Source organism: Tursiops truncatus, chromosome 2 (genome assembly GCF_011762595.2).
Source record: "Tursiops truncatus isolate mTurTru1 chromosome 2, mTurTru1.mat.Y, whole genome shotgun sequence".
In the NCBI taxonomy this organism is placed as follows: domain Eukaryota; kingdom Metazoa; phylum Chordata; class Mammalia; order Artiodactyla; family Delphinidae; genus Tursiops; species Tursiops truncatus.
Genome location: NC_047035.1, coordinates 31,195,040 through 31,446,857, shown reverse-complemented (window position 1 = coordinate 31,446,857; position 251,818 = coordinate 31,195,040). Strand labels below are relative to the sequence as shown.

The 251,818-nt window shown below is 38.9% G+C and overlaps 1 protein-coding gene across 12 annotated transcripts; it reads left to right on the top strand.

Moving 5' to 3' along the window:
- Positions 1-65,402: 65,402 nt before the first annotated feature.
- PCNX1 (pecanex 1) lies at positions 65,403-245,027 on the top strand. Of its 12 annotated transcripts, none has more exons than XR_012329918.1 (38): positions 65,406-65,963; positions 96,561-96,769; positions 110,882-110,987; positions 115,086-115,131; positions 116,287-116,376; positions 122,928-124,631; positions 134,208-134,340; positions 140,290-140,474; positions 152,932-153,022; positions 154,529-154,586; positions 156,386-156,603; positions 162,239-162,392; positions 170,231-170,263; positions 171,816-171,987; positions 172,512-172,622; positions 174,698-174,789; positions 181,280-181,389; positions 181,801-181,906; positions 183,650-183,742; positions 186,477-186,627; positions 188,512-188,653; positions 189,328-189,505; positions 192,056-192,164; positions 193,003-193,132; positions 196,105-196,163; positions 197,925-198,140; positions 203,525-203,778; positions 206,016-206,246; positions 212,323-212,423; positions 213,193-213,343; positions 225,193-225,423; positions 226,280-226,554; positions 228,093-228,298; positions 230,255-230,697; positions 231,131-231,271; positions 231,459-231,495; positions 232,996-233,099; positions 237,559-237,775. XR_012329918.1 is itself a non-coding variant. In XM_073800299.1 (37 exons), exons 1-37 carry the CDS (start codon positions 65,811-65,813, stop codon positions 245,010-245,012), a joined length of 6,951 nt encoding a protein of 2,316 aa, XP_073656400.1. In that variant the 5' UTR covers positions 65,406-65,810; the 3' UTR covers positions 245,013-245,027. The 12 variants fall into 12 exon arrangements, 9 of the variants coding, with proteins under 9 accessions (XP_033706871.1, XP_073656401.1, XP_073656400.1 ...); XR_004525034.2 differs by lacking the exon at positions 232,996-233,099 and adding an exon at positions 236,353-236,413 and having other exon boundaries at positions 65,408-65,963; positions 231,459-231,683; XM_073800299.1 differs by lacking the exons at positions 232,996-233,099; positions 237,559-237,775 and adding an exon at positions 244,981-245,027.
- The last annotated feature ends 6,791 nt before the right edge of the window (positions 245,028-251,818 follow it).

Genomic DNA, 251,818 nt, shown 5'->3' with positions numbered 1-251,818 from the left:
TATAGAGGTTTGTAGGATTAAATGAGACAAGTCCTACAAGAGCTCTTAGCATGCTGCCTAGCACCCACTAGATATTAAACGTATTTATTTTCTTCTTTCTTCCACCCATCACACTCAGGAGCACTTAAGGGAAGTAATTAGTTAATTGCACCCTAGGAAACTGCAGAGGCTTCTTTTTTCTTTTTTCTTTTTTTTTTGCGGTACGCGGGCCTCTCCCGTTGCGGAGCACAGGCTCCAGACGCGCAGGCTCAGCGGCCATGGCTCACGGGCCCAGCCACTCTGCGGCATGTGGAATCTTCCGGGACCGGGGCACGAACCTGTGTCCCCTGCATCGGCAGGCGGACTCTCAACCACTGCGCCACCAGGGAAGCCCTGCAGAGGCTTCTTGACTGAGAGTTAAACCAGGATTTTTCCCTTAAAAAAAAAAAAAAAAGAAAGAAAGAAAAGGGAGAAAGAAGGAGGGAGAGGGAGGGAGAAAAAAACCAACAGGCATCATAGACTGATGATTAAAGTTTGGGGCCTTGGCTTTTAACTGAATCGGAATCCATACTCACTGTTTGCAATTACGCAAGTTAATCCCCTGGTCCCCCTAGCTCCCTCATCTGGAAATTGGGGATAATAACTATCTCACTGGGCTCCTAGAATGATTAAATGACAGGATGTATATTATGTGCTTAGCACAGAGTCTGTCAAGTAGTAGTAGTTATTGTTATTATTTGAGCCTAAAGCATGATTTGGTAAATGAATATCACTCTCTCCTCAGGTCTTCTGGGAAGTATTTTAAATAAGTACTTTGGTGCTAAAATCCCTCAGGCAGATGTTCAGCTTTTCCAAGAGTCAGCCCACCCCTCTCACCTCTCACAGTACACCATTTCAGGAGAGGAGCCCTAGTTCCTGATTCATAAACCCCATTTGCAGTAATATGACATTCAGTAAATGTTTGGGGACAATGTGTGGTAGGGCTGATAGGACAGAAGTTGGAGCCAAACATTCGGGACCAAATCATTGTCAATGTCACTGTCATTGTCACTGTGGACAAGGCACTTCATTCCTCTGAGTCTCCATTTCATTTGTTATAGAATGAGGCTGTTTGGTTTGGTTTTTTTTGTTGTTTTTTGGGGGGGGGTTTTGCGGTACGCGAGCCTCTCACTGTTGTGGCCTCTCCCGTTGCGGAGCACAGGCTCCGAACGCGCAGGCTCAGCAGCCATGGCTCACAGGCCTAGCCGCTCCGCAGCATGTGGGATCTTCCCGCACCGGGGCACGAACCCGTGTGCCCTGCATCGGCAGGCGGACTCTCAACCACTGCGCCACCCGGGAAGCCCTAGAATGAGACTGTTTTGAGGATTAGATGAAGTCAGGAGGACTCCCTGCAGTACCTAATACATAATAGGTGCTCAATAAATTGTAAATGTTCTTATCACAATCGATAGTATTTTAATTCCTGTCTTCTGAGAGTTAATGGGGCTTGAAACAACAAAATGGTAAGAAATCTTCCCTCCTTTCTTCTCCCTTGCATCTCCTACAAAAACCTCAGTTCAGAAAACAACTGTACCATGGCAGCTCTTTGTTTATTTCTCTTTTTAAGATTTTTTTTTGATATGGACCATTTTTAAAGTCTTTATTGAATTTGTTACAATATTGCTTCAGTTTTGTGTTTTGGTTTTTTGGTCACGAGGCATGTGGGATCTTAGCTCCCCAACCAGGCCTCGAACCCACACCCCCTGCATTGGAAGGCGAAGTCTTAACCACCAGACCGCCAGGAAAGTCCCATGGCAACTGTTTAGAATGTCTCGTCTCTGGAGACCCAGTTGCATTTTAACAATGATCAGAGTCTTTTAATCAAGGAATAAAGATCAAATGTAATTTCTGCTTCTTTCAGCCTGGTTGCAGAGCTAGCCCCGTGGGACGGCTCTCTATGAAATTACACCTCTTACGACCATGCTGGGTCTGCAAGAATTTCATTTAAGCCTTTTAATCAGGGACCCCAAATAGGTCCAATCAAAAGAGAATTAAAGGGAAGATTATCTGTACAATTGGGGTTTTTGAAGAACATGAAATGACTGGGAAAATGATCACATAAAGTGGAAAGGAAAAAAAGATAGAAAACTATCTGTTGTAATCTTAAAAAAAATTTAAAGTAAATTGGATAAATCAAGAAAAAACTGTATATGTAATATATTTCTTATTTTATGGAATGTATATTTACATTAATATTATTGAAAGAAATATATCAAAATGTAAACTGGGCTTCCCTGGTGGTGCAGTGGTTAAGAATACACCTGCCAATGCAGGGGACACGGGTTCAAGCCCTGGTCCAGGAAGATCCCACATGCCACGGAGCAACTAAGCCCATGCACCACAACTACCGAGCCTGCGCTCTAGAGCCCGTGAGCCACAACTACTGAAGCCCGCATGCCTAGAACCCGTGCTCCACAAGAGAAGATCCCCACATACCGCATAGCCACTAAGCCTGTGCTCCACAACTACTGAGCCTGTGCTCTAGAGCCCGTGAGCCACAGCTGCTGAGCCCACACGCCACAACTACTAAACCTCACGCACCTAGAGCCCGTGCTCCACAACAAGAGAAGCCACAGCAATGAGAAGCCCGTGCACTGCAAAGAAGAGTAGCCCCCGCTTGCCGCAACTAGACAAAACCTGCGCGCAGCAACAAAGACCCAACTCAGCCAAAAATAAATAAATTAATAAATAAATTTATTTTTTTTAACAATGTGAATAATTATCTCCAGTCTAGATGATTATCTCCAGTCTAGGAGTGATATTTTTTCTTTGTCCTGTACTATTCAGTATTTTCTACCATTAAAATGTACAGATTTTCTAATCAGAAAAGTATGTTATTATTAATGATCATTATGAAAAATTTTAAGGATGTGGAAATGTGCATAGTATAACAAATGAAAAAGTAGTGAAAAAATCCTTCATACAATACGATTACAAATGTGTGTGGGTGCATGCGTGCGTCTGTGTGCATCAAGTGTAGTACCCAAAATCTCATTATTAGTTATTTCTGAGCTGAGTGGTGGAGTATGGGTAATTTGCATTGCCTTCGTTTTACTTTTATTTTCCATATAGCTAAAATAACCATGCAATACTATTAGAATAAAGAACCACAAAATCTTTTTTTTTTTTTTTTTGGTAATAATGAAATAGATTTCAAGCTGAAAGCATTATTGCGAGTTAGAGAGATGGTAGAGGAGGTAAAAAAGATAGACCCCGAGGATTACAATAATAATAATATTAATAACAATATTGATAATGACTCCTATGAATTGAGGGCACACTGCGAATGCCATCACTGTTTACAATCATTTTTATTTTTCAGAGTCTTTAATGACTCTTCCAAGCAAACAAAAATTCCTGGAATATAAACAGTCCATTGCTTGCCTATCTTTTCCACCTCCTGGAGGGAACATTCTTAGTTATATGCAGACAGACATGTGGCTAGGTACTTTTAGAACTATTCAGTAATTTAGTTTAGCTGTGGTCTTACTCACCTAACACAGGCATAGACTTCTTTTATTCTTCAGCTTTTCAAATCTCCGTCTTTAAATCATGTTGGTGACCAAGACTTAACTGAAACTTCAGCTCACTGTCTCGCTTTTGAGATTAATGCCTCCTTATCAGAAAAAATAAATCAATTTAAAGATTTTTGTTATTTCTTATTTAAATAAACCAGTAAGATCTGATGAATGAGCAACTCTCACAGTTGTTCGTGAAAAATAGATTTTATGAGAGCAGGAGTTGTGTAGTTACAGATGTGGCACAGCAATGCCCTCTTAGAGACCATGGTGGACAACCTCGCCACCGTGTGGTATTGAGGAGTATGGCGGCCATATTTCTCTCTTTTTTAATGACATTTTTTTCTAGTTTTACACTTCTTTTTTAAGTAACTTTATTTATTTTTAATTTTTGGCTGCGTTGCGTCTTTGTTGCTGCGCATGGGCTTTCTCTAGTTGCAGCGAGCGGGGGCTACTCTTCGCTGCGGTGCACAGGCTTCTCATTGTGGTGGCTTCTCTTGTTGCAGAGCATGGGCTCCAGGCACACGGGCTTCAGTAGTTGTGGCACGCGGGCTCAGTAGTTGTGGCACGCGGGCTCAGTAGTTGTGGCTTGCGGGCTCTAGAGCGCAGGCTCAGTAGTTGTGGCGCTCGGGCTTAGTTGCTCCATGGTATGTGGGATCTTCCCAGACCAGGGCTTGAACCTGTGTCTCCTGCATTGGCAGGCGGATTCTTAACCACTGTGCCACCAGGGAAGTCCCTAGTTTTACACTTTAAGTGCTGAAAGTAACCTTCGTGATCACTGGGTGGAGCCTCTTCAATTGTTGTGGAAACCAAAACCTAGACCATGGATATCACTGGGGCTTGAACCCAAATCTTCAGACCCTCTTCTGGCCCTTTCTTGCCACACAATTACTTCTAGTTCTTCGAGTTCGCTCAGAGACTAGCTGCATGTCATTTGCGGAGAAACTTAGCACCATCTAATGCAATAACTCAATTTTACATCCAAGGAAGCCCAAGTCTAGAGAGGACAAATTACTTGCTAAAGGGTCCACAGCTAATTCTGTGTCCCTTGTTTTTTATTCCATTCATTCATTTACTCACCAAACATTTACGCATGTGTCTACTATGTGACAGGCACTATTCAAGGCACTAGAGATACAATAGTGAACAAAAATAGACAAAAGGCCCTTCATAAATCACATCTTCTAATAGGAGAGACAGACAAATAGAATAAGCAAGTAAAATACACAATATAATATTACAGAGGGATCAGTGTTAAGAAGGGAAAAAAGGCAGTGGAGGGAGAGAGTGGAAGATGAAATGTTAGAAGAGGTTATATTTCAGAGTGGCCAGAGAAGTCCTTAGCAACGTGACTTTTGAAATAAAGATCTGAAGAAATTGAGGAAGCCAACCATACAGATATGGGGGAAGAGCATTTAGGCAGAGGAAACAACAGTGCAAAGGCCCTGAGGCAGGATCGTACCTGTGTATTGAAGAAAAGAGCAAGGAGACCAACTTAATGGGTATGAGAGTTCCAGGGTAGCAAGAAGTAGGAGAGGTAACGGGGTGCCAGATCATGGGGTACTTTCCAGTCAAAGGAGGACTTTGGCTTTTACTTTTGTGAACAAAGAAGAACAAAAAGCATTACTCATCACCCAGTTCTACCAGGGTGAAGTCGCAACCCACTGGGGTCTCCCACTCACAGTGTGCCCTGAGAGGAATTCAGAAGGCGAAACAAGATGAGGCACTCTGTGCTCAGGATAAATGGGCCGCTAGATAGTAGACACATGTCTCAGGAAGAATTTCAATGACCCCAGATTCTTGCATCTTCCATACATAGAAAAGCACTAAAGTCATTAACTTGAGATGTCTGTTCTTTGTGACCAGTAACACTCTTCTACCAATATGCATGCTTGACTGCATGTGTTCCCTAGCCCCCAAAATTTGTATGTAAACTGACTCCCTAATTTGGAGCAGTTCCTCAGAGCTCAGTGGCTGTCTCCTGGGCTACAGTCCTTAGTAAGTCCCTGAATAAAACTGAAACTCAACAACTCTTATGTTGTGTGTTTTTAAGTTGACACTTTGAATGAGATGGGAGTCATTGAAGAGTGTTCAGCAGGGGAGTTGCGTGGTCCAACTTTAACAGGAACACTCAGGCCACTAGGTTCACAATAGGCTGCAGAAACAAGGGCAGGGGCATGAGATGGGGAGGCTCTTCAATAATCCTGGCAACAGATAACAGCAGGTTAGGCGACGGGGGTGACCGGGAGTGTGGTGAAGGGTGGTCAGAATTGTAAACTATATTTTGAGGGTAGAGCAGCTAGCTTTGCTGGTGGATTGGAAGAGGTGGGAAAGAAAGAGGGGTCAAGGATGACACCAAGGTTTATGGCCTGAGCAACTGAAAGCGTAGCCTTGCCATTAATGGAAAACAGAGAGCATCTCAGCAGCTCACTGCTAGGCATGCTCAGTGTGAGATCACCGCCCCACCCCCAAGTGGAGACGTCGGGTGGGCAGCTGATTATGTAGGTCTGGAGTTCAGCCAAGAGCTGTTAAGTAGTAAGAGTCCAGTCCAGAAAGCATGAACTCCATAAAGTGACTAAGGGCACCATAGAAAACATTCAAGCCCAAATGGTAAAATACTTCCTATTTTAGCATGGAGCTTTCCAGATTTCTACCCCCCAAAATTTGTTTTTCATTTTCACTGAATGAATGGTTCTTTAAATTCTATAGTGCTTTACACTTTTCAAAAGTTTCACGCACATGATTTCATATAATCTCATAATAACCCCTTTTTCCCCCACCCCTAGATTCCCCCTCCTACCGCCACTGGTAACCACTAGTTTGTTCTCTATATCTGTGAGTCTGCTTCTTTTTTTGTTTTATTCACTAGTTTGTTGTATTTTTTATTTACTCTTTATTTTTATTTTTGTGGGGGCTGCGTTGGGTCTTCGTTGCTGCGTGAGGGCTTTCTCTGGTTGCGGCGAGTGGGGGCTACTCTTCGTTGCGGTGCACAGGCTTCTTATTGCGGTGGCTTCTCTTGCTGTGGAGCACGGGCTCTAGGCGCCCGGGCTTCAGTAGTTGCAGCACACAGTCTCATTAGCTGCGGTGAGCACGGGCTCTAGAGCGCAGGCTCAGTAGTGTGGCGCATGGGTTTAGTTGCTCCGCGGCATGTGGGATCTTCCCGGACCAGGGCTCGAACCCATGCCCCCTGCACTGGCAGGCGGATTCTTAACCACTGCACCACCAGGAAAGTCCCATTTGTTGTATTTTTTAGATTACACATATAAGTGATATCATACAGTATGTGTCTTTCTATGTCTGACTTATCCAAAGAAACTTTTTAAACGGCTCTGCCTTGCAGAGTTGAAGGCTGTTCACCTTTTGCTCACAGATGTGACATGAGTCTCGCGACACTGGTCAGGTCTGTGGGATGACGTTTGCATGTTTTCTGGGTTACAGAATGGAGCCCCGCGTGGGCCAGTGGGAGCCCCAGAGGGCGGCCTGTCAGGCCAGTGGAACGTCAGGGAAATGATCTTGTGCTTCCTGTTGAACTAAAGGTGGCTCGATCCCGATTGGAAGACTTCCCTTCTTTGTTTCTTTGGATTGTGTTGATGCCCAGGTAAGGTGCCATTGCTTGCAGCAGTGTGATCTGTCTCTTTATTATTTTATTACTTGCCCTTAACCCACCCCCTACTCCACCCTCCCATAGCTTTATACGCGATGGAATTGACATTCTTTCTTTTGCGTCTTGTCGTCTCTTGGGGACAACAGCAAGGGATGGGAGAGTGACTGAGAGCTTATTGAGTACCAGGCAATAGGTTAGGAGTCGATTCACATGCCCTCATTTGGCGTCCAAGGACAATGCCGCTGACCTACCAACGAGGCCACCACTTGTAACAACAACCAACATGGAAACAGCATTTTCAGTTCCCAAAACACTTTTACATATAGGTGCACTGACTAGGAGTATAGCTTCTAGAACCAGACTGTCTGTGTTTGAATCCCAGTTCTGTTATGACTGGCTGTGCGTTCTAGGACAATTTACTTAACGTGTCTGTTAAACCTCAGTTTCTTCATCTGCACAATGGGGATTTTAAAAATCGTACCTACCGCCTAAAGTGCTTTTCTATAGCTTTACTGCAGTATAATTGATATACAAAGAACTGCACATACTTAATGTTTTAAATTTGATAAGTTTGGATGTATGTAAACGCCCACAATCTGAAGTGGTTTTAAGGATTGAGGTAATGCATGGGCAGCTCTAAGAACTGTGCCTGCAGTCTAGTGAGCCCTCGATAAAGGCAGATGGGATTATATTACCTCTTTGGGCCCCCCCAAAAAAATTCCTATAAAGCAGGTTTCTTTTTAACCAACTTTGCTAATAAGGAAACTGAGGCTCAGGGAAGCTCTTTAATGTGATAACTCAGTAATAAGTAGCAGAAGCCCTAGACCCAGTCACGGGTAACAGCCTTCGATCCCCAAACTTTTCCTAGTTGGAATCCATTTCCTCCAGAGGGTTGGTTTTTGTGTTAACTTTCTCACCAAGTCTTCTGGTGTCCGCTGGCTTTGTGAAAGAACACACTGAGATTGGAGGAGAGTAACAGCAAAAATAACCTTTCTCGGACACCTCAGTGTGTCAGGCTGGTGTCCAGCACTTCTCATGCCTTTCACATTTCATCTTCACCAAAAAACTATGCGCTGGGTACTTTTAATAACCCCTTTGTATATAAACTGGGGCCCAGAGCCATTAAGTTACAGGAGTGGTGTGAGTTGGGGCAGAATCCAAGATCCACCCGTTTATGCACAGGAAGACTTTCAGGTTCCGATACGGGAAGGCTTTTAGATCCGGACTGGGGGAGGCAGATTGACTCCCGCCCCCTTATGCTAACCGGTCCCCAGGACAAGCTGTGACAGCCAAGCAGTGACACCTGGGGCAGCCCCACCCACACTTCAAGCTCAGAGGCTATGCAGGCTCTCAGCCCTCCCAGCCCAGGGCCAGGCCGAACCCCTCCACTTGAGACGCAGTGAGTGTAGCCTCCAGTTCAGAGAATCCCTGGTCCAGAGGGTGTCTCCAGGCATGGAGGATGGACTGAAGATGTCTGTTTGGGGCCAAGGAGAGCGCAGAGGAAGTCTGAGATTTGGGCTCCATCCCACGCCCTGTCACCATCCCCATCGCAGGCCTCACCCACCCTCCCGGGTCAGGGCTGGCAGTCTGCGCTTATTCCTTGCCTCTTGGCATTTAGATTCCCTTGCTCCTCTTCTGGGCCTCCAGCACGTCATAAGTAGAATTTCTCATGGGTAAATGGGACAATTTCCCCACGCAGACGTGAGGCTAGGTGTGGGAGAATAGAAACCTATGGGGGCTTGGCCTGAGCTTAGGTTTTAATCTGAGCAACCTGGTGTTTCTCTCTCTCGATCCTTCCTTCCCCTCCCTCCCTCCCTTCCTTCCTTCCTTTCTTCTTCCCCCCACTCTTTCCTTCTTTCCATCCTTCCTTCTTTTTACAGAGAGAGGCAGAACCACAACATACAGCTTGAGCAAGCTCCAATCTCCCTACTCCCACCAGAGGCAGCCTGCTTCCTATCCTGGGCGAGCTGGTTCAGAACAGGCACTTTGCACACTTCAGGTGTCTTTGGTGCGGGGCGCGGATGTGGCCGGGTGTGACTGTTCTCCCCCTAAGTAAAGCCACTGATCGTAGCTATATGTCCGAGTGCCTATTAATAACCGCAGGCAGCCCACTTGTCCCCTGTCACTCCAGCTGCTCCAACAGTGACCCACTCTCTGCCCTGCCCTCCTCCCTCGTGAGCTACAGCTGGGTCTACAGATGCCATCTGCTCCACATTCCCCTCTCTCACGTGCCTCATCCTCCATCCCTGTGTTGCTCTCTTCTGGGGCTGTGACACCAGGTCACTAATACGGGAAGTGAGAAGGAAAGGAAAGAAGGAAATAAAATAATAACTGATTTTGATAAACCCTCCAACCCTTAACATTCTACACCCGGGTTCCTTCCACTCATTGACGATGAAAATAGCGCTCCTGGGTCTCAGAGTTCCCAAGGCCTGTGGTTTGGATAAGGAGCCTTTCCACTGGGTAGGCTTGCTACAGATGCTGAACCCACTAACAGCCGAGGACATTTATCTTCTTGTTGGTGAAGCCTTCAGCCCTCCCATTCTGTTTGTTTCTTCCCTGACTCAGCTTCTCTCCTTTTTTATAAACTGCTACCAAGGAAGGACTTGAAATTTGAAGTATAAATAAATAATACCTCAACTATTACCTGAAATGAACATTTGAAACTTAAAAGGGACCCAAGAAGAGAAGCATCTCAATAGAGAACAAAAGCTCTAGGAGAGTCGGCTCTGGGTTCTACATCCCCAGTTACTGACTGGAGCATCTCTCATGCACATTCGCATCGTCAATAACACCAACCCATTCCTACCTTGGAGCAGAGGATGGCACCAGATCGCCCTCAAGATCTCTCCTAGCTCTGAAGAAACGGAGATGAACAGAGGAACGGACGCCACCAGCAAGCTGGGGAAAAGGAATCTTAAGAGCCTGTGATTTCAAAGAGCCTTCTGGTTGGGACCCCTGAAATCAGATGGCCAAGTGTGGCCTATACAGCATAAATACTATGACTCTGACAGTAGTGATATCAGCCTCAGGCCCTTTTGTAATTCCATCTCTTCAAAATCATCCTTCACTACTTCCTGCAAACATAACTTCCTCTGCCTAGTGGACTCCTACCTACCCTTGAAGACCTAGCTCCAAAGCTCCACACTCTGGGAACACTTTCCTGACCATCCTGAAGACACACAGGAGGTTTCCTCTCTGGGTCACACAGGACTGACCCGCACTCAGAGCCCTCGCCACTTTGCACTGCCGTCTCCTCCCCTCCCATGACCATCAGATCTTTGAGGAAAGAGACTTGGCCTTCATCTTTGCCTGGCACATTCCTGGTTGTCCTACTTTGAATGGAGAGAGGTAAGAGTGGTTATATAATGATCTACCGTCATGAAGACTTTCCCTACATTTTCTCATTTAACCTTCACACAGCCCTGGTGACATGACTTGCCCAGGTCATTTGGTAAATAGTAGAACTGGAAGATCTCACCCAGTTTGGGGACCATCAACCCCAGCTTGTAGGTGTCCCTGAAAGCCTCCTGTCATGTAGGAGAAAACTTCCCCAAAAGTCAGTATTCCCCTCACCTTCCTTCTCCTCTCTCTCCCATCAAGTTCAAATGTCAGACGGCTCAGATAGCCGAAAGGGTTTTTTTTTTTTTGGCCGGGCTGAGTGGCATGCGGGATCTTAATTCCCGGACCAGGGACCGAACCCATACCCCCTGCAGTGGAAGCACAGAGTCTTAACCACTGGACCCCCAGGGAATTCCCTAGCTGAAAGTTTTGATAACCTGCCTCCTTTCCCTGCTTGTCTACCTCCTCTGGCAAAGACCCCACCTGAAGAGCAGAAACTGTTCTCCCGGAGGCCACCAGACTTCAGGCCTCTAACGTCAGAGCCCGGGCCCTCTGCCTTAAAGCATGATCTTTCTGAGTTGTTGCAGACCCCGTCTCTAAGGTGGCAACCTAGCGTAAGCCACGATATAATTGGGGGCTCTTGAGGGCTCCTCTGTAATTGCTAAGAATCATCCACTGGATAGAGAGGAATGATATATATTCTATATTCATCATCACAATTCATCAGGTTCTCTTCCTTCTAGCTGTGTGTCCTATAGCAAGCTATTCAGTACTCTGGACCTCAGTCTTGACATCTGTGAAAATAGGAATTTAACTTAATCAATATGAATTAGACACCACCGCCTACAGAGCCCAGGCTGGGTAGTAGGGCTATAGACCAACAGAATATGGTCTCTGCCCTCAATAAATTAAAGTCAAATGGGAGAGTCAGGAATTAAAAAGCAGGACCCACAGCAAAGTGAGATAAAGTAGATATGGAAGAAAGGTTATTAATACCTGATTTGCCAACCTGATTTGGCAGTTGGGCCAAGAATCAAATGAGGTCATGAATATCAAGTATCTTTTTTTTTTTTTTTGCGGTACGCGTGCCTCTCACTGTTGTGGCCTCTCCCGTTGCAGAGCACAGGCTCCGGACGCGCAGGCTCAGTGGTCACGGCTCATGGTCCCAGCCGCTCCGCGGCATGTGGGATCCTCCCGGACCGGGTCACGAACCCGTATCCCCTGCGTCGGCAGGCGGACTCTCAACCACTGCGCCACCAGGGAAGCCCTCAAGTATTCTTAAAGCACTGCGAATGTAAGCAAATATGTTATTTGTCTTCTGTAGGAGACACCAGATGCGTTGTGTGCTCAGATGTCTCCTTTTCTGAGAACTGCTCCTATACCCAAATCCACATCATAATGGTGACGCCCCCCCCTCCAAGCGCCACTTTGGCCATTTTGGTTGATTGAGCCAGACGCAGACCCCTGGCCCAAGCTGGGCCACATAGCCTCCCTGCTCTAGGTTTGGAGTGGGAATGAAGGTAACTCAGATTCAGTCACCCTGGCCTCTTGATTAGAGCAGATACAAATCCTGGAGGCACAGACAGCTATTTTCTGACAAGGTGGACTGAAAAATTAAAGAATGCCAAACTGCCACATCTGAATGGAAGAGTGAAGCAGATTTAGAGAGGAGACAAGACAAGGGGAAGAGTCTACCTGGCATTCAGACCTTAGTTCAGGTCTGTCCCTGGCTGCCAGAAATGGCATCCCAGTAAGGACCATCTTTTGCTAAACAGCTCTGATGGCCTTCAATCCCTTGCGACTAAAAGATGTGTCATTAAGCAGTTTCTAAACAAATTCAATTCAGGCTAATGTAGGACAGAAGTCCCTCCCTAGCCCATGTAAGAGCTGTGCCATTCATTCATTCAGTCAGTCAATTAGTCAATGAATATTATTGAATGCCAGCTATTTACAAGATTCATAAGAAGTAGAAGAGAAGTTGGCTGTATCTTCTATGATATAAACCAGGCACTGGGTGTCAGCCTTCAGGCCAGCCAGCTCTCAGAGCTCCTGAAATTCCCCAGTTGTGCCCTGGGAGCCCTTTGGTGGCACCTGATGGTGCCGTCACTTGCAGTTATTCCTGAGAGGCTCTGGAGCCTTGGACACCATGACATTTGTCTGCGCATCACCCCTCCCCTTCTGGTAGCAGCCACTAGACCCTACTCTTACCCCCCCCACACACAACATACACACATACTTTTGGGGAGCTGCCCTACCCCATTCCATGGTCTTTTGGTGAAGCTGTTCATCACAGGACTCCTCCCCTGATCACGGTGTGGACACAGGACCTAAGTGGGCGATCAGAATCTCTTCCTGGGGAATCTGGATTTTGAGTTGAGACAAATACAGAGAGTCATCTCATAGCAGCACCCCATAAAACAGATTCCCCTGGTGCCCTGCTGAGAGCAGGGCAGCCCACTCCCTGGACTCAGTTGTTCCTTTAAAGCTGTAGCCACTCCAGCATCCGTCACTCAAAAAATAAATACCTTCTGAACTAAATCGGCCAATCAGTTACTTGTAATCTAAGAGTCCTGAACTGTCTCCTTTTCAGATCAGTGCTCATGGATGAATGAAGAAAAGAGAAGGAAAGTAGAAGAAAGAGGAAAGTTGCTTCAGGTTCCCTACCCAAGCCTACAGCCCAAGCCTCAATCCTATTTTTAAGACCCTTTACTGAGCCTATATTTATCACGAGGTTTTTTTTTATTATTGATGGAAATCTACACAAGTAATTTGGCTGAAGGCCGAAGCTTATTTCAGGAAAGCAAGTCTTTCATTTCTCCAAAGCCCCTGTTAGCTCCTCCCGCACCTGTTCTCTCTTCTGTCAAGCCACCTATCGCTAATTTCCAGAGCAAAAAGAACCAGGATCCAGATTCCAAAGCAGGATGTAAGTGATGCTTAGAGAAACAGGTGTGTGATTTTTGTCATAAATTGTCTTAATATAATCTTTCCAGTCAACACATATGCCTCATGAAAATGCATTTCTTATCTCACAAAGGTTGCCTCCCAAAGTAAGACTCATAGAATCCCCCCAAATAAACCACAAATCCAAGCCCCTCATTTTACAAATGAGGAAACTAAGGTGCAGAGCAGGTAGCTTGCACACTCGATAACATGGAGCTAACCAACAGCAGATCCAGGACCAGAATTCATGTCCTTTCGCCACTAGGTCGGAGTTTTTCCACTATTTCATGCCTCCTCTCACACTACAACTCACTTTCTTTAAATATAAGAATTTCCTTAATCTGTATATATATAAATATTCTATTGGGCGATAAATACCTGACAGAGGATCTGTATACAAAACCCTGAAGTATGTGCCTCCACTAGTGTCCAAGGTCCACACTTTATGCAAGTTGTCAGTACGGATATAGAATTCAATTGCACAATTTAATGTACACTCAACTCTTAACTAAATACAATGTAAACAAAGTTACCTGGTACTCAGTTATTATTTTTTTTCACTCCCCAAAGTGAATGGTAGAATTAGAACCAATGAAAGAAAAATGACAAGGAATTTGATTTGGGCAGGACGTGTTTAAGGGGATCCTCAGAGGTGGTGAGTTCTCCATCACAAGAGGTCAAGCAGAGGTCAGACAAACAATCATTTTTCAGGGATGTTAGAGAGCGCTGGTTCTCCAACTCTTTCATAAGCACCAGAATCATCCCAAGAGCTTGTTAAACGAGATTGCTGGGACCTACCCCCTGAGTTTCTGACTCAGGGAGTCTGGGATGGGGCTTGAAGCTGTGCATTTCTAACCAGTGCCCAGGTCATGTGATGCTGTTGGCCCAGGACCACACTTTAAGAACCACTGCGGTGGTTAGGATGGGACATTTCACTCCAGCTAAGGTATACAAAGCTAGGTCACATTTCTATTCAATGTCTTATCAGACAGCTTGGATTCAGTGTTGCCACATGAAACTGGGCTTCTTTCTTGCCTGGGGCTACCTTTGGTGATAGTCGAAATCCTGCACATACCTCTGTGCTCACCTTGAAGCTGGGACAAAGAGAGCCTCCTTGAGGCTGACAGACACCTAAAGTTGCTCGTAGTGTAGGATAGGCGGCCAGAGACACAGTGTCATAGCTCGCACCTGGACGTGACAATCCTCTGAAATCAGTACCATGGGCACTGGAACACACTGTTGATGGTCATGACGAAGCACCAGTCCTTACTTGTTCCGAGTGCCTCTCAGAGGGAGAGCCAGAGAATCTGCCATTGCTGCCCATGGGACCACAGTTGAAAAAAAGGACATTTTGCTCAGCCCTGTGATCCTTGCCTACACCTGTGAAAGGACACAGCCAACATTTACTGATCTTTCACTTCATATGAAGTATTGCTATAAGCAAGTAACACGTAGCTCTTATTTAATCCTTTTAACAACACTGTAAGGTAGTAATTGGTAGAATTGAGGTTTGCACCCAGGTACTTCAGTTCTACACACCACACTCTTTTTTTTCATTGAAGTATAGTTGATTATAATGTTGTGCTAATTTCTGCTATACAGCAAAGTGATTCAGTTATACATATACATACATTCTTTTTTATATTCTTTTCCAGTATGGTTTATCACAAGATATTGAATATAGTTCCCCGTGCTATACAGTAGGACTTTGTTGTTTATCCATTCTATTTATACTAGTTTGCATCTGCTAATCCCAAACTCCCACTCCATCCTCCTCCAACCCCTGAAACCACAAGTCTGTTCTCTATGTCCACAAGTCTGTTTCTGTTTCATAGATAAGTTCATTTGTGTCATATTTTAGATTCCACATATAAGTGATATCATATGGTATTTGCCTTTCTCTTTCTGACTTACTTCACTTAGTATGATAATTTCTAGCTCCATCCATGTTGCTGCAAAGGGCATTATTTCATTCTTTTTTTATGACTGAGTAATATATCTATATCTAGTTATAGATAGATAGATAGTTACCACATCTTCTTTATCCACTCACCTGTTGATGGCCATTTAGGTTGCTTTCATGTCTTGGCTATTGTGAATAGTGCTGCTATGAACATAAGGGTGCATGTATCTTTTGCCACACTGTTTTCCATAGTGGCTATACCAATGTACATTCCCATCAACAGTATAAGAGGATTCCCTTTTCTCCACACCCTCTCCAGCATTTGTTATTTGTAGACTTGTTAATGATGACAGGTGTGATGTGGTATCTCTGTAGTTTTGATTTGCATTTCTCTAGTAATTAGCAATGTTGAGCATCTTTTCATGTGCCTGTTGGCTGTCTGTATGTCTTCTTTGGAGAAATGTCTATTTAGTTCTTCTGCCTATTTTTCTATTGGGTTGTTTGGTTTTTTGTTGTTGAGTTGTATGAGCTGTTTGTATATTTAGGAATTTAAGCCCTTGTTGGTCTCATTGTTTGCAAATATTTTCTCCCTTTCCATAGGTTGTCTTTTCATTTTGTTTATGGTTTGCTGTGCAAAAGCTTGCAAATTTGATTAGGTCCCATTTGTTTATTTTTGCTTTTATTTCTATTGCCTTGGGAGACTGACCTGAGAAAACGTTGATATGATTCATGTCAGAGAATTTTTTGCCTATGTTCTCTTCTAGGAGTTTTAAGTACACCCCACACTCTTTTTTTTTTTTTGTGGTACACGGGCCTCTCACTGTTGTGGCCTCTCCCGTTGTGGAGCACAGGTGCTGGACGCGCAGGCTCAGCGGCCATGGCTCACGGGCCCGGCCGCTCTGCGGCATGTGGGATCTTCCCGGACCGGGGCACGAACCCGCGTCCCCTGCATCGGCAGGCAGACTCTCAACCTCTGCGCCACCAGGGAAGCCCACACCCCACACTCTTAATCAGAGATAAAATTGTTGTCAGTGTAAGGAATAGAGAAAGAGCTTGTCCTTCCTCACACTGTTACACTAGGCCAGAGTTTTAGCCCCTGGTTGTTATAACGATCTTTCCTCACCTCTAAAGACCTGGGCTCCTGAAGTTTCATCTGTGTGTTTCACACATGCACACAGTTATTGATTCCAAAGCTCACTCAAAGTACTAGGTGACCAGGTCAGGAAGGGTTTCCAGCCTTAGACACATTCTGCCCACAACAGCCTTTCTAATCTGATAATCTCAGTACTAGTGTTGAGCCCAAATGGCCATTCTAGGCTCACCCTTGCCATTGATTTAATTTACCCTTTGGGAAGCCTTGGTGTCACTTCCTGCCTGCTGACCTTAGCTGGGACCATCTCAGGCATCGGAAGTGTTGAATAATATTAAACTGTAAAGAGATGTAGTCTGAGTATTAAATCCCTTTCATTCAGGTAGACTCCTTGGCCCCTGATGCATATTTCTCCAACCTCTTCCCAACAGTCAACCACACACAAGGCATCAGACCAAACCCTAGCCACAAAGCTTGCCATATTTGCTTCCTTCCTCCAGGACAATGGGCCACCACTGGCTCTATCTTTGCATAATTAAAGGGACAACTCAGACAATTCTTGCAAAATAGGATTTGCCCCAAGGTCCTTTGTAGTACCCATCCTAGACTTTAGCAGGTGCCTCTTTGAATAGGCAGCTTCTCTGTCTAATGAAATAACTAAACTTTTACCTTCCTTAGGCCCTTCTATCCAAGCATTGGCAGTTTAATAGTGTCATCGTTCAACATATATTGAGCACCTATTATATGTAGGGCACAGTGCTAGGAGCAAAAGATAGAAATAAGATAAAAAGCTTTCCTAAAGGTAAAGGATAAAAGCTGTACAAGGCTGCAACATCCCCAGGTCTCCTGCCCCAAAGGTGACAGGAAGGGCGTGGGGAGGGGAGCAGTGCTAAACGAGAGGGAAGAGACAGTAATCAGTAGCCTGAAGACTGTCTGCTAGTAAAACCAGAACAGGCTGACATTAAGTCTATTTAAGAACAGCCTCAACAAAGAAAACTTATTAGCCAACACTATCAAAATAGACCCACTTTCTAAATATGTAGCTAAACTTCTCACTCTCCCACAACTGCATATAGAAACATCTCACAAGAATAACTTTTTACAACACACCCTCTGCAATACACGCCGCTGTTCCCATCTGAATAGCAAAATAATTGAGGTGCAGATGGTAAGTGACTTGCCTGCTATTGTGAGGCAAGGCAGTGAAAACCCTAGAAACTGGTTCTAAGGAGCTTCTTGGGAGCTGCCTTAGATTTCACAAAGGGTCCTTAGATAAGCATTGCAGTTACCTGTGACTGCACAACAAATAACCTATCACCCCCAAACTGAGCCACTTACAGCAATAACCATCTTTTGCTCATGATTCTGCATTGGGACTGGGCTTACGAGGGCAGTTCTCCCAGTCGTGCCTGGGGTCTCTCATGAGTTTGCAGTCATCTGGTGGGTTGACTAAAGCAGGATGATCTCAGATGACCTCACTTACAGGACCAGGGTCTTGATGGTAGCTGCTCCTCTCCAGTTGATGTCATTCAATTGTCTACTGCAGGCTACATGGCTGCAGAAGCATGCCAAGAGGGCTAAGGTGGAACTGTAAGAGCCCTTAGGCCTAGGTTCTTGAACTTGTACAGTGTCACCTTTCCAACATCTCATTGGTCAAGAAGCAAGTCACAAGACCAGTCCAAATTCAAGAAGTGGGGAAATAGACTCCACCTTCTGATGGCAGGAGCTGCAAAGTATTATGGCCATGCTTTTCACAATGAGAGATAGCTAGGCCTCATTTTTACCAGGCTACACACATTGACTGTTATTGTCACAGCTGGGACCCAACCAGCATCCACAAGCCCCTGCTACCTATGGGGATGGTTGCAAGAAACATCTTCTACGTTGGAGCTTGAGAACTTGGGGACTTAGCTTTAGCCCCTGGATGATGCCTGAACTCCTGGGATATCATCACATATATATGCTGAAACTATAAATGAAGTTGCAGACCAGCAATCATTGAGTAGACACGTTAGTGGTTATTGCTGCCATCAACACCCAGGTACACAGAGCAGACATCATACATTCATAATCACGTCATCACATGATTTCTCAGGTGATAGCCTCGCATCCCCAGACATGGCCCATCACTTCTTCAAAGACAAGTTAATACAGAGCAAACTAATTGTCTTCAGATTTCACAATATGTTTTAGAAGAAAATACTTTGCTAGATCTGATTATTGTTTTTCTTCATAGGCAGGCCTCTCAATATTTGGCAGAACACAAGAAATTCCTGGCTCAGGCAAGGAGATGAAGGAGTGAGGAAGGAGCCAGAAACGGCTCTGTACAAGATACCTAAGAGAGGCCAACCTTGCTACAAATGGATTAAACTTGTCCAAGTGAGGGCTAATGAAATCTAAAAGTTTTACAGCCTTCATTGAGATATAATTGATACAGTAAACTGCATATATTTAAAGTAGACGATATGGTAATGAAACCATTACCTAGGAAACCATGGACACAATCAAGATAATGAACATACTCACCAAGCCCATAAATTTTCTCATGCCGCTTTATCATCCCTTCCTCCTGTCCCTCTCCGCTTTACCCATCCCCAGGCCATCAGTAATCCGCTTTCTGTTGCTAATGATGACTTTGCATTTCTAAATGCAAATAGGAAGACCTAGTATACATTCTTTTTTTGCCTGGCTTCTTTCACTCTGCATGATTATTTTAAGTTTTATCCACAGTATTGAGTAAAGCAATAGTTTATTTCTTTTCATTGATGGGTAGTATACCATTATATGGCTACACCATAATTATTTGTTTATTCCCCTGTTGATGGACATTTGGGCTGTGCTGTGTACTGAAGTATGTCCCGCCAAAATTGAAGCACTAACCTCCAATGTTACTGTATTTGGAAATAGGGTCTTGAAGAGGTAATTAAGGTAAACTAAGTCATAAGGGTGGGGCTCTGATGGGATTCAATTAGTGTTCTTAGAAGAAGAAACACCAGAAAGCTCTCTCTCTCTCTCCAAGCATAATCAGAGGAAAGGACAAAGCAGCCATCTGCAAACAGGGAAGAGAGCCCTCAACAGAACCGGAACCCTGCTGGAATCTTGACTGTGGACTTTCTGGCCTCCAGAATTGTGAGAAAATGAACTTCTGTTGTTTAAGTCATGCAGTCTGTGGCATTTTGATACAGCAGCCTGAGTAGACCAATACAGATCATTTACAATTTGAGGCAATTCCAAATTAAGCTGCTATGAACACTTGTGTCCAAGTGCTTGTGTGGACACATGCTTTTGTTTCTCTTGGGTAACTAAATAGAAGTGAAATGGCTGGGTCATATAGTCCGTGTATATTGACCTTTTTAAAAAACTGTCCACACTATTTTCCAAACTGGCTGTACCATTTTGCATCCCACCAGCAGTGTATGGAATTACCAGCTGCTTTACATTCTTACCAATACTTAGTATGATCAGTCACTTTAATTAAAAAATTTTTAATTTTAAAACAATTTAATTTTGGATAGCAATTTATTATTCACCATCCTAGTGAATATATGGTGGTATCTCATTGTGGGTTTAATTTGCATCTCCCTAATGGCTAATGATGTTTATCATCTTTCCATGTACTTGTCGTTCCTGTATCTTCCTTTTTTTTTTTTTTTTTTTTTTTTGCGGTACGCGGGCCTCTCACTGTTGTGGCCTCTCCTGTTGCGGAGCACAGGCTCCAGATGCGCAGGCTCAGCGGCCATGGCTCACGGGCCCAGCCGCTCCACGGCATGTGGGATCTTCCTGGACCGGGGAACGAACCCGTGTCCCCTGCATCGGCAGGCGGACTCTCAACCACTGTGCCACCAGGGAAGCCCTCCTATATCTTCTTTAGTGAAGTATCTGTTCCAATATTTTTGCTCTTTTATTATTGATTGAGAGCTAATTAAATGTAAATTTGAATAAGCATAGGCATAGAAAATTAGACCCAGAATCTTACTGGCTGTCCAGTTTGGGCAAGCCTGGGAATGGGGACCAGAACATGCAGGAAGAGTGTGTGGGCTTTGAAAACTTGGAGGAGGGTGGTCAGGGCTGAACGGAGAGTGGGCGGTAGGTCTGAAGATAAGTTCTGCCAGCTTCACAATTTTGTCTAAGTTTGGTCTTGAGCCCTGCCTAACAGTTTTCTCACCATTGACACTTAATTCCAGCCCCCGGATGCTTTGAGAGCCCCAATTTCATGACACTTTCTGTAGGAATTTATTTTAGGAATGCACCATATGTCACTCCTGCCTGAAGAAGCTTGCCAAGTTTGTAGGCAAAGACAGAGACACCCACAAGAAGTATCTAGATAAGATTTGGCCCAGAGTCCTGTCTGGAAGTAGAGTTGAGAACAAAGTAGTATCTAAAACACATCCACTAAAGCGAAGACCTAGGAGAGGAGGAATGAAAAGAAAGGACCGAGGGATGATAGGAGTGAGAAAGTATCCTACACTTGGTGCTGTGATCAAGGACACTGTGCTCACCATGGATAACTCCTTGCCAGAAAGAGACAAGTGGGAGAGAACCCAGGAGAGAGCAGAATAAATGATGAAGGATCGGAGAAGCTGATTTATGAAGCCAACTTAATAGAGCTCACTGAAGCTAGTTCATGTGACAGAATGCAACTGAAGCTGATTTTCCATCAGAGTCTGAAAGAAAATGGAAATGCTCTTTAAAAAGATTAGGAAAATAGCAAATGTAAGAGTCAGCTTGTCTAGCAAGCCCATTAAGTAAAGTGAAAATAACTTTTGCATTAATCAGACCAATTCTTTTTTTTTTAACATCTCTATTGGAGTACAATTGCTTTACAATGTTGTGTTAGCTTCTGCTATATAACAAAGTGAATCAGCTATGTGTATACATATACCCCCATATCCCCTCCCTCTTGCGCCTCCCTCCCACCCTCCCTATCCCACCCCTCTAGTTGGTCACAAAGCACCGAGCTGATCTCCCTGTGCTATGTGGCTGCTTCTCACTAGCTATCTATTTTACATTTGGTAGTGTATATATGTCCATGCCACTCTCTCACTTCGTCCCAGCTTACCCTTCCCCCTCCCCATATCCTCAAATCCATTCTCTACATCTGCGTCTTTATTGTCCTAAGCAGACCAATTCTTGATCTGAACATGTCCTCTCCATGTTCTGATGAGCCGCTCATTGGCATTCTCTTATTATCTTCAATCTTTCTCCTCATTCTGTCCTTCTTTATTTTTGTCTGGTGAATGTCATAATTATACAAAAATCTTCACTCTGGGAGTCCTTATTTCTTCACCTTTTAGAGGAATCTTCCTTCTTGGCCCCCATCCATAGGTCTGCCCATCCGTGGCCATATCTGTATTCCTTTGGCTCCATGTAGTTGGCACAGGCTGAGGTTTACCCCACCCCTTCCCTTATAGACCAACTCCTCTTGAATTAGGACTTTCTTCAAGCCAGGAGCTCAGGAAAAGATAATAAATGATCCTTAATTCCACCATCCTAACTAATACAATCACTCACAGCATTTTGGAACACTTCCTTCTAATTATTTTTATCCTGTATTGGAATAACTCTGGTAAAATTACATCATCTCAGATTGGAACCAAGATGGCAAAGTAGGACATGCTCTCACTCGCTTTTGCGAGAGCACCAGGATCACAACTAGCTGCTGGACAATCATTGACAAGAGGACACTGGAACTCACAAGAAAGGATACCCCACGTCCAAGGACAAAGGAGAAGCCACAGTGAGATGGTAGGAGGGGCACAATCACAGTAAAATCAGGTCCCATAACTGCTGGGTGGGTGACTCACAGACTGGAGAACACTTATGCCACAGAAGTTCACCCACGGGAGTGAAGGTTCTGAGCCCCACGTCAGGCTTCTCAACCTAGGGGACCGGCAATGGGAGGAGGAATTCCTAGAGAATTAGACTTTGAAGCCTACTGGGATTTGATTGCAAGACTTTGACAGAACTGGGGGAAACAGAGACTCCACTTTTGGAGGGCACACACAAAGTAGAGTGTGCATCGGGACCCAGGGGAAGGAACAGTGACCCCAGGAAAGACTGAACCAGACCTACCTGGTAGTGTTGGAGGGTCTCCTGCAGAGGTGGGTGGTGGCTGTGGCTCACCTTGGGGACAAGGACACTGGCAGCAGAAGTTGTGAGAAGTACTCCTTGGCATGAGCCCTCCCAGAGTCCGCCATTAGCCCCACCAAAGAGCCCAGGTAGGCCCCAGTGTTGGATTGCCTCACGCCAAACAACCAAGAGGAAGGGAACCCAGCCCCACCCATCAGCAGTCAAGCAGATGAAAGTTTTACTGAGATCTGCCCACCAGAGCAACAGTCAGCTCTACCCACCACCAGTCCCTCCCATCAGGAAACTTGCACAAGCCTCTTAGATAGCCTCATCCACCAGAGGGCAGACAGCAGAAGCAAGAAGAGCTACAATCCTGCAGCCTGTGGAACAAAAACCACATTCACAGAGAGAGAGACAAGATGAAAAGGCAGAGGGTTATGTACCAGATGAAGGAACAAGAAAAACCCCCAGAAAAACAATTAAATGAAGTGGAGATAGGCAACCTTCCAGAAAAAGAATTCAGAATAAGGATAGTGAAGATGATCCAGGACCTCAGAAAAAGAATGGAGGCAAAGACCAAGAAGATGTAAGAAATGTTTAACAAAGACCTAGAAGAATTAAAGAACAAACAAACAGAGATGAACAATAAAATAACTGAAATGAAAACTACACTAGAATGAATCAATAGCAGAATAACTGAGGCAGAAGAACGGATAAGTGACCTGGAAGACAGAATGGTGGAATTCACTGCTGCAGAACAGAATAAAGAAAAAAGGATGAAAAAAAATGAAGACAGCCTAATAGACCTCTGGGACAACATTAAATACAACAACATTTGCATTATAGAGGTCCCAGAAGGAGGAGAGAGAGAAAGGACCAGAGAAAATACTTGAAGAGATTATAGTCAAAAACTTCCCTAACATGGGAAAGGAAATAGCCACCCAAGTCCAGGAAGTGTAGCGAGTCCCATACAGGATAAACCAAAGGAGAAACACGCCGAGACACATAGTAATCAAATTGGCAAAAATTAAAGACAAAGAAAAATTATTAAAAGCAGCAAGGGAAAAACAACAAATAACGTACAAGGGAACTCCCATAAGGTTAACAGCTGATTTCTCAGCAGAAACTCTACAAGCCTGAAGGGAGTGGCATGATATACTTAAAGAGTTGAAAGGGAAGAACCTACAACCAAGATTACTCTACCCAGCAAGGATCTCATCCAGATTCAATGGAGAAATCAAAAGCTTTACACACAAACAAAAGCTAAGAGAATTCAGCACCACCAAACCAGCTCTACAACAAATGCTAAAGGAACTTTTCTAAGTGGGAAACACAAGAGAAGAAAAGGACCTACAAAAGCAAACCCAAAACAATTAACAAAATGGTCATAGGAACACACACATCGATAATTACCCTAAACGTGAATGGATTAAATGTCCCATCCAAAAGACACAGGCTTGCTGAATGGATACAAAAATAAGACCCATATATATGCTGTCTACAAGAGACCCACTTCAGTCTTAGGGACACATTCAGACTGAAAGCGAGGAGATGGAAAAAGATATTCCATGCAACTGGAAATCAAAAGAAAGCTGGAGTAGCAATAGTCATATCAGATAAAATAGACTTTAAAATAAAGAATGTTACAAGAGACAAGGAAGGACACTACATAATGATCAGGTGATCAATCCATGAAGAAGATATAACAATTATAAATATATATGCACCCAACATAGGAGCACCTCAATACATAAGGCAAGTGCTAACAGCTATAAAAGAGGAAATAGACAGAAAAACAATAATAGTGGAGGATTTTAACACCTCACTTACACCAATGGACAGATCATCCAAAATGAAAATAAATAAGGAAACAGAAGCTTTAAATGACATAATAGACCAGATAGATTTAATTGATATTTATAGGACATTCCATCCATAAACAGCAGATTACACTGTCTTCTCAAGTGTGCACAGAACTTTCTCCAGGATAGATCACATCTTGGGTCACAAATCAAGCCTCAGTAAATTGAAGAAAATTGAAAGCATATCAAGCATCTTTTCTGACCACAATGCTGTGAGATTAGACATGAATGCAGGGAAAAAAACGTAAAAAACACAAACAGATGGAAGCTAAACAATACGGTACTAAATAAACAAGACATCACTGAAGAAATCAAAGAGGAAATCAAAAAATACCTAGAGACAAATGACAATGAAAACACAATGATCCAAAACCTATGGGATGCAGCAAAAGCAGTTCTATGAGGGAAGTTTATAGCTATACAAGCCTATCTCAAGAAACAAGAAAAATCTCAAATAAACAACCTAACCTTGCACCTAAAGGAACTAGAGAAAGAAGGACAAACCAAACCCAAAGTTAGCAGAAGGAAAGAAATCATAAAGATCAGAGCAGAAATAAATGAAATAGAAACAAAGAAAACAATAGCAAAGATCAATAAAACTAAAAGCTGATTCTTTGAGAAGATAAACAAAATTGATAAGCCATTAGCCAGACTCATCAAGAAAAAGAGGGAGAGGACTCAAATCAATAATATTAGAAATGAAAAAGGAGAGGTTACAACAGACATTGCAGAAATACAAAGCATCCTAAGAGATTACTACAAGCAACTGTATGCCAATAAAAATGGATAACCTGGAAGAAATGGACAAATTCTTAGAAAGGTATAACCTCCCAAGACTGAACCAGGAAGAAACAGATAATATGAACAGACCCATCACAAGTAATGAAATTGATACTGTGATTAAAAATCTTCCAACAAACAGAAGTCCAGGACCAGATGGCTTCACAGGTGAATTCTATGAAACGTTTAGAGAAGAGCTAACACCCATCCTTCTCAAACTATTCCAAAAAATTGCGGCAGAAGGAACACTCCCAAACTCATTCTATGAGGTCACCATAACCCTGATACCAAAACCAGACAAAGATACTACAAAAGAAGAAAATTACAGACCAATATCACTGATGAATATAGATGCAAAAATCCTCAACAAAATACTAGCAAGCAGAATCAAACAACACATTAAAAGGATCATACACCATGATCAAGTGGGATTTATCCCAGGGATGCAAGGATTCTTCAGTATATGCAAATTAATCAATATGATACACCATATTAACAAATTGAAGAATAAAAACTATATGATCATCTCAATAGACACAGAAAAAGCTTTTGACAAAATTCAACACCCATTTATGATAAAAACTCTCCAGAATGTGGGCACAGAGGTAACCTACCTCAACATAATAAAGGCCGTATATGACAAACCCACAGCAAACATCATTCTCAATGGTGAAAAACTGAGAGCATTTCCTCTAAGATCAGGAAAAAGACAAGGATGTCCACTCTCGCCACTATTATTCAACATAGTTTTGGAAGTCCTAGCCACAGCAATCAGAGAAGAAAAAGAAATAAAAGGAATACAAATTGGAAAAGAAGAAGTAAAACTGTTACTGTTTGCAGATGACATGATACTATACATAGAGAATCCTAAAGAAGCCACCAGAAAACTACCAGAGCTAATCAATGAATTTGGTAAAGTTGCAGGGTGCAAAATTAATGCACAGAAATCTCTTCCATTCCTATACACTAATGAAGAAAAATCTGAAAGAGAAATTAAGGGAACACTCCCATTTACCATTGCAACAAAAAGAATAAAATACCTAGGAATAAACATACCTAGGGAGACAAAAGACCTGTATGGAGAAAAGTATAAGACACTGATGAAAGAAATTAAAGATGATACAAACCGATGCTGAGATATACCTACCATGTTCTTGGATTGGAGGAATCAATATTGTGAAAATGACTATACTACCCAAAGCAATCTATAGATTCAATGCAATCCCTGTCAAATTACCAATGGTAGCTTTTACAGAACTAGAACAAAAAATCTTAAAATTTGTATGGAGACACAAAAGACCCCGAATAGCCAAAGCAGTCTTGAGGGAAAAACCAGAGTTGGAGGAATCAGACTCCCTGACTTCAGACTATACTACAATAATTGAGACAATATGGTACTGTCACAAAAACAGAAACATAGATCAATGGAACAAGATAGAAAGCCCAGAGATAAACCCATGCACCTATGGTCAACTAATTTATGACAAAGAAGGCAAGGATATACAATGGAGAAAAAACAGTCTCTTCAATAAGTGGTCCTGGGAAAATTGGACTGCTACACGTAAAAGAATGAAATTGAAACACTCCCTAACACCATACACAAAAATAAAGTCAAAATGGATTAGAGAACTAAATGTAAAAGACCGGACACTATAAAACTCTTAGAGGAAGACATAGGAAGAACACTCTTTGACATAAATCACAGCAAGATCTTTTTTGATCCACCTCCTAGAGTAATGGAAATAAAAACAAAAATAAACAAATGGGACCTAATGAAACGTCAAAGCTTTTGCACAGCAAAGGAAACCATAAACAGGACGAAAAGACAACCCTCAGAATGGAAGAAAATATTTGCAAACGAATCAATGGACAAAGGATTAATCTCCAAAATATATAAACAGCTCATGCAGCTCAATATTAAAAAAACAAACAACCCAATCCAAAAATGAGCAGAAGACCTAAATAGACATTTCTCCAAAGAAGACATACAGATGGCCATGAAGCACATGAAAAGCTGCTCAACATCACTAATTATTAGAGGAATGCAAATCAAAACTACAATGAGGTATCACCTCACACCAGTCAGAATGGGCATCATCAGAAAATCTACAAACAAATTCTGGAGAGGATGTGGAGAAAAGGGAACCCTCTTGCACTGTTGTTGGGAATGTAAATTGGTACAGCCACTATGGAGAACAGTATGGAGGTTCCTTAAAAAACTAAAAATAGAATTACCATATGACCCAGCAATCCCACTACTGTGCATATACCCAGAGAAAACCATAATTCAAAAAGACACATGCACCCCAATGTTCATTGCAGCACTATTTACAATAGCCAGGTCATGGAAGCAACCTAAATGCCCGTTGACAGACGAATGGATAAAGAAGATGTGGTACATATATACAATGGAATATTACTCAGCCATAAAAAGGGACAAAACTGGGTCATTTGTAGAGATGTGGATGGATCTAGAGACTGTCATACAGAGTGAAGTAAGTCAGAAAGAGAAAAACAAATATCGTATGTTAATGCATATATGTGGAACCTAGAAAAAATGGTACAGATGAACCAGTTTGCAGAACAGAAATTGAGACAGAGATGTAGAGAACAAATGTATGGACACCAAGCTGGGAAAGCGGCAGGGTGGTGGGGGTGGTGGTGTGATGAATTCGGCGATTGGGATTGACATGTATATAGTGATGTGTATAAAATTGATGACTAATAAGAACCTGCTGTATAAAATAAATAAATAAATGAATAAATATATATATATATATATATATATATAAAATTCAAGTCATCCAAAAAGAAAAATTACATCATCTAGGTGTGTAGTACTATATTAGAGATAATAGTTCCCACATCATTAAATATCGCTAGTGATGTAGCTAACATTAAAAATTCTAACAATGTGATCATAGGCTTCCTCAATGAAGAATCCAGCCTGGGATATAAATTCACTGAAACTATGATATGCTCGGGTAGGAGATTTTGCAAGCTAATGAGGCAACAGCTTTTGGAGACATCTTCAAAAGATAGTACAAAAGGCCACTGGTGAGAAAGAACACTTATATTTCAACCCTCTTTGAATCCTGTGTATTAAAATTTTTAAATTAAAATGTATCTTAATGTCACCATAATCAACAATAAAATTGTCTTCTTTCCATTTAATCACCTCTCCCTCACAACTAAAAGATTTGCTAGCAGGTCTTTATTTTGCAGATAGAACCTGTTACCAATTCCGAAGGGACCTAACAACTTTAGTAGTAAAAAGGGAGTAATCCCATCATCATCAAGATGCTTTGTCAGGTGTCCTGTTACATGCGGTACTCTACAGGAATTATACAAAGACATTTTCTTAATAGTTTATAATATAAGCTATAACAAAATAACAACTAGTAATTACTACTTATCAAGTGCCTATTATATACCACATGGTTTTAAATGCATTAGTCTCACAACACATCTGTTAAGTAGTGGTGTATGATGTAGAATTTGACCGGTCTTGGTCCCTGATTCCTAGAAGGAAGACTCTAAATCCTCTGAATTTCCTGAGTGATAGGAGTGTCCTTGTTATTCATAACGGGCCTTTGGAGCACACCTGAGTTTATGCTAATCAAGTGACTCAGGAAGGGGACTGTTCACAAGAGAAAGACCAACCAAGTGATGAAAGGGTTGGGGCTTTGAGCCGTGTGATATCAGCCTGACCTACTGGGAAAGGGTGGGAGGGGTCTGGAGACTGAGCTCAATCGTGTGGCCAATAATTCCATCAATTGTGCCTATGTAATCAACTTCAATAAAAAACTCTGAAGCTCAGTGAGCTTCCTGGTTGGTGATACACACCAGTGTGCCGAGAGGGTGATGCACCCTGAGGATATAGAAGCTTTTCCTTTGGGACTCTCGCAGATCCACTCTACGTGTTTCTTCACTTGGCTAATCCTGACTTTTATGCTCTATGACAAGATTGTATTCATAAGTATTGTGCTTTCCTGAGTTCTGTGAGTTGTTCTAGTGAATTATCAAATCTGAGGGAGGTAGTGGGATATCCCAAATTTGTAGCTAGTTGGTGAGAACAGCAGGTATCCTGGGATCCCCAGAGTTTGTGACTGATAACTGAAGTGGGAGGAGTTTTATGGAGGACTGTGACTTCAACCTGTGAAATTTATCCTAATTCCAGGTAGTCAGTGTCAGAATTACACTGCAGGTACAGATCTTTCCACCATTCTAGGGTGGCATGGGATCTCTGGGTTTGTCTGATAGATTTGCTATCAGATTCTCTGTCACTTGGAATAAAAAATATTTATTTTATCTACAATAATTTGCCTATGAATATTTGCTTGGTCATTTGAGGAGTAGTGGTAAAAAGTAGTGCTGACTCTGGCTGAAGAAGAATTCCTCTCCAATCGCTGTCAAAGTGTTGTGCTGGAATGGGACTCAGGCTTTTGATGCTCAAAAGCCCAGACTCTTGAGAATAAAATGTAGCAGCTTACCAAATTAAAAAATAGAGCAAGAGATCTGAGCAGAAACTTCACCAAAGAAGGTATGTTGAGCACATAGTAAGGTGCTCAACATGATTAGTCATTGGGGAAATGCAAACTAAAACTGTAATATACACACTAGAGTGGCTTAATAATAAGTACTCAGAACTAGGAGAGAATCAAGTGTTAACAAGCATGTGGAGCAGCTAGAACTCCCATATTTTGCTGGTGGGAATGCAAATTAATACCGTCACTTCGGAAAACAGTTTTATCAGTTTCCTATAAAGTTGAACGTATATTTACCACATGACCCAGCAATTCTACTCCTAAGTATTTACCCTGTGGAATAAGAATCTACATTCACACACACAAAGCTGTACACAAATATTTACAGTGGCTTTATTCATGTTCACCAAATACTGAAAAAATCCAAAATGTCCCTCAACAGGTAAATGGTGCTAACCTAAAACAATAAAACAGCCAGTTATTTTACTAGCAAAACACTTTTATTTGGGAATAGCAAAGAATTGCAATTCGGGACATGCAACTATGGTGAACGAAATGCAAGCCCAGAAACACAAAAGAGAGGAAACTCTTTTATAGAGGAGAAGGGGAAGTTGGGAGGAGCTGTTTTAAACAAAAAGTTCATTGGAGGAAACTGGGAGGTTGAAATATAGTGACTTTTCATTGGTTGAGTTGTGACAGGCTCTCATTGGCTGAGCTGTTTCCAGGCGAGGAGGAAATCTTTCTTCTTCCTGCTGGCAGCAGTAAAGCAGTGTCACTTCCTGCTGGAGATGTAAAGTACATCTCTTACTTTTGGGATGTGCACCAACCTCAAATGGTAAGTACATGAGCACTTCCCTTTCTGGCCTCCTGACAACATTTTTGTGAGGTTTTCCTTTATTAATTTTCACAATAGATAAATAAACTGGTACATCTATACAGCGCAATACTCCTCAGGAATAAAAAGAGGAACGGTGATATTGTGATTTGCAATAAGAAGTATGTATTAGGCCTTGTCCAGTTGCTGACACAGAGCTCCTAAAACCCTTGGAATTTCCAATAATGAGAGTGATAAAGTTATCTTCTGTTATGTTAATGAGGTGACTTTTGGACTCACCAAAGGTTGGGAGCTGGTTACCAGTGGAGTCAACCATGTGATTAGACAGTTGGAACTTTCAGACCTCCCCAGCCCACCCTCTCCTCCAGGGAGGAGAGAAGGGCTAGAGATTGAATTCTATCACCAATGGCCAAAAATTTAATCAATCAAGGGACTTCCTTGGTGGTCTAGTGGTTAAGAATCTGCCTTCCAATGCAGGGGACGCAGGTTTGAGGGACAACTAAGCCCACACACCACAACAGAGAAGCCCACGTACCGCAGTGAAGTGAAGACCCAGTGCAGACCAAAAACAACAACAAAAAATTAATCAACCACACTTATGTAATGAAGCTTCCATAAACCCCCAAAAAAAACAGGGTGCAGAGAGCTTCTGTGTTGATGAACATGTGCAGATCGGAGGAGAGTGTCTTGCTCAGAGAGCATAGAAGCTCCTTGCCCCTTCTCACATACCTTGCTCTATGCATCTCTTCCATCTGGTTGTTCCTGAATTACACCCTTTTATAACAAACTGATAATCTAGTGAGTAAAATGTTTCCCTGAGTTCTATGAGCCACTCTTGCAAATTCATTGAACCCACAGAGGGGGGTGTGAGAACCTCTGATTTTTAGCCAGTCAGTCAGAAGCATAGGTAAAAACCTGGACTTGCAACTGGTATCTGAAGTGGGGGGCAGTCTTGTGAGACTGAGCCCTTAACCTGTGGGATCTGATCATATGCCTGGGTGGATAGTGACAGAATTGAGCTGAACTGTAGGACACCCAGCTGGTGGCGGAAAATTGCTCAGTGGTGTGTTAAAAAAATACACACATTGGAATTGGTGCCAAAATTGTAGGAACAAACTACTGATACATACAACAATGTGGGTGAAACTCAGATGCTTTATGCTAAGTGAAAGAAGAGTCAAAAGGCTACGTACAATATGATTCCATTGATATGACATTCTTGCAAAGGCAAAACTATAAGGACAGATACCCGATCAGCAGTTGCCTGGGGCTGGAGTGGAGGAAACAGCTGACTATAAAGAGATACGGAGGAATTTGGGGGGTGATGGAACTTGACTGTGGTGGTGGTTACTTACATGACTATATACTTTGGTCAAAATTCACAGAACCACACAGTATAGGATAAATTTTACTGTAAGTAAATTTTAAATCTTCTTAAATATAATGGGGGGAGGGAATTCCCTGGCAGTCCAGTGGTTAGGACTCCGAGCTTCCACTGCTGGGGGCACGGGTTTGATCCCTGATCGGGGAACTAAGATCCTGCATGCCGTGTGGTGCAGCCAAAAGATAAAAATAATAATGGGAAAGTATTGGTTTATGAAACCCTATACTATCATTTGTCCTCTTTGGCCATAAATGCTAGTTAGCATCAGGGAGGAATAAAAGGTGTAAGGACTTGCAAGACAAAAATACCCTGATTAATGTCTCAAAGTATAAAAATTGTCACCAGAGTCATCATGACTTGTCCATCCTGATTGTCCTCTCCTGCTTCAGCTCCCACTTATTCATGTACGTTGACCTCAGAACCACTTGAAGTAGCCTTGTCTATGCCACCACGCATCATGAGAAAGCCAAATCAGTGCTGTGGATGCTATCTTGGGGTCTTCCCAATGCCTCTTATTATGATGATATCAGAGTGGATGAGAATTTCATGCAGAAGCTGGAAGAAGGGCCTCCTTCCTAACTCTGTGCCACACTTTGTTCCAGGGCTCTAAAGCCTCGGCTTTATCTGTTAGGCACAACAAGCACAGTACCTAGGGCCCACAATACTTTTAGGGCCCTATGAAATAAGTTCTTTTAAAACCAGAAGAAAAAACTAAACTTTGGGGTCCAAAAAAATGTTTTAATATTTAATATTCATGTGTATATCAATACAGTTATAAAATATAATTTCTAATGTTTTTCATTGAGGAAGGGGCCCAGGAAAGCACAAGTACCTAACGGCCCTTGGAAGTGGTAATGCAGCCCTTCCTGGAGAAGATACGTGTGTTGCCAGAAGCTCACACAGTCTCTCTTAGGCAGCTGGGTCCACATTTTGCCCTTCTCCTCTTAACTGTAGGGATTCAAACTGGATCAGATAGTGATGAGACAGCTCTTTCCTTCTTTTCTGGCTCCCCCTTCACCAAAATTCCTCTCCATTTCTCAAGCTACAAAATCAAAACTTTCCTGCAGGCAAACAAATGCCAATATTCTCTAAGAAGTTGTTTTTTTCAGTTATTATGTTGTGAGTCCATGTCCTTTGGGCCCAAAGTCTTTTTTTTTTAATTTATTTATTTTTAAAATTAATTAATTTATTTATTTTTGGCTGTGTTGGGTCTTCGTTGCTGCGTGTGGGCTTTCTCTAGTTTCGGCGAGCAGGGGCTACTCTTCATTGCGGTGCACGGACTTCTCATTGCAGTGGCTTCTCCTGTTGCAGAGCACCAGCTCTAGGCACGCAGGCTTCAGTAGTTGTGGCTCATGGGCTCAGTAGTTGTGGCTCACAGGCTCTAGAGCTCAGGCTCAGTAGTTGTGGCACATGGGCTTAGTTGCTCTGCAGCACGTGGGATCTTCCCGAACCGGGGCATGAACCCGTGTCCCCTGCATCGGCAGGTGGACTCTCAACCACTGTGCCACCAGGGAAGCCCCGGCAGGTGGATTCTTAACCACTGCGCCACCAGCGAAGCCCTGGGCCCAAAGTCTTATACTTAAATTGAATATTTGAGTATGTAGGGGTTCTACACCAAATCTCTACATCTGATTCACCAAATCCAGATGATGATGGCATGAAGGGTGAGACCTTTCTCTCCCAATTCCAATCCAGTTACTAACCACCTCTCTGACGTGGAGCAGATGCTTGGGAGGAGTATGCAGAGAAGCCTAGGGAAGATGTGTGAGACGTGGGCTGTGCTAGCATCCATAGAGCAAGAAATCAAAAGTGTTGACTCCCTCCTTGTCAGATGGGATCTTGGGACTGGCTGCTGAGAGCTCTGCATAAGGACCAAAAAGGAATCAGGTGTGGAGAGATTAGTGGACCCTCCCATCCCCCACCACCCCAGAAGGGCAGCACCAGGAAGGATGTTGGGTCCTAGGAGAAGCTGAAGAGAACTGAGCCAGGAAGGCTGAGTTCCTTCCTAATTCTGTTCCTCACCATTCACAACTTTCCCTGGCTCAGGAGCTCCAGCAACTTCACCAGAACTTTAGATTCTTATAAGAGAAGACACCAGATGTAGGAGAAAGTGCCCTTGACCTTCCCAAGAGGTGCCCTAGGTAATTACCTCTTTTCATGTATAAGGTGTAATTTAGATACATAACCCACTAGCAATCTTCTTCAAGTTTCTGTAGGTTTTCAAAAGTTAAACCAGTGAGCATTAAGTGGACTTCATTGACATTGAGACAAATTCATTGACACTGACACAGAATAAGCATTCCAACTCCACATTAATAATATCAAAGTCTTGCTTCAAACTGTTAAAGTCTAGTAGCATATATATTAGAAGATGGGGACTTCCCTGGTGGCGCAGTGATTAAGAATCCGCCTGCCAATGCAGGGGACACGGGTTTGAGCCCTGGTCCAGGAAGATCCCACATGCCGTGGAGCAACTAAGCCCGTGCGCCACAACTACTGAGCCCATGCGCCACAACTACTGAAGCCCACACACCTAGAGCCCATGATCCACAACAAGAGAAGCCACCACAATAAGAAGCCTGTACACCACAACGAAGAGTAGCCCCTGCTCGCTGCAATTAGAGAAAGCCCACGTGCAGCAACGAAGACCCAACACAGCCAAAAATAAATTAAAAGAAATTAAAAGAAAAAACAGAAGATAGGGATGTCATTTCTCCATCCTCTTGAGCTAACAATAGAAGCCAGTTGCTGTGATTTATCCAAATCAGACCAGTTATATCAATGGGTAGAAGGATGATCTGGGAATTTAGAGCTCTATCCCCAACTGACTTTGTGACTGTCTAAGCCATTTTACATTTTACACTTCAGTCTTCACTGAAGAAATTGAAGGACTGAACCAGAAGATTTCATCATATGTAACTGTATTAGTTTCCTGGGGCTGCCCAAACAAAGCCACAAACTGGGTGACTTAAACAACACAGATTTATTGTCTCACGGTTTTGGAGGCCAGAAGTCTGAAATCAAGGCATTGGCAGGGTTGGGGCTGTGAGGGAGAATCTATTCCTTTCTTTGTCTTAGCTTCTTGTAGCCTCAGGCGTTCCTTGGCTTGTAGATGGCTGCCTTCTCCCTGCATCTCCACATTGTCTTCACTTTATGCAAGTCTGTCTCTGTGTCCAAATTTGTCCTTTTTCTAAGGACACAAGTCATATTACATTAGGGCCCGCCCTAATGACCTCATCTTAACTTGATTGTCTGCAATGATCCTATTTCCAAATAAGGTCAAATTCATAGGTACCTGGGGTTAGGACTTCAATATTTATTAGGGGGACACAATTCAATGCATAGCGCTAACTTTCTGAAAAAAAAAATCAATAAGGGGAAAATATGTGAGCCCAAAAGTAAATTGAAACATCTACCAAGAGAAGCTGGAATAAGAGTTGGATAGGTCTCCACAGCCCACCTAGCCTTATCTTTGCCAAACTGCAGAGTGTTTTACAGGCTCCTTCCATAAAGATTACAGGATCTATAGCAGGGATAGTACCAGGGAGGAGAACACAGAGCCTTCTTCAAATAGTACCAATAACACATATATATGAGGGCAAAGGTGAAGATGGATTTATTTGTCCTACATACCTACAGAGCCAGCAACACTCAAGCAAATAAATTTAGCCTTTCATACTTGATGAGAAGCCAAAATGAGCCTCCCACATAAATATCACTTGAAAATCTTCCCCTGGACTTGTTTCACTCATTCATTCATCAACTAGATCCACCTGCCTAAATTAACCCCATCTTTATTTTGCCTGCTGGGTGAAAATGGAGATCTCATTGACTCACCAGCCCTCCGGCTCTTAGAAATAGATGGTGGATCTTTCTTGAGCTACACATCTAAACCAGAGCCCAGAGAGTAAATGGTTTGTGCCCTGACCAAAGTTCAGTTCTTTTTTTGCATTTGCCTCCTTTTGCTCCCATCACATGTCAAGTTCCCATGCCTTTCCCCCGACACACACTCTCTGCAGAGAGAAGCAAAATCTTTGAGAGAGAAGCAAAATCTTTGTTGAGTATTAACGTCTCAAACAATGAGAAATTCCTCCCCAGATGACTCAGGACAGATTGGAGCCAAACCATTTCCTTCAGTCCCTGAGCACATTGTTTCCCTCTGGTGACTCCTGCAATCCAGAAACAGCTGCAATAAAACAACATTCTGATCTAATCTCTCAAGCCATCCTTACCCTTTTGTTTTTTTCTTTCTGGATGGAGGAAAGAGAAAAATCCTTGCAAAGCTGCCATGGTGCATTATTTCCAAGTGTCTGCCGATGAAGGCACAAACCAAGCAGCCCTTTTTACTGGAGGAAAGGAAAGAGCAAAAATGGAAGGAAGATATAAAAAATAATGGAGAAAAACTCTGAATGAGTGAAATAAAGTTATGCAGTGGACAGAGGATTGAGCAAACACATTGCTTATGCGATGCAATTGAAAGCTTAAGCTAAACTTGCTCCTCGCTTTGGGTGAACCAGGAAGGCAGTCTATTTCAGTATTTAATTTGAACTGTTCTTACTTGAAACTGTTGCTGAATTCGGGTTTGGTTGCTTGCAGCTCAAAAGCCAATAACTGAGGGGCAAGTGTCTGTAGAAAGGAAAGGTACTTGATTCAGAAAAGCTGGCAATCTGGGGAGAAGGTGGACTCTTGTCCAGAGACCAACTGGGAAGGTTCTGCTCAGCCATGACATTTTTAAAGGGAAAAAGGGGAAACAATCTCAGTTAATCATTAAGGTAGGAGGGCAGATTCTTCGTCATTTTTCCATTGTGTGCAGACCTGCTGACTTCTCCTGATCTCCTCTTGGATGCTGTCTCCTCTTGGATGCTACCTGCAATTGGATGTTCTCTTACCCACATGGTCTCCCTGCAAATTTGCTATCGGGGCATCTGGGGATAGAGAGTCAGTCATTCTTTAACTGCTTAATTCTTCATTCATACTCCTTTTAATCTGGGAAAAGAATCAACAGTTTAGGCAAGGTGTTGTGTACATTCAGTAAAGCAAAAATCAGGAGTTAGGTTAAATGTTCCTTAGTAATCTCACTTTTATGACTAAGGCTTAAGGGGAACAGAAATAGACCAACAGGAAAGGGGCAAAAGAGATGCTTACAAATCCCCATTTGTCAGACATCATTCCACTTCTATGGGTTTAGGGGTGAAGGTCCATCTTCTATAATTTCTTCATGCTGATATAGGGCTCCATATTTTCAGAGTGGAAGATGTCGACATGGGTCTGTAACATCTCTTTGCTGACAATTTTAGTTGCCTGGCTTTACGGATGGAATCAATGCTGGCCCTCTAGCTTCTGGCTGGGATTAGCTAATGGGAAGCATCACCAAAAGATTGAAGAGTAGAAAGAGTGAGGTTGAGATATTTATGACTGTTGCTCCCTCCCTCATGGGTCACCACAGCTTGGCTGCTTTTCTGTACTGAAGATCACGGCTCCTGGGGGAGGCGAGTGTCCCTTCCTCCTCACACAGCTATGCTCTGCCCCTTCCCCTTGCCCCTGCATGTGTGGGGGTGGGTAACAGAATCCCACTATTGCTGGTGCCAGTTCCCTAAACTTCACCCACACTTTATAAGTAGATTAGACCCTTAAACTCTTTTTTTATTAAAAAATTTTATTCAAGTATAGTTGATGTACAATGCTATATGTTACAGGTGTACAGTAGAGTGAGTCACTATTTTTAAAGGTTATACTCCATTTATAGTTATTGTAAAATATTGGCTATATTCCCTGTGTTACATAATATATCCTTGTAGCTTATTTTATTCATAATAGTTTTACCTCTTACTCCCCTACCCCTATATTGCCCCTCCCTCCTTCCCTCTCCCCACTGGTAACCACTAGTTTTCTCTCTATATCTGTGAGTCTGCTTCTTTTCCCTTAAACTCTTCTTAATTGTACAGTTTGAGTGTGCTCTCTGTATCCAGGAGGTACCCTGGATATTACAAGTCATAGATTTTCCCTTCAACTAGCCTGTGTCTTATAAGATGCCCTGTGTCTTCTTCAAAATATCCAGCATGGTCCCATGCACAGAGTAAACACTGGTCACCCATGCTATTGGTGATCTCAGGAAAGTCCTTCACTTAGTCTGGCCCCTCTTTCCAAGGTCACATTACCAGAACTATTAATCATGTATGATTCTGTTTGTTCATGCAAATCTTCTCATCATTGTTGCCCCAAACCTGCATTTAATGGAATTTTGCTGCTTGTGGTAAGCAGTGTGGTGTAATGGAAACTAGGGGTTTTGGAGCCTTGCTGACCTAGGTTCAACTCCCAACACTGCTACTTTCTAGGTGGGTAACATGGGAAAATCTACTTAAAGTCCCCAAGAACCACTGTCACAATCTGTAAATGTGAGATGTAGGATCACCACATCTCTGCCTCCTTCCCCAGCACCTTTCCCATCTTCACCAGTGTGGCCAAGTCGAGTTCTTTTTCCCCAGTTTGAACATAATGGCTGGTGGTAGGATGAAGCCAGGTTCCTGAAGAAAAGGGAATAGAAAAGAAAGGAAGGGAAAATGATAGAAAGTTTAGGCATATTGACAACACAGCCCATGCTTATGATCAATATTAAATATGTTTTGGGAAGATGTGGAAGAAACTGTGATGCCTAAAGGAGCTCAGGAAAAAACGTATGAGGAGATGTAAAAAATAACCAAGGTGGAATATTCCAATGCTGCTCGTCTGAAGTGATGGTGCTGTATTAGTAGTCTTTTCACTGAGAGTGGGTTGAAGCAAAGAATTTATCTAACGTAGAAAATAGGACACTAAGCAGAGAATAGGTTCAAAAGAAAAACAAAGGCAGTGAATATGATTCCTTCCACCCCTTAAATGAGTTGGTTTTTACGTAACTCATAAGTTCCTGTCAAAGTGGAATTTAAAATTTTCCAATGCTACTAATAAGTGAGCATCATAATGCAGAACTCTTGAAACAAGTCGACCGACTCTCTCTTTTTTTTTGCAGATAATACCCAGGTACATTTGTGGAGTGGGGAAGAGATTTCCAAGCAACCCTGCAAGACAGACCTGGTGTGGACGAAAAGACAACCCAAGAGAAAAGGACAGGAATGTTTATATCATGCCCTGGGCTGGGAGTGTCTCCATCACTGGCTACAGCTAAATGTGTTCTTTCAGGCAATGGGCCAAGCCTGTGTGCCTGCCTGGCTCTTGTGAAGAATCACAACAGGGTCTCAGGGCTTGTAATACCTTCTTCAAAGAGTTACTATGAGGCAGTACAATGAGACAATATACATAAAGAACCTAGTACCCAGAACATAGCAGGCACCCCACACATGCTCTGTATTATTTTTTGGTAGGGATTTAGAGCACGTATGCAATTTAGATAGAAGGCTTTTTTTTTTAATTTGGAAAATCATTATGGTTAACATTCTCCTATTGGTTATGCCAGCTATTGTGGTGCCCCCAACGGGTTATTTTCCACCTCCTTTACCCCTGTCTTCCTGATAAACAGTGAAGAGCATCTGACAACACTGAGGACCAAATAGTACAATGGAGTTACGTACACAAGTATTTAAGTTGCTTGTAGTCAGCTACACATTCAACAAAAGAAAATAATGCAGATGAATAGATACCTATATATGCAATTTCCCCCCCCAACAATATGGCCCTTCAGTTCAAGCCAACTACTTCATCTGGTGCTCAACCAAAGAAAGAGCCATGGCCATCTGTTCCAACTCTGGGGGAAAACTGGTTGTGTTGAACTTACTGTGAGATGGCACAGAATACATAAAACCAAGTAATCCGTACTACATGGGTGATTTAAGAGATTTTTAATGGTAATTTTTTATTGATATGATTTTTGCCCTATGTGTTGACTTTTAGAACCCAAACTCCAAGCTTGGTACAACACCACTGCCACACACTGTAGTGTGTCATTTCAAGTTGTCAGATGCTAAGCGTGTATGAAAAGTGACCCCCCATCCTCACAATACCCAGTATTACTCTGATGTTAATTTGGAGACTGCTTAGGCAGCCTCACAGCTGTGAAGACATCTGCATTATCATGTTCCTGCCAGTAAATTCCTTCTCTCAACACTGGCATTATTGATATTTTAAATTATTTATTTAAAAAATACTTACTGAATGTCTACTACCTGCTAGGCCCTCACTTCAGCTCTAGGAATACAGGAGTGAATAGAACAGGCTTGCTGTGGCCTTGGGGAGTTCACATTCTAGGAGGGGAACCAGATACATTGATCAAATAATCACACAAATTCATTCAGTCAGTCATGCATTCAACAAACATGAAACTGAAGGGATAGATGGTAATTCTCCAGTGGTCTCTGGGAAGAGCTGGGGCCTTGAAGGCAAAGCACACAGGGGTAATCCTTGCTGTGGGTTGTCAACTGCTGTGGAACCTATCACTCCAAACCTATTGGTCTTTTATGAAGTCTACGATGATGTCAGTCTGTGTTCTCTTCATCTACAAACATTAGGCTAACCCACCACCGTGATAGAATGTGCTCTCAATTGTAGTTGTTGTTTCCTACTAAGATGATAAATTTGCACTGCTCTCATCAGACTCCTCCAACTAATCATCTTTTGAACAATGGATGCATTTAGAGATGGCTGGCCAGGGTCAGGAGAGCAGTCTATAGCCGTAAAAGAGATAAAGCAGGGTCACCACATTCTAGAATTAGTAAAGCCCTCCTCTTGGTCTTATCAGAAAGTGCTCTCACTAACTGAATAAACTAAGCCTAGATGAAGCTGATATTGTCATCTGGGAGATTCTTACTTGAACTAGGACTTTCTCCTGTTTGCATGTATAGTACATATGTGTTCCTCTCAACTGGTTTTGTACATTTTTATCTCTGCCTTAATTATATTCACATAGCACTCTTTAAATACTCTAATTATAATAAGGAAAAGAAAAAGAAATAAGGAAAAGAGAAGGAAATAAAATGGCTCCATTCCATTCCTCACTAGAAAGTTGATTCTGTAAGTTTAATCCTGACTCTATTTCCTAACCGTCTATCACTCTGGGATTTAACAGGGACGAATAGGCACAAAATGTGACCCAATTGAAAGAGAATTAATGAAAGAGAAAATTAAAATAGTTAACCCTTATTAATCATTTTGAATGTGCCTCATCCTAGGAGGTAGGTATAATTATTAGGTATGATTTACCCACAAAAAATAGAAGATTAGAGTAATGAAATAATTGGCTAGAAAGTCACAGCTGGGCCTCAAAGCCAGCATTCCCACCCAGGAAGTCTGACTTCAGATTCCACACTCTTAATCTCAGCTATGTTGCCTTCCTGAAATGAGCAAAGAGTAAGAGAGGAGAAAAATAGTGACAAGAAAAGGGAGAGTTGAATAACAGAAGACAAGGACAGGAGGAAGGGACTCAAGTAGTTTCCACATTCTGGAAAATAATTGAGTAGAATTAATGCTGGCCTTGAAACAGAACTATTTCCCTCAACACTCATTCTATATTAAAATAAAAAAGTCACTGCCATTGTCTCCTTTTCCTTTTCTAATCTTTGCACAGAGCTTAGAATGATGCTATCTAAAAAGCATGTCAAAAGGAGAACCTGATGAGGCCTTAGAACAAAGACAAAACCAGAGACAAGATCTCAGAGATGAGAGAGTTCGTGGTATAGAAACTGCAGAAAACGGCACCAATCTCACTAGCAACTGTCTTATTTCTCTGGAGCCAGAACAGAGTGAACAGAGAGACAAATTCAGCGTATCTGACATCATCAGATTGGGCTCCGAATCACTCTCTCTCTTGCTGGAAATGTACCCTTCTAAACATACCTTCAGCTGCTCTAGAAGCTGAGCCTTCTGGAGATGGTAAATAGGAACTTAGGAGCCAGAGACATATAAGGCACCACAGAGACCTACTGACTAAGCCTGGATACAGAGTTCGGCACATCTCGAGGACAATGAAAATGAATGTATTAATATATATATTTTAAAAAGAACAAAAAGAAAATGAAAGAGCCGTAGGAAGTTAGCAGAATGTTTGAAAAAGGAGGCAATTAGCCCATAACTACTAGAAGCTTTCTAAGAACTGGGAAACTTACTTTAGGATAAAGTCAGCACTGGGGATAGGAGAGCAAAGGAATGGGAAGAGCCACCGGATCCACCAATCCTTAACCCTACCCCTACTTCTGATTTCCTATACTTGTGCCAGTAAGTTTCTTTACCATGGGAGCTAATTCGAAGTTGAGTTGGCTTTTCTGTTACTTGTAGTTTAAGTTATCCTACTGATATAGCCTGTAAACATTAAAAAAAAATGGTGACCATGCATAGTCTCATGGCCTGATTTCACTCCCAGCATGGTCCATTTGTTCAAGCTATTCTTCCTTTTCCATAATTATGAGAGCCTGCTCACCTGACAGGTGCAGCCTTTCTCTTGACAAGGAGGCCTGGCTGGAAAATTTCAGCTGGAGTCCCAGTGCCTGGAATGTCCCGCCAATCCTCCCACGCATCCATCCATCTACCATCCAGCTGATGGATCAACGATTTACTGCAAGCATTTATCAAAGCATTTTGCTAGGTATCGTTAGGCTACCAAAAGAAAAAAATCAAGTGCTCTCTGCTCTCAGAGACCTTACCGTCTGAAAGGGGCAGGAAATTATATATATAATTATCTATGGCAAAATGTATAAAACTGTGAAGTGTCACTAAAGTGCAGATAAAGTGCCACAGCCGATTAACAAAAGGAAAAGATTGTTTTCCGCTGGGGGGATTAGGGCCATTTTTGTGGAGAAGATGGATTTAAAAAATGTTTTTTAATTGAAGTATAGTTGAATTACAACATTGTGTTAATTTCTGCTGTACAGCAAAATGATTCAGTTATACATATATATTCTTTTTCATATGCTATTCCTGTATGGTTTATTACAGGATATTGAATATAGTTCCCTGTGCTATACAGGAGGACCTTGCTAAAGACGGATTTTGAGTTAGATCTTGGATGATACAGAAACAGTGCAAAGAAAAGAAGCATTCCTGGCAGAGTGGGAGCGGGAGGTAAAGGCCCAGAAGAAAATCATGGAGAGAGGATAGGGAACAGCTGGCTGAAAAATAGAGCTGGCGCTTGAAAGGGTCATTGAGGCCAAATGGTGAAGGGCTGTGACCCCAAGTCCAGGTGTTATTCCATGAGCAGGAGGGTGGAAACTGAATCAGGTATGAGCTGGGCAATAGAGTGTGGTTTGGAAAGAAAGAAATTGAGTATTCAAGAAGGGGCATAGCAGGAGCAGAGAGCAGAACCTAGGCGGAGTGGTTTCTCTGTGTAAAGGTAAACTGGAGCACATTAAAATGTTCAGAGTTTATTGGAGCATACAATGATTCGAATCAGGCAACACAAAACCAAAGGTGGTTAGGGACACTCAGCCGACAGAAGGTGGGGAGAGGTTTTTATAGAGAGGACTTGGAAGCAAAGCAAGGAGATTATTCGCTTGGCTATAGCTTAAGTAGGTACCTTCTTTGGGAAAGCCTAGGTGTCTGTGACTGTTCTTAAATTTCATTTTGCAGGATATGAGTGCATTGACTCTGGCTTAAGTTTTAGTTTTCTTGCGTGGGCTGCCAAGACACTAGAGCTGCCTCAGTCTAATGCCCTCTTTGTTTAATTACTTTAACACCGGAAACATCCAGGAAATTCTCTTCTGGAGTCATGAGCCAAGCTAGTAGATATAAGAGACCCTACTTGTGAGGTGGGGTCTAGATGGAGGGATAGTTATCCAGAGTCTAGGGGTATCACGCCAGCCCCTCATTGGTCAGGCCCAGCCAGCACACTTCGGAGCAGTGAGGTGACGAGACCCTGGATCGGAACCATGTGGACCAACAGGAAATAAGTGAGGGCTGCATGTGTCCAAGGGCCAGACAGGTGAGTATTTGAGTAGAGAAGACAAGATCCAGAAGTGGTACACACCTGGGAAGGACAGAAGAAAGGCAATTCAGAAGCGAACCGGTTGGGAGTATGAGATTAAAAAACGCACACTACCATGTATAAAATAGATAAACAACAAGGATATACTGTATAGCACAGGGAACTATAGTCAATATCTTCTAATAAACTATAATGGAAAAAAAATCGAAAAAAGAATATAGATATGTACATATATATAGGTATAACTGAATCACTTTGCTGTACAACTGAAACTAAAACAATATTGTAAATCAACTATACTTCAGCAAAAATAGGAAAAGAAGAAGAAGAAGCAGCTGACCAGGCAATAGCATCAAAGGCCCAAATACTGGGTTCGGGCAGAGGGTCAAGAGCCTAGACAAGGAATCAGGACAAGAGCTATGTTGTAGAGACAAGGTGATGAGAGCAGAGGTTTCAGAGTCGAGCAGACCCAGGTTTGAATCCAATGGCGACTATTTACCTGCTGTGTAAACTTGGGCAAGCCACTTAACCTCTCTGAGCCTCCATTTCCTTGACTAAAAAGGAACATAATAATGTCTACCTCACAGAGTTGTTATAACGAGTATAAATAATTCATGGAAAGTGCCTGGCACTTGGAGCTGTCAACAAATGAGAGCTATTATTATTATCAATATCATCCTCATTATTTATATTGAACCATAGACATTTCTTCGGCTCAGAATGAGAAGATAAAGCAAATGAGCGGCGTGTTTGCCAAGCGCAGAGAAGCCAGGAGGGGGAGCCGGGCCTCTCCGGAACTGATCACAGATGACTTCTCTGACTTAGTTATTGGCCATTTGTAATTGTCGGTGTGTTCTTGTCATTTGTTCTTATTCTCTGTGCTGCTATCACCACTGTCATCATTCCCTCCAGCAAAAATGAAAAGAACCTTTGATTTTTGTTAAAACAGCCACACGGCTTGTGCTCTGTGGCCGGCATATCTATTCATCTTTTCTGTGGGGTGAGCTGTCACTGATATCCAAGGATACCACCTGCTGGGGGGTTCTGACAACAGTCTCTATGGTTTCTGGCCAGATCTCATTAGCTAAGTGAGGTGGAGCCCCGCGAGGTTAATAGGTTAATGCTGGCAGGGGAGGTTAGAAGGAAAATGGGGACGGGAGACACAGGTGGTTACAAGAGATGATTTTCGAGATGGAAGGACATGGCTGACCCAGCCTGGTGTCAGGGGATGCTGATTGCGGTAGAAATCCAAGGTCATAACCTTTTGCAGCCTCTGAGGGGTCCGTGATGGCATATTTCATCAGAGGAGGACGTTCACTGCAGTGATCCTGCATTGTTTCCAACTAATGTGGTTTTCATCCTTTACACTGAACTCACTCAACTCTTAGTGTCCAATCCAGTAACAACCAACATTTATTATACCCTTACTGCATGCCAGACACTGGGCTAACGCATTTTACGTACTGTCGCATTTAAGCCTCATCACAGCTCTATGAAGCTGGTACTATTGTTCGCTCCATTTTATAGATTAATAGAGGCTCAGAGGGGTTAATCAACTTGTCCAAGGCCACACAGCTAGTAAAACTCTGAGCCAAGTTGGGAATTCAGGTTTTGCTGATTCTGCTTCTCCAGCTCTGAAATAGAATGCTAACCAGTGTCCCTCACACTTTAATATGCATATGAGTCACGGGGGATTTGTAAAAAATGAAGATTTTGACTCAGTAGATCTGGCTGGGGTCTGAGAGGCTGCATTTCTAACTAGCTCCCGGGCTATGTGTATGCAGTTGGTCCATGGATCGTACTTGGAGCAGCAAGGGGCTTGCCTGATAGATCTGATTCACAATGGTTGGTAGGTTTCTGTCCTGAGTTTGGATTTTGGTCTTGGATAAGAAGCTTTCAAACCATTTATGGAGTGTGTATTCATTTTTCACACTGAGTAACACGTTATCACAAATTTAGCACCTTAAACAACACCCATGTATTATCTCACCGTTTTTGTGTGTCAGGCATCTGGGAAGAGCATGACTTGGCTCAGAGTCTCACAAGGCTGAATCAAGGTGTCATCCGGGCTGTGTTCTCATCTGGGGCTCAGGTTTGTCCAAGTTCATTCTGGTGGTCACAGAATTCAGTGCCTTGAAGCTAGAGGACCGAGGTCCCTGTTCCCTGGTCGGCTGTCACCAGAGGCCCGCTCTCAGCCATCCTGGAAATGCTGTATTTCTTGTCACCTGGCTCTTCCATCTTCAAAGCCAGCAATGGAGAATCTCCTTTCTGTCAAATCTTTCCCATACTTCAAATCTCTTTGGCTTTTTCTGCCTCTGACCTCTAGTTGCAGATTTAAAGGGCCATGCAATTAGGTCAAGACCACCCAGACAATCTCCCTATCTTAATGTGAAACTGATTTGGGACCTTAATTACACCTGTAAAATTCCTGCACAGCAGCACCCAGGTTAGTGTTTGAACAACTCGGAGAAGGCTTGAGGATACCAGGGGCCAGGAATCTTGGAGGACATCTTAAGAATTCTGCCTATAACCAAAGGTTTTGGTTTTTCTGGTTGAGCTGTGTGTTGATTGAGGGATGATTTTAGAGCCGTGGAAATTGAGACTATATAAACTGCCTCATTTCCGCTTCCATTTCTTCTCATTTCTTCTCTTTACTATTAAAATTTACCAACAATGGTTTCAAAATAGAAACGGACTGTCTTGGTGGAGATTCCAGCAAATTGAGCTAAGCTCTTTTTCTTGTTTGTTGTATAAACTGAAAGTGTGAAATAGCAACTGATACACAGATCATTTGGAGTTTTTCACTGACACATAACCAATGTCCAGGAATAAGTCCCCAGACAGAGTGATATTTACCCAAAGGCAAGCAGCTTCTACTCAAAAAACCCTGAGTGCTCCGTAGATGACATGAGCTGATTAAACGTTAGTGCCTGCAGGGAGATCAGCTTGGTGCTTTGTGACCACCTAGAGGGGTGGGATAGAGGGGGTGGGAGGGAGATGCAAGAGGGAGAGCATATGGGGATATATGTATACGTACAGCTGATTCACTTTGTTATACAGCAGAAACTAACACAACAATGTAAAGCAATTATACTCCAATAAAGATGTTAAAAAAATAAAATAAACATTAGTGTCTGCATTTTAAAGAAGGAGGGTTTGCAATACCCTGACGTCAAAGATCTGACTGAAGTCCCAGGACTCAAACCCATCTTTTCTGAGTTCTATCTTGTTTTCCTCCCAATGGCACTGTCCTACAGTTACATGGCTCATAAAGTGTTAACGCAGGATTGTTTTCCTTACTTGGATCTCAAAGAAGACAAGTCAAAGTGAGAAGTGGGAAGTAAGCTGCTGGAAACCTGCAGGGGGAGGAAATTCCTAGGGGTTTTCTGTAGTCTGGAGAGTTCCCTCTCCAAGCAAAGCAGAGAGGGGAGGAACATGAACACCCTGTAGATCCTAGGTTTGGAAAGTGTAGCCAAAGACTGCCCCCGGTCAAGAGGTGGGGCTAAGCAGGACATAATCCTGGTGATGCTCTTTCCAACACAATTCTCCTTAGTACCTTCAAAGCTATAGCAAGAGCACCACGTGGGAAATACTGCAATTTTCTTAGCCCGCTCACAGCATAGAGCGCAGCGAGGGAATGGCTGCGGGAAAATCCCAGTGTCCATGGCAACCTCGGGTGAGGAGGGGAAATTGGTAGTAGTGTTTCTTCCTCCAGAGCTTGAAAGCCATGGCTGAGGTAACTGCCCTTAACTATATTTTTGCCAACACATAACAAGCTCTGCTTTGCATTTTTGGTCGCATGGCATCATTTTTGAAATACAAATCATAAAAGCAGTAAATTTCTGCTGTGCCTGCTGAGACTTGCTTTATCACTCTCTTATTTTAGCATCAAGAAAATGACGCTGTCATTCCAGCTGGGAGGTATTTTGATTGTTCCAGACAGAAAGCTGGCTGATCACATTAAGAGTGAGAGAGAGAGACAGAGGGAGAGAGAGAAAGGGAGGGAGAGAGAGGGAGTGTACTTTTACGGTGTGTATGTGTCTCCTTTCTGGGGCTGAGAAGGAAATGATCTCATCTCAGCAACGGATAAACACATTTTGATGGTAACTGATTCCCAAGTTGAGACCTTCTATGAAGTCTTCTAACACTGTGGCAGTTTGCTAACAGACAAGGAGAATTCCTCACTAAGGTTATCATTAGCAGAGTTCTCTGCCACTGGCTTCTAAATGGAGGCATAAATGTAGGCTAGCAAAATAGAGACTAGAAATAAAATAAGAGAGTTGGAATGAGTGATCTCTAAAGGCCCCTTTGATTTAAAGAAAATTCCAAGGTGGACATTGGCAGACTTAGAAATGATGATAATTGCCTGAAAAGGGAGAGTATAATTTTAGGAAGGTAACAGAAATCTTCTCGACCGATAAATGAATTTGTGTGTGTGTGTGTGTGTGTGTGTGTGTGTGTGCATGCTTGTCTCCAACTTAGAGGTGATGTTTTTTTTTTTAATTTCAGAATGATGGCTTAGTTGATGGCAGAGTGGAAAGGACACACAGGTCAGCCAGAAGCCCTGGAGCACGGCAGACATTCCCAGAAGGTCTTGGCAGAAAGAGTCAGACTGAGGAGCTGGCTGGCTGGCAGTGCCAGGAAGGGGAAGAGATGAACTATATGTGACTGGAGCATAACCCACATGGTAGAGAGGTCTGGGCAGCCTGAAGTCCAAACTAGTTGCTGCGGATAATGGGTTGCGGAACTGATTCTTGCAGAGTGTGGTTCAGAGGCAGGATTTGGGAGGACTGACAAGAACAAGAGCCCAGCACCCAATCCAGAACAAATGGGATAGAACAAGGATCCCAGAAAAGGGACCCAGATTCAGGTTGCTAGGGACCTGATCCCCAGGCATGAGACTAGGATGTGGGAAAAGGTTTGTGTAGACCCCACAGCAAGGCTGATTTGATGCTCTTCTCTAGAGAAACCAGCTTAGGTCTCCTTAAATTCTCCCAGACCGTAGAGATCTCGAGGGCCTCATCTGGACTAACTGGCAAATCACAGAATTAGGCATGCAATTTCAAGAAGTTTAAAATGTGGTTCCTGTCGTCAGGGGTTTATAATTTATTTGGGAAGAAAAGGTCAGCACACATGAAACAGAGAAAAATATGTCTGGATGTCCCTTAACTGCGTTATGTACAAGTTGCAGGTGTTACAAAAAAAGAAACAATTAGTATGTGCCAGGGAGTGACGTCAAGGAAAGTTTCATAGAATTGGTGGGCCATTGGGGATGGTTTGAAGTTTTAAGCAAAGAGGAGCAGATTCTGGGCATTGGGAGTAGGAGATGTTCACGGGGGTGGAGAGAGGAGGGTAAAAAATATCCTGAGATATCGTCCTCATCCTGTTCTTACCCAGGTAAGAATAGTTAAGACTCTTTCCTGCAAGGGCAGCCACTGGTGGAACAGCTGATGGATGAGTACTTGGAAAGCAGAAGGTAAAGAAAGGAAGTGGAGTTTGCTTGATAAGAGAGGAACATGTTGAGGATGACAGTGCAGGTAGCTCCCAGGTTCTGTAGTTGTGGCCAAGAATCTGTTTCAGTCTCTTAGCCAATCCAGCCTTGACTTGCAACAGTGCCCATCACAAGCCTGCAGGGCATTTTCCTACATGCTTCCTGCCTGGGCTCCCCAACCTTACTTATCACTCTGATTCCTGGTTCCTTTCCATTTGTTTAATGACTATGATTGAATCAAATTTTCCTGTTGATTAAAACTCTTGGGATCTTAGAGCCTGAGTCAACGTTTTCTCCCCGCTAGATGACATAATGAGACACACTGTGTTCCAAAAACTCTGGATCCCATTGCTGACAGAATAGGTCACCTGTTTAGCATGAGCGGAATGAGTCACCTGCAAGATGAAAGCTCTGTATTGAGAAGAATGAATCAACTCAGCATATTTGTCTATCTCTGTGACTTTTACTGTAAAAAAAAATGAGTTTCAAGGGCTTCCCTGGTGGTGCAGTGGTTGAGAGTCCATCTGCCGATGATGCAGGGGACAGGGGTTCGTGCCCCGGTCCGGGAGGATCCCACATGCCGCGGAGCGGCTGGGCCCGTAAGCCATGGCCGCTGAGCCTGCGCGTCCCGAGCCTGCGCTCCACAACGGGAGAGGCCACAACAGTGAGAGGCCCGCGTACCACAAAAAAAATGAGTTTCAACATATTTGTTTAGCACTGACAATTGCCTTTCCCAGTCTGCTGCTGCTTAAGAAATTCCTAGTTGTTAATGTCAGATCCCAGGACACTGACCTAGCCTATAACGCTGAGAAAGGAACTGGTGGTAGAGAATCTCAGCTCTCAGCTGCTGTTTGAATCCTCAGGAGCAATGAGAAATAGGAGCTGGGATAATTCCTTTCCATTAGCAGCTGCTTACGCAGACCTGACACTTGGGTTGGATTAGTATTTCAACTCACCCCAATGTAGCAACTTTTTCACCTTCAGAAGGTAACATATGTACCACGTCACTGAGGAGGCTTTTTCTGTGGGCTTGTGGCAGGAAAGAGCCAGGCACCCTACAGGGCTGGACTGGGCGACCTGTGCAAGGTGCCGGTGGTTCTGGGAGGTAATGACAGTGATTGACACGTGTTCAGCAATTTACAGCAGATTGTTTCAAACCTCCTTTAATCCTCTCAACAAGCCTGAGAAAAAGAGGTTCTTTTATTATGCATTCTACAGATGTGCAAAGGGACTCCCTTTCTTAAGCAAAAGTCAGTAAATTGCAATCCAGAAATGAACCCAGACTGTCTGAATCTCAATCCCACATCCTTCCCCGTGAACCAGAGGTTCTAGTCCACTGTGTGGCAATCAGCTGTGAGATGTCACACAATAATTTGTCATTAACAAGACAATTAGATTTGATGGTGATTGACTGATTGATTTAAATTGAGGTAAAATTGGTATGTGACATTATACTAGTTTCAGGTGTAATGGTGATATATTTTAGAATCATAAATCAGAGTAGGTGATGTCTCTCTCACTTTCTTGTATTCAAATGTGCTTTTGGAGCAAGGAGAATGGGTCAAATTGCAGCGCGCTCCCTGGGGAACCACACACGTCAGTTTTATCTGTGCAATAGCACTGAAGGACCATGGCTGGTAGAGACAATAATAGTTGTCATGATTATAAGTTATTGCCATGCTTCACTTCCCTGCAAAACACTGGTTTTCACCAAAGTTTGAATCCGGGTTCTCCCACAAGAGTGTGCTGCTTGTGTGAATGTCATCCATCTTGAACATCTCCAGAAGACACAGGTGGGGAATCCTTGGAGCTCATCATGCAGCCTTCCCAACAGACCTGACTCTGGCAGTACATAGTTCGGGCATTGGGAAGTAGGAGAACCGATTCCTGGGAGCTACTACTCTGTATCAATGCTGGGTACCCAGCCCAGACACATATTAAGGTAAAGGGACTTTTGCTTAGAGGGAAAACTTGTATAACCAACTCTTAATTTCTATTTGTACATAACGTTAAAACCACAGTGTTCTGTTAATGGCAATATTATCACTTTGTAATGGAGGCCATAGAAAACTGTAAATGCTATTATTACACAAATACAATATAAATATTCTTGAAGACCTGGGAACTTGCTGCAGCATCACCCTTGGCCACTCTGCAGATGTTCAGAAGCTGTACCACTTAGTGTGACTTAGTAGAAACACTCAAAATATGTTTGGGAGCCATTTTTGCACAAAATGCTGTGATTTCTGCCGCCCTCCCCCCGCCCGGAACACTTGGCAAGCCTGGAGACATTTTTTATTGTCACGACTGGAGGCTGGTTTGCTACTGCTACTGGCATCTAGAGATGCTGCTAAACATCTTATAAGACAGCCCCCTCTCAACAAAAAATTATTCATCCCCAAATATCAAGAGGGCCGAGGCTCCAACTCTGATCTACACTGACACGAAAAGGATAAACACGTTGATAAAAATTTTTATGTGATGCAGCTGAGCAAATGCAATCAGGTTCAATCATAGAAGGGGAGAAAATTTGTTATTAGAACTCAGCCATCTCTATGTCCTTCAGCTTTTGGGCGTCAGTTTTGCTCAAGCCTCCAGATTACGGGTGGAAAGTCACCCTCAGTATTTCCTGTGGGTTTCTGGGTGGCTTTGGTTTTAGCAGTGGGCTGTTGATGCTATTTGCTTTTTTTCACTGCTACTACCTGTTCCAAACTGTTGCTTTCAACTCCTGCATCTGCTGCCTGCCTCCCCAGGCCCATTCCTCTTTCTCGCTTTCTGCAAATCCTGACAAAACACCTCTTACATGTGCTTATTGTAGGTTGCAAACTATTGCTGATGGTTCAGGGTTATTTGTACATTTCTCAAGTCTTCCTCACCACATGAAATTTCCTCCCGGCCATGATCTTACATAGGGTTTCACTATCCCATCCAGATGTCACTCTCTCATGCCCCGCTCATCTCTTTCAGGTGCCATATGCTGTCTCTTGAACGGTCAGCTAAAAACTCAGATTCCTATTTCTTTAGTATACAAAGTAATTTGGCCTTCTTTGTTTCACTTGGCCTGGGTCCGGTGGAAGTGGGATCAATCAAATAAGAACATCAAAGCATTTTCCTAGACAAATAACAGCAATCATAAAAAACCCATATCCCATGGGCTGAAGGCAAAATTGTAAGTACTGTTTTTTTTATTATTTAATTAATTTAGTTATTTTAGTATTGGCTGCACTGGGTCTTTGTTGCTGCACGCGGGCTTTCTCTACTTGCGGCGAGCGGGGGCTACTCTTCGTTGCGGTGCGTGGGCTTCTCATTGAGGTGCCTTCTCTTTGTTGCGGAGCACAGGCTCTAGGTGCACGGGCTTCAGTAGTTGCGGGTCACAGGCTCTAGAGCGCAGGCTCAGTAGTTGCAGTGCAAGGGCTTAGTTGCTACGCAGCACGTGGGATCTTCCAGGACCAGGGCTCGAACCCATGTCCCCCTGCATTGGCAGGTGGATTCTTAACCACTGCACCGCCAGGGAAGTCAGTAAGTACTGTTTTACTAGAATTCTTTTTTTTCTTCGCTTTCCAACAGACTGGGGAGAAACGATGTGATGTAGCTGTTAAGAACAGTGGGCACTGGAGTTAGACCATCAAGGATTTGAATCTTGGCACTACCATTTTTTGTCTGTGTGACCTTGGGCAAGTTACTAACCAATCTGTCCCTTAGTTTCCTCGCTATTACAATGGGGAAAATAACAGTACCAACCTCATAGAGCTGTTGTGAGAATTAAAAAGTTAGTGCATGCGAAGTACTTTAGTTCAGTGACTGACACAGGGAAGCTACTCAACAAATGGTGAGGATTGAAGAGTGGGGTATATAAGCAGACTTCTCACGTAAGAGAGAAAGCGTGCAATAAGTACATTCCTATAGAGGGCTGAGTGTACTAAGCTATAGGGGTTCAAAGAAGACAAAGGGCTTCTGCCCTTAGAGAACACCCAGTTTCCTGGGAAAGATGGAGCAGTAAACAAATAACTATAACTCAATGTGACAGTGCTACAGCAGAAGTCTGTTTATACTCGTTAAAGGATTTTTACTTAGCAGTGACCGTGACACTGTTGCTGCGGATAGATGTTAGTTTCTATCTAACTGGAGAATCACAATTCATATTACATTCTCCGTGTCGTGAGAGAGAGTTAAGTAGAGTGTCCCTCTGTCAAAATCCACAGCTTAAGGAACCAAGATGTGTCTCTGTTCTGTCTTTACTTCTGGGCTCCTCTCTCCATGGGTAGCGTTGGAGGGGGCTTCAGACCCCGAGGTGTTCTGCCTCTTGATTAAGAGTCTGGGGGCTCAGCAGCATCTTAAAATGCATACAGGAGCCAGCTATCTGTCCTGATCCTCTAGGAGATTACTCATGCCGTGTCTAAAAAGAGCCTAAATTATTAGGTAGAACATTAAATGTGCCAGTCTTAAGTGACTTAAATCACTTGTCAGACTTTATTGTTTTTAATTGTTTATATTGCGAGTACATGTCCTGAGAAAGCACATTTCCAAATAGCAATGATGATGGAAATGTAACAAGCATTATTCTTCATATGATTTTAAGACCTTTTCATCCCATGATCTCCCCAACCTCCAAAATATACCATGGCCTAGGGTGAGTTACAGAAACCCTCTGGGCCATTGTTTTGCTAATTAAAGTCAATGAAACCTTAGATTTTTAAATATTTATAGAGAATATTGGGAATACCTTGAACGTCACAAAGCAAGAAGGGATATCGTTATTAAATAGCATAAAATTAAAGTCAAATGGGAAAAAAATCAAAGTTAGATTGATTTCTCACACCTGCCCAGGATAAATTCTAAGTAGATATAATATTTAAATGTCTAAAATGAAACCATCTTCTCTTTTAGAAGAAGATAAAAGAGAGTTATTCACCATAGAGTGGGGAAGGCCTTTCTCTTTATGACACTAAATCCAGAACCATAAAAGAAAAGCTTCTATAGTCAATATCATAAAATAAAAATTTTCTGCATAGAAAAACCATAATCAAATTTGAAAGACAAATGAAAAACTAGGATGGAAATATTTGCAGCTCTGTTACAGACCAAAGACTAATTTTCCTTAGCCGGTGAACTCGTACAAATCAGAAAGGAAGACCAACAGTGCAACAGGAAAATGGGCAAAGAATATGAACAGGCAGGACCTGGAAGAGAAAGCACAAATGAAAGTGATTCAGCCTCACTCACAATAGAATAAATTTTAAATTACACTGAGATATCTATTTTCAATGATCAAATTAGCGAAGACCCAAAAGCCTGATACCAATTTCTGTTGACGAGGGTGTTCTGAAACAGTCACTTTCATACCCTGCTAGTGGGAGTGTAAGCTGGTGCAACAGCTGGGTAGAGCAATTGGTATTAACTCCTCTTTTACGAGTCTATGCCTTAGATATTCCCCAAATGTGCAAAATGAAACATTGGGTTGGCCAAAAAGTTCGTTCGGGCTTTGGTATGCTGTGGAAAAAATCGAACGAACTTTTTGACCAGCCCAATATATGCAATATTAACAATTATAGCCATGTTTTAAAAACAAAACATTATTAGCTACCTAAATGCCCATCCCTAGGCATTAAATTAATTGTGGCACATTCATATAATATATAATTATATACAGTATAATACGATGCAGTGAAAAAACAATGATGAAGCTCTTTATGTGCTGATACAGTAATCTCCAATATATATTGTTAGGTGAAAAAAGCAAGGTGCAGAAGGGTGTGTACAACGTTATACTTTGTGTACAGAAAGCGAGTTTATATGACTATCTATGTATATATATTTTTTCCTTGTATATACATAAAATATCTCTGTATAGCAGTAGAAAGTATGTTTCACTGTATATCCTTTTGTTTGTTTGGTTGGTTATTTTTGGATATTCAACTATATGAAGGTATCATCTATTAAAACTTTAAAAAATGAAATAATAATAAGCCAAAACTTGTAAATAAGTCAGTTAGTTAATTAATGCATTAAATAAAATCAATTTTATTAATAAATAATTTAATGGCCAGGTTTCTAAACACACGTATGCTTGTCTGTCTGTTCAGTCTCTAAACCTCCTCTTTGATCCTTAACATAATCCAGTTTTATTTAGGCACCTGCTCCTCCAAACATACCCACTGTGTCTCAGTCCACATCTGGGACTGCCTGGTCTAAGTGTACTTCTATTCCCATGGCCAGTAATTGGTTCAGGAACCATGGCCAAAGTTAGTGTGTGGCATTGCCCTGAGAACAGGGATTGATTCAAGAATGCTAGAGGCTCCTGGGAAAGAAGTTTCCTTGGTCTTAGGACAACCTCGCCCAAGTTGATGGCATTTCTATATGAAACCAGTAACTGCTACAGCCATTTTGTGTCTGTGAAGGAAGTGGTCCAAGGTCAAAGCCAACACACAGAGGAGTCATCTCAGGATACTGCAGAAAAATAGATCCAGAGCCACTAATTAAACTCTCTGAAGACTGCCCTACCCCCTGGACTTGCAGTTCTATGAAGCAATACTTTTCCTTACTGTTTATGTGAGTTTGAATTGAATTTTCTGTTACTTGAAGCCATAGGCTAATAATACCCAGATTGCACAGAGGAATATGTTTCCAAGCATCGAAGGGAAACACATGGGTAAGTCAGAAGGAAAAAAATGCCTTCTGAATTTTCTCAGACTTAGCAAACTGCCAAGGTACATGGCATGTGTTGACATAAATCTTTCCAAATCAGGCTCTGAACTCCAATTAGAATATGGTACAGAAATAAGTTGGGGGGAAGGGGTGGAGACACTGAGCAGAAAGATACCAAACATCTACAGTGGTTATGACCCAGTGGGGGCTCACAAAGTTTTATCTCCCTTTTCTATATTTTCTCAGATTAAAAATGTGAATATATTATTTTTATGATGAAAAACTACATACCAGTCCAAAAAGCACCTTGGAAACAGAATGGTAGAGAGGCTGGGCCAAGCAAACCCCCAATAAGATAATGTCAGGTTTTCAAATACAAGCCTGAAGGCCAAAAAAGTAAATCAATAAATCTTTTAAAAAGCTCTTCATAGGGCTTCCCTGGTGGCGCAGTGGTTGAGAATCCGCCTGCCAATGCAGGGGACACGGGTTCGAGCCCTGGTCTGGAAAAATCCCACATGCCGCGGAGCAACTAAGCCTGCGCATCACAGCTACTGAGCCTGCGCGTCTGGAGCCTGTGCTCCGCAACAAGAGAAGGCCGCGACAGTGAGAGGCCCGCGCACCGTGATGAAGAGTGGCCCCCGCTCACCGCAACTAGAGAAAGCCCTCGCACAGAAACGAAGACCCAACACAGCCAAAAATAAATAAATAAATTCATTAAAAATATATACATATATCTTTTTTTAAAAAAAGGCTCTTCCTAAATTAGAAATTAGGAAGTTTAAGAATTCCTTGTAAACCTGAGGCTGTTAGGAGTGAGGGATTTAAAATAAACAAAATGGAGAAAGCAAATTTAGATTACAGCTGTACTATTTGAAGCAGAGTTCATTTTTCTCTTCTTGAGACAATGATTTTCACAAATACTTCTGAGATGTCATATTTCTGATCACCCCTCATATGGAGTTTGTTTTCATTTTCTGGTAATTGCCACAGGCTGAGGGTCATTACACAATTGAGACTGGGAGGCCTTAGCATCTTCTGGACCAGGGAGAATTCCGGAGGTAGATGATAAGAGGTTTTTTTCTGTATTAATCCACTGGCCACCTTTGAAGAGTAGAAGGAAGATGAGATCTCCATAAAGGACACTTGAGACTAGGGTGATCAGGGAGCTAAGAGGAGACCAGGAAGAGGAAGCAATGATCCAGAAGCAAAAAGATTACCTAAGATAGAGACTGAAAAGTGCCTGTTGGACTCTGCAACTAGGAAATCACTGGCAATTTGGGCAAGAGCAGTGATGAGAGTTAAGTTCGAGAAAGATGAGGAACATTGTTTCACCCTTAAGAGACTTGGCCTTGAAGGAGAGGAGAATGAGGGTGGAAGCTGGAGTAGTCAGAAGGCTTAGGGACGAGAGGACCTGCTTATAGGCTCAAGGAAAGTGCCAGTGGAAAGAGAATGCTTGCAGTGCCTAAGGGACCCAGGTTAACAGTATGGGTTAGAGAGTGCAGGAGATGGGGCGCAGAGCATGGGTGGAACCATTTCCTTACACCCAACGACACCTCTTCCACTAAGAGAAGAAAAAAAAGATGCACTCATGTGTAGATAAATTTAGAAGTAGAAGGGCAGGAAATTGAGAGATTATAGTCCTATATCCTCTGTTTTCTTTGTGCTTATGAGAATGATATAGATGTCTTGAGAATATTGGTGAGATTATTTTTAAGTCATTAAGAGGGATGCAACAGATACTGAATAAGAACCAAAGAACTGCCAGGAAGAATCCAGGTAGCAGCTGAGATTAGGACTTGGAATCTAGGGGCAGTAAAGGAAGATAGGTTCAGTGTTAGGTTTTGGTTGATGGCCAGGGTGGGAGGTAAAGGAGTGAAAAGGCACTAGCCATGGAATAATTGAATTGCAAAACCACAAGACCTAAACTAGATAAGGAAGTTAGGGGAGGAGAAGTGGTTATGGGTGTGGTGGTAGAGGGGTCATGAGAAAGAACAGAAGGAAGAAATTTTTTAAAAGGAAAGATCAGAAACAGTGGGTCTCAATACCAGTTTGCAGAAGAATAGGGAGCTTATCAAAAATGCAGATGTCTGGGCCCCATGTCAGAGATTTCAATTTAGTAAGTCTCGAGTAGAGCCTAGGTATCTGCATTATTTTTCCAAGTTATTAATTGCTTTTCAAAAATGGTTAATATGTGAATGACATAAAATTCAGAAAGTACAGAAGACATACAATGAAAAGTAAGTGTCTCACTCCTATGGTAACTTCTGCTGTCATTTTCTCAGATGTCCTATTAGGGACATTCAATACATAATCTTATTCTTTATATATATGTATATTATATATATGTACATTATATATATATAATATATATATGTATAACATATATGTGACAAACGGTAACATATTATACATGCTGTTCCACACTATTTTTTTTCCTTAAATTTATTTATTTATTTTTGGCTGTGTTGGGTCTTCGTTGCTCGCGCAGTCTTTCTTTAGCAGCGGCGAGTCTTCGTTGTGGTGCGCAGCTTATTTCAGTGGCTTCTCTTGTTGCAGAGCATGGGCTCTAGGCACGCAGGCTTCAGTAGTTGTGGCACGCGGGCTTCAGTGGTTGGGGTGCATGGGTTCTACAGCGCAGGCTCAGTAGTTGTGGCGCACGGGCTTAGTTGCTCTGCGGCATGTGAGATCTTCCCGGACCAGGGCCCGAGCCTGTGTCCCCTGCACTGGCAGACGGATTCTTAACCACTGCACCACGAGGGAAGCTCTGTTCCACACTTTTTAATTGCACTTAACTATGTATCTTAAAGATCAATCCATGTCGGTCCATTAAAAGCTATATAAATATTCTGGACTTCCCTGGTGGCGCGGTGGTTAAGAATCTGCCTGCCAATGCAGGGGACACGGGTTCGATCCCTGGTCCGGGAGGATCCCACATGCCGCGGAGCAACAAAGCCCATGTGCCGCAACTAACGAAGCCTGCTCTCTCTAGGCCCCATGCACCACAACTACTGAGCCTGAGCTCTAGAGCCCATGAGCCACAACTACTGAGCCCACGTGCCACAACTACTGAAGCACCTGCGCCTAGAGCCCATGCTCCGCAACAAAGAGAAGCCACCGCAAGGAGAAGCCCGCACACCGCAACGAAGAGTAGCCCCTGCTTACTGCAACTAGAGAAAACCCGTGCACCGCAATGAAGACCCAGTGCAGCCAAAAAAATAAATAAATAAAATTTAAAAAAAAAGCTACTTTAATATTCTATTGGCTGCTTGGAATTCTATTTTTTAATATCAAAAGATGGAAAACAATGGGTGTATATATTAATTCTCTAATTCAGGGATTCCCAACACTGGAGGAGTTTTTCAACACCCTACGTATAGATGTGCCATAACTTGGAAGTCTACGTTTTTAATAGAACATTGTGATTTAGGTGGTTCATGGACTACACATTGAAAAACACTTGTCACAGGACTTGAGAGCATAATGAGTTCAAAAGATGGAAATACTTAGAGAAAGACAGTGAGAAAACTAGAAAAACAAGGAGGTTTCACTTTGCATAGTGATCTCTACTGATCTTTTTTTGAGAGATTTTATCCCGACTATATCACTCCCCTGGGACATAGATGCAAAATATACTCTTTGTGCATAATTAGAAAAGGCTTATGTATATCAACAGTTGCTGAATCCCAGTGACGATAAGCAAAGCAAAAGCAAAAATCAAAACCAAAACCAAAACCAAACCAAAGCAAGTCAAACCACATGAACAAACAAAACTAACAAAACTAAAATACATTCCCATGTGCTGTCAAGGTTTCCATAAAGAAAGCTGTGAAGAATCTCCAAAGGAAAGATCTTTTTATTACATCATTGGGATATTCATTTTTGCCATTAGAAAAAAGCCACAGCACTCAAAACTAAATGCAATGAGTCTACAACATTGAATTCCTCAGGATTCTTGAATTCTGCTTGGATGTTTTGAGTTGGGTCTAGGACTAATTTAGGAAGTAGCAGACTCTGGACTGAAACACAAGTTTATCTGATTCCACACCTCATTATCTTTCCACTACCAAACACTACTTCCCACCAAGGCATGTTCTTGGTGCTCCCTGCCAGGGAAACCAGATATCCAGCCTCCAGAGGTGACACCTCTCTCATTTCTGCATAACTTCAGGCAGATGCTCTAGATGACACTGGTAACTACTAATCAAGTGAGCTTTTCAGGGAATCACCCAGCTTCATCAGTTGGCCAATAGGTCCTGCTGGAATTATGTTACCTTGGCTGAATCAGAATGGTAAACACGCTTCTTAATATGGTGTAGCTAAACACATCAGACATCTGACGTAGAAGAATCCTTTAATGTCAAAAGATGGGGAATAATGCATGGGTATTTTGTTTATAATTCAGGGATTCCCAGTATTGGGGGAGTTTTTATACACTTCCCCTTTCCTTTCATTGCCCTGCCCCAGAAGTGTTGTGTGTGAGTTTAAGAAAAGTGAATTGCATTTTTAAATATACATCAGAAGATACCCTTAGGATGACGCAAAACTACAGTGAGTTACTGAACTAGTTAGTGTCAATTAAAACATGTTCTAAAGTACTCATCTTATGGAATTGACATTTTTAAAAAACAACAGAGTAGATTGAGATGAGATTTCCAAGAAGGACGAGCTGCTCTTATTTTTTTTATTAAAAAATTTTTTAATACCTTACTGTTCCCTTTTTATTTTATTTATTTATTTTTGGCTGTGTTGGGTCTTCGCTGCTGTGCAAGGGCTTTCTCCAGTTGCGGCGAGCAGAGCCTACTCTTCGTTGCGGTGCGCGGGCTTCTCATTGCGGTGGCTCCTCTTGTTGTGGAGCATGGGCTCTAGGCGTGGGCTTCAGTAGTTGTAGCATGCAGGCTCAGTAGTTGTGGCTCACGGGCTTAGTTGCTCCGTGGCATGTGGGATCTTCCTAGACCAGGGCTCGAACCCGTGTCCCCTGCATTGCCAGGCGGATTCTTAACCACTGCGCCACCAGGGAAGCCTGGCTGCTCTTATTTTACTTATTGATATTTAGCTCCATATCCAGATAGTGGTATTTTACAATTGTATTATGTAAGACTTGGGAAGTTCCACACTCCTCCAACCCCCGCCCCAGCCACCCTTTGACTTTCATTTTCCTGATGTGTTATAAAGTGGTATATAGCTAACGACTAAAAAGAGAATCAGGGAAGAATTCTAGGGCACCTCCCGTCTCTTCCAAATTTCTTCACCTTTATTCCCTATTTCTTCTATGCTGGTGAAATGCTTTTGACTGTTGAAGAGTTACCAACTAAAAGCTAAAACAGATTAAAATCTTTAATTGAAAAGTCCTTGCTTTCTGTGTTGCTTTATTTATTCAACTTACATTGACTGTCAATTGATCTTAACAGCTTGCTACTGGGCATTGTGTGACAGGCTGAGAAGTGCCCTGCCCTCAAGGAATGTACAGTTTAGTTGGAGGGATATAAAGAAGTACACACTTAGGTGCCAAAAGAATGGAACATATGAGTACTCTAGGCTATTCAAACAATAGATGAATGGGTTTGAAATAGTCATAATGAATCTTAGTAGACAGATGGAGGAGTAAGGTTTTCTAGGTAAGGCACATGGCATCAGTGACAGTATAGAGGCAGAAACTGGTAAATCAATGGGCTGATAAATAAAAATAAATAAATGTGTATGCTGATATTCATGTTAAAAGGTTTTATGTTAGGAAATAATGGGAGCTAAGTTAGAGAAAACAGGGATTCAGGTTGTAGGGGACGTCGAATGCTTGGCTATCGAGTATGTCTTTAGTACTCTAGGCACCAGAAGGGAATTGAAAGCTTCTGAGAAAAGGAGGGGCACGGGCAAAGTGGATTGGGGAGATTCATTTGTTGGTGGAATGCAAAATGGTTTTGAAGAGAGATTGGAGGCAACAGGAGGCTATGTGGTCTGAGCTTATGAGAGTTTTCACCAGATTGATCGATCTGGCCGTGTAAAGGAAGGCTTGAGCCAGAGAAAGCCTAGGAAGCTAGACATGGAGGAGGGCGTATGAGGTTCTAAGCCTGAGCGAGTGGGAAAATGTTGGTTTCACCAAGAGAAATAAATAAGAAGGGCTGGTCTGGGGGGGCATGTGTGTAGAGAAAGACATGGTACCTGCTACATTTAGGTTGCCGGCAGGACATGAGGCTATGATGTCTAAGTGGATCATTGCTACCGCATAAACTGACCAGAGCTGCAGTCCGTATGCCTCTGCTCTGAGGTGGGCTTGGGTGGGGGTTACTAGAAGGTTTTGCACACTCAGCTTTGTCCCTTTCAGGCAGGAGAGAGCATCCACTGTCAGAGCCTTCTGAGTCCTCAAGGGGCCTGGTCAGGAAGTACAATTTTAATAGAATTAGCTGAAAGATGAACACATGTCAGGTGGTGGTTTGGCAGTAAGTCATTGCTGCTAACTTTGACAGCCTAAGTGTCACATTATTGATGGCTTTATGCATGGCTAAGAGGGTTAACATTCAGCAAATTAGATTCCTCAGTTTTTGTCCTGCTCTTGTATTTTATGGGTATGATAGGGTATGTTACCTTTCTGCGCCTCGGCTTCCTGTTTTTAAAATAGGAAGCTTGTTGTGGCAACATTCATAAAATTTTGAAAGCTACAGATAAAAAGCACTGCAGCATTCTCTTGCCTCCCACCCTCACCCCAAAGACTGAGTCCGTCTCTGCGAAAGGTCATCCGTTTCACTGAATTCTTTCAATGGCTAATTCCCTACGTCAGTTAATTAGCATTTTTCTAAAATGCTTTTACCAGTCCAGAGCTCAAAGATGAAGTCTATAACTGTCTTTTCTATCTCTTGGATTTGCTCATCCTACTGACCCTTTTTTACTCAGTGGCTGGTGCCATGTGACTCCCACTTCTAGGCTCTTGGATCAAACCCAGCCATACTGGAGGGGAATTAGAGTTCTATATTAATACTCTGGGACCTCAGCATGAAGTAACCATGGTCAGTGTGAAATGCAGTCTCAGTTCTAGGTATTAAGTGCCTCCTTTGTTTCTAAGTCTCCCTCTGTCTGCCAGATCTGGGCTTTGGATACTTGTCTTGTTGCCTTGAGCCCAAGTCCTTGTCCTCCATACTTGCCCAGTACCTCCTCTCAAGGACCTGAATTCTACTTGTTTTCATCAGTTCCCCAAAGGGAGAGAAATCCAGACCTGGAAGACAATACTGAGGCTGGGGCCTTGCTATAAGCAACACATTTCCTTAAAGCTTGCCATGATTTCCCAATTTCTGTCTGCTCCTGGATTTCCCAAGGCCGCGTAGCCGCTGCCCATTGGCTTACCACACTCGCATCCTCTGTGTTGAACAAGCCTATCCTGGCTGCCTTCCTGGTTGCTGCCGGTTACACACCCTCCAAATACTGTCTTCTGGCTGCACACTCGTCACAACAGATGGGTCTGCCTCCAATTCCATGGATGTATCTAGTTCTGGTCTCCACTTCTTCCAGTCTACCTCACCCCAATTACAGTTAATCCTTTTACATTAAACTACAGCAGATATTTGCTGGAGTGGAAACTGATGTGGTATTGGAATTTTATCCTTGTTTACATCTTCCTTTGTGTTGGAAAAGCTTGGGATCACTTCCAAAAGCTGCTTAGAGAGCTTTCCTGTCTTCTTCAGGAGAAACAAATGAACACTTGACAATACCTTGTGTCTGTGACAAAGGCTCAAGGCCACTCTCTTAATTGTAAAATTGCATATTTAACCTTAATTTTGCTTTTAGACATACTAATATATTTTAAAGTATATTTTAGCCAGTGTTCATTCACGTTCATTCACGTCTCTCAATTTCATGTTATTGGAACTTCATGGCTTTGTGCTTATAAGGAAACGAACAAATCAAGGCTGGGGATGGTATTCTACATTGGTAGTTTCAAATTTTAAGGTATATTAAAATCTTCCAGAGGGTTTGTTAAAATAGATAGCTAGGTTTCACACCCAGAGTTTCTCTGGATGCCTGAGAATGTGCATTTCTTTTTTTAAAATAAACTATTCTTTTAAAAAAAATATTTATTTATTTGGCTGCACTGGGACTCTTACTTGCAGTATGCAGGATCTAATTCCCTGACTAGGGATTCGAACACCTGGCTGCTTGTATTGGGATCACAGAGCCTTAACCACTGGACCACCAGGGAAATCCTAAAAATTTGTGTTTCTAACAAGTTCTCAGGCAATGTTGACACAGCTGGTCCTGGGATTACAGTTTGAGAACAACTGGCCATACGTTTAAACTGGCCACAGGTGACCAGAAGCTGAGCAGTTATTGACCAGTTCAAACTCTTATCTGAATGGATAAGGTGGAGAGTGCTGAGAAATAAACTTCCAAAGTTCAGTCCATGCAGTTAGGATGACTGGTGGTTCCAGAGGTCTTTCAACCACTTCTGAGAACTACTTGGGCAATCACTTAGTTTCTTTGTGCTTGGGTTTCCTAATTCATAAAGTAAGGCTAGCCTGTATGCTGCCCTTACAGGAGTATTGTGAAGGTCAAATGAAATGGGTGTGGAAATGTTTGAACTGTAAAGTGGTGTGACTCTGGGAGGTATTGCAATTGTTTTTCAATATTCTTCTTAAAACGTCACCACGGATTTCTTTTGGCTCTCTTGCTTTTCTCATTAATTATAGCAACTTTAATCCAGGAATAGAGAGTACATTTATTGCTATCATAAACTCAAACTTCAAACTTTTTTTAAAAAAATTTTATTCAATGAGATCAGACATGCCATATAAACATTACACAGAGCCAAGAATGATTCCCAGACTTTACAGCTATAAAAAGAAAAGTACGAGACCCTGTTGTGACTTGGGGTGGAGACGCCGTTAATCTTTCAACCCTGTTTAAATTGGCCCATTAATAAAAATGGCTACAAGTTACAGCACGTTAAAAAATAAAATCACCGTGTACAATGATCAACCTGTCCACCCCATACCTTTACACCTCTTGCAACTTCTGTTAATTTATCTGTCTTTGGAAGTAGTAAATCTGTCCAATCCTGGCCGTGGTTATTTTTCTCAGTCAAGGGCCTCCAGCTCACTTTATGGACCAACACAGTTCTTGCTCAAAGTGGGTGCGTTTGTGAGTTTTCAACCGTCATCAGCTGTACCTAATCCTTTCCGGCCTTCAAGGAGTATCTCAGATATGAGCCTCATTGTTCCTAGGCCTTTAATAAATATCGTAATTCGTCAGCCAGGATACTGACAAGGTCTCGGGGGGTGGAAGACCCGGTTTCTGGACTGGTGAAGGAACTTGCCAGCTTCGGGTACCGGGAGCGCAGTGGGGTGTACCACAGCCTCGACTCGCTATCCCCGGAACCTCAGCAGCCCCGCCCCCGGGCCCGGGCCCGGTCCAGCGTTCGCGTCCGCTCGCGCTTCCCCCGGGCGCCACCAGGAGGCGCCCGCGGCTGCGGAGGCGCTGCGCGCACCCGCGGGGAGCCGGATCAAGGGGCGGAGGGAGAGGAGAGGAGAGGAGAGGAGGAGCTGGAGGGGGCGCGGCTTGCTCCCGGTGCCTCCCGGGCGCCGGGCCTCCTTCTCCGCCAGGCTCTGGGCTGGCGGCCGGCGGGGGTCGCGGCGGTGGCAGCGGCGCTGGCGGGCCGCGGGCGGCGGGGGCCTGGCTCCAGCTCCGGGTGTTAGGAAACAAGATGGCGGCGGCGCTCCGCAGGCCGGTCCCCACCTCTTCTCCGCTCTCCTCCGCCCCGCCGCTCGCCTCCTCCTCCTCCTCGATCTCCTCCTCCTCCTGCAGCAACCCCAGCGACCGCAGAAGCGCCGGCCGGCTCTCCCGGAGCTCCGGAGGGGGATAGATTGGGCAGCTGCGGGCTCCGGCGACCAAGGCAGAGCTGGGGCCGGGGCGGGGACGGCGACGGCGGCGGCGGCGGCGGCGGCGGCGCCGGGTGGGGATGGGGTCGCAGACGCTGCAGATCCTCCGGCAGGGGGTGTGGGCCGCGCTCAGCGGGGGCTGGTACTACGACCCGCACCAGGCCACCTTCGTGAACGCGCTGCACCTCTACCTGTGGCTCTTTCTGCTCGGCCTGCCCTTCACCCTCTACATGGTGAGTGTGGGGGCGGGGAGGAGGGCGGCTCCATACCCTTCTGGCGGGCCGGGTTTCCCGAGTCCGGCGGGCGGTCGCGCCTCCCTGGCTCCGGGCTGGGGGTGCGCCCTCTTCCCCTTCCCGGTGCGCGCCCCCCACCATCCCGCGCCCCGGTCCCCTAGGGGCCCGCCGCCCCCCTCGCTCTGGTGCTCCCCTCCCCCACCCGTGCTCCCCACTGTCCTCTCCCTGGAGGGCTTCCCCTATTTCAGTGATGACAGGAGAAGCGAATCAGCAGCAGCCTCCGCCTCCCGCCCCCGGGCGCCCAGCCCGTTTTCTGGGAAGTGGTAGCTTCCTAGGCCCCTTCTTCGGGGTTCCTGATCCTGCCCTCTCCAGCCTTTCTAGCCGGGTGGGTGAAGCCCGAGTGGGGCTCCCTGCCTCCGCGTCTGGTGGTGGGCGCCGAGCGTTCTGCTCCCAAGGGCCGCCGCATCCGTCCCTGGCGCGCGTGCTTATCTGCGCTCCGTTCCTCGGGCGCCGGACACCCCTGGGGCACTCCCTGCCCCTGGGGCAGTTCTCGCTCCTCCTCTCCGGGGAGTACTCTCCCTCCACCTCGCTTCTAATCCGGGTGCGGAGCTGCAGGGAAGAATGTGTGCCGCTCGGTGCGGAATATATTTTGTGGGGAGTCCGGGCTCTTACTCGCTTAGACGTAGTGGTTGAAAATCTGACTCTCGCCCTTCCTGCCTCTCAAAATCCTGTTTTTGCTTACCAGTGGTTCTTTTCTGTTCGGCTCCGTGGCCAGTGGCTTTTATTTCCAGGCCAGCTTTGGGGGTAGGGAGCGGGGGAGATACGGGGAATCTGGCTGGCATTTCAGCAGATTTGTTTGGGTTGGTTCAAGGCCTTGTACTGACTGATAGGAAGAAAGGAAAGTACTGCCTGTTGATGAATTCAGTACGATCAGTTTCTCCGAACGATCTAGGGTTTTAAGATATATTTTCACCGAAAGTTGTGAGCGCATTTTCTTTTTTAAAACACATTGGGTTAGGGTGGGGCATTAGGGAGACTAATGTGGAAGAGAGGTGATACTTAACGCTTCAGTTAAAATTTTAAAATAACCAGAAGGGAGGAAAGATTGGTAACTGTTTATTTTAGGAGAATGCCTTTGAATGTATTTCTGCTAACGTTGTGGTTCTTCGTGGAGCTGTAGTAAGGGTGCTGGATTAGAAAATCTGGTGAGGATACCCATTTCTTTCCTAAGTGAAGCTCATTTACACCACTTGGCAGAAAAAGTGGAGGAAGATGTACTAAATTTCACATTCTCAACAACTTTTAATTTTTCATTGAAATCGTTTGGGAGGGACCTGCTGCTAGAGGTAAAAAAGCCATTTTAAAAAAAATACTGAGTAACTGATGGCTTATTTCTTTAGGGGACTTGTTCAGTCTTGTCACTTTCTGAAAATTTATCACAAAGTGTTATAATTTTCCATTAATTCTGGCCCAGGGAGTTAATTCTATTTGCACTTCTCTATCTTCCAGGAATATGACATAATTAATGAACAGGTTAATTACTTTGGGTGTAAGAATCCTCAGGCTGTCACAGAGCTCTTTATAGCAGTTTTCTTTTATATCCAAGAGAATTGTAAATTTAAAACTGAAGCTGGTTCTCAGCTAAGACTCTTGGTGTTATTAAGGCATTATTAGAGCAAATGGAAAGCACTGAGTTCACTGCTTCTTTTTGGGAGTTTATTCAGTTAAATTTAATTCACAAATAAATATTTGAATGTCTACTGTGTGCTGGGCAATTTGCTGGGTTCTGGGAAAATAAAATTGCTTCTCTGACTTTCTTGTTTATGTTAATGGCAACTCTGTTTTTCCTAAACCTTTAAAAAGCTCTCGTTGATTCTTCTCTTCCTCTCTCTTCACATCCGGTTCAGCAACAAATCTTGTGGGTTCTATCTTCGAAACCTAACTAGAATCCAGCTAATCATCATCACCACTCCTTTGGTTCAAGCCATCATTATGTTTCTCTTGAGTTGTTGCAGTGTTCTAATGAGGGTCAGTGCTTCCATTCTTTATTCTCTATTCATAAAGATGTCTGAGTGATTCCTTAAAACGTAAGTCAGATCGTGGCACTCAGCTCAGAGCCTCCCTTCCCATGTGTTTACCCCCCCCCCCCACTCCATTTGCCTTCTTACAATTTTCCCCACACAATAACTGTGTTCCTGCCTCAGGGCCTTTGCACTTGCTATTCTCCCTCTGGATGACTCCTCCCCTCCAGATATATGTGTGACTTAACATGCTGCACTTATTTCAGGTTTCAGTTATATGTGAGGCCTTCCTTGATAACCACTGTAAAATAGCAACTTCCCAGCTCCTACAATACTTCCTAGCCCTCCTACCCTCCTTTATTTAATAGCACTTGTTACAAATTGGTATATATTTATTACTTAATGTCTCTCTTATCCCATTAGAATATAAACTCTAACAGGGCAGAGACTTTTTGTTTACTGCTGTGTTGTCAAGACCTAGTTCAGTGCCAAGCACATAGTGAGAACTCAAATATGAAATGAATGATCAGAAATGAACAAAACACAGCTTTTGCCTTCAAGGAAGTTCAAGTCTAGCTTGGGGATAATGAACAATTACAAGCATTAGAATTGTTGTGAAAAGGTAAGTACAGAATGACCCTGAGCTTTTAGTCAGGGGATTGATCCTAGTCTGGGGGCAGTTAGCAAAGAAGATTGGTAAATGTTTACTTGGAAGTTATCAGCATTATAGAGGACAGTCCAAGCCACAGACTAGAATATCTGGGGAGAAAGTATAATTCATTAATAAGAAAATGGCTTGGCCAGAACTCCAAAGCCTAACAGCAGTTAAAAATCAGCAAAGGAGACAAGAAAGGTAAAAGGAAAATGAAGAGAGGAACCCATAACAGAAGCCAAGGAAAAAGTTTTTGAAAAGGAGAAAATGGTAACAAGTGCCAAATTGCCCTCCTGAGAGGCAGTACTAATTTAAATTTTCATCAACAGGATTGAGGGTACTTGACTTCCCAGCTCTTCTCAACACTTTGCAAAAAAGAGTGTCAATGGTTGTAAATTTCTTTTTCAACGGAATGTTGAATAAATGATTTCAGTAATATTCTGTTTTTGATAATAGGCAGAATTTGTCTTAAAGTACTTTTTAATCCAAACTTTTCTTAGTCCAAGCTAAGGATGTTTAACTGCACTAACATATATCACAAAACAACTTCTATTTGAGTTTTCCTATTCTCTGCACTCAGATAATTTTCACAGTTAGGTAATTGGTAAACAAGCAGAAATGTTTCTTTGAGAGAAGATTGATTGAGTCTTTCTGTTATTTTATCTGAGTTAAATCAAACGGTTTTCCTGTGTCTCTGTGCATAGCTGGGGAGGACAGAGAATTATTTTGTAGGTGGGCTAGGACATCTGGGACACCGGGGTAGTAACACTAGGATAGCATAGAGTAATGGTATGGAAAAGCACAGATTACAACAAGTATTCTGTAGATTCTACTATACTGTTGACTTCTTTAGCATTTCAGATGAATTTTACCAAACCACAGTGGAATAGTTACTGATTCTGATTCCTCTGGTTCCTCTCCGTGTCCCCTTAAAAGTTGATTAAATGCTTTCTTTGCTGGAATTGTAAAATAGTTCACACTTCCTTTCCTTCCTTTATCATGAGAACCTGAAGGGTTGCATGTTTTATAACTTGTACCGTTGGTGCTAGTCTCTGTTGCTTTGTGTTATAATAAGAAAGAAAAGAAAACCTAGGGGAAAGCAAGCCATTTCCTTTTGAGATTTTAAGGGAAAAAAAAAAAAGTCCTATTTGTAGAGCTTTGTACAAACCAAATAGAAACCTGAGTGCCAGCTGCCCTGAGAATAGGCAGGAATATTAGTCACAAATTTGAGAAACTTGAATCATGTATGTGGCTGTTTTCCTAATCCTCCTCACTCCCTGAAAGTTGTCTAGACATAAACTAAACAGATCCAAGCACCATAGTTGTCAACCTAAAAACTTTGTATTTTGAAATAATTTTAGGTTTACAAGAAAGTTACAAAAATAGTATAGAGATTCTTATATACCCTTTGCCCAGCTTCCTCTAATATTAAAATCTTACGTAACCATGGTGCATTTGTCAAAATGAAGAAATTAACATCAGTACAGTACTAGTAGAATTGTAGACATTATTTGGATTTCACCAGTTTTTCCATTAGTGTCCCTCTTCTGTTTCAGGATCCAGCCTAGGATACTATATTGCATTTAGTATCATCATCTTTAACATGGCTTGCTTGCTTTCTGTTTTCCCTTACCATGCTGGGATTCTATTCTTTAAGGAATTTTACAATTTATAACAATTAATCAAATTGTGTCTTATAAGAAAAATTAGTGAAAGGTTATATGTCTGTGATAGGTACATTTTAGATGGAGAAAAGAGGAGAGTATTCTGAATGATTTTTAAACCAAGCATTGACCGTTAACCTATGTGAGGCTGTTTTTGAATTGAGATATTTTACGTATGAAGAATTGTATGACATGAAATAATTCTAAAGAAGAAAAAGACTTTAGACCTCATTCACACAAAATGGACACCAGTGTCTTAGCTTCCTCCTATAATGCTGTTTTCCTAATTTATAAATTAGAAGCAATGAGACAAATGCACAACCATATTACAAGGTAGACTGTGACTAATCCCTTATGTGTCGTAAAGTGTTCAGGAATTGGAAGGAGGATGCAGTTATTTCCTAGAAGGCTTTATGCAGAGGATAATTCATACATTCACAACCTTGACTGTATGCTGGGCACTGTGGTAGGCCTTATGGTGGGGGACCTTTATAAGGTTTGTTATTTGTGCTGGAACATCATTTCCCATAATCATCCCACCAGGCAAGTGAATCTTTGTTCTATGGAAAAGATCATTTAGTGAAAGAATAGGTGTTCTTGGGTGTAATGGTTTGCTCTGCTATCAAGTATTTTATTGTAATATATCCAACATGTTAAAGCTTTCTTAAACCTTGTTTAATTGTTCAAAGTTATAGTTCCTAGAATTTATAAAATTTAACATGATATCTAACATGGTTAGTGTTTTGTTCCAAATTTCCCTTTCATTGTTGGCTTTGCCTTTGATTTGGTAATCTTACACAACTGCTGACAAGTGTTTATAGCATCGTTTTTGTTCACATCATTATGCAATGTCAGTGGTACTCAAACTTTCACTGTGTATCTATCTTGGCTTTCTTCCTTATTAAAGAATATCTGTAGGTAAAACACGGAAAGTCAAAGTAACTAAAATCACACAGTGCACCACATAGCTCTTCACGCTGTTCTAGGCATTGGCAGGTGGCTTTCAGCTAATTATAACTATATATTTTTGCTCACTAGTGGGGTGAGCAGAATTAGAATTCTCCATTGGATGGTTTCAAACTACCTGCCCTCCACTCCTCTGCTCATTCTGAGTAACCGCTTATCCCTTTTCCTTCTGTAGCAAGGTACACATCACAACACAGGCTGGCGTGAGGCTGATGTTGAGATAATCCTGAGTCTGCTTTTTCTTTTCTTTTAAAAGGAAGTTACTCAGCAGCTTTGGAAGATTATTAGGAATTCTTTTTATATTCCTTACTAGTGTCTCTCATGATACTTCCCTTGAGAATTGCTGGCCTGCCATATGACACAGGCTTCTACACAAGAGATAACATAGGACAGAGCTGCCATTACCTTTCTTCTTAAAAAAAAAAAAAAGCCCACCATCTAATAACTGGGAATTAGTTTGCCTGCATTCCTATTTTGCTTTACTCCAATAAATCAGTATCTGGGGGAGATTCCAGGCAAGTGTATTTTGAAAAGCCACTCCCCCTAGATGTACCAACAGAAAAAGCCTGTAGGTGATTGCTGGTGAACACCTCATGCTAACAGTCACTACCTGGGAGTTTTAGTCTATTATTTGTGACTGTCTGAAAATACCTTATTGTTTCCTGCTTAGGTTGCTGGTTTAACTCATCTCCTTTTTTTCAGCAGTGAATAAATTACTGAATAACTTTGACTCTGGCTGTAATGGGGGCTTTTATGGTACTGATAATAGTAATGCTTATATAGTGCTTTTTACCCAGTATAGTATAATTCTTGAGCATTTCACCCTCCAGTTAAAAAGCCATTGTTAGGTTTTTTATCATGAAAATATTACTAGTTGTAGAAATTGTTCCATGTGGTAATCATAATCCAAAATAAAAGTACATATAATCCAAAGTAAGGGTCCAGAATAAAAGCAAACAACGCTGTGGCAATAGTGTGGTGCACATTTGTATATCTAAGATTTTACACCTGGAAGTTCGCAGCATAAGTTTCTAGAAAAATTGCTGGGTCAAATTATGTACATTTAAAATCGAATGTCAAATTATACCTCAGAAAATGTTGTACCAGTTTTTATTCTCACTAGTGTATGAAAGGACCTGTTGCCCTTTGTTTTCACCAGCATTGGTTATTATGTCTTTTTGATGTGATAGTGTAAACTGGCATCTTGTTTTAATTTTTGTTTTTTTATTAATAGGTTCTTTGAGTATCTTTTCATAGGCTTAGTAGACATTTATATCTTTTTTCTTTTAGCTGCCTGTTGCATCCTTTATCCTTTTTTGAAAGTCATGTTCTTTCTAAGTGATTTTTGAGAGCCCCTTGAATGTTTAAAAATTAGCTCTTTGTTATGTATTAAAAATTTCCCATAATTTGTCTTTTAAGTGTATGATTGAGGTTTTTCTTTGTTGTTGTTGCGGTGCGCGGGCCTCTCACTGTTGTGGCTTCTCCCGTTGCGGAGCACAGGCTCCGGACGCGCAGGCTCAGCGGCCATGGCTCACGGGCCCAGCCGCTCCGCGGCATGTGGGATCTTCCGGGACCGGGGTACGAACCCCGTGTCCCCTGCATCGGCGGGCGGACTCTCAGCCACTGCGCCACCAGGAAAGCCCTGATTGAGTTTTTTGAGCATATAAATTTAACATTTTTAGTAGTTACATTTGCTATTTTTCTTCCTGTGGTAAAGACCTTCCCTGTTAAAAACTTGTAAAAATCATGTTTTCATCTAATAATTTTTAAATTTGGGGATAAATTTGCGTGGTTAAATAAAAAAGAAACTAAAAGGTGGTGAAATCCCTCTTTCGTATCTGCCACCATCTTCCCAGTTGCCACCTGCACTACCTCCCATAAAAAACCACTGTGGGGGCTTCCCTGGTGGCGCAGTGGTTGAGACACGGGTTCGAGCCCTGGTCTGGGAAGATCCCACATGCCGCCGAGCAACTAAGCCTGTGAGCCACAGCTACTGAGCCTGCACGTCTGGAGCCTGTGCTCCGCAACAAGAGAGGCCGCGACAGTGAGAGGCTCTCGCACCGCGATGAGGAGTGGCCCCCGCTCGCCGCGACTGGAGAAAGCCCACGCACAGAAACGAAGACCCAACACAGACAAAAATAAATAAATAGATAAATAAAATTAAAAAAAAAAAAAACCACTGTGGATAGTTGCTTGTGAATCCCACCGCAGCTTACAGGCGCAAATTCAAATGTCTGTCTCCGTCTCCCACCGCTGCATTCTTTTTTTAATAAATTTATTTATTTATTTATTTTTGTCTGCGTTGGGTCTTTGTTGCTCCGCGCGGGCTTTTATGTAGTTGCGGCGAGCGGGGACTACTCTTTGTTGCGGTGCGCGGGCTTCTCATTGCGGTGGCTTCTCTTGTTGCGGAGCACGAGCTCTAGGCGCATAGGCTTCAGTAGTTATGGCACGTGGGCTCAGTAGTTGTGGCTCGCAGGCTCTAGAGCACAGGGTCAGTAGTTGTGGCGCACGGGCTTAGTTGCTCCGTGGCATGTGGGATCTTCGCAGCCCAGAGCTCAAACCCGTGTCCCTGCATTGGCAGGCGGATTCTTAACCACTGCGCCACCAGGGAAGTCCCCCACCACTGCATTCTATGTATTGTTTTCCCTCCACTTAATACATCTTTTTTTTTTTTTTAACATCTTTACTGGAGTATAATTGCTTTACAATGGTGTGTTAGTTTCTGTTTTATAACATGGTGAATCAGCTATACATATACATATATCCCCATATCTCCTCCCTCTTGCGTCTCCCTCCCACCCTCCCTATCCCACACCTCTAGGTGGTCACAAAGAACGCAGAGCTGATCTCCCTGTGCTATGCGCCTGATTCCCACCATTTAATATATCTTAAAACACCTGTGCATCAGTACCAACTGGGCTTCCTCAGTGTTTTATTTAAATTGAGATATACTTGATATATAGCATTATATTAGTTTCAGATATACAACATAATGTTTGAATATTTGTATATGTTGTGAAATGATCACCACAATAAATCTGGTTAACATCTTTTACCATACATAGTTAGGAAGTTTTTTTCTAGTGATGAGAACGTTTAAGATTTATTCTCTTGGGAACTTTCAAATATATGATACAGTAGTATTAATTGTAATCACCTGTACATTACATCCTCATGATATATTATTTTATAACGGCAAGTTTGTACCTTTTGTCCCCATTCACCCATTTCACCCACCCCCTACCCCTAACTCTGTCAACCACCAATCTGTGCTTTATACAGTATCTATGGTCTGCGTTTTGTTTTGCTTTGTTTTTAGACCCCACATATGAGATCATACAGTATTTGTCTTTCTCTTTCTGGTTTTTTGTACTTAGCATAATGCCAGACAAGGTCTATCCATGTTGTTGCGAATGGCAAGATTTCCTTTTTTATGGCTGAGTAGTATTCTATTATATATATAATCACATTTTCTTTATCCATTCATCCATTGATGCACATTTAGTTTGCTTCCATGTCTTGGCTATTGTAAATAATGCTGCAGTGAACATGGGAATGCATATCTCTTTTTGAGTTAATATTTTCGTTTCCTTCAGATAAATATGCAGAAGTGGAATTGCTGGATCATATGGTGATTCAGTTTTTAATTTTTAATTTTATTTTTCTTCTGCAGTACGCGGGCCTCTCACTGTTGTGGCCTCTCCCGTTGCGGAGCACAGGCTCTGGACGCGCAGGCTCAGCAGCCATGGCTCACGGGCCCAGCCGCTCCGCGGCATGTGGGACCTTCCCAGACCGGGGCACGAACCCGTGTCCCCTGCATCGGCAGGTGGACCCTCAACCACTGTGCCACCAGGGAAGCCTTATTTTTAATTTTTTGAGGCACCTCTGTACTGTTTTCCATAGTGGCTGTACCAGTTTATGTTCTCATCAACAGTGCACAAGGGTTCTCTTTTCTCCACATCCTTGTTAACACTTGCTCTTTATTGTCTTTTTGATATTAGCCATTTTTACAGGTGTGAGGTGATATCTCATTGTGGTTTTGATTTGTTGAGGATTTTTGCATCTATTCATCAGTGTTATTGGCCTGTAATTTTCTTTTCTTGTGGTATCTGGTTTTGGTATCAGGGTAATGCTGGCCTCATCAAGTGAGTTTGTAAGTGTTCCTTTGTTTTTTGTTTTTGGGAAGACTTTGAGAAGGATTGGTATTAGGTTTTTAAATGTTTGGTAGAATTCACCAGTGAAGCTGTCTGGTCCTGGACTTTTGTTGGGTTTATTTTTTTTATTTTTAATAGTTCCATAGTAATGCATTGCATGGATATATTATTTATCATGTTACCTGCTGATAGATATTTAATTTGTTTACAGACTTTTGCTAACACAAACCATGCTGCAGGAAATAATCATACAGATGTCATCTCACATGGGTCTAGATATAATATTAAGATAAATTCCTAGAAATGAGATTGGTTGGTCAACAGGGTAAGTGCTTTTGTAGTTTTGAAAGAGAGTGCCAAATTGCCCTCCAGAGGGATTGTACCACTTAACTGGCATGCCTGCAGGCAGTGTATCAGAGCCTCTTAGTGCTCTTGTGTGCCACAGCCTCACATAGTTTTGCGATTTTCATAGGTAAGAAATAGTATCTTAGAGTGGTTTTAATTGGCATTTGTCCTACTTTGAGTGGGATTGAGCTGCTTTTCATAAGCTTCAGGGTCATTTTTTCCCTATTTTTCTGTAGTAGTTCATATGCTTTATCCATTTTCTACTAGGTTATATGTTAAGAATTAATTATATGTTAGTCCTCTGTAATCTAATTGCAAACATCTAATAGTTTTTATAGTTCATCCAATTTGGAATTTATTTTGCTGTAAGCAATATATGAGTGTCTAGTTAAAAAAAAATTTTTTTTTTGATAGGCAGTTGTCCCAATCAACCTAATGTATTAAACAATCCTGTCTTTTTCTCAGTGATTTAAATGCCACCTTTCTAATCTAAGTTTCCCTGGGGGTATTTGCATTTGGTTTTATCAATATGTCTTTTCTTACATGAATACCATACTTTTTTTAAAAATAAATTTATTTTCTTTTATTTATTTTTGGCTAAGTTGGGTCTTTGTTACTGTGTGCAGGCTTTCTCTAGTTGCGGTGGGGGGGGGGGGGCTACTCTTCGCTGTGATGCGCCGGCTTCTCATTGCGGTGGCTTCTCTTGTTGTAGAGCACGGGCTCTATGCGTGCGGGCTTCATTAGTTGTGGCTCACGGGCTCTAGAGCGCAGGCTCAGTAGTTGTGGTGCACGGGCTTAGCTGCTCCGTGGCATGTGGGATCGTCCCGGACCAGGGACGATCCTATGTCCCCTTGAACCCGTGTACCCTGCGTTGGCAGGTGGATTCTTAACCACTGCGCCACCAGGGAAGCCCAATACCATACTTTTTTTAGTGATCTTAGTTTTATGTATTTTTCCTTCTTAGTAATAGTCTTACCTTGTTATTTCTTCTTCTTGTTATTTCTTTGGCTATTCTTGCATGTTTATTCCTCCATTTTGTTACATTTCCCAGGGATGTTGCTGAATTTTTTACTGAAAAGTATTGAATTTTGGATTACTTTAGGGAGGGAAGTTTGATGTCTTTATAATATTGAGTGAAGGTGAACTCTTCATTTCTTTTATGTCCCTCAGTAGATTTTTTTTTAAAGAAGTTTTCTTTATGTTAACCTTGCACATTTTCCCTTAGGATTATTATTCTTACATTTTAGTTTCTAACACTACTGTAAGTGCAACCAATTCTTTCTAACTGGCTGTTGCTTATTATGTAAGAAAAATCATGATTTTTTAAAAAACCTTATTTTAGAATAGTTCTAGATGTATAGAAAAATTGTAAACATAGTTCAGAGAGATCCTATATATCCTACACCCAGTTTCTCCTGTTGTTAACATCTTAGTTTACTGTGGCACATTTGTCACAAGAAATGAACCAATATTAATACACCATTATTAACTTATAATCTGTACTTTGTACAGATTTCTTTCTTTTTTTAACTAATGTCCTTTTTTTCTGTTCCAGGATCCCATCCAAATCTATTGATTTCAATTTATTAAATTTGCAACCAGACACTGTAGAATTAGGTTATTCTTTCTAATAAGTTTTCTGTTTAAAAGGATTTTCAGATATGCAATTATATTTGTAAATAATAATTTTAACTTCTTCCCAATATTTATACTTTTTTCTCTTGTGTAATTGCTTGGTATGGTACTTTACGTATCTATTGATGTAATAAATAATGTTGAAAATATGAACAACCTTGCCTTGTACCCTTCTTTAATGGGAATTTTAGTGTTTTACCATTGAGCATACTAAGTTTTTTTTGGAATATAGATTCTTTTTTCTTTACTATGTTATGGAAGTATTTGTCCATTTTCCAGTGACTTCTGGTGGTTCACTATCAGACTAATGTTTACCTCTGTGTATCCTGAGGTCTCACAAGTCTTACCTGCGTCATCTTCTTTTTTGTAGTTAATCTTTGTTTTCTCTGAACCATTTCTACTCAGAGGTCGTTTTGTTTGCTTTTCTCAGATTTGTCACTACATTGCTCAAGCATTATTAGCAACGTCAGATAGTTCTTGTGCTGTTATATGCCCATGCACTATCTCCTTTCAAGTTGTCTCACTAAACACTCATCGTAGCCCTGTGAAATGAAGACACTGTTTTTATCCCTATTTTTCTGATGAGGAAACAGAGGCTCCTAGAAGTTAAACCACTGGTTCAGGGTTATGTAGATTGCCTCTGCCGTTTTTCCCTCTGGCCTCCGGAGGACCATCACGGTCACCCTCCACCGTGTTCCTCCACAGTCTTGCACGGTGCTTTTCTGATTAATCTGTTTCTGAAAGCCTACTTGTGATTGATTGGGATGAACTAAGTGTCCCTGGATCTTTTTCAATATGTATTCTGAATCTAGAACTCTCAGAGCTGGCCTTGAAATCACCATCTAATTATATCTTTAATCTTGGCTCCCCTTCCCAACTAGCACATTATATGAATACAGCGGAAGCCCATTATAAACCTCCCAGGGATTTAGTTACGGTTCTCACATACAGTTAAAGTGAGGTAATTTGTCTCACTCATCATTTTGGTGGGAGAGGTTAGTTAGCCTTGTTCTATAGAATGTACAGGCATACCCCGTTTTACTGTGCTTCGCTTTATTACGCTTCACAGGTACTGCATTTTTTAACATGTTGAAGGTTTGTGGCAACCCTGCATTGAGCAAGTCTTTTGGTGCCATTTTTCCAACAGCACTGTTCTCTTTGTGTCTCTGTGTCACATTTTGGTAATTCTCACAATATTTCAAAATTTTCATTATTATCAAATTTGTTATGGTGATCAGTGATCGTTGTTTACTATTGCAAGAAAATTCTGACTTGCTGAAGGCTTAGATGATGGTTAGCATTTTTTAGCAATAAAGTATTTTTACATTAAGGTAAAAATACATAAGGTAAAAAGTACAAAAAAATAAGGTAAAAAGTACATTTTTTCTAGCCATAATGCTATTGCACAGTTAATAGACTACAGTATAGTGTAAATATATATATACACACATATATATATACACATATGTTCTTGCACTGGGAAACCAGAAAATTTGTGTGACTTGCTTTACTGTGCTCTTCACTTTAGTGCAGTGGTCTGGAAGCAAACCTGCAATATCTCCAAGGTATGCCTGTATTATAAATGGATTTTACGAAAATGTAATATCCTTTTACTAGTTGGTCTTATACAGGCCTCTTTCCTTGCTGTGTTTATATAAAATACTATTTCTTCTTGCCGCTGCTACTACTATTACATGTGCTCCTTCACTCCAGCTACAGAGATGCAACATTTGCAGTCTGTTTATATCCTGTCCATTACAGTCTTTTATGAACAAAATCTGGAACTGTAGTCCTTATGAATAGGTAAATAGCAGCAAGAGAAGCAGTTGTTTCAAGGACTGGCACTTTTCGGGAAATTCTAACCTAACTTTGGCACAGCGGTGCTCTTGGTTTCTAGTGGGTAGAGGCCAGGGAAGGTGCTAAACATCCTATATTGCATAGGACAGCCCCCAGCAACATATAAGATTATCTGGCTCAAAATGTCAACAGTGCTGGGGCTGCGAAACTTTGCTCTAGAGCATTCCTTCTTAGTGGGTATGTTGTTGTCCTCAAGGGGGCAAAAATTAGTTCTTGGGTTGGGGGGTGGTTGTCAAATATTTTTGTGTACAAAGTACAGATGTGCACACAGTACATATAGATATACAGTGTTCCTGTGGTGGTAAACTTTCTTGAGGGGCAGTGTTTAGAAAACCTGCACTTCTGTGTGTTTCTCCTTTACTCTCACACTGCTATACTCACAGCACTTCTTACACCAGATGTGTGGGGTTTTCCCCCACACAAGCAATTCTCTGAGACACTGGCTGGGAGTCCTACAGTTTAATTCAACTCTGATGCTGTCCACCTGGAGACAGCGTCAAATCCCACAGGTTAAGTTCTCAGTCCCACGAGACTGCTCCTCTTTCCCACAATTAAGATGCCAGTCCAAAGTCCAGGTTGTTACTTGTGCTTCTGACTGACTGACTGTAAATCGCTGGCTCCCGTGACCCCATCCTGAGGTTTGATTGATTTCCTAGAGAGGTTTACAGAACTCAGGAAAACAGTTTACGTACTGTTTACCAGTTTATTATAAAAGGCTATGATAAAAGATACAGGTGCACCTCCAGCTGGAAGGGATGCATAGAGCAGTATATGCGGGAAAGAGCACGAAGCTTTCATGCCCTCTGTGAGTGTGCCACCCTCCAGCACCTCCTTGTGTTCACCAACCTGGAAACTCTCAGAACGTCATACTATTGGGATTTTATGGAGGTTCCATCACATAGGCATGATCAATTATTAACTCCATTTCCAGCCCCTCTCCCCTATGGAGAATGAGAGATGAGGCTGAAAATCCCAAGCTTCCAATCATGGCTTGGTCTTTCTGGTGACCAGCCCCCATCCAGGAGTCCACCCAGAGTCACCTCATTAGAACAAAAGGCATTCCCATCACCCAGGAACTTCCAAGGGATTTAGGTGACAGGAACCAGAGCCGAAGACCAAATATTAGAACAGAAGATGCTCCTGCGCTCTTATCATTTAGGAAACCGCAAGGGTTTTAGGAGCTCTGTATCAAGAACCGGGGACAGAAGCCAATCTATGTATTTTTTATTATTTCACAGGGAGTAATTAGGGAAAAAATGCCTAAAGAGACTCCTTAGGAGAGCAATAATTAAAAAAAAAAAGTTGAGAAACACTGCCTTGGGGGGAGACTGTCTAGTGTAGTGGTTAAAAACTCAGATTCTTAACCACTAGAGTCAGACTGGGTGTAAATCCTGTTTCTGCCACTTACCGGCTTCAGGCAATGACTTCATTGTCTAAGTTTTCTTATCTGTAAGATAGAAATAATAATAGCACTTTCTTCAAAGGATTGTTGTGAGGCAATCCATTTAAAGTACCCGGCACTTGGTAAAACAATAGTCATCCTCCTTAAGATGCTCAAGGAGAGTAAGGATCCTATTTATTGCGGTGTTTACAGTCCTTAGAAGAATATCTGGGGCTTAATAGGTGTTCAGTAAATATATGTTGAATGAATGAATAAAACTCTTATTTATTGATTTAAGTGTGTCAGAGTTGCCATTATGGAAACTGAGGAAATGGTGGTAGTAAGATAAGCTATGCTCTCCATTCTTTTTTTCTGGTAGGCAGCTTTCATATTTATCTCACCTAACGTCTAGTGTGTGATGCATTCCCTATTTTAGCATTTACTTTTAAAGGAAGAAGTGGATTATATAGCATGCAATACCATCATTCTGTTTCAAGCCAATTGAATGAGCTCAGGGCAAAAACGAAATATGGGTTTTGTTAGTACTCTCATGAGAGCTAGTATACTTTTTTTTTTTGTGGTATGCAGGCCTCTCACTGTTGTGGCCTCTCCCGTTGCAGAGCACAGGCTCCAGATGCGCAGGCTCAGCGGGCATGGCTCACGGGCCCAGCCGCTCCGCGGCATGTGGGATCTTCCCAGACTGGGGCACGAACCCGTGTCCCCTGCATCGGCAGGCGGACTCTCAACCACTGCGCCGCCGGGGAAGCCCGAGAGCTAGTATACTTTTAATTATAAATTTTACCGACTTACATTCTTGTGTTAGGACCTCAGCTTGCAATTTATTCCGTTCTATTTGAGTGAAACATAAAAGAATACACAAGTAATAATGTTTGATAACCTAATTTTTTGTGTATATTCATATTTTATTTAAAAATATTTATTTTTGCTTGATCCTTGTAGTTTTACTTTGGCTTAATGCTTTTGTTATTGAATTAAATTCTTTTGAGTTTTAAGCCTTAAATTTGAACTGTTGTTACTTATTTTGTGCTTGTATAGTACACTGCTTTTATAGGAGTATAGCTAACAAGTGCAAGAAGAGTCGCATTATTTTACATAGGTTTGCCTATAAAATAATCTCACGGAATATATCTTGAACTATTGTTTTGTGAGGTATAGTAAAAAGGTAACCTAGCTTCCGTTCTTTAGAATTGCAAAGTCATGTTGACAGATTTCTTATTTTCACTTACTATGAATCCTGAAAAATTGTTTCAATAGAATATATCAGAAACAAATAGAATAAAGAAATAGGTCAAAAAAAAAAAGAAATAGGTCAAGCAATTTACGTTGGACTTTATGAGATAGCTTCTGGTCTTCATATTTACCGTTTAGATGAATTGTTTTTATCAGTTCACTCAGGGATTTATTTAGACTGATTAAACGATTAAAAGAGTGATTCATACAGCAAAATGTCAAGTTACTAATTTATGGTATGAATCAAGGTAGTTCTTAGTATAGGATATCCCATTCTCTTTCCAGGATGGTTAGGTTTATTCAGAAAAACACGTAAATCAAAACATTGGTGCCTCTCCAGAAACAGACACACAGATCAATGGAACAGGATAGAGAGCCCAGAAGTAAGTCCATGCACTTATGGTCAATTAATCTACGACAAAGGGGGCAACAATATACTAGGGAGAAAAGACAGTCTCTTCCAAGTGGTGCTGGGAAAACTGGACAGCTACATGTAAAAGAATGAAATTAGAACATTCTCTAACACCATATACAAAAATAAGCTCAAAATGGATTAAAGACCTAAATGTAAGACTGGATACTATAAAACTCCTAGAGGAAAACATTGGCAGAATAGTCTTTGACATAAATCGCCGCAATATTTTTTTGGATCTGTCTCCTCAAGTAAAGGAAATAAAACCAAAAATAAACGAATGGGACCTAATTAAACGTAATAGCTTTTGCACAGCAAAGGAAACCACCAACAAAACAAAAAGACAACCTTCTGAATGGGAGAAAGTATTTGTAAATGATATGACTGGTAAGGGATTAATATCCAACATGTATAATCAGCTTATACAACTCAACGTCAAAAAAACAAACAAGCTAATTAAAAAATGGGCAGAAGAACGGAGTAGACGTTTTTCCAAAGAGGAAATGCAGTTGACCAACAGGCACATGAAAAGATGCTCAACATTGCTAATTATAGGGAAGTATATATCAAAACCACAATGAGATAGCACCTCATACCTGTCGGGATGGCTGTCATCAAAAAGAACACAAATAAAAAGTGCTGGAGACGGTGTGGAGAAAAGGGAACCCTCCTGCACTGTTGGTGGGAATGTAAATTGGTGCAACCACTGTGGAAAACAGTATTTTCCACAGTTTGAGGTTTCTCAGAAAACTAAAAATAGAACTAGTGTGTGACTAAGCAATTCCTCTCCTGGGTATATATCCGAAAAAAAACAAGAACACTAATTGGAAAAGATAGAGTCACTCCAATGTTCATAGCAGCATTATTTACAATTGCCAAGATATGGAAGCAACCTAAGTGTCCAACAGATGAATGGATAAAGCAGCCATGGTATATATATATATATAATTGAATACTACCTAGCAATGAGAAAGGATGACATTTTGCCATTTGCAGCAACATGGATGGACTTAGAGGGCATTATGCTAAGTGAAATAAGCTAGACAGAGAAAGACAAGCACTGTATGATATCACTTATATGTAGGATCTAAAAAATACAACAGACTAGTGAATATAACAAAGAAGGAGACTCACAGATGCAGTGGTTACCAGTGGGGCGGGGGGGGGGGCAATATAAGGGCAGGGGAGTGGGAGGTACAAACTCTTAGTGTAAGATAGGCTCAAGGATGTATTCTACAACATGGGGAATATAGCCAATATTTTGTAATAACTGTAAATGAAAAGTAACCTTTAAAAATTGTAAAAAAAATTTTTTAATTAAAAACAAAACATTGGTGCCTCTCAATGTTCTTATAATTTCATTTGGGGGGCTTTTTGATAAAGAACAGAATCAGTCTCTACATAATACCATCTGGATAATATTGAAAGATAAATATGTACTGGTCTCTTTATTTTAGATGCATGAATATCTCTACATTCCAGTTTTTATTTGCTGTTCTGACATATTTTAATAACCAATTATAATTTCCAGATGTATATCAGTTATTTTTTTTACGATACTTCAGGTTGGCTATTGCTTGATGGCTTGGGAATTTAATCTGATCAGAAAACCATTTCAACATAGAGGAAAGCGTGAATTTGTTTTAGAAAGGATTTTTGTGTCATTAATTCCATCTATAGATTGTTGGATATTCTATTTGAGGACCAATACCTGTTTGTTACCTTCATTTTTGAAAAATTTCTAGAATTTCAGTGTGCTATCTTTGAGAAATTGTAGACAGGAATTGTTTGAAGAATCTTTTGGAATTATGTGATGATTGTTTTTTACCCTCCTTTTGTTCTGAATAGTGATCTAAAGATGATTATGGAAACTGAGGGAAAACTCTGCTGTTAATGTACATTCCAGTTTTTTTCTTTCTCACCATCTTTTGTTTTGTAGCATTCTGTCTCTAGTCTGCCACATTACTATATATATTTTAATACAAGCAAACCTCATTTTGTTGAACTTTGCTTTATTGTGCTTCACAGATACTGTGTTTTTTTTTTTTTTTTTTACAAATTGAAGGTTTTGGCAGCTCTGTATCAAGCAGGTCTAATGGCACCATCTTTCCAACAGCATTAGCTCACTTTGTGTCTCTGTGTCCCATTTTGGTGATTCTTGCAGTATTTCAGATTTTTTCATTATTTGTTGTGATGATCAGTGATCCTCGATGTTACTGTTGTAGTTGTTTGGGGGCACCACAAACCGTGTCCACATAAGCCAGCAAACAATTGGTAAACATGTCTTCTGACTGCTTCAGCTGTTCTCCACCTCTCTCGGTTTCCTCAGGCTTCCTTATTCTCTGAGACACAACAGTATTGAAATTAGGCCAATTAATAACCCTTCAGTGGCCTTTAAGTGTTCAACTGAAACTCTCTCACTTTTAATTTCTCATTTTAAATAAAAAGCTATAATTGATTAAGCTTAGTGAGGAAGGCATGTCAAAAGCCGAGACAGGCTGAAGGCTAGGTCTCTTGCACCAAACAGCCAAGTTGTGAATGCAAAGGAAAAGTTCTTGAAGGAAATTAAAAGTGCTACTCCAGTGAACACGCGGATGACAAGAAAGTGAAATAGTCTTATCGCTGATATGGAGAAAGCTCGAGTGGCCTGATGATCAAACCACCCACAGCAGTCCCTTTAGCCAAAGCCTCATCCAGAGCAAGGTCCTGACTCTCCAATTCTGTGAAGGCTGAGAGCGGTGAGGAAGCTGCAGAAGAAAAGTTTGGAGCTGGCAGAGGTTGGTTCATGAAGCTTGATGAAAGAAGCCATCTCCGTAACGTCAGAGTGCAAGGTAAAGCAACAGGTGCTAATGTGGAAGCTGCAAGTTATCCAGAAGATCCAGCTAAGATCATTAATTAAGGTGGATACACTAAACAACAGATTTTCAGTGTAGATGAGACAGCATTCTATTCGAAGAAGATGCCTCCTAGGACTTTCATAGCTAGAGAGAAGTCAGTGCCTGCCTTCAGAGCTTCAAAGGACAGGCTGATTCTTTCATTAGGGGCTGGTGCAGCTGGTGACTTTTTTTTTTTTTTTTTTTTTTTTTTGCAGTATGCGGGCCTCTCACTGTTGTTGGCCAACAGGCACATGAAAAGATGCTCAAGGGCCTCTCCCGTTGCGGAGCACAGGCTCCGGATGCGCAGGCTCAGCGGCCATGGCTCACGGGCCCAGCCGCTCCGTGGCATGTGGGATCCTCCCGGACCAGGGCATGAACCCGTGTCCCCTGCATCGGCAGGCGGACTCTCAACCACTGCGCCACCAGGGAAGCCCCTGGTGACTTTTTAAGTTGAAGCCAATGCTCATTTACCATTCCAAAAATTCTAGGGCCCTTAAGAATTATGCTAAATCTATTCTGCCTGTGCTCTATTGGAAAAGCAAAGCCTGGGTGACAGCACATCCATTTACAACACGGTTTACTGTATATTTTATGTCTCAACAGTAGATCTCACTCTTGAGACCTACTGCTGAGAAAAGAAGACTCTTTTCAAAATATTACTGCTTATTGACAATGCACCTGGCCCCTCAAGAGCTCGGATGGAGATGTACAATGAAATTCTTTTTTTTTTTCATGTTTGCTAACACTATCCATTCTGCAGCCCATGGATCAAGAAGTAATCTTGGGCACTTCCTTGGTGACCCAGTGGCTAAGACTCCGCGCTCCCAATGCAGGGGGCCCAGGTTCAATCCCTGGTCATGGAACTGGATCCCACATGCTGCAATTAAGAGTTCACTTGTTGCAACTAAAGATCCTGCATGCTGCAACTAAAGATCCCACATGCCGCAACTAAAGATCCCCCACACTGCAGTGAAGATCCCATGTGCCCCAACTAAGACCCGGCACAGCCAAATAAATAAATAAGTAAATAAATATTTTTTTAAAAAAGGAGTAATTTCGACTTTCAAGTCTCCTTATTTAAGAAATACATTTCTTGGGCTTCCCTGGTGGCGCGGTGGTTGAGAGTCCGCCTGCCGATGCAGGGGACACGGGTTCGTGCCCCGGTCCAGGAGGATCCCACATGCCGCGGAGCTGCTGGGCCCGTGAGCCATGGCCGCTGGGCCTGCGCGTCCGGAGCCTGTGCTCTGCAACAGGAGGGGCCACAACAGTGAGAGGCCTGCGTACTGCAAAAAAAAAAAAAAGAGAAAGAAAAATACATTTCTTAAGGCCATAGTTGCCATAGATAGTGATTTCTCTGGATCTGGGCAAAGTAAATTGAAAACCTGGAAAGTATTCACCATTCTTGATGCCATTAAGAACACTTGTGATTCATGGAAGGGGGTCAAAATATTGAACATTAACAGGAATTTGGAAGAAGTTGATTCCAACCCTCATGGATGACTTTGAGGGGTTCTGGACTTCAGTGGAGGAAGTAACTGCAGTTGTTGTGGAAATACTAGAGAACTAGGATTAGAAGTAGAGCCTGAAGATGTGACTGAATTGCTGCCATCTCATGATAAGAAGAAAATTTTTTTTTTTTTGGCCACACCACGCAGCATGTGGAATCTTAGTTCCCCGACCAGGGATTGAACCCACGCCCCCTGCAGTGGAAGCATGGAGTTTTAACCACTGGACTGCCAGGGAAGTCCCTCGTGATAAAATTTTAACAGATGAGGAGTTGCTTCTTAATGGGTGAGGAAAGAAAGTGGTTTGTTGAGATGGAAACTACTCCTGGTAAAGATGCTGTGAACGTTGTTGAAATGACAAAGGATTTAGAATATTACAAAAACTTAATTGATAAAGCAGTGGTAGGGTTTGAGAGGATTGACTTTAATTTTGAAAGATGTTCGAGTGTGGGTAAAATGCTATCAAACAGTGTTGCATGCTACAGAGAAATCATTCATGAAAGGAAGATTCAGTCGATGTGGCAACCTTCATTGCTGTCTTATTTTAAGAAATGGCCACGCCCACCCCAGCCTTCAGCATCCACGACCCTGATCAGTCAGCAGCCATCAGCATGGAGGCAAAACCTCTACCAGCAAAAAGAGTATGATTCACTGAAGGCTCAGATGATGTAGCATTTTTTAGCAAAGTATCTTTTAATTAAGATATGTTCCTTTCTTTAGGCATAATGCTTGCACACTTAATAGACCACAGTATAGTGTAAATATAACTTATATGCACTTGGAAACCAAAAAATTCATGTGACTCGCTTTATTGCGGTGGTCTGGATCCACACCCACGATATCTCAGAGGTATGCCTGTGTAAGGCTAGATTCCCCGACTCCCCAACAATTATCCCTCAGCAAAGAAAGAATTACCATATTATCAGAGTCGTTACAAAGTCTTTTATATTACCTGCTGCTTGCTCAGTTACTTTTTTCACCCAGTTGCTTTTTTGTGTTTTCAACAACATGTTTTTTTTGTTAAAGTCCTAAAAAACTTAACATATCAATAGGTATAGTAACTATTACTAGGGTTATAACTTAATAATTTGCAAGTATTGAATGTCATAATAAATTATTAAAGGTAAAACAATGTTACTCAGTTATGGAGATAGGAATATGCATTTATGATGCGAATGGAAAAAGAACAGTTGTCCTAATGAAATGCAAATGGATATTTGTTATAAGCAGAATTTCCAGTAACAGCATCATGTACTTAAAAAGTCTTGGAACTTAAATGACATATACCAAAATGATGATGATGTGCTACGTAAGCCTATGTTAAATAACTCATGATGGCTTTTGTGACGAAGAAAGCTCTGTTGCTAAAGGTATATGTAAATGAATTGAACAAAATTGTTTTATGAAATAAGGTAGAAATATAGTATATCTAAATATATTTTATAGAACATTTTAACTGTAAAGACATTGACTTTCACCAAAATTTACAGGTTCAGATTGTCTAAAAGCCTTTTCTTTCCTTGTTGGGAAAATTAAAAGTATAGGAAAATTCCTGTGAAGTATAGGAGATAACTTTAGTCCATCAGTAGACATCCTTGCTTTTATTTCTTAGGACTCTTATTCCCTCCCTTATTTTTCACATTTGTGCCCTGACTTCTCATTTATGTTTTATATATGCCTATCCTGCCTATCTTTAGCGCCTAACACATATTATTGGTGATGAGTTGTATGTACTATATTACTTTGGTCTCTTTGCAGCTTGTTAATACGTATTTTTGAATGTTGCTTTCCTACAAAGAACATTCTACTGTAGATAAAAATGTAAATACAAATATATGTTTTAGAGTGACATAAATATAAAATGCAAATATAAACAGAAAAATATCTAGTATTTTTAATGATTGTATTTGTATTAAAATAGTATGTAGATAAAATTCAAACTTCCGCAGAAATATGGATAGGCTCAAGTTCCAGTAGTCACTTGTAAACCAGTGCCTTTGGGGAAAATGTATTCTGACTTTGTTCGAGGTTCTTAGCTGGCCTGCTGAAATCAGTTTGACTTCCTATGTAGTTGGAATTCTAGGAAGTTATATTTTGGGTTTTTTTTCCTGTGGGCAAGTATGCCTGAATCCTGACATTGGGAGTAGTTTCTTTTTCTTCTGCAGCCTGTCCTATGAAAGGAGGTATTTACCTGCAGTGGTTAATCGTCAACCCCCGAAGGGGGCTGTGACAAGGGCCGAATCCCTAGAGTTAGGGTTGTGACACAAGGGCTTTCCTAAGTCCTTTGGGGGCAGCCTACATACAAAAACCCTAAGGTTTAAAAACAGTCCTTTTCTTTCTGATCCAACCTCTTTCTTTACCCCTAATTAATAGTCATTGTCTACAATTTATGGGCAATATTTGGTTACTAAGACCTTCTCCCTCCCTTTTCCCCCAACATTCTCTCTGTTGGCCAGAAATGAAAGGGGATACAGATATGGAACTGAATTCTGCACTTTGCAGGAATTAGCTTATGCATTTATCTTTTTTTGTGAGTAAGCCAGAAGGGATTTTCCATCAGGATGAGGAAGTACAGGTATTTCCACAGCTTCAGGTATACCAGTAGAAAAGCTAGAACCCAGGGCCAATTGGCTATCTTGGTATAGCTTTATGAAGACTGGTTCTTAATTCTTTGCCCGGTTGGCCATTTGTGCCCAGCAGAATAGCCATAGGCCTGATGCATTTGGGGGTAGACTATGGAAGGAAGGGAGTACCCTTGTTATCGCTGTCTAGTTTTTCTTCTGAAAAAGTTTTAAGAAAAGTTAGTCCGGATATTATTGATGGATGGAATTTATAATTTAGGGCAGGATTAGTATCTGTGGTTCCTTGTCCCATCCCCAGGGCATAAGGCATACTGCTTCAAATTCTGCTAATTTTTGTTTTCATTTACCAGATTTTTTTGGCTGTAATTTTATTTTTACTTCCTTTTCTATTACATGTTGACAGAGCAGACAGGACTTTAAAGCTAAGAAAAATTTAAGTTCAGTTTTTCTGTCTAAATATCTCAGTGATTGTTTATGTTGTAGCTTGGTAAAAGCACCAGCTACCTTGGTAGTTGGCAGCGTTCAGTGATCCCAAACCACACAAGGAGAGACGCTTGGACTTAAAAGGAATAATCTGAATGAATTTAGTGTTTTGAACTTGGAAGCAAAAGTGTTACTCAGTTTTTTCTTATAGCTGGATATCGAACTATGATTTATCATAAGGCAGCAAAGAAAGGCCTCAGGGGAATGACAGTTGTATTTATTAATTACAAATTTATGGCTAAACATTTTGAGGAAAAATATCTAATTAAAGGAGATGTGTAGAAACGTGACCTTCTTGCTATCTATTTGTTTTGAAAGGCTGACCTAAATTTGTTTTTTCACTTCTACGATTCTGTTTTGTTTTTCTTTTCTTTTGGCTGTGCCACATGGCTTGTGGGATCTCAGCTCCCCAACCAGGCATGAACGCAGGCCCCCAGCAGTGAGAGCATGGAGTCCTAACCAGGGAAGTCCCTTCTACGATTCTCTTAACAGTTAATCTACTGTTTTAGAGACAGTGAGGTTCAGTCTTCAGTGTTTGCGTCGGAAGTTTTCCTTCATAGTACAGAGAGACCCTCTGCCCCTTGTCCCTAGTTAGTTTCTTTTCATGAAACTTTGTCAAATAGTTTCTGAAAGCCATTGTTTTTCTCATTTTTCCAGTGATTTCTGTGGAACCAGTGGAATTTTCCATGATAATCCCAAACCAATGCTTTCTGTGTAAATTGATAGACTTTCTCACTGAAAGAGAAGAGCAATTACTGTCCTATGTTTGCTAGCAGTTACTTTGCTTCATAGTTGGATGAAACTGGGGATGTTGGAGATTATAGATTTGTACTTGGCATATATGAGGGGGAAGTGCTTGATGATCTTTTGTTTGGTGACGATATCTTACTGGTGAGAGAAGAAAATAAACTTTGATTTAGAGCAGGTATCAATAAACTACGGCCCATGTAGTTTTTGTATGGCCCATGAGCTAAGTAAGGATGGTTTTTACAGTTTTTAGTGGTTGGAAAAAAATCAAAAGAAGAGTAATACTTTATGCTATGTAAACATTAAATGAATTTCAAATTTCAGTGTCTACAAAGTGTCCGTAGAGTTTTATTGGAAAACACCATGTTCATGTTCACGTTCATGTATGCTGCCTATAGCTGCTTTCAGACTACAACAGCAGTGTTGAGTGGTTATGACAGATCATATGACCTGCAAACTGTGAAATATTTTTTGTTTCAAACAGAAAAAGTCTGCCAACCCCTGATTTAGAGACAATTGGGTATCATGATGAAGAGCAAGGACTCTGGAGCCAAACTGCTCCTTAATGTCTCATTCTGAGACCTTGAGCAAGTTACTTACCTCTTTGTGCTTCAGTTTCTGAATTTGTAAAATGGGAAGAATGATAGTGCTGACTTCATGAGGTGATTGTGAGGGTTAAATGAGTTAATATACATAAAGCACTTAGAAACGTGCCTAGCACATGGTGTTCGCTAAGTGTTAGATGTTAGTTGATATCTAAGTATGTTAGTCGGCACTAAGTGTTGTAACATGAACTGGAAAAGATGCAGTGAAATCAGTTCCAATTGAGAACAGCTACAAATATATTAAGGAAGGATACGCATTTGTTAACAGTATGCTTCAGATCTCGACTCAGTGGTGTAGAAAATAGAGAAAATTAAGAGTCCACCACAAAGCATAGACAGTGAACATAATGTCTTTACATTGCTGCACAACGAAATGAGCATTGTGTAAAAGATAGCCTTTCTGCCATGCAGTGTGCCTGCCATAGGGGAGAATTATTCACTTGAGTTTTGAAATGAAATGTAAGATAAATTTACTTCATGGCACTGTTAATTCCGGTATGACCATTTCTGTGATTCCAAGTGGCTTTCTCAAGAGTCCTATCAGAAATATATTTGGCGTCTTGAATAGCTTGAACCTATCACTCCTGGCTGAAATAACACAACTTTTTAACGTTCAGGATAAACTGTCAGAATTTAAGAAGTGGTGTAAATGGCTCAGTCTCCTAGCTTGTTTCTCAACATTTGACTTTCCTCACCAGAGAGAAAAGAGTGAAACATTCGTCCGTCTAACTTTTTAAATTGTAGTAAAAAACACGTAACATAAAATTTACCATTTTAACACAATTTTAAGTGTTCTATTCAGTAGTGTTAAGTATATTTACATTGTTGTGGAATTCATTTCCAGGACCTTTTCATTCTGCAAAACTGAAACTCTACACCCATTAAACAACAGCTCTTCACTCTGTCTCCCACCAGCCCGTGGCAGCCATCATTCTGCTTTCTATTTCTATGAATTTGACTACTTTAGATACCTCATATAAGTGGAATCATCCAGTATTTTGCCTTTTTGTTACTGGCTTATTTCACTTAGCATACTGTTCTCAAGGTTCATCCGTGCAGCAGCATGCGACAAGAGTTCATTCCTTTAGGGCTTCCCTGGTGGCGCAGTGGTTGAGAGTCCGCCTGCCGATGCAGGGGACACGGGTTCGTGCCCTGGTCCGGGAAGATCCCACATGCCGCGAAGCGGCTGGGTCCGTGAGCCAGGCCCGCTGAGCCTGTGCTCTGCAACGGGAGAGGCCACAACAGTGAGAGGCCCGTGTACTGCAAAAAAAGAAAAAAAAAAAAGAGTTCATGCCTTTTAATGTTGAATAATGCATCATACATATAGACCACATTTTGTTTATCTGTTCGTCCATTCATAGACGCTGCTTTGCTTCCATCTCTTGGCTATTGTGCGTAATGCTGCTGTGTACATGAATGTCCAGATATCTTTTTGAGATCCTGCAGTTTATTCAAGATTCGATTTATTCTTTGGAATAAATACCCAGAAGTGGAATTGCTAGATCATATGGTAATTCTGTTTTTAATATTTTTGAGGAACCACCATACTGTTTTCATAGAGGCTGCATCATTTTACTGTCCCACCAACAGCGTACAGAGGTTCCAATTTCTCCACACCGATGCCAACACTTGTTATTTTCTGTCCTTTTTTTTTTTCTGGTTAATTGATAGTAGCCATCCTAATGGGTATGTGGTAATATTTAATTGTAGTTTTCATTTACATTTCTATTCATCCAACTTCTAAGAGGATTGATCTTATGTAAAGTATCTAACATAGTTCTTAGTAAGGAGGCTTACTACAATTTTGGGGGCTATGTTTGATCTGAATATCTAGAGCTCTCTGACAGCTGTTAACACTTCCTGCCATTCAGGGCTGTATAATTGAGAGTTAAGATTTTTTTTTAACTTCTTGCAAATAAGGTGACAAACGGCCTTGATGTGGAACTTGACCTATTGATAAGGCATCCATTAATGAGAAGAATGTAGATCATGTCTTTGTAAAAGATGAAAGCTAATATACTCTTTTCCTAATATGAAAACCTTTTTATCGCTATTAAAATTTTAGCTCTCTTTTCTAACTATAAAAGAAATACATGCTTATTACCAAAAAAATCAAGAAAATACAGTAAAACGTAAGTTTACATTTGGAATACAACACATATTGTATGTGTACAGTTAATGTTGCTGCCTGTAGCTGTAGTTTTTACTGTTACATTCCATTGGTAACTAGTCTGCCGTTTTCCATTTTCCTTTTGATTTTCAATTGAGGTTCCCCCCCCACCCCCAGTTTTTGGTAAAAGTCTTATGCTGCGAGTGTAAGAGTTTCTTTCATTTTTATGCTTATGAGAGAAATTGCTGGATCTTGGGTGATGTATCTATCAATTTGTGTTTCTACTAGCAGTTTACAAGAGGTCTGGTTGTCCATACTTAATTTTGTCTGATTTCTTAATTTTTGTTCATTAAGATGGGTGTTAATGATACATTGTTGAGGTTTTACATTGTATTTTGCTCATTACTGATGAAGTTGAACATGTTTTCATGTTGTTTTTATTGGCTATTTATATTTTTCTGTGTAAGTTCTGTCGTCCTTTATTTTCATTGGTCTGCCTCTTTGTTATTGATTTTGAAGGAATTCTTTATATTTATTCTTTATATAATATACATATTATATATATACACATACATATATAAATATATACATATTGCTATATACAGTGATACATGCTTTTAAAATAATTAATTTCATGGAAAGTCATTTTATTTTAAATACAGCAGTGTGTACATGTCAATCCCAAACTCCCAATCTATCCCTCCACCCCACTCTTCCCCCCTGGTAACCATAAATTCGTTTTCTAAGTCTGTGAGTTTGTTTCTGTTTTGTAAGTAAGTTCATTTGTATCTTTTTTTTTTAGATTCAGCATATAAGTGATATCATATGATATTTGTCTTTCTCTGTCTGACTTCACTTAGTATGATAATCTCCAGGTCCACCCATGTTGCTGCAAACGGTATTATTTCATTCTTTTAAACGGCTGAGTAATACTGTATATATGTACAATATTACTTGTATATATGTACCACATCTTTATCCATTCATCTGTCGATGGACATTTAGGTTGCTTCCATGTCTTGGCTGTTGTAAACAGTGATGCAGTGAACATTGAGGTGCATGTATTTTTCTGAACTATGGTTTTCTTCAGATATATGCTAAGGAGTGGGATTGCTGGATCATACAGTAGCTCTGTTTTTAGTCTGGAAATGAGGGTGTTGAACTAAATGATCTCCAAGAATTCCAGTTCTTAAGTGAACATATCATATGGAAATCAGCATCATGCAGAACTTCTATAAATATTCTAAGCAGTGTATGTGTTTGTATGTATTTATGTGCATGTTTACTTTGAAATTTTTGTCAATTTGTGTGTGTGTGTTTCTGTTTGGAAAAAGTTTTTCAGGGAACTGTTTTTTTTTTTGCAATGAATGTTAGATTTATTAAAGCTATAAATTAACAGAATTTTAAACTCAACTCTTTACAAATTGAACACATTTTAACAATCATTTTTAAGAGATTCAGTTTTTTCATGTAGCTTAAGATCCCTTGAATTTAAATTGCATTTATAAATTTTAAGTAAATTATGTAAATTAACAAATCTTTGGAGTACTTAACTCTTCTAAACCTGATATTTATGGATTTTGTAAGATTTTAAATACATTTTATAAGCCTAGATCTGTTATTCAATGACATTTTAAATTGAAATCACCAGTGTAATTTTTTAGATACACCAATATGAAGGGCTTCTTAATCTAAGCATTTAAAAATACCAAATAGGACTTCTCTGGTGGTGCAGTGCTTAAGCATCCGCCTGCCAATTCAGGAGGCACAGGTTCGATCCCTGGTCTGGGAAGATCCTACATGTCGCAGAGCAGCTAAGCCCGTGTGCCGCAACTACTGAGCTTGTGCTCTAGAACCCGCGAACCACAACTACTGAAGTCTGTGCGCCTAGAGCCTGTGCTCCGCAACAAGAGAAGCCACCACAGTGAGAAGCCCATGCACCGCAATGAAGAGTAGCCCCCGCTCGCCGCAACTAGAGAAAGTTGCAGCGATGAAGACCCAACGCAGCCAAAAATAAATAAAATTAAAAAATAAAAATACCAAATATTTACCTATTATGCCTGCACTCAACCCAAAAGTATTAAACTTTAGGCTTGATTTACTTTCTTTTCCCGCCTCCCAGTTCCAACCCACACAGTTTCCCTCTCTCTACCTCCCAAATAACTGTCTTATTTTTTAAACTTTTATCATATCTGTCTTTGAAACCTCCCTGGTTCATTAGAACCTTTTCAATTTCACCTTCTCAAGCGATTTGAGGATATCTTTCCAAGTAAATTTAGAGCCATGTTCTCAGATTACTGAGGTGGAACCTTATGAAAATATGTGAAATCTAGAGCTGTAAACACCTGGGATGATTTTTTTCTCATGAAAAGGGGCATAACTTGAGCCTAGTTTTATAGGCTTTGCTAACAGTGACTCTGAGTCATGCCTTCCAAGTGGGGTGTTCTCCAGCCTGCCAGCCCTGGACTCATGTCCACATCACTGAATTCTCAGGTATGATGGGTGTGCAGTCCCCATGCCCAGGATGCTTCTGACTTATTTCAATAAATCTATTTATTGCTTGATTCTATTCTGTATTCTTTTATTCGTTTTATTTGACAGGTTACAATTTTTCAGTATTTTAAGCATTTAAGTATTTTAAAATAAAACATTTGGTTTTTGAATGTCCCCCATGTCTTATCTGGTTTTATAGTCATAGTTCTAAGGTTATTATCATAAGTTTTAACTTGGGATTTTCTAGAACACAAAGTTTATATCCTAAAAAAAAGTTACAGGGAGCACATAAACAGAGATTATGTGTATTTGGAGCACAACCCTGTCTTATTCACATATTATATAATGTGATACCTTAACTCTCTACTTGTATTATAAGCTTTTTGGCATGGACTTTGTAACAGTGCTGTCCAGTGGACATATATTGTAAGCCACATATGTAATTTAAAACTTTTCTAGTAGCTACATTAAAAATAAAAGTAACAGATGAAATTAACTTTAATAATATATTTTATTTAACCCAGTATAATCTAAATATATTTCAACATGTAATCAGTATAAAAATTGAGATATTTTGCATTCTTTTTTTCATACTGAATTTTCAAAATCCAGTGTTATTTTATTCTTAGTGCACATCTCAATTCAGGCTAACCACATTTCAAGCACTCAATAGCCACACGTAGCAAGTGGCTACTGTATTGGGTGGTGCTGTCTTATACTTTTACAACTTAGTGCTAGGAACACAATTGTTGCTTTGTGTGAGAATGTGTGTGTTTATTATTTTAGTTACAGATTTCTCTCATTGAATAAAGTATAAGATATTTTAAAATTCCTATCTTTATTTTCTTTCTCTTTAAGGCCCTTCCTTCTTCCATGATTATAGTAGCAGTCTATTGTCCTGTGATAGCTGCTGTTTTCATTGTTCTGAAGATGGTCAACTATCGACTCCACAGAGCACTTGATGCTGGAGAGATTGTAGATAGGAACACAAATGATTTCACAGATCAGCGAGCCAGAGCTGAGCAAGGCAACTGTTCAACAAGGAGAAAAGACAGCAATGGCCCAAGGTAAGGAAACCCATGCCACTCAGTTTGTAACGATGTACAGTGATGCATGTGTACAATGATGTGATTATTGTGTCATGCCTGTTCTGTTTACCTGGTTTTAAGGCAGTGGTAGATCTTACCACTGTTGATACAGTGACAAGTGTGATTGTCACATTAGACCACAGCAAAGCTGACTGGCTATCTGGGGATAAATCAGTATCCTTGGCCTTGTTAATAAATAACATTTTAGAACAATAGTAGTCATAATAGTGTAATAGCTATTCATACCAAAGACCAAAACCAATGGAAAACAGGTTAAAGAAGTAATAAAACATGGCTTTATAAATCTAAACATTTATTTTTATACATATAAATAAAATGTGTATATATATCTTAAGCAAACTGTGATAATATTTTACTTGACATTTATAATCTACAGTTTTCATTTTATCCATTGTAAATTTTTTTCAATTTTATGTTCTTACCTTAGAAACTTAGCTGTTCCTTCCCTAGATCTTAGCATGACTGACTTCCTAGGTTTCAACTCTGTGTAGCTGTCACCCCTTCCTGGAGGCGTTCCTGGAGGCTGGCTCAGCTAAGATAGTCCCCTACTGCCCTCAGTCACATTCTATCCCATTACCTTGGCCTCATCCACTTTCTCTTTCTGACAGAGGGATTTATTTATCATAGACAAAAGGTTATAGGGACTTTATAGAAATAATAGGTATCCCTAATACAATTTTTAAACAGTTGCTATATGAGCACTTGACATTTTTAAGCTCATACAGTCCTCAAAAACAATTCTATGAGATGGTTGCTGTTATCATCCCTGATTTGCAGATGTGGAAAGTGAGGTGAGAAAGATCAAATAATCTAGGCTGTCAAGCTCTGGAGGCGAGACCATGCTTTTAACCACTATGCCATGTTTCCAGTCAGTATAATATGAAATATTTCAGGTTCAAGATATAAATAATATCACTAAAAGTGGGTACTCAATATCTATTAAGACAGGTAATGTTTCTGTATATTCTCCAGTGCACTGAAAACCTTCATCCTTTTTGTTACATTTTCCTCCATCCCTAACATGATTACCCTGTTTGTTCATTGAACAGATATTTTACCTTATAATAATTTTGTTAATAGCATAAATCACTATCTGAAATTATCTTCCTTAATCATTTGTTTGCATTTATAAGCTTTCTGAAGGCAGGGCCTTGTTTTTCTTACAAACTATTATATTCCCAGGTTCCAGAACAGTGTCTTGCACTGATAGGTACTCAGGAAATACTTTGAACTACTGAAAATACTATTTCTGTGATAGTATTTTTTTGTTTGTTTCTTTGTTTTTTTATACAGCAGGTTCTTATTAGTCATCAATTTTATACACATAAGTGTATACATGTCAATTCCAATGGCCCAGTTCAGCACACCACCATCCCCACCCCCCCTGTGGTTTTCCCCCCTTGGTGTCCATATGTTTGTTCTCTACAACTGTGTCTCAACTTCTGCCCTGCAAACCGGCTCATCTGTACCATTTTTATAGGTTACACATACATGCGTTAATATACAATACTTGTTTTTCTCTTTCTGACTTACTTTACTCTGTATGACAGTCTCTAGATCCATCCACGTGTCAACAGATGACTCAATTTCGTACCTTTTTATGGCTGAGTAATATTCCATTGTATATATGTACCACAACTTCTTTATCCATTCATCTGTCGATGGGCATTTAGCTTGCTTCCATGACCTGGCTATTGTAAATAGTGCTGCAATGAACATTGGGGTGCATGTGTCTTTTTGAATTATGGTTTTCTCTGGATATATGCCCAGTAGTGGGATTGCTGGATCACATGGTACTTCTATTCTTAGTTTTTTAAGGAACCTCCATACTGTTCTCCATAGTGGCTGTATCAATTTATATTCCCACCAACAGTGTAAGAGGCTTCCTTTTTCTCCACACCCTCTCCAGCATTTGTTTGTAGATTTTCTGATGATGCCCATTCTAACTGGTGTGAGGTGATACCTCATTGTAGTTTTGATTTGCATTTCTCTAATAATTAGTGATGTTGAGCAGCTTTTCATGTGCCTCTTGGCCATCTGTATGTCTTCTTTGGAGAAGTGTCTATTTAGGTCTTCTGCCCATTTTTGGATTGGGTTGTTTGTTTCTTTAATATTGAGCTGCATGAGCTGTTTATATATTTTGGAGATTAATCCGTTGTCTGTTGATTCATTTGCAAATATTTTCTCCCATTCTGAGGGTTGTCTTTTCGTCTTGTTTATGGTTTCCTTTGCTGTGCAAAAGCTTTGAAGTTTCATTAGGTCCGATTTGTTTATTTTTGTTTTTATTTCCATTACTCTAGGAGGTGGATCAAAAAAGATCTTGCTGTGATTTATGTCAAAGAGTGTTCTTCCTGTGTTTTCCTCTAAGAGTTTTATAGTGTCCGGTCTTTTACATTTAGGTCTCTAATCCATTTTGAGTTTATTTTTGTGTATGGTGTTAGGGAGTGTTCTAATTTCATTCTTTTACATGTAGCAGTCCAGTTTTCCCAGCACCACTTTTGAAGAGACTGTCTTTTCTCCATTGTATATCTTTGCCTCCTTTGTCACAGATTAGTTGACCATAGGTGTGTGGGTTTATCTCTGGGCTTTCTATCTTGTTCCATTGATCTATGTTTCTGTTTTTGTGCCAGTACCACATTGTCTCGATTACTGTATCTTTGTAATATAGTCTGAAGTCAGGGAGTCTGATTCCTCCAGCTCCGTTTTTTTCCCTCAAGACTGCTTTGGCTATTCGGGGTCTTTTGTGTCTCCATACAAATTTTAAGATGATTTGTTCTACTTCCGAAAAAAATGCCATTGGTAATTTGATAGCAATTGCATTGAATCTGTAGATTGCTTTGGGTAGTCTAGTCATTTTCACAATATTGGTTCTTCCAATCCAAAAACATGGTATATGTCTCCATCTGTTGGTATCATCTTTAATTTCTTTCATCAGTGTCTTATTGTTTTCCGCATACAGGTCTTTTGTCTCCCTAAGTAAGGAGACAAAAGACCTACCTAGAGAGACAAAAGGTAGGTAAAATACCTACAATTCCTAGCTATTTTATTATTTTTGTTGCAATGGTAAATGAGAGCGTTTCCTGAATTTCTCTTTCAGATTTTTCATCATTAGTGTATAGGAATGCAAGAGATTTCTGTGCATTAATTTTGTATCCTGCAACTTTACCAAATTCATTGATTAGCTCTAGTAGTTTTCTGGTGACCTTTTTAGAACTCTCTGTGTATAGTATCATGTCATCTGCAAGTAGTGACAGTTTTACTTCTTCTTTTCCAATTTGTATTCCTTTTATTTCTTTTTCTTCTCTGATTGCCATGACTAGGACTTCCAAAACTTTGTTGAATAATAATGGTGAGAGTGGACATCCTTGTCTTGTTCCTGATCTTAGAGGAAATGCTTTCAATTTTTCACCATTGAGAATGATGTTTGCTGTGGGTTGTTTGTATATGGCCTTTGTTATGTTGAGGTAGGTTCCCTCTGTGCCCACTTTCTGGAGAGTTTTTATCATAAATGGGTGTTGAATTTTGTCAAAAGTTTTTTCTGCATCTATTGAGATGATCATATGGTTTTTATTCTTCAATTTGTTAATATGGTGTATCACATTGATTGATTTGCGTATATTGAAGAATCCTTGCATCCCTGGGATAAATCCCACTTGATCATGGTGTATGATCCTTTAAATGTGTTGTTGGATTCCGTTTGCTAGTATTTTGTGTGGATTTTTGCATCTATGTTCATCAGTGATATTGGTCGGTAATTTTCTTTTTTTGTAGTATCTTTGTCTGGTTTTGGTATCAGGGCGATGGTGACCTCATAGAATGAGTTTGGGAGTGTTCCTTCCTCTGCAATTTTTTGAAGAGTTTGAGAAGGATGGGTGTTAGCTCTTCTCTAAATGTTTGATAGAATTCACCTGTGAAGCCATCTGGTCCTGGACTTCTGTTTGTTGGAAGATTTTTAATCACAGTTTCAATTTCATTACTTGTGATTGGTCTGTTCATATTTTCTATTTCTTCCTGGTTCCTTCTGGGAAGGTTACACCTTTCTAAGAATTTGTCCATTTCTTCCAGGTTGTCCATTTTATTGGCATAGAGTTGCTTGTAGTAGTCTCTTAGGATGCCTTGTATTTCTGTGGTGTCTGTTGTAACTTTTCCTTTTTTATTTCTAATTTTATTGATCTGAGTCCTCTCCCTCTTTTTCTTGATGACTTTGGCTAATGGTTTATCAGTTTTGTTTCTCTTCGCGAAGAACCAGCTTTTAGTTTTATTGATCTTTGCTATTGTTTTCTTTGTTTCTATTTCATTTATTTCTGCTCTGATCTTTATGATTTCTTTCCTTCTGCTAACTTTGGGTTTGGTTTGTCCTTCTTTCTCTAGTTCCTTTAGGTGTAAGGTTAGATTGTTTAGTTGAGATTTTTCTTGTTTCTTGAGGTAGGCTTGTATAGTTATAAACTTCCCTCTTAGAACTGCTTTTGCTACATCCCATAGGTTTTGGATCGTCATGTTTTCATTGTCATTTGTCTCTAGGTATTTTTTGATTTCCTCTTTGCTTTCCTCAGTGATCTCTTCGTTATTTAGTACCGTATTGTTTAGCTTCCATGTGTTTGTGTGTTTTACGTTTTTTTCCCTGTAATTCATTTCTAATCTCATAGCATTGTGGTCAGAAAAGATTCTTGATATGATTTCAATTTCCTTAAATTTACTGAGGCTTTATTTGTGACCTAAGATGTGATCTATCCTGGAGAATGTTCTGTGCACACTTGAGAAGAAAGTGTAATCTGCTGTTTTTGGATGGAATGTCCTATAAATATCAGTTAAATCTATCTGGTGTATTGTGTCATTTAAAGCTTGTATTTCCTTATGAATTTTCTGTTTGGATGATCTGTCCATTGGTGTAAGTGAGGTGTTAAAGTCCCCCACTATTATTGTGTTACTGTCGATTTCCTCTTTTAGAGCTTTTAGCAGCTGCCTTTTGTATTGAGGTGCTCCTATGTTAGGTGCAAATATATTTATAATTGTTATATCTTCTTGGATTGATCCCTTGATCATTATGTAGTGTCCTTCCTGTCTCTTGTAACATTCTCTATTTTAAAGTCTATTTTATCTCATATGAGTATAGCTACTCCAGCTTTCTTTTGATTTTCATTTGCATGGAATATCTTTTTCCATCCCCTCACTTTCAGTCTGTATGTGTCCCTAGGTCTGTAGTGGGTCTCTTGTTTACAGCATATATATGGGTTTTGTTTTTGTATCCATTCAGCAAGCCTGTGTCTTTTGGTTGGAGCATTTAATCCTTTCATGTTTAAGGTAATTATCAATATGTATGTTCCTATGACCATTTTCTTAATTGTTTTGGGTTTGTTTTTGTAGGTCTTTTTCTTCTCTTGTGTTTCCCACTTAGAGAAGTTCCTTTAACATGTGTTGTAGAGCTGGTTTGGTGGTGCTGAATTCTCTTAGCTTTTGTTTGTGTGTAAAGCTTTTGATTTCTCCATCGAATCTGAATGGGATCCTTGCCTTGTAGAGTAATATTGGTTGTAGGTTCTTCCCTTTCATCACTTTAAGTATATCATGCCCCTCCCTTCTGGCTTGTAGAGTTTCTGCTGAGAAATCAGCTGTTAACCTTACAGGAGTTCCCTTGTATGTTATTTGTCATTTTTCCCTTGCTGCTTTTAATAATTTTTCTTTGTCTTTAATTTTTGCCAATTTGATTACTATGTGTCTGGGCGTGTTTCTCCTTGGGTTTATCTTGTATGGAACTCGCTGTGCTTCCTGGACTTGGGTGGCTATTTCCTTTCCCATGTAAGGGAAGTTTTTGAGTATAATCTCTTCAAATATTTTCTCGGGTCCTTTCTCTCTCTCTTCTCCTTCTGGGCTCCCTATAATGCTAATGTTGTTGTGTTTAATGTCGTCCCAGAGGTTTCTTGGGCTGTCTTAATTTCTTTTCATGCTTTTTTCTTTATTCTGTTCCGTAGCAGTGACATCCACCATTCTGTCTTCCAGGTCACTTATCCATTCTTCTCCCTCAGTTATTCTGCTGTTGATTCCTTCTAGTGTAGTTTTCATTTCAGTTATTGTATTGTTCATCTCTGTTTGTTTGCTCTTTAATTCTTCTAGGTCTTTGTTAAACATTTCTTGCATCTTCCTGGTCTTTGCCTCCATTCTTTTTCTGAGGTCCTGGATCATCTTCACTATCATTCTGAATTCTTTTTCTGGAAGGTTGCCTATGTCCACTTCATTTTGTTGTTTTTCTGGGGTTTTATCTTGTTCCTTCATCTGGTACATAGCCCTCTGCCTTTTCATCTTGTCTATCTCTCTGTGAATGTGGTTTTTGTTCCACAGGCTGCAGGATTGTAGTTCTTGCTTCTGCTGTCTGCCCTCTGGTGGATGAGGCTATATCTAACTCTGTGATAGTATTTTTAATGACTACACTGTATTCCATTTTGTGTGTATATAGTACCTTAATTTAGCTATCTTGTTTTTAGTTATTTCAATTATTTTCTAATTTAAATTTGTGTTAGATCACTGTGATGTTCAAAGTTTAAATGACTAAATTTTTTATCATGATTTAGCAGAAGTAGAATTACCGGAAAGCTACACCCATTTTAAAGTTTCTCAATATATATTGCCAAATTCTGAAGATTTTTACCTTTTCATTACTGTGATCAGCAGTTTGAGGGCTTCTTTTTTCGTACTTTTCACTACACTATTTAGTATTTTCACAAACTGGTAAATAATTCATTGTTTACTTTTTTCAGTTTTTGGATTACTAGTGAAATGGAGCTATTTTTCTTGTGCTGTTCCATTTGTATTTGTTATTTTGTGAATTGTATATTTTTCTGTTGGTGGTTAGTTTTTTACTATTGATTTGAAGAAGATATTTATGAAGGATGTCATTTTGTGTCAAATACTTTTCCTCACTTTATGGCAGTTTATTTATATGCCACAATTAATTTTTCTGTGATGTGTTCCATTCTATGAAACTTTATTAGTTCTGTCTTTTTTTTTTTTTTTTTTTTTTTTGGTGGTACGTGGGCCTCTCACTGTTGTGACCTCTCCTGTTGCGGAGCACAGGCTCTGGATGCGCAGGCTCAGCGGCCATGGCTCACGGGCCTAGCCGCTCCGCGGCATGTGGGATCCTCCCGGGCGGGGGCACAAACCTGCGTCCCCTGCATCAGCAGGCGGACTCCCAACCACTGCGCCACCAGGGAAGCCCCACAGGGTATTTTCACGTTCAGTTTTACTAGGTAATACAAGCTGTTTGCCAAAACGATTGTACCAATTTATACTCTCACCGTTAGAATGTGAAAGTCCTTATTGTTTCATATCCTCAGTCTTTGATTTTGGTAAGTTTTAACAGTTTGCCGTTTTAACAGTTAAGTGTTAGATGTGTCTCATTTTGACTTTAGTTAACCTTTCTGATTACTAATGAGGCTGAGCATCTTATCTCACATATATAGTCCATTTAAGTTTTTTGTTCTTTCCGGTGCCCATTCGTTTCTTTTTTATTTTTCTTTGGAGTTCTCTTTTTCTTATTGATTAAGAAAAATGAGTTTAAAAAAATATGTTCATTGTACTACTCCTTATTGGTTACGTACATTACAGACATCTTTTCCCAGTTTGTAGCTTGTCACTTTGCTTTTCTTAAGGTTTCTTATGATTATTATACATTCTTAAATTTAATACACAGTTTATCAGTTTTTGGTAATTAACAATTTTGTGTTTTGTTTAAGAAATTATTCCGACACAAATATCAGAAGAATACTCTCAGAAAGATTGTCTTTTTAAAGTTTCATGTTTCTTTTGTTTTCACATTTCAGTTTTGTTGGAAATTATTATGATCTGTTGTAAGGTAGGGATTCAGGATTTGTTTTTTTTCTTTATAAATAACTGGTTTAATCAGTATTTGTTAAACAGAGTATCTTTTCCTTGGTGATTTGCAGTAGTCATTTTGTCATAAATTAAGTTTTCATACATGGTGGGTATGTTTCTGGGCTCTCTTCTGTTCTGTTGATCTAGTTTATGCCTGTGCAGTTACCACACTATCCTAAGTGCTTTATAACATGACTTTTGATACCAAGTGGGGCAAACCTTGTACCTTGTTCTTTTTCAGGAGTTAATTTGCTACTGTCAGCTCCTTGATTTTTTTTTTTTTAAAATAAATTTACTTTATTTATTTATTTTTGTCTGCTTTGGATCTTCATTGCTGTGCGCAGCCTTTCTCTAGTTGTTGCGAGCGGGGACTCCTCTTCGTTGTGATGTGCAGGCTTCTCATTGCGGTGGCTTCTCTTGTTGTGGAGCACGGGCTCTAGGCCCACGGGCTTCAGTAATTGTGGCACGTCGGCTCTAGAGCTCAGGCTCAGTTGTGGCACATGGGCTTAGTTGCTCCACGACATGTGGGATCTTCCCAGACAAGGGCTCGGACCCGTGTCCCCTGCATTGGCAGGCCAATTCTTAACCACTGTGCCACCAGGGAAGCCCCTCCTTGATCTTTGATGTAAACTTCAGAGTCTACTGGGCAAAATCTACAAGAACTTAGGGTTTTTATTGGAGTTACACTGGCTATGTAGATTCCTCTGCTGAGAATTGGTATCTTTACAATATTAAATCTCTCCATTTATTTAGTCTTCTTTAATGTCTTTCAGTAAAGATTTATCATTTCTCCATTAAACGGCTTTCATAGGGCTTCTCTGGTGGCGCAGTGGTTGAGAGTCCGCCTGCCGATGCAGGGGACGCGGGTTCCTGCCCCGGTCCGGGAAGATCCCACGTGCCGCGGAGCGGATGGGCCCATGAGCCATGGCCGCTGAGTCTGCGCGTCCGGACCCTTTGCTCCGTGACGGGAGAGGCCACAACAGTGAGAGGCCCGCGTACCGCAAAAAAAAAAAAAAAAGGCTTTCATAGCTTTTATTAAATTTGACAAATTATTTTATAGTTTTTCTGCTATTATATGATTTTTTCTATTTACCTTTTGATTTTCTCCCTTTAAATGTAGCAGTTTACTTTGTATCCAGCAACCTTATTAAACTCCCTTATTAATGGTAAAACTTTGTAGGTTATTTCTTGATTTTCTGTAAATGATGACAGTTTTATTTCTTCCTTTCTAGACCTTATGCTTCTTGTTTAAATTTTCATTGGGTATAACTTCTCACATGTGGTTAAATTGAAATAGTATTGGTGTACATCCTTGTCTTTTTAGGAGTGCTTTTAAGTTTCACCATTAAATAAGGTCTTTGTTGTAGATTTTTGCTTTCGACATCTCCTTTCCCCCACTCTCCCACTTGTAAATCTCCGTTCTGAACAAAAATGAACAGGAAAACAGATACACTTACTTCCAGAGCCTTTCACTATGCTTGGTACACTAGAGCTGTCAATTGGTTGTGTGAATGAATGAATATAGTAGGACCGACTACTTGTGCTTCTTGTTGTCATTGGCTGTGGTATAGCAGCTCAGAAATGCTTGTTCAATCTTTATCTTAGAGAAAGAGTCAAAGCCATTAATGTATGTGTTACATTTCTAACGTTTCATCAGAGGAAATTAGCACACTGAATTTTGGAATTTGAATACAATTATTTGGAGACAAACCATATTTTTTTTCCGTTTCTCATTCAGTGATGCTTACAATATTGTAAATTAAGGATCCATTTAAAATATACACAGGTGAATTTTAGGCTAAATTTTCTGAAGATTTATTCTGTTTAGGAAGTTTGCTTTTATCTATTCATAAAGGAATGTTTATGAATGTTCCTTTGAGGAACATCGTTGTGGTCTAGATTAGATTTGTAAATTTAGTACTGTGCCGGTTCTGTGAAGTTCTAATTAAAGCCTGAGCAGTTTATGATACTGATAATCAACAAATTAATTTGTGAAGTCTCCTTTATAATTCAGATCAAACCCTTTCTGCTTTTCTGCCTTTCCCTGTACCTGTTTTTATTTTTAAACAGATGAGGAAATTAAGGCATAAAGGTAGAGATTCCCTGAATTCGGTGTACTGCTTACTGCAGTAGGCCACTTTGCTTCTGTGAGAATTGTAAACTACTTACTTCCCAGGTATGTGCTGAAATTTCCATTCCTGAAAATCTGCAAGTCTTGCTAATAAAGAAAATTCTTACTCAGTCAATTTATGTTAGGACACCAACAGCTGACTAAAAGTTCTGCTCCTGAATTTGTAGAGAAGAGAAAGGTACAGTAAGTTTGCAAGAGGGTATATTTTTCTATAAAAGGAGCTGTTTGTTTTTTCCTTCATCTTTTTTTCTCCCTTAATACCTCCTTCCCACTCAATGTTGACCATTGAGCATTAGTTCTAGATTATTGTTTCTCCACTGGAGATGACCTTGCCCCCCAGGAGACATTTGGCAATATTTGGAGACATTTTTGGTTATCACAGGGAGAAATGCTACTGGCGTCTGGTGGGTAGAGGTCAGGGGTGCTGCTAACCATCCTAACAGTGCACAAGATGGTCTCCTACAGTCGAGAGTTATGTGGCCCAAAATGTCAGTAGTGCTGAGGTTAAGAAACCTTCCCTGGATAATGGTGTTTCTTTTGGTTTTGAACTGGAAAGAGAACTTTAATGCCTGCTTGTTAAAAGGCATTATTGGTGTCTTAGACTATAGCCTTTAGAGTTAGACCTGGTGTTCAAATCTTTTCTCAGTCCTTACTGGTTATGAGTACCTACATTCATGTGTGAAGGAGAAAAACCAGAAAGAGCAGATATGATAACACATTGTAGAGTGATGAGGAAGTATTATTTGTTTCCTCCCTTCCCACCTGAACTCCATATACCAATGACTTGGCTTATTTTGTTTACTCCTCTGAGACCTTAGGCAAGTTTTTACACCTTTCGGTTTTCAGTTTTTTCATCTGTAAAATGAGGATGATAGTATTTATATCATAGATTTTTAGGGGAATGTTTCATGAGAAAATGGAAATAAAGCACGCAACCCTATGACTGGAATGTATTAAGTATTTAGTAAATATTTGCTTTGTTATTAATAATAATTTTATGTTCCAATTATAATCATTTAGACTTGCTATCAGAAGTGATGTATAAAACTGGGTAAGATTGTCCATCAGCTGAAGAATGAATAAACAAAATGTGTTCTATCCATACAATGGAATATTATTTGGCCATAGAAAGGTATAAAGCACTGATACATGCTACAACATTGATGAACCTTGAAAACATTGTGCTAAGTGAAAGAAGTCAGTTACAGAAGACCACATATTATGTGATTCCATTTACATGAAAAAACAAATCCAGAATAGGCAAATTTATAGAGACAGAAAGTAGATCAGTGGTTGCTTAGGGCTGGGGGAGGAGGGGTGGGAAGGGTAACAGCTAAATGGGTTTGCTTTTGAGATGATAAAAAGGTTTAAAAATCAACTGTGGTGATGGATGCACAACTTTATGAATGTACTAAAAATCATTGAATCGCACAGTTTCAGTGCATGAATTGTAAGGTATGTGAATTACATATCACTAAAGCTGATGCGTATAAACTTTATCCTTTCTGTGACATAGAACATTTTATTCCTTGGTCTTCACCTTGGCCTCCATCTTCTGATTTCTTTACAATCTTAATTAGAGAATGCATTCCAATGGAGTTAACAGTATTGCTGGTTATTACTCATCACTAGTTCAGTGGGTGACGGCTGCCTGTATATACACACTTGAGATTTTGCCAAATAAGAAAAATATTTCTCATTCTGATCTAGATAGCCGTGTGACTTAACACCAAATGGCCAGCAAATTTGGTCATACTCCACTTTTCTCACACAGGGACATTTGTATGCGGACTTGGCCATCATGTTTGTAACTGAGTTCCATTATGTTTTATTTTTATAAACGGGTAACAAGTTAGAGAGGTAATTTCCATTAGCTAACTGTAGCCAATGGCTTAGAGTTAGAAACCCAATGAGCAAGCAGGGACACGGTAGTTATGAGACCATTAATTTAAAAAACACACTAGAATTCAAACAGCTATAGTGAGAAGTACATAAATGGAAGGTGAACTTGTAAGCAGATTGTATTTTGCCTATATCTTTTGATTGCAGCTATTGGAATCCCCACCCAAACAGGCTTAAGGTAATTTATGGCTCACATTACCGAAAAGTCTATGTTTAAGGGATGTCTTCAGATGTGGCAATGTGCAGAATTTCAAGTAGCTTCATGACTCTGGTGCCCTTTACCAGGCTATGCTTTTCTTTTAGTTGGCTTCTTAGACAGGCTCTCCCCTTATGGTTGTAAAATGGCTACGGCAGCTCCAGGACTCATCTTCTCAGCATTAAGACAAGCAGATAGAGAGAAGTTTCTTCTCTCAACAGTAGAACATTTCTGGCCTGAGTTGGGTCATGTGCTTGTTCTAGAACTACTAGTTGCTGTGACCAAGAGATTGGGATATGCTGATTGACTTTGGCCAGTAGAGCTTACCCCTAAACTTGAGAGTGGGGTCAGCATTACCCACAGCCATATGAGAGATTGGGATGAGGTGATTCACCAGAAGAATTTGGAGTTGCTTTTTTTGTTGTTGTTAACCAGGAGGTTGAATTAGATGCTAGATGGTAAGATAGCTTATGTCCACAATAATGTCGAGCATATATACTAGAGCTTTTATCCTTGATAATAATAGCTAAAAAATTTATTGACTGACTTTGTATACCAGGTAGAATGAGTAAAAATCTTTGGGCAAAAATAGGATTATGATAACTTTTAGGCCTGAATTGTTCTAAAAGTGGTGTTCTTGAGGAACTTTATTATAAAATTGTCTAGGGGACTTCCCTGGTGGTCCAGTGGTTAAGACTCCCCGCCTCCACCACAGGGGGTGCGGGTTCGATCCCTGGTCATGGAACTAAGATCCCGTATGCCGAGTGGCTCCCTCACTAAAAAGGAAATTTCTTGAACTGAATAAAAATGAAAATACAACATATCAACTTAAAAAAATTTTTTTTAATTGTCTAAGTTATTTGAAATTTGGTGTGATTTTTTTTTTTCCTTATTTTAGGATCCCGTTATCTTTAAGTTCTATATGTGGACTTCCTTAGTTCTTTGAACCTAGTACTTTTCTCTTTTGTCTTTCTAATGCCTGTTTTTACTACATAGCATCATTTCACTTTTTAAACTTGTGCCTTCTAACTCTACACATGCAAGTCTGAAATCTTAGGTTCCCAGTTCTGTGAAACAAGTTAGTATCCTAGTTAAATTCTGTTAACTTAAGAAATACAGATACAGATAGCTTGACCAGGATAATTGCTCTCATGCATGTTCGTCATTGTATCATGCAGCTCAATCAGACTGTGCTCTTGGAGAGATCGAGGAGTGTAAGATCTGATTACTTGGGACTTCCCTGGGGGTGCAGTGGCTAAGAATCCGCCTGCCATTTCAGGGGACACAGGTTCATGCCCTGGTCCAGGAAGATCCCACATGCCGTGGAGCAACTAAGCCCATGCACCACAACTACTGAGCCTGCGCTCTAGAACCCGCGAGCCACAACTACTGAGCTTACGTGCCACAACTACTGAATCCCGTGCGCCTAGAGCCCGTGCTCTGTAACAAGAGAAGCCACCGCAATGAGAAGCCTGCCTGCCACAACCAAGAGTAGCCCCTGTTCACCGCAACTAGAGAAAGCTCGTGTGCGGTGATGAAGACCCAACACAGCCAAAAATAAATAAATTTAAAAAATTAAAAATAAATAAATTGAAAAAAAAGATCTGATTACTTTCTGACCAATTTCTCTTTGCTGTTAGGAAACAAAAGGCAAATAATTTCTTTGCTAGAGTGGTTTTATGGCACATATCATAAAATATGTGCTATGTTTAGTATGGTACAATTGTAATCAAGGCCAGTTTCTAATATTGGATTGGATATAGACAGTTTGGGAGAGAGTTTTAAATGTTTCGGAGTAGTGACATGGTTATAAAATAGTTCAAATTTATCAGACTTATAAAAGAAGAATGATTTTTTTCAATTTGCTATATTAAATATCTGAACCTGTTAGTTTTACAGAAAAAAAGATAATAACTTAAAAAACAAACAAAAGGAAAACCATTGGTGTCAGAATAATGACAGTTATTCTCCTTTTCAGTGATCCTGGTGGGGGCATTGAAATGTCTGAGTTCATTCGAGAGGCCACACCCCCAGTTGGTTGCAGTTCAAGAAATTCTTATGCTGGCCTTGATCCAGGCCACCAGGTAGGAACCTGTGCTGTTGTATTTTGCTTTTTTCCCTCCTCCTGATGGTGGTCTCACGTGTTCTCTTGTCTGTAACAGTCAGTCAGTGTTTGGGTTTATCTTGCTGATTAATAATATTTTGATTGTTTACTGATTATCTTTTATTACCATTATTTTAAATAGAATTTTCACATTAATTAAGTACTTTGTTGATGAGCACATACCACATGCTAATTGCCCAGGGGCAGTTTTGATCGAGACAGTTGTGGTGAGTGCCCTTAGGAACTTTAGCTCCTAGTGTGTGCTTATTTACCTTCATGGTGTCTGTCTGTATTGGAGACATATAGGTTATCCCTTGTGCTTTTCGCAGTCTCTGTGGATAGAATGAAATGACTTAGTCCTTAAATATGGCTGCACATTTTATATTCTTAATTAAACCTGGCCTTTCTTCTTACTGACAAATATTAGCAACATCAGATTACCCTGGGGAATAAGCCTATACTTTTGCAACAAATTTTGAAGAGCCACACCTTTTTTTTTTCTTTTTCTTTTTCTGTTAGGACAGACAAAAGGACACAGCAATGGCCAGCCACCTTTGGTAACTCTACCCTTGGCATCATGTCCATTAGAACTTGCCCTACTTGTTTTAGGGAGGGTGTCCCATCTTGAATGTAATTATTGCATGTCTGCACCTAAATGCACAGCACATCTAATTGGTTTTCCTTAAACTATTAACTCTTGAATAAAGAAGGGCAGGTGTCAGAAGCTATTGTGCTACTTAGATTTTGGTGTTTTAGTTTTATACTGTTTTATACCAAAAGGAATTATTGGCATAATTATTGTTATCCTTTAGGGAAGCTGAAGTGGGGAAGTAAAGTTGGGCTTTTTGTATATCGGTAGAGATATTACCAATATAGACACACCATGTTTCTCACACATGTTTTATTATATAGGTCTTATTACACATTATCATAGTTGTATATAAATGTCTTCTGTACTAGATAGTGAACTCCTTGAACACAGTAGCTCTGTCATAGTCATTGTGATCATTCTTTCCTTTCTGCCACTGCTACCCTTCTCCTTTCCATCTTCTACTCTCCATTCCCACCCCCGCCCCGTCCCTCTCTTCCCTTTTATCACTTATCTTCCTTAAAATATTTTAGTGCCTGATGGTATTTAAGGCATTTTGTTTGTCCGGGATGTGGAGTGGGTCTTAACTCTCAAAGAGTTTGCAATTTCCTAGTAAATGTCTATAAGTAACTGAAGTTATAAATATATGTTACCAAGTAAGTGTAAGTACAAGATACAAAGTAATAGTTGCCATAGGAATGGTACAGAAAAGGGGCTATAGATTTCAGAGGAGAAAGTAATTGTTTCCAGCTAGAGAGAGGGGCAAGGCTTCATGGAGGAGGTGGCCTTGCCTGATTGCTCTTTTAGTTGGAAGTAGTTTTTCTTCTCTGACATCCATAATCCTTCCTGGACTTTCCTTTGGCACTTATCAAAGAGAAGAAACACTGGACCATCTTAGTTTGTGCAAACCTATTAAGTAAAAACTTTACCTCTAAGTGTATGAAGATATCATTTTTTTCTTAATTTTTTCCTTTTCTGAATGTGTTTATTTTTAGAAAGTTAGCAAATAACAAGAAGAAAATAAAAATCATCTGTAATGTCACAATCAAAAAAACTTTTTAAACAAAGAGGGATTTTAGTGTGCTGTTCTTTGGAACTTGATTCTCTTTACTGACTCTATCATGAATGTTAATATTATTAAGTGTTTTTCTGCAGTGACATTTTGGGGACTGTATTGCATTCTTTTATTTGTATGCACTGTGGTTTATATTTTCAATTCCTTATAGTTTCATGTGTGAACAGTCACAATTCCATTATATTTGGGGGGGGGATAAATTTTAAATAATACAGAAAAGCGTGAAGAATAAAATATAACCATCCATTGTATCTGTTAAGATTGCTTTTGTCACCAAGTAATAGAACTCAACTAATTAGGTGACTTAAAGAAATAGTTTTATGTTTGTCACCTAAGTTTGGAGCTGGTTTAATAGCATTTGTTCAGCAGCTCAATAATATTAGGGCTCTGGGTTGGAATTTCCCTAGTTCTTTTGGCTTTTCCTTAGAGTTGCAGGATGAGCACAGCAGCTTCAATTATGACCCTGTTGAAAAGTTAAGAAGCAGGTGACAGTGTGGGGCAGAGTTGTCCTTGCTCATCATCTTCTCAGACATGAAAAGGTCTTTCCTCAAAGCCCTCCAGCAGACTTTCCCATACATTCATTGAGCAGAACTAGAGCACACACCTAGGTCAGAGTCTGGGCCCTCTTCTCATAAGTCAGAAGATAACATGCCCAACATTTGAACAAAATGGGAAGCTTGTTAAGGAAAGAAAAAGAGAACACTTTGAGGTTGTGAGCAAATGACTACCGTACGCATATTCAAAAAACATTTTTTTTTAAGTTTAAATTCTTAGAAGGGTGGCATGAAATGGTGTTTTTTGTTTGCTTACTTGTTTTTAAACTTCTGTCTAGGAAGTTACATGTTTATTACTCTAGTAGATAAATAACATATGTTAGTTTTATAACTTGTTTAGCAGGTGTTATAAGAATGAAACTCTTGCAGTAAAATGCTTTTTGGCCTTTTTCTTTCTGTCTAGTTGCAGTGCCTTTTATGGCTAATTGAAAGCAGAAATTAGGAAAAATCAGGAGAATCAAACTTAATAAACAGTTCAAAAACTATTGCCAAGCTCTTTTTTTTTATTGGCTACATAAGAATTTATTAGCAGTTTTAACCTGTATGTGTATGCTTATTTTTACTTACTTTTTCACTGACATATAACTTCTATACAGCGTAATATACACTTATTAAGTGTATGGCTCAGTAGATTTTTACATATGTGTACACCCATTTAATTGCCGTCCAGACAATTAGACAATTAGGCTCTGCCGTCCAGAGCCCTAATATTATTGAGCTGCTGAACAAATGCTATTAAACCAGCTCCAAACTTAGATGACAAACATAAAACTATTTCTTTAAGTCACCTAATTAGTTGAGTTCTATTACTTGGTGACAAAAGCAATCTTAACAGATACAGTGGGTGGTTATGTTTTATTCTTATGCTTTTCTGTATTTATCTCCCCCAAATATAGACCAAGAAAGTCCCTCATGCCCCTTCAAAGTCAGTATTAACCTATATTTTGACCAGATTTCTCATTGTATACTTCAGTTGAATCAATGAAAGAAAAGATTTGGCAAAATATGAGTATTATATGAATGTTCTTGATTTTAGTGTAAGGTGTTAAATTTGCTTGCCTATTTTCTTCTTGAATCCCTTGAAAGCAGGTTATAAAAAGAGTTACTCAGACTTGTTGATTTAGTAACTGTCATGTTATATTTGGTTTCCTTAATGTGTTCATGGAATTTGTGGTGTTTCTATGATTTTTATGGTAGTATAATAATTGATGGTTATGAAATTTTAGGGACGTCTTATACCATCTTGAATATAAGCCCTAAAAGCTCCGCAGATTTTAGTGTTCTGTTTATAGAGTTTGTGCTAAAAATTCCTTTTTCTTAGATGGCTTAGTTTTTTTTTATTCTTTAAAAATATGTTATAGCAGCCTACAAAGAAGTACTTACTTTCTGTCTGAAACTCAGGAAAGAACATATTGATTTACTAACAATTTGAAAGTAAAATTTGGGTTGCTCTTTGTTAGTATGTTATGTCCTCCAAACTTTCCCTTTATATGCCCTGATAAGTCTAAATTTATTTCAGGTAGACTTAACACCTAGTTTTGCTTTTGTTTATAACTTGCACATGTCATGATGCAATATAAAAATGACAATGACCGTTTGGCACGATTGTTCGAGGTTGGAGACTCTTGCCCTGGGGGCTCCATCAGTCCTGAGTACGCAGAGGGATTCAGTGTCTCAGCAGATCTGTACTAGATGCGCAGCATGCGCCACAGCAGACAGGGAGTGCGGCTCTGATACATCATGGCCTTTTGGTGAAAGTGACTGATAACATGTTTTGATAATATAATTTCATGTGATAATCTTGCTAGTCTGTGCCGATGGCGTAGCTAGCATCTCGTTTACTTCATGTCATGTTTTCAGATTGGATCTGGTTCCTCTCGTCTTGGAACAGCAACAACTATTAAAGGTAGGTGTGATCTAACCCGAAAGTTACCTCTGACTTCCCATTTCTTTTTTTGTTTCTAGTAAAGATAACTGTATCATATATTTACGTGTAATGAAAAATCATTTTTGAAATTATTTTGTGGATAAAATTATGTATCTTTTTTTATGGTAAACTTTTAAAAACATTTATTTATTTAATGAATTTATTTTTGGCTGCATTGGCTCTTCATTGCTGTGTGTGAGCTTTCTCTAGTTGTGGCGAGTGGGGGCTACTCTGTGATGTGGTGCATGGGCTTCTCATTGCGGTGGCTTCTCTTGTTGTGGAGCACGGGCTCTAGGCGTGTGGGCTTCAGTAGTTGTGGCTCATGGTCTAGAGCGCAGGCTCAGTAGTTGTGGTGCACGGGTTTAGTTGCTCCGCGGCATGTGGGATCTTACCGGACCAGGGCTCGAACCTGTGTCCCCTGCAACGGCAAGCAGATTCTTAACCACTGCATCACCAGGGAAGCCCAAAATTATGTATCTTATATTAAAGATTAATTGATTTAAATTGTGGTCTCCTTTCATCATCCAAATTTCATAAAAGTATTTGACCATTTGCATTACATTGTATGAATTATAAATTTTGATCTTTAAGAAACTTCTTTGCCTTGAGGGAAAATATTTTCATGGGTTTTGATGAGGTTCATAGAAAACTAATTTAATGTGAAACCTTTAAATTGGGCAGGAATGAGACACTAAAAAAAAGTTTCTTTCCTGTACATCTTATATATCCCTTTTATTCAATACATCTATTTCAGATAAATTCATTGTTATTTTTGCCCTATAATTTTATAACTCTCTAATTTTCCCTGGGAGGGAATTTTATGTTGTTTCAACTTGTTATTACATGACTTGCATTTCCTTTTTAAAACTTCTTTTGAAAGAAATAGTTGTATTAGCTAATATTATGAAGCTTTCCGTATTTGGTTTGTAGCACTATGAGAATAATTATGTGAGCTGACAGTCCACGATACTTTCTGTTAGTTTAATGCATCTCCCATCATTGTAGCCCTTGATACAAAAACTGCTTTAGTTAATACATATCTACTGTACTCCCTCACGTCCTTCCTTGTTATGCCACCCTGTACGGCCTTTACTTTTCATATAATGTCTTCATGGGTCTCTCTTCACTTTGTAGGAGATACAGACACCGCTAAGACTTCTGATGATATCAGTTTAAGTCTGGGCCAGAGCTCTAGTCTTTGTAAGGAAGGAAGTGAAGAACAGGGTAAGAACATTTTACTTCATGATGCCCTTATGTATTATGGTGACCAGGGTGAGTTTGTGGAATGTGCTGCTCATATTTTGGCAGAAGTGTATAATAACTTAATATGGTATTTTTTAGAAACATTAAAATAAAATGATTTGCTAGCATAACAGTAACACAGTGTTATAAGTACTTACAGCTTTCTGGAATTCAGCTACACATGTTCTGCCAAGTAAACAGGGAAACTTTATGAGCATGTGCCCCAGAATGAATGTCAGATGGGAGATAAGAATCTGCTATTCCTTTAATTGGTCAGAGCATCTTGCTTAGCTTAGTGATAACCTAGTATGTAAAACTCTTCTCTTCCATTCAGTATGACGTCTAAATGCCAACTACTGTATATGTTGCCCAACTGCAGAAATGACAATGTGTTTTCACAGAGAAATAACTTGCTGTTGGACTTACTGAGAAACTGTCTGCTTCCAGCTTGGTGCCTTCCTGTAGCAGATTTTTAATCTTTAATAGAAATTTTGGTTTTAAGTGATTTTTTTTTCTCCTTATACAACTCCATTATAAATGAGTATTTTGGATTTTATAGAGTTCCTTTTTTTTTTTTTTTTTTTAAGAACTGCCACATTTTCAAGTTTGGTTTTTAATTTTCAGACATAAAAGGATGGATATGTCATACCCATTTCAAGTGGAGATTATCCTAGGTTATATAATCAGTGAGCCAAAATTGGATTAGAAACCTGTCTCCCTGTTTCCAGCCTGTTGTTTTTATTAGCTTATGGGTGATGTTTGGTAGGCAGGCAAGGTGATAAATTTCCTGTACTGAATTATGAAACTTATTTCTGAAGTTACAAATAGATCACTGAATTGTGACATTTTCCCATGAATTTAATGTTTTACCCAGGTTTAATTCTTGCAAGTATGTTTTGTTCCTGGTACTTAGCATTCTAGGTTTATCACTGTAGCTGCTTTTTTGGAATTACAGTACCTCGTCACTGTTTGCTTCTGTGGACCACCCCTCACAACCTACCCCTCTCCCCTTAAAAATACTTTTAAACATACTATATGGTATGGAAGCTATTTTCTTATAAAAAGGAAAGGCGAATTAATCTCTTTGAGAATTACAGTATTCCTTTCTATAATATGTAATCATTAGTGTCTCAGAAACTCGATAGTGATCTTAGAGGGGCTAGTGCCACTACCATTACGGGTCATAGGTCTCTTTATTTTCCTCTGGAAAGTACCTTGTTCAAGTACGTTGGGAGTTACAGTCCTATAAATCTACCCTGGCAGATACATATTGACATAGATAATGGTGCTTGACAGTAACTGAGTGCATACCGTTGCCCTGTGGGGGGTCAGCACACTTCCTCTGTAAAGCTTTGTTGGCCACGTGGTCTCTCCTGCAGCCACTCAGCTCTGCCATTGTAGAGTGAAAGAGGCCGTAAACAACGTATAAATGGGTGGGAATGTCTGTGTTACACTAAAACTTTACTTACAAACAGGCAGAGGGCCTCTTTGGCTCTACAGGCCTTAGTTTATCAAACCCTGGTTTAGGTCTTGTTCTAAGCACTTTATATGCATTCACTCAGTTAATCTTCACAACAAGCATTTGAAGTTAATACGGTTATTATTTTCACTTTACAGATGAGTGTATCATAGCTTAGAGCAAAGTTATAAGAAACTTGCCCAAAGTCACCCATCTGCAAAGTGGCAGTTCTGTAGTTCAAATCGAGTTCTAAATCCTAATTTTAATCACTATGCAATACTGCTTTTACATAGTTTTATAACTTGCTTTCATCATGTAACATTTTCACACGTATTTCACATTTAACAATTATTACTGAGTACTCATATGTGCCTGGTACCAGTCTAAGTACTAGAAATAATGGGTGAACAGACAAAAATTTCTACCCGTATGGCTTCCATACTACTAGTACGGAAACATACTATTATAAATCAAATATAGATGTAGTAATAGAGACAGAGGGGGCGTGCTGGGGGCCCTGGCCATCGTAAGTTTAAATAGAACGGTTGAGGGAAAAGCTGGCTAAGCACAAAGACCTGAAGGAGGTGAAGGAGCGAGCTGTCGGGGTATTTGGGAGGAAGGCGGCCTCGGTGCAGAGGTAGCAGCACAGGCAAAAGTCCTAAAGCAGGAACATGCCTGTCAGGTTTGAGAAATAGTGGGGCTGGTACAGAGTAAGTGAGGCCAAATTACAGTCTTGTAAAAGCCATTTTAAAGATTTTGCTTTTAATTTCCAGTGAGATGATGAACTGCTATCTAGGGTTTTGAGCAGAGAAGTGTCATCATCTGTGTTACATTTTAACAGTTGTTCCGGCTCCTGTGTTGAGAGTATATTAAAAGGGGCAAAGGCTGTTGCAGGGAGCTCAGTTAGCAGATTATTGCAATAATCGGGGCACAGATCAGGGTAGTGAGAAGTGGTCTGACTGTGTGTGGCAGATTTTAATGAGAGATATGTGGATGGATTTGGAAATACCGTGTGAGAGAAATAGCAGTCATAGATGACTCTAAGGTTTTGGGGTTAAATAATGGGGAGGATGGAGTCTCCATTAACTGAAAGGGGGAAGACTGAGAAGGAGCAGATTTAGGAGTGGGGAGAGCATGGTGGAGGGCAAGAGAGGGAGTTCAGTTTGGGCATATCAGGTATGAGTTGCTGTTAGACTTCTAAGCAGCAGTAATTGGTAGATAATTAGATAGGTCTGGATTTCGGGTAAGAAATCTGGGTTGAGGTTTTAAATTTAAGAGTTTTCAGTGTATAAATATTAAAAATTCAGTTATGTCAAATGTGGGGTTGGGTTAACATGAAATTCATGACCTAACAGGGAAAGCCTCTACGGTTAGCTGGCCTGGAGTTGAGGCAGCCTGGCTCCCTGAGTCAAATCCCTGTAGATCTTGGCTACGGTTAGGCACCACCTAGTGGCTGTCGTTCATTCTGGCTTAAATATCAGCGGGGGCTCTTCTGGCTCTCTGACTGGTTTGGATTTACAGGACAGTGACCTTTAGTTAGTTGTTAGTTAGCAGTTAGTTGACTAGTTGGCACTCATTTTATCAACATGATTCAGGATGATTGGGAGAAAACTGAGGTTGTGGGGATGTGTGCTCTATGTTTTCTAAGAAGGGGTTATCTACAGTTTCCCTCCCCAGCCTCACTCATGTCTTCCCTACCCAAGATCAGAACTCTAGTCCATCCCTGTATAGTACCGGGGCTGGGTAGAAGATGCAGGAACTAGTTACACGTATTTCTGAACTTCAGTTATTATGGGGCCAGAAAATTGGATGAGACCTACAAAAGAGAAAGTATAGATAGAAGAATGAAGAGTTCCAGCTGTTGAGCTCTGAGCCACTGCAGTCTAATAAATCCGGGAGACTCAATTGGAACAACTGGTGAGGTAGAGGTATGTATCCCCACATTTCAAGGAGAGTACAGTGATCACCTTTGTCAAATGTTGCTGATAGGCCAAGTTATATGAGACTGAGACTTGACCATTGGACTGAGCGTAGAGGTTGTTGGTGACCTTGATAAGCTTCTTAATGGGGTGGGACTAGAATACGTGGCAGAGGAGGTGAATTGAAAACAGTGAATATAGACTACTTTTTGGTGAATTTTTGTAAAGGAGATCAGAGATAGGAGGTGATAGCTTGCAGGGGAAGTGAGGACAAAGGAGGAGATTTGGAATTTCTAAGAATGTAAGAGAAATAACGGCTTGTTTTTTATAATTGATGGGGATGATCTAGAAGAGAAGAGGAAGATAATGATTTTTGTTTATAAAAGTAGTATGTTCTAGAAAATACAGTTAAGTATGAGGAAGAAGATAATTTACACTTCTGCCATCGAGATAACTGTTGTTAATATTTTTTCGTGTCACTTTTTTCCTTATTTTTTATTGTGATATAGTTTACATACCATACAATTCACCCTGCTAAGTATACAATTCAGTGGTTTTTAGTATATTCACAGATTTGGGTACCCATGACCACTATCCAACTCCAGAACATTTGCATCACACCCAAAAGAAACCCATAACCATTATACTCGCCATTTCCTCCTTCAACCAGCCCCTGGCAACCACTAATCTACTTTCTGTTTCTAGGCATTTGCCTATTTTGGACATTTCATATAAATGGAATTTTGTAATATGCGGCTTTTTGTGTCTGGCTTCTTTCACTTTGCATGCTATAGCACGTGTCAGGACTTTATTCCTTTTTATGGCTAAATATGGTATATTACTTTTAACATTCCTACAAACATACGTACATATACCCTTAGTATTCTCTTTAACTCTTACAGACTGGAGTCATATTTTTTATATAGTGCCATCTTTTTCACTCTGAGTATTTTCTCATATTACATAATCTTTGAAAACATTTGTAGTGCCTGCATGGTGTTATTACTAGACAATGTAATTTATTCAACCTCATTTTATTGGACATTTTTATAGTTCTGTGTTTTAAGGAGTTTCATAACAACCTGAGACGAACCACCTTTTTCTAAAACCTTATTCACATATATGATTTTTATCCTTTAGTAAAAATTTCTAGAAATAGTTAGTGATCAAAGGGTAAGTATATTTTTGAAGGCTCTTGGAAACGTCGCTAAATTGCTTTGCAGAAGGTTGGTTGCGCTAGTTTGCACCACCATGAGCAGTATGTGAGATGCTTTTCTTATCCTGAACACTACTGGTAGCTGTCACTGGAAAAAAGTTTAATTAGATGAAAAATAGTATCTCTCTGGGTTGATTTGAGGCTGTCTTTGACGGTATTGCTACCAGTAAGAAAAATGTCTAAGAAGACATGTTTACTTGGAAGTTTCCTAAAACCACCTAAAGTTCTTCCTGACAAAGTCAAACTTATTATGGTATATTTATTTAGCAACACTGAAAAGAACACATGTATTAAAGCAAGTTTGGCTGCATCTTTTAAAATGAAAAATTTAAATTTCTGCTTTATTAATGTCTTGGAAAGGAGTTGGTTTTGATCATTAGTATTTTTTAAAAAGTCTTTTGTTGTATTTTAGAATTAGTGATTTTCAACTACTTACTCAGTTAAGTTTTTGTTTTATGAAATTCATATCCTTGAAATGTGACTATTACACCATCCCATAATTGTTTATTAGGGATATAGAGAGTTTTTAGAAATAACATTATAAATTAATACTACAGAAAAGTAAATACAGTACTAATTTTTAAATTTGGGTTTTTAGAGAATATAAGAACCCAAGTACAGTGGCACAGTTTTGGACAAATGAAAAGAACATTGGTTTCACTTATCTTGAAGACTTTAAAACATAAGATAAAACCTAATATGTCATTTATAAATCACAATTTATATGGTACATTCTAGAGGGTACCTCTAAGTTTTTAATTACTTAGATCTAATCTACATTAAATTTTTTAAAGTACATAAGTATTTCTAGTAGTTCATTTTTATTTTATATTAGTCTTAAGGGAAAATGTATGCTTTTATTATTTAAGGTAACTCTACTGGGAAGAGTCTAACTTATTATAGAATCTGTTATTGTATTTTTCCTATCTAGTTATGATAAATAAGGCAATAATATTTCATTTTATTGAGCTAACAGGAGATTCAACCATCTTTATCTGTCAAAAGGTATATAGAAAATCAGCTATTGTACACTTCGGTTGTCAAGCTATATTTCAAGATAAATTGCTATGTAGGTAGGTGGGTAGATGGGTTTATTTATATTTATATCTATATTTATATATATAGTATATATGATAACTCAAGTCACTAATCACTTCCCTAAATGGAGAACTGAAGGAATAGTCTTACAGATATAGGAGGGGATATGTATTTTTTTCATGAAGCATTTTGTAATTGTTGCATCCGTGGTGAAAGATAAAATGTAGTATTTTGCCCTGTAATTATTGTTTTAATTTTTTTCGACCCCTGTGAACAGTAACATATCTTATATCATTATATCATATCTTGTCTGTGCATTGGTCAGCCTCTTGATTTTTTTGTTTGTTTCTGATTACTCTAGGTTTTTGTGGATTTGTAAAGCAATTATATTAGTTTTTTTTAAAGATTTTTAATTTTGCAAGGCAAAATAATGATAGCTACCATACATTGTGCTAAGCAACGTTATGTTATTAACTCAATATTAAGTTATTCCATGGTACTGAGATTGATATCACATTTTACAGATGAGGAAACAGAGGCTTAGAAAGGTAACCCAAGGTTACCTAGTTAGTAAGTTAGGGACAGAACTCGCACAGAAATCCAGGTTCATTTTAAGTATAATCCTTCGTTGCTTCTTATTTTATTGTTAATAATCTATAGAACTTTTTCTGAAGCCAGTTGAAGATTTGGAAATTGAGTTCATTCCGTTAGTAGAATGCTTTCTTTGTACCGCAGTGAAATAAAACCAGCCCTTTGGAATAACTGGTCAACTGTTATTCAGTAAGCTACTTGAGAAATTGTTTATACTTTTATGGTACACTGTGAATTCTTTCCATTGTTAAAGAGTAGAAAAACAGATTGTAGATTTGTGTTAACATTTCCAAATATATGTTTGAAACAGATTTGGCAACTGATCGGAAGCTCTTCCGTTTGGTCTCCAATGATTCCTTCATCTCCATTCAGCCGTCCTTATCCTCATGTGGACAGGACTTACCAAGAGACTTCAGTGACAAAGTGAGCCTGCCAAGTCACAGCCACCACCACCACATCGAGCAGTCTCTATCCAGTGCCTGTGACACAGAAGTAGCATCTCTTGTCCCTTTACATTCACACTCTTACAGGAAAGATCACCGGCCGCGAGGTGTACCACGGACTTCTAGCTCTGCTGTGGCTTTTCCAGACACTTCACTGAATGACTTCCCTCTGTATCAGCAAAGACGTGGGTTAGATCCTGTTAGTGAGTTAGAATCTTCCAAGCCTCATTCTGGATCCAAAGAATCCTTGGTGGAAAATTCTTGTTTATCTGGGGAATTTCAGCTTGTTGGTGAGCTGAAAAACAGTAATTCTCAGCCACCTACCAAAAGTGGGAAGAGCAAACCCTTGAAAGCAGACAAAAGCATGGACAGCTTGCGGAGTCTGAGCACGCGCAGTAGTGGCTCAACAGAGAGCTACTGCAGTGGTACGGACCGGGACACTCACAGCACCGTCAGCAGCTACAAAAGCGAGCAGACCAGCTCCACTCACATAGAGAGCATCTTGTCAGAGCACGAGGAGTCTCCCCAAGTGGGAAAGAACACTGTTCAGAAGAAAGAGTGCTGCGCTGAGCCAGAGGACAAGAGTAGCTGTGCGAGTGACAAAAGGACTAGCAGTGAAAAAACTGCCTTGGAAGTGAGTACGAATAGTGGGGTTCAAGAAGCCAAGCATTCTAATAGCTCTGATGATATGCACAATCAGAAAGGTCTCAGCACCTCTGCATCTGAAGAAGCCAATAAAAACCCCCATGCAAATGAATTCACTTCACAGGGGGACACACCACTTGGGAAAACTGCTGAAAACAAAGAGGAGGAGAGTGATAAGCCAGCTGTTTCAGTGGATTCAAAAGTTGGTAAAGATGTTGGTGGAAAGCAAAAGGAAGGGGATGTACGACCTAAATCCTCTAGCTTAATCCACCGGACAGCCTCTGGCCATAAGTCAGGCAGGAGACGGACAGGAAAAAAGCGGGCTAGCAGTTTTGATTCAAGTCGGCATAGGGACTATGTGTCCTTTCGAGGTATTTCTGCTACCAAGCCACATAGTGCTATATTCTGTCACGATGAGGACTCCAGTGACCAAAGTGACTTGAGCCGAGCGTCAAGCGTTCAGTCTGCTCACCAGTTCGGCAGTGACAGCTCTTCTAGCACCACTTCTCATTCATGTCAGTCTCCCGAGGGCAGATACAGTGCCCTAAAGACCAAACACCCTAAGGAGAGGGGCACCGACCCTGAGCACGCACACAAAGCCCATCTGGGCCCCGAAGGAACTGGCAAAAAGCGGACAGCGCGGCGGACTTCCAGCACAAATAGTGCCAAGACTCGGGCCCGAGTGTTGAGCCTGGACAGCGGCACAGTAGCGTGTTTGAATGACTCCACTAGGCTCATGGCACCCGAAAGCATAGAACCCTTAACCACTTCAAAATCAGATCTCGAGGCCAAAGAGGGAGAGGTGCTAGATGAGCTGTCTTTATTGGGACGGGCTTCCCAGTTAGAGACAGTCACTCGATCTAGGAACAGCTTGCCAAGCCAGGTTGCGTTTCCTGAAGGCGAAGAGCAAGACGCAGTCAGTGGAGGTAAGTAAATTGCAGGAAGAGATTTACCCAGGAGTCACTGTCATTTTTGGTGCTATTGATTGGAGTACCAATTTAGAGTGTATTTTGTGTTAATAGCCCCTCTTCCACTATGTTGTTAAAATAAACTTTCTTTCCATGAAGAAGGAGATGGTTATCTTAGAAAAGGTTTTGGTGTGAACACCAAGAAAATGTTTTTTCGTTGTATCATTTGAGTGTGTCAGTTTGTTCTTGAGGGCATTCACCTTTTCTAAGCCATTTGCCACCTGTTAATGTTTTACCAGGAGTAACAAAGAATTGGTCCCCTTCCTCCTTTGTACAGCCATAGCAACAACAAAATGTAGAATTTTATTAGGGCGCCAAACCATTTTTAGTTCTCTCTTATACAATGTGTGCTACTGAACTTTCAGAATCAGGTCGCTCAACCTGTTATATAAGATTTGTCCAAATATTACTTTAGCTCTGACTGTGTACTTTGAAAACTTGTGGCTCTTTTTTTGTCTGTCTCTTTGGTTTTATTTCTTGCTTACTCAAGTTTTAGGCATTAAAAACATTTTATTTTTTTTCTGTAACTTCACATCAAATTTATTAATCAGCGTTTATAGTTTATATTGACATTTATTGTCCATTAGTGGATATATGGTGCTCCCTATGATAACAGTGATGCTGTTTTGATTAAAGTAATAGCTTATTTATTTCAGGTTTATGAGGAATTGTGCAAAATTTGATAGGTGATTTTATATTGTCAGTGTGTATCGGCCATTTTGTTTATTTCAGAGTTGTTTCTTGGTATTTCCTTCTGCCCAGAACAGTTTGCTTACTGTTTGGTTATTATGGAGTCTCGTTCTTGACTAGAATCAGAAGAGTGAAGTCCTGTGTTGCTAGCTAGCACGTGGCTTTTTTATCCTCCACCTCATATCCTTTAATAAAGCTTATATCTTTAGTTTTAAAGTTTATAGTCTGTTGGTGTAGTAATGTTCAGTCTTTTATGAAAAGTTAAGCTGAGTTTTTTGTTTGCACAAACATTCTGAAACAAGGAACAAGCTTTTTCTCTCAAAGAATTCTAATTTCACCCACAGTGTTTTAAAAGTCCATAATGTGGTAAACATTCTCTTCTTTTGGTATAGTTTCTAACAAAGATTAATTTCTAATGGGAATGTAAAAAAATGATCTTTAGTACCTAAGGAAGAAACTAGGCTGTCAGACCTAAATATTGAGAACTAATTATATCTGAAGTTATAATCATTTGGTGACAATATAGTAATTAAATTCCCTCAAGTCTTTGATGTGGGTATCATTCTGTTTTTTATAAAAGGTCTGCAATGCTTTTAGTGATTTCTCACACAAATCATATCAGATATGTTCACAATATGCAAGAAACCATTGGGTTTAAAATTATAGCTTAATTTTTATTAAAGTTGTCATTAAAATAAATTTTAAGAGTGAATATGCAATGATAGAAAAATATTGCTGTTCTAAATATTGTTGAAATGTAAATACTAAAATATATGTAAGAGCTATAGTAAATCTTATGTCTTTGTCTTTAAAATGCCATTTCCTCTTCACAGGGACGTGGGGCGTTCTGTTTTTTAGGAAAAGTTATATGAAGGTCTTATTTGCTTCTCAGTGCTGATCTTTGACTAAGATGAGCCCTCATTTTTCGAGATTCCAGCTTTTGTTTGTGTTCTTATTTTTTTTTAATAAAACAAATCATCGACTGTTAATAAGAAACAAATAATGAACTAAAAATTTCCAGGCACTTTAGTGGAATAAATGTAATCATCTCCGGGCTGTTAAAAAACATTTTTTGCCAAAGGAAGGCATTGTCGGGGCTATTTTTCTTTGAGCTTCAGTGTGTTTAGAATAAAAATAAGATCAAAACTAAACTGCTTAAACGTATTGGATTTATATTTAGTTGGTTTTCATGACATTTTATGAGGGTCTTGTTTGGGCTTTTTGGATGATTGGTGGTAGTGGGAGGGGATATATTTTGGTTTTCATTATTTAAAAATTATATAGACTCCCAAGTACTTTGTAAAATTTATTAGATTGTTACTTCTTTTTGATAATTAGGAGAAATTTTTCTTGGCTATCTGTTCTGCTTTACATACTCTGCTCCTGAAATGTGTCAGCACAACAGAGGATACTGCTTGACCATTCACATGGCTATACATAAACCATAAGTAGATTTTATCCTAATGAATTTGGACGTGTTAATGAGCTCTCTGATGATTTCTTTTTGTCTTATCTTTAAGCTGAATGGGTGTTGGTCCTGTGGAAGGATGGAACTAAGGAAGTGTACTTTAAAGTAGTAAAATAAAATATTCTAAAATAGCAGGTACCTAATACAGTGACGTGGAGTCATACATCCTTGTTAGTATATGGGCTCATTGTAGTTGTGACTCCGGGAAAGCTGCTTACCTTCTTAAGCCTTGGCTTCCTCATCTTAAAATGGAGATGATAGTAGTTTCTATCCCACAGAGGTTTGTTTTTTGTTTTTAATAGATCTTTATTGGAGTATAATTGCTTCATGATACCGTGTTAGTTTCTGTTGCACAACAAAGCGAATCAGCCACATGCATACACATGTCCCCATGTCCCCTCTCTATTGAGCCTCCCTCCCACCCTCCCTATCCCACCCCTCTAGGTGGTCACAAAGCACCGAGCCAATCTCCCTGTGCTATGCTGCTGCTTCCCACTAGCTATCTGTTTTACATTAGGTAGTGTATGTATGTCGATGCTACTCTCCCTTCGCCCCAGCTTCACCCATCCTGTAGGGTTTTTATGAGGACTAAAGGGGTTAATAGATGTAAAATGCTTACAACAGTGCCTGGCACGTAGTAACAGCTTAATAGTGCTGATGTTTCTATTTCACAGGCCAGTCTGTTACACTACTCATATGTATCCTGTCCTTAAAGTTGAAGAAAATGATTAGATATAGAAAAACATTAAAGATACTCTCATTGTGCCATTGTGAAACTCAATAATAGTAAAAATAAATAATCTGAATTCCTAATTTCTTACATAATACCAAAAAGAAAAATATTTTTATTAACATCTAATCTAGTAATACGGATTTTAATCTTACCTTGGCAGCAATAGGTCATATAACTTTTCTTTTGATACTGAGTCACATAGCAAATGATTGTTTTCATAGGACGTCTCACCGTTGATCTAGTACTTTGGTTAAAATTGGATTTCATCCATAATGTTCTGTGGTTGCTTAGGCAGGAAAATTTTATATTCAGGCTAAGACATTTCTATTGATGATCTCTTGTTTTTGCATTTAATTTTTCTTTTATAATTATAAAGCATATCTTCAATAACTTATGACTAGTATTTTAGGAATAAAAAGTACAGACAAGTTATATACGATAGAAAATTATCCTGTTTTCTTTTGGGTAACTTAAACTTATATGTTGCCTGATTCAACAGACTGTAAAGAGCAACCAGAATAGGAAGGTTTATATTCATTCTGTTATTCTTTGTATTTTTTTCTGAATTTCTCAACCTCTGTTTTTCTGTTTGAGAAAATTATTTTAAATGTAATACTTGGGTCACTATTTTATAAGCATGAAATAGGATCCTATTATAATATTTTTGTGTTAGGAACCAAAGATAGTCTTTTTTTAAGGGAATATCACTTTATTTAAAGAAAAACCAAACCTTCTTGATAAACAGTTTATGAGGGTTTGTACCATGCATGTAAATTTGATCCCAAATATCATTGAAAAAAAAAGACAAAGACCACTGAACAGACAAGAATATGTGGATTAAAGCTGTTTTATTTTACTGAATAGAGGGACTCTAAATTCTAAGAAACTTAATTTTCTGATTTCCCAGTCAAGATAGTAAGTGAGAAGAAGAAAATTAGTAGAAAGGGAGGGGTGCTTGTAGAGGCTAAAAATAATGACAGCAGAAGAAATGCACTGCTAATTCTACGGAAGCTGGAATAACCATACACACCAGTGCCAAAAACAGAATGGTAGGGAGTCATTAAATCCAGGGCAAACTATGTTAATTTGTTCAAGGACATCATAGTATCATAACTTAATGCTGTATTACAGTATAACGCACTAATAAATGTATGTGACTAAGGAAAGATTGTATTATATTTAGTCTGTACCGAGAAGAAAGCTTAGACATATAAAACCACATAGAAGGATGCTCATTAGATGTAGTAAGCAGGTTTGTATGCTTCAGTTACTTGAAAAAATTATCTTCTTTTAAAGCAGTGTCAAGAAAAGAGGTATTTTATTGATGAGGCAAATAAGGGTTTGTGTATCAAATTCCCAAAACCAGCCCATTCTTTCTAGCAGCAGTAAAGTTCTGTATAAGGATTCAAACAGTTACATTTTAATACCACCTCTAATTACTAACTGGATAGTCCGGCAAGCCATTAAACCTGTCTCAATTTCCTCAATTGTGAAACAGTAATAATAACTGTTCAAGCATGTCTCACAGTTAATGATCAGACTCTAACAAGCTTCCATGTGTCAAGTGCTTTTTAGATTTATTATGAAAACTAAGACACTGATGCCATTTGTAAGGAAGTTTTCCTTTTCAAATATGTCACTTCAAATATATATTCTTCACTAATGATCCCTTATTATGTGAGTCTCCTGAAAATATATTCAAAATTGTTTCTGAGTGCAGTTTTCCAGGAGAGAGGGTCTATCAGACCATTCACAAAGGATTCAAAAAGATTAGGAACCACCTATGAAAGTAAGTAATCCTTAAACTATATATCTTTTAGGAAATGTTCCTAAATGACTCCAGAGTATCATTTAACTTTGTCTACCCAACTATATTTGTGTGACTGCCTGGGATTATGGAGAGTATCAATAAAGATATGTAAATTCTCTAACTCAAGATACAGCTAATAATTTTGTTGTTGTTTGCTACTGTTTGTTGGTTTATGTCTCAAAAAATAGAGTAGACCTTTAAAATGTTTTCATAGATGGAAATTATTTTAATTCAGAATGAATGCTTAGAAATTGTGCAGCAGATTCTTGTTCTTTGGCCTCCCAGAAAATGATGCTTGTAAGCATTTGTTTCTATATTAGAACAAAATCTTTGCATGCTGATGTTAGCATCATTCTTGACTGACATGGAAAGTAAGAAAGGGAAAAGATGTTTAGATAAAATGGATTTCATGACTAGACTAAAATATTTCCTTTAAAATTTTTTTGCAAAATCATTTGAATGTTCATTTCTTCATATAGTAACTTAATTCTTAAGTAAAATAATTTTTACCTTGAAGAATATTTCAGTGTATTTCAGAATGTTTATGTTTTAATTTTCTGAAATGTGTATATATTTGTTTCATACTTTCATCTTTTTTTCTTAAAGTGTTGGCTTAAACAGCTTGCTTCTGTGGTACCAAAACACACATTTTTATTTTCGTGATCTTCCCAAATTTACTCCTTTTTTCCTACAATAGACACTGCCCTCTGAAAACAACACCTTTCTTGAGCAGTGTCTTCTGTCTAAATTTTTATCAATTCATTTACTAGCCATTGAGCTATCACAAGAGGCCAGCCATAGCAGCATGTAACAACTAGAAAGCAGCTTATTACATATGAATCCTTTCACTAGCAGTCAGCTGTATGATTCGCATCATTTTTAAGTGGCATCTTTTTCTATATGTATTTTTGCTCATAACTTTCCAATTTTTGAGATACAGTGTGAACAATCCTCACCTCCTGCCTCACCAAATTGTGTTCTTTTGTGCCATCCCAGTCATCCTGGAAGTATATTAGTGCCTTTAATGCTTTCCCTGTTTTTTAACAGACTAAAACAAACTGGAAGTCTATTGTTTTAATACCCCCATATTAAAAAAAAAATACTGCATTAAAATAATTCACTATAGAATGTGTAGAATTTTCCTTAACTCGTTGAGATAAACGGGAAGTAACTCCTTAGGCGGGAGGTGTGTATTTTGTTTTCTCTGTGGTCTTTAGGAATAGATCAGACCACAGCTGTCTAAAATATCATTGGATATCTGTGCCTTGTGCATGAGAGTGTTTAAACTTAATTGAATGATTGTATCACTACTCCAGAAATACAGGTAAATTATCTGAAGTTATCTCTTAAACTTATGATCGTAATTCAGTCTCTTGAAGTCTTTTTAACACAAAGAAATAATTAGAAAGTCAAGACTCTTATAATTTTTTAAAAAATGTTAAAAAATTCACATTTGTCTAAATATATGTCCTTGAAAGTGCTTTATATCTGTCTTGCCATTCATGGTTTTTGAATCACTTGAATGTGGTTTTTTTCTCCTTTACCTACACATGCATAAAATTTAGTTGTACCTAGAGTGCTAAATTTTTACTGTTTGCATTTTATACTCATTATTATACTAGTTAATTTTATTCTTTGCCAGGGGATACTGAGTTTTAAGCAATATCAACTTCAAAACCAGGTTTTAAAGTGTTTTCTCTCTCCCCTCTGGTTCCCCAGTTAAAATATTTTGTTGTTGTTGTTTTCTTTCTCTTATAAAGTTAAAGGATTCAAAAAGAGTTTTTTGTAGTTGGATTGTGGAAGTGAATTTTCATCAAGTAAGGCTATAACTTATGTGACTGAGCATGCTTACAGCAAATTATTTTTAAGCTTTAGACACTTTTTCCCCCTCGGCTCTAATAGAACTGGACCCCCACTGGAACCTGTTCCAAATGGAAATGTTCTATATAAGTAGCACCTTCCCAGGGGGGGCATGGTTTAATCTTATTTGTGTGACCATAAATAATAGCACAGTGTTTTCAGCTGAATGTGTGATCCTAGCTACTGTTAAACGGGTGGCTCTAGTAAACATTGAATATTCTTTTATCATCGGTTATTTATACCCTGAATATTACAGAGGATAACATGGGCAGTAATCAGAACTCTATTTTAATATGTTGTTCTATGGACGTCTAAACTTTTGATATGTTTCTAAAACTATTTTCTTAAGAAAATAATGTTAATAGTTATTTTGCAGATAACAAAATGTAAGTGGTATGTTACTAGCAAAAAAAAAAAAAAAGTGCCTTCTGGAGAAGCCAAAGAACATTTTGACTACAAATGGACACTGTAGTTTTGTTTTTTTGTCCCAATACTATGGAATAACTAGCTTTTATTTTAAATTAACCCCATTAAGTCCTCAGTAGAAGGAAGATAGTAAAGAAAGCTGTTTCCTATGTCCCTTCTTCCTCTTCTCAGTATTCAGTGATCATCTATTCCTTCTGAATAATTTTAGTACATTTTATGGATTAAATTATCCCCTATAAATTCTATCTGGGTAAATTTACTCTGTTATTTTGATTGAAACAACGTATCTAAAACTAGAATGAATGTTTGATAGTTTCTTAAGAGAAGTGAATTGACCTGTGAATTGAGCAATAGTTTATTACAACAAAAGAATAGAAATCTTCAATATAATTTCAAAAATAAGTCTTGAATTGAGGTTTAAAATAGTGACTTAAAATTTCATAACCCAAATTAACCTTACTGACGTCTGAGAACCATTAATAGGTATACGAGTCACTCATCTAACTTCTCATTTCTTCTTTCAAGTGGCTTGTTTGCTTTGTTTTATCCTTCATCCAATGACTGCCATGCCAATATTATGTTTTCTTCTTAGTGACAGTGCTGGTTACTCTTTCCTTTGTTGAGGTCTTGGTTGTCAGGAATAGGCAAAGCACACAATATGCTCTGTAGGTTACAGTGACAAACAGGCATCCTTGACTCTAAATCAGCACCATACGATACAGCTTTCTGTGGTGATGGAAGTGTCTGTATCTGGCCACATGCAACTGTTGAGCGCTTGAAGTATGGGTCATGAATCTGGTAAACTGAACTTTTAATTTTCATTAATTTAAGTTTAAATAGCCATATATGGCTAGTGGTTACCATGTTGGACAGCACAGTTCTAAATAATCATATTTAATCAGCATTATTTATTCTCACAGGTCATATATAATTTTTGTATACATGAGCTTTTACATCACAAGTAACAGCCTTTTCACATTAAAGGAATTCTCATTATATCACAATAAAACTGGTGAAAGAAAAGAAAAGAAGTATTAGCTCCGGGAGTCAAGTTTGGTTTGGATTCAAAGCCCCAAAGCCTCATTCTGATTTAGTTTTCTAACTTTAGAATGTCACTGGAGTGCGTGAGCAGAGAAAGAAAGAAGGAATGTAAATTGTTGACCCGTTATTTGTGACTTACACTTCTTACCGGCAGAAGCTTGCCAAGTGGGTGAAATAATTCTGTGCTTGTCATCCCTTTAATAAAAGAAAACATTGCCTAAAGATAGAGAAGTCCATGTCTTCTGGAGGTAATCCATATATTCCTAATTATAATGGGTTAATTACACAAAGAACGTTCACTGGGGCAGCCTGGGGAAGGGATAAAGGTGTAAACATTTAAAAGAATACTTTATTAAAATCAACATTTAAATTGATGGAAATGGCTGTTGCTAAGCAGAATAATGATGAGAATTAGTAACGCCTTCAAAATGTCAAGAACACTTGTCAGAGAACTGAAGTCAAAATACAACACTGTTGATTTTGTAATCCATTTCATACTTGCTGAAAAGAAAGAAATTTTCATTTGTTGTAAAAAAAAAATGTCATCTGGCCTAAGTTGTTTTGTCTTTATTCATATTTAGTATCAAAATACCCTTTCGCAAAATCAAAATGATTCTTAAAATATTTAGATCACTATAGGAAACAATTGTTTTAGATTCAAATGGATAAACATCATTTTGCGTTTTGTTTTAGAAACCCAAATCAGTCATGGTTTTATAAAATTTTATGTAATTCTATTAAGCCATAGTTTCGATTTTCTCATTGTTATATATTTGGTTTTAGTTTGTACTTTATTGCTTTTGGATTAAGCTATGGGTTTCTAATATTTTTGGTGATATTTTGCTGACATTTGCTTCCTAGTGTTGAGGGGACCAGTGTGAGGGCATGGAGTTGAATAAAGTTTGATGGTAGCCAACTACTCTACAGTTAACATGTACACATGCTACCTTGAATTGAGCATTTAAAAAGCTAGTTGTGCAGCATAGCAGGCAGCAGTTTCATTTAATGCTGCCAAAACTATGGCACAGGGTAGTGTGAGATAAACTTACTGCCTGACTCCTCGTCATCACAGGTACTATCATTGTTGCTTTTACTGTCTTCATGAAAGGAAGAAATTAATGCCCCTTTACCATTGGTTGGAACTGACACATACAGTACCTTTAAGGCTGACTTAAAGGGCTAGTAGAGGAATATGGGACTAAATAAGACTTCTAGAAAAAGATTTAAAACAACAGAGATCTTAAAATAGAAAATTGAGGTTGAAGAGAAGACGGTGAGGCCAGATAACATCAGAAACATTATTTTTAAAGAAACAGTTATCTTTAATAAAAAGGATTGTGTGTAGTCCCTGACTTCCCACCCTCAAAGTAGAGGGAACTTGACTAACTGAGCCAAAAGGTTTTCATAGGTTCACTGTTAATCTGCCGTATCTGGGGAGGACAGGCTCAGCTGCTGTTTACGCCTCTGACCTAGGCTCCTGTTTGACCTAAGTCTGTCTTAATGCAGCAGCACAGGCCAGCGAGGAGGCAGTGTCATTTCGCCGTGAACGCAGCACATTTAGGCGCCAGGCAGTACGGCGCCGGCACAATGCAGGGAGTAACCCTACCCCTCCTACATTGCTCATCGGATCACCCCTAAGGTATGGTATTTTAAAATTCCACCAAGGTTAACATGCATGTAACAGACCTCTAACTTGTTCTGTCAGTCTCAAGAAAGCATTTATTAAATAGCTTTGTTTTTCTTTTTTCTTCCAGTTTCTCTCCTATACTGTACGCTTCTTTAGGCTTTCTCTGCATGTGACTGAGCTTATTGAATTATGCATGTCTTATATTGCATTATTTAAACAAAATGATCAGATTGGTTTAGCCAATTTTAAATCACAAAAATTATTTTAGGGCAGTTATAGAAATGTAAATAGAGGCCTTAAGTCAGCTTTTCATTTTTTTTCCTACACCAAATTAGTAATATTAATGCAGTATTTTTCCCGAACACCTTGAACAGTGTTCAGTATGAACAAATATGGACTGAGTGGTGAGCTTGTTGACGTCAGCCTGATAAACCAGTTTGATTATTTTATTTCACTAAAATATAATATATTTTATTTTGCATTGCTTGAAAATTAAACACCAGGACCTAGTAAATGACACGGAACTAGAATATTTAATTTTTGGGAACTTATGGTCAATTGGAGATATATATATATATATATATATATATATATATACACACACACAGATATATATATTTGTATGTACATTTATGGTGAATTTCTCAACCTCTATAGTATGCTGAACAAAAAAAAATTATTTTTCCAATATTCCTAATTAGGAAAGCATCTATTTATAATCTTGGGAGTAATTTTTAATTGAAATTCTTAAGCTTTTTTATTCTCAGTTATGTCAAATCTAATGAGCCTATGGCTTGAATTAGAAATATAAAAAAACCTATTCAAAAGACTTATGCTTTATTTAAAGAATACAAATATGGACGAAAATATATGTGCTTGCTTAAGCAGTGCGTATGTTATTATAATGTATGCTTTTATTAATCTCTTGTGTCCAAAAGCATCATTACCCAAATTATTTTACTACATTTTGAAATTCAAAAGGAAGAAAATTTGGTGAAATAACTGCTGTTGAATGCATGGTAGGTTTGAAGAGATAAATCTCTTCCCTTGTTAAAATCTTGTTCATGAAAGTAGCAAAATCCTTATATCTGTAAATCACTGCTTTATTTTATATTCTCCTTGGGATTTAAGACTGGATTGTTTTTCTGAGTTTTACATTACAATCAGGAACTTCATCTTTCATAGATCATGTTCCTAATTAATCCTGCAGTAATACATAATTTATAATGCAGTGTGGATTAGTTAAACCAATGTTTAAAATATAAAAATGGGAAAGCAACCATTGAAAAGAAACATTTGGTCTAGAAATCTTTTCTGAGTGCCTTTACTTTTTGTGAGCCCTCCTCTTCTATTTCCTTTGCTCCCTGAGGTAACTTTTTTTTGCTGATGGATTTGGGGTATAGTCCCAACCTGCAGAAGGTGTTCACCATTTCATTTTACTTTTCCTATTTTGTGTTTTCTAACCTCTTCTTTTTTTCCCCTTGAATTATACTTGCCATAGACATATTCTTTGCTTACCTTCTCACTCCATGTTGATATTTCTTAATCTTTTTTAACCTCTTTAGTCTTTATAAATCCTTTCATTCTTTGGATCTCACTCTCTAAACAAATGTAGACAAATTTGGTTTTTTTTCTCTGCCTGGTGGAATATTAAAGAACTGTTCTAACTCCAGCCAACCACATAGGATTTCTAAGGTTTTAAATACATCACCATTCAAATGAGGATATGCTGTGAGCCCTTTATTTGTAAAGGGCTCACATTAGGATTTTTGGAAAGTAGTCTTCCAATAATCAGTCAGCATGTAGATTTTGTTAAGGTTCCATGGTATTTCCAGTACAAAGATTGCATGTATCTTAAAGAGGCTGACTTCATTATGAATGAAATAAGATAAAATTTAGCTGTGAGGAATTAGGAGAAACACCAATTGAATAAAACCATCTTTTTTAATTGCAAAAATATTCAGGTAAAGTAATAGTGGTATTCTCAATGTGAGTTACATAATAATCTCATATTTAAATAAATATAGGATAGCATGGTTATGCAAAACTTGAAAAACTTGTCAAAAAGAAATGGAATAGGTATGATAACACTTTAATTATAACTACTCTATAAATATCAGTAAAATCTATTAACTTATTTTAAAGTTTAATGAATAGTGTAAGTAATCAACAGTCTAAAAAGCAACTTGGTAGAGTATATGTCTCCAAAGATTGGGAGTGAATCATCAATTTCCTCACAAAGAGAATTTGCATGTATTTTTTATGCTTGTTAGAATATCCTATTTCAGAATTACTTTTTAAAGTTTTTTTGTTCATTAACTTAACCTTGTAGGCCCTTATTAATTCTTCCCAGTTACTAGAGCTAAAAACAAAAATGAATATTTAAAAATTCTATAATAATATTAAGAGTTGGTTCTATATTTATCAGCCTAAATGTGATATCTTTTAGAACTCTAGTTAATGGACTGGAATGAAAATAAATCATCAGTGCATTTGGGGGAAGGGAAAGAAGCTTTACTGTATTCTTAAATTTATTTATTTATTTATTTTTATTTTTTATTTTTTGCGGTACGCGGGCCTCTCACTGTTGTGGCCTCTCCCGTTGCGGAGCACAGGCTCCGGACGCGCAGGCCCAGCGGCCATGGCTTACTGGCCCAGCCGCTCCGCGGCATGTGGGATCTTCCCGGACCGGGGCACAAACCCGTGTCCCCTGCATTGGCAGGAGGACTCTCAACCACTGCGCCACCAGGGAAGCCCTTAAATTTATTTTTTTAAATATAAGATTGAAAGGCTTGTAATCAAATAAGGTCATAGTAATAACTGAGTCCATAATTGGAAATTCATATCATTTTGTGGTACACAGGAAGGAATCCACCAGATATTTGTTGCTTGTGTACTGTGTTCAAGATACTCTTCTGAGTGTTCTCTGGAGATTCATAGCAATAATGTGATCATACTCTTAGAGCTTATTGTTTAGTTGAGGAGATACATACAAAGATAACAGTGTAAGGCAGAATGTGTCAAATATTAAGTAAGTGGTACAGAGGAAGGAAAGACCAAGACCAACTATTTTTTTATCATTTAAATTAGAAGAGTTAATTAATTAGTGAGACTGCGTGTCAGTGATGCTACTGATAATTAACGGTTTAGAAACCTAAATTTCTACCTTTTGCTGTGTTGTGAAATAGTTGCTACCTTTTCTGAAACTGATAGTTTTGATATATAATTGGTATTGTAAAAAAGATTAATTTTTGTCAATTATTAGTTAGCTTAAGGTGAAGTACCACCTCCAGGAATAGTTTTCCTAGCAATTTGTGCAAAAATAATACGCTTTTTTCTTGTTGAACGATTCTTGAAAACAGGAATTCAAGGGACATAAATACTTTTTGTCTAGCTTTTGATGTTCAGAAACTGGACATTTACAACTGCATAGATTTTGGCTAATTGTCTTTGTTTCTTTATTCTGGAGTTGATTTTCATGCACTGCCTAATATTTTGAAAACCTTTTATATATTGATATGTTGAAGATTAGCGTATTCTCAATACGTTCACATTAGAATACATCTAACTGCCGTATAGCACCTTTGTTTATGACTTCTAAGTGAAGAAATTGATGGAAAAATTTGTTGAGTATATATATACGTATATTATAAAATTTTGTCTTCTGAATCTGAAGGATCATAGTACTTGAGCTACTCAAAATTTTCTCCCTTGTGAAATTTGGTCATTTTGGTAAGGTTTATGGATAACTTTAGATGGCTTCCAAGGACAGACTTACTATTTATAGTTATGACTTAAAAAGTTAGTGCCGGTAAGCATTGTAAGTGTTTTGCAGACTTATTTGTTTTTAATATGTTGCATACATTCCTGTGCTCTATTTAGATTATGTACTTTTTTTTTTTTTTTTTTGGCGGTACGCGGGCCTCTCACTGTTGTGGCCTCTCCCGTTGCGGAGCACAGGCTCCGGACGCTCAGGCTCAGCGGCCATGGCTCACGGGCCCAGCTGCTCCGCGGCATGTGGGATCTTCCCGGACAGGGGCACGAACCCGTGTCCCCTGCATCGGCAGGCAGACTCTCAACCACTGTGCCGCCAGTGAAGCCCTAGATTATGTACTTTTTATTGGCTCTAAAAGAAGCCTGAAAAAAAATTAATGTAACAGAACTTTCTGTGGTGGTGGAAATATTTTATAATCTGCACTGTCCAGTATAGAACACACTAACTACTAGCTTCTGCTCACTCTGGTAGCTGTGGTAGCCATGGTAGCCACTAGCTGTGTTACGTAGCTCTTGAGCACTTGAAATACAGTTAGCATGAATGAGGAACTAACATTTTAGTTACTTTAGTCATGCGTGGCTACTGTATTAGACAGTACAGTTCCAGAGTGTGTTCTGTTACCATAACCACAGCTTTAAGCAATATGTGAAGTATTTTTTACTTAGTCTTATTTCATGGTTACAGTTGACCCTTAAACAACATGGGTTTGAACTGTGTGGTTCCAATTACATGTGGGTATTTTTCGATAATAAATACTGTAGGGTGACATGATCCGTAATTGGATGAATCTTTGGACGCTGAACTGTGGATAAGGAGGGGCACTATAAGTTATACGCGGATTTTCAACTCTGGAGATTCGGCTCCCTAACCCCCGCGTTGTTCAAGGCTCAACTCTGCTTCAAATTACAGCTCTCTTCCCAGTCTGCAGCAGGATTAGTCTTGTTTTATAGACATCAGAGAAACCGCTGCGTTTAATTCAAAGGATTAGAGAGAAGTTGATACTCATGAAAATGATAAAGTTACTGAATAAGGCCATTCTAAGTAGCATACTTCTTTTAAATCCTAAAAGGTCTAATAATAGTGCAGATATGCATTGAACATTATGTAGAGAATGACATATAATAATTATACTCAGAGTGTTTTCATGAGTTTCATCAGTTTAAATTTGAGTGTTATACTAAGAAAGTTAAAATTCATAGTGTTTTAAAATATATATAAACAAAAAATGAGTTAAGAATATAATATAGTTTCTTAATTTTATCTAATTTTTAGATACTTTAGATAATTTTAATAACATTTATAATCACAAAATACTAAGTATTTTTAAATTTTTGTAAAATTCAGAAAAGACTATAATATCCCTTGAGAAATTACTGGTTTCCAAATTATTTTTATGGTTTTGTAAAACGATGGTTCTTGTAATGAAACTTTGATATGAATTGGAAAAGATAAGAACAAAATTCACTAAGGGAACATAATTATTTTAACTAACACTTGTATATAAAGCCTGTGGCCTTATTTCAGAACTATGTAGGCTTTTGATAGAAAAAACACTTTATATATGAATTATATTTCTTCTAGCATCTCAGCAGTCATTTTTATTTCACTTGATTGAGTCAGTGTTTTTTATTCTGGTTTTCTTCACTAGTTTGTGATTTTCTTTTGATTCAAAATTGTCATCTTGGTTGCATTTGATAAAGATTCTTTGGTTTTCAAGTGCATAGAAATGTTGTCTTATTGTGAATTTGAGATGCCAGAATATTTGAAAGAACAATTCTAGAATAATTATATCAAGGTTATTTATAAAAATGCATATTGAACTAAAAAATAGGTTTTTTCTATGAGGGACCAGCTACAGCCTACATATATTTAGTGTACTTGTGACTCTTCTTTGCTACTTTTTTCCTTATACTAGGACTTTGTTGTCTTGAGGTGGAAAGGTGTCACAGATTGGTTGCTTTACGTATACATTGAAATTTTTCTGTGTTCATCACCATGAATCAGATTTCTAAAGACCAGAAATTTTAAGCCGGCAGTATGATCTGCATATTTTACAAAGTTTGTTGGCTCTTTCTTAGGTTACATTGAAATCTTTTTTTTTTTTAATTTGTTTTCTATATTGACTTCTAGCTATTGTTTTCTCTTTTCTTCCCTGTAATGTCTCCCCAATCCATGTTTTTTCCTAGCCTTCAAGATGGTCAGCAAGACCAGCAGTCCACAGCCCAGGTCAAAGTCCAGTCCCGCCCCCCTTCCCAGGCTGCAGTGCTCAGTGCTAGTGCCTCCTTGCTGGTGAGAAATGGGAGTGTCCACTTAGAAGCATCACATGACAATGCATCTGCTGTAGGCGGCAGCAGTTTGCACGATGAACTTGGTACGCAGGCCTTATATAATCTTGGTGACGTAAAACTTTGATGTGGCAGATAATGGGTAACTGATTACACTTCTCTCCTGAGATAGCTTCATTTTGGAACTATGCATAAGAGCACTGTTTTTTAGGATTTGCCCTGTGTATAAGGAAAATTTGATATTTGCTTTTCCCTTTTCTGTTTCTTTCAACTCTTACTCTACATTTTCTTTTGAGCATGTCCGTTATTAATGGTAAAGTATTAATAAATGTTCATGCTTTACTGTCCTGTTATAACGATTTGGGCAATTTTACTATTTCTTGGCATTTGTACCATGTGGTGAAATGTTGAGTTTTAAAAAATTATTTTGATTGAACCTTAATTTCTCTGAATTCTCTGCTGCAGGAAAGGCAAAAGTACTTTCTAATGGCCTATTACTGTATAATCTTTCTTTTAAGTTTTCTATATTTTACTTCAATGTCTATCATCTGAAATAGGACTTACTATAATTCTAAATGCAGTATTCTGAGGACATGATGGCTCTATACCACTATCAAATGACTTTATAAAGTTTTTCCTTTTTCCTGTTAATACATCTAAAAATAGAAATATAAGTTATTAAATAGTTAATTCTCAGAGAGGTGGTATAGTTTAAAGCCTCAGTAATGCCTTAAAAAGACAGTATTTTATACTGGTTTGTTTTCTACTTCTCTGTCCAGTTCAGCTTTCTTGTGCTCAAAATGCAGATTAATAGCAATTTAAGTAAATATAATGAAGAAGAAAATCCTGTTATTCAGAAATACATATTTCAAAGTATTATATTTGCTTATTACTGTGATTTTGTTTCTCCATATTATAACTGTCTTTCATTTATAAAGAAGATAATTTAGTTGATGCTTTTACTAGAAGGATGTATGGTATAGGGTGCCCAAAATAGGTAATAAAATTTCATATGCTATTTATTGACTCTTTACCCATTTTGTAAAAACTCTTAGTTACAGAGAGAATTAGTAAGTATTAGATATGCATATTGATGAAAATTGTCGTCTTTAGCAAATCTTATAGAAAGCTGAAAATGGTCATCTAAGATATTTATACATTAGAATGTACGGTGATTTCTAAATAAAATGAGAAGGCAATAAAACATTTTAATTTTAGAGTGCTTTTGCTTTTGAGTTTGTAATTTGAAGAGGGCAGGGAGTCTATAAAGAGGGTGTTTGAGAAGAGTAAGGTAAACTTTAGTTACTTGCTTTGACTGATAGTAGGGATGCTTCCTTAGTTGCAAATATATTGAGTAAATGGTATCTTTTTATTGACATTTCTCTTGGGTTAACCCAAAGTTCCTATGAACAGAGGACTTGTCAATTTGTATGTATAAAATTACAGTCACTATCACCATTGTCCATTGATCATTTGGTAGTAGGTTAGCTAAGCTTAGTTTTAATCCATTTTGGATTTTTAAACTCTTGTCAAATGAAGAATAAATTGAACCAGTAGGTGATTTTCCTTTGTAAAAATTCTTAATTTGCTCAAAAAACTTGCTAAGCAAGATTTAGTTATAAAGTTTCATGCTTAAACCGCATGCAGATTATTGAGAATATGTACATGTCAATTTAGCATCTACTGGTAAATATTCAGGATATTCTCTTAAAATTTGGATTTTATCTTTTGTGTTAACTGCTTTCTGATAGTTCTTGGCCTGTGGTAATTGAATGTTGCCAAATTGAATGCTTAGTAATAATTAGCACAAAACACACAATCAATGGACAGTGTATACCTGTTCGTTTCATAGCACATAAGGTTGGCCAAAGAAGATTCTAAAAATGAACTGCAGCTGAACTTGAAGGAATTGGTAGACACTGATTTTTTAATATATTCCACTAGAATATTTTTGTTGCATAGTTTAATTTTCTACATGATTTTAATTAACAGTAGTAAAATAATTGTGTGAATGAATTTGGATACTGTATACTCAAATATGTTGAAGTTAGCCATGATATTCCCTGAAAGTATGGAGTATTTACAAAGGATTGCTTCCTTCCAAATTTAGCTTCTGCAACTGAAAATTTTAAATGTATAATTTTTACATGTGAAAATTTATAAATACACATAATACATTTATATAACACACTCATACACACTCAAACTTACATATATCCACTTATACATATATATGTTTGGATGCATATAAATTTTTTATGTGTATACATGTATATGTTGTAATTGTGCGTTTACTTTTTAAAGTGAGGAATATTAGCCTTTTTCGATTAAAGGAAACTTGCAGTCAGGCATTATTTAATTCCAAGGCTAGGTAGTTTTCCTTAACTATGTTTTTGACATTTTTACTCTGTGGTGTCATAATACATAACCACATCCATTTCCTATACTAAACCCTGAGAATCCTTATTTTTCTGTTGCATTTTATCTAGCATTTCAAGATTATCAGGTAGCATTGGACGTGGTGGAAAAGTTCATTGACGATGGCATTATAAGGTTTTATTAGTAGCTTAATCAGCAGAGAAAAATACATTTTCATCATCCATTTTCCACAGGCATAATAATTGTTCATCATAATTTTAAAAACTGAATTATAAGTGTATAATTTAGAACCTGGTTGGAAAAATTTGGATGGCTTCCTTTCTCATTTCTAGACTTCATTTCCATGGAAACTTTGTTTAAATAATTATGTAAGTGATGGGTAAGTTTTGAAGTTAAAATCTTTGAAAAGGAAATTACTATCAAAGAATTTCTCAAATCCTTCAATGTAACATGTTACTCTTTTTGTAAAAACCACATTCTAAAGGTTAATTTTCTTTTTATCAGCCTTTCGTTGAACTTATTTGCAGTTGATTTCATACTATAGTCTGAATTAAACTGCAGTTTTACTAAATAAAACAAGCTTTTGCTTATTACCCAGGTAAGTCACACAAGAGACAGTTTTTATGTTAATCCTGGCTTCCGCTTGTGAATTAAGAGTAGTAAATTGATGTAGTGATGAAACAGGTTATTATAATTGATAGTTAAACTCTTAATATATATCACATCTCAGAGGAAGTATTCTAGATGGGATCAAACAGGAAAATTTGTCTTTTTTTTTTCTGTGTATGAAATTAGTGGTGGTGAGGATATGTTTTGAGAAGTATATATAAAATTATTTTCATGTGAAAAATAAAAATACTATTACAGGCAAGAAATGAGGACAATAGAGTTCTATGTTTATCAAGACATAAATGTAAAATATATAAATATCATAGGTAGTGTTCCTCTGAATTTAAGACTTTCTTAATTTCATTAATGTATCAGAGGTTTAAAGAGTAATGAATTGATTTTTCTAAGGTTTTTTAAAAATTTCATTACTATACAAGTATTTACAAAGAAGGTATTCTTTCTGATAATCCGCTTTACTACAGAACTTATTACCTTGAAAATGTGATCAGCTCTAGAAAAAGATTTAATGGAAATCTGGCAACACCCTATTGACCTTCTTAAGCAGTTTCTAGCAGCTATGCGTTATTAAGGAGAAATACAATTTGGAGGCTTTTAAATTTTTTTTTTTAAAAAGCAGAGACTCAGATGATCTATAAAACTTTCAGTGATTTTTATGTTCGTCTTAGTGTTTAAAATAGATTATATTATTATGGACTACTCTGTAACATTTTGGGCTCTGTCATTAAGTACTTCTCATTACTATAAATACAAAGTCAAGATGGCTTTAAAGGGACCTTGGAGTCCATACTTTAGTCTCCTGTGTTATGGTAGATCTTTTTCATTCATCTAAACTAAAAGTTACATTCTTTTTTGCAACAACCTTGATCTTACCCTTTATTGTTGTTTTTGAATACAAATTCTATTTTTTGGACCTTTTTGCAGGGGAGGGCAACACAAAGTATTTATTTATTTAACGTCTTTATTTGGAGTATAATCGCTTTACAATGGTGTGTTAGTTTCTGCTTTATAACAAAGTGAATCAGCTGTACATATACATATATCCCCATATCTCCAGTATTTATAAACAAAAGTAAAATGTTTATTTTTATGGAAACAGTAAAAATGCTTCATTATCTCTGGAGGGAAGAAGTATTAAGAATTTAGGGGGATGTATTCTATTTATACTTTTTGGTGTAAGGATGGGAAAAGCATGTTCTAATACAAGTTTACAAATACTGGAAAATAAAATGAAGAAAATTAAGTCATCTGCAGTCTTACCATGCAGAGATAGTCACTATTAACATTTTATTTTTATTTCCTTTCTTTTTTAATGCATACATGTATATGCTTTTCTAACACAGAAAAGCTGGGATGATGTATGACTAACTGGGATGATGTTGTATGACTTTTATGTCACGGTATGAGTTTTGCTTCTTGCTGTTTTCTCTTAGCACATTTGGACATTTATTCATGTTGTTTTTTAACTTGTTCTTAAGAGACTGCGTAATATTTTATCACTGAGAGCTACATGAAAGGTAGTGTAGAATAGTGAACTCTAGAGTTAAACTTCCTGGCCTCAAATGCGAGCTCTACCACTTCCTAGCTGTGTGACCTTGGACAAGTTATTTTCTCTCCCTGTGCCTCAGTTTCCTCAGGTATCAAAGGGGGGGATAGTGATAATACTTCATAGGTTTGCGGTGAGGATTATACCTATTAAAATATTGAAAGCAATTAGAACAATGCCTGGCAATAGTAAATTACATAAATAATCATCACTATTATTGTTAACATTATTATTTATTACAATTTATTTAACCAGTTAATTAACCCCATTTTTAGTCTTCAAGATGAGTCCTGATATTTTCTATTGTAATAAACACTCTGCTGAACATCCTTTGCACAGCCCTTTCTGTACAGCTGTGATTATGTCCTTAGGACAAATACAGTGAAATGGAATTATCCGTCAAGGGGAAATAAACATTATTGAGACTTTGATGTATACTCTTAATTGCTTTATGGAAAGTTTGTTTACACTTTATCTGGCAGGGTTTGAGAGTGTCTGTTTTATCCCCACAAATATTAAAATTAAAAATAAACCTAGATAAATTTTATCTACTCTAACCGTCATTTCCTGGAAATGCTCAGAAGTTTATCATTGTTACTGTGGAAAGACTACCGGCATATTATTTTTAAAAGTTTGGGATGCTTGAACTACTCTAGGAATTTTACAGTAGATAACAGAGACTGGTTGAGATATCTGATTTGTCTCTTGCCAGTCTGTGTTGTAAAGAATTCATTGAAGCACTATATTAACTGCTTTCTAACATTAACATTCTTAAGATTCTAAATTAAATTTGACTAGTATGTGCATTAGTTAGAATATAGGTAGAGTCTTTAATGGAGAGACCTGCCCTCCCTCATCCCCCATCAGTGACTGAAATTAGAGAGAAGTTTACATTTCTCTCATAACAGTCTGTTGGGAGCTGTCCCTAGCAGATGGGTTGGTTCTTTTATCTTCCACATATGGCTTCCCTGCGTGGTCCACAGTGACTGCTCCAGTTGTTGACATTTCCCCCCAGACAGGAGGGCAGTGGGGAGGGTGGTGCTAAAAAAAGGTCAAGGACAGCTAGCCTTCTTCTTTCAGACTGTGACTTGGGAACTGTGCCTGTCACTTTCTCCTGCCTTCCATGGGCTCATACATAGTCATGTGGCAACTTCTAGCTTCAGGAGAGGCTGGGAGAGGCCTCTAAGTAGATAGACATAGGCTCAGCTGAAATTCAGCGAGGGGAAGGTCCTATTTTCAGGAGGGATAAGGACAAGATGCATACTGGAGGCCAGACATCAGTCTTTGCCACAGTAAGACAATAAACGCTTCAGATCAGTAAGATTAAGATCAGTGACCTACTAGAAAAGTTGAGAGTTACAAGTAGCTTGCAGTTATGGGCAAACAGCTCCACTTTGCTCATAATTTTTGAAATTGCAAATTAAAAATAGGATTATGATATTTTTCATCTACTGAATGTGTAGTGATGTCCATTGTTGGAAAGGGTCTGGTGAAATAGTCCACTACAAGATTGAACATTTTTGGAGGGAGGTTTAGAACAATAGACCAAAAATGCCGATATATTTTAATCCACAGGTTTCACAAAAATGCAAAGATATATGTACGTGGATATTCGTGGTAGCATTGCTTGTAATTTGGAAAACTGTAAACAATCTAAATGTCTGTTACTAGAGAAACCCTGATGTATTACTCATGAACATAACTGTAATGTTCAGAACTTGATATATATGTGTTATCGACATGAAAAGGTAAGCTACTTAGTAAGCAAAAGAAGTAAAGTTTAGAAAGTGTGTATGAAGAGAATGATCCATTTGTTTTGGGACAAAATGTAGATAAAAATTGTTCAGAAGACACAGAAACTGCTCCTGGCAGTGGCTTTCTGTGGGGAGTGGGGAACTTTCTTCGTTTCATGTACTGCTTTTGAATCTTTCGATGCGTCATATTTTTAAAATGAAACACAAAAACAAAACAACAAATGTCCCTCATTCTCCAGAACCTTGATTAGTAACTTGTGGGAATTTCACTGACTACATGCTGTCTCATGTTCATCCATCTACTTGGTCTTTTACCTGACTAGTCTTTTTTTTCCTTGTTTGTTTTTAAATCAACTTTGTTGACATATAATTTTGGCATGATAAATTGTGTTCATTCAACATGTACAATTTGGTGAGTTTTAACAGATGTGCACATCTGTGAAATCCCACAGTCAAGATACAGAACATTTTCATTATCTTCAAAAGATTGTGCCCCCGTTGCAGTCCGTGCCTCCTCTGCTCCTGGCCACAGGCATCCACTGTGTGCTTTATGTCATTATGTTTTTCCTCTCCTAGAAGTTCATATAAATGCAGTCACACAATATATCGCCTTTTGTGTTTAGTTTTGCACTTAGCATGGTGCTTCTGAGATTCATTATGTTGTTAGCAGTATGTTCCTTGTTGCTGTGTATTCATTCTATGAGCTTACTATATATTTTATATTCATTCATCTGTCAATGGACAAGTTTGTGTTGTTTCCAGGTATTGGCTCTTATGAATAAAATGTCTAAAATGTTTTCAAAAGTAATTTTATATTCCCACCAGCATGTACGAGTTCCAGTTGTTCCCATTCTCGCTGACATTTGCTATTTTTGGCCTTTTAAATGTTAGCCCTAATGGGTGTATAATGATATCTCATTGTGGCTTAAATCTACATTTCTGCTGTGAGCAGGGATGATGAGGATGCTTTGGTGTGTTTCTTGACTATACATATTATATATCTTCTGTGAAGTGTGTCCAAATCTTTTACTCAGTTTTAAAATCAAGCTGTTTGTCTTATTATTGACATTTAAGAGTTCTTTTGATATTTTAGATACAGCTAATGTGTCAGATACAAATTACAAATATCTTCTCCCATTCTGTGACTTTTTTTTGTTTATTTATCTAATCATTTGTAATGTCATCAATGTCATTGTTATGGATTATTTTACCAAGATGAGGAGGACTTGCCCTTTTGAAGGAGATGTGAGATGATGAAATTATATCAGAATGTGAACTTGTACATTCACTTCTGGAAGGTTCACCTGATCTGGGGATTCCACTTATTGAACTGACATGTTGTGTTAAGTCAGAACTAGCGAACAGTGACCATGGCAGTAAAGTATATCAGTATATGAATCTCTTTCAGTGTTACCAAGCCATAGACTTTATCTGTCTTTTCTTACCAGTACTCAAAAGCTCTCTTCTAAACCAACCTCTTTCTTCTCATTTCTACCCTTTTTCTTATTCTTCTCCTGTTTTAAAAACCTAGCACAGCATTGCACGTTCTAGGAAGAAGGGCTGGTTGCCAATGTTGAACAGGAGCAACATAGTGACTTGATTTCCATTTAGCACGAGAATTAAAGAGATTTTATAAGAGTAAGGCTTTTGGTCTAGGACAGGGATTGGCAAACTATGGCCTGATGACTATATCTAGCTTGACGCTTGTTTTGTAAATAAAGTAAATATTTATTTTATGTGTTTTCTGTGGCTGCTTTCACGCTACAACGGTAGACTCGAACTGTTGCAACAGAGACCATCTGGCCCACAAAGCCTAAAATATTTATTATCTGTCCCTTTACAGAAAAAGTTTGCTGATCCCTGGTCTAGGGAGAAACAGGTCCATAAACCTGTAAGCAGCAGTAAAATGAGTCATTTCTGTCTGGGTGAAAACTCATGTTTCCTCAGAGACTCACAGGCACCACTCATAATAAGGGGGGTGCTATCCAAGAAACTGGAACTTGTGAAGGCCTTCTCTCTTAGAAGTGTCATGTATTCATTGGAATGGCATTGTGAGCACGATACTCATCACCACCAGAAAAAGACACTTTCCGTAGAGTACTCAAGTTCGTCATAGAGGTGTGTGTAGTCCCCCAGTTGTCTTCTAAAAACACTGTAAAGCTGCCTCCCTTGTCTCTATCTCTCTTCGCTCTTGTAGGCCCTACTTGCGCTAAGAATAATGCTAGAAAAGTGAGAAGTCAAGCAGTGTATCAGGGTTAGGCTTGGAGAATGCAGAATGAATGGGGGTGTAGGGTGGGGATCTACAGAAGGAAATCGTCCAAGAAATGTAAGAGGCCTTCTTTGTCGTTGGTGCTAGGAAGATTGGAAGAACCCTACGGGTGATTTGTCCTTCTGGTAACCACCTCTTTCTAAGATAAATAAGTGAAATGAGAGTGACATTAAGAATGCATTAAGGGTTTCTCACAATATTAACTGAACTTTGTGCTACGTGGTGAGGAGTTTTATTGATAGGACTAATTAGAGAATCTCATTAATTTCTGTGTCTTATCAGTGTTTTGCCAGTGTTTGTTTTGGTTTTTTGTTTTTTCATTTATTTATTTAAGTTATTTATTTTTGGCTGCGTTGGGTCTTCGTTGCTGCGCACGGGCTTTCTGTAGTTGCGGTGAGCGGAGGCTACTCTTCGCCGTGGTGTGCGGACTTCTCATTGTGGTGGCTTCTTTGTTGCAGAGCACGGGCTCTAGGTGCGTGGGCTTCGGTAGTTGTGGCTCGCGGGCTTTAGAGCGCAGGCTCAGTAGTTGTGGCGCACGGGCTTAGTTGCTCCGGGGCATGTGGGATCTTCCCGGACCAGGGCTCGAACCTGTGTCCCCTGCGTTGGCAGGCGAATTCTTAACCACTGCACGACCAGGGAAGTCCCCAGTGTTTATTTTGAATTTGTGACTTCAGGGAAATGCTTCAAGTGTCCTTGTTCCTTAAGTCAGTATTCAGTTTTACTTATCTTCTTGTTCATCACTTATGTATTGACCTGTGGTTACTGGAAATTCTCCCACCTCAAGAAAAATAGGGTTTTGTGTAATTTAATTAAATTGAATTTTTGAAGACAATAGCAGTCATTATTGAATATTTGAAACAGAAATACCAGGTGCCTTAACTTTTCTTTATCTTAGAGATGCTATATCATGGCCAATGTCATTATTAAGTCTGAAATTCCAGCCTCCAATCTTGTTTGTCAGAAATTAATGTTTTTCTTTTAAAATCATGACAGAGCCATACTGTTAGATATAATTAGTTATGACCTGGGAGTTGAATTATGAGGAGATAACTTAGTTTATAATCATAATGCATGTGAGGAGGACATATTTCATTGATGTTCTACTTTCTTCCCAGTTAACGTTCATTAGAAATAATATTTAAATGGAAGTATTTTTCTAAATACAGAATACTTATTAAAATAGGGTTATTAATAAGGGCACATTTACTTATTAGTTCAGAAAGGTTAACTGTGATTATGGTTTTAATCTCAAATGAGGTATATGTCAAGTTGTTAGGTTTGCTAAGAAGATTTGTACAAATTTAAGATATTATTAATTTTTATAAACCAATAGCAATATGTACTTATTTCTGTTTTGGTTATTTTTGAAGATGTCTTTAGTAGATTATTATATTCATATATTAAAATGTTACTAAGTTTTTCTCTGAAACCTTAAGCTAACCACTTTTTAGTGTAATTTTTTTTTCTGAATTATCTTCTGAATAAAATTTGTTACTTCTGAAGTGCTGTCAGCGGCCAAGCCCAAAGATGTAAGACGGACATAGGATCTGTTCTTTTGGTGGAGTTAAGTTGGGACTACACCGTGAAGCCTTAATACCAAGTTAGTTTGTTCTGACATATGCCATGTATGTTTTTATGAACCTGACATGTTTGTAAAGTTAGTAGGTAGACAGACGCTTCTTAAGGGAAAAAAACAGCACTGTTGAAGTCATGCACGTTTGTTGAAATTATAACTGCCCTTTTCTTAGACATGTTTTATGCCTTGTTTAAATTTTACTCCTTGTTACTCCGTGGTTTGTATGCATTCAGAGTTGTAGATTTGTAGTTGTAGGTTTATGTAGTAATAAAACTACTCAGTTTTCCCAGTTTTCTTTCTGAAAAGCTTTTGGGGGGGGTGTTTTATTTTTATTTAAAATGCACCCATTTCTATATAAGTTTCATACTAGGCATCTATACATAAAAGACAACATAGTTGCAGTAATGACTTAATCATCTTTTACTGTTTCATTTGAAAATTACAAAGAGTAATATTTTAGTTGATTTCAGTTGCATATAAATATGTATTATTTTTAATATCCCAAGAACAGGACTTATATTACTAAAAATCCCATGGAATGCTTAAATACTCAGAATATACTCCAATAATTTAAATTCTACTGAATATAGAATTAACTTATTTCAAAAATACACACAAGTTATGTGATATAAACACAAATATTTATGCATTCCATTCTTTCTGGATTTCACACAAGCCCGCCCAGCTCTGTTACTCTGATTTAGTCATTTAATATGGTTTTATAATTCTGCATTTATGCAATCTGTGATTTTGATCAGGTGTTTCTTTTTTTCTGCTAATCTAAGTTAATTTTAGCACAGCCCATCTCTGATTATCCATGCTAATAAGTAAGGAAAGAGCACAGCATAAAAAGTTACAATTTAAAAATATTTTAAAATCTCAGTCAAGGCAGTTTTAAACTTTTTTCTTTACTAACAATTTCTGCAACCCACCCTATCACTTCAAAAAACTCTATCATTTCATTTTAGTTCCCTGCTCTGGTTTCTGTTAGAGGTGCGAAGAGTGAGTAACTCATGGCTGGAAGACAGGGGTGTAAAAAGCGGAGTTTTAGGTAATCTACATGCTCAGTAATCCTTCGAAAAGCAGCAAATGAGCTGAGCATTTCATAGAATGCCTTTTCCCCTAATTTATCTCAGGAGTATTTTGACCAAAAAAAATGCTACTACAGAAAACACCATAATAGGATAAAATATTATGACTCATAGAAAGTACTCAAATAATCCTGTTTAATAAAATACTTTTTCTGATTCTAGTCCTTTTGACGAAAGAAGTAATTGTTGAAATGTTCTGTGAACCCTTGGTTATATTAGAATATTATGGGGGCCTTTTATTGTCATTTTTCAAGGATTTCACTTAAATAAAAATTCTTATTGTATACTGTTTTCATTGTAGTCATGGAAAAGAAATCTTTTAGCCTTGTCATCAAGTTGAAATTGCCCTTTAGATTTCTCATATTTATAACCTCAGTAGTTCTAGCTAGTAAAACAAAAACCTCATAAATACTCAAAAGGCAGTCTGGACTAGATCCAAACAGTTGCAGTTATATACCTCATCTTATTGTCCTACTAGAAATTTATATTCATTTATTTATGCTCCCTACCCACCATTGATATGGCTTACTATAGATCTTCAAAGTACAGCATGCATTTCAGACAGTATTCAGGTTTCTAAAATTCCATTATCAGAAATCATTTTACGTTATACAGTTCATTTTAAGAGAGTTTTTTTTTTCAAACCTATATTCTTTGCAACCAATAAAATTTCTCAGCCTTTTATCAGTTCTGTAGATACTTGGCTACAGAAAATGGTGTTCCTAAATTCTTTCATAGAGTTCTTGTAGAATCATACAACTATTAATATTCATTGAATACCAACATTATTATACTTCATTCATTGAACTTCCTTAGATCCATTCTGATACTTTTCATTTCTTCTTAAAAGTAAAACAAAACCAAAAAACTCTGAAGGTAATCACATAAATTTGTTGTCTTGCAGTTTGAGCTATCTTAAAACTTAAGCAGCCCTCCAAATGGCTACTCACCACTTGTAAGTAGTGGTCAGGTGACCTTTAAACAACATTCAGTTTGTTTGTATTATAATTTGAATTGAGCATGTGCTGGGAGGAGAAAAGAGAAGGAGACTGCTATTACGAAGCTGACTTAATCACTTGTAACACCTGATTATGTATGTTGACATTTTGCCCCACTGTTTAGCATTCCTTTTCAATTCACATCATGCTGAATTACGTGTAGATCATTGTTTTTTAAATATTTTGGAAAAAGAAGGTTATAGTACATTTTCTTAGATTGTAACAAGCTTAAAATTAGTGTTTCATGAAGGAAAATTTCTGAGTATTCTAATGGCTTTTTTAAAAAAATCATTTATTTGCTAGGTAAGTTCTCTTCTACGCTTTATGAGACTGGTGGCTGTGATATGTCACTTGTGAATTTTGAACCAGCAGCAAGAAGAGCATCCAATATCTGGTATGTGTGAAGTCATATTAGGAGAGTGTATGTACTTGCATATGTTTGTCGTTTTTAAAGTTTGTAAGCGTTGAGATAGAAAAGTTATTTTGAAAGCATTTGTTTATATTGGCTTAAATAAATTGTCATTATGCATTTGTCGCCAAAGAATTAAACTAGAATTTTTTGCTGTGGAAAAAAAGAAAGCTGTTATTCTTAAAACAAAAGCTATTATGTATTAAAAAAAATTAAGTAAAAATTTCCTGTAGATCTTACCATGGGACAGCGGTTTCCCGCAATTTCAAATTTAACTATGTATATATATTGCATGATGGAAAAAACTTATTAGAAAAATATTTACACAGCTAAGTTCAAACCCATCGATTCTCTATCTTTGTGTAATTTCAAATTTTTATTTCTGTGTGAGGGTTTTGGTCAAGTGTCTTTTTAAATGATTATCTTTCATTTTGTTTTAAAATGTGTTTACCAGCTGTAAGAAGGAGGAATTTCTTAAAATATGGGTCATATGTTGCATTTAGTTTCTTTTCTCTCCTTCCTTCAGGAAGGAATTATGTAAGATAACAGAGAAGTTAGGAGGAAAGCAAATAAGAAATAGAAATCTTGATCGTATAACATAATCAATTATAGTTTAGAATGTGTTAAATTTTTTTCTGAAATTTTAATCTTACTCATCTATTCAAATTGCTGCGTTGAAATTCATTGTTGATTGATTAGCTCACTTTTTTTCCACAAGAGTCATTTGATTCTTATTTTAGGACTTCCATTTAATAGTGGGACACACCTAATTATATGTTACATATCTATGGGCAGTTTTTTCAGTTTTGAGGGTCTCTTTAAAGCAATAGGGTCTTGTGATCACTTAGCTTAGCATGCTGAAAAGATAGAACATTTCAGAAACTGTACTCTTTAATAAAGCTCCTTCAGTCCAGTTTCAGAATTCACCCCCTCAAAAATGATTGGAGTGTTTAGATGATTTTGTAGCAGTGGAAGCAATAGGAGGATGGAGCAATGGGAACACTTTATTATGTTTAATATAGTTCAAGATAAGAACAATTCCTTACACCATAAATGTGATAAGGTCTTAAGTTTTGAGATCTAAATTTGACTGAACTGTGGAAACTGTATTGTCACGTTCTAGACTATTATATCATAGGTTAAATTTATTATGGCTCCTGGCAATATGTTAATTGCTTTCTTAAACAATTTTCACAAGAACTTTGTGATAGAGGTACTTTTATCCTATGTTACCAATGAGGAAACTGAGGTATAAAAAGGTTAGATAACTTGTCCAAGATCTCATTCAGTTGTTGAGGAGATTTGAATATAGATACTTTGACCCAGAGGCTATGCTCCTAATCACAACTCTAGGAAAATTCGATTTTGCACTTTGAACTTTACATGGAAAAGTAGCCAGTGTAAGTATCATGTAATTGTTAATAGACTTATTTTTCTTTCTACTACTTGACAAGCTGTTTATTCCCTAAAGTCTTCTTCATTTTTCTTTAGTGACACGGATTCACATGTATCCAGTTCTACCTCAGTTCGATTTTATCCACATGATGTGGTAGGTTTTCCTTTATTTTTATAAAATGCTGTATTTTCAGATTAAGTAGCTATACAAATCAGAAAATTGATGAGGTTACAACATATCAATTTTGTTGAAAACTGGCAAAATCACCTTTGCTGTCCCATAGTGGATCTCTTCTCATAAGTCCTTTGTTAAGAAACAAGCGTAAAGCACCGTGATATTTAATTAGCTATTCATGAATCAGTAATTACACTTTTGAGGGTACATAGAGGTCTATTTACTCACCAGTGTCATAATCTGGTTGTGCCGTTTTTAACTGTGCCATTTTAAAACTTCATTTTGAACATTATGATTTTGGTACATAGCTAACTGATTAGGTACTTATCTACTAACTGTTGGTTAACTATTAGTTATTCATATACCAGTGTGTGTGCTTAGTGATGTTATCGCTGTATAAAAAATTGCCCTATGAGAAGCAGTGGGTATATTTTAAAAAGATAACACTGCCTTTGTGTGATATATATCAAAATATATATATCGAGGTTAGAAAAGATAAAACAGTTGAAATCCTTATAAGCAATATTTAAGAGATATGAGGTACGTGTAGATAAATTTAGTGCCAAAGAGATTAATTATTAGTGGCTTCCTGAAGATGATGAGTTGTGAGCAGGCTTTTAAAACCATAGATGTGAATTGGCACAGAACAGTAGTTTTCAGCATTTGGCAATGTCTCGAAATATTTTTGCTTGTTACAACCACGGGGATGCTGTAGGTATCAAGTGGGTGGAAGCCAGGGATGCTGTAAAACATTCTACAGTGGAAAGTGTAGCCCCCACCCAAAGAATTATCTGGCTTGAAAGTACCTGTAGTGCCAAGATTGAGAAACCCTGGCATAGAGGATAAGGGAAAAAAAGTGTTTGGGGAGATATTTGTCAATGCTTAGAGACAGAAATGGCTGTTATATATAAGAAACATATTTTCTTGACTATACCCCACCCCTGTGTAGGAAAAATAAAGACTGTCCCTACTCTTCTGCTGCAGTGTATTCCTAGAAACTCCACAGGAAAGCAGAAATGGGGAAATGATTACGGTGATCCCTTGGTATCCGCAGGGGATTGGTTCCAGGGCCCTGTGCGGATACCAAAATCTGTGTTTGCCCAAGTCCTTTATATAAAATCGCATATTAGTATTTTCCACTGTTAAATGGTATGAGAGCCTTGAGACAGCAAAATACTGGCTAGTGCTATGCTAAATGCAGTAAACTTTGGATTCTTTCAGAGGAAGGGGAAACTGGTGAATGGATGAGTTGAAGCTGAAACAAATGTAATGTGGTAATATCCTGTATAGCCTCAGATGAGCAGCCTGCCAAAACAGAAATAAAGGAGTGTGGGAGGGATTTGAACAGTGATAAGAGATTTGAACAGTGATAAGAGACTGTACGAAGAATTGAGATTTGAAGGCATTGAATCCAGTGCAGAGGAGCTTAGATTTGACGCAGTAGTGAGGTTCATAGCTTAATGAGAGAAGAGAAGGGGTAGGGAGAAGGGAAGCCGCTAATGATTCCCTGTTGGTGATTTTAATGGATTCACTAGCTATACAATCATAAAATACTAAAATTTCAAATACTTCCTAGTAAAATCTTTCCAAAAGGCCTTTGTTGTAGTTCACTTCCTTTTGTCACCTTCTGTAGTTTCTAACAATCATAAAATATCCACAAGAGTGGACTGGTGTAGAGAATTAAGGAGGTTTAGATAATTTGCAAGCTGATTGCGTAGCCCTTGAAGCATGACTTGATTGAAGACACTTTAAGCCTTTCAATGCCGATTTTCTTTTAGCTCTCTCTTCCACAGATTCGACTGAACAGACTATTGACCATCGATACAGATTTGTTGGAGCAACAAGACATTGACCTGAGCCCTGATTTGGCAGCTACTTACGGTCCAACGGAAGAAGCTGCCCAAAAAGTTAAACACTATTACCGCTTTTGGATCCTGCCCCAGCTGTGGATCGGCGTTAACTTTGACAGACTCACACTTTTGGCCCTGTTTGATAGGTGAGAATATAGTGTGATATTAAAGATATATGCAGATTTTATTTTTAAATTGAAATGTATTCAATTACCCATTGAGTATTTGACTTGGTTTCCATGTTGGAAGGTGTTTTCTATTTTGGTTCTGTTGAGATAAAACTTAAGTTAGTAAGGCTCCCAAACATGGACTCTCCTGAATCTATTAAAAGCTTTTTTTGTGGCAATTTTAATATGTTTATTTAAAAAAATGCTTTTATCATTAAGAATCATGCAGCTGTACTTAAAAGCCAGAGAATTTGAGATGTTAATGACCATAAGGTTATATGTAATATGACTAACTATAAAAGGTATAATAGTAAACAGTATTAGTCAATTATGAACTTGGTGACCAACTGCTGTTTCTAGTTGACATGGAGTAACAAAGACTGGGTTTACTCTTCTACCTGAAACAATGCAAAACATAAAATGCATGAAACAGTGGTTTTCAAGACACTGGAAATAAGACAGAAAAGGACCGTGATTCCTGAGAAATGGGAAGCAAATTATGTGAGCCCACCTTACTGCCTTAAGAGAGTCCCCAGGCTGTGGTACTTAAGTAGAGTCCAGCAGACTTCCTGAGTTGAGGAGATGGAGCTCAGAGTCCAGGGAGACTAGAGCAGCTCAAGTCTGTAGGATAGAACATCAGAGAGAGGATTGCTGCTCAGAGAGATAACCTCAGAGACTTTTCGTGGGTCTCCTCAACTGTTCAGCAGAGTATTGGTAAGAGAATGTATATGAGGAAGCCAGGGTCAGAATGATGTGAAAGAAACAGAGGGACAGTGCCTGGCACACAGGGCTGGGGATAGTGCCTATCCCCACCCACCATAATAATTAATCCTTTATGATGCATTGTGTAGGGTACTCAGGAAAGTCTTGCCTTAGAAGTGCGGAGTAATTAGCCCTAGCATGAGCACTGCTCCAGACCCACCTAGCAAGTCATAAAAGCAAGACCTGAAAGGATCAAACTGTTCCCAAGTAGCATAACAAAGCTCAACAAGATTTGTAGAAATCCAGAAATTCTCACCACATAAAAAGTTAAGATTCACAATATCTGGCATCCAGTCAGAGACTACCAAGCATACAGAGAAATGACAAAATGTGATTTATAATGAGGGAGGTAAGGAAACCAACCTGTAACTGCCACTGATATTAGAATTAGCAAAGACATTAAACAGTTATAAGTGTACTTCGCATGTTAATAAAAATTAAGTAGAGATATGGAAGATATGAAGAAAAAAGACCCAAGTCACACTTAGAGATGAAAACTAAAATGTCTGAGATGAAAAATATAATGGATGAGATTAATTGTAGATTAGACATTACAGAAGAAAATGTAAGTGAAGCTGACAGCATGGTAGTAGAAACTATTGAAAATGAAACAAAGAAAAAAGAATCATTCTCCTACTCCCATCCGCCAATGAAAAGAATATACAAAATGAAAGTAAACCAAGGGAGACAGGAAGAGAGAAAAAAATTTGAGGAAGTAATGGTGGAAAACTTTCTAAATTTGATGAAAACTACAAATGTACACATTGAAGAATCTCCATGAACCTCAAGTACAAGAAACATGAAAAAAACTATACCAAGGCACATAATTGCTCAAAACCAGTGATAAAATCTTAAAAACTGCAAGAGAAAAAAAGATGTAGTTTGTACAGAGGAACAAGAATAAGGAAGACATCAGACTTATTGTTGGAAAAAATACAAATGAGGAGATGATGGAGCCGCATTTTTAAAGTATTGAAAGGAGAAAAAAACTCAATCTGGAATTCTATAGCCAACAAAACTGCAAAAACCAAGATGAAATAAAGACATTTTTGGACTAGGAAAAACTGAAAGAAGTTTTTTCAAGCAGACCCACACTACAAAATATATTACAGGATGTCTTTCAAGCAGAAGGATAGTAATACCAACTGGAAATATGGACCTACCCAAAGAAATAAAAGATCACTGTAAATGGTAAGTAACTACATAAATAAATATGTAAAAATTTTTCTTACTAATTGAATCTCTTTGAGACATAATTGGATGTTTAAACAAAAATAATAATGGGGCTTCCCTGGTGGCACAGTGGTTGAGAGTCCGCCTGCCGATGCAGGGGACACGGGTTCGTGCCCTGGTCCAGGAAGATCCCACATGCCGTGGAGCAGCTAGGCCCGTGAGCCATGGCCGTTGAGCCTGCGTGTCCGGAGACTGTGCTTCGCAATGGGAGAGGCCACAACAGTGAGCTGCCCGCATACAGCAAAAAAATTTTAAAAAAATAATAATAATGATGATGTATTGTGTGATTTATAAGATAAGTAAAAGTAAATTTCATGACAATAATAGCATAAATGACAGGAAGGGGCATATAAGAGTATACTCCTATAAGTTTCTTATACTGTATATGAATTAAATATAAGTTGCTTATACTGTACGTATACTTATACTATGTCACTTGAAGTAGACTGTCATAAAACGTATACTAAAGCAACTACTAAAGTAACAAAAGAAAGAGTTATAACTAGTAAGTTAAAAAAATAAAGGAGATAAAATAGATTCATAAAAATTACTCTCTTAATCTAAAATAAGGCAGAAAAGGAAAGAGATCAAAAACAGATTGACAGAAGATAAATGACAGTATGATAGTTGGAAAAGTCAGAAATTGTCAAATTTTAGAAAAAAAGCAAGACTCAATTCTTTGCTGCCTACAGGAAATGCACTTTAAATATAAAAACAGAAAAGATATACCATGCTAACACTAATCACAGTAAAGCTAGAGTGGCTGAATTAATGTCAGACAAAGTAGATTTCAAAGCAAAGAATATTACCAAGGTAAAAGGAGGTCATTTTATAATGATAAATGGTCAATTAATGCATAGGATTTAACCATCCTAAATGTTTCTACATCTCAAACAGTGCTTTGAAGGAAAAGCTGATAGAAATAGGAGAAATGGATAAATTCACAATTATAGTTGAATTCAACACACCTCTCTCAATAATTGATAGAACAAGTATGTAGAAAATCAACAAAGATATAATTGTCAGCCAACCTAAGTTGATTGACATTTATGGAACACTCCACTCATAACCACAGAATACACATTCTTTTATGTGCACACAGAACATTTACCAAGATAGACCATATTCTGGGCCATAATATAAGGATCAAATTTAGAAGGATTTGAGTCCTACATAGTGTGTTCCTTGACCACGGAGTTAATTATAAATCAGTAACAAAAGAACCTTGGAAAATCCCTAAATATTTGAAAGCTAAATACATCTAAATAACTCATAGATCAAAGGACAAATCAAGAGGGAGATTAGAAAATATTTTGAACTAAATAAAAGTGAAACACAATCAGAATTTTTGTGATGCCACTAACACAGTACTTAGAAGAATTTATAGCACTGAATAAGAAGAAAAGTCAATTCAATGACTTCACCTTCCCCCTTAGGAAACTAGAAAAAGAAGATCACATTAAGCCTAAGAAAGCAGAAGAAAGAAAATCATAAAGAACAAAGCAGAAATCAGTGAGGACACAGAAGACAGTAGAGAAAAATCAAGGGAACCAAAAAGCTCAATTAAGGTAATATACTTTAGCCAGGTTGATCAGGACAAAAAAAAAAAGTTACAGATTACCAATATCAGGAATGTGAGCTAGGATATCACTACAGATTCTACAGGTAATAAATGGATAATAAAACATTATGAGCAGCTGTATGTAAATAAATTTGACAGTGGACAAATTTCTTGAGAGATAAAAATTATCAAAGTTCTGAAAGAAATACAATATCTTCATGTTCCTATATCTATTAAATAAATGGGCATTGTAGTTAAACACCTTCCCATAAAGAAAATTCCAGGCCTAGATAGTGCCAAAATAATATCCCGAATCAGTGAAGTGGAGAAAGGATAAGCTTTTCAACAAGTGGTGCTAGAAACATTGGATTTCCATATGCAAAAAAAAAGAAGAAAAGAAAAAGAAAGAATTTGTTTTATTACCTTGCATCATATTACAAAAATTAACTCAGAGTGGATCATAGGCCTAAATGTGAAATCTAAAACATAAACTTCAGAAAAATGCAAAACGTAGGAGAAAAGATTTGTGACCCTGGATTAGGCAGAATTGCACAGATGTGACATCAAAAACAGATCAATGAAAAAACAAATTGATAAATTGGATTCATCAAAATTAAAAACTAACAAAAGCCGAAGGGAGAGCATGTGTTCAGTGACAAGCGACATGGACAGAATATAGTGTAACAGGGCTGACAGGGATCATTGGATTCGGCAAATCTGGAATTCCACAACTGCCATATAAGAACAAATGAAAATACCAGTGTTTCATTTATTGATTTGAAATTACTATTGAACTTGTTTTAATCTGGGAGAACTATCAAGTGAAATAGTACAGAGATGTTTGTGAATTTTATTTTTTAGGTCAATTGATTATAAATTGCGCATTGATGTAATATAAAGAAATAAAAATCTTTTTATGATTATGAAAACAATTCTGTATTAAATATGTAGAAAGATTTTAAGACAGAGGCCAGCCCAAATCCTTCCACCCAGAGAGAACCATTATTAGTAGTACCAATTGATATATTGTCTTTTTAAACCTGTATATGTATGTTTCTTAAGTAATAGAACTTGTATCTTCGTATACAGTTTTGTGTCCTCCTTTCTTTGTATAGCAAATGTACTGAGCATGTTCCTGTGTCAGTATATATTCTTTAAAATCAAGAGTTTTAGCACATACTTAACATTTTGTGAATAAAATATCCCCAAGAAGTGAGATAGATTCTTATTTTTTGGCATGATTTATAAAAGTCATCTTCAGGGACTTCCTTGGCAGTCCAGTGGTTAAGACTCCACTCTTCCAATGCAGGGGGTGCAGGTTTGATCTCTGGTCGGAGAACTAAGATCCCATATGCTGTGCAGTGCAGCTAAAAAATAAAATAAATTAAAAAAAATTATCTTCATTGCTGTATGTAGTATGTTGAACATCGTACTGCTTCTTTTATAGTGTCAGTTTAGTAAAATATAGAATTGTCTGAGTAACTTTGATAGAGGCAGCATTGATGGTCTATCACTGCCTTCATTCTCAACATATGTAAGAGCCTGTGTTTAAGTAATTTTAGTAAGATTTCTGATTATTTCAGATGATTTAGACATGGGAAATGAAACCACTTGGTATCAAAATTTGGTTACAAACTTTGTCATATAAATGTTTCCAATTTAATTTTCTAGAAACTCTTTTGAGATTTTGTTTTTCGAACTTGTTTCTTTGTATATTTCCTTTATTTTCTGTTCAGTTATTTGGCAACAAACTTGACAGAGAAGCAGATGATAAGAAGAGTAAAGTTATAACATAGAAATTGAAACTGTATTATGTATTATAATAAGAAATTCACAATCCACTGTAGCATGCTTTATTTGCACATAAGAATGTGTGCCAGTTTTCTATCTAAACTGAACATACTTTTTCAGTATGATTCAAAACCTTGTTCAAACCCAGTACTAAAAAAAAATCTTAACAAGTATAGTATGAACTTCATATTGATGTCTTCCCTTTTTGCACTCTGATTAATTTCTTGTAATGATGATATACTTACTCATACATTTTTCTGTCTACAGAAATCGTGAGATCCTGGAAAATGTGTTAGCTGTCATCTTGGCTATTCTTGTGGCTTTTTTGGGATCTATTCTTCTCATACAAGGCTTCTTCAGAGATATCTGGGTCTTCCAGTTCTGCCTGGTGATAGCCAGCTGTCAATATTCACTACTTAAGGTACCAGCATCTCCCTTCTCTTCAGACTTTAGCATCATAGTTATGTTAAAAAGCAGAAGGTTTTGTATCACTCATTGAATTATAGTAAGAATATAATTCTTAGATTTATTTTCCTTGGACGTTTACGTTAAGATTGGGAAAGGAACAAAAGGGACATGTAAACTTTAAAAAATAATAACATATGAATGAAGCTTCCTAAAAACTTTTTTTGTATTAAAATAAATAAGAATTCGAATTCTTTTTTTCTCTCTCTCTTTTTCTTTTCTTTTTTTGTTTTTTTTGGCCATGCCACATGGCTTTCTGGATCTTAGTTCCCCAACCAGGGTTATAACCCAGACCCTGGCAATGGAAGTGTCAGGTCCTAACCACTGGACCGCTAGGGAATTCCCAAGAATTCGAGTTCTTGAAATTCATTTGATAAATTAAAAGAAAATGAAACTGTCCTACTCTCATATTTTAAGTCTTCTATTATGTAGGTGAATTTACTAAGATCCATCATTGGTAGATAGAATAATGTCAAAACTAGCATATACATTCTTTGTGGACACAGAGCAGAAGATCAGTGTCCCTTTGCCTTTGTTTCAATAATGGTTCTAAGATACCAAATGTTATCAATTTTAAGCTTTCCATAAATGGGAGAATCAAATACCAAATTTTTCACTTTCCATGCCACATCAGCGTGCCCTGGTAACATGGACTGTTTTCTTTCCTTTCTTAGCCAGTACTGGTTATTTGCCTGATACATACTCACATGCAGAACCCTCTCCCATCCTGAAGACTATTTGTTTAGTTCTGTTTATACCATCAGCTATCCTTTCTCTTTTCTCTCTCCATTTATAGACATCTGGAGTAAACCACCTTTGTCAACTGCCCCATTTCTTCAAGATCCATCCATGCTCTTTTCCTCGTTACAGTATTGAAATTACAGTCTTTGTGGGCTAATAATCTCTAATTGCCAAATCTACGTTCTTAGTCTTCATTCTCTGTGAGTGCTGCATCATTTAAATACCTGTGAATACTTTCTTCCATTTTTATGTTTTCCTCATTGCCGATCTGTTACTTTATACTACCCTCATGATTATGCTACTTTGCAAGTAACTTTATTTTCCTTTGTTGATGCCTCTTTGTTCTTTTGACTACCTCTTAATTTACAAGAACTCTCTAGGGTTTTATTTGGCCCTCTTTTCAGTTTGTAATTCCTTGCCAGTGAAGTCATCCTCTTTTATTACTTTGTTGCCCCTGCTGTATATGAATTATGTCCAGATTTATGGCTCAGTCTTCACCTTTCTTGTAAGGTTTAGTCCTATATATCTGACAGGCAGCTGGGCACATTCTGAAAATGGCACATCATCATCTTCTGATATTTTCCTTTCCCAGTTCCTTTGCTTTTTCTTTTTTTTTAACACCTTTTTTGGAGTATAATTCCTTTACAGTGTTGTGTTAGTTTCTGCTGTATAACAAAGTGAATCAGCTATACGCATATGTACATACCCTCCATCGTGCGTCTCCCTCCCATCCTCCTTATGCCACCCCTCTAGGTGGTCGCAAAGCACCGAGCTGATCTCCCTGTGCCATGCGGCTGCTTCCCACTAGCTATCTATTTTACATTTGGTAGTGTATATATGTCCATGCCACTCTCTGACTTCGACCCAGCTTACCCTTCCCCCTCCTCGTGTCCTCAAGTCCATTCTCTACATCTGCGTCTTTATTCCTGTCCTGTCCCTAGGTTCCTCAGAAACTTTTTTTTTTTTTTACATTCCATGTATATGTGTTAGCATATGATATTTGTTTTTCTCTTTCTGACTTACTTCACTCTGTATGACAGACTCTAGGTCCATCCACCTCACTACAAATAACTCAATTTTGTTTCTTTTTATGGCTGAGTAATATTCCATTGTATATATGTGCCACATCTTCTTTATCCATTCATCTCTTGATGGACACTTAGGTTGCTTCCATGTTCTGGCTATTGTAAATAGTGCTGCAATGAACATTGTGGTACATGACTCTTTTTGAATTATGGTTTTCTCAGGGTATATGCCCAGTAGTAGGATTGCTGGGTCATATGGTAGTTCTATTTTTAGTTTTATAAGGAACCTCCATACTGTTCTCCACAGTGGCTGTATCAGTTTACATTCCCACCAACAGTGCAGGAGGGTTCCCTTTTCCCCGCACCCTCTCCAGCATTTATCGTTTGTAGATTTTTTGATGATGGCCGATGCAAATGCAAAGGATTAATCTCCAAAATATACAAGCAGCTCATGCAGCTCAATGTCAAAAAAACAAACAATCCAATCCAAAAATGGGCAGAAGACCTAAATAGACATTTCTCCAAAGAAGATATACAGATTGCCAACAAACACATGAAAAGATGCTCAACATCACTAATCATTAGAGAAATGCAAATCAAAACTACAATGAGGTTATCACATTGATAGGCATATACTGAAGAATCCTTGCATTCCTGGAAAAACCCCACTTGATTATGGTGTATGGTCCTTTTAATGTGCTGTTGGATTCTGTTTGCTAGTATTTTGCTGAGGATATTTGTATCTGTGTTCATCAGAGATATTAGCCTGTAGTTTTCTTTTTTTGTGACACCTTTGTCTGGTTTTGGTATCAGGGTGATGGTGGCCTCATAAAATGAGTTTGGGAGTGTTCCTCCCTCTGCTATATTTTGGAAGAATTTGAGAAGGATAGGTGTTAGCTCTTCTCTAAATGTTTGATAGAATTCGCCTGTGAAGCCATCTGGTCCTGGGCTTCTGTTTGTTGGAAGATTTTTAATCACAGTTTCAATTTCAGTGCTTTTGATTGGTCTGCTTATATTTTCTGTTTCTTCCTGGTTCAGTCTCAGAATGTTGTGCTTTTCTAAGAATTTGTCCATTTCTTCCAGGTTGTCCATTTTATTGGCATAGAGTTGTTTGTAGTAATCTCTCATGATCCTTTGTATTTCTGCAGTGTCAGTTGTTCTCCTATTTCATTTCAAATTCTATTGATTTCAGTCTTCTGCCTTTTTTTCTTGTTGAGTCTGGCTAATGGTTTACCAATTTTGTTTATCTTTTCAACAAACCACCTTTTAGTTTTATTGATCTTTGCTATTGTTTCCTTCATTTCTTTTCCATTTATTTCTCATCTGATCTTTATGATTTCTTTCCTTCTGCTAAATTTGGGGTGTTCTTTCTGTAATTGCTTCAGGTGTAAGGTTAGGTTGTTTATTTGAGGTGTTTCTTGTTTCTTGAGGTAGGATTGTATTGCTATAAACTTTCCTCTTAGAACTGCTTTTGCTGCATCCCATAGGTTTTGGGTCGTCATGTTTTCATTGTCACTTGTTTCTAGGTATTTTTTGATTTCCTCTTTGATTTCTTCAGTGATCTCTTGGTTATTTAGTGCTGTATTGTTTAGCCTCCACCTGTTTGTGTTGTTTACAGTTTTTTTCCTGTAATTGATATCTAGTCTCATAACATTGTGGTTGGAAAAGATACTTGATATAATTTCAATTTTCTTAAATTTACCAAGGCTTGATTTGTGATCCAAGATATGGTCTATCCTGGAGAATGTTCCATGAGCACTTGAGAAGGAAGTGTATTCTGTTGTTTTTTTTGGATGGAATGTCCTATAAATATCAATTAAGTCCATCTTGTTTAATGTGTCATTTAAAGCCTGTGTTTCGTTATTTATTTTCATTTTGGATGATCTGGCCATTGGTGAAAGTGGGGTGTTAAAGTCTCCTCCAATTATTGTGTTACTGTCAATTTTTCCTTTTATAGCTGTTAGCATTTGCCTTATGTATTGCAGTGCTCCTATGTTGGGTGCCTAAATATTTACACTTGTTATATCTTCTCCTTTGATTGATCCCTTGATCATTATGTAGTGTCCTTCTTTGTCTCTTGTAATAGTCCTTATTTTAAAGTCTGTTTTGTCTGAAATGGGAATTGCTGCTCCAGCTTTGTTTTGATTTCCATTTGCATGGAATATCTTTTTCCATCCCCTCGCTTTCAGTCTGTATGTGTCCCTAGGTCTGAAGTGAGTCTCTTGTAGACAGCATATGTACGGGTCTTGTTTTTGTATCCATTCAGCCAGGCTATGTCTTTGTTTGGAGCATTTAATCCATTTACATTTAAGGTAATTACCGATATGTATGTTCCTATTATCATTTTCTTAATTGTTTTGGGTTTGTTTTTGTAGGTCTTTTCCTTCTGTTGTTTTCCTGCCTAGAGAAGTTCCTTTAGCATTTGTTGTAAAGCTGGTTTGGTGGTGCTGAATTCTCTTAACTTTTGCTTACCTGTAAAGGATTTAATTTCTCAAACGAGTCTGAATGAGATCCTTCCTGGGTAGAGTAATCTTGGTTGTAGGTTTTTCCCTCTCATCACTTTAAATATGTCTTGCCACTTCCTTCTGGCTTGCAGAGTTTCTGCTGAAAAATCAGTTGTTGACCTTATGGGGATTCCCTTGTATGTTTTTTGTTGTTTTTCCCTTGCTGCTTTAATATTATTTCTTTGTATTTAATTTTTGATAGTTTGATTAATATGTGTCTCAGCGTGTTTCTCTTTGGGTTTATCTTGTATGGGACTCTCCTTGTTTCCTGGACTTGATTGACTCTTTCCTTTCCCATGTTATCGAAGTTTTCAACTATAATCTCTTCACATATTTTCTCAGACACTTTCTTTTTCTCTTCTTCTTCTGGGACCCCTATAATGCGAATGTTCGTGCATTTAATGCTGTCCCATGGGTCTCTGAGACTGTCCTCAATTCTTTTCCTTCTTTTTTCTTTATTCTGCTCCCTGGCAGTTATTTCCACCATTTTATCTTCCAACTCACTTATGCTTTCTTCTGCCTCAGTTATTGTTATTGGTTCCTTCTAGAGTATTTTTAATTTCAGTAATTGTGTTGTTCATCACTGTTTGTTTGCTCTTTAGTTCTTCTAATCCTTGTTAAATGTTTCTTGTATTTTCTCCATTCTGTTTCCGAGATTTTGGATCATCTTTACTATCATTACTCTGAATTCTTTTTCACGTACATTACCTATTTCATCTTCATTTATTTGGCCTTGTAGGTTTTTACGTTGCTCCTTCATCTGTAACATATTTTTTGTTGTTGTTGTTGTTGTTGTTGGGTGGTGCTGTATTCCTGTCTTACTGGTTGTTTGGCCTGAGACATCCAGCACTGGAGTTTGCAGGCAGTTGGCTAGAGCTGCGTCTTGATGCTGAGATGAGGACCTCTGGGAGACCTCACTCCGATTGATATTCCCTGGGGTCTGAGGTTCTCTGTTAGTGTGGTTTGGACTCAGAGCTCCCACCACAAGAGCTTGGACCCAACGTCTGGCCTGGGAGCCAAGATCCTGCAAAATTTGTGGCGTGGTAAAAAAAAAAGAGATAAAAAACAGGAAGAAAGAAAGAAAAAAAAGGATCAGTACAATATCAAAGAATAAAAAACAAAATAAAATTAGAACGTTAAAAAATATATTAGGAAAAATAAAAGTATAATTGAAACAACTGCAACAGGGTAAAATAAAACCACAGCAGAAAAAAAGGGTGGAGGGTACAAGTGAAAAGGAGAGATCACTAACAAAGGATAAAGAATAAAATAAAATTAGGAAAATAAAAGATTTATTAGGAAAAATTAAAAAATCAACAACAATGAATCAACAAGGTAAAACAGAACCCTAATCTAAAAGAGGAAAAAAGAAAAGAAAAAAAAAAGCCTTGTCTATGGGGGTGGAGTTTAGTTGGGGGGTGGAACTTAGGCAGGGGTTGGGTTTAGGGTGGGGTGTGACATAGGCGGTTTGCGGGGTTGATGTTTGAGCGTGGGGCGGGGCCTAGGCAGGGTGACGTTCAAGTGTGGGGCGGGGCCCTGCTTAGCACCTGGCAGAAGGGGAGAGGCAGCATGTGGAAAGGACAGCTTCTGGAGAGTGGAGTTCCGGAGTTTGGAGGTAGGGCGTGTGTGGGTGAGCGTGTGTGGGTGGGGTTTAGGCCCAGCTCGATGGAGGGGGTCTCTGAGTGTAGAGGTGGGGCACTGGGTGGGGGTGTTGGTGTGGGGCTTGGGCTCTGAATGGCAGGAGGGAGGCTCTGAGGGCAGAGGATTAGGTCCTGGAGCCCAACAGGCTTCCCAGTGCCTAAGTGGACAGGGAAAGCACTGGCCCCGTTCCCTTCTGTTCCTTCGTGCACCTCCCCCACCATCTCTCCCAGGGTCTCCCCCGTTGCTGCTGGACCCCTAACTGTGGGTGTGTCCTGCTGGGTGTAGGAACTCCTTACCTCCCCCAGACACCCCTCAGGGGTGCCAGTCCCAGAGGTCTAGCCTTTACTTTTGCTCCCCCTTCCCTCCCTCCCACTCCCTCAGGACCCACATGGCTGGAGAGGGCCTAGGTGGGCAGAGGATCAGGCCCGGCATCTCAACAGGTTTCTGGGGGTCCAAGTAGGCAGGGGAAAGCTGGCCATGCTCCCTTTTGATCCTCTGCCCTCCCAATGGTTCCCCAGTTTCCCCCTTTGGGCCTGGGATCCCTTCCCCTCCCCCAGCCACCCCTCAGGGGTGCCAGCCCCACCCTACCTCTACTTCTTCTCCCCCTTCACTCCCCCCACGTGTCACGTCCTACCCGGTCACTTGGGGTTCCTTCCGTCCCCTTAGGTGCCCTCCCCCGTGGGTGCCTGGCAGGTGCCCAGTTCTGAGGAGACGAGAATTCCGCTTCCTCCTAGTACGCCATCTTGACTCTGCTCCAGTTCCTTTGCTTTTGATAGTTGTATACCAACCCAGATCTTAGAGCCTCTGCTCCTTCTTCTTCACCTCTAATGACAGTGACTAAGTCCCTCTGATTAAATTTGGTGATTCTGTGTTACAATTTCTGGCCTTTCTTCTTGCTTTTCATTTCAGTTCCCCTTAATCCATCCCTTTATTGCCCCAAGCCATTTAAATTCATTCCCTGGATCCAATGTCCCTTATCCTGTTAATTTTGTCCACTGCTTAATATGGTTAGATATGGAAAAGGCAAAGGATGACTGAGATTTTTAAAACTCTTTCAGATTTTTAAAATCCAGTTGACTAGAAGAATAGTAATATCATAAACAGAAATAAGAAAGGCGGGAACAGAGCTTTAGGAGGATAGATGTTCGAATTGAAAGAGTTTAAAGATTGTCTGGTCTCGTATCCAGCCAGGGGCCACATGCCAAACTCAGTGAGTTTAGTCCAATGTAGACTTGTAGGTTGGTGATAGACCATCCTAGTGAAACTGTTTGGTATGCTATTGAAAATGAACAGCAACTTTGGAGAAAAGTCATGATTTGGGAGTAGCTGCACTATACATTTTGAACATTTTTATGGAAAGTTGTTAAAGTCTCTTAGAAGGATACAGCTTAACTAATTTGATGAGTTTGATGTGAAAATGTAGAGAATATATTTAACACAACTACCATTGAATTGTTTAGTAAGTTTGGAATTTGTGGGCAGAACTGGAATCCTTCTTTTAAGTTAACCCATATTTTGTGCATTTCCTGAATGGAGTGATGTTGCCGTGAGAAAGCATTCTACCTTAACTGTACTTAGGTGTTGGAATGAGCCAAGTAGTGGGATGGATCTGTCTGCTATATGCCACTTCAGAAACATTAAGCTAGATGCAGATTATTAATTAATCATAGTCAGTGTAAGAGTTAGGAAAGATTTGAGATGTTTTAATATCAGTGACCTCAGTATCTGGAGCTGATGTTTTGTCTTCTGTTGATGTTTCAACAGAATTAATGTAGGTCATTTCTTAGCTATGGGATATTTACTTGAAATTATTTTGGGCATTTTGGAAGTTAATGTAAAATTACCAGGTCTTCAGTAGTATAATCTGTCTGTTTCTTTTTTAGAGTGTCCAACCAGATTCTTCTTCTCCCAGACATGTAAGTCACTCTAATACACCTGTAACTTGTGTTTCCTTAACATTCCTCAAAGCCTTTTTTTGGTCATATGTCAGACTGAACTAAGATTTATGTTATTATTTTCTCACTGGCAGTAGAAAGTCCCTGATGGTGCATTTGTTCTTTTTAGCCTCCTTTAGTCTAGAGCAGTTCCTCAGTATTTGTCTCACACAATATTGACATTTTTAATGGGTACAGGCCAGTAATTTTGTAGACAGACAATCTTCAATTTGACTTTGTCTGATATTTCTTCTTTATTAGATACAGGCTGTGCTTTTTTGGTAGGAATATTACAAAAATGCTGTGTTCTTCCTAACTCATCATATCCAGACGCACATAATGTCAATTTGTGCTTTTACTGGTGATGTTAACTTTGATTTTTTGGCTAAGGGTAGTGTATGCAGTGTTTTTGAAACACTGCAATGTTAACATTTTGGGCTGGATAATTCTTTGTTGAAAGTTGGGGGTGGGGAGGATCTGTCCTGTGCATTGTAGGCTGTTTAGCATTATCTCTGACTTCTACCCATTAGATGCCAATAGCACCCTCACCCCAACTGTGACAACCACAATGTCTTCAGACATTGCCATATGTTCCCTGCGGGGCAAGGGGTTCTCCCTTGAGAACCAATACTCTACTGAAATGTTACCATTTTTCTCTTGTAGTTAATAAGTATACCATAGGAGATACTTTGAGATTGCGTATATGTCCTGTTGCCCTGCAAACCTCTGCCCAGTTGTTTTTAGTATCTATTGATGTTTCTTGCCTGAATCAGTTATCATTTGATGGTTGCCAAATAGTGATTTTTTTAGTTCCATCAGACCTTCTACATTTATAAGTTGACTTTTTACTGGAAGAACTTTCCCTTTTTGTTTGTATTGGTGTGGATTCATGGATTCTTATTTTATTAAATGGACAGTAATGTTGCTATCATTATTTTGATGCTCAAATTGTTCCTGATTTGGCCATTGGGAGCCCATCAAGCTGCCTTCTGTGTCCTTTTGACATACCTTCATCATTTTAAAAGTACTTTCTTCCTTTTGGGCACAATTATTTGTTCCAAGCTCATCTTAGACTTTCCCGACCCTAGCCTGAAACCAGCCTTTTCTCTGTGGATCCTTAGTTCTTTTTAGTGGATAATGTTATTTATAAACTAAGAGCTGGATGCTAGTAATCTTTATTACTAGAATGTCATTGCTTCTAGGTCCTCTCAGTGGATAAAGCTAGAAAAATACATGTATACACTTAACATACACACATACATGTATATACACACATTTATTCTTATACCTATCTATTTATATGCATATTAAAAATACTGAGTTCATACTGAGACTTAATTTCAATCAATTATCATGGGGTTTATTCTGTTCTTCCTCCTATCCTTATTTGTAATTCCCTTCTGCCACAGTCAGAAATCTGACCTCCATATGGAAGCATTTTGAATCCTTAGAATATAAGCCATCAAAGATCTCAGTAGCTAGTTGTGACACTTCAAATTAAATAAACTGACTTCTTTTTTAATATCATTTTCAGGGTCATAATCGTATCATTGCCTACAGTAGACCAGTTTATTTCTGTTTGTGTTGTGGTCTTATTTGGCTCTTGGATTATGGTAGTAGAAACCTTACTACAACCAAGTTCAAATTATACGGAATAACTTTCACCAATCCGCTGGTGCTTGTATCAGCCAGGGATTTAGTTATAGGTGAGTCATCTTTAAAGTATCTTAGATCTTAATGTTAATTTATTTGTATACAAACCATTCACTGATAAATAGATCAATTATATAGATAAAAATAGTTTTACTGGGTTTATTTTGCTGTTTATTGCCATCCTCTCAGTGAGGAACAAAACTATAGGACTGTTAGGAATGAAAAAAGCTAATGATGAACAAATATTATGGTAATTCTTCTGTTGTTGAAGCAGATGGAATGAAAGATTTCCTTTGGATCTCAGGTTCCTATTATGTGAAAACAGTTGAATTAATTTTAAAAGCTGTTGTTTATAGTTGGAAAGATTATTTAATATTCAGGCAGTTATCTAGAGAGAAATAATTTAAAATGGTACATTTTAAGAAATTTGGTTTGTAGTTTTAAGCAACTTTAAGAAACTAGCGTAGTAATTTATATTAATTTTGGGTTTCTTTTTATCATTTATTTTATGATCTTAGATGAACAAAAGGATGGATGTGATATACTGTTTTTAACTTGCTTTTCTTTCCTTCTATAGTGTTTACACTCTGTTTCCCAATAGTATTTTTCATTGGTCTCCTGCCTCAGGTGAATACATTTGTAATGTACCTTTGTGAACAATTGGATATCCATATCTTTGGTGGTAATGGTGAGTACTTCTTTATAAAAATTACAGTTTACAGTATTACTTTTACAGATCACTAAGTAATAAACTGAACATTAAATTACTTTTCCGGTTTTTATTTTAGAATTGTAATTAGAAAGAAAAAGGCACTTATTTAATAATTACAGACAGAACAGGAATTAATTTGTAGATAGGAAAAAATAGTCAAGGCTGCTACTTTAGGGAAAGATCCAGGGATAATGGAGTTGATTTGTAAGTGGTAAAATACTGTCATCTTAAAGTAAAAGTTATAGTGAGTTTACATGGAACCTGAATAGACTTAACGAAATATTTATAGAAGATCAAATAGATTGAGCTCTGATACATGGCATTATATTTAGATTTTGAACTAGTGTATGCATTTGATAGTCTATATATTTGGTTTCAGAGCTTTATTTTATCTTTAGAATGGGAACACCAAAACCAGAATGCTTTTAGTAAAAGCATTTTACTGAATAAAATTTTTAGAAATATCTCTGTTTTTAGAGTAGGATATGTGGATATGAATTGATATTCTTAGAAATGTATTCCCTGTTACATGTACATTTTATTTTCAAAATAAGTAAGACTATACCAAAATTACCCTGGAATAATGTTTTGCAGAACTTGAAAATTACACTTTGGGCAGCCACCATGGTTAAAATATACCCTTATTTATAAAGTTTAACCATCTAACATCTTATTGAAAGATGAGTGTACAACTATAGAAAAAAATATGAAAGGGAAAGAAATGACTGAACTTTATAGTTTATTTCTATCTATACTTCACATTTGCAGTCCACATCTTCCAAGTATATGCATTGAAATTATCTCTACTGATAAAATGTTGATATTATGGTTTAAATTTTAAATAGAAGCTAAGCTTCTTCTATGTCACTATGTATCTAGAGCATTTTTATTGTTTTGAAAATTTGAAGGGGTGTGAATTAAGACTGGGCTGGGCTTCAGCATAGCTTAATGGGTAGAAAACAATTTCAGTATTTAGGGGACTATTATAGGTGCTATATTAATCTAAATACTATGCAGAAGGTTTAGTGTAGGTAATTTATAATAGTGGGCTTTGTCATAATTTACAAACTTGTGCAAGGTGTTAGGTTTTTAATATCTCCTAAAGAAAAATTTTTCTTGTAGAGTTCTTTTATGGTCACCATATAAAATTACTATTAAAGTCTGTTATCTTAGCCATCCTCTATTCCTTATTATTAGTAATCCCATTAGATCTATTTTTTGTTATTGTTAGCAGTTAGATCATTACTCTTTTGTGAGAATTGATTAACACATGGGAATATACATTTATTTCTGTGGGTAACACAAGTTCTGTTTACATAGACAGTCTACATAATACATTTCTAGCTTCTTTTCAGGCTCTGCAAGCTTCGTTTTCCCATACTTTTATAAATAATAAGATATATTCTTGAAGCATAATATAGGTACAGTTTTTTTCTGCTGTAGATAAATGTTTATTACTTCCAAGGGGAATATATTTTACCTTGTATCAGAAATTGTTGATAGTAAACCTTTGTCGTTTCAGTTTTTTTTTATATAAATTTATTTATTTTATTTTTGGCTGCGCTGGGTCTTCGTTGCTGCGCGCGGGCTTTCTCTAGTTGTGGTGAGCGGGGGCTACTTTTCGTTGTGGTGCGCGTGCTTCTCATTGCGGTGGCTTCTCTTGTTGTGGAGCATGGGCTCTAGGCACATGGGCTTCAGTAGTTGTGGCACATGGGCTCAGTAGTTGTGGCTCGCGGGCTCTAGAGCGCAGGCTCAGTAGTTGTGGCACATGGGCTTAGTTGCTCCGTGGCATGTGGGGTCTTCCCGAACCAAGGCTCAAACCCGTGTCTGCTGCATTGGCAGGCGGAATCTTAACCACTGTGCCACCAGGAAAGTCCTCAGAATTTTTTGAAAGGATAGGATGAAGAAACTGAAGTTTTATAAATCTAACAAGTAGATATTTAGTTATAGTTAATAGCATACCATTTTAAATACTTTTCAGTGACCTTTTAAAGTATGTTTTCTCCATAAATGTTTATAAATGTTGATTTCATTTTCCCTTTCCTGTCTAGCCACTACAAGCCTGCTTGCAGCACTTTACAGTTTCATCTGTAGCATTGTGGCAGTAGCCTTACTATACGGATTGTGTTACGGCGCCTTAAAGGTGAGCAATACATGTAGTATGTTGTGTCTTTAAGGCTACTTTTCTATATTAAGATTGTTTTAAATTAACTAATGAGTTTTTTCCTGGTATCTCTTCAGCATTAATTTTCATGGTCTTCCTATGTTGAGCATTATTCTTATTCTCATTTAGTTTGAATTTGAAAGCAATTTCATAGTTAATCATTACTAAAGGAAAATCCTTTTCCATGTAGTAATCATAGGTTAATATTAGAAACAGATTAGTAAAAACTCGGCTGGTCTGGGATAGAGGTGGGCATAGTAATAACAGAATATGAAATTAATTTTAGGTTTCTACTTAAGAATATATGTAACTACTCTTCACATCAAGATTTTTTAAAACTTAGGAGAAGTTGTTCAAGGACTGCAATTTAAAATACAGTCTAGCAAAAATTAACACACTGAAATTTAATGTCATTATTGGTTTAGAAGAATCTGGACGAGCCTTATTAGTTCCATCTTAAAACAATTGTCACCAAATTATAACTGTAAAAATTTTAGATTTCTCATAAACAGCTCTCAGCTCCTGGTATTTTATTTTTTTATGATTAATACAAGATAATCAGAGAACGATGGGGTTGAAAGGGCTATGAAAAGTGACTCATAGCATCCTTCCTTGCTTCACTTATTCAGTAGCATTTACTGTGCTTACTGTGTGCCTAGTTCTGCTTTTAATTTGCCTATATGTTAACTGTGATTAACAAGTCAGTCGATGCTCTTAATAGAGGGTGATGAAGGCTGTGAAAACAGAGTGTTACAGGTATACGAATTAAGATACTACCCTGTTCAGCCTAAAGGGATTAAAGATGATTTTCCTAGGGGATGGTTTTTTAACCAAAATTTGAAGAACAATAGGAAATAGCTAGTTGAAACAAGGGATGAAGAACCATGGAGTTGTAAAGAAAGTGTGTTATGTACAGGAAACAGCAAATAATTTGGAATTGCTGGAAATTTGGGTACATGAGGAAAGATGGCCTACAGTAAGGCTGGAAAGGTAAGCAACGGCTGGATTATGAAATATCTTTTATCCTGAACGTATTGGGTGGAGATGGAAGACCACCAAATATTCGAGGTAAGGCAAGGAAATGATCAGTGTTGCATTTTAGAAAGATTACTTGGTCCCCAGTGTGAAGGAGACTGAAATATAAGCAGGAAGTATCAGAAGTAGGGTGACTCTTGTGCTGCCGTCTTAATTATAAGGGACTTAATGAAAATTGGATTCAGTGAATATATTTGGGAACTCTGTGGATGAAAAGAGCCAGAGTAGGATCCAGGATGACTTCTGGGTAGGGGCTGGCTTGAACATCTGGTTAGATGGTGATATTAATGCACATGATTGGAAATCTTTGAGTTTACTGGGGAAGGTGATTGTTTACATTTGGACACTTTTATTGTTGGCATTAATGGGGTATCCAGAGATACATAGTGGGTAGTTATTTGCAGTAATGATGAAAAGATTTAGAATTCATCAACAAAGTATAAGAAAAAGACTGCTAGCCTGGGTTGGCAGGATGCAGATAGAACACTGGGAAATGCCAGTATTTAAGCAGTAGATGGAACAGAATCCAACAAAGGAAACTTCACAAGCAATACAGTGTGAAAAAAAATTTATTGAATTTGGCAGTTAATAGGATATTGGTGACTTTAACAAAACAGCTTTTTTGGTGTTTTGGCTGAGGAAGCTAGATTAATATAAGTTTAGGTCTGTATAGATATTAAGGAAACGTATTCTACTCTCTCTAGAATATAGTCGGGAAACCTGTGCACACGATGAGGATTGTTTTCTGGGTTTTGTTTTTTTAAAAAGATCTGAGCCTTGATTGCATTTAAAATGGGAGATGGAAAATTGATCAGAGAGGGAGATACTTGATGACATTAAGCCCAGGAAGGAACTGGAGGTAATGAGATCCAAATCCAAGCTTCTCCCAGCTACACTACCTATAAACCATCCTGGTATAAAGGTTTTAGATCTATGTTTGGAGAACATGTTTTGGAAAGTGGGTCATTATTTGAAAGTTGCAGTCATAGAAGTTAACAATGCAGTAAGTTTTCTAATTTTCTAAAGGCCTATTTAACTATAATTACATAGCAGAAGAGCAGCAATTGTAAAACTGCCAGCTAGAAACTTGTGTCCTAAGACAGGCAGGGGGATATGTTTTTATTTTCCTTCCTTCTTGGCCATGGCATTTACATTAGACTATTTTAGTTTTAGGCATTCCCCATTGTAATAGAATAAATGTGCAGATGTACTTATATAAATGAGCAAGGACTATGTGCAGAGATTTCATCATAGCAGTGTTTGTAACAGCAAAAACTGTAAACGACCTAGTATTTGTTGTTTGTGACTGTTTAAATCAAATATGGTATAGCCTTACACTGGAATACTATACAGCCACGAAAAAGAATAAAAACAGACTTTAAAATTATTTATGTATCTATCTATCCTATTTATTTATTTATTTGGCTGCACTGGGTCTTAGTTGTGGCACACGGGATCTTCATTGCTGCATGTAAGATCTTCATTGTGGCATGCAGGATCTTTTAATTGCAGCATGTGAACTCCTAGTTCAGTCCTAGACTAGTCAGAGTCTTAGCCACTGGACCACCAGGAAAGTCCCAAAATAGATTTTTTATCTGCAAATGTGGAATGATTTCCAAGACATACAATTTGTTTCTTTTTTATCAAGCTGTATTGAAATGTAATTGACAAAAATGTAAGATATTTAAAGTGTACAGTATGATGATTTGATATACGTATGCATTGTGAAAGGATTCCTCCTGACAAGTTAACACATTTATCACCTCACATATTTACCTCTTTTTTTGGTGAGCACATTTAAATTCTACTCTTAGCAAATTTCAGTTCTACAATTCAGTGTTATCAACTATAGTCACTGTGTTACATATTAGCTCCTCAGAACTTATTCATCTTTTAAAAAAAATTTCTAAGTTTATTATTTTAATTTTTATTGAGGTATAATTGACATATACATTATATTAGTTTCAGCTAATGATTCAATATTTGTATATATTGCAAGACGAGCACCACAATAAATCCAGTTAACAGCTGTCACCATACATAGTTACAAATATTTTTTCTTGTGTTGAGAACTTTTAAGATGTGTTCTCTTAGCACCTTTTAAATATGCATACATTATTATTAACTGTAGTCACTGTGCTGTACATTACCTCCCCAGAACTTATTTATCTTAAAACCGGAAGTTTGGGACTTCCCTGGTGGTCCCGTGGGTAAGACTCCACACTCCCAATGCAGGGAACCCGGGTTCGATTCCTGGTCAGTGAACTAGATCCCACGTGCCGCAACTAAAAAAAGATCCCGCATGCTGCAACTAAGACCCAATGCAGCCAAATAAATAAATAAATAAATATTAAACAGAACTGGAAGTTTGTGCCTTTTGACCCTCTTTACCCATTTGCCCATGCCGTACCTAAACTTTATCTTATAACTGCAAGTTTGTACCCTTTTACCAACCTTTCCCTGTTTCCCCCACCTCCCAGTCCCTGACAACCACTTTTCTATTCTCTGTTTTTATGAGTTTGACGTTTCCCCCCCACATATAAGTGATAACGTGCAGTATTTGTCATTCTGTCTGGCTTATTTTACTTAGCATAATGCCCTCCAGTTTCATCCATGTTGTTGCAGGTGACAAAATTTCCTTTTTTTAAAGCTTGAATAATATTCCTCTGTGTGTGTTTGTGTGTGTGTGTGTGTGTGTGTGTGTGTTTTAATATAAAGGAAGACAATATGCCAAAAAATAGATGTTTCCTTTGTGCCTTTTTTAAAAAAAGCACACCTGATGGCTTGTGCATACATAGAGCATTTATGGAAGAATACACAAGAAATTGACGATAGAAGTTACTTCTGGACAGTTAGGCTCATTGGGGAACACTATTGCATGCCTTTAGGTATGGTTTAATTTTTTTATCTATTCACTAATGTAGACTTTTACATCTGTTATTTCTGCTTTATTTGTGTTTACGTTTTGTTTTTCCTTGAACTTTAAAGCTTATTAAAAGTTAACATTATTCCTCTAAGACAACTTTAGTACCTCCTGTTTTTTTATGTATATACTTTCTAGATGCTTACATATTATTAAGAGATCGCCAGAATTTGGGCCATTATGTAATGAAGTGAAAACGTTCAGACCCAATACAGTGTGTAGAACAAATCCATCTTTTAATCATTGTATTGCATATTATTCTAAATTATTAATGTAAATAAAATAAGTCATTTTGAGACCAATTTAAGGATTTCTTTTTTTGTCTAAGAGCAACAAAAAGTAGTGTCAAGCATTTGTTAAATAAATGCAAGCATCTTTTGGGTTTTTTTCAGAACTTGTTTTGAGGCAAAATTTGTACACAGTGAATTCCACCTATCTTAAGTACAGAATTGGATAAGTTGTGACAAATGCACATACCTGTGTAATATACACCCCTAGCAAGATACAAAATAGTGTCATCACCATCAGAAAGTTCCCTCTGGTTCCTTCCCAGTTGCTCTGCCCCAGCCGCTTTTATTTTATTATAGGTTTGCGGTGCTTGAGCTTCATAAAAATGGAATCATGCCATAGTTACTCTTTTGTAACTGATGTGTTTTGTTCATATTATGTTTTTGAGATTCATCTACATTATGTGTATCAGTAGTTTGTTCCTTTTTGTTGCAGAGAAGTATCCCATTTAGTTTTAAATCCTCCTTATTTCCATTGTATGAATATGTCACAGTTTATCTGCTGTCTTAGAGATGAACATCTGGGTTGTTTCTAATTTAGGGCTATTATGAATAAGGCTGCTATGAACGTTCTTGTGCAAGTCTTTTTTTGTGGATATATGTTTTCATGTTTCTTGGGTAGATAACTAAAACTGAATTGCCAGTTTTCCAGAGTGGTTGTACTGCACATCTTTTTTTCAGTTTTCATTTTTACCAGAGTTGGACATAGTTATCTTTTAAAGAGTCAAATATTTCTACAAGACTTAGTGCCAGGGACAGCAATCCCCTACCCCGTTATTTCTTCCTCAGAGTTAACCACTTTCAATTCTTTGAACTGATTCTTTTGGTATTTCCTTCCGTATCTCTAAGCAACTAACTTACACTTCTTGTATTTTGTCAAGGTTTAGGCATTATCCATGGACTGCACGTCATGGAATTGTAGGCTTAACTTTCTTTCACCTCTCCCCCCACATTTCTACTAGACGCAGCCTTCCTTGTCTCCCTCATACACCCGGTATGTTTACCTTACTATCACTGTGCAAATGCTATTCCTACATACATTTCGTTTTCTCCTTTACTTTGTTTTCTTATGTATTTATCTCTCTTTCATTCTCAAACTCTTCACATATCGTTTAACTTTCTTCTCAGTAAATTCAAACATATAAGGAAGTTCAGTTCCTGGCTCCACCACTTAACTGGACAAATTACTTAAACCATCTGTACATTAGTTTCCTCATCTATAAATTGGGGGGTAATAGTACATATCTCCAAGGATGATTGTAAGAATTTAGGAAGTACTTACAAGCTCTGAGAATGGGGCTCAGTACATAGTATGATACACGTAATACAATGATGATGATAAGATTTTGATGTAGCCATTAAAAAAAAAGGTCTCTGTTGTGATGTGGAGCAATTTCCAAGACTATTACTAAATGGGAAAAAAAAGCAGGCTGTATAATAAACTACTATTTGATTACCCACTCCGCCATTCTCTCCTCTTGAATCCCCAGAGAAAGACAAAGGCGCTTACCTCACAGGCCATACTTAAGTACTGTTAACTATTCCTTATAGCAGTGTTATCTACCCTATACCAAGTACTGTGCTAGTAGACTCCAGAGATACTGCAGTGAGCAAAGCAGACATGGCATATCCACATCCACATGTTTGGTTGGCCTTAGAAGCTAGCTTTGTATTATTTATTTCTGGGAATATACAGTTTATTCACTCAAGAAACACTGATGCCTATTCAGTGCTCTGGAGGACATAATGGCATTTTATATGAGCAGAGGCATCCAGAAAGTAGCACACCAAATGTCAGCAGTTTGTTTTGCCTGAAGTGTTGTATCATGTATTACCTTTTCCTACTCCGTTATTATATATAACAGAAGTTTGCTACACCAAGTTATTTTGTTTTTCAAAAAAGGGAACGTAGTTTACTGTAAACTTAATACCACTTAAAATACGAAAGAAATTGACAGCAGCATGTATCAGAAACAAATGTATTATTCCTAGTGTATAATAGAGCTTTAGTACCAAAAGAAATCTGACAATGATCTAGCAGTTAGATTCTAGTTCATCAGAAAGTAATAAATCTAAGTTTATGTGGAATAAAATGCAATTAATAACATGTGAAAAGGTTTTGTTTAATTAAGTTATCTTTCTCCAAAATACTGACATAAAAGGATTATGTGATACGTTGTGAATTAGAAGCATATTGTTCTGTCAAACTTTTTTTCCCCAACAGGATTCTTGGGATGGGCAGCATATTCCAGTGCTTTTCTCCATATTTTGTGGTTTATTAGTGGCAGTATCCTATCATCTCAGTCGACAAAGCAGTGATCCATCTGTACTTTTGTAAGTGAGATTACTTGTTACTGAATTAAAGAAATTTAAATAAGTTGGCATTTCTTTCAAATTTAACTTCCAAAATCTGTTTTTCCAATGCCTTGTCAAAGTGCTATTGACTTATCTATATTTGATTTCAAAATATATTAACTTTGGGTCATTCCGATTACCACTGGCTGAAAGTATTTGTTAGCTTTTTCTCTCCTAAGATTTAAAACTATATTTTCATAAAAATATTCTTATTGTATGCTTATTTATGGCATCTAAAACTTTTTAGAATTTATGGCAACTTAAGCTTAATGAGTAAATATACTTGGATCACTTCATTTTCTATCATAAACTTTATTTGCCATTTGAAGTACTGGTTTTTAGGTTATAAATATATTTTTAAATTATTTTCTCTCTTTTTTTAATGTAAAGCTCTTTGGTGCAATCCAAGATTTTTCCAAAAACAGAAGAGAAAAATCCAGAAGACCCGTTGTCTGAAGTAAAAGATCCACTGCCTGAAAAACTTAGAAATTCTGTTGTAAGTTTTAGCTTTTTAAAATCACCTGAAAGACTTCAATTTTATATAGTTCAATTGAACTATATAAAACACTGAACACTATAAACACTGAACTATATAAAACAACGAACACTTTTTGAGGTAACACAATTTTAGTAACTGGGGAAAAATACATATATAGTTGTACATGGTTGGTGGTTTTTATTTCAAATTTTAACATGTAAGAAATGCTCATTCCTCAAAGTTTGTTTCAGTGTAGAACAGTATGCTAAATATTTATTTTTAGATAAGGTGAGATTAAGTGATTTCATTGTTTATAGAATTCTTAATCCTATTGAATTTAAACTAGGATTTGAAAGGTGAATATTAACATAAATTAGATTTATTTTGTTGTTATTTTTGTTGATAAAAACTTTGTCTTTATAAGTCATCTGCTGGTCTTTTAGTGTGTTTTATTTTTCAAGGGTAAGTGTGTGTGTATGTTTATTTTCCAGGTTGAAGGAGAGAACAATAACCTGTACTAATTTCATATACTCAAGCAGATGTAGTAATTTAAAAATTTTTAATGTTACCTGCATTCTTTCAGTTATTACTTAAAAAATGAATTCTACAGATTCATATCTGCCATATGGAACAAAACATAAAACATTTTTTTCCTAAGTTATTTTACATATTTCCATTTATGAAAGACTGAATTTATATAGGTCTTGAATTAGACTAATATTTACCTTCACTGAACTTAAGCTGTTCATATATTCTTCAGAAAACTTTAGGAAAATACAAAACTGCCTCAAGATATAATTTAAAGAGTTTTTTTCTGACTTTAGTTTTCATGTTAGCAAAGGACATTTCATGTTAAGTATAATAGGATATTTCTGAATGTATTAGCTTAAAAGCATAAATCTGTGGGTCAGTTGATGACCAAAGATATCAAGAGGTTTCTGGTTTTCACTGCAACCACTAAAAGAACCAAAAGTCAGTAAGTAGGCACTTCTCTGGTGGCGCAGTGGTTAAGCATCCACCTGCCAATGCAGGGGACATGGGTTTGAGCCCTGGTCCAGGAAGATCCCACATGCCGCGGAGCAACTAAGCCCGTGCGTCACAACTACTGAGCCTGCGCTCTAGAGCCCGCGAGCCACAACTACTGAAGCCCGCGTGCCTAGAGCCCATGCTCTGCAACAAGAGAAGCCACCGCAATGAGAAGCCCACGCACTCGCCACAGAGAGTAGTCCCCGCTCCCCCCAACTAGAGAAAGCCCGCGCGCAGCAATGAAGAGCCAACGCAGACAAAAATAAATAAATAAATAAATTTTTTTTAAAAAAAAAACAAGATTCAATAAGTAAAACAGGACATATGCATGCAGTTTCAACATTTCAGAAGGCCAATGAAAATATAACTTTGTTATCCAAAAGGATATACCCTATAAAAGAACTTAAATATCTCATTTCTTTTTCCTGTATGTAAAGCTTACAGACCAATGGGGGGAAAATCTTCATTCTAAAAGACTTTGTTATGATATGTTTACTGTGTGTGGAACTAGTTAAGCTTAGTTTAATTTCCTTGGCATTGCAGTATCAAACCAAAATATGAGGAAACGGAGGAAGAAAATAAGACTTATTGTAGTTAATTATTATGTGTAAGAAATACCTAGAAGTGCTACAGAATAGGATCAATGAAAATTTATTTCTTAAGCTTGGCCACTTGGGAGGAAAGATTTTGTTTAAATTTTTGTGTAATGTTAGATAATTCTGTTTTGTTCCACAGAGCGAGCGTTTACAGTCTGACCTAGTAGTGTGCATCGTAATTGGTGTGCTGTATTTTGCTATTCATGTAAGCACAGTGTTCACAGTATTGCAGGTAAGGAATCATTTTATTCTTTTCACTCGGGGAAAATAACTTTGGATTCACTTCTGATTTGATTGTAGTGTTGGTCCATAATGCCGAAATATATGACTTTTTGTTTGGTTTTAACAACAAATACTTATTTTCTCATGGTTTCTCATGGGTCGTGACTCTGGGAGTGGCTTAGCCAGATGATCCCAGCTCAGCATGTGTTATGATGCTGCAGTCATATGTGGCTGCAATCAGCTGAGGCTGTTAGCAGGCCTCACTTTCTTGCTGACTGTTGGCCAGAGAGCTTAGTTCTTCTCCGTGTGGTCCTCACCAGGGGCTGCCTGAATATCCTCACAAAATGGCAGCCTGTTTCCCCCAGAGCCAGCGATCCTAGAGAGAGAAAGCCCAAGACCGAAGGCCCAGCCTTTTATAACTGATGCTGGATGTGGCATACATCTTCCGTATCCATTGGTCATACAGGGCAGCCCTGCTGCAATGTGGGGGGGAATACAAGCAGGCATAAACACCAGGAACCGTGCTGGACTGACACCGTATGCCCTCTGGCCTCCGTGATTCACATCCTTCTAAACCCCCCAAAGTCTCATTCCACTACAACTGGAAGGCCAGAACGTCGTCCTCTAAATCAGGCCCGGGTGTGGGCGATGCTTGGTCCTGCGGTACAGTGCTGCGCGTCTGCAGGCCACGCGGTTACCTTCCTCGGGGCTCTTCATTCTCTTGTGCAGACCTGTATTTCTACATGGTGTCAATTTGATTATGATGCACCTCCATGTAGTTTTCTTCATGTTTTTGTGTCTGGGGTACATTGCATCTGTGGTCTAGTTTTCATCAGATTTAGAAAATTTTGGTCATTATTGCTGTAAATGTTTTTTCCCTTTTCCTCTTGCTGTCCCTCCACCCACCCCCACTCGTGGACTCCAGTTACATGTATATTTGGCCTCTTGAATTTGTCCCACAGTTCACTGATGCTTTGTTCATTTTAAATTCTTTCCCCCCCACCACCACATGTTTAATTTTGAATGTTTTCTATTGCTGTTGCTTTGTTGTTAAGTTCACTAATCTTTTCTTCTGTAATATGTAATCTGCAGTTAATCCCATCCAGTGTATTTTTTGTCTCAGAACTAACAAGTTTCATCTTTAGAAGTTGGATTTTAGGTCTTTTTTTATATCTCTCATGCCTCTATTCACTTTTTTGAACAAATGGAATTCACTTCTAACTCTCTTAATGTTCTTGTCTCATAATTCTAATTTCTCTGTCACTTATGGGTTGGTTTTGATTAATTGATATTTTTCCCCATGGGTCATAGTTTCCTGATTCTTTGCATGCATGGTAATTTTTGATTGGATGACAAGCATTATAAGGTTGGCCTTTTGTGTATTGGATATTTTTGTATTCCTAGAAATACTCTTGAACTTCGTTTTTTGGCACTATTAAGTTACTTGTTAACAGTTTGATCCCCTCAGATCTAACTTTTAAGATTGCTTAATTGAGACTAGGGCTGTTTAGTTTAGGGCTAATATTCCCCCTACTGAGGCAACGTGCTTTGGAATACTCTGACCAGTGCCCTGTGAATGTTGAGTTTTTCCAACCTGGCTTGTGAGAACAGGCACTATTCCTAGCCCTGTGTGAGTGCTGGATACTCTTCTCTCTAATCCCTTGGCGAGGTTCCTTCCCTTTGCATATGTAGTTCTCTCCCACACACATGTGCTGATTCCCCTGAATATTCGAGGGAGACTCCGCAGATCTTCTAAGTTCTCTCTCCATGCAGTTTTCTCTTTGGAGCACTGTCTGCTCTGGTGAGCTCTGGTGAACACTAGCTGCTTTGCTGTCTCCAGGCTTTTAGTTCTGTCTCCTCAACTCAGGAGGTACCAGGCTTCATGTGGATTCCCCTCCCTTCACTGCAACTTGGAAAGTATCTAAGGGCAGTAAGCTGGGGCAGTCCTGACACTTACCTCATCCGTTTTCTTCCTCTCAGTGTTTACTGATTATTTCCTTATGTCTAGTATATTGCAAACCATTGGTTCATATATTTTATTCTATTTTGATTCATGTGGAATAGGGTAAATCTCTATTATTCCATTTGGCCAGAAGCAAAGGTTATATTATTTAAATTTAACATTTTTGCCGGTTTTCTTCTCTTCCAATTTGAACCATTAACTCCTGAGTACCTCACAAGCTGAGTGAGGTCCAGTGGGTCTTCAGGGGTCCGATGGAAACCTCTTTAGTTTCTAAACGTATGACTTTTAATTTGAATACTTGAAGTGATGGTACTTGGTTTTCGTGAATTTAGTCATACATAAGAACTCTCTTCCAAACCATGTGAAGCCACAAAAAAAACTTTTTCCTCATTCTATTTTGCTCTTCACTCAAACTTAACAGTTTTATTTAGCTCATGTCCTTTATCTCTACTAGCTAAAACAATTGAATACATTGCTCTGCAAGTCACATAGAACATTCTTAGGGAAGCAAGCAATATACCTCAGGCCACACTCTAATTACATTGACAGTGTGAGACACCAAGGAAAGTAGTTAACACATTTTAAAATATCTGTAATACGTGAACAGTCACTACCTTTTATGGCTGATTTAATCAGAAAATTACATAATATAGAAATGTTAACTGCAGACAGATGTTTAGTTCTTAGATTCTATAGTTGACTAAATTGAACTGACAAATTAGAAGTTCTCCTTTGGGTCTCAGAATCACTTTTCATGTCCTCAACTTTATCCTCCTTTTAGCCTGCGCTCAAGTATGTGTTGTATGCGCTTGTCGGCTTCGTGGGTTTTGTAACCCATTACGTGCTGCCTCAAGTTAGGAAGCAGCTACCGTGGCACTGCTTCTCTCACCCTCTGCTCAAGACGGTGGAGTATAATCAGTATGAAGTTCGAAGTAAGTATTTCATTAACACTTTTCCTTTCAATACTATGGATTTTTTTCTTTTACTTTGTTGACAGGTGACTGTTAAGTAACTATCATCAAGTAACACTTCGGCTTGTGTTTCTTAGGTTTGACACTAATGAATCAGACCTTTTGCTTTCATTTCAGTTGAAGTATAAATGTCAGTGCTAAAATGCCAACTTACCACAGAATAAACCTTGCTCTTTCCTCCTCTAAGTTTTTCTTCACAGACCTCTCATTGATTAATCCTTCAGTGTATGTCTGTGACTTCTCTTTCCAGTCCCTACCTTTACCCTCAATCTTCCTTGCAATATGCAGGCAACTCAATCCTCTTTAAGACTTCTATTTGATACATTTTTAACTCAAAGCATAAAGGGAATAGAAAGGTCTTCGTTCCTGTTTCCACCAGTGACACTATGTCCTACCAGAGAGGGTTATAAAGAGTTGATCAAGAGAAAAGAGGTGAAAAACATTTGTAATTGTTACTGTTCATTCAGATTTGGGATAAAGTATAAAATGACTAAAAAGAGGTAGAAGGCCAGTCCATTTGGCAAGCTTTTTACTTGTCGCTTTAAACCCTGACTTTTCTGTTATAAGTAATCAGTCTGGTTCATTGGTTCCATGACCTATAATATACTTCCTCATTTTAGGGATATAATAAAAGTTAATACCTGTGTCATCATTATTACATACCAGGGATTAAACAAGCCAATGTTTTTTCCTCAGACTTTCCCTTTAGTTAATGAGTTACTATAGAGAGTAAATTTCTCAACTGTTTGGAGATGAATTAACTTCTTTAGAGAAGAACTCTGAAGCTTTTGAAAGATTTCTATACCAAACTTGACTTTGCAGTATCAAAGCGTATTTCCTGGGCCTTTTAGCAGAATTGCTTAAGTCATCGTGGTACTGTAATCTTGATCACTATTTTCATCCTGGGGAGATAATTAAATATTAATGTGTAGATTGTAGTGAAATGACATAAAACTATAAAAATCTGTACTGGCCTATTCTTACCATAAGGAAAATAACTCAGAATGATGTATTTTCGATAGTTAATGATTAATTGCTTTCATATATAAATGTTAGCAGGTGTATCTGGTTTGTTTTGAAGAACAGTTTTCATTAAAGTAAATCATTGATCATGTTGTTTGTTTTTTATCTTAACAAAACATTTAGTCTAAATTTTTATAAATTTTGAATCAACATAACATTTTTCACTTATTGAGAGTATTAGGCATTAGCAAAGTTGACTGTAGTAGCTATAAAGAAAAATCTGTTTCATTAGAGAACTTCCTAGAGGTGGTTGACACTATTTTCAGATAGCTGGAGGACCGTATGTTAAATCTTTCAGCTTATCCTAGACACTTTCCCCAATGACATTAAATATTAAAGTATTGGGAAAATATTACTGGCAATGAAAATGACACTTATGAAGTGTGTGAATCCAAAACATATACTTTCATATCTGTTCTGAGATGTATGTCTTACAAGATGTATGTGTATGTAAGGATTTTAAAAACAGATAATTTAATAGATCATTTATTTCTTTTTGGGGAAAGGGGCAGTCTAATAATCTTCACTAATCTTTTCTCCAAAAGTCATAGGCATAAATAAGAAAAAGTTATGGTTAAAAACTGAGATTTCAAGAATAAAAGTTTAAAATGAAATTCAGTTCATCTAAATTTAACATCTAAGTTGGAAAGTTGCATGTGTCTCAGAATTCATAAAATTGACTATTGATTGACATACTGGATTACTTACATTATTTATAGTACAGCTGAATTTGAGTGGTAAGATTTTCCTTTCTTATCACATTACCAGACTATTTTATGCATTAGCTGACATGGTTTTCTTGACTTAATATTGCCTTGTTAGATGCAGCTACTGTGATGTGGTTTGAGAAACTTCATGTGTGGCTTCTTTTTGTGGAGAAGAATATCATCTATCCATTGATTGTTCTCAATGAACTTAGTAGCAGTGCAGAGACAATTGCTAGTCCAAAAAAACTGGATACAGAGTAAGTACAGTACTCCTCTTATCTAAGTTTGACTGTTGGGGTCTGTCATAGCAATGTCTTAAGTTACTGATCTAGTAACAAGTAATCATTGAGTGTCTCTTTGGTGCAAAGTACTGTGTGAAAAATTCAAGTGAAATTTTGTCTTTGACTTCCCTTTTCTGAACATCTGTTTCTGCTCTTGGCATATTACTACTCCAGACATCTCATTGTAAACTAACATTTTATGAGATGACATTTATTAAATAAGGTTAATTTTAATATTAGATGGTAAGTTTTGGAGCTGATTATTTTTGTGTACTGTGTGAATCAGACCATTTAGGTGCTCACTTGCCTATACAATCATCCTGTAGGCCTACCCACTACACTAGGTACATGTTGTTGGGTAAGCATTAATATGTTTTGTATGTGCTAAATGCTGTTAATGTTTAAGCAATAGAAGTACTGAGAAACTGGAGAACCAAATGTCAGAATTGCAATAGTGTTACTTATTTTTTAAACATGATTATTTATATAAAGGATAAGAATTATGATACATATGCTTAAAAAGGAATATTTAGAAGTTTAAATTTGATATATATATTCTAAGTTTAGTAAATGAAATGGTGATTTTTCTGAAGTTTGTAGATTAACGTTTTCAGTCATCAGTTGATGAATGTGCTTTCTTTATATTGTAGATTAGGTGCTTTAATGATCACCATTGCTGGTCTGAAGCTGCTACGGTCCTCTTTCAGCAGCCCTACATATCAGTATGTCACAGTCATCTTTACTGTGCTCTTTTTCAAAATTGACTATGAAGCTTTTTCAGAGACCATGCTGTTGGATCTGTTCTTCATGTCCATACTCTTCAACAAGGTAATTTATCACTGAAGGAAACATCCTTATCTGTAAAAAGTGTCTCCCTAAGTAATATGCCATTTAGTGAGGATTACACTTGCTTTCAATTTGCTTCATTATCTTTTAAGTAGTATCTTTCTTCAGTCAACCAGTTATTTAGGATTAGAATCCCTAAACAATGCCAGTCACTGTCATCCATAGAAGATATATTTCTTGCCGTGGCTAGGAAGGTAAGATTAAATTATATGGAAACATTAGAGGAACTCTAATAAGTATATAAATATATGGGTTCTTCCAAAAGGGGGTGTGGTTTTGAATAATTTTAGAAACAAACATGGTAATAATTGAACCAAACTGTAGGCTGCTTCATAGATGGAGGGAGGAAATAACCTGATACTGAATGAAGATGGTGGAGACTGAGGGCAGTGAGGCCATGTGGGAGCAGTGAGATGCTAGTTTATTTGCAGAATATACTGACGTTTACAGAATGCTCCTAAAATTTGTTATCACCCGTGGGATAGTTGCCTGTAGTCTTTTTACAAACGAGATGGTAAAGCCTGCATCTTCTGCCTCCAAGAAGCTTCTTACTGAGCCACACTGCCTTTCTAAGTGAAATAGGTTGTGTAGTCAGATTATTTGAAATTAAGTAGTTTAGATTTCATGTTAACACTGACCACATACAAAGGACTTTGACATATATTATCCCATTTGATAGGTGACAGAGAGCTGAAGCATATGAGCAGCTACAAAACACAATGAAATCCCAGTTTTAGGAAAGTTAGCCTGGTCAGCCACATTTGGGATGAATTGGGGAAGAGAGGACCTAAAGGTATGGAGAACAGCTTAAGAGATTGTGACAGTAATTTAGATGTGATAGAGGTCTGGCCTAGGATGGGGACAGTAAAAATGAAAACTGTTAATCTGAACAAGCTTTTAGAAATAGTTTCTAAATATTGTACTAAATGTTATGCTAAATAGCTTCTCAATATCACAATATTATATTTGTTCAATCACTAATTTGTATGCATTTTTATCATTTATTTCCTCTTCTAGTGAGCATGATTAATCAAAGGAGGGAGCCAGAAAGTTAATCAGAGAATTGTCTGTATAAAAAAAGCATGTGATTTCTCACAAATTTAATATTTAGATTGGAAATTGTATTGAATCTTATACCGGTTGGAAAAAAGTGAAAGTTGCAGTAAAATATAAACTAAACAGTCCTTGAAATAGTCACTACACTTAACTCGCATTAGTTTGGATTTTCTTAATACTTTCATTTGTTAAGCAAATTGTTTTTGAGAGTGTACCATGTTCCAGAACTATTCTAGATGCTTAGGCTACGTTAGTTAACAAAACAGAGAAAGCTCTGCCCACAAGGAGTTTGCATTTTATATGGTTACTTCATAGAACTTAACAGTGATAATAAGCAAGTAATATTCAAGGGATCTCTTTAGATATATTTATTTTAAGATATCATTGTAAGGTGTACCACCAACTTAATAATATTTCAAGAAAAAATTGCTCTGAATGTATACAAAGCTATTTTCACCCACTAACTACTTAAACATGTAATTACATATCATTTTTCTTTAATATTACAATCAAAATTTGAGTACAGTCTGTTTACCATTTAGAAACAGAAGAGTGTTCTGAGTCACTGTTTTTAAGCAGTTGCGATGGTATCTGACAGTATACATGATGCTTTTACTTCCTGTCATCCTGATCCCATTAGTACCGAGGGTTGCCAGCATAATTTTGAGTCATGGCAAAGAGTGCAGGGATTCATCTGCATTTTCTGATTAGTTGAAGTTGTGATTTCTTTTTTAAATTGGAAATTAAACAAGTTCATTTGTAAATCAGCTAAATAATTTACATGTGAGGTGTTTGGTGCCTGAATCATGGCACTGAATTAGTCAGAACCTCTTGCTTTTAAGATTCTGTGATCTGTTCTGAGAATGGGGCCTTGCATTGCCTAGCATGCAGAGGCAATTTTGGGCACAATAGTTCTGTTTCAGTGTTGAAGAAATGTTCAACAACAAAACAGATCCTAATTGAAATAAGATTAAAATGTATATTATGCTTCCATTGGCAATAACAATTCTGATTATGAACAGATGCCTAATACACACTAGTAAATTCTTAGGAAACAGACAGTGACAACTGAATTACGACTTTATCCCCTGCCTGGCTGCTTTCAAATTCCTTTTGACATTGCATTTAAAACTTACTCATTTTACAAAGCACTAAAATTTGAGGGAAATGCCAGAATAAAAAATATATATATATATATATTTTTTTTTGGTTTTGCTTGTTAGTAGTAATAGAACCAATAGACAGCATAGAATTTTTAAACTGATAAAACACAAATCCGTATGTCAGTTAACTGTCTTTACTTAAAAACACATTCAGTGTTTTGGCAGTGATATTTCTTTTCCTTTGATGCAAATGGCAAATAATTTCCATGCTATTTCCCTATTTGGAAGAAAATCATTTTAGAAGTTTTTCATTTTCTAATTTAAAAATCTGACGGTAAGCTTTTTACTGATTGTTTTTGTTTTCCTCCTACAGCTTTGGGAACTCCTTTACAAATTGCAGTTTGTATACACTTACATTGCTCCATGGCAAATTACATGGGGTTCTGCTTTCCATGCTTTCGCTCAGCCCTTTGCAGTGCCCCGTATCCTTCTAATAAAAGTTGATAAGAAAGGGCAGTCATATCCTTGATGAGAATGTTGGTTTGTAGGCATAACCTTTCACAGGCATAGAATATAGGTTACCATGTGATAAATTATCAAAAATTCACAGTCTTTTGAGCCCACACCTATACCAATTTTGATTGTTTAATTTGTATTAACTTCTGTGGCCCACAGATCATCTGAACATGAGAAAAGTATTAAGGTTTTATAATTAAGTAATGCTGATTAAAAATTTCATGTTTATATATGTGAGTATTAAAGTCCAGGAATTTTCAATATATACAAAATGTGTTTAGAAATATTTATAAATGAATGAGCATTCAAAACATTTTCCATATTGACATGATTGTAATTAAGCTTACGTTCAAAATTTTCTATTCTCATCCTTTCTTAAAGGTACTTTCTAAGTAAACATAAAGGTTAGTGACCTTGTAGATGTTGATATGCAGACTTTTGTATCTTTAAATTTTAGTTTTTATCTTCTGGAAAATTAAAACCATCTCTACCCAAGAGTGATACATGGAATTTTACCAGACACATGTTAGCAAATATTTATTTGGGTCCCTGCAGAGCATCATGCCAGGCTGTACTTTCCTGGCTGTGTCTTTCTGCTTCTACCCCTTATACTGTCCAGTGACACCTTCTTCTGTATTCCTCTGATGAACCTCATTTTTCTAATTGCTGTAATTGCAATGTGTTTGTGAGGGGTGTGTGTGTGTGTGTGTGTGTGTGTGTGTGTGTGTGTGCCGTGCGCGCAGGTGCGTGAACGTGCGTGCACAATCAGATGAATGTTAAGGTCCTTAACCAGTTTTCCCATAGATTCAGCCATGTTGTTTGTTCAGGCTGCCGTATCAGCCTTCTTTTCTACTCCACTGAACCCCTTCCTGGGAAGTGCAATATTCATCACTTCATATGTTCGACCTGTGAAATTCTGGGAGAGAGACTATAAGTGAGTAAAGAACAACACTTGAAAGCCAGTTTTTATCTTTTTTACTAGGAAAAACTATTGACAGCATTGTTATAAATTATTCATGGTTAACATTTTTTCTATTGAAATATTTAAAATTTTATATTCTTAAAGTTTCAAAATTATATAAAATTGGAAGAGTCAGAGGATACTCTATTTTCTCTACCTTTTTTTCTATTTATAAGATTTTTAAAACATAGTGCTAGTTAAATATATTCATTTTTCTGTCTTTTTTCTTTTAATGTTATTTCTTAGAATTGTTCCACATTAATAATACTTTGAAACTTTATGCTATACACTGTTACATCATTGTAACAGTCATAAGTAGTTATCTCACAGTTTTCTAAGAAGTAGCTATTTTTAGAGCTAAACTTTTTATAGGTTATTTGTAGTTTTTCATGAGGATAGGTTTTTAAATAACCATCTTTGTACATAAAGTATTTTCTTCATTTAAGCTTAATTCCTTAGGTTGGCTGTTTAATATGATGCCTAGTAACTATCCTTGTATGTAATCTCCAAATTTTTTTCTAATTTAAGAAAATATCTAAAGGGGAATTACTGAATCATGGAGCCTAAACATTTTAAAGGCTTATAAATGTATTAACATGTTGATTCAGAAAGAGCTTGTACTAATTTATAATTCTACTGGCCAGCTCCACGACTGCCTTTCTCTCTACACGTTCACACGTAGGTACATATAATAGGTGAAAATGGTAATCTTTAACAATGAGCTGGCTTATGGATGTGAAACTTTTGCTCTGGTCTTTTACCTAAAATCACACATAGTATTTCTCTTTTTGGTGAATTTTAGTGTTATTTATACCCTTTTTTTCTTCTGGACCAACTTAAACTTAGTCCAGAATAACATCTTTTTTTTTTTTGCGGTACGCGGGCCTCTCACTGTTGTGGCCTTTCCCGTTGCGGAGCACAGGCTCCGGACGCGCAGGCTCAGCGGCCATGGCTCACGAGCCCAGCCTCTCTGCGGCATGTTGGATCTTCTCGGACCGGGGCACGAACCCGTGTCCCCTGCATTGGCAGGTAGACTCTCAACCACTGTGCCACCAGGGAAGCCCCAGAATAACATCTTTGTCAGCAGTTCTTAAACTTTTTGATCTCAGAACCCCTTTACATACAATCTTAAAAATTATTGACGTCTCCAAAGAGATTTTGTTGATAGGGGTTTTATCTACTACATAGTTATTTACTATAATAAATACTGTACAATATTTATTGTATTATAAGTCAAAACTCATTTTATATTATAAATGAATTAATATAAAAATAACAACAATAAGCCTATTACATGTTAATATAAATAACATTTTTCTAATGAAGAATAACTGTATTTACCATTCCACCAAAAAAAATCCGAAGAATGTCATTGTTTTTATAGTTTTGTAAATCTCTTTCATGTCTGACTTAATAAAAGACAGCTGAATTCTCTTATCTGCTTCTGCATTCAGTCTCTTGTTGCATTGTGTTGTTCTGGTTGAAGTATATAAAGTAAATCTGGCCTCACACAGACATACAGTTTGAAAAGAAAGAAGTATTTTAATAGCCTTTTTAGACAATTGTGGATATTCTTGGATCCTTCGACAAATGGTAGTTTCTTAAAGGTTAGTGGCAATGTGGAATCTAAAGCCATATCAGTGAATTTTTGACTGTATTACATCAGAATTCACTGATATGTCTTATAGTTTGAATGGGTCTTTTACCCATGCATACACTTATATTGATACATCTTTATCTACTGTTTGGAAAATACCTGCTCAGTGAGTAATGTAGATCTTCCAAATTTTGACCCATTTCACGGTACAATATTAAAAAATATATGTATTCATATCACCGCCAATCTCAAAAAAGTGTTGAAGTATTGGGAAGCTATCAAGCGCATGGTGGTAGATGCAAGTTTTCTGAAATTCTAATTTTTGCTTGAAAACTTGAATTTTTATTACTGGCAACAGGTATCTTTATCAGTTATTTTTCTTGAAATGTCAGACTTACTTTCTTCACTTGAGAAGTGTCTGTCAAATACTCAAGTCTGAATAGTCATAGTTTATTCAAGTGAAAATGGTGTTCCATGGAAAAAAAAGCAGCTACTGCTACTTACAGTTCAAGCAGTTGCACAAATGCTTTCCCTCCAGTTAATCGTCCTGCTTCAGAATGCAGCAGAAGGGCTTTATGCGTATTTTGCCACACACAATATTAAAAAGACCTGTACTGAGGGGCTGCATTTTAACAAAAGTATTATTTTTATTGCTTCGTTAAGGACATTTTTAAGGGAAACTTGAATTTTTATTTATTGTTTTTTCTTGTGCGTGGGTAGCAGTGAAAAATAGTACAGTTTGGTGCCACTGCCTTGATTGATGTTAAAGCACCGGCAGTCTTACCCACCGTTGCTTTTGCACCGTCAGTGCAGTTGTCAACACAGTGAAAAAAAGCGAATAACAGTTCAGTACTATTATGAAAATAGTTTTGATTTGGAAAACTCCCTGCAAGATCTGAAGTGTCTTGCTTCAGGTTCTGTGGACCACATTTTGGGAACCACTGTTCTAAAGAACACTGTACCTCTGGACATTAATAACCTTCCCCTTATAAGGAATGTTTCATGCACTGTATATTTTTAGGAACTGTATACAGTATGCCTTTTTTCATCCTGATCAAAAATTTTTTTACATTAAACTCAGTGTCTTTCTATACACCGTTCGGTGAAACATCAGTTAAGAAAAAACTTGTCTTTATGTATAATGGAGGTGGAAGAGTAAAAAATAAATCCTTACCCCTAAAATTGTTCTATCAAAGAGCTTTATTAATATGTTATGCGTAGATTTTTCTCATTTTTATAAAGCGATAATATTTATTTCATCTTTATTGTATAGTTTTCTCCCTTTTAATTGTTAGACTTTTTTAATATAAAAAAGCTTACTAAAGATGTTTCATTTTGCCTTTTTTAGCACAAAACGAGTGGATCATTCAAATACCAGATTGGCTTCCCAGCTTGATAGAAATCCAGGTAATAGCCCTATTTGTGAGTAAAGAAGCAAGTCTAAGGAATTCGTTATATACGTAGTTCACTCCCGACTTATTGGGAATCCTCTATGGAATCCAAAGGGCATTTCTGAAAAACTAAATATCCTTCGCTTTATTTTGTTTTACTTTAGCAAAGTATATGTGAATTAGAATATCTAAAATTTATACACCCATCTTTTATAAAATGCATTTTAAGAATGCTGATAAGAATAAAAAATTCCATTGAAAGATTGTTCTTACATAGGTTAAAAAAGTAGAGCACAGTGAAAGTAAAACTGATGAGGTGTATCGAAGAGTATGCAGTCTGAACTTACTATGTTTGCTTCCCTGCTTCGCCAAATGGTTAGATAAGTGTTAATTTCATTAAGTTTATTACATATGGAGATGTCATCTAGAGGAGCCAAATAGCCACTCAAGATAAGGCTTCAGTGGGTGACATTTTGGTGGTGTTACCATTATCTAAAGTTTGGTTCTTAGTTTTGTCCTTTGGGAAACATCTTTTTGTCGGCCCACCTATTAGTAATCTGGCACAGAGAGGGTGAATCTCACTGCCCCACCCATAAAAGATTAATGTATCAACCAGAATATCAGTGTATTAATTTACTAAAGAAATATGACTCCCGATACACTGGAAGATTTGTATTCATTTAACTCGCAGATTACTTCAAATGCTCTGCTTGAGAAACTAAATTATAGTAATCAGATTGATTCATAATTATAAATTTGATTAAGGAGGACTAGTTATTTGATATTAATGACTGTCATTATCATGTTCTGGTAGATATAACAGCCATCTCAGCTCTGGCATGTCCTCGTAGGGGGCTTGGAATTATGCTGCTGAAGATGCCTATCACAAAGACCATGTCCTGAATTAACATGCACACTTCTGTAATGGGCAGACAGCATTAGCTACAACTATTTTATTGAAGCGTGAGCCTAGGGTTTCCCTTTTATTTTATTGTTTAGTTAGGCTGAGTTTAAAGTAATTATTAAGTTTAGTATGTTTTGCCATTCTTCAATTCTGTGCTTTGGGCACCCATTTACAGATTATTGCTTTGGATGGGTTACTTCTAAAGATGGTTTTCTAATTTATTGGGTGATGTTTTATCCTAATTTTTTTTCTTAAAGGATGACTAAAATTTGTAGGTGGTTCTTTACTGCTGTTTCTGTGTATACAGTTTATTTCTGTTTAGCTAATATTAGGCATCTCAGTATACGGAGTTTTTTTGACCAACTTCTCTTTGTTTTGGACTATCTCATTTGTTCAAATCTTGTATTACTTAACCCACTTCCTTTACCAGTATGTCTTTTTGTTCTAGTTTTGAATTTCTTTTATCTTTTTCATTTCTCTTGCATGGTTTTAATTATAAGGCATAGTTAATTGAACAGTGATAGAAAATTTTGATCATGGACTGTTAAAGAGGTAGAAAAGACCTTAGATTTCACCTAATCCAATTCCCACATTTTATGGATGGGGACCAGAGACTCAGAGAGGTTACGTTACGTCTAACTCATTTGAAAATTTTTTTCCCATTATCCCATATTTCATTTTTATATAGAAATTCTAAGGGTATCTGTATTATAAGGGTACAGGGTACCCTTGTAAGGGTATATTATCTTCCTTGTCAAAGAACTATAGATACAACCCTAACTGGAAATTAGTTTTAATACTTTTAACAATCTTGTTTGTTGTTATAAAGGGCACTTAAGGTAAAGTTAACATTTTTTTAATCCCTTCTTATAGGATCAGATGACAACAATCTGAATTCCATCTTTTATGAACATTTAACCAGATCCCTGCAACACAGTCTTTGTGGTGATTTGCACCTAGGACGGTGGGGAAACTACAGTACAGGGGACTGTTTCATTCTTGCCTCTGACTACCTCAATGCGTTAGTACACCTTATAGAGATAGGCAATGGGCTGGTCACCTTCCAGCTGCGGGGACTTGAATTCAGAGGTAAGACATTCACCTTTCATTTCTATAACGTACTCCTGTGACATCTAAGTTTGATGTGTCTACATCTCAAATCAAAAGTTATGAAAGTAGGTCCTTAGTATTTGGAATTCTGGAATGAGAAAAGCTGCTAAAGAGTAGTTATTAGTTTTTTTCCAAATTTCACATTCAGAGAAGAATCATTTTTGCAGTATGCTCTGTATGTAAAGGTAGTATCAATAGTGTATAACAGACTTGTTTTTTCCTGGTAAGAGTGAATTTCTGTTGTTCTGTGCTTGCCCTCTTGCTAGTCTTTTATTGTGATCAGCTGCACATGCTCGTTAGCTGCCTGGCAGCATAGAATGCTGTGAGGCAGAGATTAGCTAACCAAGTTACTTTCATATAACTGCCATGCCTTTGTCCTCAACAATTTTTTTAAATTGAGGTGAAATTCACATAACATCAAATTAACAATTTTAAAGTGAACAAATTAGTGGCATTTAGTACATTCACGATCTTGTGCAACCACCACCTCTGTCTAGTTCCAAAGCATTTTCATCACCCCAAATAAAACCTCACACCCATTAAGCAGTTACTCCCTATTCCCCCACCAGCCTTCAACAATTTTGTATACTGACAAATGAAGCTGTTTCTACACAGAAAATCATGCATTCAGAAACATACCAGCTTGATGTTATCCACTTCTGTAAGTTGAATGTCTTGTAAGCAGGAATAGAAACTTGTCTTATAGGAATTGAAGGAGTCCTATTAATGCATGTGTTTCCAATCTAGGCAACATTTGGACTTGAGAGTTTTTAGAGAAAGCATCCAAGCAGTGTTTTGGTCTATTCTAAGAAGTACCTTAGGTGTTTTTAACCTGAAATAGGAAATAAGAAAGCATTTGTCTAAATAGAGGATCAAATTAGACCTGTACCCTATAGCTTTATTTTTACCCTGGTGTTGAATCAGAAAGTTTGCACCTTTGTTACATAATATCTTTGTTAATGGAGCAAGTGCTTTTCTAAAGTTACTCCATTCATTGGAAATAAGATTTTACTTGTGTAAAACTCAAGGTAGTAAATGTTAATGTTTGCTATTTATTTGTAATTTATTTGTAACCCATTCGCTCTCTCTTCTTTACAATCTCCTATTCTTGTCTTATGGTTTGTTTCTGACTCTCTGTCAGAAGCCCAGGACCTTAATTCCATCTCTTCTAGGGTCTTAACCCAGTGCTGTTCAAATTTAATCCATCTGTCCTCATCCAAAAGCCAGCACCCCCTTACCACTACACATACCACTGCTATAACTTCACCTTCTTTTTAAATTGTTGGCACCTGAAGATTTCATCTTTGCTTTTTGATTTTAATTTAACTTTCTTTTTTAACAGGTATTTGTGGGGAGGTTATTTTATCCAGAATTTCTATGTGTGAATTGGAAGGGGGTCCTTCTTATCTGCTCATTTCACCGTATTGATCAGAAATTGTCCAAATCAAAAATGGATCCAAATTTTCACTCTCCCCACTTTACTCTCTGGTACCAAATAGATTCAAGTAAAATTTTGGATAAATCCTTTGCCATCCAAACTCTCACTCTTTGTCAAACAAAACTCAAATCAATTTGAGAACACAGTACCCCCTTACTTTCTGAACTCATGCTGAATTTCAGTAGCAGGCCGTACCTGTAATTCTTCATTCAGCCATCGTGATTTTTTTTTTTAAAGGCAAATTCAGTTATGTCCTTTCCATTCCATGCTTTAAATTTTCAGTGGCTTTCCATTGCATTTAAAATAGAATTCAAATTCCTTAACACATCCTGTGGACAGCTGTGAGATCTGGCCTCTGTCAGTTTCTCCACCTTACTTTGTAGCACCCTCCTCGTCCACTGTAGCCACACTGGCCTTCCTTCAGTGTCCTAGCTGTGCTAAATTCTTTACTAAGGCTTCCTTATCGCCCTTCCCTTTGCCCAGAAAGTACCAAACGTCTCCCCTCTTCCTGCCAATCTTCCACCTCTAATTCCTTAATTATCTTTAAGAATTAGCTTAACTGTCACTTTCTCAGAGAAGCTTTAGTCTCTAACCACCTGTCCCACATGATTATCTCTCATATTACCCTGTTTTTACCTCCTTAGCACTTAGCAGAGTTCTAATTTTATATTTATTTATTTGTTTAAAGTTTATTTCTTCTCTAGCCCAGGGGTTGGCAGACATTTTCTGTGAAGAGCCAAGATAGTTAACAGTGCAGGCTTTTGGAGCCATACACATTCTCTGTTGCATGTTCTTCTTTGATTTTTCTTTTAAACAACCCTTTAAAAATATCAAAACCACTCTTAGCTTGGATTTGGCCCAGGGCTGTATTTTGTAAACCTTCGCTGTAGATTATAAACTCCTCAAGGGCAGGAGTCCTGTCTGCTTCACTTGTTGTATATCCAGGACCTATCACAGCAGCTAGCATATGATAAAGATCATTTTGTAGACTGGTTAAGTAATCTAAGTAACAGTCTTTTCTCCTTCCTCTTCATTGCAGAACTTTGATGAGGAATGATTATATTCTTGCTCAAATGCTGTTGTGATCTTTGGTTAATTTCTGTCCTTCACAGTGGTAGTCCCTGTTCCATCTACCGCCTGCTCCTCAAAATATTAATTAAGAGTGTTGTCAGGCAGTATTTTGCCAGGCAGATATTTGGATCTGCTGAGCATTTTGATGTGTTTTCTGATGTATACTCCATTAAGCCAATTTAATTCCTTTGATTTTATTGTCTCTTATAGTGGATGCTAAGTTTTAAGTGACATTTAACTAAAATTTCTTGATCAGTTTTTTATAGATCTTGGTTAAATACCTTCATAGTTTTCATTTCCATTTTCATTTTACTGATATTCTCAAGATTCTTTTCCATGTAAATTTTATGTCAGATATTTGAGTTATCAATCATGTTTTTTGTCTATCAGAATTTCCTGGTTACAGCTTCTACCAAGTTTGTAAATGTTACTTCTATATATTTTTAAATGTTACTTCTACCAAGTGTGGTTTTTCAGGTCAGACTTTATAGGTCAAACATTTTTATTCTGTTTGGATTCCTTTCAGTTTTTACTCAAGTTAATTTTAACGTGTCTGGTTTTCATAATTGTTAGTTTTATTAATTTTTACCAGTTATATTCACTATGAAGTGACTGAAGGATCTAGCTAATCCAGGAAACAATTAGTAATGGTTTCTCTAGAATCCCTTTCCAAATCTCAAAATTCTTTTTTCGGTTATTAATATTCCTGTGCTTATTGTTGACTTCATTTTCTAAGCAAAATGTATTACTGGGTATGTTGGGGTAGAAAATATTCTTGGGGTTTGTATGTCAGAGTGAAAACACCCCACATTAATTCAGTTATTCTGTTTGTTCTGCTCCTGTGAACAAGGACCTCATTCTGTCTCTTGTGAGAAAATGTCAAACCTCTGAATTCACTCCTGCCTGTTCTCTTCTCTGTATACTACTACCAGAGTCATCTGCACAAAATACAGCTCTCGTTATGTTATTTCCTTTACTTTAAAAACCTTTGACAGACTTTGCAGAAGGATGACAAAATGAATAAAATAAAGTAAAAACATAATAAAACCTAAGGAATAGACCCAACTTCATGCCACAGTTTAAAAAACCCAGCCTCAGATAGTTTCTTCTAGAAATTGAATAATTCTTCTGCCCTCTCTAATCTATTCTAGCAAATGGATAAGGAAGGAAAATATCTCAAGGCTCTCTTGTACAAAACCAATGTAATACTGATGTAAAAATATGACTGAACTGGCTAAAAAAGTAACTATAGTTTAATTCGTTTATGACTATAGATACAAAAATCCTTGGAGCCCAGAGTAAGGAGGAACCAGCAGTACTTTTTTTTTTTTTTAGTACTTTTATTTTTAAGTATCCCTCACCAATTCAGCCGTTTTTCATTCTTTAAATTAATTATTAAAAGCAAATTGGTTAAATTTCATTTTCATTATTGGTTTCAAAAGTACTTTATAAAATTACATAACATCCTTATTCTGGAAAAAGTGTATATGTGTATCTGTAGTCAGTATCGTATGTAATGGTCAGCCACAGCATGCATTCCTGTTTATGTCAAGTTCAAGACAAAGTTTTTTCACCACTATGTAACACTATTTTGGAAGGGCTCGTCAACATAATTAAACAAGAAATGAAATAATAAAATTGTTGAAGGCTCTAGAGTTCTCGACAGTACAGCTCATTAGCTTGGCCAAGCTTACCTCTCAGTCTTATCGTTCATCATACCACCATCACCACCACCACCACCATCACCAACAGGGGCTAAATTTCATGGCATTTTTTTCTCTCAAAGTGGTGTTTTAAATATGGATGTTGTATATATCCTCTTTAAAAGAAAAAAATTATTATGAAGTCCCACTTACTTTTATTATAATGTAACTTTAATATGTGCCTTTATAAAATTAGCCATAGTCACTCTATAGCCCTATAAGGAATTTACAAATTAAATGGAAGCAAGACCACAGAACGAAATAAAAATTAACATGAATGTGATGGATGGTATGTTGTTGGCATAGATGGCTGTGTATCTAATTCTGTATTTAATCTGATTTTCTATTTTTATTTCAATAACACTAACGCAGAGAATGCCTATTAGATAAGTATCATCTATAAAAGAATGTAATTTCCAAGAATTGTTTGCTAGTACAGAACAATCAGACCTGGTACCTAAGTGAAACTTAGCAGATAAGCCTTATCAGTAGATAAGCCTCAAGTGCCAATAATGTAATCTTATCCACTTATTGTTGGAATTGGCAACAGAGAAGAATTGTAATTATATATTTAATATTAAACTATAGTGAACCATTACAAGTTGTATAGCCAAGGAAGTAGGATGTGTGTATACTATTTCTGCTTGCAGCATGGACACAGTGCTGGTGAGAATACAGCCCAGATTCTTTTGAGTTCTGCATGTCTGTCTGTATCGTGTGCCCTGGGATGATTCAGTTTTCGTTCCACTCCTCCAGTTTTGAGTTAACTCAGACCTTCATGAGACACACATTGACTCATTTGGTCTTCATGTGATATGAATGCAGTTGTAAACCCAAATTTGAAAAATTTGGGAATCAATGAATCAAAGTTCAGGTTGCTTTATTGCACAAATTCTCAGAACCTTGGATGTGCTAGTGCACGTTACGATTCTGCAGGCGATGAGTATATACTGCGCCTCTTTCCTGGAGCATGCCGCAGTTTGTTAATGGACAGTCTAAGGCAGATCAATCGCATCCTCTCAATTGCTATAAATAAAATGTCTTTTTTCTAAGTTTCTTATGTCTTTGAAGCGTTCATTTTTCCACCTCATGTTTTTTTCACCTCATGTTTCTTTCCCCTTAGTCGTAAGTGCTTTCTCTCTCTCTCTAAGGTACTTACTGTCAACAACGGGAAGTGGAGGCCATTACTGAAGGTGTTGAGGAAGATGAAGGATTTTGCTGTTGTGAACCTGGCCATATTCCTCATGTGCTTTCGTTTAATGCTGCATTTAGCCAGCGCTGGCTGGCTTGGGAAGTGATAGTCACCAAGTATATTTTGGAGGGTTATAGCATCACTGACAATAGTGCTGCTTCTATGCTTCAAGTCTTTGATCTTCGGAAAGTACTCACCACTTACTATGTCAAGGTAAGGATATGTGCCTACTTAGATCTGGTATCAGAGGCTCTTGGAAAAGACACACGTATACGCACACGTGCGCACACACATGCACGTTTGTTTTTTTAACTTGTGCTTTGCTTCTAAGTAGTGATTTAAATTCTGTAGTATCCAGTACAGTCAGTAAATTATACTTGTGAAGGTCTTGCTATTTCCTTCTTTAGTGAAACTTACTACATTTGTTCATTAATATTAATAGCTATGGGCTTCCCTGGTGGCGCAGCGGTTGAGAGTCCGCCTGCCGATGCAGGGGACACGGGTTTGTGTCCCGGTCTGGGAGGATCCCACATGCCGCGGAGCGGCTGGGCCTGTGAGCCATGGTCGCTGAGCCTGTGCGTCCGGAGCCTGTGCTCCACAACAGGAGAGGCCACAACAGTCAGAAGCACGCGTACCGCAAAAAAAAAAAAAAGAATATTAATAGCTACCATCTGTAGTGCATACCTTTCAGGCACTGCATTAAGGAATACGCACATACACGCGTGTATATATATGATATGTATATCTTACCTAATTCTCTAAAGGAATATTACGTCCGTGTTTTACATATAAACAAGTTAAGGATCAAAAGTTAACTTCGCCGAAGTCCTCTAACTAGCAAGTGGAGTTGGGGATTTAAAACACAGGCTTGTCTGATTCCTGAGTCCTTGCTATTAACCACTGCTTTGCACTGCTTTCAACAAACTGAATGAAAGTATTGCAAGATTTGGGAGGTCTCCAAAAACACCCTCACATTTGACACCAGTTGCAATTTCAGGGTTCCCAAGACCCTGTAACCACAATCAGGTTCAATAATTTGCTACAAGGACTCACAGAACTCAGCAAAGCCATTATACTCGTGGTTAGAATTTATTACAGTGGAAGGATACAGGTTAAAATCTGCCAAGGGAAGAGGCACATAGGGCAGGGTCTAGAGACACTAAGGCCTGAACTTCCAGTTGTCCTCTCCCAATGGAGTTGTGTAGACAATGTTTATTTCTCCCAGTAACGGTGTGAGAGAATACCTACAGAGCGTTGCCAGCCACGGAAGCTCGCCTGAGCCTCAGTGTACAGAGTTTGTCTTGACACACAGTCATTTAGACTTGTTTGACCATCCACATGGCCAGCCTTAGTCTCCAGATCCTCTAGAGCTCATGGTTCTAAGCCTCCAGGTAAATAAAGACTCTTATCAGGCAGGACAGTGCGTGGGATTAGAGGTTACCTCCCAGAACCCAGGTGCAAAGGCCAAACCTCTCTTTGGGCAAGATTAGTTCTTTACTGCACAGGTATTCTGTTTTTGCTAAAGATTTTACAGAAGTACAGCATGGTTATGACTGGGGGTTTACAGGCTAAGCCAACATTTTCAAGAGGAAAAACGTATGCTAAATCTTAATGATTCATGTGTTATTACCTCTATGTACCACCTTATTTGTGCTGATTGGGTTGAAGCCTGAGTCCTCTGTTGAATGTTTGGTGAAACCCAACCTCAGGAAGCTAAAGAAATCGACTTTGCAACTTTTTTTTTTTTTTGTGGTACGGGGGCCTCTCACTGTTGTGGCCTCTCCCGTTGCGGAGCACAGGCTCCGGACGCACAGGCTCAGCAGCCATGGCTCACAGGCCTAGCCGCTCCGCGGCATGTGGGATCTTCCGGGACTGGGGCACGAACCCGTGTCCCCTGCATCGGCAGGCAGACTCTCAACCACTGCGCCACCAGGGAAGCCCTACAACATTTTTTAACATGTGTGCATTTGTGTGTGGAATGTCCTCTCTCTAAAGATGTATATTGCTATTGCTTTATTTATTAGTTATATTTTTATAACTTGACCTAGGATCACAAGATGGTTTAATAGCTTTCTATGAGAATTTTCTCAAAATAAGTACACCACAATAAAGGTTTTTCATCTCTCTTAAAAGATCCTAAATTCAGTAGACAGAATTGTTTTTAGAATATCCTAAAATCAGTGGACTGGAGTTGTTTTGAAGTTGCCTTCTTGAATTTATGGTTGTGATTTTAAAAGTATTAATTTTTTTTTATCCAGGAAGACCTGAGATGTATTACTGTAGCATTCTTAAAATAGTATACTTACAGTATTGAGCTGGAATATACATTTTTCATTCCTACTATAGTATAAACAGTTGGAATTAATTTACTGAGGACTTGCAGTTAATTCAGATTGTGGTTTAGCCTGAGTTTTTTTTTTTTGTTTTTTTTTTTATCTTTTCCTCATTAGGGTATCATTTATTATGTTACAACCTCTTCTAAACTGGAGGAGTGGCTAGCTAATGAGACGATGCAGGAAGGACTACGTCTGTGTGCAGATCGAAATTACGTTGATGTGGACCCAACGTTTAATCCAAACATTGATGAAGACTATGACCATCGACTTGCAGGCATATCCAGGGAGAGTTTCTGTGTGATTTACCTCAACTGGATAGAGTATTGCTCTTCCCGAAGAGCAAAGGTAGAGTTTATTTCGTTTATAACTCTTTGAATCTGTTTTTCCAAAGATGGAAAGAATACCTCTGTTTGTTATCATGAGGTTAGTTTTTCTAGACTTTCCTCTTTCTAACTATCTGGGTAAGAGAACCTGTCTATTCATTATGATTGGGCCAAACCAACTGCCAAAACAGGTTAGAGTAAGCGACCTTTCTGATTCTTTCATCTGCAGTGTCATAATCTCACTGTCCAAATAGCAACCCCTCCACCCTGTGCAGGTACGTACATATACACAGATTTAGGTTGTAGATTACGTGCAGCACTTTCTTAAAGACTGCGTTTTGGAGCATCCCCAGCCCCAAGCCCCCAGACACACACAGCAGACTTAAGGATAAGTTAATATCTTTGTCCCAAATCCAAAGTCTAATCCAGTGCTAATAGAATTTTCTGCAATGATTGAAACATTCTGTGTTGTTCCAATATGGTAATTACTAACCCACCACATATGGTAGATTATGAGACACTTGAAATGTAGCCAGTATGACTAAGGAAATGAATTTTTAAATTTAATTTTAATTGATTTAAATTTAAATCAATTAAATTTAGGCTAGTGACTACCATACTGGACAATGTTCATCTAGACTACTGACTTTAAAATGTTAACATGGGTAAAAATGATACAGGAATGTGTAAAAATGCAGATTCATGGGCCTTGCCTGTGAGATTCTTATTCTGTAGGTCTAGGCTGGGGACCCAAGATCTTTGTCATGCTGGGTGATTATAATGCAAGGGGTTCGTAATCCGCACTCCAGGATAACTTGTCTTATCCTAAAGGGAAGCTGAGTTGCAGACTTCAGCAACTACAGCTTTCCTCCTAGGTCCCATGGCTCTTGTGGCAGTGTTGCTCCCCTGGTTAGACCCCAGGGACCGTAACCACAGTACCAAGGCAGAGTGCGAAGTCTTGTGTAGTTGAACCACCAGCATCCTATGTACAGGATTACTCTGTACCATGGAGCATAGTGAACCACTTTGACAACCAGTGCCTTTATCATGGTCGGGGCTGTACACACTGACTGTCTTTAGATGTAGCACCTAGTTTAGTCTTTCCTTCACAGATACTCAATTAGAGAAAGGCACCCCATCATAATCAGCCTGTTTCTCTTACTTCATCCATAAGAAAGGGAGCATCCTTGGAATTCCTCTTTGAACAGTGGCCTTTGAGCTTTTGTACTGGATGCACAGTAGATACTGAGCAGAGTAGCATATTTTTAAGGAAGGAATAAAAGATAGAATAAAATAACCTTGTAAGAGCTCAGAGAAAGGACCAGCAGACGATGTCTGGAAATGGAGGCCCTCAAAGCTAATCTTCTCTTCTTTCAAACACATAACAAGCAGTTTATTTTTTTTCCATAAATGAACTATACTTAGAATGCTTTGCACACTGTTCTCAAATCCTTGGACTTATTTCTTGGCGGGGGAGGGGGAGGTGGGGGACGGTTGGAGTGACCATATTATTCTAATAGCCTTTCTCCGGCTTAGACTATATTGGTTACTTTTGTTTGGTTTAACCATCGTCACCTAGGCTAGGAACTCAGTCTACTGACTCAGGAACAGGCTCCATCCTTCCTAACTTTAAGGAATAAATAATGTCTTAGAAATTATTGCTGAGGTCACGGATGTACCTCAAGGAAGTCATCCTCTTAATTGCTAATAAATCATATTCAAAAGGTTTACCTCCAAACTTGGGTATCCCCAGTCTCTTCAGAGAGCTTATTATCACTAGATCAGTCTGGCTTATATTCTACTCTTGTAGTCCCCTCTAGAAGAAAATTGTCAGGAAAATTAAAATAATCCCTTCATTCTCCAGTTTTTTAAATTGAACAAGATTATCCCTACCTCCTTAAAACCATGAATTCTGTTTTCTGAATCACCATTCCCAGAATAACCTCTTCCTAGGGAAGGAAGTTAATTAAACCAGAAAGATTTGCTGACTCCAAATTCTGGTACCCTCACCTGAATGTTAATAAAGTTGCCTCCAGACTTTTTTCCCCTTAATTTCCTTCCAAGATAGTTTTCTAACTTGCATATTACACAGAAATAAAAAAGTCATTTTTTCCTCCTTCTCTTATTATATGTATTCTAGGAGGAAATAATCTTTCATATAATAGCTGTACCTGTCTTCTGAAGAGCTTGAAATAATGTTTTTGTAAGTGTAGCCCTGGATTAACTGCATTAAAACTACCTGGAATGCTAAATTGGAAAGATTCGTCTCAGCTTGACTTTGCTTCCTGCTTGTTAAATGACAGTATATTTCTTTCACCATTGTTGTTAGTATTAGCAAGAAGTCTTTGTGAGAATTTCTAATGCATTTGAGGATGTAAGACACATGTCTTCTCCAACAGTGACAAAATAGAGCTACCAGGGTTGAACCAATTATTTTTTCTCTCAGTACATTAACAATGTGGCTACGCTGCCTTCTGGCTTGCATGGTTTCTGACAAATAATAAAGGCGCACCTCAGAGATATTGCAGGTTCTGTTCCAGACCACCACAGTAAAGCGAGTATCACAGTAAAAGCGAGTCAACACGAATTGGGTTTTTTCCCAATTGTAAATGTTATGAAGTATACTAAGTGTGCAATAGCATTACGTCTAAAACTGTAACCATGTACATTACTTAATTTCAAAATACAGTATTGCTAAAAAATGCTAGCCATCATCTGAGCCTTCAGTAAATCATAATCTTTTTGCTGGTGGATGGTTTGAAATATTTTGAGAATTACCAAAATGTGACCCAGAGGCATAAAAGTGAGCAGATACCATTGGAAAAAATGGTGCCAATAGACTTGCTCAAAACAACATTGCCACAACCCTTCAAGTTGTAAAAAAAACCAAAAAAAAACCCCACAGTATATGCAAAACATAATAAAACAATGTATGCCCGTATGTACCACATAATGATGTCTTTTTTTTGCTGGCTGCTTTTAAGATTTTCTCTTCTTCACTAGTTTTAAGCAATTTACTTATTTATTTGGTTATCCTGGGTCTTAGTTGCTGCACGCTGCATCTTCATTGCAGCATGCGAACTCTTAGTTGCAGCGTGTGGGACTAGATCCCCTGACTAGGGATCGAACCTGGGCCGCCTGCATTGGGAGCGTGGAGTCTTAGCCATTAGACCACCAGGGAAGTCCCAAGCAGTTTAATTATGATGTACCTTGGTGCTGTCTTCTTAATGTTTCTTGTTCTTGGAGTTCATTGAGCTACTTGAATCCCTAGGTATATACCATTTTCATCAGATTTGGAAATATTTTGGTGATTATTTTTTCAAATTTTTTTTCCTGTCTTCCTGTTTCCCTTTTCTGGGGAACTCCAGTTAACATTTATATTAGGCTGCCTTAAGTTGTCCTACAGCTCACTGATGCCCTGTATTTTTTTTTTAGTCTTTTTTTGTCTCTGTGTTTAATTTTGCATAGTTTCTGTTATATTTGTTAGATCATTTATTTTTTCTTCTACATTGTTTAATATGCCATTAATCTCATACAGTGTATTTTTTTTATTCTCAGACATTGCACTTTTTTGTATTTTTGAGGTTTAATTTTTGTCTTTAATTTTTTTTTTTGGCTGCTCTGTGGGGCTTTCGGGATCTTAGTTCCCCAATCAGGGATCGAACCCAGGCCCCCAGTGGTGGAAGTGTGGAGTCATAACCACTGGACCACCAGGGAACTCCTCGTGTCTTTTATACTGATATAAACCTTCCATGTCTCTACTAGCATGCTGTCATTCCTCTATCTTTTTGAACTTACGGAATGCAGTTATAATAACTCTTTTAATGTCCTTGTTGACTAATTCTAACACCTGCGTCATTTCTGGGTCAGTTTTGATTGATTAGTTGATTACTTTTCTAATTGCGGGTCCTATTTACCTGCTAGTTTGCATGCCTGACAGTTTTTGATTGGATGCTAGACTTGATGAATTTTACCTTGATGAGTGCTAGATATTTTTGTATTCCCGTAAATATTATTGACCTTATTATTCTGTGACACAAATTCCTTGGGGACAGTTTGATCTTTTCAGGGTTTACCTTTAGCTTTCTTAGGAGGGACCAAAGCAGCCTTTAGTCTGGGGCTAATTTTTCCTCATTACTGAGACAGTATTCTTTTGAGCACTCTAACCAATCATAGAATTTTCCATTGTTCCTTTCTGCTTTTTTTCTGATGGTTCTGTTCTCAGCCTTGGACCTTTGCTGTATGTGCTGATCACTAATCTGCTGGACTCAAGAGGGAGCCTCTGCAGATCTCCAGAGCTTGCTCTCTATATGTAGGTCTCTCCTTGGCACTTTGCCTTGCAAACTCTAGCCACCTTGACCTCCCCAGACTCCCAGCTATCTACTCAACTTGGAGACCTCTAGGCTCTACCTGTGTTCCTCTTCCTTGTACTACAGCCTGGAAACTCTTGTAGGGTTTCCCATTTCTCAGAGATTAGTATCCAATGTCTCAGTATATTCTTTTCTTGGTCATTTCAGTTGCAAGGGGTAAATCCGGCCTTTTTATTACTCTGTCTTGGCCAGTAGCAGAGGCCTGAACTAGATTTAAAATAAAAATGTTTTTGGACTGCCCTGGTGGTCCAGTGGTTAAGACTCTGCACTTCCACTGCAGGGGGGCACGGGTTCAATCTGTGGTCAGGGAACTAAGATTCCCGCATGCCACGTGGTGCAGCCAAAAAAAAAATTTTTTTTTCCCATCACAAAAGCAATACGTTTTCAGTATATAAAGTTGACTGGGTAGGGAAGGGAGGGAGACGGAAAAGAAAGAAATGTAGGATCTCCTACACAGTTACTATTGTTAACTGAATTACGCAATTGATGGTAATTAACTAACCAAGCTATATTAAGTTAGTATCTTAGATAACTGCCCTTTTTTGTTTATAAGTTAATGGTTTATAAAGCCAAATATATATACCATTGGCCAAGTTAGAATAATTAAGCTCATTATCAGCCTAGATCCATGATTCTTCAACTTTAGCATGCGTTAGAATCACCTGGAGTGTGATGGGTGGACACCACCTTCAGAATATGACTTCATAGGTCTGAAGTGGCTCAAGAATTTGCATTTCTAATAAGTTCCCAGATGATTCTAATAAGTTCCCAGATGTCCCAAGATTACACTTTGAGAACCACTGCTTTAGATTGTTTCCAGTCATTGAGATGCTACCAAGATTTTCTGTAGTATTATATAAAGTATACCATTTTGCTTGTGCATATATATATAATTATTGTATTATATATTTTTAATATATAATATATATGTAATAGTCAATAATCAAGGTATGCAGTTGTTGAAAAATTAAAAGGTTGAGGGGAAGCAGTAGTCTACAGATATCAATTTGATTTTCTTTACTATGGTTATAGTCACTAATAGGCTATATAGATAGAATATTATATTTTTCAGGAGAGGACAGTATCAGTAATGATGTATATCAACAAGTACTTTGAGATGTTTAGTTAAGATCCTAATACTCTGTAATACAGCCACTTTTTTTTTGGTATGTTCTAGTATTATTATAAAGTACTAGATTTTATTTAAAGATTCCAAAGAACCTCCTCATATACATTCACACTTCATTTTATGCTGTTTTGTTAAGTTTCTTTTCATTAGAATTTTTATCTGGAGAGATAGAAAGTATGTACTAGTTGAGCTCCTGAACTTCTCTGATTTATTAAATAGATATCTTCTGACTTGTTAAATACTCATATTCCTTTCTGATAACTAACATTCTTTTGTTTTTCCTTTTTTTAATGAGGTGTAATTGACATAACATTAATTAGTTTCAGGTGTACAACATAATTATTCCATATTTGTGTATATTGCAAAGTGATAACCACAATAAGTCTAGTTAACATCTTTCACCATACGTAGTTACAGAATTATTTTTTCCTTGTGACGAGAACTTTCAAGATCTACTCACTCAGTAATTTTCAAATATGCAATACAGTATTACTAAACTGTAGTCATTGTGCTGTACATTACATCACCGTGACTTATTCATTTTATAACTGGAAATTTGTGCCTTTTGACCCTGTCACCCCATTCTTTGTTTTTTAAAGCCACTGGATGTGGACAAAGATTCATCCCTGGTGACTCTTTGTTATGGACTCTGTGTTCTGGGACGGAGAGCTTTGGGGACCGCATCCCACCATATGTCCAGGTAAGGAAGGCATTTCTATTTTCAGAAAGAGACTGGGAAGCTCTATAACTGAAATCTGAAAAATCTGAAATAGTTTTTAATGGAAGCATTCTGTGCTAATTTATTGCAAATGCCTCTTCAGATATTGTATTGTATAGATCTTTTTGCCGAACACAGTGGAGTTCTAAGTGGTTAACAGAACTGGCTTTTAAAATTCACACGTGTGGGCAACTATAGATAATGAGAATTTAATAGACTTAAGACATTTTAAGAAATAATCAACTCATAACGTATGATTGGTCTCTTCCCATATACATCTGTTTTTCTAACAATTCATTTCTTTTTATTTTTCCATTTCTCCTTGCAATTCTTGTTCACAGCATTTATACTGTTAATATAGTGGTCCATTAGATTTGGGGACTAAATATAAACTGGATTTCTTGACATATACATCCAATTGAATTAGAATTAAGAAATGCCACATATTTTAAGTTTCTTCTGTGATTCCTACATGTTTTCCATTAGGCCCTCCTTACTTTCTTTTAAGTTACAGTGTCTTTGCCTGTTGCTTATTTTCAGGTACTCACTATTATAGTAGTTCATAAACAAGGGTCCCAGGTCAAACAGGCCCTGTCCCTTGTGATTCTGATTCAGGGGTGCTTACATTAGTTCTTGGCATTTGTATCTTCAAAACACTCCCACATTCTTCTGATGCATAACCAAGTGTTAGAATCAGTGTAATGGAAGACCTTTGTTAAAATATGTAAACTTTTATCTCTAATCTTAACAGTAATTTAGAGTCATTCCTCTATGGATTGCATGCCCTATTTAAGGGAGATTTCCGAATTTCTTCAATTCGAGACGAGTGGATCTTTGCTGACATGGAATTGCTGAGAAAAGTAGTAGTCCCTGGAATTCGTATGTCCATTAAACTTCACCAGGTAAGAGTAGAGAATTTCTAATGCATTACTGGTGTTTAATGGTACTTCTTCACTTGACTTGCAAATTATGTTCCTTAGGATCCTTTTGAGAAAGACTCTGATTCGAAGCAAAGAAAAACATGATTCATGACATGATATTAAATCTTAGGAGCCTAAACCTGTGTTTCTAACAGTAAATTTGAATGTTAATATTAGAGAGTGACCTGGGCATGAACTTGAGGAAAAAATGCAAGCAGTGATAAACTGGAAATAAATACCTATGGCCCCTGTAATGGTTGCTTTGACTTCACGTGATTGTAATTCATTCCTGTTCTGTGGGTGGACATAGCTGACTTCTGGTGCAGTGTAACAGCATCTCTGGAGTCTTGTAAGTGCTGCTGTTACTGAACTATGAGCTCCATTCAGCATGTTGTATAGAGTAATAGATGGTTAGGACAGATTCAGCCTTAATTAGATAATCCTAGTAAGGTAATAAAATGAAAATGAGGCCTCCAAAATGTATATCTAAAGCCCTGGATCACTTTAAGAATATATTTTGAAATTAAATACGGGCACTTGCTGCTCTAATCATTTCACTTGACAGTAATGATGAGATCTGATGATAGAGAGCACATGACAATATTCATTAAAGCACATCTGCTGTGCTCAAATCTGGATGACTCTTTCCACCAAATAAAGGGTGAATTACTCTTCAGATGATTTTACTGTGATCTAAAGTGTTAGAATGGGAAGTTCCCTGGTGGTCCAGTGATAAAGAATCTGCCACCCAATGCAGGGGCCACAGGTTCGATCCCTGGTCAGGGAACTAAGATCCCACATGCTGCGGGACAGCTGAGCCCACGTGCCACAACTACTAGCTCGCGCACCACAAACTACACAGCCCACGTGTTGTGGAGTCCACGCACCACAGCTAGAGAGAGAATACCCACGCAACACAACTAGAGAGAGAAAACCCACACACCACAACTAGAAAGAAGCGCACGCACCACAACGAAAGATCCTGCATGTCTCAGTGAAGACTCCGCATGCCACAACTAAGACCCGATACAGCCAAAAAATAAAATAAAATAAGGTAAAACGTGTTGCAATGAAGTTAACACCCCACATTATTTAGGAGCATTACTGATAAGGGCTATAGTATTTGAAAATCTCTGTGAAAAGAATACTATTTTGAGGATGATGGGGAAAATGTACAATAGAGATCAAATAGAATTGTCCATCTTCAGGCTAGCTTTAGAGTTTCAAGACAAAATTCAGTATATTGAAAAGAAAAAGATAATGACTTCATATTAAAATATTTTTAAAACTTCAGAATTACTCAAAAGGTATTGTGTGTCTGCTACATAAGAAATACTCTTCTATGTAGCATGACTAACTGTTAATTCTGAACATTATGACAGGTATTTTATCTCCATCTGGGATAGAGGAGCTGAGGCACAGGCTCTCTGTATTTTCTGATCCTTCCGTGTCTGTCCCTGTCTCTCCCTACGAGTGCTATTGCCTGTTGCTCCCAGTCCATTTCCTCACATGTGTTTTTAGCCTGTGACAGTGGTTCTCCACCTTATAATCAGGGCCAACACAGTTGGGTATAGCACACTGTCATCATTAGCCATGACAGACAGCAACAGTGACAAACAGAGAGGGTAAGGAGGTGGACTCGGGAACTGGGGGCCATGGAGGGCTGGGGGAGGGGAGGAGATGAGAACGCAGATGCAACCTGGAGAAGTTCTGTGATTCACATACACCTTTGAGAAGGGCGAGATTGACCTGTAAAGTAACAAGCAACAGCCATTCACTGCACATCACTTTGACCAGACGATGGGTTGCCAGTGAGGACTCTCTGGCCAGGAAAAGATAGATGTGTCAGTCAGTACTGGTCATCTCCAAAGTTCATATGTACTCATGAAAATCCACAGAAGGCTTATATGTTAAAGGATTAGTACACGCTTGGCATATGACGCAGCAACTCCACTCCTATGTATTTACCCAAGAGAATGAAAGTGTATGGCCATGCAAAGACTTACACACAAGTGTGCATAGCCATTCTATAGCCCCAGACGGCAAACTCCAATATTCATCAACAGATAGAACGTTACGTAGCAATAAAAAGAAATGATCTACTGTTACATGCCACAACAAGAATGAATCTCAAACATTATGCAGAGTAAGAGAAGCCAAACATAAAAAGAGTACATAATATTTTAGGAACCAAGATGGTGAAGTAGAAGGACGTGCTCTCACTCCCTCTTGTGAGAACACTAGAATCACAACTAGCTGCTGGACAGTCATCAACAGAAAGACACTGGAACTCAACAAAAAAGATACCCCACATCCAAAGACAAAGGAGAAGTCACAATGAGATGGTAGGAGGGGTGCAGTCACAGTAAAATCAAATCCCATAACTGCTGAGTGGGTGACTCACAGACTGGAGAACACTTGTACCACAGAAGTCCACCCACTGGAGTGAAGGTTCTGAGCCCCACGTCAGGATCCCAAACTGGGGGTCCAGCAACAGGAGGAGGAATTCCTAGAGAATCAGGAAGGCTAGTGGGATTTGATTATAGGACTTTGACAGGACTGGGGGAAACAGAGACTCCACTCTTGGAGGGCACACACAAAGGAGTGTGTGCATCAGGACCCAGGGGAAGGAGCAGTGACTGCAGGGGAGACCGAACCAGACTTAACTGCTAGCGTTGGGGGGTCTCCTACAGACGTGGGTGGTGGCTGTGGGGACAAGGACACTGGCAGCAGAAGTTCTGGGAAGTACTCCTTGGCGTGAGCCCTCCCAGAGTCGGCCATTAGCCCCACCAAAGAGCCCAGGTAGGCGCCAGTGTTGGGTTGCCTCAGGCCAAACAATTAACAGGGAGAGAACCCAGCCCCATCCATCAGCAGTCAAGCAGATTAAAGTTTTACTGGGCTCTGCCCACCAGAGCAACACCCAGCTCTACCCACCACCAGTCCCTCCCATCAGGAAACTTGCACAAGCCTCTTAGATAGCCTCATCCACCAGAGGGCAGACAGCAGAAGCAAGAAGGACTAGAATCCTGTAGCCTGTGGAACAAAAACCACATTCACAGAAAGATAGACAAGATGAAAAAAGGCAGAGGGCTATGTACCAGATGAAGGAACAAGATACAACCCCAGAAAAACAACTAAGTGAAGTGGAGATAGGCAACCTTCCAGAAAAAGAATTCAGAATAATGATAGTGAAGATGATCCAGGACCTCAGAAATAGAATGGAGGCAAAGATCGAGAAGATGCAATAAATGTTTAACAAAGACCTAGAAGAATTAAAGAATAAACACCTAGAAGAAATAAAGAACAAACAAACAGAGATAAACAATATAATAACTGAAATGAAAAATACACTAGAAGGAATCAATAGCAGAATAACTGAGGCACAAGAACGGATAAATGACCTGGAAGACAGAATGGTGGAACTCACTGCTGCGGAACAGAATAAAGAAAAAAGGATGAAAATATGAAGAGAGCCTAAGAGACCTCTGGGACAACCTTAAATGCAACAACATTCGCATTATAGTGGTCCCAGAAGGGGAAGAGAGAGAGAAAGGACGTGAGAAAATATTTGAAGAGATTATAGTAGAAAAATTCCCTAATATGGACAAGGAAGGAGCCACCTGAGTCCAGAAAGCTCAGAGAGGCCCATACAGGATAAACCCAAGGAGAAACACACCAAGACACATAGTAATCAAACTGGCAAAAATTAAAGACAAAGAAAAATTATTAAAAGCAGCAAGGGAAAAACGACAAATAACATACAAGGGAACTCCCGTAAGGTTAACAGCTGATTTCTCAGCAGAAATCCTACAAGCCAGAAGGGAGTGGCATGATATACTTAAAGTGATGAAAGGGAAGAACCTACAACCAAGATTACTCTACCCAGCAAGGATCTCATCCAGATTCGATGGAGAAATCAAAAGCTTTACATACAAGCAAAAGCTAAGATAATTCAGCACCACCAAACCAGCTCTAAAACAAATGCTAAAGGAACTTCTCTAAGTGGGAAACACAAGAGAAGAAAAGGACCTACAAACACAAACCCAAAACAATTAAGAAGATGGTCGTAGGAACATACATATCAATAATTACCTTAAATGTGAATGGATTAAATGCTCCAACCAAAAGACACAGGCTTGGTGAATGGATACAAAGATGAGACCCATCTATATGCTGTCTACAAGAGACCCACTTCAGACCTAGGGACACATACAGACTGAAAGTGAGGGGATGGAAAAAGATATTCCATGCAAATGGAAATCAAAAGAAAGCTGGAGTAGCAATACTCATATCAGATAAAATAGACTTTAAAATAAAGAATGTTACAAGAGACAAGGAAGGACACTACATAATGATCAAGGGATCAATCCAAGAAGAAGATATAACAATTATAAATCTATATGCACCCAACATAGGAGCACCTCAATACATAAGGCAACTGCTAACAGCTATAAAAGAGGAAATCGACAGTAACACAATAATAGTGGGAGACTTTAACACCTCACTTACACCAATGGACAGATCATCCAAAATGAAAATAAATAAGGAAACAGAGGATTTAAATGACACAACAGACCAGACAGATTTAATTGATATTTATTGGACATTCCATCCAAAAACAGCAGATTACACTTTCTTCTCAGGTGTGCATGGAACATTCTCCAGGACAGATCACATCTTGGGTCACAAATCAAGCTTCAGTAAATTTAAGAAAATTGAAGTCATGTCAGGCATCTTCTCTGACCACAATGCTATGAGATAGAAATGGATTACATGGGAAAAAAACATAAAAAACACAAATACATGGAGGCTAAACAATACGGTACTAAATAACCAAGAGATCACTGAAGAAAGCAAAGAGGAAATCAGAAAATACCTAGAGACAAATGACAATGAAAACACAAAGATCCAAAACCTATGGGATGCAGCAAAAGCAGTTCTAAGAGGGGAGTTTATAGCTTTACAAGCCTACCTCAAGAAAAAAGAAAAGTCTCAAATAAACAATCTAACCTTATGCCTAAAGGAACTAGAGAAAGAAGAACAAACCAAACCCAAAGTTAGCAGGAGGAAAGAAATCATAAAGATCAGATCAGAAATAAATGAAATAGAAACAAGAAACAATAACAAAGTTCAATAAAACTAAAAGCTGGTTCTTTGAGAAGATAAAATTGATAAACCATTAGGCAGACTCATCAAGAAAAAGAGGGAGAGGACTCAAATCAATAAAATTAGAAATGAAAAAGGAGAAGTTACAGCAGACACCGCAGACATACAAAGCATCCTAAGAGACTACTACAAGCAACTCTATGCCAGTAAAATGGACAACCTGGAAGAAATGGACAAATTCTTAGAAAGGTGTAAGCTTCCCAGAACGAACCAGGAGAAATAGAAAATATGAACAGACCAATCACAAGTAATGAAATTGAAACTGTGATTAAAAATCTTCCAACAAAGGTCCAGGACCAGATGGCTTCACAGGTGAATTCTATGAAACATTTAGAGAAGAACTAACACCCATCCTTCTCAAACTCTTCCAAAAAATTGCAGAGGAAGGAACACTACCAAACTCATTCTATGAGGCCACCATCACCCTGATACCAAAACCGGAGAAAGATACTACAAAAAAAGAAAATTACAGACCAGTATCACTGATGAATATAGATGCAAAAATCCTCAACAAAATACTAGCGAACAGAATCCAACAACACATTAAAAGGATCATACACCACGATCAGGTGGGATTTATCCCAGGGATGCAAGGGTTCTTCGATATACGTAAATCTATCAACGTGATACACCATATTAACAAATTGAAGAATAAAAACCATATGATCATCTCAATAGATGCAGAAAAACCTTTGACAAAATTCAACACCCATTTATGATAAAAACTCTTCAGAGAGTGCGCATAGAGGGAACCTACCTCAACATAATAAAGGCCATATATGACAAACCCACAGTAAACATCATTCTTAATGGTGAAAAACTGAAACATTTCATAAGATCAGGAACAAGACAAGGATGTCCACCCTCACCACTATTATTCAACAAAGTTTTGGAAGTCCTAGTCACGGCAATCAGAGAAGAACAAGAACTAAAAGTAATCCAGATCAGAAAAGAAGAAGTAAACCTGTCACTGTTTGCAGATGACATGATACTGTACATAGAGAATCCTAAAGATGCCACCAGAAAACTACTAGGGCTAATCAATGTATTTGGTAAAGTTGCAGGATACAAAATTAATGCACAGAAATCTCCTGCATTCCTATACACTAATGATGAAAAATATGAATTAGGAAACACTCCCATTTACTATTGCAACAAAAAGAATAAAATACCTAGGAATAAACCTACCTAGGGAGACAAAAGACCTGTATGCAGAAAACTATAAGACACCGATGAAAGAAACTAAAGATGATACCAACAGATGGAGAGATATACCATGTTTTTGGATTGGAAGCATCAATATTGTGAAAATGACTATACTACCCAAAGCAATTTACAGAATCAGTGCAATCCCTATCAAATTACCAATGGCATTTTTAGCAGAACTAGAACAAAAAGTCTTAAAATATTTATGGAGACACAAAAGACCTCGAATAGCCAAAGCAGTCTTGAGGTAAAAAAACGGAGCTGGAGGAATCAGAATCCCTGACTTCAGACTGTACTATAAAGCTACAGTAATCAAGACAATACGGTACTGGCAGAAAAACAGAAACATATTATCAGTGGAACAAGATAGAAAGTCCAGAGATAAACCCACGCACCTGTGGTCAGCTAATCTATGACAAAGGAGGCAAGGGTGTACAATGGAGAAAAGACAGTCTCTTCAAATAAGTGGTGCTGGGAAATCTGGACTGCTACATGTAAAGGAATGAAGTTAGAACACTCCCTAACACCATACACAAAAATAAACTCAAAATGGATTAGAGACCTAAATGTAAGACTGGACGCTATAAAACTCTTAGAGGAAGACATAGGAAGAACACTCTTTGACATAAATCACAGCAAGATCTTTTTTGATCCACCTTCTAGAGTAATGGAAATAAAAACAAAAGCAAATGGGACCTAATGAAACTTCAAAGCTTTTGCACAGCAAAGGAAACCAAGAACAAGGTGAAAAGACAGCCCTCAGAATGGGAGAAAATATTTGCACACGAATCAATGGACAAAGGATTAATCTCCAATATATATAAACAGCTTATGCAACTCAATATTAAAGAAACAAACAACCCAATCCAAAAAGAAGACCTAAATAGACATTTCTCCAACGAAGACATACCGATGGCCAAGAAGCACATGAAATGCTGCTCAACATAATTATTAGAGAAATGCAAATCAAAACTACAATGAGATACTACCTCATACCAGTTAGAATGGGCATCATCAGAAAATCTACAAACAACAAATGCTGGAGAGGGTGTGGAGTAAAGGGAACCCTCTTGCACTGTTGTTGGTAATGTAAATTGATACAGCCACTATGGAGAACAGTATGGAGGTTCCTTCAAAAACTAAAAATAGAATTGCCATATGATCGAGCAATCCCAGTACTGGGCATATACCCAGAGAAAACCATAATTCAAAAAGACACATGCACCCCAATGTTCATTGCAGCACTATTTACAATAACCAGGTCATGGAAGCAACCTAAATGCCCATCGACAGACAAATGGATAAAGAAGATATGGTACGTATATACAATGGAATATCACTTAGCCATAATAGGAATGAAATTGGGTCATTTGTAGAGACGTGGGTGGATCTGGAGACTGTCATACAGAGTGAAGTATGTCAGAAAGAGAAAAACAAATGTCATATATTAACGCATATATGTGGAACCTAGAAAAATGGTACAGATGAACCGGTTTACAGGGCAGAAATTGAGACACAGATGTAGAGAACAAACATACGGAAACCAAGGGGGAAAGCAGCCAGGGGTGGGGGTGGTGGTGTGATAAATGGGGAGATTGGGATTGACATGTATACACTGATGTTTATAAAATTGATGACTAATAAGGACCTGCTGTATAAAAAAATAAAATTAAATTTAAAAATATTTTTAAGTACATATTGTATTATTTTATTTATATAAAATTTAAAACAGGCCCAACTAATCTCTAGTGACAGAAGGCAGATCAGTGCTTGTTTGGGATATAGAGATTGAATACCAAAAGGCAGGAGGGAACTTTGGGATGATGGAAATGGTCTATATCTAGATTATAGCAGTGATTACACGAGCTTGCACATTTGTCGAAACGCATCTCACTGTACTCTTAAAATGGGTGCAGTTTGTTGTGTGTAAATTATACGTCAACCTGATTTTTTAAAAAAGATCCTGTTCCCAGAGAGCTAAAAATACGGAATTTGTAATAACTTTTGTTTCAGACACAGTCTTTGATAGGGTGCTTTTAGCGATTTCATAGATTTTTTTTAACTTTTGCCTTTTTCCTTTACAGTTCTTTTTTAATTTTTTAATTCTCCAATCTAATGTGTTATATGTTTTTTACTTTAGAAATTAAAACTGTTATCTGTGTAATATTTAATTTTACAGTGTCCTATAGTGTATCAGTGCTCTCATACACATTATATCACCCACAACCCAGAAAATTATTTTAATCCCCGTTTTATAGATGAAGATTAATCAAAACTCAGAGAAATTACGCAAATTGCCCTTTTCATGTTTTCTCTCTTGTCCTCTATTTAATCATTTTATAAAACAGCATATTTCCTTATTTTTTTCTCTTTCGCTAGTCTCTTTAAGGATTTACCTGGTTGTTAGAAGTAAAATAAACCAATTAAAGTCTATCTTGGTTTACAAGAGATATATAATGAAAATCTTACAATCTGTGATCTCCTTGAGGACAAGGACAATATTAATCTCTATGTCTATGTCCTCCTTGCTTAGCACAGTGCTTGGCCCCCTGTGTATGTTTGCTACATGAGTTTCATTGTTTTCGAAAAATAATATTTCGTGTGCCTCCGCTCATAACTTCTTATGAGAAGTTTCTAAAATGCTTTTGAAATCTTTTCCTAGAATTGGAAACATTATCTCTTTTTATTTATTTGAAAACTAATGAAAAACATTGAAAAGTAAACATCTCCCAAGAGTAAGCACCTTCCGTCATCCCATACCATCATACAACAGCCCCACAAAGAAGTCACTGCCAATAATTTGACGCCTATCTTTTCTGACTTCCCCAAGTTCATGCAGACATTTCCAACTATATGTATAAATATCTTCCTTTTTAAAAATGTAATCATGCTATAGAAATTGATCTGGAGTGCAAGCTTTCTTCCCGTTTAGTTTACCATGGACACCTTTCTAAGTTAGCACATATAGAGGCACACCACATTCTTTAATGACTCTGTAGTATTCCAGAGTATAATTTTTACTCCATTTATTAAGCTATCTCACTATTCATGGACATTCTGATTGTTTCAGTTTTTTTAATAAAATTATTTATTTATTTTTGGCTGTGTTGGGTCTTCATTGCTGTGCGTGGGCTTTCTCTGGTTGCGGTGAGCAGGGGCTACTCTTTGTTGTGGCATGCAGGCTTCTCATTGCGGTGGCTTCTCTCGTTGCGGAGCACGGGCTCTAGGCATGCGGGCTTCAGTAGTTGTGGCACCCAGGCTCAGTAGTTGCGGCTCATGGGCTTTAGAGCACAGGCTCAGTAGTTGTGGCTCACGGACTTAGTTGCTCAGCGGCATGTGAGATCTTCCCGGTCCAGGGATCGAACCCATGTCCCCTGCATTGGCAGGTGTATTCTTAACCACTGAGCCACCAGGGAAGTCCCTGTTTCAAATATTTTATCAGTAAAACAGTGCTGAATGATGTACATAGAAGTTTACATATTCATTCAACTATTTTAAGTGAGAAGAAATATTTGGACAAGACTAAGCATTCTCCACTTTTGGCATGCCTAATGATTTCCAACTTTGTTTCTGTTTTATTAAGAATGTGATTATTGCCTGTCTCTGTATGTTTATTTTCCATTCAAATAATTGTACAAATACTGCTATCCAAGGATGTCATTCCTTCCCTAATTGAACAGCTTGATGAAAGAGAGCACATCTTATGGCATCTAGCTATCTGCTGGTGTAGGAAAGTGAACTCAGTATTTAAAAGAAAGATTAGCATGGTTGCTGGTGTGTGATGGACAGAAGTCAAGAGCCATCCATCAGTATTTTAAGCAGTAAATTCTCTTAGGGCATGTTCACTAGAAGCAGAGTCAGAGTCCAGGGTTCTCGTGCAAAAGACTAATTGAGGGGATGCCCTCAGGACAGTCTGTGAGGAAATGATGGAAGCAGGAAAGAGCAAGGGAAGAAGCTAAGCAGAAGTGTCTTTCAGCTGAGCTCTAGCCTCCCCTGGTCTCCAGAGGGAGCTCTGGAGTGTGAATGTCACCCAGAGTTCCGTTTTGTACCTTGCACCTCCACAGCCAAGGGGGGAATAATCCTCTCCTGGCATTTCCTACCCAGGCAGCTCCATTAGCTGAAGGCAGTTTGTAGAAAACGGAACAGCTGTGAGCTGTTACGAGCCAAGCTCAAAGCAGTGGAGCGAGGAGTGCACCAGCCTTATAAAAAGTCTGGAGAGGCACTAGTAGGTCGTCTTGCCTGGAGTCCTTTCCCTTCCCCCACGGTGCCATCTCCATCCACTGAAAGTGTACTCATTCTTCAAGATCCAGCCCCAGACCACCTGCACTGTGTAGCTTTCCCTAATCACAGCAACTGGATTTAAAAGGTATTTCAGTTAACTTTTATAATCGTAAATTTTTAAAAATCAGAATGAAAAAATACTCTAAAAAATGTGTTCAAGTCCTGGCATTACAATCATATACTAATTTTCTAAACCTAGGAAGCAGTTAAGCCTCTTTGAGCTTCAGTTTTGATATTTGTAAAATTCTGGTATTACCTGCTCAATCTACTTCACCAGGTTGTTGTAAGAGTGAGATGAAATGTTGTATCGGAGAACTTCTTCCATTATGTACCCACGTGTACAGTGAAGACTTCCCTTAGTCTCATGTAGATGAACCCCCAGACTTGGAAGTGCATTCTTGGGGACATCGGCTTCTTGCTGTCACTGTCTGTCCTCCAGATAGCACATACTCCAGTCAGTTGACTTGAGCACAAATGAGTCACTTTACCTGGATGTAAAAATTTATCAAGGCAGCCAATATAATATTTGTGTTTCCTTAATAGCACACCATTTCAGAAATTCTGATTTGTGTTATGATTATTTTGGATTTATATCCTGTATCCCCTGTTAATTTTTAGGTTTCTGAATGGGAAACACATTTCATATACTCCTTTGTTTCATCCATGCTACCTGCCACGTAGTCTTGCATGTGGTAGATATTAAATAACGACTTGTCACATAAGGCCGAGAGGTTTTTTAGGGAAGACTTTACTAGCTTCTCTAGGGCTAGGACCCTTAATTTGTCCTCAGAGCTCATAGTTTTGAGCCTTATCTTAACTAAATGAGAGGCAGGATAAAATGGTTTATTATGATCATTCTAGAGATGTGGCTTTAAGTGAAAAGCACCTAGTTAAAAAGAAACGCAATTTAGAGACCTTTTATGTAGTTGTAGCCTCCCTTAACTGATAGCAGTGAGATAATCCTTTAACAGAAAAAAAAAATGAATGAAGATATGAAAACCAACTTGAATAATTTATCTCTAATAATATTAACATGTGCTGAAATGAAATATATAAACTAGTTTTTTAAGACTTTTAATTTAGTAACTGATTTAGTAATTTCAGAAGCTTTCATCATCCTGGAAGTCATTCTCTTCTTTTCCTAAAATTGTAGGTGTATTTTTTATCTCTGTGTATAGGACCATTTCACTTCTCCGGATGAATACGATGACCCCACTGTGCTCTACGAAGCCATTGTGTCTCATGAGAAGAACCTCGTCATAGCCCACGAAGGGGACCCTGCGTGGCGGAGTGCAGTCCTCGCCAACTCACCCTCCCTGCTTGCTCTGCGGCACGTCATGGATGACGGCGCCAACGAGTACAAGATCATCATGCTCAACAGACGCTACCTTAGCTTCAGGGTCATTAAAGTAAGGTTTGGAGGCACACGTTTGCCTCTGAAAACAATGGAACTTAGATAACTGTGTCCAAACTTTTAAAAAGTAATTGAAACTCTTTTATAGAAAACAAAAATAATGACCATACTACATTAACGTTTATTGTTTTTGAGCTCTTAATTTATTTTGTCAGTAATTTACTCTGTCCTCTGAAATTTTTTCATGTGCCATAAAGCCTTACATTTTTTTGCTTATTTCTCTCTTGGCAGTCTCTTGCCTGTTATATGTGCTCTTGGGGAAGCATCTCTTCCTAAAATGTCAGCACTGTATTGCTAATAAGATGTGATTCCTAGGTTGCAAAATAATACTACAGCTTGTACTTCACAGTAGCTAACTGTAAATGGTTCACTCTAACTTGCTGTTTTGTTTTGTTGTTTTTTTTAAGCATCTCAGGGCTTTAGGAGGCTTAATCTCTGACATTTTATTTTGATAGTTTGTAATGTTTTTTCTTCATTTAATCAGCCCCCAAAATCACAAACATCCTTTCGACTCTAAATGTTTGTTACCTCTCATTTCTATCAAAAATATTTATTATCCTAGTTACAAAATTCAGTGCTTCACCAATTTAGAAAACTAAATGGACTACATTTTACTTGGTATTTTTACAAGACAGCAGAGGGAAGAGCTCTGTAGGTGTTTATTATTTAATAGCCTAATGACAGTGGAAAATAGTTAACTCCTGTTCAGATGTGACCTGCTTATATTTGTTTCCTGCTTTTCACAGTTGGTTATCGTAATGTCTTTTATGTCCCTCCCATTTCCACTCTTCTGTTTATATAAATTTTATTCTTGGCCCTTTAACCTAATTCCCATGTGTTCTGGTTTTCAGGTGAATAAGGAGTGTGTCCGAGGCCTTTGGGCAGGGCAACAGCAGGAACTTGTTTTCCTACGTAACCGTAACCCGGAGAGAGGTAGCATCCAAAATGCCAAGCAAGCTCTGAGGAACATGATAAACTCATCTTGTGACCAGCCTATTGGCTACCCGATCTTCGTCTCACCCCTGACAACTTCTTACTCTGACAGCCATGAACAGCTTAAAGAAATTCTTGGGGGACCTATCAGCTTGGGAAATATCAGAAACTTCGTAGTGTCAACCTGGCACAGGTGAGCCCTAGGACTGCCTTTTCCAGTGGTGGTGTGTCCTGACCCGCTTAGTCTAGGCAGTGTGCATTAGCACCACCTGGAAAGATTGTAGGAAAAGTACAGATGCCACGGTACAATAAAAACCTGTTACACCTGAGCTTCATGAAGTAGAACCTGAGCATTTGTATCTGCAAACTCTTATTAAGTAAATCTAATGTACAGTAGTCTGGTCAGGAACCACTGCTCTAGCATTTAGTAGAATCTTGGATAATTCCCTCCTTGTAGTTTTTTAAACTCTCTATTGCAGCTTATTGCCACTATTAGAATGTGTGGGTCAGCAAACAGGGCAAATGAGAGAAAAATAAAAGAAACTGGTGCAAGTCGATTACATTCTTTTTGTATTCCGTTCCAGCAGTAGGGGGAGCATGCTGTCCATGTTGAAACTCCTCCTTGTGAGGTGCAGAGATACTGCTGCCATTTTAACAGTTAGTCAGCACTCACATCTCAGATATTTAGTATCTTCAAGTATGCACATGAATTTTTTTCCTCTGCCTTTTGTGTGGTAAATTATGATATATGGTGCAGGAACATCATAATTTGATGGATGGCAAAGAAAAATCTCAGGTTAAGAGTTGTTCAGATCCTTAAATATCAAAACTTAATCCAAAACAAGACTAGAGCAGCAGACTCAGAAATAGGTGTTTTAAAATTCTTCCAGGAATACCCAGCATTAAAGAGTAAAATTTCACCATTTTAACGTCTACCCCTATTCAAACAGAGGGAAGAATACAAACCAGGGTAGTGTTCAAAGAAGTTTTCTTTTCAAAACATACGTGTTGTGCTGGAATTGCCTTGTTTGCCCAGGACTGAGTGGTTTTCTGGGATGCAGGATTTTCAGTGCCAAACTGAGACAGTTGTGGGCAAGCCAGGAGAGTTGGTCACCCTACGTTTTAAAAAAGAGAAGAGGGCTTCCCTGGTGGCGCAGTGGTTGAGAGTCCACCTGCCAATGCAGGGGACGCGGGTTCGTGCCCCGGTCCGGGAGGATCCCACATGCCGCGGAGCGGCTGGGCCCGTGAGCCATGGCCGCTGAGCCTGTGCGTCCGGAGCCTGTGCTCCACAACGGGAGAGGCCACAACAGTGAGAGACCGCAAAAAAATAAAAAAAATAAAAAAGAGAAGAAAAATTATTACAGCAGTTCTCTTCAGGTGTGCTACAGAATAAATTAGGTTTAATTTAAATCAATTAGGTATCGTGGGTTGTATACAGTGACAAGGATACTATTTCCAGCTGAGATCTTAATGGAACAACTTGTTATGTGCAGTTCTTTGTTATGGTGTAGAAGAGATGATAGAGTGTAGTGTAAAAGTGAAGTTGATTAGAAGAACGGAGGCAGTGAGTATGAGGGAGATACGCGAACATCATAGACTCTTGCTTCTTAATGTTGATTGCCCCATGAAGATTTCCAAAGGTGAACATTAGTAGCATTAAATGTTCGGAATACAGTACCTATCTTGAAGTGATCTTGGGACCATGCCTCCTACTCCGGTGTTTGTTCCTAGGTTAAGGAAAGGTTGTGGAGCTGGCTGTAACAGTGGTGGCAATATTGAAGATTCTGATGCTGGAGGTGGAGCCTTTTGCACTAGTAACAGTGCGACAACTGCCAATGATCCCCACAGCAGTGCATCCCAAGGAAGCACTGGAAACCCAGGCCAGGGACCGGGAGCAGGACTCCATCCGCCTATCACATCTTACCCTCCAGCACTAGGTAATGTGAAACAGAATTATGTGTGTAATGTCAGCCTCTCAACTGTGGGGTTCAGGTAGTATGTGTGTATAAAGAGGGTGACATATTACCTACTTAGAAATATATAAATAGAATGTTTTGTTTGATTCCCAATAGGACGTTATCCTACTTGTTTATATTAATCATTTAATATATATAAATATACACCATTTGAAATAGCATTTCTTTGAAAGTATCATTTTTAAAGGCCAATAATAGTTAACTAATATAATTTACTTCTCTCCTGTTGAACAACGATTTGGTTTCTTCTGAGTGTTGTAATAATCTTTGTATATAAATCTTTGTAATCACTTATTATTTTCTTAGGCTGGAAACTTTAAAAATGGAATCAAGTCAAAGTTTGAGAATATTTAAATATGAGAATATTTAAGATATGATACATAATGCCAAAAATCTTTCCAGAATTCTTTTTTATTTCTTTTACACCAATTGGTACTCTGACCAGTCGTCTAGAGGAATGCCCAGCTTTGAGTATCATTGTTTCCACCTCTGCTGCCTGCTCTCTCAGAGAGACAGGAGGAGGGGGGTGGTCTTTAGTTGCATATTTTTAATTTGCATTGCTCTAATAATACCTGAGGTTGGAAACTTTTAAATGAGTTTATCAGATCTTCTTTCTGAAGTAATGTTAAGTCTCTTGCCCATTTTTCCACTTGGTTACCTTTTTCTTATTTGTATGTTCTGGATTGGAACTCTTGGTCAGTTTTCTGTACCACAGACATCTTTTTCCATTCTGTATCTTGGCTTTCCCTTCTCTTTCTGTGAAGAGTGGCTTGCCTTTTTTTGTTAAGTTCTTAATTTTTGTGTAGAGCAATTTACTGATCTTTTCCTTTATGATTAATACTTTTTGTATCCTATTTAAGAAATTTTTCCTTATCCCAAAGGAAGCTATTCTTTTACTAATTTGCCTTTTACATGAGAGCTGTAATCCACCTGGCATACAGCAGGACTCAGGTCTTACCTGTTCCGGGATGGCTGGTCGGTTGATCCAGCACTGTCCTTTCCCCCTCTGTTTTGCATGGATCAGATGAAGTTTTAAAAACATTTACTTAAAATGATTCAAAAAAATGTAATGGCACTGGAATTGTTAAGACTCTAAATAGGTGTGTGATCGACACTTTGTTATGTTCTTTTTTAACTTCTGAGTGAAAACCTAAAACTGCCAGTGTTCTTTAAATACACCTTTTACTTTTAGCATTGATTAGCTCTTTTTATTTTCAGATTAAAAAGTACATGTAGTTATTTTTCAATATAATTGATAATAATTTTCTAATAATCTTCGCATCGCTCTTCACAAATCTGAAGAATCCTATCGAGCCATTAGAAGAAAGGACACAGGATAACCTACTATTTAGTATCACTGATCATTCATATTCAGTAGTGATCCCTTAATGTACATGCATATTACAGTGTGGCATCACTGTGCCTCTATAGGTAGTATAGCTTGTCATTGGGATAGATTGAAAGGGCATTAATACTGTATTTTGAGAAATAGTAGCTACAGAGCTTGCCACATAGTAGATCCTTAATAAATATTTCTCACTGTCTCATTTCTATGAGATATTCATGTATTCTGAAATATTTCAGTGAAAGAAATTTTAGGATTTATCTCAACCTAAATACCTGCTATTTCCTATAAATTATTTAATTGTATTTTTTTTATGCCCCAGAATTTGAATTTTAAAAAGCTTCAGCAAATAGAAATTATGTTACAAAAACCACATAAGAAAATAGATCTCAGATATTTATCTCTTTTTGGCAACTTTAAAAGTTTTAGGTATAAATATTAAATTCAGTAAATTCACCAACTAATTTAAGGTGCGAGGCTTAAGGGAGAAAGTCTTAGAAACTACTGAAGAAGCAGTTGTGTTTGGGTCATCCCACTGAGAAGGAGCGCTGCTGTTGTTTCTCCCTCCCCAGCCGCTAGCCACAGCTCTCACTCTGTGCAGTCCAGCCTGGTCCGGCAGTCCCCTGCCCGGGCCTCTGTAGCCAGCCAGTCGTCATACTGCTATAGCAGCCGGCACTCATCTCTCCGGATGTCCACCACGGGATTTGTGCCTTGTCGGCGCTCTTCCACCAGCCAGATATCGCTTCGCAACTTACCGTCATCCATCCAGTCCCGCCTCTCTGTGGTGAACCAGATGGAACCCTCCAGTCAGAGCGGCCCGGCCTGTGTGCAGCATGGCCTGCCTTCCTCTAGCAGCTCCAGCCAAAGCATCCCAGCCTGCAAGCATCACACCCTCGTGGGCTTTCTTGGGACAGACGGTGGTCAGAGCAGTGCCGCTGATACGCAGCCCGGCAACACCTTAAGTCCTGCCAATAATTCCCATGCCAAAAAGGGGGAGGTGATTTACAGAGTCCAGGTGAGTAAGCCCACAGTTCTTCTTGCACTGTCTCTCTTACTCGTTTGTTTTTATTTCTTGTTTTTTTGAGTGAAGGACTCTTGTGAAGACACACCTTATATTGCTTAGTCTGAAGACTAGAACAGTTTTGAATGTTGAAAAAATGTTTCTGCCAGTATAAAAACTGAAAGCAAGCAGTTTTTCACTGGTGGTATTTGTTCCCTCTTCAGCATGGTTATGTGGCCATTGCAGTTAAGGTCTCCTAGGAGGCTAAAAGGAGTTCAGGTGGCTCTTTAGGTGGTTTTTTATTCCGTTATAGTCAGTGGAGAATTTGAGACACTGTGAAAGAAATTCTGTTTGGGATTATATAATTATTTGTCATCGAGGGGAAAGTGAATTTTTGAATTCATTCATTCATTTTTGAATGAATGATCCATATTTATTTATACTGCAGATTGTGGATCCCAGTCAGATTCTGGATGGGATCAACCTGTCAAAAAGGAAAGAGCTGCAGTGGCCTGATGAGGGTATTCGGTTAAAAGCTGGGAGAAACAGCTGGAAAGACTGGAGTCCCCAGGAGGGCATGGAAGGCCACGTAAGTTCTCCTATGAAGCTGGTGCTCTGACTTTTTTGTAGCCTGACTGGTATGCCTGGTTTTTAGCTGATTTATGTACTTATGCTTAATTACCAAACTGAATTACTACCTCTAATCTTAAGGATAGAGTCTGTGAGTGTATTCAGGGTCTCTGCCACTAACTGCTTGTTTTATTCTGAATCATTAGGTGATTCACCGTTGGGTGCCTTGCAGCAGAGATCCAGGTACTAGATCCCACATCGACAAGACAGTACTTCTGGTTCAGATTGAAGATAAATACGTGACTGTAATCGAAACTGGGGTACTAGAACTTGGGGCTGAAGTGTGAGCCAGTGTTTTATAACTTCATTTCTTTTCCCTCAAAATTCCAAGAGATTGGAAAAAAAGAGGAGCGAGCAGAAGATGCCTGCAGGTATCCCTTTGATCCTGTAGGAGAGACTTGAACATAGAGTGGGCTTGGTTAAGCACCTCTCCTTCGCCCTTCACCCTGACTCCTGTCACTGTCTCCATCCCCAAATAAAGCTGAAATATTTTTTTAAGTTAGCTGCTGAGAAAACATCGTGCATGAAGGATAAAGTTCTGTTAAAATACATCCTTAAAAAAAGTTTTTTCCTATGCATTGCCTATGCTTTAAATCAACAAACTCTTGCTTTCTAAACTATGATCTCATATTTTTCTAATTTTTTTGCCAAAAATAATTGCCATGTTTTGTCATAAAACATGAAATCCATTTACCTTGATTTTTAAAAACAGACAAGTGTAGAAACCTTCAGTTTGACATATAGCAGTATAAAAGTTTAATGTACAGTGAAAAAGACTATGAACAGACATAGATTTATCTTATTCCTTGAGCGCTAAAAACTTTAATGAAAAAAACTGCACTAATTTTTTACAATGCACTATAAAGTCTGAGATTTCTCAGAACATTTATTTATATATAAAAATAAAATACCATTATTTAAATTGCCTTTGGGATTAACCCCTTCCCTTTCCTTATACGTAGCAGGAACTGTGCTGCTCATTTTTCTTTAGTAGTTTGTACTTCATGCCAGTCCACTGGATGTTTCCTTTAGAATGAATACTTAATCTCAAGATACACGTAGCTTCATCACTGGCATTTCCCGGAGCCAGTTAGTCAGTGACTCAGTCCCGTGAACACTCCTGCCAGCTCCTGTGTCCACATTTCAGATGGGCTCCAACACTGTGTGCGTCCCAGCTACCCTGTTTCTCCCACTTGGGGCAAGTTCTGCTGGGGTCAGTTCTGGGAAGAAAAAATACTTTTGCTTTTCAAAGAAGAAGGTGAACGTCCTGGAATTTAAAGAAAGGATGGATTGCCTTTTATTTTAAGAGTTCTTAGCTCTTGAAGTTATTCACATGCAGTTCAGTTAATCAAGTAAAAGTTTTTCAAACAAAATTATCCAAATGGTGCAGTTCTTATTGTTATATCCCTCTTTAAAACTTTGCCTATTATTTTCCTCCTCTCTTCTTATTCTATTACTTGAATTTTATTTCCTGTGATTTATAGTGTGTAGCTGTAATTTGGAATATTTATAACTGTGATGAACTTGACTTAATTCATATGTTGTCTCATAACTTAAATTTTATTGGTTTTTTTTTAAATGTATGTATTCAGGGAAATATATAACTCAGATTTACAATTAGACTAGGTGGGAACTGCAGTTTAGATTTAATTTTCAACATATGGCGTTTTTTAAATCCTTCAGAAAATTTTTCTCCTTTTGTGTGAAACTCCAAAGAAGACTGTACATCTGAGCATTTAGGAGCAGCCATCTTTCTGCCCCCGTGAATGGAAAGTAAAAAGAAGCAGGTGAAGTTAATTTCAGTCATACATTTTGTTTAGTCCATTATATCCAAAGTATTGCTATTTCAGCATGTGGTACTAGCCGTATTTCAGGTACTTGCTAGCCACATGTGCTTAGTGGTTACTGTATTGGACAGCGTGGGTTTAAAGTGTCTTCTGATGAGGTGAGAGGAGATAGAAGCTGTTTTTCCTCCTAATTCTGATGTAGATCTTACAGTATCACATGACACTTCAGTGGAAGGAATGAAAGCTAAGGAAGTAAATAGCTAATATATAGCCTCTGATTGCATTTTCACTCCAAAACCGATTTACTTTTCCTTTTTCCAATTTTAAATTTTTGTGGGTATTCAGGAGCCAATGTGCCTTGTGTTGAGGTTTCCAGACTTCACACACTTTGCAGAATTTACTGTTGAAAAACTTTTTGTCAAATGATTTACTGAACATTTACACAAAGGTACCCTTTCTAAATTGACCAGTTAAAATGTATTTTTCCTGATGCTGTCATTATGTTCTGTGTTTGCCTTATTTTGGCAAATCTACAATATGCCATTAAGGTTCAGGTTCTTCTTTTTTCTTCTGAAACTGAATATATGATCTGTTTGTCTATCTGTATTATCTAAAATCCTCTCAGAGGAATTATGCTCCCTGCTGCTTGTTCCCTTTCTGAGATGAATATGATCTCTTCATGGTCATTGCCTAGATGAGAAGATAAGTGGAGCCTTTCCAGTCTTAAATAGAAGATACTTCATTTTCCTACACAGAGAAAAAGAAAAAACCTGAACTTCAAATGTTTAAGACTAAAACATATAGTCTTTTTAAAATCATAATACTTTTCTAATAATTGCATCAGGGGAAGCGTTGATAATTAAAGAAGGAGTCATGTCTTAAAAATAATTGGAACTAAAGTATAATACAGAAATATACACACTTTCATTAATTAAGTTGATTATACATGTCTTATTCAACCCTGTCCCCTGCCACCCCACACCCTCTTGGAGATTAGTGAGCTGTTCATTTAGATTCCCTGCTTAGCCTTTTTGATTAGTATATAAGACTCCAGTATACGCACATTAGCGTCTTTAGTTCACAGTTGCCAAAACGTTCAGAGTTCCATAATTTGAAAGTAAAAATATGTAATTAAAACGCTAGTTTTTTTCATTTGCTTTAAATAGTTTTATTGATATCTTTCGGGTTTTTTTTCTTGTTTGATTTTGCTTTTTCCCCCTTTAGAGAGAGTTCTGGAATAAGTTATAAATTCCTAGCTCTTTTGCTGTTGTTGTTATTCAGTGTTAAAAATCATTTTATAACTCAAATTTTTGGTTAATCTTCCAGTTTATAACTTGGTGTAAGCCCTATTTTTACACCATTTTTCAATACTTGATAAAACTTTATATGTTCACTTTTTTCTAAAGAACTATAAGTTTTCCAAAAGTCTAGATTAATACAAGATGTTGATCTTTAAGGGACTTGGGAGAGTAGGTGGTGAGGCTCTATATTTTTAAGGTAAAAGGAGATTAATTACCTTTCAGGAAATTAGCGAACAGACTTCATCAGTGTTCTGCCTTCTTTGAGTTTCCATTACTGGAAGATTAACTTCCATTAGATTTGAAGTTGTTTTTTTTTTAATATTTCAAGTAAATCTGAGATACTTCTACAGACCCTTGAAGCAGAATTAGTCAGACAAGATTTCTCTCCCGAGTGAACTATGGAAAATTACTCTGTGTACCAAATGTCAGGCAGTGGAAATACAAGTTTTTACGTAAGAAACAACAGCTCATTAAAAAGATGTATTTTTCTTCCTGGGTTAGTTTACTTTTCCATCTCATATGAAAATATAAGAAAAAACAGCCTCAAATCTAAGCAAGGGTAGCTTAGCCTTAATGAATCCCACTTTGCTTCTGAGCAGCATCCTTCTGCCTCTGCTTAGGAAATCTTCATGTGGTGGATTGCTGCACTGAGTCCCATTCATCCAGAACTGAGTCTTTTAAACTTACATTTGCCCAGAGGCTAAGGTTATTGTTTTCTTTCAAAACTCTTCCCTCCCAAATATGTGACTTGAGAAGAAGATAACAATAATTTTGCATGAGAATTCTTTGCATTTATGTTTACTAGCTACAAAACTATAAAAGGCTGCCCGCGTTGTGATTGACTTTTGTGTTTGTTTTCATTACTTTTTCATGAATATGGACACAGCCCCCCCCTTTTTTTTAAAGTCCTCAATATTCATTCTTGTTCTTTTTTGTAGTATATTTTAATCACGTAAAATTACTTTGCTTGGACACAGACCAAGGGTAAGATGTCATTCAAGGCTAAGATGATACTTGGAGCCTATTAATGGACTTTGAACTTTCTGTTTCAGTCATATATGGAAATTGAGTTTTATTTATCTGGAGAAAGAGGAAAATTAGCTATTACCGTGTATTTGTGCAGCATAAATTTTAATATTACGTTGGATATGTATAGTTTTTTTTTAAATTAAGTATTAAAAAACCAGCCTCTCTTTTCTTCACTTCATTTTTTTAAAAAAATCTGGTTCATATATACCTAGTCCTTCTCATTTGTTTAGGTGATTGGAGAGAAGTTAATTATTATACAAATAGATCTGGTAGGTATGTGAGTGAAGTATTAATTTTGTTTGAAACAGATGTATATTTTCTGCTTTGAATCACCTCTCCAGAGTCATCTTGTCAAGAATTATGTGTGATAAGAATTTCTCTTTACTGCCTATCAGCCACATATTCTTTCTGAATTAGAGAAAATAAGTTCTATTTGTGAACTGAACTTCATTATCTGCCGTTTTATGGAAGCAGCATAACATTCTTTGGGGGACCAGAGCTGAGTGTCATCACAAGGTTACATGACAGCTCTCTTCTAAGGCACACCTATTATATAGGGTTATACCTTTTTTCTATGCTTCAGCTCTGCACCTGACAATTTATGATTCAGAGGATCCAAGCTAGAAGGAAGAAAGGTCATCTAAGATTGTGATAAGGATGAGTTCCTGCGTGGTATCTGCACAGATGGGGTGATACCCTGGAATTCGAAGCAGAGTAGTAGTGGAGAATGAGATGGCTGCTCCAGATGACTCTTGGATTTAGCGTAATTGTGGTTAAACACGATTTTTTATATATGAAACTTGATTCTACAACCAAAATAATAGAAATGGGGGAAAAATCATGTCTGCTTATGCTTTTTTAAAGTTTATTATAGTTTAAGTAAAAATAAATTGTAAAAAATGATTACCTTAACCCTGTACAAGTCTGGCAATGAGCTCTGCATGAGGAAATGGAAGAAAGAATACTGAAAATGATTCCAGGAAGGTAGGTGGGAGGAAGGAGAATGGTTTTCCCTTTTCTGATCATGGGCTCTGAAAGTATTCATTGCCTCTACCAGCATTCAGTATAAACCAGAGAGAAGAATATATGTACTCACGTGTGTCTGTGAGTGTGTGTGTGTGCGCGTGTCTGAGTGTTTGTTATTCTAAACAGCTTGTAAATACGGTAGATGTTTAAAATGGAAACTAAAAGCTGAGATTGTTTTTTCTTTGCAAATATATTGCATCAAAGATACAGTATCGACAGTGGATAAAACACGGAGGAAATAAATTTTTTTTCATTTTGCCTTCTGTCCATTTTTGTCAAATTAAGAAAAATCAGAGTTTACCATATTAAGCTCTGCCTAGCATATTTTAAAAACATGTACTTGGTTCTGAAAATAATCATTTTAAACAGAAGCTTTGGCCTATTAACATGGGATTCAGCTCATAATAGAAATGTATAAATTTCATAATAAAAGGATAGCTTTTCACACTTGGCAGAAAGGTTGTAGTTTACATCTTCTGAACTTATCTGAATGTGTCCTATTAATGATATAATATCAGATGGAACATGTAGGATGATGGATGAAAATGCGTACATGTTCACTGTATCACACTAAATTACAGTACAGAAAATGGAAAGAACATACAGGTTATAGTCATCAAAATCAGACAAATGCTAACTTGGTGTGTGTACTAACCCACTGATTTCATGTATAATACTTCAAGAAAATGCAAGCTGACTTACAATGATAATAGATATACTCTTGACTGAGTCACTTATTAATCCTTCAATGAGTCATTTTAACTATAAATAACAACCAAAGCCAGCAGGGTGCAGGTGACGTGCCATTGGCATCAGAGTCCCAAACAGTTTGCTGTCTTCCTGCCCAGGATCACAGTGGCACACCTAGAAATGTAATGGCATTTAGTCTTATAGGATCTTATAGGACAGTATTTTTTCTAGTGACAGGAAACATGCTGGTTAAATGAAACACATCTTCAAAGAAAGGGATTTTCTGTGTATGTGATCTACATTAATCTTAGAGCCAGAGATTCAAAAGGGAGTTGACCTGAAATTTGGGTCCCCTAAAAGCTCTTCGTTGTTCGTAAAGTGCAGTTTACTTAGGATTTTTTTTTCTCCTAAAGGATCCGAAAATGTTGGCCTGTAACCGATGAATCTCACCATGTAGGTGCATTTTCCTCTGGGGAAGGTAAAACACACCTTGTGAAGTAAGGACATGACGAAATGATGGCTTTTGGGGTATTGGGGTATTCATTCAGCACTTACTATATAAAACGTTTGTTTTATTCCCCTTTTCCCCCATTCATATGTGCTTATTAAAGAAAACTAAATATGATTGAACTTCATGCTTCGAAAAATGTAATTTGGTACAAGAGGATCCCTAGATCGCTCTGTAATTTCTCAGGATATATATTAACAGCAAGTGGTAAGAGGTGAATCCGTCTTATCTGAAAGCCTTTTAAGAAACCATTCAGTTTCAGTGCCCAGTAAACTGTGCTGAAAGGGAAAAGTCATCTTTCAGTCCAGGGTTCCTTTTTGCTCCCAAGGACATTGTATGAATCCATAATAACCGGGCCCATGTAAGGATACTCCAGGCCAGTCCCATCCTGAAGCACAAGCATCCTGACTTGTCTTTATCATATAGTCACCATCCCAGGCCAGCACTGAATTTTATCAGATACCAAGCAGCGTTTTTAATACTGTTAATGGGTTTGCTCTCAAAAACCACCCACCACTTCTCGGTTGTGTACTAGTTAATAACACAGGATGTCCCAGTGGGAACTCAACAGTGGAGTACAAATGGCTAAAGTAAGGTATATCTTTTTTTTAGACAAAATGCAGATTTATCTAGCTTATAAATTTGGGGATGACTCCTTTGGTACAATTGCATTAAGATACTATTTAAATAGTTCTAAAATATTTACTTAGAATGCTTACAGTTGCAAGGAAGAAAAACCCCAATTCAAAGTTCCTGTAACAGGAAATTGGCTCATTATAAAATGAAAGGTAAACTGGGCTTTCAGGATTGATTAATCATGTTATTCCAGCTCCGTGTATCTAATTTTCTCAACTCTGCCCTCCTGTGTATGCTGGCTTTCTTTTCAGACTGGAACTAGGTGTCTATTTCTAGACCTCACTCCATACACATTATCATTCAGAATAAAACACTTCCTGTTACCTCCCTTAAGTGGGAAAATCTCCCAGAAGCCTGAGCATATTTCTCCTTGCATCTCATTAATGTAAGAGTTGACACATGCAAGATCCTTAACCTGTCCCTGTGTCCTGATTTTCTGAACCGGTCACTGATAAGAACAGTCACCACGATTGGCTCAGACAAATCAGAGCTTAGCCCGGAACCCAGAGTTCACTCAGCAAACAGCATGGTTGCTATACGATGTGTGCAAAGGAGTTAGCCACAATGTCCGCAACTGTTCTGTACATAGCATTTTGGAACTTGAGTATTGTTTTCAAGAAACGAAGGCTCAGACTACCTACAAAATAAGGTGTTTCTTTTAGGATGCATCTGTAGCAGACCTAGAACAGAAAGTCAGCAGAAACTGAGGTGGACTAGGTCCAAGTGTTTGCTCTTTTTTTCTGAGGGGCTGCCTTACATCTCATCATGCTTCTGCTTTTCTCCATGTAAATTATTTCCTTCCTAAACTTGTTGGGGAAAAAAAGAAAAAAGTAAGCACCTAGACATAGGATGATCTTTAGGAAAAGGCTTTTAATGATGGGTTCAGTTTCTAAAGGACTACTCAGATTTCCTATTCCTTTTTTAGTTAGTTATGGTAAGTTGGATTTCTCTAGGACTGCACATCTCAAACTTTTTGGTCTCAGAATACTTTGACATTTAAAAAAATTACTGAGCCCCCCGCTACCAAAGAACTTCTTTTTATGTAAGAAATACTTATATTTACTGATATCTATTGCATTAGGAATTAAAACAACAAATACTAAAGATGTTATTTCTAAATGAATTAATAAATAATGAACTCATTACATGTTAACATAACATTTTTATTTAAAACAGTGCTTCCAAATTTTAAAAATTGCATAAGACATCTGAACTATCTGCTGCTACGTACAATGCGTTGCATTACATTATTTTGATTGAAGGATATGAAGAAAACCTGACTTCATACATTTATGCAGTTGGAAAAGAGAGGAATATTTGAATAGCCTTTTCAGATAATTGTTAATATTCTTGTTTTGTTACTTCACTGAATTGCTAAGTGGTAGTTTCTTAAAGCTTAATCTGCTGAGCTGAGTGAGTTGAGTGTTCGGAGAAATAAAATGGTTTATTTACTGAAAACCATCCAGTCCAGAGGCTTATAATTCATTTTGTAAGACCTTAGACTTACTTTTTTTTTTTTTTTTTTCCTCAAAAATATGGGGCCAGAGGACGGGAGGCAAAAAATACTTCACTTGGATAATATCTTTTCCTTTCTGGAAACGAGAGAACTCTCCAATTGCACGAGTTCTGACGTGTTCTAGTTAACATCTCTCTTTCTCAACCTGTGTTGGTTCACCCTCTGGGTATGCAGGTCAGAAAGAAAACTTACAGGTTATGTGGGCCATGGGTGAGAGGGCCAAAGAAATGACAAGTACTGAAGCAGGAAAAGCTCTGGTGTCTCCAGTGATTAGATGGTGAGGTGTCACCACCAAGGCAAGCACTGGCCCAGCTGCCCACGGCCAGCACAGCAAGCCTCATAGAACTGGGTATTGGGCCTAAAAAATACAAGCTCCTCAGCCCCTGCACTTCTAGAGAACGTGAAGAATAAGGTTAAATTTAGGATGCATTTTTTCATAATGAAGTTTTCATTAGCATCCCTTTGTAACTAAAGTTGCACAGAGTGTGTTTTAGGTAAAGGAGGAAGATGGCTTAAGAGCTAGAATTAATGTGGAGAGAGAGTTTCTGGAGAGGCAGACTGTTCAGATATGCTTGGCTTTGGCGTTGGTTAGGGTTAGTACTCAAACTTGATTTTGTCAGAACCTGAATTAACTTCAGAAGCAGTTAATGATAATGAAAGTAGTAGAAGGTCAATATGTTGATGAAAATGCCAGTTTATTGACTGGCATTTTCAGTCAATTAGGGCAGATTAGGAGATTAGGGCACTCGCAGCCTCATATCAGAAGGTAACTGTTAGGCCACTTTGGTCATCAGAAGTTAGTTTATGGACATAGAATTAAGAGCACAAGGAACATCATTCTTTATAATTCTGAACATTTTTTTTTCCTGCCTTGGGAAAAGCATGCTTTATAATTTTTCTACTTTTTTAGTGATGGAATATTTATGTCCATCAGTCTTAGTTTTTTCACTCTGCAGTAAACATTGTCAAATTTTGATCTTTGGCTTCCTTTTTCTAGACTCCAAGCAGACCACATTTCTTCTGTTGTCACATTCTTCCTTCAGGTGTGTCAATACGACTGTGTTACACTCAGCTTCTGCTTCTGCTGAGATGCTCTAATTGGATTACTCAACACCTTGCCCTTCCTGCTTTGATTGCAGAGAATTGGTCTAACCCACTGGTGTGAAGTTCACTAGTTGAAACATGGGAAAATCTCTTTATCTTACAGTTCAGAGGACACAAATTTACTACACCTCCTACTTCATTACATTTCCAACTAAGAATAATTTAATTATTTTCTCCAAATACACCCATCAGTTTGGGCAGGGGAAAATGTCTCATAGCTTTTAAACTAAGAGCAAACGTGTTTTAAGAGATTAAAAGCAAAATCTAATTTTAAAAAGTTTAAAATTCAGGATCTGTTTAGCTTGAAAGGGATTGTTGTAAATTATCTTGAAAATATTCAATATTCAAGGACGGAAGGTAAATGACACTGACAGACTGACTAGACACAATCTAATAGTGTAAAGACATTAAAACAAGATGCTGACATGTCTGTGGCAAAGGGCTGGCATATGATAACTCTTGCCAGATCAAAGATTCTGGAAAGTAATAAATTATATTTCCATTGCAAATCTGAGCAAAAGGACTCTATATAAAGCAGTAATGACTCTCTTTGGAAAGTGTTTATCGAAGTAAACTGTGCCAGATAAATTCACAACAAACCTGCCATATGTTTTTACTGTCTTGCATATGTGAAAATTGAGGCTTAAAAGATAATTTTAAGGAAAAGGTAAAATCATGGTCCTCAGGTATAAAAAATGTACTACATGTGTTCAAGGCTTTATCTGATGCATTAATCTGAAGCACTAACCACACGTTATAACACATTCAAATTTAAATTTTTTAGAAAAGGGCACAAGTGTATGTGGAGTAAAAGAATGTTAAAAATGAATTGTGAAATGGAGACAAACTGTTTTGGTTTTTTTGTCCACTGAACCTCTACTAGAGGAGACAGAATTTACATGACTTATTCAATACCTACATTTTACAAAGTTATAAAATAACTCCCTCAGAATCAGAACCTGATAAGACAGAGAAGTATGCTATAGACGATGCAGTTTTCCATTGGCATACAAGTTTTGTCTACCTTATTTTTAGTAATTGGCCTGAGATAATCCACATAATAAGTGGCATGATGGAGAAGATCTGGGGGGGGCGGTGTCCAGGACATTTGAATTGCAAGGGAAGCCCTGAGGACATCCTCGGAGGCTGTTGTGATTCAGCCTTGAGGCAGTGTTGGCTGGGACTGAGGTGTTGACCGTAGGGCGTTAGTTAGCAGACTCTGAGGCTGGGGGTTTTGCACAGTTTATTGGAGAGTGCTGTTCAGGGACAGTATAGGTGAGGGAGCAGGAGAAGCTGGATTGATGAACTGTTGATGCAGTTACAACAAAGGCTTTAGTTAAAAATCCATGGGAAGATCTGGAGCGCTTCTGAGATGTTCTGAGGACACACCTTGGGGCGGCAGTACTCCTGGCAGCTGGGATAGGGATCATTATGTCCATCCTGAAGTGGAATCTGGGCAGAGCACCACAGCGCCCAATGCAGTTCTTGCCCTGCTCACATCCACGTGTCGCCCTCCTCTGTCACCCTTTTGAGATTTCTCCTGACGAGCACCTCTGCTAGTCTAGGTGCTTACCTGCTCTTACTGCTAGGCTTACCTGCTGGGATGACCCAGACTCCCTCATCCTTGAGAGCTCTGAGCCTCTGGTTACCAGGCCCTTCTCAAGCAGTGACTGCTGTACCTGACTGACCATTTTCCATTTAAATTGGACAAGGGATTACCAAGAGACACTCCAGTGTATCACCTGCATGCCCCGCGTGTCTCTCCTCCTACCATTGCGAGACGGCAGCCCCACCTCTCCTAATTTCCTTTCCACCAAGGAAAGAACGTGGTGGTGACTTTTCGGGCCTACTGGCCTCATTGCACAAAGAACCCAAAGTGACTGGGTGATAGCCGTAGCTTACAGTTGAATGGGACTCTTGCTATATCCCCTGACAGAAGATTTCTCCCTTTGGAAACCAGGTTCTTTAGACCCGCTGAGCCTAAAGTTGTGGGACTAGGAAGCAAGTTCCCCAAGAGGGTCATTGGTAGAGATGGTTAGCGGGACCGTTCCCATTTCTATTTGTTGGTTCCCAGTCTGGTGTATTCCGCCAGTTGGGGCCACTGAACCACTAGAATGGTCATTGATTTAGGATGTATCCTGCAATCCTGGAGTGTGGGTGGTGCCCCATCCTCACAGGATATCATCTCCAAACTGGCACCTCAGCTGCACATTTAAAATGTCACTTAATTGTTCTATCAGAGCAGCAACTTTTCCAGTACATGATAGGACCAGTAGATCCCCCGACCATGTGCCCACTGTTTCACTCTCTTTGCTGTAAAGTCCCACGGTCCTATTCAGTGCCACATGGAATCCTGTGTCAGTGGGTCTGACACTCTGTAAACCCTCATATGATCATAGTGCTGCAGCCCTGCATGCAGGAAAGGCAAGACCGATTCTCATAATGTGTGTCAGTTCTAGTCAAGATAAGTGGCTGCCCCACCTAGAGTGGAAGGGGTCCACTTGCCATCAGGTGGATGGTTTTTCTCCTTGAGGGGTGGGTATTGAGTCAATATACAGTATACAGCAGTGATCTCTAGCCCTCAGGTTAAACATCTGGCAACATCAGTAGCTAGACCGTCCTTGGTGAATGGAATCCCACTGTGTATCTGCCATTGCTGCCACCATGGCTACTCCTTTCATGCACACATTTTGCCAGCACAAGAGTGACTAATGAAGAAGATAGCAGGTATCAACTGCCCAAATCATTTGGACCACTTGGTGGTTTAGTGCCTCTTCCATCGTAGATGCTCTCTGGTGGCCATTAACACCATTCAAAGATTTTTATACACCACGCCCACTCCCATAGACCAACCATGTGCCCCAACCTGTGTCCCTGACCACCTTATCTTTCTCCTCCTAGGTCTTTGACCAATCAGCCCAGCCATTTGCTACTCCCATTTGTTCATGTTTTTTCTGGCCTTGGGCTCGTTCTGATTCCACACAAAGTGGACGACTGGATAGCCTGATTTTTGCCTTGCAGTGATTTCCCTTCACCGCTGTCTTAAAGGGCCACCTGAGTGGGGCTGCGTTGCAGCAACAGTCCATTTTTGGCTTGCATGTACCTACCACAGGAACCCACCTGTGAACCAAACTTGGCTTCTTTCCTCTTCTGTAAGTTGGTTATAAGGGACACATGCCCTTAGCCATAGGGGTGAGCTCGTGCGACAGCAGTGAATGACATGGCGGGGAGCCTGGGCTGCCTACTCATGCAGCCTACCTGTGTCCCCTCTCCCTGCTCATGTCCAATGCCCTGTGTACCACTTCCGTTTTCAAATGGGTTGCTGCTGAGCCTATGCAGGCTTACGGCTTAATGTCTGACGAGTCACGTAGCCAGGCACTCTCTACCAAGGCCAGCAGCAAACCAGGAGCTGGTATAAATGCCATGGCCTTACTCCAGAATCCTATGAGTTTGCATTGTGATTCTCCAATTAGGTTTACCATAAGCCCTACACAGCATCTTTTCCCATCATAGATGCTTTAAATATCGTAAGATCTACCAGGTTGTAAGGACCAAGTGGCGAGACCACTTACACCACGTCCTGGACTGGCTGCAGAGTCATTCTCCTTTGGGCCCCACTCAAAGCTTTCCATGTGACTCGGCAAATGGGTCAGAGCAGTGTTCTCACAAATGGACTTTGCAGACTTCAGAATCCATGTTGACCTATGGGCGTTCTGAGTCCTTTTTAGTCATGGGAGAAATGAGTCCTTTACATTGAAGGGGAAGTTCCAGCAGGCTCCTGAATTTTTATAGGCTTTATGTCCTACCATCCTTGCCCCTTCTTGATCATCCAGTCTGACCGGCGTGATGTCATCAACGTAGGGGGCCAGTGTGATTTTCTGCACCATGTCTACACAGCTTCCTTCATGCCTTTTGAGGGAGGGCAGAAGACCGTAAACGTACAGTGTTATCCACCCCACATGAATGCAGACTGCTTCTGACCTTCGTTCTCAGTAGAGATGGATAAGAATACATTTGCCGGAGTGACCATGTACCTGAAGCAGTGTTAATTTGCATTTGTGTTTTTTGTAGGGACCCGACTAGTGAATCAGTTGGGAATATGAGAGCCACCACCCCTCTCCTTTATATCTCTTCTCATCCCTACAGGTATTGTGATGTACTGTCTTGGGTGGAGGGATGGGGTCGGAGGGAGTTTCATATTCTTCCACTCGGCCTTCCCTAGTGTGGTTGACTAGTTGGTTTGCCTGACTACCAAGTATGCCCGCTCTGATCATACATTCAGGGATGAGGGATAAAACACTGGGCAGGTCTGTGGACCCAGTGGGCCCACTCTAAACCAGACCTTCACTAGGACTTGATTTGTATTTTATTTATATGGTTCTCATGTGCCTCCTGACCCACATTCTAACAGGGATCATGAAGATGCTTTGGGTGCCCAGTATCCATGACCTCAGATCCTGTTTGTGTCCAACCAGTGATTAGAATCTCTGGATTTTCACCTTGGCCCGTAGATCCCTTGGGGAAGAACAGAGGGAATCATTCTGTATATGCTGCTGTGGTATTGCAGGATCCTTCCTCCTGAGGGCCCAGCTTTTCCTTCAGTCACTGACTTCCAGGTCTGAAAGCTGGCCCAGACCCAGAAACTGGGCCACAGATTTTAAGTTCTTATTGGGGTACTTCCCTCAGCCTCCTTGATTTTTTTTTTTTTTTTTTTTTTTTTTTGTGGTACGCGGGCCTCTCACTGTTGTGGCCTCTCCCGTTGCGGAGCACAGGCTCCGGACGCGCAGGCTCAGCGGCCATGGCTCACGGGCCCAGCGCTCCGCGGCATGTGGGATCTTCCCCGACCGGGGCATGAACCCGTGTCCCCTGCATCGGCAGGCGGACTCTCAAGCACTGCGCCACCAGGGAAGCCCCCTTGATTTCTTTTGATTGTATAGATTGCATGATACCCTTGTTGGTGCCTGTTTCTCTATCTTGCCCTTCTGAATGCCATGTTCTATTAACCATTTCCACGTTCCCTCTGGTCAGTCTTCCCAGCTGTCATGCTGACTTTGCTCCTTATCACAATCATTGCATCTACCTTGCTTCTGATGCCTTGTGCTTCCTGGCCTCTTTTAATTTGAGACTCTATCATCCCACTGCTATCAAGGAATCTTGCTCTATAACAGCATCTTCTAGCATTAGCCCTGGCCCACAGAGGACAGCCCCCACTAACCTTTCTCAGTCGTGCTGGTGCCCTTGTCACCAACACATTTCTTATCATTTTGCTAAACAAAGTGATAGGAGGCTGGCCCTCCTTTCCGTGGAATGTAGTTGGTGGGTTTTCTGACTTCATGCAACATACCCATTTTAGCGTGCTCACTTCTCTGAGCCTTGGATTCCTTCTCTACCACTTACCATGGCAATTCTGGCATTTCTGTTCTACTTAGTGTGGATTATTGCTTTTTCCAGCCTTCTGGGAACCAACCGAGCAGTATATTTGCATAATCTTTTAGGGACTTTGCCAGGATATCAATCTTCTGTCATAGGAGAGTGTTCTCATGTTGATAAACTCTCTTTTCCAACTTTGTATTCGGTTTCTCTTGATTCAGCACCCTCCAGATCCAGCCTCATATACAGCCTCCTGGCCTCTGCCAGCTCACACCGGCCGGGTCTCCTCAACCCCTAGCCCCTTCTTCCCCTAGCAGCCCCAGCGCACCCCTGGCCAGGTGATGTTGTGACCTGACCAGTTATGGGCCAGGGAGCCAGGAGGGGAGGTAGGAGGGGATGAGTGGCCTTTGAGTCATCTTCAAGCAGCGGAGAGCGGGTCACATCTGCAGGCCAGCGTTTGGGGATCTGGGGCTTCAGGTTGTCAAGAGCGTCAAGTTGACCTGCAGTGCAGTTACAACAGAGGCATCGGCCAGCCTCACAGGGAGCTCCAGACACGTCACAATCCCTCTCTCAAGTCTCACCTGTTTCCCAGCCAGGCCCTGTCCGTGGCACGGCACACCCGCTAAGTCGAAAATTCAGTCTTCGCTGGAGCTCTGTTCCCTTCGTGTTCTGTCCTGGGCCAGGCCTCAGCTGCTCTGCCCTCTCGCTGAAGGAGAACAGGAACCTCTACATGCTACCAAGGAGGCCCCTCTAACATCGACTCTTTGCCTTAAATAGGCAAGTAATTGTCCTCAGCCTCTTGCTGTCTTTCTCTGGTGCATCGAGAGCCCTCAACCTAGGAGGGGTGAAGGGTGCATGGTGGGCGGAGGGAGAAGGTGTGCTGCAATGCAGTCACAGCCAAGGCCTCAGCCTGTCCCACGGGAAGCTCTGGGGCTTCGATGGTCCAAGTTATCCCGGTTTGAGGTACAGAGGCTGGAACCGCCCCTGCCGGCACTGACTAGTTACTGGATATGACTAGTCTCCTGGAGGAGACTCAACCTTGGTTAAGTAGCTTCCTTTGGAAGGAGGGCAGTTCCTGGGGAGGGCCTTAGGTTTGAGCGGTCAAGGGGTGGCACATAGCACCAACTGACCCTGGGGGTAAAGAGGTGAGCTACAGACAAGAGAATGGCTTCCGGAAGATGAATTGACAGGTTATGCTGACCTGATGACATAGAGGTCTTTCACTGAAGAAACATTTAATACCCCCTCTTGTGCTCAGCCCTGTGCTAGGTACAGATTATGGACACAAAAGGTCCTTGACCTCAAGGAGCTCACAATTGAAACCACGCACCAGTGGAGGAGTCTGGACGTGCCAGGATTTCGGTCTGCAACGTGAGTGGGTGTGTGGCTAAGAAGATAAATCCTGCGATGTGCTGGAGCTTTTCCATTAGCTTCGGAGCTTGTATTTTTCCTCCCTCAAGAGGTGCCCAGATCCCTGACTGAAAAGGAGACAGCTTCCTGGAGGGCTGGGAAGGACAGAGCTATCCTGTTGCGACCTGCCCCACCAGCGGTGACACCCCTCCCCACGCCCCCTCGTGTGTCCCATCTCCCAGAACTGTGCTGTGCGCGGGGACGGGACATCTCAACGGAGCGCGGCAGTGACGTGCCGAGTGGCCTTTCCTTCTGTCCGTGAAGGAAATGCCAAGGAAGCTCCCCGTCTCTGCAAACAGAATGTAGGAAGGGGAAGCGGCGGCTGCTTCACTGGTGTCCTCACGTAAACTGCCACCAGGTGGCAGCAGGCGCTCAGCCCAGGCTGGGGAGGCGTTGAGGGCCAGGGTGTGTTGGGTGGGCTGGAGCCCCAGAGACACGTGCCAGAAGAGGTGTGAGGAACAAAACATAACAAAATGACAAGGCTCTCGGAGCCTGTGAAACTACCTGGGGGTAGTTACCCTGCCTGCGCTCCCGGATTCGTGTTTACTGCTTGATGCCCGTGCCTGTTTGCGAGGCCCCTCTGCATCCTCGCCTCCAGCTAAACGCGGGCTCCGCGGTCATAAACCTCACCATCAGGACTGCCCTTAGAGCATCCCAGGTCTTGCTGAGACGTTTATTCTCTCCATCATTTCACTGAGCCTCACAGGAGCCGTCCCTTGAGGCTATGGAGCTGGACCTTCTCCCAGGACCTGCGGGGACACTGTGTGTCTCAGCCACTCAGCCTCTGGGGAGAAGGCAGATGGGGCCTCTGCCCTGCTTCCACTGTGACAGGCAGGGACAGGTGACTGCGACAAGGTCAGCGGGCTGCCTGCCGAGAGTGGCGTGCTTCCAACACCTCAGAGCGATCTTTCCCGCCTGGGCGGTTTCCTGGTGACATCACAGGAGCAGCCTCTCGGCCGGGATGGGGGAGGAGCCTTGGTGGCCCTGCCACACACGCCATCTAGGACACCAGATGGAAACCACGCTCAGTGGCTGGACAGAGTGTCATGTCAGGCACTGGCTCAGTAGTGAGTGGAAAGTGCTCTGGGAGCACAGGGCTGGGGATTGGGAAGCAGCCCCTGCGCCAGGCGGGGAGGCAAGGAAGAGGTGCGTGCTCAGACCTGGGGGGCCAGCCTGGAGCTGCAGCGGCCCTGTGGGGCGGTGACAACACAGCTGGTGCCGAGAAACAGCTGGAGAGGGAACCAAGAACTGGTTCAAAGTCAGGACTGTCCTTCCCGCCCGCCCCCCCCCGGCTCCTACCTTCCAGTCTCCCTCTGACCCTTCTTGTCAGAGCCCAGGGAGGGGCAGCTGACGGAGGAGAAAGGTCATGTGTGGAGAGGAGAGGGAGTTTGGAGCTCAGAGATGGTCCACCAGCCACCAGCTCTGCCCCTCGTTGCCCCAGGTGGGCCTGGAGTGAATCATGCCTGGAGAGGGGGCGTTTCCCACAGCCAGAAGGGGGTAGAGGTCTGCAGCTTCCTCAGAGTAGTGAGGATGGGATGTGCAGAAGAGGAGGGGGTCTTCATGGAGGCGTGGGGAGGCTGCAACCCCAAACTTGGACTCCAAGATTCGAGGGCCTTCCAGGGCTCACACAGGCTGGATGGGGGCCACCGGGGGTAACCCTGGGCAGGTTGCAGCCAGAGGAGCCTCCTTGGATGTCTGGCCCCATGTGAGACCCCAGAATCTCTGCTCATCTTTGGGCGGGGGGTGGGGGGTGGGATCGGAGTTTGTGGTCCAAATTAATTTGAAGGAAAATAAAGTAATATAAAACTGTTAGCAAAGCCACGTGCCCTCAGACCCGCAGACTTCATTCACCCTCAAGGCCTTTGTTGCTGTGAGCGGTCTTCTGGGTGCTTCTGCATCAGCAACAGACTCCTATGAAGAGGCGACGGGAACTCAGGGGCATGATAAATCCTTTTCATATAAACTACGTAAAAATCACAGCCACTGTTTACCAAGAGCTACCCTGTGCCAGGTGCGTTTCTCCAGGGCTCCTCAGCATTCGCCCTGTGACATTCTGGGCCCGACACACTGATTTGTGTGAAGTGGGGGGAGCAGCCTGGTAGAGAACTATTGACTTGACAGTAACTCATTTTATCCTCACAACCCTGCACTATGACCTCTCCTTATTTTTTTTAATTGCTTTTTTAAAAATTGTGGTGAAATACACGTTACATAAAATTTATCATCTTCACCATTTTTTAGTGCACAGTTCAGTGGCGTTAAGTACTCTCACGTTGTGCATCCGTCACCACCCTCTATCTCTGGAACCCTTTCATCTTGCAAAACTGAACGTCTACCCACTAAACACTATCTCCTTGTTCTCCCCGCCACATTCCCTGTCAGCCATCACTGTGCTTTCTGTCTCTGTGAATCTGACTGCTCTAGGTACCTCACGTAAGTGGAATCATACAGTATTTGTCCTTTCACTTAGCATGATGTCCTCGAGGCTCATCCAGGTTGTAGCATGTGGTAGAATTTCCTTCCTTTTTAAATCTGAATAATATTCCATTGTATGGTTATGCCACATTTTGTTTATCCATGCGTCCACCAGTGGACGCTTGGGTTGCTTCCACCTTTTGGCTATTATGAGTACTCTTGCTATTATTACCCCCTTTAAACAGAAGCGAAAATGGAGGTAGAAGGGGTGAAGTAACTTGCCAGAAGTTCCACAGCTGGTAAGTAGCAGAGCTGAGACTCCAGCCAAGCAGTCAGTTTCAGAGACTGTGCTGTTGACCACAATGAGCCCGTCTTGATAAGTATGGGCAGCCACCAGGAAGGACACCTACTTCTGTTGCCATCTGATCAGCTCGGACCCATTACTGTTTTGCTGGGAAGTGAGTCAGGCTGAAAATTTGGAGAGATGGGGAGGGGTGTTGGGAGTTTGGAAGTGATTACTTTTTTTGTTTTGCCATCAAACCTTGAGTCTTATTTTGTCCCTGGAAAGTCTAGGTCAAATCAAGAGGTAGAGAGAATTCTTTAGTGATGAGTCCTCTACAGGAAATTCCCACCATCTCTATTCTCCCACCATCAGTAACCTCAGTTGCCTGATTGGGGTTGAGGATTAGGGCTCACATACTTCTGTGTACAAGAAGAGCACCTGCTCTACGTTCCTATAAGGTCTTCCATTTGAAACTCCCTGAACAGGCTCATTAATAAATTCGTCCTTGTGGTTTTCCCTGGTGGCACAGTGGTTGAGAGTCCGCCTGCCGATGCAGGGGACACAGATTCGTGCCCCCGTCCGGGAAGATCCCACATGCCGTGGAGCGGCTGGGCCCATGAGCCATGGCCGCTGAGCCTGCGCGTCCGGAGCCTGTGCTCTGCAACGGGAGAGGCCACAGCAGTAAGAGGCCCACGTACCAAAAAAAATTTTTTTTTAATTAAAAATAAATAAATTCGTCCTTGCAAGTTGACCACACAGCAAGGGCATATTATAAAAGATGCACGTAGTCACTGTGGGGAGGGGAAAGAAACCAATCATCCCATTGTTTCACACAGCGCTTAACAAAAATGGCTAAGTCTACAGAGTTTAGGGGTGAAGCATTTGTGGTTTGAGGCTTTGCGTAGAAGTCCACCACACTTCTAGATGAGTCAGCTCCTTGTCTGGATAGCCCCTGTGTATCAGATCTTCATAAGAAGACTGACTCTTCAGGTCTGCAGGTCAGACCTGCAGGTTCCCAGGTATCAGATTTCTAAAACATAGACTGGCCCATGGTTTCACCACTTCCCTTGGTGTCAATGCATTTCATTTTGAGTGAAGACAGGAAAAGGCCCCTATGAAATCTCACTGACACCAACAGCAGGAAACGTATCAGCCGTGTCCACAGTCCCCTCATTGTTTACCTCATCTTTACATCTTTTAACTGAGGAGACTTGCCTGGTAGGCTCGCTTCCTGCCTTCTTTGTTGGGTTCTGGAAGATGTTGTAAACAGCCTGAAGAGGGAAGGCAGGCTCTTATCTTCCCTCTCTCCACTCAGTATCAGCATGGTAGTTTGCAGAGAGAAAGCAAACTCAGTTGTTCTTCCTGTCTGCAAATTGTCCAGTTGCAAGGGGAGAAAGTAAAAACTCAAACTTGCTATGTCTTTTCTGAAAC

Bases quoted from the DNA above. Each gene is read 5' to 3' on its own strand.
- PCNX1 (XM_019921941.3), top strand. From the start codon at position 65,811: ATGGGGTCGCAGACGCTGCAGATCCTCCGGCAGGGGGTGTGGGCCGCG. The intron at 140,475-152,931 runs GTACGCAGGCCT...TTTATTTGCTAG, and splicing joins CAGTTTGCACGATGAACTTG to GTAAGTTCTCTTCTACGCTT. The intron at 226,555-228,092 runs GTGAGCCCTAGG...GTTTGTTCCTAG, and splicing joins GTAGTGTCAACCTGGCACAG to GTTAAGGAAAGGTTGTGGAG.